The following is a 262904-nucleotide window of genomic DNA, read 5'->3' as shown; positions in this document are numbered from 1 at the left end:
CATGTAATAATACATGTTTTACATTCCAACATTTTCTGTGTGAAATACAGATAAATCATTAATGGAAGAGGCCAGCAAAACTAGGAGTTATTTTTAACTATCCTTTATTTATTTTTTAGATTATATAATCTACCTACATCTTAAACTTTCCCAAACCTACAGGATTAATGTTACAGGTAATTTTATACTTTGCCTTGTAAGCATTCCTGGAAAAAAAAGCTAAAGGTATAAAATCTAAAATGAGTGTAAATAAAGAAGTGTTTGGGGTGGGTTGGGAGTAGTTTATACACCTTTAAATGGAATAAACCTTATGGGTACAATCCCAAAACAGTGGTGTTGTTTGTATAAATAGATTGCTATCACGTCTCCAGGTTTACTTTACAAAGCCATTGATTTCTGTAAGATTGTGTCACTTCTGCTGCAGTCCCTGCCCCTGGCTTTCTCTGTGGCTATATAGTTAGAGCTTCCCATTAAGGTGATTTAGCATCAGCATTAGAACCAAATACCTGATGTTCCTGTCACAGTTTTTCCACAAATGTCTCACAAACATTTTAAAAATTCCCTTAGCACAAATAAGTCATTTTTATTCTTTGACTGAAGACAGTGTGGTTTGGCCTTTTCTTTTTCAGCTTGAAAAGTACTAATGCATCATATGTGGGGGATGGGGACATGTGCAGATAACAAAAAGGACTGCTTATATGTATATCTTCTACACAGTTAAATAGCAGTTAGAGGGGGACAACCCAAATGAATGTCAATTGTGTCATTGTTGTAGATCAATGCAATCCTGGCACTTGAAAGACACTTGCTCTTCTGTTTGGTGTTGCAGCTGAGCTTTGAATTAATTCATTGGACCAATTACTTGCTTATGTTTTACCATTTGATTGGTGTTTCAGGCCTCGACTCATTGACCATTTAAAACTATCTATGTGACCTGTAAAACAGCTCTCCGAGACCAGGCTTGCAGGCCCTTGCTACAGATGAAAGCAAGAAAAATTCTCTGACCTTCCCCTCTGACAGACACTTAAGTACAATTGTAAATGGATCCATCATGTCGATTTGTTTGTAAATAGTGAATGGAATGAGAGGCACGTCAGGCATCCTCCATAGCCACTACAATCCCCAGATCATAACCCACTTGAGAATCTTAGGGATGAACTCAGACAGCCTACTTTTCATGATAATCCTCTGATACTTGAAACCTCCGATATAATGCAATGTATAAATGGAGCACCATGTCTTGAGTAACTTCACAGTAACCAATAGCTTAATTGTCTTAATGAAGTTACTATACACCACACGGGGGATGCAGCGTGCTTCTTTCAAACAGGGCTTTAATAGGTTGAGACTCATTCTTTATTTGCAATTTTAATGTCGCATAATACACAAAGAACAGCTGGTGTCACTTTAAAAGCACGCCCCAAAATAAAAATGTGACATGCGGTTTATTGAAACGTTTACATTATTGTAGCTGTTTGGTTCCTTTTATAAACCCACCTGTTCGTACGGATGTGCAGTCCAACTGAAATCTAGGGTAATGATTCGGAAAGGGCACTTTCACAACATTTTAAAACAATACTTTCATAACTACACTAGTCTTTTAATCTTAATAGAATTATTAGATGTTATTTGACCTAATCATGGGCTTTTCCCTGGAATCTCCAAGTGCTGCGGAGAGGATTTTGCTCGTCACTACCAAGAAGATTCAGTTAAAATGTAAAAGAAAATAACTAATTGTGCTATTACAACTAATATACATAATACGTCTTCTTATGGGAACCATAGTTTCATTATTCAATACAAATCAACAAACAAAAAAACTTAAATGTTTTATCCTCAAGAAATACATCTCATAATACTAACAATTTTGTTGTTGAGGTTGTTAGAAAACAAAACAAAGAAGCACAAAAAAAGGCTCAATAATGGTCAGCACCTGAAGCTGACTAAATGAACTGATATCTAGTTTACATACAAAATGCTTCAACTCTTTTTGAAACTTTTGCAGACAGTAGCCAAACTTTTTATGAGCGGACCCAGGAAAGCGTAATATAGGTGTAGACCAAAAGAGTTTTTAATACCACCCCCCTTAATAAACATTTTTGAATTTTGCCAGAGCTGGAGAAGAGTCCCCAGCAGAAGTGCAGACGTCGTCCCTGTGATTGTGTCTCATCTCTCTGGGCCAGGACTGCAGTTCAAGTAGAGCAGGTACTTTCACCGATGAAGCATCTACAGATGGGGCAGCTGTTTTGTTCATAGAAATAATCAGATGCATGCTGCCTATTTAAACACTACCCTACAGGATCACTTGTTTTTGACAATTTTTCCCTTTCAATAGTTTCTTGGACTTCCCTTATATCCAGGTGTCCTTTTATGTTGTATATATTGATTTAAATCTGCTGTGTTGCTTTCACCTATTTTACCTAATTAGAATTACCCAATAAAAAAAAAAAACACCAGCACCAACATAATAATGAAATAATTACATGATCAAAAACACATTTAAAATGCTTTGTTTAATTATTATTTCAAACACTTTAATCTTTAATATAAAGTACCTTCAGAAAAATGACCTGAAATTCAATACCATGCCAACTTCATGAAGCAGTGTTCCTAACATTTTTATTCCAGCTTTTACATAAATTATAATACAGCACTGTGAATCAGAAGATCACTCTTGCAAGTTCAAACATCACCTGAAATGAGAAACAAGTAATATTCGTTAGAAGGAAGAATTCCAAAGCTGGTTCTCACATTCTGCTTTTTGTAGGACCTTTATACATGTAGAACGCATTGTAGAGGCGGTGGACATGACATAAGACTGCAGATCACTTTCATGATGCAACCTGATAAACTTTAGAACTATGGTTCAAAGTATGGTTCTTTAATGGTTCAGTAAGTCTTTACTGTTTTTTAAATAATAATAATAATAATAATAATAATAATAATAATAATAATAATAATAGGCAGTCCTAGTATGTTTATCACATTTTCCCCTGGGTTTAAACATTGTAGTCTCTTTTTCTCAATATTGTTCTGAGGGGTAACTATAAAGTAGACAATCTTGGTTGATATTAATGCTGATTTCTCAAAGCAGGACCAAGTGTATGCCTGTCCGCTCACATGCATTTCCCTGTAAAGTGTAACATGCACTGTGGCTGCAGGCGCCTCCTCACCTCGATCGTGATCAGAATTATGATCATCCATTCGAGCCGCAGGCCGTGTTTTTCACTGAGATGGTTTCTCATGAGGCCTGTCAGCTCAGTGCAGTGCTGGAGTTTCTCGTTTATCACCTGTGGGCTCAAACATACAGAGTCACGGGCGAGAGTTTGTCACTGGGATGACACTGCTCCAGAACATTACCATTACTTTGCTGTGCACTACTAATGGAGAACAAACACAAAATTATTGAGTTTTGGCCACCAGTTGTGTGGAAAACCTTGAAACCTTTCCTGTAAACAGTACATTCAAATTTTCCTTACTTTGCAGTAGGGATCTGTCCTATTTTATCAGACCACAGGTATTTCAATACCTTGACTCTACGGTTGATGCTAAGGAATTGACAAGTCTTGTCATAGAGCTGTTCCAGGTTCTCTCGGTCCCAGTAGAAGTCAGGGGTGATGAGAAGGTCAGAACTCAGGTTAATACGGTGCCTGCAAAACAAACAAACCAACAAAGAAAAAGCTCAGCTCAGCACACCAGCACACTGCCAATACATGTGAGATCCTTGCATTATGTTTAGCAAGCTCTGTTGATCAATTCAGTCATCGTTAATTGGTTAATTGGTTAGCAATGAACGCTGGGAAAGTGCGTGTGTTGCCACATACTTATGTTTGGAAAGGCGGAAGTCAGGCACAAGATTAGGGTTGCCCTCCCGAACCTCGGTTTAAAATTCCATTAAAAGTTGGACACTAACATCAGTAAAGGAATTGAAATGTCAACATTGGATTGTGTAATTCTGTGTACACATACATCATCATCATCCTCATCATCATCCTCATCATCATCAGCCCTTATCAATCCACTGCTGGATGAAGGCCCCAAGATGTTTCCACTTGTTGGGATGTACAGCGTCTCTTTTCCAGGTTACGCCTAATCTTATATCCCCATCTTCTATATGGTCTTTCTTTGTTTTTTTTCCATCTCCTGGGATCAATTCTATAGCATCTTTAGTTCATCTTTGATCTGTTCTTCTTGCAATATGTCTGGCCCATTGGCATTTTAACATCTTCACTCGTTCAGTGATAAGTCACATATCTTTTGTTTGGTCTCAGTTCCAATTGTTTGTTTATCAATCTCTTATTGTTATTCCAACAATACATATTTCCATGCTTCTTTGTGTTGTTTGGAGCTTGTGTGTACATTTTTCATTTAATGATTAGGTTTAGGAGCCATAGGTGAACACTGGTAGTATGTATTCAAGATTCAATCCTGTGTTCATGTATTCAATCGTGATTACATAGTAGCAGTGTTCACCTATGGCTCCAAAACCTAATCATTAAATGAAAATATTACAGGGTTTCTGTCCATTTCATGTGCTTAAAAACTCTGTTTCTGATAATGTTTTTATATTATAGAAAAAACTGATTGCACTTGGAATTTTCCCAACTTTTAATAATTTGGGAGAAATTAGGTGTGAAAACCTTTCTTTGAATGCTTTTGAGGGATGTGAGCAGGAGCAACAGAAGCAGTAAAAATTTATCAACAACTACATTATTAAAACAAAATCTTTACCTCAGTGAAAAGAGTTCTCCAATTTTTTGCATGACTTCAGCATGAGAAAGCTTAACCCTTTTTCCTGATTTCAGCATCTGTGTGGGAAATTACAACACATACAAGTTATACACATCATGTGTCCCACTTTATGTCAGAATGCAAGATAGATATGGCAGACACAAATAGCTAGACTGGTATGTGCAACTTGATATCATTAACAAAATCTGAGAGATTCTTTGTTTTTGTGTCTCTCAAAATGCCATGCAATGCCAAGCGAGAAACAGCTTCTAATTAACATCTACAAAGTGATACAGCTAAATGTGCTTTGGTTAAAAACAGTTGGAGATGTTCAATTCTAGTTTAATTAAAATAAAAAAACATAAAAGCTTTTAATTATATTGTTTTATCTCCTGAACTACATTAAAATCACAGAGGTTATAGAGTTTGCTCCTGCCGTGGAAGCAGGCTACAGTCATGGAATAAACGTAGCCCTGGGACACAGCAGCTCGTCTCGGCTGGGGAGGCCTCCCACCTCCGCAGGAGAGCGCTGGAACCTAGCAACCAGCTCTTGTTCCCATGGTGATCTTTTTGCCTCACCGAAAATATACAAATATTGAACCTACCTTTTCAGAAACATTTTGGGACCCAATCCATTCTGCTTTGCACTCAACTAAAGGGGCAGGTAACCAAGCAAGTAACAACAACACTGATTCTGTTCTGTCAAATCACTTTTGTTTATATTATCTCTGTTATCACTCAAGCAACACAGATCGGTGTTGTATTTCACAGATGGGCGAAGTGTGATTGGACACACTGCATTGTTTTGTTTTGAGGATATTAAGTCACCAGTCTCCTGCAAAACTGCGTTCACAAAAATATGAATGTACAATGCGAGACTGCATTGTTCAGACCTCAACTGTTTCATTATGGTGCAAAATTGGACTATTAAGTTACTTGATACCAGAAGCATGAGGGGCTGGAAGGCCTCCTCTCAGTGTGTAAACGTTGTGTCCTTATGTATATGTCACTAACAGGTTGAAAGACCTGTTTTAGTTGGCAAAATAATTAATTTGTAAAATTATCCTCCTAACAACAAGACTTTACTAATTTGCTCACAGCAGCACATGAGACTGTTGGCACAGACTATGGAGGAGGACTGAGATCAGATTGAGCCAGTGCCAGGCACCTGCTAAGTAAGGGTAGACATGGATCTTACGAGAACATGGCAGTTCTGCTCCTTCCAGTCAGGATCAGACCTCCCTGGTCTCTCCTTGCTCACTGACAATGGACACTATGGTTTTGTATGAAGTTATTTCGATTTGGGAGGCAGAGGGGCAACACATATTTTCTCTACAAACACAAGCATCCTGTGACTTTGCGTCTACATCTCAAAGCTACTTTCAGCATTAGAGCTGATGCCAATGCTTGTCCTATTATCACCAGAAATTTTACTGGGCAATGATGGGTTTGGATGCTCTCACCTCAGGAATTGACTGAATAGACTCCACAAAATGATCCAGTGACACCTCCCAGATTGCCAGTTTCACTGAAAGGCACACACAAGAGAGAACAGCAAAGTTAAGGCCTCGCTTAAAATGAAACAAAAACCAAAGAGCAACACTTAAACAGTAGATGATGTGTGGCTCATCTTATCTGTCAAACTGACTTTCACAGTTAATTTCAAAAGCTCATTTTGTCTCACTAATGTGTGACCTAGAAATAAATAGGAAGATGCTGAAAAATCACATTTAATAAGACAGAAAACCTTTGTTTTATAATGTGCCATAATGTTCATGTTTATAAAACTGCTATTGCCATTTATGAGAATTAGAAAAATCCTTTGCTCTGCATAAAAGTGTCTCTGAAAGAAGAATAAAGAAGAATCTTAGGGTGCAGTAATTATTATCCCCCATTTTTCAGTTAAACACTTTCCAGCTACATTTAGAGCAATGTGAACACTAATTAATGTGCTTGAGTAACTCAGACCAAGGTAAAGGTTAATATCTAACTCTAAGCCATTTGATTTTCAAGCCTCACATTGTGTGGCCACACAAATCTGGCAGACTAGACATGTCCCAATAGTGGAATCATGTTCAAGCCTCTGGAAATCTGTGCTTGGTTGACTTTTTTATCGGAAGAGTAACTGAATAGGTTATAATTAATGTAGGTGTTGTTCTTACAGCTGAATCCTTCACATACAATGGAAGGGTACTGTGTCAAGGAGATTGTGAACTATTTTGTGTTTTGTGAACTTGCTTTATCTGTAAAGAAGTAAAAAGATGTACTGGATACAGTATAATATAGTAACATATCAGTAATGTTTTAAATTTAATTTGACTGAAAATAATAATAAGGAAATAATCATATAAATATGTACAGACCTTATGAACAAGTATGGCACACTGTATTTGGCCAGAGCTAATTTCCAGACCCCTGGTATGGCTTGATTGAGTAAATGCAGTATGTTATAGGAAAATCTGCTAATGTGATTATTTCAGTTTTACAAAATCACCATATAATTTTTGAGTAGCAAATCCGAGAATATAACATAAAGATGCCAAACTGTCTTATGTGAAAGCGGCTGGATACTTAAAATTCACAGACCCCTGAAAAGAGGCTAAAGGCACCCAAATGTAAAGGACACATTTCCAATTTTCCTGTCCTCTGGGGCTACTGTTTCTGTACCACTGTGATATATAGCTTAGCATCTCCATGGTAACCACAGTACTGAACTACAGGAGATACCCCAGGACACTGGTGAATCTGAACACCCCTAGGGTTAGGCCTAATTCTGAGACCTGCTCACATCAAAATGTAGCCCTCAGGTGGCAGCTGTGGGTATCTGCCTTGTAAAAACTGGCAATTTCCAAGACAAAATGTGATAATTGTGCTGTGTGAAACCTATAATGAATGAGTAGGGGAGCTAATAATGCAGGAAATTTAGAAAGTATATATATAATGTAACACCCTTATTCAGCACTGAGAGATCATTGGATAAAATAACAAGAGTCACTATGAAGTTTCCCCTTGGGCAGGGCTTAATGTCCCATGATCTTTAATTTCCATTTCAACCATATATTTAGACTGTACTAAGTAATGGGGGCATGCTGGCAAGGACCCAAACCACCATGCAAAAATACACTTTAGAGGCTTAAATAAAATATTAAACGTGACATATCTGAAAATCCTATTCCTCACTGGCCCTGTTCCATTACTCTAACTTAAAACAGATTTTGCATAATCATATGTAATATATGAGATGAAGTGAATGACAATAGAAATGTTTAAATGAAGGGTTCTGGGCCAGCGAAAGACTTGTGATTTATTAAATGGCCTAGAATATCTTTTTATTTCAGCAGCCCATGCCCAACATTGAATATTGAATGAACTGATTAATTACTGTATACTGTTGCAAGTTCAGGCTAAATGTAATCTCTTTCTGAAAGGTAGGACTGTACACATTTACCTGATAGGGAGAGTGCATTGGAAAAGGCAAACTTCTCCAGCACAGCTTGATCGAGCTCCACATCACTGTTCAGTATGATATTCCCATGATGCAGCTTTGAGTTTCCCCTGAAGACGATTTCCATTATAAACATAAACATGAAGGTAAAATTAAATGTATGTTTTGTATGTATATCAAACTCCTGTTTAGTCAATTGCAAGAACAATTTTATTACTTTTGAAGAAACAGTGGCTAAAATATATTTTGAAAGTAGCAGGATCTCTCTAAATTAATAAAATATTATATTAGTGGATTTCCAAATTTCATTAACAGCTCACCCGTCTGACAACAGAGCACTGAAGGTGACCTTTATAGGAAAGCATAGAGGAGACAAACTGTTCACATTTCATTACATTGCATGTCACATACAATACAAGCTTACAAATCTTCAAAAACATGAACCCCTGGAATAAACATTATCGTTCTTCTGTTATTATCAATAACCACTGCAATTTCTGTTTTAACAAAATAAACTTATATAGGCAAATTGTGTTAATAAACAACTCCTTGTATAAATTAATCACGTGTCGGGCCTTGTAGTATGTGGATTTGCTTTAAATCTTGCATATAAACTCTGTATCACTAGAAGGCACTGTTGCTTAAAAATAAGCATATAATGCTTGTGCATTGATTAATTTAAAAAGGAAACCCTAAGCACAAGTAAATGTTGGCTTATATTTGTTATCATAGTGAATATTTTACTACTAGAAACTAAGTAGTACCAAGTAATACTTACTTAAGTATTACTCAGACTTGGTATTCTGTTGTCTACTTAACACCATTATTTCCAACATTTGGTCTTATTGATTTAGGACAATAAGAAGACTGAAGATCCCTGTAACTCACTCGCCCATTGAGTAGTTGATTTCTTCATTCTCCCAGTGAACCAGAGCTACTTCATATGGCTGGATCTCATGATGCTCCAGGACTCGCATCACTTTTTTAATCTGGAAAAAATAACTATAATCAGGGGTTACTTGTAAGGACAAAAGGACAGGCATCTCCTGAAAGCCACACAAAACCAGTGGAAATGTTGCTACGTTATTTGAGACCAAAATGCAATATTATTGTGCCCTGTGCAAGAACCTGTTTTTTGGTTAGAGGACATCATGTTATACTGCTCAGTGACTGATGTAATCCAAAGAATAAGACAAAACCAAACAACATGAAAAATCCACTTTCTACACTAACTATTACAGGTTTTATAATTAGAAAGTTTGACACATAGAGCTTTGAGATATAAAAATAACAAAACAGCTTGTAGTGCTTATAATACAAATTATTTGTGTATAGTGTCATGAACACATTTATGAAAGAAATCAAGACGGTGGACATACTGTCTACTAACAAGTCACATTGAAGAGATGCTGCATTTATTTCTAAGATGTTTTTCATAATTTTATGAATAATACAAACTTCTAATTTGAAATCTAAAATGTGTAAATTACAGAGGTAAAAAAATACATTTCAATATATTTTGAAATAACAGATGGTTTAGTGAACTCCATTGTTTTGGGAACCACAGCAGGATGGAATAAGGTGTATTAGTAAAAACTCTGATACGCACTGTTTTATCCTCCACATTCCAGAAGACAACGGAGCCCTCCCTGTGTCAACAAAATGATAAAAGTTAACAAGACTAGTTTTCACAAAAACAATTAATTTCACATATTCACCAAAGCTGTTCCAAGGCAGAGTTAACTACCTGATCAGAACCAAGGAAGCATGTTCTAGGAGGTACAAGAAAAAAAGACTAGTAATATAATTGACCACATGGCTCTAAGACAATTCAAATGAAATGTTCAACCTACCTGAAGAAAAACATCATTGCATGGTCATTAGGCTTTGAGTACATTTCTGTCCCAATAGCGACGACATTTGAAGCATCTGGAATATACCAAAGGACAGACTGGCTAGAGCATCTAATAGCATTCTTACAGTTGAATGTAACAAGATCTAGAAACATAAGAAAAATTACAAACGGCCATTTGACCCATTGTGCTCGTGTGGTGTCCATTAATAAATAAGTGGATCCTATCCAGTCTATTTTAAAATGTTCCCAAATTTTCAGCTTCAACCACATTGCTGGGGATTTTGTTCCAGATTGTGACGACTCTGTGTGAAGAAGTGTCTCCTGTTTTCCGTCTTGAATGCCTTGAAGCCCAATTTCCATTTGTGTCCCCGGGTGCGTGTGTCCCTGGCGATCTGGAAAAGCTCCTCTGGTTTGAAGACTTGGATCAAGTCCCCACGCAGTCTCCTCTGTTCCAGGGTGAAAAGGTTCAGGTCCCTCAGTCTCTCAGTAGGACATTCCCTTCAGACCTGGAATAAGTCTGGTTGCTCTCCTCTGAACTGCCTCTAGAGCAGCGATATCTTTCTTGAAGTGTGGAGCCCAGAACTGTACACAGTATCCAGATGATGTCTAACTAGTGCATTGTACAGTCTGAACATCACTGCCCTTGTACTCAATTCTACACTTTTGACAATATACCCTATCATTCTGTTTGCCTTTTTTATTGCTTCCCCACATTGTTTGGATGGAGAAAGTGAGGAGTCCACATAGACTCCTAGGTCTTTCTCATGCATTACTTCATCTAGTTCTGTTCCTCCCATAGTGTAATTATAGTGGACATTGTTGTTACCTGCATGTAATACCTTGCACTTGTCCACATTGAATTTCATCTGCCAGGTGTCGGCCCACAACTGAATATTATCCAAGTCCTCTGAATAGCCTGTGCTGCTGAGATTGTATCTGCTGAGCCACCTATTTTAGTATCATCTGCAAATTTGACAAGTTTGCTAACTATCCCAGAGTCCAGATCATTAATATAGATTAGAAAAAGCAAAGGCCCTAGTACTGATCCCTGTGGACCTCCACTAACAACCTCACTCCAGTTAGAAGCAACTCCTCTAATCGACACCCTCTGCTTCCTATACATCAACCAGTTCATAATCCATCTACTTACATTACCCTGAATGCTAAAGCTTCCAATCTGAGGATCAGTCTTTGGTGTGGAACCTTATCAAAAGCTTATTGTAAATCTAAGTATATCATATCATATGCTTTCACCTGATCTACAGCTGCAGTTGCATGTTCAAAAAATTCTAATAAACTAGTAAGACATGATCTGCCTCGTCTAAACCCATGTTGACTATCTCCAAGAATATGGTTTTCATTAAGATGCTCCTCTATTTTCTGTCAAATAATTTTATCCAACATTTTACAGGTGATGCAGATGAGACTGATTGGTCTGTAATTTCCTGGCTCAGTTTTGTCCCCTTTCTTGTGGATTGGTATGACATTTGCTGTCTTCCAGTCAGTTGGCTCATCCCCTGTTCTAAGTGTCATTTGGAATATTTGAGTTAGCGGCCTATAAATAATTTCCCTAATTTCTTTAAGTACTGTTGGAAATATACCATCTGGCCCAGGTGATTTGTTTGATTTTAATTCTGCTAGTCCCTTTAGTACCTCCTCCTCATTTATCCTGATCTCTCTTATGGTTTGACTGGACTGATTGTTAACCTGTGACATGTTATCCATTTTTTCTTTTGTAAAAACCTCTGTGAAATACTCATTTAGAATATTTGCCACATCTTGTTCGTTTTCCAAGATATTTCATTTTTGCCCTCTTAGCTATTTCACGTCCTCCTTTATTGACCTCTTGCTGTTGTAATATTGAAAAAAGCTCTTTGCATTAGTTTTAGCTCCAAGAGCTATGCGTCTTTCTATTTCCCTTTTTGCTTTCCTGATCCCTTTCTTAAGATCTCTTTGCAGCTCAACATATTCTTTGTATTTTGTTTAATCTCTATCCCTTTTGTATGCGCTATACAACATTTTCTTTCTCTTGATATTTTTTTGCATACCTCTATTAAACCATTTTGGCCAATGTTTTTTGGTCCTCAATTTGCTACGTTTTGGTACACATTGCTCCTGAGCCTCAAGTAGTATATTTTTAAAATATAATCATCCAATCTGTATCCAGTGTGATCCAGTCTAACTCCTCTAAGTGCTGCCTCATACCTTCAAGGTTTGCTTTTCTAAAATTGTAGATCATTGTTTTAGACTTGGTCCTTGTTTTTTGAAAGTATGCCTCAAAGCAAACCATGTTGTGATCACAGTTTCCCATTGGTTCTCTAACTAGTGTCCCTCTGACTCTGTCTTGGTCATTTGAAAAGATCAAGTCAATACATGCTCTCTCCCTGGTTGGTTCCCTGACAAATTGAGTTAGAAAGCAGTCATTTACCATCTCAACCATTTCTATTTCTGCTTCTGTAGTCCCAACTGGGCTTTCCCAGTCTATGTTTGGGAAATTGAAATCCCCCATTATAACAACCACATCATTGCTACATGCAGTCCTGATTACATTGTACAATGCAGCATCTTTCTGAATATCTGAGTTGGGTGGTCTGTAACACACTCCTACCACTAATCCTCCAGATCTTTTATTCAAAAGTTTAACCCACAAAGACTCAGTTTCATTACTAGGATCTAATTTGAGTCCTTTGGTACTCAATGTCATTTCTGACATATAATGCTACCCCACCACCTGTTTGATTTTGCCTGTCCCTCCTAAACTGTGTGTATCCTTTCAACTTGTATTCATCCCCAACATTTTCTGTAAGCCATGTTTCTGTCACAACAACATCATAGTCACACGCCAGCACTGTGGCTTCTAGGTCTAACATCTTGTTCCTTATACTCCTGGCATTGAGGTACAAACATTTCAGGACTTTCCTACTACCAGTTTCCCTTTGTTTTCTTTCCTTAGTGGAACATCTCCCATTGTCAGAGCTCCCTGCCCCCCTGGTCCCTAGTTTAAAAGATTCTCAATTACTCTGCATATACACTCTCCCAATGCATTAGCCCCCCTTCTGTGCAGATGTAGACCGTCCGGTTTGTACAGGTCCCATCTATCCCAGAAGAAAGTCCAATGCTTCATGCTTCTAAATGTAGTAAGTTGTTGATGCCCTAAACAACTGTCTCTTGATTTTTGTCCCCTAATTCGACTGCTTGACCTGCTTGATTTGTTAATGGAGAAAATTACAGAATACAACAACCATGGTAATTGCTTAAATTGTGTGGTCATATGCTATGGCTTCAAAATAATAAAGAAAACAAATACCTCTGGGCAGGTCTGTGATCTCAAAATATCCATGGGATATTAGGTCATGGCACAATGTTGGTAAGTGATATTGTTCTGCTGTTGCAAAAGCGATACATTGCATCATATCCTGTCAGAAATACAAAACAAGAAGGTTAGCATCAAAATGTTTCCCAATGCAATGTGAGAGTGATATAACTCTATTGTACTGACAGCAGGTTATATACTGTTATGCATTGCATCTTGTAGAGGGTTTATTGTAGGGGGTTTACTTAAGCCTGGGCCAGTTTTAGAGAGTACCTTTGTGTCTTCATGAAGAGGCTGATTAGCTCTGGATGGCTGTTTGGTCCTTGGTCCTTTGGCAGGCTTCTTCCCTGGCAGCCCTGCCTGTTTTGTAACTGGACTTGTGGCAGCAGTTGAGGCGTTAAATCTCTTCGATATTCCCACATACTGGGGGAATGTTCTGAATGTGCATGACACACTGACACTGAAGTCCGCATAAGTGCAATAATGACTTGGTTTCTGACTGCAGTTCAAAGAAAATAAGTAGTGTCTTTGATTGTACACTGTCTGAAATGAATGCCTGTGATTACCAGGCAAATGTGAGTCCATCCTTGTTGTTAAACATGTCCTGGAAACACGTGAATGCCATGGCTGAGTGGACAGCTGTCTTCTGAGAGGACATTCGGGGTGAGTAGCAGACAACAAGCTGCAGAAAGGTATTTTCTTCTGAATTTGCTGGAACTGCAGTGGGATTCTAGAGAACATTGCTTACCTACATACAGAGAGGAGGAGGAACGAAGAGAGGATACATTCATGGTTAATTCTGTAGAAGGAAATATAAGTGCATCTGATTTTGAAACTGTTAACAACATAATTTCTTCCCATTTTCATGAAGTGGGAGAAAGGACTTTCATACTTCATTAAACTCAATAAATATGAATGAAAAGCAGTATGCAACACAATACAACTAATGCTGGGAAATGCAACTTCTTTAACACAATAATTCAAAAGAAAAGGTTAATGTCTTTGCTACACTAGATTGTCACAGGACTACCTTTATGTTCTTCTGGGATTTTCAATCTAAAACTATTTTGATCTCTGTATTTCTCCATATAGAATTATAAACTGCGATGAGCAAGGAATCCATCTTTAGTAATATTACAGTAAGGAAACCAAATACGTAGAGAGCATAACATGTTTCAATCCTGAATGTTGAGCTCACAAATGTAATTAAAAGAAGAGACGTTGCACGGTACTGGTGTATAATAACTTAATCCCGCAACAATCTGTTTGGTTAAACCGTATGAACTGTAGGCGTGCACCGCAAATGCGTGTCAAGGTTCACCTTCTTCCAACAACATTGACCTTGAATGCTACTTATTTATCTTGCTACGCAAAACAAACACAACACATCTCTTGCGATGATAATATGTAACTGTTACTGTTATTTTCCGTATCCGTGCTCATAAAGATAACCCGTGCCGTTACATGCAATCATAACGTCAGGTGCTCGCTCAATTGTGATCTGTGATGTATACGACCCTGTATAATCAGAAAAAGCATTATTATAGAAAAAATATATACCTGTTCCTTCGCAACAAATACAAATAACTAGCAGACCATCACTGTTACAGCTTCTTACAGTGTAATAGACACTCCGAACTGCAGTCTTTGGCTACATAGGCTTGCAGTACAGTAGGTCCATTTTATGTTCGTGTCGGTACTGTTGTTGTGAATAAAGCTTGAATTGAACAATAAAGCCACTTCCTGGTTGTAAAGATGGCCGCTCAAGCCGGGCTGCAGGGGGTTCCGGAGCCGCTTTCAGCGAAGTACACGGGGTTAGTTGTTTATTGATTGCGCTAAACCTTCCTGGCTGAAGGAGTACACCCAGAGATCAGATGGATTACGTTGTACAGCTTTATTTTGTAAAATTGTAAAGATAAGCATTAGGTAAATTAGCTATATGACGGGGATTGAACTACCTTGATTATGTATACACACTATTATTTATCATCCCTCAGGTTTTATTTTAGGGTATTGAGATGTGCACTTTTTTTTGGCGTTTGCACTTATTTTACTGTGTTTGTGAGTACAATAGTAATATTAATGCATTACGTAGTTAAGTGACATTACACATAGCGAACGAGTCAGTAATCTGTAATCTGGGTTTTTATACTATTTTTAATAGATGTATATAGCGTCAAAAAGTAACTGGTAACTGGTAACTGGTGTAACGTAAAAAAATAAACACATAAAACTGCCATTCTGTGTTTTTCTGATATTTAAATCACTGATTTATTCTGCACAGGTATCAATCTGATTAATTATGCTGTTGTCATTAAACTTAAGTGATAAATCTACATCCATTTATCTATAGACCAGTCATGTATCGATTTCCACTAGGTTTCCTTATATTTCCAAATCTAATAAATATTAGAGCATGGAGGAACATTATTCGACAAATGCACTAACATGGCTTAAAAAAAAAAATCTTCTGTGTAATACATTATATCTGTTACCATTTCCTTTTTTATTTTATATGTATGTATGTATGTATGTATGTACAAGTGAGATATCAAGCCTGGTAGCTATCTATTTCTGTACCTAAACTTAACTTCTTTGTTCTTGTGTCTCAGGTTAGTCAAAACTTGAAAAAGCTTTAGTTTTAATGGTATACAAGCGATTTTAAGAGGTATGTAAAAGTACAACCGCCTTATTATATTTTTCTTTATTTCAGATCATTTGCATTTTTTACAGTAAAAGACAGATTGCCAACAATACTGACCAAGGTTATTGACACCATCCATCGGAATAAAAATGCATTTTTTAAGCAGCACGGGGAGGTGAGTGAGAAAATGTCCCAGTTTATTAGAAACATAAAAAACACACAAATACACATACAATTGTAAAAACAAATGTTTCCAGCTCAATTTGATACCTAATAGCATAACGGCTTTACATTGCACATGGAGATGGTGTTATTGTTTTACACCTCAATAAAATAACCTTAGCCTTAAAGCAGGTCTATTTATCAGTGTACGTTTCCTTTGTAGGAAGGAATCAAGGCAGAAAAGGGTGCGATCGCAATTCTGTCTAAGCTGAGGAATGAGCTGCAGACAGACAAGCCTGTCCTGCCTTTGACCGATGGCAGGGTGGACATGGACATGTGGAACCAGTACATGCAGAGACAGCAGGCCCTGCTGGGAGACAGTGAGCCCCCAAGCTGGTTTAAGTCATCCTGGCTTTATGTGGAGTGCTATATGTACCGGAGGATCCAGGAAGCTATTCATCTAAAGTAAGGAACACACCACCAAAATAATCCCAACAAACTAGAGGAACTGACCACCATCTGTGGTGGGGTTTTACATTCAGTCAGGATCTTATTTTAAAGCTCAAGACAAACTTGACAAGAATATGTGGTTAAATCAACCCCTTTTTGTGAATTACACAATTTCAAATGGAACAGTTAGGTAATCCTTTGTGTTAAAAAATGTATTGCCTGTAAATTTAATTTTGAATAATGTCTCCTGGGTTTATTTTTCGGATGCATTATTTTACCTTTAGAATTATGATCTAATAAGAGCATTTTATTAAGGGGAACAAACAAAATGTCAGAGGCATAATTTACATTTATCTTCAAAGGGTTTTTCGTTTTACTTTTCAGAATTCATCGTGACTTTTAAAAAAAAGATGTGTTAAGCATGTAGGAGCTGTACATTTCTGAAAGTGTTATTATAAACCATTATATGACAGCTTCAAATATCGTAAGCATCACTGACTACTATGCCAAAAAAGTATTAAATATGTTCTTACTACGTATAAATTGTGTCATAACGTTACCTCCTGTTGTTTTCAGTCCTCCGATTTCTGACTATGATGCTTTTAGAGATGGAAAGGTTCAAAGCTTCTTTGAGTCTCAGCAAGCTATAATGGCGATTTGCACATATCTGTGTGGCGTGCATAAAAATATAGATGATCTGTCGGAAGAGCAGCTGTTGGAGCACTTCATCAAACTACTGCAGGTAGGTTTATATTGTAGCTCTTTCATGAGTGCAACAATTACCCACCTGTAAATGTTTTTATTGTCCTGTAAACAATTAAACTTGCAATTTCGTACATCACTGACTTAATGGTATTACATTTTGTTAGGAGAGTTCTCTAATGATTTGCATGCGTCATAATATCCTGTCACACCCCATTCTCTGTCATTTGCAGGTATCCCTTTGGGGAAACAAGTGTGACCTCTCCATTTCAGCTGGGCAGGAGAACTCCCAGAAGTCCAGTCCACTTGATTCCCTGGGAGCTTTGAAACCTTTTATCTTGGTAGATGACACCAGCATGGTCTGGCCTGTCTTGATGAACAGCAGAGTGGCAGCAGGGCCTGTGCAGTCGGCAGCCAGAGTGGTCTATGTCTTGGACAATGCTGGCTTTGAGCTCATCACTGATCTGGTTCTGGCTGATTACTTGGTGGCCTCCAAGCTTGCCAGTGAAATCCACTTCCATGGAAAGAGCTTACCGTGGTTTGTGTCTGACACAACTAGGAAGGATTTTGACTGGACAATAAAGCAAACCCTAGCTGCCAATCACATGTGGATGTCCAAGTGCGGTGTTCGATGGAAAAGTTACTTGAAAGATGGCACTTGGTCTTACCACGATCACCCTTTCTGGACTCTTCCTCATGAATTCTGTGACATGGCTGCTGATGCTCCTGATCTGTACGCCCTACTGCAGAAGGCTGACTTGATCATTTTCAAGGGGGATCTCAACTACAGGAAATTAACGAGCGACAGAAAATGGGACCATACAGTGTCTTTCAAAAAGGCTTTGAGAGGCTTCCACCCGGCTCCTTTGTGTAGCCTGAGAACATTAAAAGCTGATGTGCAGGTTGGGCTGCAGGCTGGTCAGGGGGAGACCCTGATGGCCGCAGATCCAAATTGGATGACTAGTGGCAAATATGCAGTGATTCAGTTCTGCAGTGCGCTACAGAATGATTGACTTTGAGAAGTTTATTATTGACACATGGCCCAGTTTGGCCATTGACATTTAAAACTTAAAAGTGTTAGAATGTTGGACAGGGTATAAAATGATTAGTACATTTTCTGTCAGATTTAGAGCAATGCTACTCATTACTGGTTGTGGAGGGCTATCAGATACTTATACTCCTCATCTGCTACAAATGTCAGATATTGGGGATGATTACTAAGTGGTTCCTGAGGACCAGGAAGCAGAAAAACAGATTACCATTTTGGCATTTAGTATTAAACAGATGTGCTATATAATATATATCTATCTGCAATTTAAACAGAATAAAGCAAAATTCCTTGATATATTTGTAGCAAATGATTTGTGCTCGAAAACACGATTGACATGGTCAAATTGTGTGAATTAGGGTGTAATGTAACCCTTTTTCTATTGCATGGCCTAGAGTTAATATTTTCATGTCATACATTTAATTTTATTATATTGAATGAATAGGAAACACTCCTTATTAGTACTAAGTGACTACAGGTCAATAACAATACTCTTGCTCTTGAACCATATGTGTATTGTACAGTTGGCCATGAAACTCTTTTCCTTCTTTCTCTTTCTCTCTTAATTTTCTAGTTGGGACTTTCGTCAAACATATTAAGACCATGTGCTTCCAAAAGTTTGCTGCTTTAAAATGTTATCGCTAATCTTTTCTGTACTGCTGTTCCTAGAGGCATGGTATTTCACATTCTTCTCAAGCGAATGGTACATTCTAGGGATAAACTCTTCAGTCACGTTGTGTTTACAGTATCTATGCACCAAATTCATGGAGAATTATTTTGGTTTAACACCTTAACAATTTGTTGCATGTACTGGTGCATTCATTTATGTTTACAGATCGGATTGTTTGATTGCATTTTCAGACAACTTTTTTTTAAAAAATTTTGTCTTTGAGACTTGAGTGTAAAGTGTATTTTCTCAACAATAAAGCACTAAAATCATTACTTTTGGCCTTCATCATCATTCAACATTAATAATCCTATGTGTTTTGTGGAAATTCATATTAATACATCACATTCTACGTTTTAATTTAATGAAAACAAGCAAGCATTTTCTATCCTGTGTGTATGGTAGGTGATTTGTCCTGTTAATATTGGCACTATTACATTTACACCTGTTTGCTATAACCAAGACCCCTCTACCAACTCTAAAGATAACTACTGTAATTCAAAATATTTATGATTCCGCTGTGCCAGAAAAATGTATGGCTTCAGTGTGACCATCGATATGTATTGATATCTACACCATTGTTTTTCATACTTGAAAGTGGATTTAGGATGCTGGTAGAAGCCTCCTGGAGTTACTGCTGTACACCTTCATTAACTGAAGCATAATTTCCTATTTCCAAAATGAGACCAAGGTAACAAAACTCTTAAAGAAAGACATCTCCCAGACTATAATGCCTTTATGAGTATAAGAGTTAATTCAATAAAATGTGGGTACATATTTACATTTACACAAATATTGAATTTGTTTAGGGTCAGGTTCTGAAAAACACAAAAACTGAGTACCTGTTGAGATCTGTTTGGCGAATGAAATCACACTCATAATTAAATGTATGATTTAACTACACATTTAGATAAAAAGTAAAAATGGTAATGTCCGTGCTTTTTTAAATTGAATTATTTGTATAACCTCAACAGGATTCGCTTTACCAACATTTAACCTGCCGGGGTGTACAATTTATTTATTTAATGAACAAAAAACATGCATATTTAAGCTGATGGTTTTGATTATGAAACGTTTAATTTCTCCGCCAAGGTCGAGCTCTGCTATGCGAACACTTCCACAGCAGTGACGCAGCCTGATGCGCAGCTGGATGCGCAGCTGGATGCGCAGGACTGCCGGCGCCGCCGCGCCTCCTCAGCAGCTGTGTTTGCGTGTTGCTTAGACACCTGGCCAACACAGGGGCGGCTATGGCTCAGTCCTGCGCACTGATCCAGGCACCCAAACATCAAGCCTTCACGAACTTAAAATCCTTATAATTGCAATTAAACAACGATGAGCAGAAGCCACCGGCCAGACTCGGCTTCAAGGCTGATTGATGTCAGTAGAAATGACGCTTTCCGCTCGTTTCCCCCCACTTCAAACAGACTGCTCAGTGAGGTGAGTTTGAACTCCCCTTTGCTGGCGTTTTTTTAAACTATTCTATTTTTAAAATATTCTGAAACATAATGTATTATTATTAAAGCTGATCTCTTATGAAGTAGGCAGTGACACTGTATCGATTGCCGATAATTATGGCAACTTAATGTGATCTTGCTTTTCACTCTTTTGAACTGATGTCTTGGAGATGCCTCTGACAACACTGTACTCGCACCGTTTTCTGCATTTTTTAAATATCTGCTTTAAGGAGTGAACATGTTATTCGGTGTAAAGAAAGGCACACACTGTATTGCTGCTCCTTACTGTGAAAACTTCCAACCCTAGTAAAGGCACTAACTTAGACACTTCTTCAGTCATATCTGTCTTTGTGTCTTGTATTCCAGTTACACCAACCTGTATTTCTTCTGTTGGTATTTTTCCCATTAAGATCAACCAATTCACAATTATGTACAGACATTGAAGGCAAATACATTTAATAATGAGAAAATAATTCATATCAACAATGACCTGAACAGCTGGGTGGGCTAATGAGTGCTTGATTAAATATTGTAAGCAATTTCCTTCCTTCCTTCCTTCCTTCCTTCCTTCCTTCCTTCCTTCCTTCCTTCCTTCCTTCCTTCCTTCCTTCCTTCCTTCCTTCCTTCCTTCCTTCCTTCCTTCCTTCCTTCCTTCCTTCCTTCCTTCCTTCCTTCCTTCCTTCCTTCCTTCCTTCCTTCCTTTTTCTTTTCTTTATTTTGGGACCCTTGCCTTTTTAAATTAAGGATGTATGCTACTCTTTAAATTACTGTTTTTTAATCTTGAAAGAATATCACCATTTAACAATCCAATCATTAAATTCATTCTGAACGTTTTGAACAGAGTTGGTTGCCAATGCCTGTCCATTGCCTACTGCTGTGTCTGCCATTGGTCACATTGTCAGCCTTGGATGTGTATTAGATGTGTATTACTGACAGGGTATTTGGTGTTTGTTTATTGGGGAAAAAGTCAATATGTATCATCTGTTTACAGCTTCAGGATCAAAACTATATTTTAAAGAAGCAGCTGGAGGAAAAAGAAGATCTCATCTTGGCTCTGACTTCGGAAAGGTAGGCCGGAGTGTAGGTATATTGTAATAACAACACAATACCTGTCCTGTATTGTCTATATTTGCTGCAAGGACAAATATGATAATTTTACAATAACAACAGTAAATTGTGTTGATACAAATTCAGGGTCATTCATAAATCTTTCAATTGTGTCAGATAATATTGAAAACTAGTGAGTGCCATCAGTTTGCTAAGGAAAAGCCTACAATGCTAACAAGTTTTAATACTGTTTTGTTTACAGAAATGGAAGTAGACCTGACCTCCAGAAGGTAAGTCTGTTTAGGAAAACTGTCTGCTGTATATTAGGTTCATCAATCTTGAAACAAAAACTAAACAAAACAAAACTTTTAATCATGAGCTTGAAACCATTCTTGATAAAATATGATAAGGTTTTAAAATGTATAATCTTCATTATTTTATTTGTATTATTTTGTTGTAAATAAACCATATTTATTTTAAATTCTGTTGTCAACTTTATACTCGTTGGAAGCACTGGAAGCAAAAGAAAATGTATTCAAAGACATTGAACAATATTTGCTTTGATAACAGACTGTATGCACAAGGATTTACTAATCTTGTTTGTACGGACAACAGCACAAGTTGCCTAGAGTCCATTCCAGAGGAGGGTTTCTATATTCTACCCCAGAAAAAACAATGAAATAGTTTGGTTTGCATGAGATAGATTCACAGAGTGTTTAAATGTACCATTGTTACAAAATACAACAACTGTTAATTAATTTATTTTATAGAACATATATACAGTACTGTGCAAAAGTTTTAGGCAGGTTTGAAAAAATGCTGTAAAGTAAGAATGCTTTCAAAAATAGACATGTTAATAGATTATATTTAATCAATTAACTAAATGCAAAGTGAGTGAACAGAAGAAAAATCTACATCAAATCCATATTTGCTGTGACCACCCTTTGCCTTCAAAACAGCATCAATTTTCTAGGTACACTTGTACACAGTTTTTGAAGGATCTCGGCAGGTAGGTTGGCCCAGACATCTTGGAGAACTGACCACAGTTCTTCTGTGGATTTAGGCAGCCTCAGTTGCTTCTCTCTCTTCATGTAATCCCACACAGACTCGATGATGTTGAGATCAGGGCTCTGTGGGGGCCATACCATCACTTCCAGGACTCTGTAGCGTAAGGTACACTTATAAATTTCAGTTAAAGAAGTGAATTTAAGTATCACCTTTTCAAGAATCCTAGAATCTTGTAGAACTCAATTTCTGCAATAATTGGACGCAGACACCAATTCTAAAGATATAAATTCTCAAATTTATTAAAAACAAAGATAAAATGTAGCACCACACTAGTTATACAAAAAGGGAAAAACTAATTAAAATTCACTCAAGATCAGCAAATCAAAGACAAATCACTTCCGTGACCAAATCAAAGACCAACACAACACCAAACACACAAAACGTTACACAAAATTACAAACACATTGACTACAATACCGGTTAGTAAGACAAAGGCGAGTCTCTCATTAGTATTGTTAGTCAGACATTAAATAACTAATGCAGGTTAGTATTTAAGTCAAATAACTTCTTGTTATATATGTTATTTACTTTTGGGTGCCGAGAAAGATCCTATAATTTCATGTTACTACAATTCTCCCTAATTGATTACTGTTCAATGATTAAGGATAGGCAGGGCCACCTATAATCTAGTGTCTATTAACTTGTGTCAATTTCAGACTAAACAGTTAAACAGGAGTGAGAAGATTTTATTTCTAAAATTGTCAAATAAAACAGTTTAATGCAGCACTCATTTATATTTAAGAAAATACTAAATGATATTACACATTCTAAAGTTTATGACTCACAGAATAACATTTCTAATTGATTTCTTAAATGTCATGAATAATAAACTCCACACTGTTAAACTTATCTGAACTTCGTCGCAGAGAGGCCTCTCTGTCTTCGGGCTCAAATAAAAACACACGGCAGGAGGTCCGTGTGGTTGGGAACAAAGGCAGTCCGGTTTAGCTGTCTCCAATAACTTCCACTTCAGACAATGCACCTGGAAGTTGGGGTTTTGCGAAAGTAGAGTCTTTTCCAAACAGATTTTCCACTGGTTTGAAGGCTCCAAGGTTGTGCACAAAATCTTCTTTGCAAGCAGGATTTTCCACCGTAGTTACTTGAAGACAAAGTCTTTGAGGAAAGCAGGGCCCTGTTTGTTTCCAAGGGTCAAGTTTCTTAAGACTCAATAGCTATTTAAATGACTGAACACTTCTGTATTACAGTCGACTTAGTCAATTGTCCAGCTGTACACACTCCATTGATCAGGTGGGTACAGGCGGGCATGCTCAATTTCTAAAGTACTTTACTTAATAAAGTCCTTTAAAATAATTCTTCGTACCGCTCAATCTCCTTCTGCCAGAGAGAGAGAGAGAGAGAGAGAGAGAGAGAGAGAGAGAGAGAGAGATGCCGTGCGCTAGCTTTTATGCCCGTTAGATCAATAGACGATTGGTTCTTGAGTTTGTGAGATTGGATTTGTGAGGCTCGATTTATGACTGATGTCAATCCATGCCATTTTTTGGAAATGCCGGTTGGCCTGGGTTCGTAGCTCTGTTTCGGCATTTTGGCTCTCATCCACTTAAAAGAGTTTTATGACCTCCACGCCATATTCCCCAGACATTTTCACAGCAGGGATTCCAAGCCATTTGGCCCATTCTCGGTGCCATCCTCCCAAGACTGCCACTTTGATATAGAACAGTTCATGTGCTGATGAACTCAGGAAATCTGATAACTTTGGGGGAGAGGTCTTCTTCAGATCAGAGCTTCAGCTCAGAGCTAGGATGCTCTATCAAAATACACCTCCCTTAACGCTACAACTCCTTGTTCTTCTTTATGCTGAAGATAGTTCTTAATGACTTTTGCTGTATGTTTGGGGTCGTTGTAATGCTGCAGACTAAATTTGGGGGCAATCAGATGCCTCCCTGATGGTATTGCATGATGGATAAGTATCTGCCTGTACTTCTCAGCATTGAGGAGACCATTAATTCTGACCAAATCCCCAACTCCACTTGCCCCAAACTTGCAAGGAACCTCCACCATACTTCACTGTTGCCTGCAGACACTCATTCGTGTACCGCTCTCCAGCCCTTCAGAGAACAAACTGCCTTCTGCTACAGCCAAATATTTCAAATTTTGACTCATCAGTCCAGAGCACCTGCTACCATTGTTCTGCACCCCAGTTACTGTATTTTCATGCATAGTTGAGTCGCTTGACCTTGTTTCCACGTCGAAGGCCACTTCTGACCAGACTTCTCCGGACAGTAGATGGGTGTACCAGGGTCCCACTGTTTTCTGCCAATTCTGTGCTGATGGCACTGCTGGACATCTTCCGATTGCGAAGGGAAGTAAGCATGATGTGTCTTTCATCTGCTGCAGTAAGTTTCCTCGGCCGACCACTGCGTCTCCGGTCCTCAGTGTTGCCCGTTTCTTTGTGCTTCTTCAAAAGAGCTTGGACAGCACATCTGGAAACCCCTGTCTGCCTTGAAATGTCTGCCTGGGAGAGACCTTGCTGATGCAGTATAACTACCTTGTGTCTTGTTGCTGTGCTCAGTCTTGCCATGGTGTATGACTTTTGACAGTAAACTGTCTTCAGCAACTTCACCTTGTTAGCTGAGTTTGGCTGTTCCTCACCCAGTTTTATTCCTCCTACGCAGCTGTTTCTGTTTCAGTTAATGATTGTGTTTCAACCTACTGTGTCATCCTCACTCCTCACCATCCTACTGTTCGCTACTGTCTTCTCCCGAGTTCTAGCCTGTCCTTCCCATTTCATCAGCTTCACTCATTCCATTAACATTCCACTACTTAATAAAGTCCTTTAAAAGAATTCTTCGTACGGCTCAATCTCCTTCTGCCAGAGAGAGAGAGAGAGAGAGAGAGAGAGAGAGAGATGCCGTGCGCTAGCTTTTATGCCCGTTAGATCAATAGACGATTGGTTCTTGAGTTTGTGAGATTGGATTTGTGAGGCTCGATTTATGACTGATGTCAATCCATGCCATTTTTTGGAAATGCCGGTTGGCCTGGGTTCGTAGCTCTGTTTCGGCATTTCGGCTCTCATCCACTTAAAAGAGTTTTATGACCTCCACGCCATATTCCCCAGACATTTTCACAGCAGGGATTCCAAGCCATTTGGCCCATTCTCGGTGCCATCCTCCCAAGACTGCCACTCTGATATAGAACAGTTCATGTGCTGATGAACTCAGGAAATCTGATAACTTTGGGGGAGAGGTCTTCTTCAGATCAGAGCTTCAGCTCAGAGCTAGGATGCTCTATCAAAATACACCTCCCTTAACGCTACAACTCCTTGTTCTTCTTTATGCTGAAGATAGTTCTTAATGACTTTTGCTGTATGTTTGGGGTCGTTGTAATGCTGCAGACTAAATTTGGGGGCAATCAGATGCCTCCCTGATGGTATTGCATGATGGATAAGTATCTGCCTGTACTTCTCAGCATTGAGGAGACCATTAATTCTGACCAAATCCCCAACTCCACTTGCCCCAAACTTGCAAGGAACCTCCACCATGCTTCACTGTTGCCTGCAGACACTCATTCGTGTACCGCTCTCCAGCCCTTCAGAGAACAAACTGCCTTCTGCTACAGCCAAATATTTCAAATTTTGACTCATCAGTCCAGAGCACCTGCTACCATTGTTAACATTCCACACCACCATGTGCACATGCAGTGTTCAGTCTCTACCCTCATTGGCTCTGCACCTCACATCCCTGTTCCATGCTTCACTCAGCTCCCTATTTAAACCCCTGTTTCCCTACAGGCAATGCTAAGTCTTGCTCTTCCTTGTGTTGACAATTCTAAGTATTACTCCCAGTATTTATCTGTGCCTTGTTTTCGACCTTCGACCTTCGACCTTCGACCTTTGACTACCACCTCTTGGATTCCCTCTACTGTCTTGTTTGTACCATCGCCCGACCTCCTGCCTGCCCTATTGACGACTCTTCTGCCTATTCCCTCGGATCCTGTTTGCCGGCTCTTGACCCTCGCCTGTTTCGACACTTCTCTGCCTCTCCGCACCTGGGTTCTCCCGTGCTGTGCCTAGTCCTCCGTAACACCTACATATTGATTTGATGATCATTAGCACCTGTTTGTTATAATTGTTTAATCATACACCTGAATATATGCCTTAAAATCCCTGACTTTGTGCAAGTGTACCTAGAAGAGCTGATGCTGTTTTGAAGGCAAAGGGTTGTCACAGCAAATATTGATTTGATGTAGATTCTTCTGTTCACTCACTTTGCATTTAGTTAATTGACAAATATAATCTATTAACATGTCTATTTTTGAAAGCATTCTTCCTTTACAGCATTTTTTCACACCTGCCTAAAACTTCTGCACATTTCTGTATATATAAATATTCATTAAATATGAGGTTTGAGGTTCAAGTTCAGAGTGTTTTCCCATCATGATTAGTTGTCGATTTTGTGTGTGTGTGTGTGTGTAAGTATGCATAAAAACCACCTCAGCTGGTCCATTGAATAAGTCTCTGTTTTAAACCTGAAACTCCTCATTTAACGTGAACGTCTTCTAGAGACATAATTTTCAACACCAAATAAACTCCTACTAATTCCACAATATTATATTTATAGTATAGTATAGTATATCTTCCAAGTCTGTCCAGAGTAGGATTTGCACCTTTAAACTTTTGTAATTTCTTTTAGAAAATAACAAGTATTTATTTCGTCTTTGGTTTTAATGAATGTAGTAAATAGGGCTAAGTTAAAAATTGGCTGAATGGCTCCTCCTACTGGATAGATATAATAATTATTTGCAACCGGTCAAAGAAAGTGTCAGCCAGGTGTCTCTTCGTGAACTCTTGAACAACAATGAATGTTGCACCACTGATAATTCAGTTTGGGAATGTATAAACGTGTTACCAAAACAACAAAAACTGCTTATTAGTAATGTGGTTTATCCATGTACAGGGTTCCTCTGGCCCTCTTCTGGACATGCCCATCACTCGGGAACACCTCAATCACCACCGCCTGGCGGCTGAGGCGGCGCGGAGTGAATTGGCTGCTCTGCAGGTCAAACATGAGTGCGTTCAGTCGGAGGTAACTCTCTCACCATCCTCTGTCTCATGGAAATGGTGACGTACTAAAACATTGGTGGCTAGGATGCCTGTGTGTGTTTGTTTTGTTTTGAATATGAAGTTATCAGCTGGTATGTATATTAATGGAGAAAAAAACAACTACATGACATATGTCTGCTTGATAGATTCTAGATGTCCGATCTAGACTGGCTTCCAGAGAAGCGGCTCTCCAGGAACTGAAGGGGGATGTGGAGAACTACAAGGAGAACAACGCCCGCCAGGTCTCTCTGATCAGCTCTCTGAGGGAGCGGCTCCGTGACACCGAGCAGGAGTCAGGGGCAGTGGCTTCCTCCAAGACCCGGCTGGAAATAACTTCACAGGCACTGACCAAGGAGAACACTGAGCTGAAAGACAGAGTCCAGGAGCTGCAAGACAAACTACAGTAAGACTTAATGTGCTGGTTAAGAAATGATGCATTACCCAAAGTATACAGGCACCTCCTTAGTGTAATATTGCCTGGGTCTGTTACTGTGCAGAAAAAAATACACCAGACTCAAAGGCAGAGCCAGATACATCGGAATAATAGTTTCAGGCTAATAGTTTCTAAGGAACTGTATTTTATAAATAATTAATTTTGCAACTTGATCTACAGCAAAACTGGCCATTATCTAAAATTGTATTGCAACAAAAAAATGAATTGTTCTTCTATTTCTTCTTCCATCAGAGTGTACATAAGTGAATGTGATAACACAAAGCAGCAAGCTTCCTGCAGTGAGAGGAAAAACCAGGAATTTATATCCCGGTTGGCTGGCAGAATGAACATCGACTCTGCAGGGAAGGAGGACCCACAGGAGTACTTCGTCTCCCGGGTAAAAATGCAGCTCACTGTACAGATGCTTAAATTAGCATTAATTATATAAGTATGTGGCGTACAAAGAAATGGAGTTTGTATTGATAATAGATTTCAGTTTCACCTGGTAAGGCATACTTTATGTATAAACCAAATTTGCCAGTGTGCACAAGTGCCTAGAATAAAAATAGTCTGTTTTTTCCTCTTTGTTGGTTTATCTATGTTAGAAATGTACAAACCAAAGCTATATTTTGCTCGACATGTGCTTTCAGGTTGATGAGCTGTATAAGGAAAATGAGAGACAGAGGTGTAAGATCATGAGCCTGGAGGAGATCATGGGGGCCCACGAGGTGGAGTCCAAGGCCAGCAGAGAGACGGTGATGAGGCTGGTGTCAGAGGTGAGCCGGGAGCAGAGGGCCGCTGCCTCCTGCAGAAACCAGCTGGAGGCACTTAAACAGGTAAGCTATTCCTCTCATAGATACAGTATTCCTTTTGACATTCAGGGGTTTAATAAAAAACAATATTCATGCACTTCGATACTTAATCTGAGAAAAGAACAGTGTATAAGTAATACCCACCCATATCCGCTCTTTCTTATAAATTATGATATATGTCCTAGCACACGGCCTTATCCAGTTCAACAATTATCCATTTATACAGCTGAGATTTTACTGGAGCAATCTGGGTACAGTACCTTGCTCAAGGGTACAGCAGCAGTAGGACTGAACCTGAGATGGTTTCTAATGCCAATATTAAAGGGAGATGGCCAGAATGTTTTGTCTGTCCATATAATCATGAGCTAAACTGTCTGAAATTGAAAGGTTCTCTGTAAATTATTAGTCTGTCTGAGCAAAGTGTTAACTTCATCTAGTGAATCCATTACAATTCACCCCCTCAAGAAAAAAACTGAAAAACTACCTTCTGTGCGTCTCTCCCAGGAATTAGACAATGCTGTCCTGACCAGGAGGAGTCTGGAGAGTGAAAATCGAGCACTGCAGGAGAGGCTGGAGGCCAGCCAGCGTGCCTGGACGGCATCGAAACAGGAGGTGGGCAGTTTGGAGAAGCGCTTTCATGATCTCGATGGCAACCTGCGCAGCAGCCTGGGGGAGGCCAGGTGTGCCCAGGAGCAGCTGCAGTCCTTCAGGGAAGAGCTGGCTGCCCTGCTGAGTGGACGCAGCGGGACGGTGCACCCCACTGAGGAGGCCATCCGGGAGAGGATCCGGGAGATATGCAGCAGTGAGGAGAACAAGAAAGAGGTCAGACTTCTAGGCAGGCTGCTTGGGTCCACTGGAGGGCAGACATCATCAATAATTTAATTGCAACACACACACACACACACACACACACACACACACACGCATAAGAAGCTTAAACAAATAAAAAATGCATACAAGTTAATTAATCCTTTGAATATGAGAATTTAAGCAATATTATATATTTTTTGGAGGGGATGTTTCAAAGTTTGACAACTGCTTTTATTCCAAGCAGTAAATTCCTCTCCTTGATCTTTCTGTGCCTCATGGAAGTTCTCTCAGGGCGCTTCCCTGCAAGGGCCAGTAAGCAACGGAGAGGAGAGTGAGATTTTGGACGTATGTATTCAGCCACATGGTGTGTGTGAGAGGAATGTGACGGGCGTGTGTGTGCCAGGCGCTGCTGGAGATGGAAGTGAAGCTGTCGCGTGTGACGGAGCAGTTGGCCAGGCAGACAGAGCTCCACGAGGCCGCACTGCAGAGGGCCAGGCAGGCGGAGCAGCACCTGGGGGAGCTGGGCCACCGTCTGAGGGGCCTGGAGGGGGAGCTGGTGTCTGGGGCAGTTCACCAGGATGGACTCAGCCAAGACCAACAGAAAGTAAGCAAAGAACGCACAAGGGAGCTGTCACAACCTAAATAAATATTTCTAAATAAAGTGAAAAGGAAAGTGTCTACAGCACTTACATTATCCTGAACAGCATTACCTAAATGGGACAAGGTCTCCATCATGGGTCCCCAATCCTGTTCACACAGTCCAGGTGGTTTTCCAGCTCTTTAAATCACTAACACACTCAGAACTAAGAAGAGTAGATTAACTGCATATATTAAGACAATAAGTTTTATTAGGTAGGTAAGTATTCAGGTGGAAATGAAAGCATGAAGACACTTCAACCTGGATGTCAGTAGAGCAATACTTTTAACATGATAGAATATTTTGGAGAAGACCTTAAAATAAGCCTTTGATGGGTGAGTTTTTTGGACGAATTTAACTGAATACTAACTAACTAACGCTTCGCAGCTATTATTGTCACCTACAACAATATTGCTCAGTTATAATTTTCTCTCTACAAAAGATCTGCCTCAGAGCCTTATCATTCAGTGTGAGTTGTTTGCTTTTTCGAGCAATGACCTGGGCTGGATTTCACATGTAGATATTTGAAGCCAACAGAAACAAGCCTGGACAACCCTGCATGAAACAGAGAAAAACAACTTCTGTCTTTGGTTTGCTGTTTCTGTTTTCTGACATCTATTTTTTAGTTTTTAAACACGTTCTATAAGAAGATAGGCAATTTGTTTTTTTTAAGAAAAGAGAGTTTTTAGGGTTTACCTTGATTCATACTGTATTGAGGATCTTTACATAATTATACCTCAGGTTTCCTAGCATTGTGTGGTCTGTTTAATCAAAGAGATTGCTGAGGTCAACAGTGGTTTTTCAAGATTCCTATTATCTTGACTGTGCAACATTACCTGGCAGTTGTCCTGCTCCGCACTGAACCGATCTCTTCTGAGTTCAATTCATTTACACTTTATTTGTTGCCTTATTTGAAGGATGTATTTTTTTTTACCACTAGATGGTGTTTGCAGCTGCATTATTCCATTCTAGTCATTATATCTCTCAGTTAGGTCTGGGGCTTCCTTTAATCCTTCTTTATTTTGTTTATTAACACTACATTTTGGTCTGCACCTCTAGGCCACTGACATTCCTCTTTAGCACATACATAACTAGGGATATATATTTTGACTGACTTCTATGTGATTTATGTTTCAGTTTTATTGAAAATGAAAACCATCTTAAAATATATAATCTGAAAAAAAACAAAGCAGGAAAATAACACCAAATGCTCAGTAGTCAAAGGAGATTTACTCATTACTTGCTTTGTTCATTGTACTTCACAGTACCTGTGCTTTCTGGAAGAGCTCTCTGAGAAGATGAAGCTGGACAGTGTTGTTACAGACCTGGGCTTCGACATGAGACTGGAAGCTATTCTGTCACGGGCAGAGCAGTTGGTTAAGCTTGAAGGAACAGCTGTGGTGGAAAACAAGACTTTGGTTCACAACATGCAGAGAAAGGTACAGGAACTCCAATGACTCAGTGTTTATCTGCCTCATATTTCCAAGAACTCATTAGACCTAACATAGGGGTGAGTGTGTGAAGGAAATGGGCCTGAGCAGGGACTGTGATTGATAGGGTTCAGGATCACTGGAGGAACGGTGATTTATGTTTTCAGAGTCTTAGCTATGAAGCTACGTAATAGACCTGTCTATTATTCATACAGTTCCTCCAACACTGTCCCCCAGCCTTCAGCACAGCCTCGCCCAAATTTCCCCATTCAGTGTGAGCTGCTGCCACTGGTGAAAGAATATTGAAAAGAAAATATAATCTGCATTATAAAAATATTAACATAGAATAAAAAGCTGAGGCCCTGAGAAACAGTTTAACTAATGGCCTGGACCAAATCAGAACTTGTACCCCACTGCAATTTAATTTAGAGTCAGAAGTCACTTTCTATTACGTATAAATAAAACAATGTAAGTGTACAAGTTTGGACTTTGCAAATTAATGGGCAGATCCAAGTTTGGATGTGGTCTTAGCCTAAGAGAACATGAACAGTACTTCCACAGACCTGCACAAATCTGTATTTTGACTGCCATGGCTTACCCCTGGCTTGGGATCCTCAGTGAAGGCAGCCTTCCTGTTACAATGTGTTAGTGACAATCTTTAGAACTGTGATTGAGTGCTTTTGTGGCTCCGGCCCCCCACCCCTCAAAGCTGAAGGCACAAAAGGAGCGCCTAGAGAGCAAGGAGCTGCATATGGAGCTGCTGAGGAAGAAGATGGCGCAGCTGGAGGAGGAGAAGAGGAGCCGCACAGCGCTGGGAGTGGAGCGAGACGAGGCCAACCTCACAGTCCGGAAGATGCAGAAGAAGGTGGAGAGGCTGCAGAAGGAGCTGGACTCCACACACCACTGCAACACTGAGCTCAAAGCACAGCTCTCCAACACCAATGAGCTCAAGGTAGGAAAGCAGGACTGTCTGGGTCCACCTAATCTGCATGAGTGACAGGCTGCATGTTTTTTTGCATGTTTAAGGTGTGATTTTTGTTTTATTTATTTATTTTTAAACCTGTGTTGACATAGTATCGATAGACACAAATAAGTATATTTTAACCACAAAGGAGTATAAAACTAGTAATTCATTTGACTAACTTGCTACACAAGTGTATATACCTATTAACTTGAAACCATCATCTTTGGAGTGTGTGTCTATAATCTCAGTAGGTTTCTGTGTTTGGTTTCTTGATTTTGGCAGGTTAAGGTCATGGAACAAAATAAAAGCATTGACGAGCTGAAAATGAGTGTGGACAAGCTGGAGAAGATGAAGCTGAAGGCAGAGAAGAAGATGACCTCCCTTAAGTCTGAGTTAGGCTTCACTGAACATGAAGCCAAAGAAGAGAAAGAGAGAGCCCAGAGTCTTCTAGAGAGCCTGACCAGTGAGGTGAAGACCCTGAAACACACTGTGGGGGAGCTTTCCAAGAGAGAGAGACAGGTAAAACGCTGAGACCATAATTGTGATCCGAGAAAAGGATGTTGCAGCTCTTAAATCATATCACTGATGGCAGTTTAACAAAATGCTGCATATGAATAGATGAATAGACACACCCCCAACGTTCATCATTTTGCATCCCACCACCTCCCCTCACAAATCACAAAACAATCAAAACATCATATGGGAATTCTGTGACATCGATTTAAGAATTCAAAGAACTAAAGTGTATGTTTATCACAGATTACAAATATCCTCACTGACTCTGCTCAATTGTTTCCAGCTGGTGGACTTCCGAGAAGTGGTGTCCAGAATGCTGGGCTTGAACGTCAGCACCCTGGCATTGCCCGACTATGAGATCATCAAGCAGCTGGAGGGACTGATCCACGGACACCATGCCCACGCCTTGCCCCAACTTTGCCACCTCTCCCAGGAGAAATTCCACCAGGACTTCACAGCTGGGTACAACCATGCCAGGCGCACTCTGTCCTCCGTGCCCAGAGTCTTACCAGCATCTGCTGCAGAAGGAGTAGACAGCAGTCTCCACTCTTGAAGACCAATGGGCACTCATTCTCTCTTTCCATCGCAGATCATCTATCCATTTATATATTTCAGTGTTTGCTGTTGGTATTGGAGTGCAGTGCAGTATGTTTTTATTATTATTGATAATTAAATCAAATTGAGACCCAGCCTATGTGTAAACATGCAGGGAAATAGTCTTCTTAGTACAAAGTGGGAAAGAGTTATTTATAATCCAAACGTAGAACCTAAAACTCCCTTTCTACATTCAAATCCCACCTCCCAAGATCTTTTAATGTAATTTGAGCCACAATTTTCACATAGTATTTGTACAAGAATTTCTGGCTAACCACTTGCATCCTGTTGAAATACGGAAATACATCTCTCACTTTAGAGCATAGGTCACTTTAAATCCTTGGCTTGATACTCTGTTAAACTGATTGTGCATTCTTTTGGGGGAAAAATGAAGGGGTGTTATCAGAAAATGTGTCTTCATTATATTGGACTTAAGGTGTGCTTTTAAAAGTAATCACTTCAGAATGATTAGATTATACAGGAGTAATACAAACTGTCTTTTATTGAACTTAACAAAAGATTATTTACACATTCTCCCTCATGATTGTATTACTCTCTAAGCCACAGTCAATGGCCCCTTTAATTCTATAATATGTATATGGGCAAAACATATTTTAAGAAGTATAACTGGAAAAGCTTTGTCTTTTAAATCAGATGAATCCTTTCATTCTAGACATAGGGATGGTTTCCCAGACTCAGATTAGCACTCGTCTTGGACTACCCCAAGTTATTTTAGATAGAGTAGTCCTAATAGTGCTAATCAAGGTCTGCGAAACCAGTTGATAGTCTAGAGATTCTCAGCAGCAGTCTTTAAGGGAACCTATGATTTCCAGTATAAGATAAAACATGTATTATTCATATAAAGACAAGCAAAACACATTTGTAGTTTAACCAAATTATAGTTTTTACATTTTCCTGTTGATCAGTTCTTACACAATGTTTAATCTAACCAGCAATGTTTTATTTTCCAAATGGTGTCATTCTGTATTGGTTTGTCTGTGTTTTTGATTTGTCATGGAATTGATCTTGAATAACAAGATAGTTTACCCAAATTAACCAACAGTCTGTGCTTGTGTGTGGTGAGCTGGCACCCAGGAGGCAGAAGACAAAACAGGATTTTCATGGAAATCAAAGACTTTTATTCAATCTCCAAAACAAACCAATGGCACATGAGCCAGAAACATAAACATTCAGGTCTCATGGTTGTCTCTGTGTACTCCCTGTGTTTTTCACTCACTGATATTGACTCAAAAAGATTAAACATTCTTTTATAAGGTGTGGTGCTGCTCCCTGAGACCAACTGCTTGAGTGGCCAATGAAGCGACAGATCAAGATGCATTTTCATGCCTGGCTAATCAGTCAATTAAGCCTCTGGGCAGACACCCTCCACAGTTAAAAATGTGTTTTGAGTAAGACAACTGAGTAAGATATTAGCTGCCAATTTCATGTTATTCACACAGTGATATGGATCCCATTATTATAGCCGATATATGATGTGAATTCACCACAGTGCTTTCATTTTCAAGTGATTTTCTGTTGATGTAGTAATCAAGTTAAGATTACATATTGTAAGCCTACGTATTGATGTGTTTCAGTTTGGTTTCTAAGAAAGTTTTATGTTCCAGAATGTAACGCATTTAAAAAACAAAATCTATTTCCAACCCCTTTTACATAGTTTTACCAGTTCCTCAAGGTCACCACAAAATGTGTTTGTCAGAATATTGGATGAAAGCAGTGGGAATGTACACTTAATAATGGCTAAGGCTGTATCTTCCTCCTCCCATTGAGCTGAAATAGTGCATCCTGCTTCCCTGATTTCCTGACGCCTTATTGGGAAGGGTCCAGAGACATTCTTTTATCTTATTGTAGAATTCCAAGGTCAGAAGAAGACCTTGTGCTTCAGAAAAACTTAGATGTGGGGAGTCTGCATTTGTTGAGACAAATTCTTTTTACAAACAACTACTATATAATCTATTTCTTGATATTCACCAATTTCTCTTTCTTACTTCTTTAATATGCTAGGAAATAAATGTATTTAATTAACAGACATTATCAGGAAACTCCACTTGATTTCACTATAAATGTCAATGGGATGTTTTTATACAAATTGAATCTTGTGTGGCAATCTGACCAATATTTGATGCTTATGTTTGCTTTTTGCTTCCAGGTCTTTACTGGGATTGAATTGTAATATATATCATTTATATGAATTGGTTGTTTAAAGATGCATTAGCATGTGGTCAGAGGTAGCACTCTGGTCTTGTCCTCCAGGCCCATCCATTGGCAAGTTTAGACTTGCCAAGTTTATTAGATGCTGATAATACACTGAACCAAGGAAGATATAATACAGGTAGTCCTTATATATATGTAGAGATTAAGATTAGCTTTGTGTTTGTTATTGATGATAATGCTTCTGAAGAGTTTACCAAATAGGAATTCATATCTAGTGCTCTGCCTAAGTGGGCAGTTATGTAGTTGTCAGTCTTTAATATGGACTATCCAGGATATTCCATGAACTATTAAATGAAACATAAATTGTGTTTATATGAAGGATCTGCCCTGGCGTCAGACTTAATAAACAACAAAAAAGATCATTTGGCCTTGAGTCTCAGAAGTGAAGTAACGAAAATAATAAAAAATGAAACTGTATACATTGTGCAGAAGTACATGCAGTGCCATATTTGTAATCTGTGAAACAAAATCCTATCTGTTATCTCTGTCTTATAGCAACCAATATCGACAACCTTGGTCTCCCAGTCTCTGCATAAGGTGTACGCAGCAGTGCTACCCTTCAGAGGACACTTTCTGCTTTTTCAGCCCACAGAATATTTTATATCACATAAACAACGAGTATTGAACAGTGGCATGAGAAAAAGAGTAGGCACAAGAACAGGCTTCCCAAGACATATATGCTACATCTGTCATGCTGTTTTTTACATCTTGGGTTTTGTTGGAGGAAGCCCTGATAATGTTCAGGCATGATTCTGTAGCAAAAGACAGTAAGAACATTAATTTGAAAGAGTGTGAACTTTGTTTTGTCTAGAATTTTGTGAAGGTTTTTACATGAAAGCAGGATGCATGGAATAGGTGTCTCTAAAAGTTAAAACTGAGGTAAATAGTCCCAGAGAACTTTTGACATTTGTTACTAGTTTCTTTCTGCATTCTTCATATTTTATGACCTGGATAGGAGTTATTGAAATGTACTACCATTTAAAATATTAAAACTTGTTTCATAAATATAGTCCCGCCAGTGCTATGGTATACTGCCTCTTGTCTTTGATGGTCTATGACATGAGAGCAGTGTACCTAGCTCTACTTTATTTAAAATAAAATGCCTGATGAGTTCAAGATACCTGTTTTAGTTAAGGCTAGAAGAATACCAGAAAACTCAGTGGATGCTGAGGACCTGCACAAGAGCCTGCAGCTTGAGAGAAACAGCCTTTAAAATAAGCCCTTGACCACATTTACAGTGCCTTGCAGAAGTGTTAAGAGTGTTCAGTCATGATACTTTGAAGTAAGAATCCATATGTTATATACACAACCTACTCCACACAATCAAAACAAAAACCAAAATAGGTAAATAGATTATTAATAGGACATAAAAATGGAAAAGTCATAATTGCAAAAGTATTCAGGTGCACAAAATTAATTTAACAAGCCACACAATTAGTTGAATGGCCTCTGTCTGTGAAACAATAGGGGTTATCATGAATTGAGAATAAAAATACCTGTCTCTGTGAGGTTCCTTGGTCAGGTAATGAATTTCAAGCAAAGACTCAACCATGAAGACCAAGGAGCTTTCAAAACAAGTCAGGAAAAAAATAATTGAATAGCACAGATCAGGAGAAGGGTACAAATACATTGAAGTCTCTGAATATCCCTGTGAACACAGTGTACTCTATCATCAAGAAATGGAAAATGCATTGTACCACCCAGACACTGCCAAGATCAGGCTGTCCCTCCAAACTGAGTAGCTGGGTACTGTAAGGCCAATGACAACGAACTACACACAGTCAACAATATTCAGAACATTTCACAAAACTGGATGGAGCCTGCATGGAGTTTGCAACTGTAATTTATCTTACCCTTAAAAGTCTCAAGTGTGAACATTCAAATTTTGAATAAAATATTAAGTAAAATAAATGAATGTGAATACAACATTCTGTAATTTCACTACATAGGGCACCATAGGAAGGGTCTGAATATGTTTGCAAGGCACTGTATATGATCCTTGTATTAAACTCTCTTAAACTCTCATTCATCTGTGGTAAAATGCCCGCTAGCACACCATAATGTTAATATAAATCTCTCCAGCAGATCGGCTGAGATACAAATGGCTCATAAGTGATACAGACATGGGGACAAATCATCCACACACAAAACACTAAGTAAGGGAGGTCCCACTTTACACTCCCTGTCGATCCACAGCCCTGATGCCAACAAGTTGCAGGTATGGCCTGCAGTGAGCTTGTTCCAAAAGTTGTTGGCTACAGGCAATTACAGTATGTCACTTATGGCTATTTGTCTAACTAATGTATAACATATGCTGTATCCTCCGATGTTCTTTTATAAAACTCATTGTATAAATATCAAATAACTTAATTAATACCAAAGTATGATATATTAAAATTTAGCATACAAGTACAATACATAAGCGTATCTGGGTATTTTTCAGACTTGGCTACTCACCTGTCAATGATTGAACAGCAAGTCTGCATAAACAAACAAGAGTTCAGACAAATGTTGGGTAATAAAATGTTCAATTAGAGGACATGTTTACGTAAGGATAACAAGATCTGAGCAGCAGGGTCTGATTTTGTGTGGCAGAAAAAAATTGTCTTAGGAAGAAAAAAGCTCTGCAGGCTGCATGTGGGGATATCTCTGTCTTCATGTTTGTTTTCCAGCTGCTTTGTTCTTCAACAATTTGCATACAGAGTAGCACACATGATAGCATATTACATGAATTGTCTCAAACTGGTTCAAGTATCAGAGATATTCCCAGTGTGGTACTGGTAATGCTCTTATATTTTGTAAGTCGCCCATAAAGAAATAATAAATAAAAAATAATAAATAAATAAATAAATAATTAATAATCTAGATTTTATATCTCTTCTTACATGTAAGTGGGTGTTTTTATCTTTTTACCCAACTTCCCATTCAGCATGACGTGCTATTGGAAGAGCAGTCGCAACATGAGATTACCTGAAATAGGCTTGAGCACATAGAAAAGCAATTATGTCACTTCATAGCTGTAATCAGGAAACTTGTACATTTTAAAAGGAAATTGATTAAACAGATGCTTCGGGACATTTAGAAAACTTAACAAAGATAGCAATCAGACATGATAGTGAAACAAATTACTTGCTTTAAGATTTAAAAAGTCTTAATTGAACCTATGAAAACATGCTTCAATTTCTTTATATCTAAGCATTAAAATGGGGAGGTATTCCAGGTAGTCTGATAATGCCTTATATTACAGAAGATGTGAATCAACTAGCATGTTTCATTGTGAAGGGGGAAAGAAGAATATTCACCCAGAGCAATTGTGTAAGTTGGCATCTAAAGCTTCTGCTGACCTCCTGTTTTATTGACAGTGTTACTATGACCTGCTCTGGGGTTTTGTATCGATTTAGTTCAGTTTCATGGGTGTTTATTTATTTATGTTTTTATCTGTATTGTCAACTTAAGGAGTTCATATATTTAATATCTTTCAGAGGCACAGTGGATTAAATCAGCAAGAAGCTGCAAGTTGAGTGCAAGCATGGAGAAGTAACCATGTAAGACCAATCAACAAATTCACCTAAAATCAGCAAGGTAAGGTTACAATTTACAACTGCATTTGATACATTTAAAGAGTGTTACCGAAAGATCAATTTATATGTGTATGCTGTATCACACTACAAATATTTGATCTTTCAGGCCCATTTTCACAATTTGTTCACTGAAATAAGGTTAGCCGATGTGCTACACACACCAGTTTTTTCAGGTCTGTTATTTTCAAATGACTTTGGTATTGTTGAAAAAACACAATTTTATATATATAAATGCAAACTGAAACTATCATATATCCACTTTTGCTAAACAGAAAGCACACACATGTCCAACATAAGATATATTATGTGTACACCTACATATGTTCAAAGCATGTCTAATTTGTACTGCTTTATTTTTTATTTTTGCAAAGCATATAATTCTTCATTCAAATAGAACTGGTCATTTAATTTCTCTTCCCTTGACCTCCTTGCATTATTTGATAAAGTCTTGCCGAATGTATTCGTCAAGCCATATATTTTATATCAAAAAATTACTGTAGTTTCTTTCTGTAGCCATTACTGCCCAAAGAATAAGAGTTGTGCAACTGTAAAAGCCTCCTCTCCCTTTTCACAAGACAGTATTGGTTTTGCAACATAAAGTTACAGTTGCATAATTTTCTTAAATATTTGGAATGTGTTCATATTATAATCTTTGTTTTTCTCTTATTTCTTACAAGATTCATATACCATTGTATATGTTGTTGAGTTCTCCTTCTGTCTGGATTGCTATTTACCAAGACAAATAAGGGAAAGGTAGCTTTTGAAAGTATTTCTCAAGACTGAATGATGGAAGTAGATATTGCAGATATGTAGCTTTGCTCTGCTGGAATAATGGAAGCTTTCTAGTGCCAAAATACAAATATATATGCTGAAATCGATGTATGGCTTTACAGAATGTTGCAAATTTGTCGATGTTAAACAATACAAGCTTATTTTTGTGTTTTGTCCCTGCTGAATTGCTTAATAGCATCGTAGTATTTTTAATGCCACAATTCAATGTAATACTAATGCTTTACATTGCATAAAGCAGCGCGATGTTAGTGACTGAATTAAATGCGACAGACACATGGCACTGCAGCGCGTCAGTGTTTTCATTTACACGACGGCTCAGCGTGAAGAGCGCCAAAATGAAATCAAATTAAAATTAAATGTGGGGAGGAGACCGGGTCAGATTAGCATATGGGCGGGGCCATGGGCGTGGTCAACCACAGAATCGCAGCACTCACAGGAAATCGTGAGGTTTCAAGTTGCTCTCCTCATTAGACTAATTTACTCTAATTAATTGAAGTCAGGTTATGTGTTTTTGCGGTGCGGTTACTGGACCCAGCGACCACAGATAAACTGAACCAGTGAATCCAGTTTGAGACTCGGTTCTGGGTTTACGATCGTAACCAAAGGTATTGTGGAATACTTTTAAGATGGCGGCTTTGGACGTAAGTGAAATTTGAGTCTTGACATGCTCCAGTAAAGTTAAATTAACAAACTTAATGAAAAATAAACATGACACATTACATTGTTCTTTATATCTATACCAAAATGTGTGGTGTTTCACATTACTGCTGTGAAATATAATGAAATCACTTGAAACAAACTAGCCTGGCTGGGGCCTGGTACTGCTGCTCTAAAAGCGCTTGCTGCTTCTCGCAGTAAATCTGCTCCTGATTCAGACTTGTCTCTAGTCTGATTGACTGTAGATGTTGCATTGGGCTGCGATAAACCGATCAGTTCACCTCCAAGATGAACTACGCCTATAGCCCTGCACGGTATGCTAATCTGACCCGGTCTCCTCCCCACATTTAATTTTAATTTGATTTCATTTTGGCGCTCTTCACGCTGAGCCGTCGTGTAAATGAAAACACTGACGCGCTGCAGTGCCATGTGTCTGTCGCATTTAATTCAGTCACTAACATCGCGCTGCTTTATGCAATGTAAAGCATTAGTATTACATTGAATTGTGGCATTAAAAATACTACGATGCTATAAAGCAATTCAGCAGGGACAAAACACAAAAATAAGCTTGTATTTGTTTAGCAACGTGTGCATTGTATTTAATTATGGCAGGACAAATTCGCAACACCCTGTAAAGCAGGGGTTCCCCAAGTGAGGCCAGGGGGCCAAATGAGGCCCTCGAGGATGTTTGGTGCAGCCCCCCAAAGCCAACCTTCAACCACCCCTTTCTGAACCTTTACTAATTGTTACAGTTTCTGAACATTTTCTGTTACAAATTGCACATGTAATTTGGGGGAAAATAATGAGACGACAAAGTTCATATAAAGGTATGAATTGGGATATATTTTGTTTTCATTGGTGGTTCATTTTCTACCGCGGCCCCCCAGTCCATGCAACCTCCGGAAATTGGCCCTCCATCACCAGAGATTGGGAACCCCTGCTGTAAAGTAATACGCCGATAATTTTTCAGTTTCAACATATGTTTTGTTTTGTATTTTGGCACTAGAAAGCTTCCATAGGGATGGAACACAATTTGAAATTTGAATGGTGCAGATTTCTTGTTTTGCATCATATTGCCAATGTTTTTTTTTTCAGAGATAAAAGTAACTTCAGGACATCTCATTCTTTATTTAGATGACTTCATAGAAAAAATGTAGCACACATTCGCTCCAAATGGAACATCTTATCCTACGTTTACATTGGAAACAAGTATTGCAGTTTGTAATATTTACATAAGAGGTGGATGCCAGCGCTATTATATAACAACAACAACCACACAAAACCCATAATTTCAGCATCAGCACTGCTGACTGGACAGTTTTGTAAATCTATTGGGAGGAGGTTTTATTTATATTATTATGCAATTCTTTTTTTCCACTGGCTATTTATGTCACAGATCCAGAGGTGACAATTTAATTTAGTGTTGGACATCATAATATGCTTGGACATCATAATCAGTATTGGTCACTTACACTGACCAATACTGATTTGAGGTGAAAGTACTATTGTGCTGAGTCTGCTGTTCTCAGATTTCAACCCAACATTAACAAACATATTTATATATTTGAAACATATGCATACTTACTTGCAAAGTAAAAGTAACTTAAGAAGGGTTTATTTAAAAGCTGAAGCAGCTTAAGAGCTGACAAAATTAATATACATAACTTGCCACCAGTAGGGTACCTTGTAGAATATCGGAACCAAAAAGCAAAACAATTTAACCTGCATCCAGGTTTATAAACTGCTACTTGAGCAAAAAACTGTAGTATAAATATCTTTCCTTACTGGGCCCTACCCTAGTGACGCAATGAGATATTCTATAGGACTACCCATAGCCTTGCAACAATTTTCATGTTATGTTTAATTCTGATACAGTACCATGAAAGACTGATATCAGTTAATGGCACAGTGTGGGACTAAATGGACGAAGAACAAACTCAGATACTCAGATACTCAAGTGATTGGTGGATAGAACTTGCCATTATACATATTTTGGAGTATTTGAATATGTCCTCCTCTATTTACTTTGAATTACATTCTGTTTATATTTATGTTGTACCTGCTAAAACATTTGACAAAATACATCTGTCTACCTATCCATCTCTATCTGGAAATCTATGATATATCTATCAATCTATTTGTTGCATCATCATTCAAATTCACTATGAGAAATGTAAAAGAAAAACAAGCATACATGCAATAATGTTGCTTTAGAGTTGTATATTTTAAAGCCACCATATATACTATTTTTACACAGAGTAGGTAATAAACCTTATAGCCCCCTGCACCTTCGTAAGTAATAATTCTTTAATCAGATCAAACTGTGAAACCTGTGGTAAATGAAGAAGAATCAGAATTGGAATAAGCATTACTGAAGTTGAAATGACAATAATGCTTAAGCTGAAGTTTGGATAAATGACTGAATTCTGTCTCAGAATCAGCAATCATAGGTCACTCCACTTTTTCACCCTTGTAAACAGCTGTTGCCATGGCAGCCTTAATGTGTGGAAACACTACCACGGTAGATAGGGGTTAAGATGAGGAGGGTGTTTTATTAATGTCTATTGAGAATCAAACAGTATGAGTGACTCCTGAACTTTTGTGTTGCCCACAATGGGAGTTGCTGCACCATAAATCCCAGGTCTGAAAGGCCATTTATCCTTCTGATTTCATAAAACATGAATTTTGTATTATCTGCAGTACATGCTGTGTGTCTGAAGTGATATTTTAAACCAGTGCCAGGCTACTGTAGTCCTGACTGGCCTGTTGCCAGCCCCATTTAAATGCAAATAAGCTCAAATAAAAAATACTTCATGTTAAATTACATTGTTTTTATTTTAATTTTTTAAGCTTCCATTTTATGTAATGTGGATTTCCTCCACCATGTAAAAACTCGATGAAAAAAGGGAGGGAGAAGATTTTTTTTTTTCATAGCAACAACAGAGTGCACGCACTATCCCTCTCTCTCTCTCTCTCTCTCTCTCACTGACACACTCACATATAAGAAAAAAATATCCGTGCTCTCTCCGGCTGTGTGCTCGGCTTTCTGCTTTTAAAGGATGAGGAGAATCATATTCCTCTGAACCACTAGGTGGAAACTGGGAGGAAAAAAAAAAAAAATCTAAACATGCTACTTATCTTTTTGTTCTGATCATGGCCAGGCCGCCTCACACCAAGCCCCCCGGAGTGGTTCTGCTGCACAAGATTGAAGCCAGAGAGCTGGACGCTTTCAGTCGCTCACCTGTCAGGCTGATGCCAGAGAGAGCCCTAAGCGAGATGTTCTTGGAAGAGGACCGGACTGGGGCTGCTGTCAACTACCTGGACAGCACTTATGAGTTCACTGCTGCGGCTGCTGCTGCCCCCCTCTACAACCCCACCAGTATGGGCTACCACTCAGCCCCTGCGGACGCCCATGGCTCTACCTCGGACGCCAGCCTGCATTCCCTGGGCAGTGTGCCCACGAGTCCCCTGGTGTTCCTGCCATCCAACCCACAGCTATCTCCCTTTGTCCACCACCCCCACCACCACAACCAACCATACTACCTGGAGAGTGACCAGGGCAGCTACCGGCTGAGGGAAGCCACCCACACTGCTCTTTTCAGGTGAGTTATTTGCTTTACATTGAAGCAGCCAGGTCTTAGGTACCTTTGTGTCTTGGTTTGAAAAATGCAGGTGCTGTGAAAAAAGACAAAATGGTCACCTCTAATAGACTCTTCACATCACTCCAATTCACTTCACTTCAGGACTTCAGTGTAGTGGAGACTAGCTTTCTTTTCAGGTTGTCTCCTGTAATTTTGCAGTGCCCTGTGCTGTCAAGAGCCAGGCTGACTCTGGGACTGTACGTCTTTTGGAGTCAGAACAGGCTGTAGAAGGAGAGGAAAGCGAAGAAGAAAAAACAAGGTCTTCACTAAGAATTGTGAGGAACCAAAATGTATAAACCGATGTGCATGTTAAAATAAACAGAATATAGTTAAATAGCATGTGTGAAGATAACTAATGCCCTTATATATGAATCATGGGATTTTACATTTATTTATTTGGTTCTAAATATATCTTAAGAGTATAAGGATTCATCATGTCAATCGAACAATCCAAGGCTTTTGTAAGTATTTTGATGACGTAACGACTCAGTGGTTTGGCTTACTGGATTAACTACAAAGCTACCTATCAAATAACATGTAATTTATTTTTCCCTCCAAAAAATTGATATGTTTTTCCTTTCTGTACATCTGTATGAGAGGAGGGGTCCAGTCCCTCATTTAATCAGGATATTGTGACTTTTATACGGGGTCTGTTTGTTTTACTGTGCTTCTCATGAGAGATTTTGTAAAGTTGGCTACTATAACAACCCACCTTTTTAATGTTCAGAATGACTGCTCACTCCGTCCTTCTGGATTGTTTCATATAATCCAGGACATCTGTATGTGAAAGGCTTTTTAAAGTTCAAGGATAACCTCGGTACAATTTCAAGCACTGATCCTGAATAACTAACTACATCGCAGGGCAGTTTAATAAAACACAAAGTCAGTCTGTGTTTGGTTTACTAACTCTTTTTGGAAATACGATTATTTAAATTTGCCTTGTAAAATGTACATTATAATAGTAATAGTAATAGTAAATATAAATGGCACCAACATCAAGTTATTTATTGTAAAATCAGATTCAGAACAATTATGAGGATATGCTTTTCATGTAATGAGTGGTCAAGTATTGTCATTGAATCCAAAACATTGAAAATCAATTGTTGTATTAGAACAAGTTGTCATGTCACGTGTTGTATTGCAATTACTTTGGTCTGAAGATTTAGGCAAATAAAATTACTTATCCATTTATGAAACTTTATGTATTTAGAGTCTATACATATTGTAAATAGCAAAACATGGCACTGACATTTCAAGTAATAGATTCCAGTACTACACATCACAACTAAGCTTATTCAAATAAATCCCTCTTTAAGATCAACTGAAGAGTAATACCTGAAAAACTCATTATAACCCTCCCCCCCTCCTTATTAATATTAATATTAAGCACCATCTGTTTCCTTTTATGCATTCTGGAGCTCTATTTCTACTGATTAATACATACATTTACAGTTTAACTAATAATTTATATCAATACATACTGATCCATTGACCTTTAGGAAGCCGGTGTGCATCACTGCAATGAAATGTAGTTTACTATCTGCTTTTTCTTGGCATAAGACTAATACAGGATTTTAAAATATATACAATTTCATAAATGTACAGATATGTGCTCAGTAGGTAGTATTTATTTGCATTCTTTTAAATACAAATGCTTTTGACGATTAAAGAGAGAAGCCTATCCCTGTAAAGAATTTAAATTAAAAATAAATAATTACAATTAAAAACTTTGTTTAGAAATATATTACATTACTATAGTAGGATTTGAAACTACAAACCAATCAAAAGGCATAGATACAAAGAAATAAAGTACCACACACACAAACACGCACACACACGCACACACACACACTAATCTGTGATAGTCGTTGTCTTAAATAGTTCAGACTCAATTTCCTGTAGAGATGGAAGCTTGAATTTTGTATTTGTGATGTACATAACTTTAATGTTATAGAATGTCCCCATATATGTTAGCATGGAAATACTAATTTCGGGTAAGTACATAAAAACAACCCATACAGATTTAGCCTTGAATGTGTCCTCCTAACTGTCTAAAAATAATGAAACAAGTTCAGACATGCAGTAGTCCCTTCTGTTAACTTATGATGATGATGTCTGAGGTGACATTTTTTGCAAGATGATTGTGTTGGGTGTCTTCTACCACTGCATTTTAGACAATGACTCTCATAATAACTGTTATATGTAGATGACAATCATATTAATAGTTTCACCCACAAACAGGAAACAATGGAGCATTTCCAGCAACAAACAATGTTTGCTATAAACAGACAGAGAACTTCAGACATAATATCTGGCATTAGGAAAATAGAACAATTTTTATAGTTGTCCACCTGTGAATAATGAAACTAGTAAAACTGAAAACATTCTGACCATGAAATTGTTAACAATCAGAAGAATGTAAAGAAAGATAACATTCCAATGTTTTTGCAATTCAGAAATTCACATAAACCATAAACTTAACACAGCTTATACTTTCACGATATGGAGAAAGATAACTCAGAAGATTGAAATAACAACTTGCAGTGTTTGTTTTGGTCAGGACCTCAGAACAAAGATGTAATCTTTCTATCTTGATTTGTAGTGTTACTGACCATGGAATCAGGAAAATACAACTACTACATTTTTCTATTGGATCCTCTAATCCATTAACCACTGTGTGGCCTACTAAGTATATTTTTCAAAATATGTAAAAAAAATTAACATTTAGACTTGATATAAATACATATACAGTCACCTCCAAAATGATTGGCACATCTGGCCATAGCACCCAATTTCAATCCAAGTGCCAGTGCCATTTAGCAAACTCCAGGCACTTTTGTTGGTTGCTCTCAATAAAGGTCTTTTCTGGCTACCCTTCCAAATAGGCTTTTGGCACTGAGGGGGCATCTAATTGTAGATTTGGAGACTTGGTGACCCAAAGATGCAACCCAGTTCTGAAAGTCTCAAACTGTGTCCATTGGATTCTTCAATGCCTACCGAATCATCTTCCTCACTATGCGTTGGGGCAAGATGCAAGATTTCATTTTGTTTGATTTTATTTAGGACAATCTTTAGGTTTGCCAATAATTGGTCACCTATCTTTTTGAGAAGAAAAAAAAAACTGAGCAATTCTATACAAGAATACAAGAATATAGTTTTCCATATTTTGTAGCATAAAATATAGCTCATAATCTGTGTTGTTTGTTTTATACAGCCCTTTTTGCTCATCTTTATCAAGGGTGCCAATAATTGTGTAGGTGACTATAGATAGAATGGACTTGCAAAATAAAGGCATGCCATTTCTAATTACCCTGTGTGAAATGATGGCATACCCTAATATTCAATGTTCTTTTAATTATTTTGTCAGGTCTATGGAAGGCTATTATTTGTCAACTTTAAGGTAACACAAAAAATGGTGTTCATATTTCAGAGATGGTTTACTACAAACGGAAGAAAACAATTACATGGCTGTACCTGGCCTTGGTGGAAGAATGGAAATTAATAACAGGGAACGTGCACTAAATGATTGCTCATTCATATAAACTACATGTGTATTAATTTAACTTAATGTGTATTAATAGCGACCAATTTCAGAGACAGTATAAACCAGATAGTTCCTAAAACAGTTTATCAAAGCAAGCAGCACGAACAATCAAGGTGATGAATAACATCCTGCCACCCAATTGAACAGGTATTTATTTTAGATGTCACACATTAAAAGTCTCTGTATTTGTGTTTTGGATAGATTTTGAGTTTCTCCCAGCCACTGAAACTGTAGCTCTTCTTCACTGACAAAACTGGAGACCCAATGGAGAGAAAACAAAAACAGATAATTCCCTTGCTTTGGCAGGCCTGGCGTGGGAAGCAGACATCAGGCTGTGAGGGAGCAGCTCTCCAGCATTGTGGACAAAGGCAGCCCCACCACGGGGCCCTCAGAGCTGAGCAAGGAAACCCGCTTCTGTGCAGTGTGCAGCGACTACGCCTCGGGCTACCACTATGGAGTATGGTCCTGTGAGGGCTGCAAAGCCTTCTTCAAAAGGAGCATCCAAGGTATCATTATTCCTCTGCATGTCCCACAACTTTGGGCCAGGTTTCCATTTTATTCATGTCACAGATCAGTGGTTTTAATACAGTTTCTTAAATCTTGCAGTTCTGCTAAAATTGGTGTGAATAGATAAGCTGTATGTGTGTTACAGTAACTTTTTTAAACATAAGCCTTACTCATTAATATATCCCATAGCAACTTAGTTTTGTGTTTGTTTGTGTCCAGCTTGTTTCAGTGACTGAACCACACATGTTCTTTTGTACTCTCCACATGTACCTCCTCTTTTGCACAATAATTAATAATTAGAAAAATAGATTTGATTTAGTTCCTGTTATTATAACCTTCTTGACAACAATACCAATAAACATTTATGTCTAATGACTTGCTACAGTGTTAATTACTATGTAATAGAAAACCACTAAACCTCAGACATCAACAGGCTAACAGACACTGAAACAAATGTGGTGTATATGCATACATTGTCTATATATAAATAAATAGAAGATACACATTTCTGATACATGGAAAGGGTGACTGAAATCAAGAAATAGAACCGTGAAGATACCATGATATGTCTAACAGACAGCTTTCTGAAGTGCTGACCGAGGACCTATCTCTGTGAATTATTATTTACTGGGAGTCATAATAAATGTACCAGAATGAGACTGTCAGCTGTGGAGCTGCTGGTGTAATTGCAGGGATATGCTTTTAAACTGACCTTGACACAGGGAGGGAGGAGTGGTTATTTCTACTAGGCATGCTGTGCCAGTCTCATTGAGAAGAGTCTGCGAATTCATGTAATAAGGCAATTGGGATGGAGCACAAGAGAATTTGCAATTAGAACAGGACGTTTTGTCTAGGCTGTCATCTAGGTACCAGGGGACAAAATGTCATTTTGCAACAATACAGACTTTAAACAATACGTTTCCATAATGCATCTTTTGCAGCTCCTTCATTTCATCACTTTTCTTCCAATTTTGAGATGGAAAAAATAAATCTGCAGGAGTCTCCATTTTTTGAGAAGGGAGTGATTATCGCTGATGTCTAGACTGGCAGTCCCAAAGATAAAAGTTATGTTTAACCACAGTGTCTGAAGACATTTTCAGCATTCGACTTCCACTTTATTAATACTGTTTGAAGTATCAGGAAGGATGTTTGAGTATATTTCAGACAAACTGCACACATTCAGCTGTCTTGACTGGGAATTCAGTTTGTACATTTCTGAGATGAGAACAAAGGCTACAGATTGTAAAAAGCACCTACTCTTGTTTTGCATTTCTGTGGCTACAGAATCTGAACACAGCTAATTTAAATCTAATGCCATATAAATAACTCAAATACAAATAGGATAGAAAAACAGCAAACCATTCATTTTTGTTTAACAGTAGGAACAACAACAAAAAAAAAAGTTTAGTATTGTTTTTAAAATGTAATAGAGCCACTTATCCATTGCAGGGAATTCTGAACCATAATCTCAAAACTAGCTACTAAAATCACTTCAGCTCTTCCACAATTCAAGCACTCTTAAAATACCACAATGCTCATTTCTCAAAAAATATTGTATTTATTTTGAAACCATTTGTGAATAATTTGTGTTGAAAAAAAGTGTTTTAATGACAGAACTTTGCTCTTAAGATTAAAGTATAGCCCAGGACCTTTTTTTATGTAAACTTGGTATGGAAATCAGAACCTGGCTCTATTTGAACTGTTTCTCTTCCTCTATGCGTAGGTCACAATGACTATATGTGCCCAGCAACAAACCAGTGCACCATTGACAAGAACAGGAGGAAGAGCTGCCAAGCGTGCAGACTGCGCAAGTGCTACGAAGTGGGCATGATGAAAGGGGGTACGTAACTGGCAGAGCACCAGTAATCAGCCCCGATTATTTTCGGCACTCAGCCACATCATTTCCCCGTATTGGGCTGTCTTGTGTCACGGTGGCCTTTAATTCAGTCAAGTGCGATTACACTCATGTCAGGACTGTGATGAAGAGAGGAACTTACAAAGAATAGGTGTCTTTTACAATAGCATAGGTATAATGGGCTGTGTGATTCAAATAAGAATATCACAATGCCTGCTCTTCAGGGGACTGGGCCTAAAAGGTGTGTTTTTTTAAAAATTAAATATCTTTTTGGTGTAAACTATAGGAACAGTACAGACATGAGGTTCTATGAAAAAATGGTAAAGTCATGTTTAGAAAGGTAATTTATAGTGAAATGATTAGTAATAATGAATGACCAAGCAGATAATTTGGAATTTTTAAGGTCTACTGAGAGGTTTTTCATCAAATATTAGATTTGACTCTAACCACTCAATTTCCTTATTTAAATTATAATTCTGTGTATTTTGTTGCTTTATTGTGCTCTGGATCTCAACTTATTGATTAAGAATTTTAAAGTGTCTGAAAAGCAGCTGAATGAGAACACTGTACATGTTGGATATGTATTAAGTGTAAGTTAATCAAGGCCATCTTTCTTTCCAATGCAAGAAAATCTGAACTGAATGTACTCAGCATCATATGTGAAAATGTGATTTTTGGTACCTTAACTCAGGAAGGAAGTACAGGTGGTACTCGTGGAATCATCACGGCTTTCATGAGCATTAACTTTGCTCCATACCGTTAAATCTGCCCAGCACTGCATAACGGAGTGCGCATAAGATACTTTAAGTGGAATGTTCTATTATTTTATCAACACAGGGAGAAGAAGTAAATAAATCAATCACTTTTAATTTAGTACAGGGCCTTTCAAAAGGGTGCCACAGACTGCTTCACAAATAAAAAAAATAATATAAAATTGAGATTTTACCAAAATAGAGTGAACCATTAGGCATATCAAACACATTCCCGAGTGAATAAAAAGTCTCAATAGCATTTGGAATGGCCAGGAAATGCATTTAGCAAGAATGAAAATTGCATTTCTAACTTTATCTGCATGATGTGAGAATCATTAATATAGTTAGTATTTTAATTGTAATTGAAGTTCACCTGCCTTTACATAATGGCACATCATTTAAAGTACATACACAGGGTGGGGGGTGCAGGGGCAGAAGTTGTATATATCACTTTTAAACTTTGATTTTTAATATTTCACACATTTGCTACAGACCCCTTAAAAGATCCGTGCAGCCGCCCAGGTGTATGAGGACCCCAGTTTGGGAAATCCTAATTTAATGTACATCCTGTATTTTGAAAATGCATTTACATAATCATTTACATTAATATTCAGACAAACAATATTGAATATTACAGTATTAAATATAGTATAGTAGATCCAGTGTAACGTTTCCCCACATTGCACTTATCAAGAGCACTGTCATAGAGGCTGAGGATGAAGCTGAATGGCTAATCAGCTGCAGTGGGTACTTTAAAGAAATCTTTGTATGCCACTGTCATTTATTTGACACTAATGTTACAATGTCAGCATTTAGTAGGCTATCAATTTAATTCTGCTTTGGTAACAACATGCCTTAGGTGTACACTCAAGGATATTGTATTAGCTGCATTAAGAATAGCAGCTTGATTGATTTTTTTATTCCTTTTATTGCTTACAAGACTTACTTGTATTTCAATTAAATGTTGGATGTGAGATACAAAAGTATCTTTAAAAATATATTATTGTAATGACGTTCACCTCTTGATTTTCATTCACAATAACATTTCCTATATAAAAGCCTTTCCTAGCTGCTTGCTGTCAAGTTAATAAGGCAATTAGGAAATAATAGATCCTCAAGATGAGAGCATAAGCGTCAAGGCCTAATGGAATTACAGAGAGCAGGTGTAACTTAGATGCAGACTAGTGATATAATTACCACTGTTATTCTACTAGTTTTCCATTTCTCCTTTAAATCTTTCATTTATCTACTCTGTTGGCCCTGTTTTAATTAAAATAACACAATCTGAATTCTGTTTGGACTCCATTGAGCCCAGCCCCCATAGAAGTCACCTTACTGCACCTTACTGAACTTGTCACAAGGCTTTGCACTGAGCAGTATTTCAAAATCTATTCTTAGGAACCTTACTTCTTGGCAACTGACGGATATTATGCCTTTACCCCAATATGACCCGGACGTGGGTGGCGTGATGTATGTTTTGAACACATAAAGATCATTTGCAATTTAAGATGGCTACTGTTGGGCAATTAAAAATCATACATTTTGTTGGTTATTAATTGAACCAAGGTCAAAACTTCAAATTACTTAAATAAAAACTAAAAAAATAAAATAAATTCTAAACTTGTGTTTGAGAACTGTTTAGCCATCTATCACCACACTGCATAGAAATCAAATGTCAATTTTATTTTCTATTTTGTAATCCTAGATGGATGGACATTGTATTGGAGAAAACACTTGTAAATCTTCTACTTGGCAATTTGTGAAGCATTTAAACTATGTATGTGTATGTGTTGTGAACAACCTACCCAGACTCAAGTTTTTGAAGCATAGTTTGTGATCATTTTTAGCATCCAAATATTCAAATTCACCAAAAGAAGCCCCAATCATCTGTTTGTGTTTGACAACCGCCTAGCCAACCAACTCCTAACTTAGTAGACATTATCCCACTGATAATAAGATACAAATATGGTAAAATAATTGTGGAACAAGATGATCACTGGATCAACATGTTCAGCAGCTTTTTTTCTTACTTAAAAAACATAAAAAACAGTTTGATCTGAAACCTGGAAAATATCACCTGAATACTGTTTTGAGTTTGTGAAACAGAAGCACATGCGATTAATCTTAATATAATTGACTACTTATTTAATATGTATGTATCTTATTCAATATTTATTTTCTTAAATTATATATATATATTGGCATGAATCCAAATGACCTTTTGGTCTATGAACTATAAAGGCATTTGAGGTAGTTTATTAATATTGTACTTAACTTTAATTTTCATTAACTATGCAACGGAAATAGTAATTGACAAGCTTCCCATTTGTATTCATGCTGAAATTGAAGTAGCATTGCTTATTTCTCCATAATTGATTCAGTCTCTGAAGCAATACTCCTCATGACTCTCAGTCCCTCTTGTACCCTTTACAAACACAGCAAGATTTTTAGTTGCTAAGCAGCCTACAAACATTTCCGTAATTAGGACAAAAAGGACAAAAAGTTCTGAAGCAATATATCTCGTACTGGATAAACAACATGTAGAAATGTGGAATGAATTTGACAGTACAGATCATTTTACATATTTATACATTTGTAAAGTGAAGATATGTTTTCTTGTGGGGTTGTATCCCTGGTAGAGTTACGTTTATGTAATGTATAGTAAGTTACTATGCTCCGTTCTTTCTTTCTTTCTTTCTTTTTCTTTCTTTCTTTCTTTTTCTTTCTTTCTTTCTTTCATTCTTTAATATTGAAGATTAGTTTTGTAGTTTTTTTAGATTAGTTACCACGATTTACTTTATCTAAATGGATATTAAATTGTATCTCCCTTATTTTAATATGTAATATGTTAATACAATGATCAGCTTGGTCTCAGACCAAGCACAGCAAACGTAAAATGTCTATAACACTAATAACACTATGTAACACAATTTTTGTTCCTGGGTAGTAAGTGTTATTTCCTAATTGCTTATGCCTCAAAACTAATATTTTGAAATTTAACTATTTCCAATGAGAAAACGGGCAAATTTGTTTGTTTTCGTTCACATAAAGTCAGAAAAAAACAACATATGAATCCAAATTAACATGTATTTATACTAAAGTAATACAAAAATGAATTCAAAAGATTTAGAAGTGAGTAGTTTTTCGAAATTTACGATTATATTCTAAATACAGTTTTCTAATTGGAAATAGTTAAATTTCAAAATATCACTATCCTGGTCACAAAAGCAAAGTTTGTGGGGAATAATAGCCATTTTCTATGTGTTAGAGGCTTAAGCAATTAGGAAATAACACTTACTACCCAGGAACAAAAAAATAATAATTGTTACATGGTGTAATCAAATTGCTGAATGTTATGTAGAAAATGACAGGAACTGATTTATATACAGGAGGTTCAGAGAGGTTGCACCTGTTTTACTTTACTGAAATCTGTGAGATTTGTTTGTTACTCAAAAGATCTATTAAGGTTAATCATTCCAACTTTCAGAATGACTTGCTTTTTGAGTGACAAACGTAATTAATGCTGAATTATTGAAGAGACGTCCACACCTTCTTTATGCAGTACTTGCAAAGCTTCCAAAGAAACAACTAATGCTTCATCGCTAATGAGCACGTAACAGGATGCGCACTGCCATTCCCAGGGTGGGAAATTGTCCAAACAGGCAGGTGTAAGGAAGTGCGGGGGATGAACCAGGGGGTACAAACAAACATTCGGCCTGCAAGCTAAAGTCTGCACTCTATTTGCATATAATGGAATAGGCAAACATTTTTAGATTTTTAAATCAATCTGAATGTATTGTCATTGTTTTTGAATGGTCTAATTTATGGTTAGTTCTAATTCTATTAATAAGTCTATTAATTCAATCTGCATTTTAGGCCTCTTTTGAAGATTGTGCTGCAGTTTTTGTTTCATTTTGCACAAAGACTGACTCGACATATCTTGAGAAAGGCATCGTGTCCCCTGGACTGCTTTATCAGACAGACCTAATCCTGCAGATAGACACAATTCGTGTGAGGCAGTGTTCCCAGCCACTGCTCGTCAGCACAATCAAATTACTTTTCATTATAGGGGTCACAGGCAGTCACATTCACTTTAGAAGAAAAGGACATTTCCACCAGGAGTTTAAAGCTGAATTGAATTATTTATGGTTTCCCATGATTTAAGAATTAATATTTGTTTTATTTCTGTTTAGGCCTGTTTTCCTTCATTTCAACTATAAAATGAAAAAATATGAAAAATTACACCAGATTTTAAATCACTATTTATATATTTATATTGTTTCTGAATTGTGTTTAGTTGTGAATTTAAATGCTGTTTACTGTTCCAGCCTGGGAATGTATAATCTTTTATATGTCATGTTGTCTCTGGAAAGACAATGATATGCCTTTTTTTATTGCCACATAGCCTACGTTTACGTGCAATTTTCTGTCAAGCTTTAAATGTCAACTATAAATGGATACGGTTGAATTACAACAGGTGTGTTACATAGACAAGTCCTTACCATTTTTCTACAGGGGTGCGAAAGGACCGCAGAGGCAGACACCTACAGAAAACAAAGCGGAAGGGAGTTGAGCTGGACGAGAAGGACTACAGGGGCTGTGGCCCTGACAGACGAATGTCCCTGCCCCTGGAAGTCCAATCTTTCAGCAAGAAGAACTCAGCCCTGACCTTCTCTGTGGATCAGATTCTCCTACAGTTACTAAATGCTGAGCCTCCAACAATGTGTTCAAAGCAGGAGCACACGAAGCCCTACACTGAGGTCACCATGATGAGCCTGCTGACCAGCCTGGCTGACAAGGAACTGGTGCACATGATCGCCTGGGCAAAGAAAGTGCCAGGTAGGTAGGAGCTATTTTTTTCTCCAGACATTCATTCTAAGGTTTATTTCCAAGACATTTTTTTTTCTTCCAACCCCCTCACTAATGAATTGTGAATAGCCAGTGACTAGTGCTTATGTGGTTGATTTACACAATGATGTGAAGTCATGAGGGAAAAATCTCACACTGCATGCATTTTGAAAAAATATAATTTTGTTTTCAGTTTTCACATACATTTTAAGGAGTTCAGAGTAATCTCAGGAGTCACTGATTTAGCAACACAAAAGTATTTATAGTCCAAGATGTAAACCTGACACCAGCCTTGCATCACACTATGATGGTGAGATGTGCATTGTAGGTACACAGCAATGCCTGAATGTTTGAAAATGTTTCACAGGCTCATAGTGGCAGTGACTGCGGTTATAATTCTGGTACGCTCCATTGACCAAGCTGGCCAGCTTGAAACAGTTTTCTGGTTTCTGGTTTATGACCCATTCTGACCAAAAAAAAGGAAAAAAGCACTAGTAACTTGTGATCTGTCAAAATGTTATTCTGTTATAGAGATTTAATTATTTAACTATCCAAAACCAAAGGGTCAGGTTAAACATTGTCATAACTAGTGAGAGTACCCTCAGTTTTCTAGAACAAGGAAGGAGGTCAAGAAGAAAACTAACTGCCAGCAGCTTTGTGTTGGTTTAATTCTTACAGTACCGGTCAAAAATGTAAGAACACCTACATCTTTCCAGTTGGTATTGAAATTTACACAGTTTAATGTCTCAATGTACTCTGAAATTAAACCATAGAACAAATAAACAATTGACGATAAAAAATAAATCATGGAATCATTTTGCTTAACAACCCCTTAAGCTGACAACCCCCTCTGGTACCCTTAAGGGGCACCAAATCTGTGTGCTTCTCTTTAATCCCATGTGTACTCTTCACTGTTGTGTTGTTTGCCACATGTTTGGTATCCCATGAAAGCTGGGACTCTCAGCTTTCTAACAATGTGAAGCAGTCTCTGATGTGGAAAATGTGTTTTTTATATGCCCCCACCTCCGCATTCTGAAATGGGGGGGTTGGGGGGTTACTTGGTTTGAGTAGGAATACAAAATCTCAGTAAATTATGACATATTCTGGAAACAGACAGTCTACTGATCAAAACAAGACCAAGATGGAAAACTCTGTTTATAGTGTACTAATACACAATGATTGTACACAATTGGATCTGAACTTCTCTGTGTTTGATAGAACATCAAATAATAATATAGTGGATTAATTGTTAGGTTGTTATGAACAAAACAAGCCTTAATTGCAAAGAAATGTGATCGATACCGAGTGATCTGTGACTCTCTGAATGAGACCCCCCCCCCCCGGAGCAGACTGCGCGTTTACCCCCCCGGGCTCTGAATGATGGCAGGTGACACAGAAACTGTAATTCGGATGTGTTTGAGAATGAAACACGCTGGTAGCCAGACGATGTGCACTTTGTAGGAATACAGTGTAACTTCTATGCACAGGAGCAAATAATGCTGAAGAGGGTGTAGTAACACAGTATATAACTCTGAAATGTACATTATTTTTCAGTTTTTGGTAACCTAAACTTTTTTTTAACCTCTGGCAGTTTCCTGCTTACCTTTGTACCATTTCAGGTTATTCACTGGACTTGAACTGCTTACATTTCAATAAAAAAATTAAAATTGGGCGTGTTCTAAAACTTTTGACTGGTAGTGTATATACATGTGAATCTGTATTTTAAAATATAAGTTTATCTTGTCTGCTTTGGCTGTAAATTAGACACCCTGGAAAGGATTCAGGGATCAGATAAATGGCAAAAGATCTGCTCAAAGTAATATTTCCATGTAGTGTTGTAAGAAAAGAAGGAAATGTGCTTACAACATTGAAATTATGCCTTTTAAATTAAAGTCAAGGAGCAACTAAAGAATCAATTGTGCAGTTAATGAGAACAGAGGGATCAGGACACTTTGTACGGGTGACTGACTGTGGCCCTCTGAAGTACAAACTTTGTTTGTAGTCACATATAAACTCATGACTCGTGAGAAGGCAGAATATATTAGTCAGATGCTATATTAACACAGTCAGACATACTTCAGCATCTTGAAAGTGATCATTTACTGGGTAGATAATGGGGAGGCTAAAAAGATATGCTACCTATGAATGTATTTCCAGCCTTTCAGACTGCACACTGCTGGGCCTTTTCTGCCTAATCACAGCCTTCACATGGCACAGCAAGGAGCGACAATATTTTGAAGGTGTCCCCAGTAAACGTTGCTATAGATTGGTAATTATATGGGGTTTCAAAATGTAACAGTTTCAAATACAACAGTACAAGGTACAGAACAATGGTCCCCACTCCAAGTCTAGTTTACCCATGTCAATTTACCATAGGATCTTTTCACCTTTAACATGGTTTTACTATGGTAGTTTTAGATTGGCTTCCTATGCTTTTAATAGGCATTCATTGTGGGTTACTACACTCTGCCATGAATAAAACATTATCTACCATTGTAAACATGCCTTAGAAATATGTGTCATGGCATACCATAGTATTCCCAGGGTAGTAAAGCACAGTGAATGATCGTGGAACATAATCTAAAACAATAGTAAAACCACAGTATAAACATGTTAAAATTGCCAAATCCATCACACGCTCTTTGTTTCAGATTTCAAAAAAAGGTACACACAAGTACATGATGGCATTTATTTTGTCTACATCTCTCCAATGCTAGTACTAGAGTTACTTTGTTTTACAATGGCAGATTACAACCTGAAGAGAAAAAAAGGGAATCAGTGTACCAAATTACAAGAAAAAAAAATCTAAGGTTCATGATTTGCCTTCTTATTCAGCAATCAGATAATACAGAAAATCACTGCACTGAAGCTGAATCTGTTGCTTTTCAGATTATTGTTATTACTCAAAGGTTGTATTTGGGTCAAAAAACACTTTAAAATATAAAGTTATACTTTATGATCATGCATGATCATCACATTTGGCTGTTTCAGAAAATCCCTTAATCTTCTCAATTTAATTGTTGACAATTCTCAATTGTCTGCACATGCTCTAGAAAATACTAATGTATTATTTGATGGGTCAGAGTTGAAAAACTCCACAGTAAATCATCGTAAAACAATTCTTATCTAAATTTAAGGATTTGTGAGGCTTATTTGAAGAAATCTAAATAGTAATAATATCCCCAATGTGCTTTGCAATATGCAGGTACATTGGGTGTTTTGTAAAAGCTCCTATTACTTGACCTAGGACAACCTGTTTATATTCAGCTTTCCTGATGTTTATGGAAAGACATTGCACTGTTGACCCCGGTGATGGTGAGTTATATAGGAAGAGTTAATTGTATTTTAGTTTGACAACAGGGGTCTGACAGCAATGAAGACTGAAACAACGGTTGTCTGCTGTTACGATTGGTGCTTGTTAATGGTGATTGCTACTCATTAGTTTGTGAGACTTCAGTGTGAAGATAGAAGCAATATTTGCAATTGTAATGTACAAAGCTTTCATAGCCAGTGTACATAGCCAGGTAAACGAATGGACAGTGTTCTCGTACAAAATAAAGTTTTGGCCCTTTGCAAATCCAGCAAGACATATATAGGTCACATACAAAGGCCTGGTAAATTGGGATGCTATATTTTTTTCAATCTTATTACATGTTTGTGGCATTTACATCATACTGGTATCCTCAGGGTTAAGTAAAGGACTTTGAAGTTGACATGAAGTGCAAATTATAACTTTTCAAAACGCAGCTGAACTAATAAAATTGGTGGCTTCAAAGACTCTCTATCTTGTAATTGACATAAAGTATCTTCCATCCCCTTATATAAATGACAGATAGTTGGAACCAGACAGGAACCAAGTAATACACATTTTATTCTCCACATTCACATATTACATAGTGTATGATTATGTAATGGAAAAAGACAGCATATTTTATCAGCACATTATATTGAAAACTTCCTCCTACGGGACACTTAGTGTTCTCAATTCTGAAAGGGAGTTCCAGATAATGTGGCCAAGCAGTTACAAATGCCATCGGACTGACAGAGCAATTGCCGTTCAAAAACACACACATTTCGATACACCTGATAAAACCATATTTAATGAGAACATTCAGTTTATTTACAGAACGTGCACAAAGAAAATGCTTAAACAATTTGGATAACAACCAAAATAGGTTTTAGCATATTGATAAAAGCAACAGTTGACTTTAATTTGCTGGTATTATGTACTCATTAATAGACTAATCACAACACTGTTGTGAAAGGTATATATACCTATATTTTGCACACTGGACAAAGTATGGCTATTTTTATTTGTGATATGTATATTAAGCATGTACTATGATATATTGTTTTCTTTAACCCAAAACACCATTGTTCCTGTATGTTCTAACAATAATAATTTTATTTTAACAGCTCTATATATTTCTCCTCAGGCTTTCTGGATTTATCCCTACATGACCAGGTGCAGTTGCTGGAGTGCTCCTGGCTTGAGGTGTTAATGATTGGACTTATCTGGCGCTCAGTCGAATCCCCTGGGAAACTGATATTTGCTCCAGATCTAGTTGTAGACAGGTTGGTAACAGTTTTCTGAGAAAAATGAAAAATCTAGTCTTACCCTAACATTGGGTTACAATTTGCTGTTGATATCACCACAGACAACCACAGTCTGTCCTTTTTAGATATCAACAAGTCTGTAGTTTGGTGTGCTGTACATTTTCCCCTTCCCTCTCCCGACCACCCACCTCTCCCAGTGTGCAGAGGTGTGTGGTCTGACATTAACACAGCCATCTCCTCTTTACATTGCCTGTCACTGCTTGATGTACGGAGAACATGGAGACAAGGCCCTGAATCTTGTGCTGTCTGATTATAGCTGAATCACTGTTATTTAAAGTTCTCTACTGTGTCCATCTATGTTAAGTAGAACTAGTTAATATATACAGCCTGAACTAGATCTAGCATGTGACACATGAAAGCAATCTCCTGCTAACCTTAATCATATGTCCTGGTCCTGTTTGGCTGTAGATTTCTGTCTTTAAAATGTTCTCCTACCTCTGTGAATTACATATTAAACTTTAAATGTGCTCATAGCATAAACCTCTGATGTTTTGGCTTTTTCCCTTTTTGCTGGCGATAGCAGCCTTTTCAAACAATACAATTCAAATATGCCTTTTACAGATGTTATATCTTAGCCTATGTCATGCATTTCATTTTCAAACTAAGGATTTCGATTTGAAAAATTAACAAATCTAGAAACAGAAGTCTGGGAAAATACCTTCATGTATAATTCAATTTTTTGAGTGACTGGAGGATAACTAATGTTCAAACAGGATTAACAGAGTAATGCGTGGAGTGCATATTTATCTCTAAACTCGGCCAACTGGGTGATTGGGACATATTTTCATCATACCCAGTACAATTTGCTGTGTGGGTGTGGTGGGGGTTTGTGTAAAGCAGCGAGCACAGCGCCTGACACCGGCCTGATTATTAAAATAACAAGTGCAATTCACCACACATCTATTTATATATCATCATAAATTATATTAAGTTAAAATGCAGAAAACATTTTTTAAACATATTTGTGCAATGCGTTCAATGATATGCAAACCAGGTCAATTCAGTTGATAATGAGATTCAGTCTCTTAAAGAGTTTGTAACTCAGTGGTCACTACAATGTAGGTTTAAAGCATGCATTATCGGCTACTAGGAATTCATTACAAAGTCAAATTAACCATACATGAATCATTCGTATTTTGCATACGTTTGATTGTCTTTCTCTGATTATGCCAGTTACTCAAATAAATGTATCTTAGAATGCATACCATATGATCAATTCAATCTTTTTTTTTTGTATCCTTTATTTTTGAAAACAAAACAAAATCAAAAATGTATGTATTCAAACATATCAAGCCAAATAACTGGAGTTTCTTTCTTCTTTTTTGGTTAGACAATGTCTTGTATATTCACTGTACTGCATCTTTGTGAAATAAGGAGTTCAGCTCTGAACAATATTCTTCACTCAGTTCTCACCATTCCTTGTTTGCTGTCCCTTGAGTAATGCCAGAAAAGGGCTGATGTACCCTTTGTTAAAATGCACCCAACACAGCATTAACCTTTATATGATCAAAGTCTCTTACACAAAGAAAGCCCTTATCACCAAATTTTATTTGGTATTAAAGTTTTTTAACGTTGCTGGTTCATTGTGAGATTGGCAATGTTCCCTTCCCTTGTAAGGGTGCAGTGCAGATTTAATTAAAATAGTTGTTGCTGAAAAATGTTCCATTTGCTTCAAAGAATGTTTTTTTTTTCCTCCACAAAGATGAGAGTCTGACTGAATTAATCAAACCTCTAAAAAATATACATGTTTTTGCAGGTACAAGCTGTACTTTCTGTGCCTCTCATCTTCTCACTGAACACCACATTCAGTGAGTTCAGTTCAACAAGTCTGAGGAAATAATCTGTCTATGTCTCCAATCATATATATCATGAACCAGCAGTGCAAATCCATAACTATAAGTTTTTAATGAGATCCCCAGTAAGACATTTTGAGGTTATTTTTTCACTTCTTTTAAAACATAGATTTAAATTTCAGTGTTGATGAGCCTTTGTTGTTTTTGAATTTTCTGAAACTGCAAATTAAAATGTACTCTTTTTCAGCTCTTTGTAATTTAAATGTTCAATTTGCATGCAGTAGTAAGCAACCATGTAACAGAAGAGAGTCGTAACAAAAAAATTTCAATTGTTATAACTACTGTAAAGTGACATTAATAGAGTTATAACCCACGTGTTCGGTAATTAAGGCATCTATATCTAATATTTATCAGACAGAGTTCTGTGTCACTGGATGAGACCACCAATCGATTGGTAACCTCTGCATCATGGAACTGAATGGGCTCTTCTAACTGAATATCTACAGATTTTCTCCTGTCTAATAGATTTGTCACTGACAGGTCACCAGAATTATTGACAATCACTGCAGAGTTTGCCCAGATATCTATTTTATTTTTAATTGTTATCATCTGTCTTACTGGAGAAACTCACAGTGTATGTATGGAGACCTGTTTTATTCACCAGCACTGGTATGACAGCACTGAGTATATAGGTATGTTTTTGGTTTTAGTGCTGGCTGGTCCCACTGGGAGAAGAATATGATGAAAATAGCTCACAATCAGACTATTTCACTTCTATTCATGAAGTCATAAATACCATTGACTTTGAGCACCCACATCATTGTATCATAATACAATAAATACATTTCTATACAAACAATTTATTCAGCATTAATGATGCCAAATATGAAAAACAGACATTCTGTTGAAGTTTGTTCTCAGTGGCCATGGAATTAAAGTGATTGACAACTATGCATTCAGTATCTCTCTTATTAATCTGCACTGCATTGTGTCTGTGGATTTAAATACATCAGTGCCAATTATGAAAAAGCTGATGACTATTAAAGTATGATTCATGAGTCTCATATCATGTTCTACAGAATGAGCAAGTACAATATCACTGCATTTCTGGAAGCTAGGATCCATTATTGATTGAAGTGACTGTCTAGGTGCAAATAATAGATGCACTATTAAACTGTCACAGCTAAGTGTTAAAATAATTTGTGTTTTTGTTTCACAGGAATGAAGGGAGTTGTGTGGAGGGGATAGTGGAGATATTTGATATGCTCTTAGCCACTGTATCTCGTTTCCGTTCACTGAAACTCAAGATAGAGGAGTTTGTGTGTCTCAAGGCTATTATTCTCTTAAATTCTGGTGAGTTTTGTTTCCATTCATATAATTGTAGAAGTTGGTTATTTTACATCATGTTGTCAAGTCCTCACTCACAGTCGAAGAAGATTTTTGTGTTTAGACTTCCGAATGACCAACCTGGTCAAAATACCTCTCTGTGACTGAGTGGTTTAGAGTTGGCTTGGCAACCCTTTATTAAAAAAAATGTAAGGAATCTTAATGTGCTTATATATTGCTCCCCACCGAGGGTTGTGCATTCCTGTAAGTTTTGGTAAGGCCTAAGACATAGACCTTATCAAAACTTTTACATACTTGACAGATTCTTACCCATCATTATATAATTTCCAAAGACACATTCTACTGCTTAAAAATTATAATGCGATTGGGTACAAGTTTCTAATTTGTGATGTCCTGGTAGGTGATATTGTTTATTTGGTCTAAGTCTAAGTACCTGTCTCAGCGGAAATGCTTAATCCTGTGTTTTTACTGGGAAGCCAATTTCTAAACCTTAACAATAACCTTCAAATATGAAAATATCTAAAACAACAGTTGACCTAGTGGAAAAACCAATTACACTTCACAGTGTGTTTTCAGAAAGCGTGTTTTCAGAAAGCGTGTTTTCATGGTGCTTCCCATTTCCTACCTATGGTTATTTTTAACAGAGGGCAAGGGCTACAAAAGCAGAACCTCAGGTTTATAGACATACTCATACATATATAAGATTTAGGTAAAATCACAATGTAGACCTACTCCCCAATTGTTAATTCTAAAGCCATTACTCGAAGGGCAGTCTTCTACTGGGCACACACAAGAATCCTATATAAGGGCTTCCATCTGATGAAGAGTTTCTGCATTTGAACCTTTTGGGGAAAAAAAAAACACACCCAAAATCCATCTGCAAGATTTATAAAAGTGCATACCATAAATACATATCTTAAAGTATTCTGCAAATTAAACATTTGACTACTTGAATTGAAGGGGGAGTATAAGGGACTGAAAGTACAGGACAATAACATTGGTTGTTTACTTTTAAAGATACTTAACTATTTATTAATTTATTACATCTCTGGTACCATGGTGACAGCAGGCTGTGTTATCACTATAACGATGCTCTTCAGATGTTTTCAGATATCAATATTACTCCCCGTGCCGAGGCCTTTTATGTTTTTAATGAAATTTAATGCAGCATTCGGCTTTTAGTTCAGATTGTTCACATTCAGTGCAGTCGGCAATGGCTACATTAGGGAACCTTCCTTGCCCATCAGACAGGACAGTGGTTCATAGATTAGGAAAAGCAGTGTATACATTTTCTGCTTTGAAGATTAAATGAATGTCATGCCCTCACTCAAACTTCTCCCCTGTGGAAAATAAGATCATCGGCAAAGGTTAAGAGTGTGCTGAGGCCATATTACATGGAAAAGCCTTTAAGTCCTTTGCATTAGACCTTAAAACAGCGTATTTCGGCTGGCTGGCTTCACTAATAGTGTTCACCACCGTTTCACTATATCTCTGTCTCTATTGTGCATCTAATTAGTTATATTTATAGCTAATTTCGATCCCGTCCGTCCGCGCACCGGATCTCCGGCTGCGCTTTCGGTTTCAGTTTCGGTTCACAAATAAAGCATTTCAAAATAATAATCGTGTTAATATAGTGCCATATATTATCCGATTGCTTACTGTGTTGGTGTTTTGTCCACAGGGCTTTTTCCTCCACAGCAGGACTGCTAGCAGCGGCAGTAAAATCAGAGGCCCGGCCGCCTGGCCTAAGCCTCAGTCTGTCGTAAGAGATCTCACCCACAAGAGGTGCTCCTCTGTCGGCTTGCGCCCGCACTACAGCCCGCAACTGCAGCTGTAGGAGATCTCGCTCTCTCAGCTTGCAGGGATTGAGCTCTGCTGTGCTCCACCGTCCACGGGTGGCCTCGGTTCTAGGCCCCACTTCGGCTGGTAGCCGGTCCATGGACCCCGTTTCACCCGGTATCCCTGGAAACCCTGGCACACACGGTGTGTTTAAGCCTACTGGTCTACGCGGCACTTGTATCCTGCACCTGGTGTTTGGAATATACTGTGTTCTATCCGTCAACAACAAGGTTGAGTCTGGTTGGTATTGCAGTGCCCCCGTGTCCATAAACGTTGCCCAGCTGGCTGAGGCCTCGGACCGACCCCGCCCCCTATCAGAGAGATAGCTGTGGCAGCCGACCTGCTGGTCAATGTGATGTTTCACGGCGCAAGGGCAAATGGAAACTCTTTGGCAGCCATAGTGGCAGCGTGCCGACAGCTCTGGCTGTCACAGGCAAGACAGGTGCCTGTCATGGACAGGACCCGCCTCTTAGATATGCCCATATCCTCGGGCTTTACTTTCGGTCCCTCTATGGAGGAGATGCTGATGCGCACTCCCCAGGAGTGGGAACAGTCCCTGCAGTGAGCCCACTCTTACACTCTTGGCCCAGCCTTGCAGGCAGCCTTCAGGAGCTCGACGTCTCCTAACCTTGGCTCCCAGGCAGCAGCCCGGGCAGCAATCTTGCCCCCCTGCTGATCTTCGAACCGGCAGGCAGATGCCCCTCACGGCAGCCCGGCACCAGGTCTTACGTCCTGGCCCCTGGCGGTCCGGCATGGCTTGCATCCGGAGGACGGCTAGCAGACCTCTGCCCCCTTTCCCTCCTGTACTTCCTAGTACCCAAGGACAATGGCGGTTTCCGCCCCATGTTGGATTGGAGACGCCTGAACCGCCACCTCAGGGTGTTGCGCTTCAGCATGATCAACCTGCGCACCATGTCCCAGGCTATCAAGCTCGGCGATTGGTTCATTACGGTGGATCTGACAGTCGCTTACTTTCACATCCCTATTGCGCAGGTACAAAGGAAGTTCCTTCGCTTCGCATACAAGGGCCGAGCATTCGAGTTCGCTGTTCTCCCCTTCAGCCTGTCGCTAGCCCCATGCACTTTTTCCAAATGCATGAACGTCGTGTTTGCCCCCTTGTTTTGCATCAGGGTGGGCCACCTAGTGGCAGCATCACAGACCATCCCCCTCGGCCTCCTCCGATTGAGGACGCTGCAGTGGTGGTTCTGGTCTTTACAGATGCATCTTCACCGTGATTAAACACGCTGAGTCGCAGTCACTCCGGCGTGCTGGAAGGTGCTCCGTTGATGGCGGAGCCCTTACAATTTGAACCTTCGGTGTGCCACTGGGACCAGTCTGCCACAGATGATGGCATGTGAGTGGTGATGTTGACAGACGCCTCCAAACAAGTTTGGGGAGCAGTTTGCGATGGACGTGGTGTCTGAGGCAGGTGAACGGAGCCCGCATGGGCCCTCCATATCAACATCCTGGAGTTATAAGCAGTGCTCCTCGGACTGTGTCATTTCCTGCCAGTCCTACGGGACAGAGACATGTGCTGTGGACGGACAACACAGTGGTGGTTGCTTATATCAACAGGCAAGGAGGTCTCCGGTCGCACAGACTGTAGTGTGTAGCATGCTGTCTGCTTCTGTGGGCGCAGCTACGACTCTGCTCCATCAGAGCAGGTCACCTCCCCTGGTCTATCCAACACAGAGGTGGACCTCCTCTCTTGGGGAGGGCCCCCCGGTTTCGGAATGGTGCCTCCACCCGCTTGTGAAACAACCACTGTGGAGCCGGTTCAGCAGAGTGGAAGTTCGGCACCCCAATCCGGGTCTCCTCCAGCTTTGGGCCTGGCCAGATATGGTAGTAACCAATATTCAGTAGGCGAGAGCTCCCTCTACGAGGTCACAGTATTCCTACTGCTGGCGGACGTTTAGCACCTGGTGCCAAGACGGCGGTCAAGACCCATTTAATTGTCCCATTGGGGTCATATTACAAAGTTTACAAGAGCTGTTAGACCACGGTAAGTCCCCGTCCATGCTCAAAGTGTATCTGGCGGCCATCTCCACATGTCATGTCCGGATTGATGACGATCCCCCTGGGTCTCATTTGCTGGCTGCACAGTTTCTGAAGGGAACTCAACGGCTATGGCCTCCTCGCACCCCTTCACTGCCCGCATGGCGCCCTGATGTAGTGCTGGATGCACTTTCCCAAGCCCCATTTGAGCCACTGAACTCAGCTGAGCTGAAGCTCAGTTGACTAGCCAGCTGTGTGTTATTCAGTGAGTCTGTGGCCCCAATCCTGCATGATTAGGGGTTCACTGCTACGTTAACGCGCGGAGGCCGCACAAGTTGCTTGATTGCCCGTGCCATATATTGTGCAAGTAGATATATGGCCTCGCTCCTAGATGCACTAGTAGAGCAGCCAGCCTTGCAATTGTAAGTGGAGGGCGTAAGATTTTACCACTGTAGCCCCGCTTTGTATACGCTGATTGCAGACAGTTTCCGGTGGAACGTGACTACAGTCCTCGCTCCTGGACAGCCCAGGTTGGCCCCAAGGGGTCTCTGTGGCTCCTGTCTGGAGTTGTGTTGCCGAGGCCCCTACCGGTCACCTCAGGGCAGGCTCCCTTATCAGCTTGCTGCCTCCTCCCTTGCGACAGTTTTCTTATACAGTAACCCCTCCCCTTGGGCGGTGCTTCCGACTTGAAAGATAATGATAATGATAGGTTGCGAATGCAACCCTGGTTATCTGAAAAAGGAAGCACTGCCCAAGGGTTGTAAAATCGCACAGGAGTCCTAGCTCCCAGCAAAAGAGGATGAACGTGTCATGTTTTATAGAACAGGAAGTGGGAAGAGACATGTTTTGAGTGACATGCACACGGACCAATGGCAATGGTTTTGATAGAGTGACGTTCAATCTGGTTCCTACGGAAGTGGGCAGAAACCACTCCCCCTTGGGCAGTGATTCCTTCTTCAGATAATCGTGGTTACATTCGCAACCTATTGTTTTTCAATACTAAATGTCAGATAGATACTGTATAAAACATTTGTAATGAACCAGAGCAATGATAATAACTGTGTAATAAATAATATCTCTATATAAACACACGTCTTTGTATGTCCTCTCCTTTTTACTTTCAGGTGCCTTTCCTCTTATCTCCAGCTCCATGGAGACACTGAATGACAGCTTGACCATCCAATTCATTCTGGATAAAATCACAGACACTCTCATCCATATCATCGCCAAATCGGGCCTCCCTCTGCAGCAGCAATCCCGCAGACAGGCGCAGCTTCTCCTGCTTCTCTCCCACGTTCGACACATGAGGTGAGAAAACGTATCACTAATCGCTGAAGTCAAAGTTTCCTTTCTCTTCCACGATTCACTCAAAAGGTAGCACCATGGAAATATTACATTCCTTAGGGGGTGGTGATACTCTTAATGGTCTGCCATTTTCAGAAAAAGAATTCCCAATGTGAAAGTGTGCTTGCTAATGGTCACAGAGTGGAGCATTCGTATATGTTATTCTTATGTAATCTAATGAAGCATGCAGATACTCATTGTATTAATACTTTCCTTGATTTGTCTCAACAGCAACAAAGGAATGGAGCACCTGTACAGTATGAAATGCAAGAACGTGGTCCCTCTGTATGATCTGCTGCTGGAGATGCTAGATGCCCATCGACTTCACTCCCCTGGCCAGAGAGAGCAGGCCAAGGCACAGGGAGACAAAGTGTCCATGTCGATGCCCTTTTCAGTCAGAAGCAGCCTCAATGTGCCATCCTAAATGTGAGCATTTACAAAGCCTGAGCCAAATATCGAGAACTCAACACTTCACTACCTTCAGTCTCAGCCTCTTGTCACTGGAATAAGCACACACAAGCGACACATGCAGGCTCTTGGACCGGCTGCTGTTGGAGAGCGGTAACCAATCTCAACTGTGTTTCTGATTGACGTCAGCTGAAACTGGGATTGAATGATCAGAACCACATACCCCACACGAATCTGATTTATGACAGGACACCACAGAATAAGCAAAATTATTTTGTTTCATCATTGGTTTACTAAAAACAAAAAACAAAAAAACAAAAAACGTCTAACGCAGGGTTTTCTGAGCTCACCATGTACGCACTCATTTTGGAAAGTGTGTATGTGGCTCTCGCAAAGCATCTGGAATCTAATCACAGTTAGTTTTGTAAAGCAAGGATAATGTTTGTTTATTTACTTAAAGGCTTTAATCTCAGCTGGAGAAGTGAGATTGAAAGATTGTTTTGACTGCATGTAATGTAAGGTAGATATAGGCTTTACAACCATTTTCCCACATGACCATCCATTCTCAGTTCACTTACAATGGCTTTAACTCTTGATTGTGGTACAGGCTTAAAGGAAGAGTGCCCTGGGGCCAGTTACATGAACAAGACTAAGTATTTGTCTTAGTATAAGTCTATATGTCTATATATAATCATGCAATGCATTCTGGGAATTGTAAGACACTTGAAGAAAAATACAAAAAAAACATGGTAGACGCTTCTCTAAAACATTGACGATCCCAATTCACTGTAACAGTAATCTGTGCTTGTTATTGGAATCTAATGCAGAAAAATATATAATTTTGGGGACATTTTCTGAAACTTACACTAACACACTCAAACAAGGTTTTGTAAAAAAAAAAAAAAAAAAGTGTGTGAGCCAGTGGGAGGAGTCGGCATCAGTGACAGTGTCACCGTAGTCTCAGGCAAGCAGTTTCAATGGAAAGATCGACTTACATTTAATTTAGCCTGGGGTTGAGGAGGCTAACTTTTCAGGATAAGCCTTAGTCTGTCTTAATTTTATGTAACTGACTAGCTTGCATTAGACTAGTCTAACTGTCAAAGTAAGACTAGTCTAATGGTTTAGACTAGTCTAATATAGTTTTATGCAAACGGCCCCTGGACTGTCAGGGCTTATTCACTTTTAGATATTTTTTGTCCCCTAATGTGCTCTTTTCTCTTTTATAAAATTAGGTACCAGTAAAATATAAGTATATTCAGGGACATTTTTTAAAAAAGCACCTTTTTATAGTACATCTAAGATTAACTGCCTTTATTTCTTAAATTATTCAAATAAATATAGCTTGGTTCAGGTTTATGAGATAATGACCATTAAAGTTGTGGTCAGGTTAAAACCACAGAAAAAAGCATTGCTTTTTAACCATAACCAAAGCCCCCTGAACCTGTGGGTACCACACATGGCCAGTCACCTCGTTCTTACCAAAGTTGCAATCCATACATACAGTGAGGGAAAAAAGTATTTGATCCCCGGCTGATTTTGTACGTTTGCCCACTGACAAAGAAATGATCAGTCTATAATTTGAATGGTAGGTGTATTTTAACACTGAGAGACAGAATAACAACAAAAAAATCCAGAAAAACGCATTTCAAAAAAGTTATACATTGAATTGCATGTTAATGAGGGAAATAAGTATTTGATCCCCTATCAATCAGCAAGATTTCTGGCTCCCAGGTGTCTTTTATACAGGTAACGAGCTGAGATTAGCAGCACTCTCTTAAAGGGAGTGCTCCTAATCTCAGCTCGTTACCTGTATAAAAGACACCTGTCCACAGAAGCAATCAATCAATCAGATTCCAAACTCTCCACCATGGCCAAGACCAAAGAGCTGTCCAAGGATGTCAGGGACAAGATTGTAGACCTACACAAGGCTGGAATGGGCTACAAGACCATCACCAAGCAGCTTGGTGAGAAGGTAACAACAGTTGGTGCGATTATTCGCAAATGGAAGAAACACAAAATAACTGTCAGTCTCCCTCAGTCTGGGGCTCCATGCAAGATCTCACCTCGTGGAGTTTCAATGATCATGAGAACGGTGAGGAATCAGCCCAGAACTACACGGGAGGATCTTGTTAATGATCTCAAGGCAGCTGGGACCATAGTCACCAAGAAAACAATTGGTAACACGCTACGCCGTGAAGGACTGAAATCCTGCAGCGCCTGCAAGGTCCCCCTGCTCAAGAAAGCACATGTACAGGCCTGTCTGAAGTTTGCCAAAATCTGAATGATTCAGAGAACTAGCTGAAAGTGTTGTGGTCAGATGAGACCAAAATCGAGGTCTTTGGCATCAACTGGAGGAGGAGGAATGACCCCAAGAACACCATCCCCACCGTCAAACATGGAGGTGGAAACATTATGCTTTGGGGGTGTTTTTCTGCTAAGGGGACAGGACAACTGCACCGCATCAAAGGGACGATGGACGGGGCCATGTACCGTCAAATCTTGGGTGAGAACCTCCTTCCCTCAGCCAGGGCATTGAAAATGGGTCGTGGATGGGTATTCCAGCATGACAATGACCCAAAACACACAGCCAAGGCAACATAGGAGTGGCTCAAGAAGAAGCACATTAAGGTCCTGGAGTGGCCTAGCCAGTCTCCAGACCTTAATCCCATAGAAAATCTGTGGAGGGAGCTGAAGGTTCGAGTTGCCAAACGTCAGCCTCGAAACCTTAATGACTTGGAGAGGATCTGCAAAGAGGAGTGGGACAAAATCCCTCCTGAGATGTGTGCATACCTGGTGGCCAACTACAAGAAACGTCTGACCTCTGTGATTGCCAACAAGGGTTTTGCCACCAAGTACTAAGTCAAAGGGGTCAAATACTTATTTCCCTCATTAACATGCAAATCAATGTATAACTTTTTTGAAATGCATTTTTCTGGATTTTTTTGCTGTTATTCTGTCTCTCACTGTTAAAATACACCTACCATTAAAATTATAGACTGATCATTTCTTTGTCAGTGGGCAAACGTACAAAATCAGCAGGGGATCAAATACTTTTTTCCCCCACTGTACATGGTACTATTACTGCAATGGACAAAATGTATTTGGTCAGAAGATTGGTGACATTTATCACTGACCTGGGAATTGTAAGAACTGTTATTGAATCTAACCTGATATGAAGATCAATACTAAACAAGCATGGTTGTGATTGACTTTGTACAAAATTCAGAAAGTGCCTACGTGCTGACAGAGTTGATAATAGTATATATAGGGAAAAAAACAAACTGAAACTGTGGTACTTTTCAGCAACACATTTTTACATTGTACATTTCTAAACAAAACCAAACAAACAAACATCTATTTTATATTTGAATTATAAGAAAACATTGTTAAAATTGAATTGATCTGCATGGACCACAATGGCTGGATTATTTATCCTTTAATAAGTCATATTTTGCTATTATAAAACCTTTTTGGCACCTAAGATAGCTACCTGAACCGTACTTATCAAAGCAAGTAAAGAACTGGAGAGTGAACGATCGTTAGACAATATCCTTTAGAAATGTAAATACAATTATTAATTGTAATTATAGGATGAAAATCACACTAAAGAAACCAGAGATGGGTAATATCACTACAATAATTTTGTCATTTTTCTTTGAGGAAATATTTAAATATTAAAAATCAGTAAATTAAGTTATATGCAAGATAAAAAATCTAAATAAAAATATACAACCTAGAGTTTTTTTGTAGCACAAAATACACAGTATTAAATTCTATTTTTTATGCATTACGATCCTGTTGACAATTTTTCATACAACTCATTAGATCTTTAAACTGAGCACGTCCCTTAGACACTTAGGACTTAGGACTAGTAGCTGACTGGAGTCTTTTTCTGTGGTTTTGTAACTCAACATCGGTTGGCTTGGTTGTCAATGTAGCGTTCAGTTATTGGATTATAGGATTATGTTTTGTATCAAGAAGGAAACTGTTTAGAAGGTAGATGATGACTAATTGAGAAATAAAATAAGCTATAGGCTTTCACATTGTTATAAACCTCACAATGTCCTACTGGAAGATGGCATGGGCATAGACAGATGAATGTATTAATTTCTCAATCGTTTCACTACACTGAAGTCTTGAACTCTTGAACTACCTAGACATTATTTCATGACACCAAAGTGTGTCATCCCATATGTTTACATTGGTAAATGTAATTAACCTATTACTGTTTTCTAACTCAATGTATATATTCAGGGGGAACTCCCTCTCCCCAAGATTTCAAAATCTTGAATGTAATACAAAACACCTTGGGTTACCCTTTCAGGACACAGATTAGCATAGTTTGGTGTCTGTTCCTTATGCACATATGTTATAGGCACTTAACTCATACTACCAGCAGAGCAAGGATTTATAGAAAGCTAACTTTTTAATTTGTGGGAGCTGCAGACACCAAACCAAATATAGTTAGGGAATTCAGCCCTCAATATTCAGTAGGGTACAAATTACAAACAGTAAGTAAAAAAATGATAAAAAAACAAATTAATTTTTTACGACATCACTTGTTGTGAGTGTTTTATATCAGGTTGATCCCTCTTGCTGTTGTCCTCATTGCCCTATCTATGCAGCACTTCGTGTTCACATCGATTCACTGTGGGTCACGTCACACTGAGAGTCTCCCGGGCCAACATCGGCTGCCTCTCTGTGTCAGTGCTGGAGCTCGTGAAAGACACTACAATGTCTTAAATAAACTGAGAGTGCAATCCGATTATAATCAAAACCAAGATGGGCGTTATCAAAATGCTGCTCTCTAGGTGAAGATTTCTTAATGTTTGTTTTTTGTTGACCATATGAAATAAATATTTCTTATATTGAATATACTAATTAAAAAAAAAAAACGATTTAATTCTGGGTCATAGAGTTTATGTTTGGTGAACATACACACACACATTTTTTATTCTGTTGTCAGCAGTAACAGATATCTTCAAGGAATGTAGAGAAGATGGAGTGTTTTTAGACATTTACAGAATTAAGACTTGGCCCAAGGAAGCAATCAAATCCCTGTCTAAGTGGTATTTATGGTAAATGGCTTATGGCATTGATACTGTTTCTCTGAATGCCTGTTTTTCATATCATGAAGTCTGTAACTAAATTACTTATGTTTGGCCTAAGGATAGGAACATAATTAAACTCTATTGCCTTAAGTGTCCTTAATCATAATGCCACTGAAGCACTTCTGGGTTCAAATTTTAACTACCTAATTTAACTGCACTACTTTCCTACCTAATGCAATGCACTATCTATCGATGTACACACCTTCTAAAGAGTCAAAGTAAATGAAAGATACTACAATTTGCTTTTTCACTGCTTATTGCATTCTGGTGTGACACGGCAATTGATTAATGTCGCGCTCTTTGTACAGGGGAACACAGTTGTTTTGCAACTTTGTTAATGAATACAGTTACTACCTTAACTTATGAAAATAAAACAATGTAGATTTAAACATGCTTTAAAATTATGCACTATTGTGAATAAAAATAAAAGACTTGCAAAGATCTTTAAGAAGTGATTATTCAACAGCAGTTGATCAAATCTCTATTATTAGCCTAATGGATACGATATCAAAGTCACAATGCTTAATAAAGATGCTTGGCACATATGGACCATTGTATCTCATGATGATCTCATCTTATCTCATCTAATGGTGTACAACCATAAAATATGAATTTCTCCTACATTATTGATGGATAATCCTAAAACAAATGTATGTGTAAACATTCTCTATTTAATAGTTCTTCACTTATTTGGAAAGTAATCTGACTTTGGCCAGCAACATAAACCTCACACATGATGCAGGTCATTTTAAAGGATAACCTTTCCTTATTGCTCCTACACAACACCTTTTAACTATTGAGCTACACCATTCACTTTGGGGTTTATATTTTCAAATTGAAATCTCTTCTGTATTCATTCTTCTTTCTTCAATGGACCTCTACATTTGTCCACAGTTTATTTCAGAATAGATAATGTTTCTGAATGCATTATTCTGTAACATATATTTGAGCTTGATAAAATAATTTTTAATGCTACAACCAAAACTAGAAATGTAGTGTGCGTGTGTGTGCGTGTGTGTGTGTGTGTGTGTTTTGGGAGAATATAACGTATTATTGTTATTGTAAGTTGAAATGTATCTTCTTCCACCACTCTTTGTTTGGTCTAACAGTTTTGTGCAACACTCCGAAATAAAAAAACACCACCAAGAATATTTTTATATTGTATGTATATTAAATGCAAAGAAAGTAAAAAAAAAAAAAAAAGTTAGCCTTAGCAAACTGTACATACATAAATAACTTTTTTCCATTAATTAATCTGATTTACATAATTTCATTACATGATCCAGGGATTCTTAATACATCCAGTCATCAGCATTATTAAAAAGTGCCTTTCTTCACATTTATATCCTGTGCACTTGGCGTTCTTCCAATTTTCTTTTTGTCTTCTAAATGCAAGGATTATAACTGCATGCCAAAAAAATAAATGTAAAAAAATAATTGCCATATAAGCTATTTAAAATGTTATTTTACAAATCATTCAACTTATTTAAGAGAGGTCACAGGCTTTCCTTTCATTTAAAAACACTGAAGTAACAATACTGTTCTTACACTTGTGAAGGCTCCAGAAATACTCGAGCCACATGACCCGAAAACTGTGGTGAGGTGCTTTGTGCAGACTGATCACAGAGAATTGTATCCACTGCAGTTTTTTTGTTTTTGTAGGAAGTTACTGATGTTCATCTTTCATGTTCCCGAGTCAGCTTAGTTTAATTTAAAAACAATACTATCCTGTGTGTTGGGCTAAATGAGAAGATTTAGTTAACAAGACATAGCAGCGATAGTTTTCTGTCTGAGACACAGCACGAACAATCTTGGCTACCAACCTAGTAGGTTCTTTTGTTTCAGCAGAAATCAGTAGAAAACAAGAAAGGATTACAATAGTAATAACAACAATTTGAACTGAGGTGATAATAGAAAAACAGTCCTCCTTCTGTTGATTCATATAGGAGGGGGCCCATTGGTGTATCTCAGCATAGGATGAAAGGACCTGGCAAAGTTGTTGGACAGCGTGCAGCTGTAGTCCTCCTCCGTCATGGGAACCAGGCAGGCCAGGCCGATCAGGAGCAACAGTAGGAGCTGGAGTGGCAGGGCAGCCCTGAGGACGCGCAGGAAGAAGGACTGGGAGCGCGGACTCTGCTGGGCCTCAGAACGGGAAGAACCTGACCCACCTCCTCTGCGATACCTGCTCAGACAGACAGCAGAAACGACACAGGGCCGGCTTCAACACACTCATCCAGGACCGCTTCGCCAGCTGTCCTGTAAGGGCGAAGCCTGCAGCCCACGGAGGCCGACTCTCAACCCGTCAGTGCATTCGCTAGTAATCACTCTCAACATGGGACGTTCACAGAAGGCGACCTTTCGAAAAACGCAATCGTCTGAAAGCATGCTCATCTTATATCCGGAGCCGGGGGTTCCGGACTGCTCTGTGTGTGGTCTTGTTTTAGTTTTGTTTCCCCAGTTAAAGCTTTCGAATTGTACTGACCACTGCAGAGTACATCAGGCAGCTAAAACATGAACTGCACAAAGGCTCACAACACATGCATAAGACACGCATCCGAGAAAAGATGATGCAACCAAACTCATCAAATGAGTGCTTTGCAAAATACTCCAAAGTATAAGACCGCAGGCTGCTATTTAACAATTTTGTTTCATTCAACCGCAGACCACTTTTATAGCAGACTAAGACAATTAAATGCTTCTATATTTGCATTAAACATTTCAAACAAATCTGAAACTATACTAGTTTTAATATTAAAAATGATATTACTATAATTTAAAATGTTACCAACACTCTGCAATTACCATTTCAGCTGTATTATTCGATCTTGCATGGAATCAGCACAGTTACTTTGCAGTGAATTTTGTACAGCTACACTTTTCACAGTTCCTTGTTAATCGAAGGAAATCACATTTTTCTTTCAATGTTTTGAAAAGGAATGGGATGTTTTTTCTCGTTACAGCACTTTAGTTCCTTAGGATATTACCTCTTTTACTCCAGTACTCCTAACAGTCTTCATTTGGACAGGCCCTAGTTTTTCTGCATGTAATTATCAGACTTATCGTTACTAAGCTATGTGGTTTATCCCCAATCATAATAAAAATAAACAGGTTGAAAAAGTTAAACTGGTACGGAGGGGATAAGGCATGTTTAACAGCATCACTGTGTACTGTTTGAAAGTACCATGTCTTCTTATAATGCCCAGGAATGCCCTAGATCAGGAGTTAATGAGGCAGAGACAGGAACAAGAGGTACACACAGTGCTTTAACTGCATTCACACTAGGTAGACTCTCTCAATATGAAATTACTTTTCTTGCTTTTGTGTGTGTGTGAGGAATAACTCACCATAAAAGTAATTTGCACTCAGATGCAACTAGCTTCTGTTGATTTCTGAGCTTGGTCCATACAAATGACAAGAGGTAAATGGTCAGATGTAAAAGCTTCAGCTCTTTAGTTCAAATTCACTGGTCTTATTTTTCAACTACAGGAAGAGACATTTATATAAAGAATAAAACTGTCCCTTGTAAAACAGAACATCTCTTTATCTTGCTTGAAACTGGACAGTATTACTAAGACAGTGTTTACAGTTTAGAACTGACTATACAATGTATATTTGCAGTTTATATAGGCTTTACATTGACATAGCACTTGTTATGTATTCACTTTTTCTATCCATCTATCTGTGTTTCACCTCTATCTATTTTTTTAGTTTTCTTTTTAAAATTTTTGTGAGAAAAACATAAACTGAAATAACCTTAGTTCTTGGCTAAATATCACACAAAAAAGCTCTTCACAGGGAAAAATGTATAAATGGATTCCTACAAAGCATTTCAGTTCCCTTGTCTTGCCTGTTGACTGAGAGGCAGGAAACAGGATGTCTCCGGGCTGAAGACACTGGGAAATCCAGCAAAGGGGGACCCACAAATACTCCCACCATTTGAATGCCAGGTCAGCAGATTAACGAGACCCTCAGGATTAATAAAAAGCTCTGAGCCAGATGGAGGTGTGGGCAGCTGCAGGATGATTGTGCAGTTATAATAAACCATCAAGAAATCTCTTCACAAACATTTATTAAATGAAAGCTTGTTAAAATGCATCCCTATGAGGGAATATAATTATGTCTTATGGAGGAAAAAAAAAGAAAAAGGAAAATAGGTCGTTCTGACACAGACTCCAAATTCTTATTTATTCAGGTGAAAATGATTCACAGGATTTTCCCTGGAAACGATATGAAGTAAAATAAGTATCAATATATCTGAATAATTCATAGACGTTTGGTAGACTTCAGCGTGGAATGCAAGTTCGACTTATTTGGGATTTTATCGTAGCATAACTAACTAATAATAATAATAATAATAATAATAACAACAACAACCAGAATAACTAAATGTTAACAATTATTATTATATTGAAAATCATACATTGTAATAGAATGTCTCTGTATCTATGTATATCATTGTATGTAAATGCTGTACAAAGAGAGAGAGAGTCCTTCTGGTATTAACAGATAGGCCTATTTCATGAACATTTTTCTGGAACATTTTCAGATCTTGTGCTTATTTAATACAAATCATCTCACTGGAACTTGGAGAAACATGAGTTAAAGTGGTCTGACTGCAGCTCCCCTGCCTCTCGGTGTCCTGTCCTGCCCTCTCTACAACTGAGCATCATAAGTAAATACAGGCAGCTCGATCTAAAAGCAGCAGCTCTAATCTCCATGGAGATGGCTGTTACCTGACTGGATTCTGAACGTCTAACCAATAAGGATGTACCTACCAAGTACTGCTGCACGGCTCAATTCACACATCAGAGGCAAACATGCCTTCTTATGATCTCCCAACTAGTAAACTTGTACAGCCACCACTGACAAAAAAACTGTAGTGTTTGACTAAAGGCCAATTAGTTTAAAACTAAACATTAACACAGATTAAAGCCTCCTCCGATCTTAAAAAATAAATAATCTTAAAATAATAGATATATTTAAATGTTACATATAAACTAAGTACTTACATAAGACAAAATGAGAGAATTACTATATTTCTTTGCTCAATAATTTGAAACCTTGCACATTCTGCCAGATTGGTACCATTACTTTCAGTGCCGAAAATTAGTTAGATAGCACACTTAGAAATGTGTGATTTAGATTCCAGTCATTCCTAAGTGTGGGATGAATTTCAGCGGATAATTTCTTCCTTGTTTCTAATATCTGTGTTCTTTGAATTGATGAGATTGGAAAGTGGCTCACAGTCCCCTACCTGCTTCTTAAAATATAGCTTAGAATTCAAAAAATAAATTGCATTCTGTAACGTTATGATAATAACACATTCAACCTTTTTCCGTAGGGCTGGTACTATGAATAATATATGTAGGAGGTGTTTTTCAATTAGGCCCCAAGACTCATGGTTTGAATGAGGTAATGAGAAAGCAGAAACAGTGTGATCTTCACATCATAATGCTTCATCTATTTTAAAAAGGATGGTTTTGTTGAAGTAGGTATCAGAAACAATGACAACACTGAAAACCAAACAATACACTGACTTAGTGCATTGTTGGTAACAAGGAAGAGAAGAAAAAATCTGGAAAATGTAGATCTACACTACCCTTTACCACAGCCCTCTTTACTGTCTGAAACCTGCTTAAAGGCTCCTTCTGATCTCAGACCTTGCCTTGGCCACTGAAGGCGTTTCATCCAATTTAGAGTGCACTGCAGGAACTGTTCCACTGTTCCAATGCAAGATCAAACAAAGCATGCTGATCGGAGGCTCATAAAAGAATAATAAGAAACACAAAAAACACCCAGGAACGTTTTTGATGAGAATTACATTGTACATTTACAAACACACCACACTCCACTTGAATTGCAAGTTTAAATAATGTTGACAGCCATTCAGCTACACAAAATTGATATTCTACGCTTGTCAGAATTAAGAATGCAATATTAACGTAATGAACAAATGTAACAATGAACACATGTATTAATAAAAGCTGACAGGCCTGGATGCGTGTGCGGCAGAGTTTGTATTAAATGTTGGTTGGAAAGCAAGTTGCGAACTGCTGACAGTGGCCTAACAATTAGCTGTCTTTAGCTGTGTGTCGTTCAATTACACAGTGCATTTAGTATCTGTTTATTGCAGTAGTAAAAAGCCAACCAAGAACATGCTTGAAGTTTAGCAGAAGCTAGCACAATCGAAGGCAAGTTTTGTTAGTGTTAATTAAAATGTTCAAGTGTTGGTAAGTCCACATGTAACATTATGATTTATGTTGTCTTTTTTTCCAGAGATTCAATTATGAAAGTATGCATGAACATACAAAATAGTTAACCCCCAAATCTGTTACTCAGCTAATAATAAACTGTGTGAGCAATGAAGAAATGCACTACAAATGTACAAAAATGAATGGGTTTTCAAGAAGAGCTCCTTTTCACTGAGTGGTCAGTACAATTCTAATCATGGTTAGACATTAAAACAATAATCTAAATGTGTTCTTTTCAATTTAAATTCTATCACAACATAGTGACAAGCAATTCTGATAAAAATGTCTGAAGTTGAACAATTCAAATTCAGGTTTTTGATTTAAATTACAATCAAATTTGAATATCCTAAAGTACTGTTCAGTTGTGCATGGGATAGTTCCCAGTTCCCAGTTTAATCAAATTAAACATATTTCTTACTGACATTTTTATTAAAGATAAAGCAAGGGTAATTTATTGCTGTAAGATAACATTTCAGTAAGGTCATATGCTGAAAGGCTGTCCAACAGCAACGAGGCTTTTAGTCTTTGTGTTAAAATTACATAATTAATTGTGTTCCCCCCACATATTAATTAATTTAATAATAGGTTTTATAATACTATAAATCTAAAACTATTAAATGATTTAGGCCAAGATTAATATTAACATGTGGAATCTGGATCTTGAATCTTAATAATGGAATAATAATACATTTAATCAAATGAACACACACAATAAAGGGACACTGAATTACCCTAAATGTGTCTCAACTATCAAAAAGTAGAGAAAAAAATAGATTCTATATTAAATTCTATATGGATTTCAAATACAATTAAAAGGTACAGTAGACTGATACGGTGCATATAGCAACATTACACACGATAACCAAAATTTGGGGGAGTGTGCTAGTCTGCAATTTTCTCTGGAAGTCAGTGATGACAAATGCCTGATTCAAATATTGTTGTCAAATGTTCCTCGTCAGCATATGAACCTTTGTTTACTTAGTATATTAGCACCTACTTAATTTAAATACTAAAATGTCTTTTATTTCCACACCACCCATGATGTTGATCTAAATATTGGGTGGGAAAACCTTATTTAAGTTATGGACAACGACCAAAGTACACCCAGACACTTGTTCAAAAATGGAGACCCTAAAGACATGCCTTACATGGCAGATTTGAAAAGAAGATGGTGCATTGTTAGTGAGAGAAGAAAAGACGTAACACGTGTGAGATTTCTGCTGTAACATTGTTCATTGCAGACGCGGTTGGCTTGGCTACTAGGGAGAAAAATATAGTTGAAGGAAAGTAGTATTAGAATTCTACTTCTGCCACCTAGTGGATTAAAAAAAAGCATTTGTAGAAAGGTTGATTTTTAATATTTTGTGTAAATAGGGGGAAAAAATGTATGGACAGAGACAAGTACTTGAAGCAGCATTTTGACAGCAATACCAAGCAGCCAAGGATTATGGAAGCAGAGGAGAAAGCCTACTTTCAATAGAGGGAGAGGGATACCCATATGTAGTAGATACCCACTCTGTTACCTAGCCTCTATGTAGCATCTAGAATTATAGAAGATGATGGGATCCATTTCCATGAGCCTTAATAGCCGTTACACATAATCTAAGATGTTTTACGTGACTAAAGTTCAACGTTTCATTTTAAAGTTGAATTTTAATTTAGTCAATGAAGGTCATCTAATTGATATTTTAATTTGAAAAATGTGGTGTATATTTATATGTTATATATGTATGTGTGTGTGTACAATGTACAATATTGTTTTATTAGGCAGACTGACTTTCATGCCTCTTCCAATAAAATGTAAAGGATGACAGAGGCAACATCCCAGACTTAGTGACCCTAAACCCCTAACATGGATCATGTGTGAATTCCATTATCTTCTCTGAGTTCTAGAAACCAGGAGAATAAGGTACCTGCTGTGTGGACTGCTGACAGAGGGTCCAGGCTGTGAGAGACTACATTTGCCCCGTGGCTGTTTGCAATGAACAGGGGGTAAAGAAAGAGAATGTTCAGTCCAGGCAAATAAAGACAAGCTACCGATGAAAGAAACCAAAAAAGGGCAGCAACAAAATCAAATGGAGGTGAAAGATAACCCATGAGAACAAGGAAACTAGCTTTTCAAATGTCTTTACATATGATTATATAGCTGGTTGCCATCAGTAATACATATCTTATTCTGAATGTTACTTGTATATAAAATTAAGTACTGCTTTGTACTAGTCATGTCTGCTTACAAGTATATGTATGTATTTGTATTTGACTTAAGGCTAGACAAAATCAAATCTGTGAATGGCCAGTTATGAAGTTTTCCCCTATTGTGATTTGATTTATAAGTAAAAAGAGGTTTCTAATCATACATTAAACTGCAATAGGGTAAAGATTTGTTATTTCGTGGGTAGGGCAACGTTTTGATTTGGTCTTGCCTGTAGTCTAGAGACACAAATATAACTGGACTGTTTTAAAGTGTTTAGGGTGCTAGGAAATCACAGAGATACTTGTCAAATATAATACTTTTCAATTTAGAACAGTTCCCACAGATAAAGAAGCTTTATCACTTTTCTTGGAAATCACTGCATATCAACCTCATATCATATTCTTAAATTGCACTTCAGGGTTTAAGTTAGTGTGTATATTTGATTAATAATACTGCATTGGTTTATAAAAAGAACTATTGCTAGTTTTCAAATTATGTATTAATGATAATTAATGCTTAATTAATTTACATTACAAAAATAAAATCCTAAAACAAAGCATTATTCTTATGTTTTAGAATACTCAGCATTCAAAATCATTCTTATAGGTTTAAACTCAATTCTTAACATAAGCTAGTTGAATATTCTTATTGTACTTATTTTACGTATATGCATTGTTTTGCATATGTGCATTTCTAAGCACAGTAAGTATCCTGATGAAGATCTCTGGTAGATCGAAACATTGCTTAAAACCTGTGAAGCATGGACTAAATAACTACTTGTTATTTTTTGGAGCTGTAGTAAGTGTGTGGGTATTTCTTTTTTATTCTACATGATCTTTTTCGATACCCAGCACCTTCTAAGATATCTAGATATGCGTGCGTTTAATATGTTTTTCTACTAAGTACAGTAAGTGCCTTGCAACAAACCACTCTTGTGAATGTAACTCTTGATTATCTGTCAGATCCCTGCTCCCTTCCTGCTAGCCCTATATGAAGACTAATTGAAAAGCCAGTTTTCCTTGAGAATTTTGCTACAGGATCTAAAGGAGACTAGTGGATGTAGCAAAATCAATTTAAAAAAGACCAAAGTTTAATAGACAGATTTTACAGATGTATTAACAGGTTAAACTAAAACAATATATTTAGAAACTAAGGAAAATTGAATCGAAATTAATCAACAGAACTTGAACAAAAAGGGAATAATAAAATCTGCAGCACTAGGACTTTTGCTTTTTTGTTCTAGGAGAGACACCATGCAAGGAGGGAGATGGGGGAGGGAAGGTATAGATAGAATAGGAAAGGCAATAAAGGCTTTCTTGTGTGGTGGGGTCACTTTGGCCTTACTCGGGCATTCAGGGCTTGGTGATGTGTTACAGCTTGTCACCTAACACTCCCTCCACACGGATATAAGAGAGAATGTCAGGAGTATACGTTACCGATCGGCGTCGACTCGGGGTACTCCTTCCAGAGACAGGGCTCAGGGACCCAGAGGTATCCAGATCATCGGCAGAAGACCAAGAGGACAGGTCCTGTGTTGGACGCACAGAACACAAGAGGATGAAAGGACCATCTAACACAGCGGGCACTAAGTGACAGGGAACAGGGAGGCAGTCTAGCTGTCCTTCACTGGCACTGCATGGACCCGGGGCCAGGTCATGAGCACCACGCTCACCTGCTGACTGCTGGTGATGTCCAGCACTCTCTCGAGCTCACGGATGTGCGGCGTGACTTCCTTAAGCAGCATTTTGAGGCGGTTACCGATGACGTGCACTTTCTCCTTGGCCTCCAGGCAGTCTGTGCCCTTTGTGTTTACCAGCAGCTGACTTGACATGTCCTGCAGAGAAGCCACTTTTAGCTGCGACTCCAGCAGCTCCCTCCGAATTTGCTGGAGGTCAGAGGGAAAAAAGAGAAGGCATCACAATTTGCTTGGTTATCAATTTCAATTTGCAATAACAAGGAACCGACAACTAGGTTATGAGAAGCACAGCCCTTAGCAACCTGGTAAAAGGTGTTTAATGTTCGACAGTTTGGAAAAAGGGCTAAAGGGCATAAGATCAGCATAAAATCAGCATACGATTGCGGATTAGATTTTATTACTGAATCACATAAATTGTACTTTCCACTGAAAGATACATGATCTCCTGGCCTTGCTTACCATGAGTGTTTTATGGTGGTCCTGGAGAGTGTCTGTATCAAGGCTGGAATCAATAGGAACGATTTCATTTCTTCTCCTGTCGATGTTCTCCAACCACAACAGGAGTCCGTGGCTCATCTCATGGAAATCCTGCAAAAACAACAGAGAGGTTAAGATTAAGTTGTAAGTGAACCCTTGTGAAGACCACATAACCACATTTATTTTGCATTTGCTTCAGTTTATACAACTAAATTAATGCAAAGTCACATATTCATAAATTTTCCATAAACAAAGGTTAAAAAGGAAATTGCCATCAATAAACAGGTTTTTATTAGTAAACCTTTTTTTGGAAGGGATTTGTAAGAAACCCAGTTGGTCCAATGGTTTCCTCATTCAACTGTCTCTTGGATCAGATTAAGTATAATTATAATTATTTTTTCATTCGAAATGTATATGCATTACGCTAATTTATATGCTATGGTTTCATTTAATCAATTCAACACCCTTCAGTAAAAGTAAGTAAAGGCAGATGTTTGAGGTAAACACCTAGCTGTAATTTACTTACTATTTCATACAGTGCCTTAAGCCTATTTTAATTATTTTCAGACCAAATCAACTTTGTATGATTCAATCTATTTTCATTTAAGAGCATTTTAAAGGTCATAAGAAATGACAATTTGAAGTATGCTGTATATACAGGACTTTATAAATTAATCTAAAAAAATATATATTATACATACTTTTTTATAATGCATCACCAAGTATAAGTTAGATATAGAAATTCTGCTTAACTGGAAAATATCAAAGCATTTTTGTATTTGAAATATATTACAAATGCACAGAAGGACTTGGAAGTCTTCTGTAAAAATATATTAAACAGTGAATTCTGTGAATGCCTGAGAGAAACACATTGGAAACTATCAAAAGTCTGTAAAAGACTCTGTAATTCTTCCGCCTTTAATTTTGGAGAGACATGATGGACAGTATTTGGGACTCCTGGGTCTACCAGATGTCTATTGCTGAGGTCTTGGTCGTGTCGGGTGAGTGTGGTTGGGGGATGTCTTAGAAATGTAAATCAATGCTGCTGGTGAGATGCATCTTATAGTAGCAGTCACAAGAGGTGGTGACGTACATGGCACTGCATGAGGGCGTTCTGCAGCGAGCCACGCCACTCCTCCATCATGGTGCAAACATGGTCCCTACGCTTGTTCATCTGGCTCAAGCGCTCCTGCAGCTCTTGTCCTTCCTCGGTCTCTGACTGCATAAACTCTGAGCTGCACAGGTTGATGGACAGGATGATGGCCTTGCGGTTGTCCACAGCTTTCTGAAGCTCCTAAAGGGGGACAGGGACAGGGACATCAGAGAGGTGCCAAAAAATCACTTGCCTTCCACAATCCAATTCCACAATCTCAGTGCTGAGGCCATGAAGGCCGTAGAAATGCGAAGTAATAACACTGGCAGGTTGGCAGGATGACAGCTATTTGGGGACCGTGAAGAGGGTGAGCTGTAGGCTACTAGGTCTATAGCAATTCCAGGGCAGGCTATTTATAGTTTGTTGACTTGCAGTCAGACTGGATTCATTTCTGGCTCCTCTTCAGAGCAACCCTTCTGTGTTTTCTACATGCACCCCCTCAACCCTTTAACTACAGAACAGACAGTACAGTAAACATCTGGTAGGAATTACATAGGAAGAAACATATGTACCACCTTTTTTACCACCTGAGTTTTCAAAGCGAGTAAAGGATTTACTGAAGCCCTTACAGTATGTATGTTTATTAAAGTTATTGTAACATACTTAATGCTTATGTTTTCTGATTATGAATACAAAAAGCCCCCATAAGTTGCCTTCCTGATCATTCATTCTATTAGAGGGAGTAAGAACCTGTGGAATGCTAGTAAAGTTCATACAGCTCTTTCCAACGTCATCTTTCCCCTGACTGCAGACCCCACCTTGAGCTTTTTGATGCGCAGTTCTATGGTGTGGATGTCGGTGCTGAGGTCCAGCCGCCGAAGCTGCTCCAGGTCCTCCTCCGTCTCCCTCAGCCAGTCCCAGATGCTGTTCAGGTCAGAGTTGAACTGCTGCCACTGCTGCAGGTTCTGCTTCATCCGCAGCTCTTTACTGAGGGCTTGGGCCTGGATCAGCTCCCAGCGTTCGATCACACCTGCGGAGACCGGGACACACACATCACTAATGGCCAGGGCATTAAGGATCAAGGAACCCCAATAGAATTAGAGAGATACATTAAATTGCATGCCTGAAAGTATAACACCAAACAAGGTAGAGAAAAGAGTCTTATTTTATGTTTGTCTACTATCCGTGTGATCAGCTCTGAAGCAACATTAACACCATTGTGAACCTACAATACATTTACCTAGTTCACAGTTTTTTTGGTGCCAACCCAAGATGATGAGAGGGAGTGTATGTGCAGAGTTAGGAGCGGTTGGAAGCGTCTCTCACCTGAGGTCTGTGTTTCGGTGCTGTTGAGGTTGATGAACCCAGAGAGCTTGTCCTCTTCCTCTTTCAGTTTATACCCGACCCGCTTCACCGTGTCAATGCTCCCACGACACTCGCCCAGCAGCCTCATCTGGAAGAGGTTACACCGAGTTACGGCACAAGACCTACGCTGACATTACACAACATGCTGCTCCAGCACTACAGTTGGCTCCAGGTAGGGGTTCAAATCTTGGCATCAGTTGCCTTGGTCTTTATGTGAATCTAAACATGTTCACCCACAGAGACGGTCTGCCTGCCAAGGGGAAAGTAAACCCAGTGCTGAGGAAGAGGAAATCAGTCTGTATTTCTGAGTCAGTAGACTACACAGTAACAGAACTGACACACAGAGACGAAGTTTTCAATTACAAACACTAGTAGCATCCCGTATGGAAAATAAATACAAAGCTTATCCCAAAACTATGTTGCAGTATATTACAATAATACAAATTTGCTACAAAAATATACTGAGAAATTTTATGTAAATAAGAAATTAGAAATACATATATTTCAGACAACAATGACCTACATTTTAATTATTTAACTACAGATTGTTGTGTGCCTGAAATATATTTACTTACACATTCATATATTTTAAAATAGTTTTCTTCATATTTTCAAAAGGTATTTCAGTTTATTCCTGTGCCCATTGTTGCATATTGCTTTGTATTTATAAAACATACTTTCAAGATATGTTGCATCTTATATATTTGTTCTGTATGGGACACCTTAGGATTTTCAGTCATACTGTAGTATAAATAATATGTAATGTTGCTTTGGTTTGTTGTTTCCAGGACCGTGCCAGGCAGCTGTGGTTACCATTTTTAAAGCAGGTCTCTCAAACTCAGTCCCTGGAGGGCCGCTTGTCTTTTCCCTTTTGTTCCAACCCATTTCCTATTGGACTGATTAGCTCATTAACGGAGTGGATTTAACACTTCCCTATAAGCTGCAAATGATGTTGCGTCTTGAATTAAAACAAATTAAACATTAAAACAATTTCACTTTATTTTCAGGCCGTAAAACAATACATCTCATTGATTAAAACAAGAGATTGATTCAGTGATTTAGAGTTCCAGCTGGAATGACAACCAGATGACACTACAGCCCACAAGGTACAGTGTTCGAGAGCCCTGATTTTAAGTGATGTCTTTCAAAGATACTGTAGGGATTTCAAAACCTGGGAGGAAAGGATGTTATACTTCAGCTGCATACTACACTAGTCTTAAACCCAACTGTCTCCGGTAGGAAGTTGTACTCACATATCCCATGTAAGTGGAGTCCAGCTCAGGGCCGGTGGGGGTCCTGCTACGGATGATATTCTCCGTCTGCTGCAGGTGGAAGCGGCTGGTGTCCAGAGCCTTGTCCAGCTGCCTGATGTGTGTTTCCAGGGAGCCGGGCTCACCTGTGAAAAAATGCAGGGCTGATCAATTATTTAATTGTCAGAATTAAAAGAATGCAACACATGCAGCCATAGAAGCCAAGAACTAATGAAAAGTCCATGTGTTCACCAATAACACACATCTGTAGCAATGCCTCTGTAGCTCGAACACCCACAGGAGCACTTGGAAACATGACATTGCATGAAGGTGATTCTGAGTTAGGGTTATTTAACTTAGGATAGCAATACTGCATTTATTTATTTTATATATGTATTTTCTTGCTTGCCCTGTCCGTACCCAGGGTGAATTCTTACCCAGTATGATTCAATTTTCATGTAATAGTGAGGCCTAAATTTAGTATATCAGCTGAACTCAATTAACACAATTTCTTCAGGGCCTGGCACAAATTATGGTCAATATTGAAATATGCTAGGTGTATACATATCTATATAATAGTATCTCTGACTGTGTACAACACTATAACTGAAATCTATAATGCATTAGAGATATCTATACCGTGACAATATCCTACCTGTCAATATATATCCAGGTCATTGGAACACATTGCTTGTTTCAAGTTAAATGGTCACAGCCGGATTAAATACATACACACCCATGCAGTATCCCCCCCCAAAACATGATTTAAGGCTCCAGTTGGTTAATAGAAGAACATCATGTCTACTTAACATCTTATTCTTTAAAATAAAAAAGTTTTTACTCCATTTCAAGGTTCTGTTACATTATAATTGAACCTAGAAGAATATATATTTAGAGGAGGGAAGAAGCATTAATACAGTCACTCAAAGCAGCTGTGGATTAGTGAATAGGCGAGGACATTGTTTAGTTGTGACAAAGTGAGATGAAGATCCAGTGATGACTAAACGACAACAAACACAAATGAGAGCGTGATCGTTCCCCTTTTTAACAGCATTCAACTTCCTGACCACATATGAAATGCAAATTAGGGAACACAGTGCATACATAAATGATTTGCTACTACTGAAAAAGCTTTTTGTTATTGAGGGTAAAGAGGCTGTTAGAAACTCTCCTGGTTACTTTATTTTTTCTCCGTGAGACTCCCAAGCAGTGATTAAGTGAAGTGAGAAATGTTATCTTCTCAGTGAATCAGTGAATGTTAGATCAGACTTGAAGGGATATTTTATCCTTTCATACTGGGGCATGCTTTGGCTAGGATTGCCTACCAGAGGTTGATCTCAATGTATTTTCTGTCAGTTTTACATAGGCCTCTGGGCTCTCTGGGATCACTACATCTGGGAAAAAAGAAATACAAGCAACATTTGAAAAGCTAAACAGAACCCCTACCTTGGGGACTCTGAAAAGGCAACACCAATTATGTGCATAAGTCCAAGGCCAGAGATATTTTATAATTTCACTCTTTACACTTAATCAGTTATTTTACTGCACTGAAGGTTGTTTCAGTCAGGAATCCTAGAATCCAAGAAGGCGGGTGATTCGTTCTGGCTGTTCTACATCGTGCAATATGGTTTGGTTGACAGTTTTTAATAAATCAGTTTAGACATACATTTATGATCCGTAATCCACAAATGGAGAAAAAAAAAAAAAAAAAAAAGAAATTAAAATAAAACTACAGTGCGCTCAATCGAATCGAGACCCCAGGTGCAGTCTGTCCCATGCTGCACATTCTAATATATGGTTTGTATGATTCTATGAACCAAATTCCCACGGAGAAGAAGATGAAGGTGGGCAGACACAACAGGAAGGAGAGCAGCGGGATGCAACGGACCTGTCAGGGCAGCAGCTCCTCGGAGGTAGAACTCCTTGTCGTCATCCTCGTCGCCCTGGGGCTCATCGCCCTGCTCGGCCGCGAGGGCCCTGGTCATGGTCTCCAGGCCCCGGCTCAGGTCGTAGTCATGGTCCCACTCCAGGGGGATGGAGTCCACGCTGGCTGGGGTGTCCCGGCCCGAGCGTTCGGCCCGCATGGGGGCGGCCATGGAAGTGGAGCGGCTGGAGGACGGCTGCGGGGAGAGCAGGCTGTCGGCTGACTTGTCATTCCAGGGCAGGCTGGACAGCTCCACTGCTTCCTCCAGGTCCAGCTCCCGGTCGGACACATCATGTTCGTCGTCCGTCAGCTGAGGAGGACATTAGAATCAGAATCAACACGCACTGTTGACATATTTTGCACATCAAACACCTACAGATGCCCTACTTTAACATTAGTCACTAAAACATGTTTAAACAAGATTTTAAAAAGAGGCTGGCTTATACTACTTCTATTGACCCCAGTGTGAAGGTCGTGCTTCTTGCTGTTTACCGGCAGTCGGATGAGCTTCTTGTAGTATCGCTCGACTCGCCCAAACACCTCCTGGCAGTATCTCTGCAGCTCCTCCAGCTCCTCCTCGATGACGGTGGCATCCAGCGGCTCGCTCTTCTCGATGAGCACGTCTCCCTGGCGGAAGATCTGCTCGATCTTGCCCGTGTTCAGAGAGATCTCCTGCTGGAACGCCTGACCAGACAAGAGACAAGCAAGAGTCTGTGAGCCACAAAACACAAAGTTCAAAGCCTAATGATGAAAAAGGCTCTTCTTTTGTAAAGGATTTGCAAGTAAGTCAATTGGAGTTTTTGTGTGAGTTTTGTTTGGACATTTTAACTTGTCAGCCTTTTTGTACAAGTATAGGTGCACCAAGCTTCTCAGACGAAAAGCATGATTTTTTTTTTCTTCTGTCAGCATTTCCTTTAGCTTTTATGATATATTCACTTGTTCCCTCATCAGACCACCTTGCCACTGGCTTATCTATATCATAGTCCCTTGTGAATTTTATGATACTAATCTACAGTGTAATGTAAATCTAGCTAAATTAAATTAAACATGGACAGCATGGAACCTGTATATGTACAAACAAATCACATCCCTAAAGAAAATGTTTATAAAAAAATGGCATTCGATTTTGCCGTTGATAAAATAGCCATAAAAATATATATTTTAAGAACTGTAAGACTTTTAAAGTGGAATTAGTATTTCTCAAAAGAGCCTTTCAGTTAGCATACAAGTCTTACATGAGTCACAACTGACATTTAAAATAATGATTTTAATGCTATGCTATTATCTGAAGGGCCCGAGTCGTGAGCAAAATGCACTGCACTATATATTTTTTTTATAGCATTTCAAGCTTTACTTAACCTTTTCAAGTAGAGTGGTTTAAAAACAATAACAAACCTCCTGTGGAATGCCTGTAACACTTTTAGCTCTATTGATCATCCATAAATTAGGGGGAAATGGATCTGAAAAAAACTATTTAATCACAGACTACAAAACGTATAAATGAACTTATTTTAAAACAAAGGCATGCGATATTAAACACTGTTTGTGAATTTATGTGGAGAGATACACCGATCAGCCATAACATTATGACTACTGACAGGTGAAGTGAATAACACTGATAATCTCTTTATCATGGCACCTGTCAGTGGGTGGGATATATTAGGCAGCAAGTGAACATTTTGTCCTCAAAGTTGTTATGTTAGAAGCAGGAAAAATGGGCAGCGTAAGGATCTGAGCAACTTTGACAAGGGCCAAATTGTGATGGCTAGACGACTGGGTCAGAGCATCTCCAAAACTGCAGCTCTTGTGGGGTGTTCCCGGTCTGCAGTGGTCAGTACCTATCTAAAGTGGTCCAAGGAAGGAAAAGCGATTAATGGGCGGCCAAGGCTCATTGATGCACGTGGGGAGCGAAAGCTGGCCCATGTGGTCCGATCCAACAGACGAGCTACTGTATCTCAAATTGCTGAAAAAGTGAATGCTGGTTCTGATAGAAAGGTGTCAGAACACACAGTGCATCGCAGTTTGTTGCGTATGGGGCCATGTAGCCGCAGACCAGTCAGGGTGCCCATGCTGACCCCTGTCCACTGCCGAAAGCGCCTACAATGGGCACGTGAGCATCAGAACTGGACCACGGAGCAATGGAAGAAGGGGGCATGGTCTGATGAATCACGAGTTCAAGGTGTTGACTTGGCCTCCAAATTCCCCAGATCTCAATCCAATCGAGCATCTGTGGGATGTGCTGGACAAACAAGTCCAATCCATGGAGGCCCCACCTGCAACTTACAGGACTTAAAGGATCTGCTGCTAATGTCTTGGTGCCAGATACCACAGCACACCTTCAGAGGTCTAGTGGAGTCCATACCTCGACGGGTCAGGGCTGTTTTGGCGGCAAAAGGGGGACCTACACAATATTAGGCAGGTGGTCATAATGTTATGGCTGATCGGTGTATATCTGGATGGAAAATGTGTACGTATAGGGCTTTTTAAAAAGCACTTACAAAAGGAATGTGCTGCCTTTATCACTTTGCCTTTAAAGAAGATCAAGCCTAGTTCCAAACTAAGAGGCAGATTTGCAAAATCCAGAAAACAAACGTATAATTCCTTGGCATATGTAAAGCCTGCAACCTTACTTTTGTCAAACCTTAATTTTTAATGACAACATTGCATTAAGGAGGAATAAATACATATAGTGGGTTGACAGTGGAGGCCATGGCAGGACAATATACAGGATACATTTCTGAATGACAGATTACCATCTTCACACTTCCATTACCCAAACTAAACTCTGCAAATATGCCTCATTTCATGTATTGGAAACATGTATAGAATTGTTAGGCCTAGTGCACACATTAACAAGTTAATAAAGACAGCATCACAGTTTGAAGCTGTTGAAAGATTACCATGTACTGAATAGGAATTCTAAGAAACCATCTTAAAAATCAAATGCACCAAGGAGCAGTTAAAAATAATACAAATTAGGTACCAATAAGAAGAACAAAGAAACGTGTGCCGTACAGTATATGATTAAACATACTCTTCCCCTAGAAATGATTCCCTTACCCTGAGCTGCTTTATCTTTGCCTGGACGTCACACTCAGAGAAGTGTTCAATGTTGGTCAGCTGGAGGTCCATTTCCGTGAGCCATACCAGGATGCTGTCTCTGGCCGTCTCAAACTCCTCTCTCTGGCTGATAAAGTGCTGGACAACAGATAACGTATCTCATGTCACACAAATTTCTATGTACACAGAGCATCTCAAGCAAACATTCGCTGTGGCAGACTGCCCACTGCACAGTCAATGAGTCAGATGGGCAGGTGGCCCAAGTTTAAGGCACAGAGGAAAACCAGCTCCCCACCTCAGCTAGAAGAATGTGAAATATAGTTTTCACTTCGAGAGATGAGGGCTAAAACAAGTTACTAATGTACTCAAGAGAGATTAGTGTGACACAGATTACACTGCTATAGCTATTTATTATAGTTCATTTTCTTAAGAGCTACATTTATTAACCAGGGAAATTAATCCTTTGGGTCATTCACCAAAGGGCAAGTGACAATTATAGGAAAACACAATTATAGGGATTCACTTTTCTGGGGAACTGAGCTGTGACAGGTTAATGATTCAAATAACAAACACAAACATGCAAAATACAATAATAAAAACATATTTTCTTCTAGTTGAAAGCTATAATTTTCCTGATCCACTTACAAAGAGTGAGATAATCAATGTGCACATATGTTTGAAAGACATAAGAGTGCCAATACAGGAGTCCAAAAAGTACCTTCAGTCTACGCAGGATAGAGGCCACTCTCTTCTGCAGGTTGTCCCATCTCTGGTTGCCATTATGGACCATCTCCTTGAGTCGGTAGGAGGAGTCGGTGCGGTTCTCGCGGGCCAGTCGCCGGTACTGCTTGTTGATGAGTTCCAGCTGAGTCAAGCTTTCATGGACCTGCCTCTGGAAAGCCTGCAGTCACGAGACATGAAGAGGTCACCGTCACTGCATGAGCTTCACAAGGAAAAACAAGTCTATACAAAGTGGTGAGTTTATCAAGGGCTTTTCTCTGTTACTACTCCATAACCTTCAAGGATGTTAAATTCCCTCAAGCATTCAAAGGTTAAAACATCTTAGCAAACTGTTGGATTACCAAGAATACCAAAAAAACATTAATATGTTTGTTATGAATGTGCCTACAAAAATATATGTAATGTAAATATTTATTCTCTTTATTCTGTAAAGGGCAGCCATTTGTCAAGAAGACTAATTCAGCACAGTATTAGCATCCTCCCATTCATATGGGTTTGTTTCATAGATAATCAAAAAGCATGGCTGTGATCTGTCAGGGAGCAAATCTCACAAAGTCCAGTGTATGCAATTTAAGGAAGCAGTGGTTGGGAACTGAGCTTGTGCAGCTCAGCTGAGCAGATGTGTGGATATGTGTCATCTTCAAGAAAAGGTCATTTCATTTTCTTATGAATACTGCTCAATGCATATTATCAAATTTTTATCCATACATTATACTGTTAGTAAACAGTCCTAACACAGATTAAACATTCTGTTAGGTTCTACTTTTGGTGTTGGTTTTAACATATATACTGTCTGAAAAACCTTGTAGAAATGTATTATCCTGACAACACTGTGTTAATCTGCAACAGAGAACATTAACGTTTTCTGCATAGTTTGAATGTCCATTTCTGGCAGTTCACAGCATATCAATCACAATGCTATTATTCTGCATGCATACATATGCATAAGCATATTTAAAAGTTTCTCATTCAACTGAAATACACTTTTTGGTTCACTGTGTTATATTGTATACACTTACAATGTTGCCATAATGCTATTTGGTTATGCTTTCATGGACACATTGCTCTTTGAGCACACCCCCTATGAGCCTGCCCACTGAAAAGTTAGTTGAAAGAATTTGTTAGTCGTCAGTTCTATCTCTGGCATGTGGTAAAGACCAGCTCCAACTGGACTCAGTAACCCGATCAGGGGGCATCATGTTTCCAACTAGGCACTGGGCAGCTGTACCTCAAACTTCTTGAGCTCCTCTTTGGCCACAGTGTAAATCACTCCCGAGGAGTTGGGCAAGGCGGCTGTTCTCTCAGATGTCTTTAACCAGTCCTCAAAGCGAGAGTAGTCATCCAGGAATTTCTGCCACAGCCTCCAGGTCTCTTCAATCCTGAGTTTAAAGTAGAAATACAAATGCAAATGAAAAATCCCATGGGAACTGCATCATGAAATATACCTAACAAAAGTATCTCAATAGTCTCTGGTCCTTTAGCTCACCTATAATTGTAAACCAGTAAGACAATGAAAAGGGCAAGCAAGGAACAAACAAACAATATATTATGAACATTATTATGATTGTTGAGGGTCTTACCCTAAAAAAAGAAAATCTAAACTTCTACATTTAAAAAACATTACAGTACTTGCAACACCCAGAAAGGATGTCTCTTCAAAGTACCCAGTAATACATTTTAAAATGTCAAGACCCGGAGTACCTTTTGGTATTTGTCCAAGACAGTGTGATGCATGATGTTGGTTGTGACTGCAACTTACTTGAGCCTCCTCTCCATAGACATGGCACAGATGTTCCTCCACCTCCTGTCCAGGCTGCGTGTGGCCTGCTGGATGGAGTCGCACTCCGTCTCGGTGGCACAGGCATCGCAGTCGTGCAGCAACACCTCGCACAGGTTCAGCACGGAGGCCACGCCGGTGCTGTGCTTCTCAATGTCCCTCTGGAGGTCCTGTACATAGGAAAGACACTCGGTGTATTGGGCTGCTTCAGCTCTTTTGAACACCACAACATGGTCTACTGTGATATAATACCCATTAATGTTTCTCTGTCTTTGTGCAATATAATCCAATATAAAGAAAGGAAAATAGAGAGAACCCTTGTTAACTATTTTCTTCTTCAGTTGCATAGAGCTTACCATATCGTTGAAGAAATGCAAGTGGAATAATTGCTTATAGCATTTTCTTTGTTCCTATGTAACAACACAGGAAACTGGGGGGTTATGCAAGTTGCTGTAGCTGTACCAAAGGAAACATCTTTCACAACATTACGTGATATGCTGGAGGTGCAGCAAACTTGACATTGATGAATTGGACATATGCATATGTTTCACAAACAAACTATTAATTTTTTTCATTACTTTCGTTTCTAGTTTTGTGATAAAATATTTTTTTTCCTCAAGTCCCTTCTCTTTTGAGACAAACTAAACATGCTTGTGTAAAGGCCAATACCAAAACCTAATCAATACAATTCCTCAACACTAGATCAGTAGATACCATCACAGGGCTGTGTGTAGCTAAAACTGTTCAGTGCCAAGTGCTTGTTTGCAATTTGGCAGTACTTCACCAATGTTTAAGATTGATTTTTTTGGCTTTGAAACTCGGGTTTCTTATCCCCTGAATACTTTCCTTAAAGCTGAATTTACAAAGAAAATAAATGACAACATAGACAACAACTATTACCATTACTACTAATTCAGTAGTTCAGACAACCCCCTGTAGATGTACTTTAAGAGGAAGAAACAGTGATTAAAGTAGTAGAGTTATTTTGGCCTTAACCCGTTTGGCGGAGGAAACTCCATTTGTTTCCCCACTATATCACTTTTTCTTCCCTAGATAGTGATTATACTCCCAGGATGAGCCATCATGTCTGGATTGTGCCACTCTCAGCTGATAAACCCACAGTGATCTAACAGCAGAGTAAAAGCCTCATAGTTCAAGGACAATTGATAGACTAATCTCTATACCAGAGAGCTGAAGCCCTGTCATATCCCCAAATACAGATAAAAGGAACCTGCTCTTGCTTTTAAAAGCTGTGATGTTAAGGTCAAAGCTCAGTGGTGCCACAGCGTAGTTTTGTTTTATCAGTGTTACCCAGTAGATATGTATTGTAAGCCTCCCGGTGAAACCTGTACTTTTATATCCAATGAATGGTAGAATCTCACACAGTGTGATTTCTTTGTGCCTGTTAGCTGGAATATATTTGAGGAAGTTTAAATAAACCTTGAGATGGAATGTGTTTATGCTGACAATACAATTTTGCTGTGTGTGTGTGTGTGTGTGTGCACCTCACCTGCTGCTGGCTGAGTTTCCTCTGAATCTCCTGGGAGTCGGAGGTCTCGTATACAATGGGCTTGGACAGCTCGGTCTCTATGTGAGCCAGCCAGGACCTCAGGCTGCTCATGTTCTTATCCAGCTGCTGCACGGCCACCAGCGTCTCCCGCAGCTTCTTCACTCTGTGATGGATCAAGGAAGATCTTAAAGCATTGGTACCACAGATCCATTAATTCAGCACCTGTCAGTTCTCAGCAGAGCCCTGCAGCCAGCTTTGAGGAGGCATGAATGGGATGTAAATTATTAAACTCTGAAGTGTAGGTTATTAGGGGATATTTTGAAGATTAATTCCACCTCCAGCTCTCATTCACCTAACTGAAAAAAAATAGCTTAATAGTACAGATTTGGATTGTTCCTGTGTTTCAGGCCATAGATAATTAAAAGCGCCTAAGGAACAGTTGTTTAGATCAGCGCCAGTATCTTTTATATTTTGTGATCACCATTCTGTCTTTCAAGTTCTGGACTTCAGAGTAAGTGCCGGGTATTAAATGATATAATCAGCTTCATAACATTTTTTGCACCGTCATGAGGGAAATCTAAGCCAAGAGCAAAGAGAAAAATAATTGAAATGCAAGACTGATATTTACTATGACACTGCACTTTATATTCCTTATAGAGTGCAGTTTCAGAGTTGGTTTGTCCTATTTATTCGTCTTAAATTTCACTCACTTCATAATCTAAAATAAAATTTCCTTCCATTTCCAAAGAACACAACACTCAATTCGGAACACCGACATGTCAAACAGTGAATTTTATTATCCAAATATAACTTTCTTTATCCCTGGAGACAAAATCAAGCATATCCTGCTGCCAATTGCAATGGCCAAATTAACACAAGGAGGTGCCAAATAATTATATTTTACTGCTTATAAAATACAAGTACAAAAGAACCAAATTAAATATTTCAATGGAAAGATTTATTGAAGTGTAAAATATTTCAAGTAATATGCAAGTACATATATATACATTGTATTAGGTCTATAGTGTATATATCCATATAACATTCTCTTTTTGAATATATTACATATCATTGCATTTTCATATGCTGACCTGGATTTTAACCAATGTTTGCTATTTAAACATTGTGCTGGTGTTCACAACTTGCACTCAACATGGTTACTGCAAGTGAAACTGATCTGGCTGCTGAGCAGTTACACAGATACATATATGTCATATTATTAATGAAATGTATTATATTGCAAATAAAAATACCTAGGCAAAGAGAGTATGTATTTCAAATTTAGATATATTGTAGTATTTATGAATAGTTCAATGGTTCAGTTTTCTTGCATTTAAATAGCTTTAAATAACAAAACAATGAAAGTGCAAAAATGTATAGTTCAAGGCTGTGAGCAGTTTTGGAAAGCATCAAGAAAGATGACACTCTCGTAGTAGCTGGTCAGGTTGGAAGATATTATGTTACAATTTTTAAATATTATGTTATGTTGAGTGCGACCTCAGAGGCAAACTGTACATTGCAGTACAGTGCAGAGCTGCTATTTGTTTTCATATACCTCCAGGAATGTTAGCATGCACAATTCATCTGGGTCTGTTAGGGATTTGTAATGAAATTCTCAGAGTGTGACTTATGACAGATTTAGCACGTCTGTGTTAATTTAGAAAGCCTGTAACAAGACACTATATGGTTCATACTTGAGAGATACTGTTTGCTGTCAGAAGGTCTGTACTAAAAATGGAAGTAGACGCATATGCAATGTCATTGTTATTTTCCATACTACTGTACATCCATAATACTGTTTGTTATATTATAGGAGGAGTTTTATTTTGCAATCAATATATTATTATTTTTTATTTCAGCCAAGGTATAATTCTTCATATCACTGGATAAAACTACATGAATACAGAGTCATGTAGAATCAAGTATTTGAGAACACTCATTTCAAGACTACTGAACAGTTGGTAACCCAACAAACAGCCAATACCATTTGTCCCTCATCTCATGAAATAGGAAACATTCAGCTGTTTGCATTTTTTTTTAATGCAAAGCTGAATACAAAGTTTTCCAAACTCCACAGTATCAGGGGAAATAAATATTACATTCCACCAACAACGGAGAAAACCCCCTTCTATAACCTGACTTAAAAGTATTAAAATTGAATGTTAGTAGCAGTTAAAATAAACCAAAACAGCCCCAGTTAACAAACAATTAATAAATCTTATCCTGCCTGGTAACATCACAGTCACACTCTGGTAGATCCGAGTCAGCGTCACGGCAACCTGCCATTGTGTCTGTTCTGAAATCCAGCACCATGGAGTTGCACTTTAAGGCTCGGCAAATCTCAGTAAAAGGTTTTGGGCTAACTGCCTCCTTCTTGAAAACAACCAGACCTTCCTTCTCGCGAAAGCAGAGTAAAGCAAAGGCAGGGGGGCTGCTATCAGAATGACTTGTCAACCACACTCTAAACAAATGTTATTGGAGAAGGCCTGGGAGTGACAAGTGTTCATGTTTCTAAATAAAACTTACATTCATCAGCATGTGCTGGCGAGCTGGCAGGGCAGGAATGCCGGAGTGCAGAGGCTGCAGAGATAAAGCTCCCACTGTCAGCACAGAACGAACGCACTACTATCTCCCCAGCCGAGTAGTGGTCTGAAATTCCTCGGCGGACTAACACTGCAGAGCCGAATGTGCAGGTTTGGAAACTGCGCTTCTCTTGCTGTGAGAATTGTCTCAGAGTTTCATCAGGAAAAAACAAAGCCAAAAGCCAAATGGCTGCAGCTGTCTTACTGAGATCACTTCCACCCTGCCCCCCAACCAACAGCATTAGGGGAAAAACAGCCAGGCCTCCACATTATCCTGCACCAAACATAACTAGATCAATTTCAGAATGAGTAATACAAATATCATCCTGGTTCACTCTTTCTGAATACACATACATTACTGTAACAAAAACAAAATAAATTAAAATTAAACTAAAATTATCATGGACTTTTTTTTAGAAATTGCATATATTCTTTCAGTGCCCAACCAGTTTGATCTTGTTCTTATCCATGAACTTCTGGCACCTATGAAGCCACGGCAGGCTGCACATCAGCAGACATAACCATCCCTCCACAGAGTCACTTTCAATACAAATAGTGCAGATGGTTCAGATACTAAATTATTTATTTTGTTTCCGAGAACTCAACCTCTGGCGAAAAAACAACCACAAAGATAATATGATCAGTGGTTAGTTTACTAAAAGTTAGAAGTTTAGGAAGATTTAGTTTGGAGAACAAAATATGTACTGTAGGCTATATATATTTTGAATACTCTAATATTTTGAATTACTGAATTTCAGTAATGTGAAGTAAAGTCATATCAAGTATATAAATTGAACTGTATTGTAGATTTCACAGTCTTCAAGCAACAACCAGGCATGATGATGGTTTAGATTAGAACAAACAAATATCTAAGAAGAAGAGCTGGTCTATAGTGAAAAGAAAGGATTTTTTAAAAAATAATAATGTTGTATGAAATTTGTGAGGAAAACAGGAGAGAAATATTAAAAAAAAGAAGCCACACAGAGTGTGAAGGTCTGGTGAAAAAGCTGCCATTGTGAGAAGCTGGTGCCAACTTCATGACCTGGTGTTAAAAGTAATCCATACAGTCCAGGTCCCACCCACAGGACCATTTGAACTTCTATAACCTGCCTTGGGCTTTGCTGCACAAAAAACTAACCGAAAGATATCAAACTTTTAACCCATAAAACCACAGGAGTCAGCGAATTGTTTTAAATCCTGCAGTTGTTTAAAAAAAACAAAGTGTTTGTATTTTCAAATGCTAATGCTTTCCATAATGGAATGGTTGAATGTGATGGAGTGGTGTCTCTCTCTCCCTTTGAATGGGATGGAGAGCATCCCTGTGGTTCAGGCCAAATGGTTACACAGCTATAGCAGACTTCCTGCCCTGGTGTCAGTGTCAGAGCAGTGCTCACAGGACTGTGGCCTCCCGTGGGACAGCTGGTTATATGACACATGCCAAGAGCTACGCAAAACCTGAATTTAAGTATCAAATATTCCAAAAGCAAAACTGTGTTTCCAGATATGCCACAACTAATGCCAGCTGAATGCCTGTTTAGGTAATTTGCTATGGAACTGTAGCAAAAAGGATGTACATTTAAAGGATGTAGATTATGTTATAATTAATTTATTTCTTAAGTAGCGATGTAGTCTCAAACAATATAGTGAGACTTTCACTATTACCTAAAACGTTATCAAAAGCATGCCAGTCGTAAAACAACTTCACTGAGTTAAACCTGAGGATGATACACTGGCCTTAGCGCAGACTGATCAGTCCAGGTGATTTCCAATGGGCCTCTCTCTCACCTGGCTCCAATGAGGTCCAGGAGGTGCTGCCAGCGTTCGCTCACTTTACTGAGCTTGTACTCGATCTCGGACGCTTTGCTCTCATGACTGGCCTTGGCGAGCCGTTCGCCCATCTGATGAAGCTGGATCTTGTTTTCCTGGGCCACGGAGATCTCCTCCTGATAGTCCTGCCAAATACACATAACAAAAGCAAAGTCAGAAGCACCCTAGAGACCAGAAACAACATTCAACCCAGAGAGGGGCTGGGAGCTGAAGGTCTGTGAGAGAGGAAGCTTAATTAAACAATTTATCTTGTTATGGCTACATTGATAATTATGCGGTGTTTAAAAGGATGAAATAAGAAATAGAATACTGTTGAGTTGTTTCTTCAAAATACTGTTTATTGGTAATTTTATAAAATCTTTTTTATGATTTTATAAAGAAAATCCATGTACTGCCAGCTCTACTCCTCATCAAAACTACTCCACAATTAAATACAAATTATAAACAGTAATTCCACACATACTTAAAATGAAAAAAATAACTTTCATTAAGAGAATGTGTAAGAGATTAGGATTAAAAAATGTAGACATTTAATCTTATATTTTCCAGCATTTAGGACCTCATCTGCCTGTAGCAGAGGGACATGCATGAAGTTCTAAAAAGCCTCATGTGACGAGGGTGAGAACTGGAGGCCCAGAGACTGCTTACCTTCCTGAGTTTTTCAATCATCTCCTCAATGCTGATGTCTCCATTTTGAGAAACCTTGCTCTCCATCTGCGTCAGCCACTCACACAACTCCTTGTTCTTCTCATTGAACACTGCCCACTCGTTGAGCTTCTCACTCACCTGCTGCCTGCGCAGAGAGAGCTGGAGGACAACAAACACAGCACAGGGTCAGACATAGGATGATATTAGCCCCTAGCAGCCCGAGCCACAGAGAACTTAACAAATGTGTGCAATATATTATTTTTAAAATGGAAAAAAAGTCATTTAATCAGTCACTACTGAATAATTCTATCAGTCTGCATGTTTTTCGTTCTGTTATTGAGTGCTATTAATAAACTAACATGTGAAACAGGATTAATCTCAGCTAAACCCAAATCTATTGTACATTTCTACTCAATTATTTTAGTTCTCCTCAGTATACTTAATGGAATCAAGGACATGCAACAATATTCACTGATACTTTAGAAGTACATTTTAAACTACATTTACTACACCTACAAGATAAAAAAAAAAAAAATAAGATTTTTTTAATTGATATTTATGTTTGTGGTTTTTGGTTTTATTGGTTTTATCCAATAAAATGAATCAGAAAATAACAGAAATGTGACAAGCTAACAATACAGCCCTTAATAGTTTGCAGTGCCATCAGAAATTGGACAATTTATTTTAATTGACAACCTGCAGCTCCTATCAATGTTTCAAGCTGAGATCCAATTAACTGAGATCAGTATTAAGTCAAGCAAGTCAATCAACCAAGTTAATACAAAAAAATAAAAGTTAAATGAAAGAATACAAGAAGTTCAGAAATAAGCAGAAGAAGGAAGAAAAAAACATAATGTGTAGTAGATTTCTTAGTATTCTTATGTATTACAAATTAATGCTGAAAGAAGAGGATAAATTAATGTGATGAAATTACCATGTTCTAACATATTAACCTAAGGTATTTTATGTCACATTAATTCAAACTTAGAACATGCATGTCAAAATCAAGGTTAATTGTTTTCACTGTACTGTAATACCACACACTCTTTGGTCCAATGAAATAAAGGATGCAAATCAGTAATTATAATATTTTACTGATGATAACAATCCTCATATTTGTTCATGTTTATTAACTAATAATTGTAAAAAAATAATTAAAGCTTAGTTAGACAAAGTCATGAATACTAATGAATAAAAAAAGTTACTACTTTTCAGAATTTTTTTTAAAAGTGTTTCCTCTAATGTCTAATAAAATAGAACTGAAAAGGACCTTACGAATTCTATATTAGACACAAAGAGCGACCAGGCATACATTACTTTCAGCTTGATTAAATTTGTGATTATAAACACTTGACATTGCGCAACACAATCTCCCCAGAGCATCTCTGAAATCCCCTCAGAACTGAGAATTCAGTGCAAACATCCTAAAATGGCAGCCATTCCACTACCTCTTCAAACAAAGAGCAAGAGGTAGGTTTGATCCCAATAACTACATCCTGTTGAGCATTTCAATGTGTCAAAATAAACAAACAGATGTAATCAATATAACTGTTTAGGTTGCCTTACCACGTTAATTATTTAACCGTAGCTCAACTCCGCATCCAAAAGATAGAATGTTTTCCTTCTTAGAAATTAACTGATGTCTAATTTATAAAGCAGTTTCATCAGAATAATGAAATACTGTAGATAAGGTGTTACCTGTTCTGGCACTTGTTTGGCATGGTTTATTTTTCATTTGAACAAGCAGCTGCAAATTTCCTGTGGTCTGATCATTCAAGACAGGAAGCGACAAACTGAAAGACTTGAGCTTTAAACCCTTAATTTTACATGCAGGTTCTCTGTACCTCACTACTCTGCATACCTCAGAATCTGAACACTTCCTTCCGGAACGGAATCACATTGACTACTTGTTATCTTCACAAACTGAATTTTATTAAGCTCTCTGTCACGCACATAGGACTAACGTACAAGAGAACCGATCTACATGAACAAAAAATATGTGATACATGCAGAATGGCAGATGACCTAATTATGCTACAGGATGCTAATGCATTTTGACTTGCTCAATCCAACATTTACCCTAAATCGCTGTTTAAATCATATTAGAGACCTGCTCAGTTTATTTATTTTTTCATTGGTTCTGTTTTTCCATCATCTGTATTTTTTTTATACATTTTTATCATTGCAATTGTTGATTCTTAAACGTACCCTGGATATCTTACTACATTTTTTGTAATTGATTTAGTCATGCAATGCCTTGTTTTACTGGACTTGTTAATTACAGTTTAAGCAATCATTCTAAAACTACTTTAAAATACAGAAACTTAATGTGATGGTGTAAATACCTATAAGAGCACATCGCCAGTGCTCTCACAACCATCTCTGGCTTGAATATCAAACGTCATAGTGGGTATTGTTCTCAGAAAACCCAGAGAGAGCTCAACAGGTTTTTACCTCCTGCAGCGTCCAGTGGGGTTGCAATAGAAGTGTAAAAGAGGGTGTTCCCATACTTGCATTACAAATAGTGGGATTAGATAAATAAATTACTCGTTATTACAAAAAATAATGGGAAATAAAAATTGCAAGGGAAGATATGACCTATTTTAAAATGACAGAAAGCAATTACAAAATGTAGGGCTGCTCTGAAAATGGCCTAAAGAATTTGGAACACTGTATTTTAAAATATTTGCATTAAGTCATTTGGATATTTGGATCTTCTCCTGTTTGAAAGCCATTCCTATGGCTGTGAGCCCTGTGGTACCTGGTGGCAAAGCTCATCCCACTGGCGATGCAGCAGCTCGATGCGTTCCTGCAGCACGGACAGGTCATCTGCGCTGATGTAGTTCCTCAGCGACTCCTTCAGCACAGACAGGTGCGCGAGGTCCTCTGTCCAGCCGTCAAAAGTGTTCTCCAGCTCCTGTACGCAGTCAACACAGTGCAGTTCAGGCCAGGGCACAAACAGCACATGGGTGCATTTTACACATCCAACAAGGTGGAGAAAGATGAGAAAGTAGAATGAGAAATTACAGAGAAACAAGGATTTCCTAAAACCAATCCTTCCACAGTGACAAACGTGGACAAATGAAGTACTTATTTAGTATTGCAGCTTTTTTTGAGGGAGAGAGAGAGAGAATATGCATGGATGACTTGAAATTACCCCAACAGCTCAAACACGAATAACGTGAAGTCATAAATTCTGTCACCCTTGTGAACTTCAAAACACACAAGAATAAAAAAAATTAAAAAAGGAATCCATTTGCCCGCCGTAACCAGGCACTTTCAGCACAGAATTCAAGACAACCCTCAATCTCTGGTGAAGCGTATTTTATGTCGAGCAGTTTGTCCATTTGTGTTTTGCCATTTCAGTCTGAAAGTGTATGCAGGACTATTATGTAACATCTCTCCAGGCAACCTCTTCTACTAGAATGCTCCTGTCATAAACCACTCTGTGCAGCTATTGTATCCTTCTGAGTAGAAGAAGCAGCTTCGTAGGAACATTTTCTAATGAAAAGCAGACGAGGAAATGAAATCTACATACATAGTTATATAAATATTTTAAATTTCTGTGGAGGCTTGTCTAAAAGAATGTAATCTATCAAATAAAATAAATGCCAAATCTGTGTATAAATATTCTAGAAAATGATTTGAACTAATTAATAATACATTAATTCTCAAACTCAAAAGAATAGTGAATTAGTATTTTTATGTCAGATAGAATATTAACAAGATATTTTTTAACGTACTGGTTTCCCAGATCAGAAGAGACATCAATTCATGCTGTATTTACTTTGGTTGTTTCTGCAAAGTATCAATTAGAAAATGTTATAATTACTACAGTTAATAATAGTTAATGTCCAGACAGTATAAACCCCACATAAAAACGATGCTTGAAAACTCCCACACATTTTGCTGCCTGACAGTACTTTAGATGACTATATACGCAGATAAATACGACAAAGATGGAGGATATTACTGCGTGTGGCAGGGTTTGATTTATTCTGTGATAAATAATGTCAGGCTGCATGTGGAGAGAGCTGGGCAGCCCAGTCTGGTGCTTACCTTGCAGCGTATCTGTTCAGAGTGAAGCTCGTCGTGGTGGTCTGGCAGGGGCTGGGAAAGCTTCCTCTTGAAGGCTCGCAGCTTCTCCAGTGAGCCCCCAATCCCTTTCTCACATCTCTCCCAGTCCTGGAAACACAGCACACAAACACTGTCAGTCCCACTCTACTTGCTATTACAGAATCCCAGCATAAAGACACCAGAGGAAATCCTGAAGCAGCCTGGTTCTCATTCCCACAAAGCCGGCTCCACAGCCTGTATGCTATCTGCAGGAGGGAGTGTCGCAGTTTTATCTAGTGCTGTCTCATTGCTGTCTTAAAAGGTTGCCGAGACAGAAAATGCCAGATCAGGTAATAAATACTTAAAGCAGGAAGCCAGCAATACAATACAGACAGCTTCAAGGTTTGCTTTAAGGACACTCTGCATACAGAGAACAAGCAAAGCTGCTGCATGCATTTAACACACAGCAAAGGGATGGTGTCTTCATTTCTTTATGTACATGGTTATATTAATCTCAGTTTTGGTTAAAAACAAAACAAAAAGTCTTTAACAGCAAGTCAGCTTCTTTTTCTGTACATTTTAATGACCCAGCTGCCAGCTTAATTTTACCAGTTTTGCAAGCTTAATCTCATATAATTTTAGCAGTGTTAACAATTGCCTTGACCTCTGAGTCGACTGGACACAAAGACAGTAAATGTCAAGAATCCTGAGAATGAATTTTAAAATATTGAAAATATGTGCACACCTGGCCACAGTCATGAACATAAATTATACAATAACTTTTTTTCAGGGACAGATATGGATTTTAAAACCACACCTTTCATAATTGGTATTACCTATTTATAGCCTTTTCTTTTGGCATATAACAAAGGTATTTTATATATTTTAGACTACCCTAATACATACATCATAAGCACAGGAATAAACTACATGTACTGTACTAGTCTTTGATATGTAATATTGCATTATGTGCTATTTTGATACAATATCTGTAGATAAACTTACTAAAGACAGATATAATAAGTCATTTTACTGTACTTATAATGTTGATGTATAAAATGCAATGACATGCACCCAAAATTGCTACCCATTGAGTTAGTACCTAAGATAAAACCCAGTAAAATGTACATAATTGCTGCATCTGCAACCCTGTGACAGTAGGACGGTATCTGTGCAGTATAACGTATATCTGTGTACCTCAGCAGATACGGCTGCCAGGTTGAGTTACCTTGAGTAGGGCTGCAAGCTCTCTCTTCTGTTCGTCCAGGCTGATGTTTGCCGTCTTCCACCGCTCCTGTATCTCAGTGAGCTCAGCCTGCAGCGTCACCTCGGCCTTGCTGTCCGCAGACAGAAGGAGCTGCCTCCCAGCCTCCACCGTCAGGATGTAGCTGCCCTGCTGGCGCTGGAGCACCTTCTCCTTCAGCTGCAGAGTCACACAGCACAAGGTCTGAGCAGGAGGTAAGCTTAGGTACCCTGCCCCCGCAGTTTTTCTAAATCTAGCTGAGCTGACTGAAGGATGTCATTGGGGCAGAATTGTACTGGCCCGTGAGTTTTGTGTCAAACAAAAGTGAAGTGAAAATAATTTTCACAAAATGCTACACGGTACAGACTTATTAACTGGGTTAACTTCGTGGGAGTTTGCTGGCACCCAATCATCATTTAAAGCTAGGGAACACTCTACATTATAATATGTTAATGATAAGATAATGCTTGGTTTCTAAGGCAAATGCTGCACTAAATTTATGTTCCAGTGTGAGGGAGAATTTGACAAAATGGTTTTTTTTTTCAGGCCTCAGACACAATGAAGTGGGACAGAAGGAGTTGGAACAGAGCAGAGAAAGAGTACCTGAACCTGGTCCAGCATGGCACGGGCCTGCTGCAGAGGCACTGGCACTCCCTCCTGCCGTCCCTCTGCCTGGTGCGCCACCTCCACCAGCCACTTGCGCAGCTTCTCGGCCATCTCCCTGTACCGCTGCCACTGGCGGATCAGGCTGTCAATGATGCCCCTCCTCTGCTGGGCCCGACGGATCACTCCTTGCCACTGGTTACTCAGCAGGGCCAGTTTGAGGTTAAACTCATCCCTGTGGGAAAGTGACAAAGGGACAAAGTACAAAGTCACCTCCCCCAACAACCATATATCACAAAGTGTTGAATCAATAGCATTTATAAGTATATAATAGATTGATTGAAAAACAGAACAAACAGAGTCGGTAGCACCGTTAAGAAAAAAAAAAAAAAAACATGATCAATCCAAAATGCTTGTTAATATTATATTTTCAAGAAGGATTTAGACAAGATTGAGTAATGATAAGAAATCCTCTACCACATGCACCTGGTTTACAGGTACATCAGTTTCTTTTGCAGCTGCACTGAAGACAAATTTCCTCCATGCCCAAATATTCCTTCAGCTCACAGTTACCTGTCATCCACCTGTCCCTGCTCCAGGAGCCGCTGGCCATCTGTGATGATGGAATGCAGGATCTGCTGGCGACTGAACATCTCTGCCTGGAACAACTGCACAGCAAAGAGACCCACAGACCGTCAGCCAAAGGAGTCTGGCTTTACACCAGGACTTATTTCATATCTTTGAAATCTCTAATATAATCAAATGTTTAATCATTTACTGAGAATAAAAGGGAAACATATAAACAAAAACATTTATCACATCTTGTAAAAGGAATTAGAGTTTGTCTCTTCACAATTGTCATCAGAAGGTGTACCTTTTATGTATGTATGAATGTATTGTTTTGTTATATATATATACACTCACCTAAAGGATTATTAGGAACACCATACTAATACTGTGTTTGACCCCCTTTCGCCTTCAGAACTGCCTTAATTCTACGTGGCATTGATTCAACAAGGTGCTGAAAGCATTCTTTAGAAATGTTGGCCCATATTGATAGGATAGCATCTTGCAGTTTATGGAGATTTGTAGGATGCACATCCAGGGCACGAAGCTCCCGTTCCACCACATCCCAAAGATGCTCTATTGGGTTGAGATCTGGTGACTGTGGGGGCCAGTTTAGTACAGTGAACTCATTGTCATGTTCAAGAAACCAATTTGAAATGATTCGACCTTTGTGACATGGTGCATTATCCTGCTGGAAGTAGCCATCAGAGGATGGATACATGGTGGTCATAAAGGGATGGACATAGTCAGAAACAATGCTCAGGTAGGCCGTGGCATTTAAACGATGCCCAATTGGCACTAAGGGGCCTAAAGTGTGCCAAGAAAACATCCCCCACACCATTACACCACCACCACCAGCCTGCACAGTGGTAACAAGGCATGATGGATCCATGTTCTCATTCTGTTTACGCCAAATTCTGACTCTACCATCTGAATGTCTCAACAGAAATCGAGACTCATCAGACCAGGCAACATTTTTCCAGTCTTCAACTGTCCAATTTTGGTGAGCTTGTGCAAATTGTAGCCTCTTTTTCCTATTTGTAGTGGAGATGAGTGGTACCCGGTGGGGTCTTCTGCTGTTGTAGCCCATCCGCCTCAAGGTTGTACGTGTTGTGGCTTCACAAATGCTTTGCTGCATACCTCGGTTGTAACGAGTGGTTATTTCAGTCAAAGTTGCTCTTCTATCAGCTTGAATCAGTCGGCCCATTCTCCTCTGACCTCTAGCATCAACAAGGCATTTTCGCCCCCACAGGACTGCTGCATTCTGGATGTTTTTCCCTTTTCACACCATTCTTTGTAAACCCTAGAAATGGTTGTGCGTGAAAATCCCAGTAACTGAGCAGATTGTGAAATACTCAGACCGGCCCGTCTGGCACCAACAACCATGCCACGCTCAAAATTGCTTAAATCACCTTTCTTTCCCATTCAGACATTCAGTTTGGAGTTCAGGAGATTGTCTTGACCAGGACCACACCCCTAAATGCATTGAAGCAACTGCCATTGATTGGTTGGTTAGATAATTGCATTAATGAGAAATTGAACAGGTGTTCCTAATAATCCTTTAGGTGAGTGTATATATATATATATATATATATATATATATATATATATATATATATATATATATATATATATATATATATATGTTTCTACTATGGGCACATACAGTAGCACTGTTCACAATACTGCAAGTGTAAGTGAAATCCTACAACTGAATTTTTCGATTGGGGATATGCTGTTACACACATTGCAGTAACTGCAGTACCCGAACTTTGCTGTGGCAGAGACTCTGCAGGGCCGTGATTTCCCTCACCTCGTGTGCCCTCTGCTGCTCCAGCAGGCTCTGGTAGTTCCCTGAGATCTCCACTGCCAACTTCTCCTCAGTCTGGACCAGGAACTCCATCCATGTCTCACACTTCTCCAGGAACGTCTGGTGCTGCAGGAGGAAGGCCTGGAGTTTGCTGTTGGGTAAGAGACATGGATGACATTCCCATGAGTGGAATACAGATTCCTAAACGATTTTTAAAGTAATCACTTAACCGTTAATCTGAAAAGTAAGGTATTTTTCCGTCACATTCCTGCTTCCCCAGGCAACAGATATTGTATAGTTATACTATAGTAACTGCAAAAATACTAATGTAAGGTACTGTATTAGAAAACTATTGTAGTTACATTTTAGTTTTTTGTCCAATATGAAAAGCTGTCATTAACTTTTTTTCATGGACTGAAACAAATTCAGTAAAACTAGAAAATTTCATATTTACAGTAAGTTAAAATAGTGGTAAGCACAAGCGTTATTCAGTAAACCCTATGGTCTATGTTTACAGACATATCTATACTAAAACTATATACTGACCATATTTAAAACTACAACTGCAGCTGACATTGCTGTATTTATGTTCATATTTACTATGTTTAATTTAGTTGTCAAACTTTTAATTATACTAACAAAGTATGTACAAAAATACTATGGTCACCTACAATAATGTTTTCCTCTATGGGTGATATGACTGCAGATTTAAAAAGTAGAATTAAATCTCAAAGAGGGAATAGTACAGTTACACCATTTATTTTAGTTATCCCAAACATTTTTGCAGAATTTCCTTTGAAGTTCAGTTTTATTTTTTGGGCTCCATTTTTTTTCCTTATGTCTAGTGATCACAACTATCTGTTTAATTTTGCTTTTGCTACAATATGTGCATTCCCTTTGCCACATTGTGTTTTTGAAGATAAGCATTGACAAGCAAGACAGATCTCTGAAACTCTGGATGTTTCTGTAACTCCTCCACACCTGAATCTCTCAGTCATCTGGGCTGAAGTCAGGGACCAGCTCCTGTTGAGGTTCTGCATGCGTTTGATCTCCTTGTCATTGAGGGGTAACCTGTAACCCAGCTCGTTCAAGCGCTCCAGGTCTGGAGCCATGCTGCTGAACTTCAGCATCTGCCTCTGAGAAACACCACACAGCCTGGTCAGTCATAGCATCACATTCAAAACATCATCATCAATGCAGAAACATAAAAGGGTATGCATCTGCTGTATAATACGACAGTATAGCATACTATACTGTACTTATTTAAGTCCTGAATAACCTGTACATTAGAAGATTGATTCAATGGATAATTGGTCTTGATTTTTTCCAATGTCAGGGAAAATTATATTCATTCAGAGAGTGGAAGAAGGTAATAAAACTGCAGAGAGCAGGCATTCATGAGAAAACCATTAAATCAATTAATCAATCAACCAATCAATAGACAGATAGATAGAGGTATTTTTGTACTGTTATTGTGAATACAATATTGTTTTTTTTCCCCACCACTGTATGCATATCTGTTTTTTTTAAGGAAATCCTTTGAATCCCTTGAATGTATCACATGTGAATAGGCAATTACCTTGAGCTCCTCCATCCTGTTCTGGATGATGGAGAGGTCAGAAGAGCGGTTGGGATCCTGTCCTTTCAGAACATCCTCAGCATCCAGTGTCCAGCCCTCCAGAGAGTCCAGCTGGGAGCTGAAGCTCTCATAGTCCTGAACCCCAGCCTGAGGAATCAGTCATGATTAGATTACAGAGTTGTGAACCTATTACTCTATGTCTGAAAAATCGCCTATTTTTAATCATATGCAAACAACTCCTAATATCGCAACTCTGCCTTGAACATTTCTATATTAATCTGCCTCATTTGTGTGTTGTGGACACTATCTTTTTAAAACAATGTCTTCAAACTTCTTCAAACTTAACACTACAGCTAGAGTGCCAGATATGGAAAACTAAAGATCTGTCATTTCACACTGTGCTTTCACAATGCACACTGCAGTTTGGAAGTCATATTGTGTTGCCATTAGTTGCACAAGCATGTGTCTATTTACTGTTTACACTGTAGCTAGTGTGGGACTATATTTTGCAAAGACTGTCCTACCTGTAGTACCGCTTGCTGCCTGGAGAGGGCCTGCTCCAGTGCTTCCAGGCGCTGTGTGAGGGACAGTCGGTCAGACTGAATAGCTGCCACGGCTGAAGAGTCCACCTGCTGCTTCAGCTGCTCTCCCAGCTCATGGAGGACGAGCAGGGAGTCCTGGGCCGGCTTTTGAGCTCGCATCAAGTCCTGCATTGACATCAGGGTATCAAGTTAGTCACCATTTACACATTGACAAGGCCCAATTATAGCTGTGTCTCAGTTACAGCACACAGTCATTTTATTTTAATTTCAACGCAATAGTTCAAATACACATCATATGCTCTGGCCACAATTCAGTGCTTTTGAGTCATTACAAGTTTCATATTGTCTTGTATTAAACATGCTCATATTAGTTTACCCATTAGCCTGTTGTGTTATTAAATCTCATTTTGAAACATCCTAATACCAATTCAATCACACATTAATGCTTGTATAAAAATGGTTCCTTTTGGTCTTTTGCAGAAAGCAGAATCTGATAATTAACTTGACCACATTTTCTGTGTAAATAAAAATATCAGAAGGCTATGTGGATAGCATCCTAGTCAAAAGAGTAAAATTGTATGTTTTGAGACAGGAAACAACTGAAGTTTAAGAAGCCCTATTTAAAAAGGTCAGATTTTTGCAACTACACAGTCTGCTGTCATCGTATCCTGGACTGCACAACTGACCAAGAATTCACTTGGCTATGATTCAGAGACTGTTGTTGGGTAGAGCTGTGGTATGAAAAGACTCATACAGCTTCCATTGAAAGAAAAACATTGGGCTTCATTTGGACACAAAAAGCCGGCAGCTGCATTGTGCAGTTGTGTCATTTGAACTGAAGTGTCTGACATTTGTCTGACTGAAAAAACAGAAAACTATGATTTTGAAAAGCTGATTTAAGCACTGCAGTGTTTCTACTTTAAAGAACTGGGTTATTAACAATTGCTTACAAACCAAAGAACACAAACACCAAAACAAGTACAGAAACAACAACAGAGCATCTATTTCTGTATACTTATTTCTGCGTAGCCAAGGAAAGACATACATTAAATGGTCTCAAGGAGATTCAATGATGCTGTAAAACACTCTGGTGAAATAAAAGCTGTGGCAGGGTACAATAGGGCAGAGATTGGTCCAGTTGGCAAGCCACAAAAGATGTAATAAAAATGCTTCTCCAAGGCAGAATTTTTTTCCCTGCCACCCTCAGCCACCAGTGGTTGGCACTCCTATTGACTTACAGCACAGTTATGGATCCAGGTAGAGACCTCGTCGTCGGCGATGTCCTTGCTGGTAGCCGTTTTCAGCAGCTCGTTGGCGCGCTCCTCCTGCCGCAGCACGGCCGTGGAGCTCTGGTTGTACACCTCCTTGTAGCGCTGCCACAGCTGGAGAAGGGTCTTGCTGGCCTTGAGCTGCTCGGTGATCTCCTCCAGCAGGCCATTCCACCTGAAATTACAGACCGAGCACAGTGGGGTGAGCAACCAGGCCAATTTAAATCTGAAAATGTATCAATTTGAATTACTTTATTTATGATTAATGAGCATTTGGTATTCTTGAATGCAGGCCTGCAGTAAGTGATGGTGTTGAAGTATTCCTGCATTACATTTAGGAAATCCACCCAGGCTACCCACTTTGAGGTCCAGTAGCCAAAACCCCTTCAGCACTGAATAAGTTCAGTATTAAATATAGCATCTTTTCTCTTAACTTGTCTATTGACAAAAACTAAGGGACACAAAAGATACATTTGTTTATGCATCTGGCCTGAGGATTTTAGATTACATGAGAAATAGTTAAGATTGGAGTTCATATCACCCCATTTTAAAAGGAACAGAAATTAAAAGGCTAATAAAACGTAAGAACATAAACACATAAAAAAGTTTATAACGAGAGCAGGCCATTCGACCCATTGTGTTTGTTTGGTGTCCATTAATAACTTAGTGAACCAAGGATCCTATCCAGTCTATTTTTGAATGTTCCCAAATTGTTGGCTTCAACCACATCGCTGGGGAGTTTGTTCCAGATTGTGACGACTCTCTGTGTGAAGAAGGGTCTCCTGTTTTCTGTCTTGAATGCTGTTAAGCCCAATTTCAATTTGTGTCCTTTTAAAATGCTCCCCAGTCATGGTTAAATCTCAGATGAATACCATTTCCTATATATATTTTTCTCGAATTGATCCAGAGGTCAGGATATCGCTAGCTTTGGAGCTTTCTTTTACCTCTTCCTCTGGGACTCTCCATGGCAAAAACAACGCTTTACATAAATGCCACTTGTCATTTTTCCAGAGGATAAAACTGCTCAAGGGGGTTTAGTGAATGTGACCAGCTGGTGTCCCCATGCTAGCCTACTTTACATGTGCCGGCCCTGACAAACAGCCTGCTGACAGCTCTGTGTTTACCTCATGTTCACATCCTTCAAGGAGTTGTTGAGAGTGTCTGCAACAGATGGGTGGCACTCCTTCAGCAGCTGGTGTGTCACAGAGCCAAACTTCCTCAGGCTGCTCTCCTGCTTCTCCAGCTCTTCCTGAAGACTCTGCAGAGTAGGAAAGCACAGGTCTGTGAGGCGTCTCCATACGCATATTATCAAGGTAAGAAAAATTATATTGAAAAAGAAAGTACAAGCATATTACCTTAGATATATTAATCTATCTCTGTATCTCTTTATTAATCCCCTCCCTTCTACCTACCTATCTACCTATATAAAAATGTATATCTATGTACATATAGCAGAAAGATTCCAGACTTTGACAATATGAAAACACGATAACAAAAGGAAAATACTTTACAATGGAAAGCATGTGACTGTGTGTTTACAGTGTGAGTGAGGACACAGCAGTTTCACTGGTACCTGGAGGTTTTCCACTTGGACTTTGACGGCCTCGAGAGAGCCCGTGAGGAGGCGGAACCGAGACACCGAGTACCTCCCCTCCATCAGGTACCCATTGATCTCCTCGGAGGCGGTCTTGTACATGTTCCACTGGTCCAGCACTGACTTCAGACTGATCTTCATCTGTCCGATCTAGAACACAAATCTTGCTGGTCATTCACCTGATCGTTCACAAACCCTACTTTGTCTGCAACATCAAAATATTGTTTGTCTGCTTCTGTAATTATTTCATACCACCCTGACTATAGGTGGACAGAAATTATGTTATTTTTGGGGCAAATGGTGTGTAACAATATTTTTATATTCAGGAGTGGCAGAATGATCAGAGAGATTTGCTTTTATCATATTGAAGACCAAAACCATAAATACATTCATAAGTAACCATTATCATACCAGATGGTCCAGATTAGCCCAGGTGTGATTGAGCCCCTGCAGGGTTTCCATGACAACAGCACATGCTTCTTCCTTCTTGTTCTGTATGAGAGAGCAGCCTCGCTCCTCCACTTTCTCAACTTCTCTTTCCTTCTCCTTGACCAACTCCTCCAGTTCCTGTCAAGACAGTAGAAGGCAGTGATACAAGAGCAGCTGCGCCTGTTGTTCATGTTTGTCAGGTAGACTTTGATCATATAAATCGTCAGAAAAAAGCTGATGTTTTCCAAAAGTCTTTGTGTAATCATAGATTTTTTTTCCAAAACAAATTAAATCATCCATTTTGAGCAAAACAATGAGGCTCAGAGTAAAATGCAATCAAGGAAAAAGTGTGAATCCATACTTGGCAGTCTTTCAGGGCGTTCTGCACGGAAGCCAGATCTTCAATCCGGTGTTTCTTCTTCAGCCTGTCCTCCTGAACCCCAAACCAGGTCTTCAGGCTCTGCACACTGCTCTCGTACTCCAGCCAGGACTCCAGCAGTCCTTCTAGCAGTTGGGTCTGGCCACACAGAAACAAACATTGGCACATATAGTGGCACAAACAGCTAGCAGTATCGAGTAGTAGTTAGGGCTCTGGGCTCTGGATTGGAGAGTCATTGGTTCAATCCCAGGTGGGGGGCACTGCTGTGGTACCCTTGAGAAAAGTACTGTACGTAGATTGCTCCAGTAAATTAATGGGTAATTGTATCAAGAGACAACCTAACAGCATGAAGAATTATACAAATGCACACAAAAGAAACCTATATACTTTTTTTTGTTATAACTTATTTTATTGGGGAGAGAACATATGCAGGCCTTCCAAACCAAATCAAAATAAGAAAACTATATACTGATGGTGCTTCGGTTTATTATTATTGCCAACCTCCAAAAAGCAGTACCATGGTAATACAAATGCCGGAACTGTATCAATATGAGTTGTAGTATATAACTAGATTTGCTTTTTAACTTTCATAGGTGAATCATGTATCTGACATTTTGGGGCCAAATTCATTCTCACACTGGGGCAGGAATAAGGCGATATTTTTCAGTTGTTTTCAGATCACACATTACCTTCTCAGTTATGAGGCCCTGCAGGATTTGCCAGCGCCTGTTCATTGCTCCCAGTCTCTCTGCAAAATCAGTCTTATCACTGCGCTTGCTCTCCACATCCTGACTGCTGATCTGAAGGACTGACTGGTTCACAAAGTCCACAGTCAGCTGCTTACAGTTCACATCAATCTTAAAGCCCTATGAGAAAGACAATGAATACACTTATTAGTAAACACACAAAAAATAAAAACTTCAGAGTGGGGGGGGGGAAATCTGAATATATACAGTATACAAATATATTCTAAATATATTCACAATGTAAAGAGTGATGACATAAAAGCTCCATGTTGTGTGAAGCACTTCAGGTAATACTGTATTCAGAGGGCTGGTACCTTATACTTCTGCAGGTATCCTTGGATGGCCTCTGATCCCACCACTCCTCTGATTCTATCTTCATCTTCCTCTATCACGCTCTCCATCAGTGTGATCCAGGTCATCAGTTCTGTGATAGCATGGCGGGATGGTAGCTTCTCCATTTGCAGCTACAGAGAACAATTGAAATCTTAATCTTAATATTGGCACAATCTGTCCCCTTTCAGGAGACCAGTCTTTTTGCATCGTAGATTGGTTTCTTTACTGATGTTGTGCAGATCAGGCACTCAAAGGTGCCCCGACATGGCAGTTAGTATCTGAGCAGGGGTCTGACCACACACACTACATAACTGCACTAGCACTGGTCAGTGTTCCTTGCTGTACCTGGTGGAGTTTCTCCTGCACCACAGGGATGCGCGTGAGCAGCTCAGCCCACTGCGTGTCCACCTGGGCCAGGGATGAGCGCAGGCCTGCCGTGTCCACCTTCTTCAGCCGCAGGAGCTGGTTCCCCGTGCTCAGCACAGAAGACTTGAGGGACGACTTGGCATCCACTTCTTTGGAGAATTCCTACATTGGGAAAAAACAATGGACACGCATTATGCACAGGGAAAGAAGATGATAAAAGAGGCATTGAACACGAAGATCAATAATACAATAAAGATATGTCCTCTATGTTATGTGATCTCTGCTGATCTGTCTGAGGCTTTAATTATGAAATATAAAAATAAATTGCATTCTATATTTACCAATTCTGTAAGCTTGCATTTCAGTCATGAAAACAGTACATTTAGTAAGATGATTGTTAAAAGTATAAAGAAGCTGCAGGTGGAAGAGAAACTTAATGTACTTTACTAACAGATGATATGGCACTCATTGAAACAAAGTAGAACCTCTGACCCAGTTCCTTCCTTCCATTGTCACAGACTCACCAGGAATGCACTGAGGTGATCTCTGACCGTCTCCAGCTCCTGAGGGACAGTGACTGACTGAGTCGTCCAGAACTCCAGGCGGTCCAGGGCTGACTGCAGCCACTGACCAAGCTCAGCAGACTCACTCTGGTACCTGGCAAACACAAACATGAGCATAACAGTGTGCCAGCTAACACACTTGATAGGATAGCAGAAAATAGTGAGAGTATTGCATTACACAGCAATTCTTACAGTACTGTGGTACCTGTATCAATAATACCTTTTTAGCAACAATTCAAAATAACCGGGACTAGGGACTAGCACATACTTAAAGTAAAACGTAATTGTAAAATTGGTTATATTTTCTGTAACTTTCTGCTAATTTTATAAAGCAATGTACCTGTTAAAAAAGCTAATGTTCCTTAACAACATGATGACTAGCTTTAACAATTTGCAATTATGTTTAGAAAACGAAGTGCAAATGTGGAACACAAACATTTATTTATCTGAGAAAAAAAATCCTCACTGATTCAAATATTAGTAGAGAGCCAAAAATGTACAGTCAATACTTTGATCCTCCTGACCGAATGGTGTGCTGCTCCCTCACCTGGTCCAGTGCTTGAGGATGGTGTCCAGCCTGTGCAGCTCCTTGTTGACTTTGGTGGTGTTGCTGAGCCAGTGCTCCCCAAGCTGGGTCAGCTGGTTCTCTAGGTCGGCACAGCCTACCGACATCAGCAGCCTCTTGCCATCATCCAGCACCTGGTAGAGCTGGTGTTGATGGTCTGTTAAACTTGTCTTCAGTCGCTGATGGAAGAAACAAACAAGCAGATGCATGGTGAGGATGGTGCCTCTGATTAAGGCCCCAGATCGCAGCTTTAGATTCAGGAATAACATATACGTGGGGAAAGGTTTACCTCAGGGATGTGTGATGTCAATTCATAATTTGACAGAACCACATAAGAAAGATTGAGAAAATATTCCCTTTATCACAATGGAGGTCTATTATCCAGTGATGCAATATACCATAAAACCAAAACGTACTAAACAAATAATTTTGGTTAAATTTAGTTGGATGCATATGCTTCGAGATGACAATTTTGCTGGTACTAGGATATAGCCAGTACATATATATACACGTGTTTTTGAAGAGAAGGGAACACAAGAGAATGTGGAGCCCTGTTCAAGCGGCAGCACATACCTGATACAGCGCAATCCTCTCTGTCAGTCTCTCCTCTGTCTCCTCCACCAGCCCCACACAGGGGATACTGCACTCCACTGCCTCCAGTTGGCGGTACAGGGACTGGTAGTCCTCTTCCAGGCAGGTCCAGGTCTAGAACACGAAGACAAGAGGGATTGAAAATTCCCTTGAATATTCTTGTTTAGTGCTTTACAGGGAAACATTTTTACTGGGGTGAGATGGTGCCACCACATTACAGAAACAAGGCTTCGACCCACAGTTACCTTAAGCTAAAACAATGTGAGCACATATCAAAGCAAATAAAACCAAAACCATATAGCGTGACTAATATTGCTAATGGAAAACACTAACTCTAAATTCTCCAATACCTTATTTACCTACCTTATTTTAAATATTTACTTATTGAAAGACCAGAGACATCTGATACACACTTAACTACTGCCTTCACAGAGTATACATTTATATATTTACTCTGAATTAATGTCTTAGTTGTCCTGAAGAGATATTAAGCCCTATATTAGTATAGTATTAATATATTAGGCACCCACCTCCAGTATATATTCCAGCTCTACCCCTCTCTTGTGGGCCTGCTTCAGCACTCCTGCAGCCTGTGCCAGCACCTCGTCCAGGGCCTGAGACTCTCTGGGCAGGACAAAGCTGCTGATCTTTCTGAAGAATGCTTCTGTCAGGATCATATGGGACTCCAGACCCTGGAAAAACTCCTGCAGAAATGCACAAGAACAGTGTGTGATTGTTTGTTTGTTTCTTAACTAAATGAACAGATTGAATAAACTAATTGCATTAAAAACTGTGTTTAAAGCTTCTCTAGTTGATTTCACAAAGGTAAAAATAGATTTAGGCTATTCATACCTTAAATCACATACCCTACATTCAAAATCATGTATCATGAAAAATCTGTTTCTTCATTGTGTTTTCAAGCAAAAAAGATCAACTTTATGTAATGCTTCCAATTTTACATTTGTGTCTTTCCTGCCAAGTATTTAGTCTGATAATCTGTTATCTACAAACTATATGACAATTACAACTATGCCTTGCCTTAAGAAATTTAAGGGTTATTTATGGAAAGCCTACTTTGTGTTTGTCCAGAAGGTTCTGCACTTCCTCTACAGAGCTGGCCATCATTTTCTGGTCTGCGGCCATCTTGTCCTGAGCTGTGTCCACCAGGTCAGCCAGGTCCTGAAGAGCTCGTTCATACTGGCCCTTGAGAGCCAGGTTCTGGTTCAGGCCACTGCGCCGCGAGCCGACTGTCATCACCAGCTCCTCATAGACATCCTGCAATCAGCACACACACACACGCAGAGGTGAGGCTCATTGGTGACAATCTGGATGCCAATCTAAGTGAATGTGTTGTCAATAGATCACAGGTCCATAATGGGAAAATGTAGCCTCCTTGCTGATGATCACAAGAGATTAGAAAAGATAATCTTAAAACCATTCTCCTCTTCTCTGTCTCATATCAAATAAATGGAAATCATTGGAAGTGCAGCACAGGGTATTACAACTTATCTTGCCTTAGCTCTAATGATCTTACCCCAGTCTACAACAAACAAGTCCACGTAAATAGTCATAACAAAGTAAAAACTATTCAGTTAGTACCAAACACAAATCAATCCCATAGCTTGCAGTGTTCTCGGAGGAGATACCTGAAGTTTCAGAAGTTCTTGAATGGAAAGTTGGTCTGGGTGTAGCTCTTCTCCTTTGGACTTAAGCTCAGTGATTCTTTGTTCAAATTCTTTCAAGCTCTCCTCAGCTTCTGCGATAGCCTAAAGTGTAAGAGATGAAATTTCTAATTTGTGGAAAACACGTTCATGAAAAATAAGCCATAAAAACTAAGGAAGATTAGAATTGAAACACTGACTTCATAAAGAGTGGTTTACAGAAGTTAACATTTTAGTTTAGTTATTTCTTATTTTCTTTTTCTTTCTAATGTATTTTCCCCTTTGAAATTTCTGTTATTATAAAATTCCACTAAATCAAGCTATTGAAAAAGGTGACTGTATGCATGGTGTTTGCAACACAATACTTTTACGTATTGAGGCACTTCCCCTTCACCTGTCAGCTTACCTCCATTTGTTTAGATGAGGGTCGATCGAGGGTCTCAGCAAGTTTCTGCAGAATTTGGTATTTGCTTTCACTCAGAGCAGTAAAGAGCATCTTGAGCTCCATCTAGATGAGACCATAAAAATAAGTCAATCTCTCATTCATGTACACTGCAAAAGCAACCGTTAGAAGAACAAGGTGTAAATATTTAGTACATCTCACTATGGAATGATGGATAGAAACATAGTTCACATTCATGTAGTCTGACTCAAGGACTGACCAGTTAAATAAGCACAGTTCTCTTTCAGTATGAAGCGTGTCTAGCAGTGATCATGTAGAATTTTAAAGGGTGAAGTATGATATGTGCTAGGAATTGACTAAGAATGTGTTCAGGTCACCATTAACAATAAACCTTGACTTGAAACATGACATTAATTGTAATGACATGGATGGAGAAAAAATAAATTGCTTTACAGTATCAAAAGTTCCGATATTTAAGGCCCTGCATAGAATTAGAAAGCAGCAGGGAGTTGTGCCCCAGGGTGCATTGTGTCTCATGCTGCGTCAGTGCTGAACAGGCGAGATGAGGGGAAGGCATGGCAGGGTCTCTTACCTGGAAGGCCGTGAGCTCCTGCAGCCTGCTCTTCATGTGCTCACAACGTTGGCTCACCACCTGGTCCAGCGCGCCCAACCGCTCCATGAGGCGGCCCAGCGTGTCTTCCATCACTTCCTGATTCTCCACACACAGCCCCTCCGCCCCCAGGAACAGCTCCTTGTTCCTATCCACCTCCTCCGTCACTTCTTTGATATCCTTCCCCAGAACCTACAGTCACAACGCAGTGACAGTATGGTTGTCACTCCTAGAGCCAACTCTCAGCTCTACTGACATTTCATTCATTCAAACTGGGACTGTTCTGATTTATTGTCTTACAGGATGAAGCTCTGTCATGTAATATTTAAAACACCATAGTCAGTTTCCTTAGGATGTCCAATGCAATAGGTCATGCATGCACAGCTTTATAATCATACTACCACGCCATATCCTCTTACAGTTATACTCTTACTGCATGATTCACTTGAATTATCCACTAATGCAACAGGGCAGAATGTGAGAGAATTTTCTTGCACAACAGGTTTGCAATGAACACTTTTTCTTACCTCCTGATTATAGAGCTGTGTTTCAGCATCTTCAGCCAACAGTACAGGGCCAGCAAACAGGCTGTTCTCAACGCCGTCCAGCCAGGATGAGGTCGCAGAGAGAGCCGTATAGAGCTGCTGCTCCAGGGGAAGGCCTTGTTTATCCACCCCTCCAGCCTGCAGGGGAATACAACACGTTACTGAGAGAGGAGGGGAGAGGAGACAAGGGGGCACAGGGAGAGAGCCACACAACATCACTGTACCTGGGAGGAGGCTTCTTCAAAGGCCTGGCTGAATCCCCCAAACAGAGACTTGACAGAAGATTTATCCTGCACCTCGTCCTCTCCTTTGAATAAGGGTCCGGTGGAGGAAACTCTGCTGGGGCGGCTATAAACCTGTCAAAATCACAGCCATGTTAGGAGGAAAAATTTATAATTAACATAGAGAGAATAATGTCTAGGTTCCATTAAAAAAAATAATAGACACATATTTTCTCCACCCTTATATATTGTTCTAGCTCTGAAATGTTGACATACTGTGGAATGAAGTGCACTGTGCCATACCCAGTAGGCCAAGTAAAAAAGCAGTCGTACCGGCTGCCTGTGGTCTTGCTCTAGTGTGTTCTGCAGCAGATGTAGTTTAGTGCTCAGCTCTTTGTATAGGCTCTCCCACTTCAGTCTCATCTGTTCCAGCGCTGCCTGCTTTTCACCTTCCAAACCCAGCTCCTGAGTGACAGACTCGGCCTTCTCACTGCACATAGCACAGGGAATAGGAGGTCAGGGCAGTTTCACAGCGGATGCATGGTTGAGGTGTCATGCAGGCCTGTGTTGGTTGCCATGTGAATCATTTACCTGTCTCCATTGGGCATGGCCTGCTGTGTTAGCAGCTCCTCCCCTCGGCTGGCCACTGACTGAAGGAGCTTCTTCTGCTCAGCCAGCTGCTCTTCAAGCTCCTGCACGGAAAAAAAATGTACTCTTAAAAACTGTTGTGAATTTTTGACCAAGTCTATTAACACAGGAAAAGCATTCTTATTTCTGAATGGATTTAACTTTTACTAAACAGGCTCTCTACGTTTGGTGGTTAAGTATGGACTACATTTTCCAGAAAGAACATCCAGCATTATATTACATGTCATTGACTGGATTGACTGTTCCAACAGTCATGTGAATATATAATGTTCCTTTATCTTTAGAAAAAATAAAACAAAAACATTATTGTTTTGTTTTTCAGAAATGATTAGTTTTACATGACATTTGTCCAGTTAACCAGTTCTGCTGTCTTCACCCCTTCACCACAAATGCTTGTCTATTGTTGGGATTGTGTTACTCTGAAGAAGCTGCAGCATTTAAAACCACACTGCTAACACATTTGTATACTTTCAATTAGAAATCATGGAATCCTTTTTGACCAGTAAAACTGCAAAGCTTGCTGATCATTCCAATACATGTCATGGAATTAATATGCAAAGACAAGACTGTCTCTTGCAGCACTGTACAGTTAAACTATAAACAGCATAGATTTGGCAACTTAGATTGATGTATTAACCTTCAAACTGTACACTATTTTCATGGTTGTTGTTCTTTTAATAAATAAAGAATAAAACATGTTTTTACTGAAATAATCATATGAATATTTTGGAGCCAAGTTGATCACATGGATAACCTCTCACCGATGACCCTTCCACCTCTATGATGTTTTAATGCCAGTAGTTTTGTTTGTTTAGCATCCTTGTACCTTCTGGCGCTGGAGGCTGTCCTGGTGCTGCTGGGAGCGGGTGGTCCTGGCCTGGGCCAGCCAGTCCTGGACACTGGGGCTCTGAGACAGTGTGGAGTCTGGCTCGCTGTCCTCCTTCTCCTGCAGAGTTCCCTGCTGAGAAACCAGGCAGAGGAAACACAGCTCTGATGAGCTGGAGCCGCTTAGAGCGCTACTTGTTCTACATGTTAAAGCAGCAGAAGACGGGACTAACTATTTATTTTTGTAAGGAATGACACATATCTGAGATATGCGACAAAATTAAATATTCCATCCTCAGGCCAGTCCCTTTCATTCATATGTATTTATTAATTTACTCAGATCATATTTATTTAGCTATGATTTTTGGTTAAATTTAAGTATTTGTTCTTCAGAACAGTCCATCGTGTTATTTTATGGAAGGCTTTCACATCACACAGGTAGAATTTTAACCTGGACAATCAGCCCAAAGAATGAAATACTTATTTTGTTTGACCTGCCATAAGAGTTATGTTACAGGACAATAAAGTTCCCCAATTTTCAGAGGAAAAGAGATACACAGGATGAGCTCAGATCAGCAAATTGATTAAAAGTCTGATAAAAGACATTCAGCCCATGATCACAGCAAAGGATTTTGCACAGTTTGTATGATTTATACTCACTTTTTGTAAGATTAAGCAGCCTGACATTAGAAATTTAGCAGTAATACATGTTTGTCTCCAGTTTCACAGGGAGAAGGATCAGGCACTTTGTTCAGATGTTATTGGCCACTTCATTTATAATTATTTTTAGCCTAAAGTCATTTTAAAGAACATCCAGGTGCTACTACAAGAAGGCCTTTAAATGAGTGATGGTGTACATTTGCATACACAGCAACCACGGGCAACACACCCCTGGCTACTTCAAATTTAATCTAATTATAGGAGAAGACGTAAACTGTTGTACTGGTGAGCATCTGATATCTGCCACGCAGAGGGGATTACACGATTAACCTCAAATCCTCTAAAGGCGATATTTTACCTGGAAGACACATACGGCAAGTAATATGATTGAAAAAGTTAAAGAGTGCTGAAAGGAAACTCTTTGTCACTGATCTCCATCTCACTTGCATGCAGACCAATGAAAGATTAAGGGAGAATTAATTGTTGTCCTGTTTTTTCTTGTGTAACACATGCTGGCTAAGGTTCCTATCTGTAATCCCTTAAAGAGGAGAGTCATGCAGCAGTGAACGTCCCTTTGTATGCTCACAGTAAGATGCCTTCTCAGAAACTGTGCATTTCCTTTGAGTGATCACCCCCTGGTTGTCCTTTGTGTTTAATCACACACTCTGATTTGTGCAGCACCCTTATAGAAAGACAGCAGAATACAGCAGAAGAGTTCTAAAATAATACAAAAAACCAAGAAGCAGACACATTACATGCTGTCTCTCAGGTGCTTTCAGCTCTTCCCATGCAAGTGTCGCCTGGAGAATAAACAGGGGGAATGCAAACAAAAGATCAGAGGCACTAGCTATCATCAGTGCTTCATCTGTATGGGGGCGTTCCAGCTATTAATACACACATTCAGCCATTGCTAATGCTAAGTCGAAGACAATGCTTCATAAGTGTATTACAGTAAAACAAACAACAAACAAACAAAACAAGTCATGATGATTGTGGAAAAAATCCAAATTAAGCATTTCTCATTCAGGTGAAATTGTACAACATTAGTGTTTAGACACAGTTTATCATCCATACAGTGGTCTATCACTGTGTAACTCATTAACTTTTCATTCAATATATAAGTAGACATTAATTTCTAATATTTTTACTGAAAGGAAATATTGTACTGTTAATAGTGCTGTTAATAAAAGAGTATAGTATAAGATAGTTATATTTACATGTAACACAAGCTTCTAATGTAAAGTATAATGGTGGTGAATCTCAAACGTAGAAAACTATTTGCAATATTCTAAAAATACTTTCATAAGAACAAAAAGATGATCTTTCTTAGTGATTTTACCCACACTATATAGCAGTGTCAATGTCAGCTTACATTTCTTTTTATAGAACACACTCTGATATCTATGGTGTGGATATGGAGATTAATTTATATTTTAGCAATGAGTCAGATAAGAAAATATCTGACATCTGATTAACTTAAACAATATAAACAATATTCTTCTGTTCAGTACTTCTGACAATGCACTCAAACTTCACCAACAATTATTCAGAGAAAGGTTAACTGATACATTTGTAAAATAAACAACCAGTTAATAAGACAGATAACTATTACACTTGTATACATGACTGTGAATATGAATATGATGAATATATGAAGAGAGGCAAGCAATGGCTCCTGTTATAACTTGAACATTGAAAATCATTTTGTCAATGGCTTTACCTCCTTTGTGACAAAACCAGCAACACCAAACCCACAGAAACAAATACCATGCTATCCAATGGTAAATTGATGGTTACCCTTTGGGAACAGTCGATTTGGCAGGAGAGAAAACCATCAATAGTTTCAGAGAGAGAGAAGGCTGGCACCACAGAGCCACTGTTGCGTTGCAGGAGGTGGTACGGCCAGAGCAGGCCGAGGGGGAGGAAAGAAGGGGGGCTTACTTGTATGTTGATCTGTTTGTCCTGCAGCATCCTCTGCAGCTCCAGCAGACTGCCTTTGAGCGTGCGGAGCTTCAGGGCGAGCTGCTCGGCCTCTTCCCGTGTGTGGGCCTTCCCCTCCAGCAGCAGACTCTCGCTGTGCACCGACAGCTCCGACAGGGACACCACCTTCTGCTCAATCTCCAGCAGCATGTTCTGCAGCAGCAGGAACAGAGAGGAGAACTCAAACATGCTGCCCCCCCTGCCACCGCTGCTGCCGCCCCGCCACGCAAAGTCACCAGAGGCAGCTTCAACGACAAGGGGGCCTGGGGCTTAGCTCGCCCCCAGCCACAGCGCTCACAAAACACCGGGCTTCTCTCATCATAGGCACGCAGCCTGCTCCTCTACAGCCTCAAAGCAGTCCATTATTAAAACCTGCTTCCGTTCGCTTCACATGAAGGAACCAAGAAAGAAGGCCAAAAAGCAATGTAAAGAAAGAAAAACTAACAAACAAGAAAAGCTGAGGTAAGAGTAACAGTCAGTGCTGTTTTTCAGCCCAACTGTTGCTACAAAGAATGCGGACCCTGTGCCTCATTCATTTAGAGTTGAACCATGACATCCTCACACAATGCCGCTGAATAGACCTCTCGCAGGCACGCAGGCAATGCTGCTCCTTTCCCCTTTCTACGCCAGCCTTCTACTTGGATATGCAATTAGCGTTCCCTCCCCCCAATCCAGAGTGGGCAATCTATTGATTAGCTTAGGCCTCTACCCCTAGCGACCCTGACATTCTGAATACGGCACAGACAACTCAGAGACATGTGCATAATCTTCTTAAGACTGAACAGCCGCTTAATGGTCCGGCCTCCTGAACGGCTCATTTAACCTGGCTAATATTGTTGTTTACCTGCAGCATAATGTTGCCATGGCATCCGTGTATCGAATGTTCAGTTTAGATGCCAGGACACCAGTAAAGCAGGAAAAACTTAAAATTTTAATAATAGCTCTCACTCTCTGAGCAGTTAATCTTGCAACAAAAGAGTTGATTTCCCTTGGCAACTATTTGGTGGTGTACAATGCTTTGGTGTGTGGAAGAATGCAGACTGTGCCGGACACCAGAAAGCTGAATGGAGTCAAATCCAAAGAAAACTTGCATCTCCTTTCAACCACTGACTTCAAAACATACAGGAAGTGTAGGGTTTCTTAATCAAAATAAGAAATTCTGTTTATTACAAGTGAGGCTTTAAGGTGCAATGCATTCATTCATTTATTTTAATTATACAATATCTTATGTCAGGGGTAGTCAATTATTTTTTGTCAGGGTCCACATTTCTTGGTCAAGGTATAGTCAAGGTCCAGACTCCAGAGGGGGGGAAAAAAATCATACCTCCAAATGCCCCTTTCCAACACACAACACACAATTCTGTGAATTGCTTATATTTAGTATATTCGGGTCCTCCCCAGAAGATTTTGAGAATTGGAGACCTGAAATGAGCGATTAATTTAATTCGAAAAACTCAGCTCAAAATCTCCATGAAGTCAGGCAGATTTGGACTCAAACATATCTTTGCTTCACAACCACATATCACCAGCAAAAAATCACATATCAACCGAGATTATACATGCAAACTAAACATGGTTTCTGGTGCTTGTCAATCACAAATCTATTTCGGTGGAGCTCTGTAATTGTAACGGGTGAGGATGCACAATTTTCTAGAACAAGCAGGAACTAAAGTCAGCTGCAGTACAGGCCTGGCAGAGCATCACCAGGGAAGAAACCCAGCATCTGGTGATGTCTATGGGTTCCAGACTTCAGGCAGTCATTGGCTGCAAAGGATTTGCAACCAAGTATTGAAACTCACAATTTAATTAATGATTATGTTAGTTTGTCCAAATACTTTTGAGCCCCTAAAATTGGGGGGACCACACATAAAAATGCGTGTAGTTCCTACACCGGTCAACCAATTGGGATGTAACTACCCTCAAATTAAGATGAAAGTCTACACTTAATGCACATCTTGATTGTTTCTTTTCAAATCCATTGTGGTGGCGTACAGAAACAAAATGACAACTGTGTCACTGTCCAAATATTTATGGACCTACCTGTATGTATATATATATATATATATATATATATATATAGATCCAAATATATATATATATATTCACACATTTCAATTTACTTTAATTAGTTTAATGTTCATTAAATGATATGTAGTTATATTTGTTTGTTTGTTGAACACTGATTCTCAAAGAAAAGTGTGAAGACTCCAGATAATAGCTGATGTGAGTTTAAATAGTGTTATTTTAGTTTTTTATTTGTATTTAATTTTTTAAACACATACAGACTCTGACACTAAAAATGTTATGTTATTGTAAAACATTCCTGCAGTCTGTGGTACAAATTGATGACAGCATGCACTAGGCCCTGCATGATGCAGATACTAAGACACCACAGAGACAGGTGTGTACATCTGCTCTCTCACTTGGTAAAACACCAAGTGAGAGAGCAGACGTAGACACGTAGAGATGTAGGCAGTTGGTTCTTCTCAAGCTCATTTTATAACGGAAGTGCTTTGTAAATTCTGTGTATATGCACAGTGAAAAGACAATGGCAATTTGGTCAAGCGTGGCATAATTTCCTATCCCCCCCAGCCCAAGCTTTACCTGGCAGTCGATGAGCTGCTCCTCCATGTCCATACTCTCCTGGGTGGGTTGCAGGGCCGAGCTCAGCGTGGCGCGGGTGCTCAGGAGCCAGTGGTCCAGCTCGTCGGCCTCGCTGTGGTAGCGCTGCAGGGCCTGTTCCTGCCGCTGCTCCTCCAGCTGCTCGTTGAGCCGCTCCTGCACGACAGCACACGGCATCAGCACACGGGCCAGGGCCCAGCGGACACGCTTACATATGACATCAACACCTGCACTTCATGTTAACTCAGCTCACAATACAATGGGGGGAAAACAAAACATCTCGAGTCAACAGCTACTGTATAGTGTTTCTTGAACTTGTCTAACTTTGTAGATGTTGGTAGCTAAGCCTTATAAAAGTGCTGGCTTGAAACAGACCTAGACTTTTTATTTCAAGCACTTAAGTCAAAATCATGTGAGAGTAAGACACTGTGGTGAAATGATAGGGATGTAAGATCTCCATCCTGGGTGAGCTCTTTAAGCACCCGAGCGCAGGCAGACACTGTTAGTGGGTTGGGATAGTCTGTAGCCAGTCTAGCTGTGTGACCACACTGCACAGCCCCTTCCAGAACGCTTGAGTCATTTCCTGTGTCCTGTGCCAGTGCTGAGTCGACGCACTCACAGGCTCCACGGACTGAGACGTGCGCCCATCAGTAAGCTGATCCTAAATCACACAAGATCAGATCTCCTGACTTTTCTTTGGAACCATGCTGAATATTATACAAACTATTTTCCAAAACCGGTTCTTTCTTATGACTTTATTAGTGTATTTTTTTAAATAGGGAAACGTTTTTAAGAAACATTACTAGGGGATTCATGATTTAATTTACTTGGGAGAATATTCTCTCTAATAACCAAGTAACGCATGCCAAAAGAGCTACATAAAAAAAGAAAAAAGAGCATTTGACGTAAGGCCCTTGACTGAACAGAACTTACCACATAGAGGAAGGAGGGAAGCAATGAGAATAGAGCTCTACTGAGGAATCCATGCTGCCTCCTTTCTTTCACAGGGGGGCTACCACTAACGGGAGCTGGGATCTTTGAAGTCTGACTGCTGGAACGGACACATTCGGTAGCTGCGGCCCGGCTAGCTTTGTCTGTCTGCGGCTCCAGGCCCTGCCTCTGACAGCAGGGCACGGATTCTAAAGATATGCTTTGCTGAGTTCGTGGACTGACTAATCCCTCCACGCTGTCCTCGACATTTAACTTTCTTTCTTGGAATTTAACTTCTACAAGCTGAGGAGAAGCTAATGTCGATGATGGAGGTGGCTCTAAATGTACATCCTGTGCCAGGGCAGAATTGTTTACATCATCTGTGGCTACAGCCCCTGCAAAGTGGTCACATGTCACATCTTGGTTTCTTAATACATCGTTGATGCATTCGGCCTCTGAATTGAACTCTGTCTCTGATCTGTCATCTATTCTAGGCTGTGCGTAGAATCCGTCAATAAAATCAAGATGAATCGTTTCTTTCTCCAGTTCATCCTGCTGCAGCAGTGCATATGATGCTTGAACTAGTAGGTCTACATCTCCACAAAGGTCCTTTCTGCTGCAATGACCTGGAGAAGCCCGATGTTCATTCCCACTAATGTGATCTTCACTTACATCGGTCAGGAATTCAACTGACTGTGCCAGGATTTCTGGGAGGTCAGAGGGACTTCCTGTGATGTGAAAGGGTTCTACCAAATTTCCTGGCTGGCAGTATTCTAGCTGATCACTTTCAACCACTATGTCAACAGAGGCTGTGGCAGATCTATCCATTCTAACATTTAGCAGAGGTGGGGGTGAACTGAATGGGATGGAAGGAGCAGAAAGAGGAGGGACCTTCAAAAGGACAGAAAGACATAACAGCAGAAATTAAAGAGAAAAATTTAGATGGGAAAGCAACAGAAGCATAAAAAAGCAATGGTGAATCAATGAAACAGAGAAGCAGGGGAAATTACATTGGGGAAAGGACTGCCATTGTCTTCATGAGATGTTACCTCCAAAAGTTGTCGTTTTCCCGAGGCCTTCATCCTGATGGTAGCCATCCGCTCGGCCAGCACAGTGAGTGTGGACTGCATGGCCATCTGGTCAACCGTGTCTGTGTCAAAACTGTCAGAGACCAACTCCTCAGCAAAACAGGTCTGCAGCTCATTGATCTCATCCTGAAGCATCAGGATCTCATCCATCAGTGCCTGCACAGGAGAAAGTCAGGTCCTCGGTTAACAGGGAAGAGAGTTACTGAAGGCTCAGAGTGTCGATTTGCTGGGCCGCTGTGAAAACCACCAGCTAGATCATAACTAGGAAGACACTACTTCACAATGAAGATGTGGCTGTACTAGAGACTGTCCTACCTCTACAGTCATTTCTTAATATTCCCAGGGAGCCGTTCAAAGTAGTAATTGATTAATTGATTAGGGAATCAAGCACACTTACTCAGTTTGTCAATGTTATCATGAAAAAGGTATTAGTTTAAAAGATCCTGACTTCCATGAAGACTTAATCCATTCATAAAGAAGTGTAACAGGAGAAAAACGATAGAGATGTATCACCTGATGCGCAGCCATCTGGCTCTCAGGCGTCTTGTCAGCCTCCAGAGCTTCATTGAGTTTCACTTCAATTGACTCCATCTTGGTGGAGATTGACTGAAGGGAGTCCTGGTACTTCTGCTGTCGCTCCAGAGCTTCATATAGAGTCCTCTGCTTTTCACTGATCTGAAAAGGATGAGGATGACACTAAAGGATGATACTAAAATTGAAAATAACATGAAACTAATGTAAAAATACATATGGATTTATGATTTACCTTTAATTAAACAATAAACATATCACCCTATTGGATACTCATCTGACAAAAAGGGCTACTGAAACCATGCAAAACTAAATCCTTAAACCGGATTTGTCTTTCAGCAAGAGGGTTGGGGATTTAAACACAAATTAAACTTTTTTTTTGAGAATGCAATGGCTTTATTTAAATGAAACTATAAATAATTATCTGCGTAAAACAATGAGTAGTTGTGCCATTTTTGTCTTTTAAAACCACATACAGCAAAGCATTGTAATTTGCAAGAGACATGACAAAGATTTCTTGTTAGAATCTGGAGTGAAAGGGAGTTATTTCACTGGAAGACACTGGAAATAAACCTTACTGTCAGAGATGTAAATACAAGCTAATAGGCCACAGTTTGCTTGTTTTTAGAGCTCAGGTACAGGTTCCTGTCTGTTGAAAAGCAGGTCTGTTTTTTTCAGTGAGACTTACCACATTTTTCAGCGTTTCCCACGAGCGCTGCAGATCGTCCAGATTGGCGACAGCAGATGACTCCAGTCCCGTCTCGTACAGCTCCTGTGGAGGCGCTTTGCTGGGCTGAATCTTACCAGCTGCTGTCTGCAACTGTTCAGCAGATAATGCTTGGTAATAAGCAATGTCCTATAAGCATGAAGCACAACATTGCACTTTCATAGGAATCGGAAAAGAACGTTTCATTCTGCAGATGGACATCCATCAGTTATTCTATGGCTACGACTTTTCCCATAAGCCACAGCAAATTGATTTACTAAAAGATTCCACAAACAATAAAAGACTGGTGAGAATATTTGTTGATTTATACACTTTTAATATACCCAATTGATGCACCACAGGTATACTGCTCTTCACATTTGTTTTTTGTTTTTTCTGTTTCTCAATGTCTCACACCTGGGTGCATACTAGCAAAGTTTAAAAACACATTGTTCCAAAGTTATCTTTATTTTTCAAAGGTTTTGCTGAAAATTATTTATATGGGTAGTTAAAAATATGTAGAGGACAATGAAATATGAACATATTTGTTAATTCCTATAGCCAAATAGAAATTAGATCTAGGAACCAGAAAAATATTAAATTTTATGTATCTGTGAACAATAATCCCAAATTAAGTACATACTGAGAATGTCCAAGATAATTCAACCTAGTTATACTTGTTATAACATTTTAAATGGGTTTATAACTTAGCAGCATCAACAGTAAAAACATCTGGTAGTTTCCTTTCTAATTTTAAAGACATAACTATGACGAAAGCATCTGTTCTTTTTGGTAACAGAGTAAAAGCTGTGTATAAGGCTTATAATGCAAATCCAGAGGAAGTGTCCCTAGTTTACCTGTTTTCGCTGCTCAGAGTTTGATTTAACTGCCAACAGTCTTTGCTACTGTAAGTACCTCAACAAAGCCAAAAACATTAAAGCAACATTTCTGAGGTATAAGTATTAGATGTGCCTTTTACTCACACTTCAAGAACACTACCACCAATCCAGTACAAGTGCTTATGCTTAGTGTTGAGCGATTACATTGAAGTGTGTGTGTGTATGTACATGTCTTTTTTAAAGTGAGCTGACTATATCAATGGACTATATATAATCTGCAAATAAAATACAATCTTACACTTGTTCACATAGAAAGACACTATATAGCACAATTAAGTGTACGTCAATTGTGATTCATAAAGGAAATAACACATTTTCAGAATTAACTATTTCTTATTTTTTAGTGGTGGAAGACATGTCACTTAAATTGGTGTATATAATCTCTGTGTTCCTGTTAAAAAACAGGATGTCTCAAGATACTGTTCCCTTAGGGTCGTATGAGGTTAGTATTGCATTATGTAGGTGCTGCTGACTGTCAATATACATATCTATGGCATTTTCCATAAAAATAAAATAAAATAAATAAATAAATAAATAAATAAATATTGAGGTAGTGAAAAAACTACCAACGGAACAGTCAGATTATTTAGTAGCGTTATGTGGAATAACAAATTAAATGTTACAATTGTAGCATTTTTCAACATAAACGTGAAAGCGTGAATGATTCGACATGTTTGATGCTTAAACATGATTAAAGCATGACAGGAGATGATTTTTGGAAAGCAGCACAGTCTGCAAAGGGCAGAAACATGTTGTCACGGTGTGTCCTCAAGAGTTAAAACCTTGCAAAGTTTTACCTTTCTACTTAGGACTCGTGTTTAATCGGTTACAACATGTTACTTTCATAGAGTTCTACGTGGAACATGTTCAAGCCCTCAGTGCCTAGTGGAAAACAGCCTGTTAATTTGGACATATCATATAAGAAACACTTATTGACAGGAGCAGGAGTCAGTCAAACTAAAAAGACACCCACTGAATTACGCATTGTGTTTTTACTTTGGGTGTGATCTGGGCCTGATCCCAGAGAGCCAAAGCTGTTTCAGATTTATGCTTTAATAAAATGAAAGCACTGGCAGACATGACTGTCCTAAAAAGATTGGATTTAACTACTGAGGCCTAGTTCCACGTAGAAGTCCGCAGGCAGTATGACATGAGCCCAGAGGGTGGTACCTGGTTAACAGAAGCATCAGTGTTAGCCACAGGTGAAGGGGAGCGACAGGCGGGTGGGGAGGAAATCTCACTGTTGGTCCCCTCCTCCCCAGACTCCTCTGTGACAGGCGAGAGGAGTGTGTGACAGCGACCAGCGGTCATCTGACACACAAGAGGGCAGGTTAGAAAAGAGCAGATAAACCAGAGGGAGAGACCGAGAATAAACACAGAGGTAATCAAATCAGACCATGTTTCTTAAAGGTGCAATACCTGGCAAGGTAAACATTGTGAAGAATATACACATTTTGCAATGCGTTAAGGTGAAGAATATGAGCAAATCAGTTCAAACTGTGAACTAATGGAGCACTGGAAAGATACGTTTCCCTGTCTGTACAGTTTCTAGTTAATGAAAATGCACAAAGGTATGAAACAGTTTAATCCGTTTGTTTCCAATTCACTTGAAAGAGTGCTTGTATAATTATACTTAAGTCCACCAAATGAAAATAGTCCTGAACCTTCACAGATCATATTCTACTCCAAGGTCTGTATTTAAATAAACATTTACACAAAATTGCACCTTTAAAAATCGAGATTTCAGTGAATTTGTTTCAGTTTGAAAGATAGAAGCAAGGCTTTAAGTCACTACACATACATCTGCACTTCACAACAGATCAGGTAAGCAAGGGACAGAACAATAAGTGGACATGGGTCTCCTTCTCCTTCACCTGTAATTGCTGGATTATGTTACTGCTTTGTAATAGACACAACTGGATTTGACCTCCGTTTCATAAAAAAAATTGCAACGCAATGTAATTACTGATGCTACATTTTGTTTGCATGGTGCTACATTAGAATAGCATAAAACAATTACAATATTAAACTTCTTTAAGAACAGAGACAAAATAACAACTTTCCAAGCTACACTGAAATAAAAGATCAGACTTTTAAGAAAACAAGCAACAAAGTACATGAGGAACAATGCTGTCTTGGTCATGCTGGCCAGCCCAGGTGATTTACAGTGGCCGATAACAGCAGTTAAAGTTAGAGACTTCGAGACCTGGCCTGTAGTTGAACAGAAAGCGGCAGTGGGCTGGCAGATGCCACATGCCCAGGAGCTCTTACCATCACCACAGAGGGGTGAGCCGGGGGGTGTTTGGGGAGGACCTCTGCATCCAGCTCATCTAGTCCTTCAGCGAGCCCCTCCACCTCTGTCACAGTCAGCAGCATTGTGGCATGCTTGGCTTTCACTGTCAGCATCTTGCACTTGGAATTCAAAGAGGCGATCTGCTCCTGGTAACCTTTGATCTTCTGGGCTAGCTCCTGTGAAAACATTTCCCTTATCAGTCTGGAGACAGCAGAGGAGCAGAAACAACGGAGAGAGGAATAAAACTAACTAACAATCACAGCGGGAGAACTACCATAAATAAACGAGTACAAAATACCGCACCAAAAAGGAGCACTAGTGGAAGGAGGAGGAGGATTTCATCTTTCTGTTTATGAGAAAGCCTTGTCACGGTGTCACGGCAGCAGACCAATGAGAGCTCAGCCTGAGCTGTGACTCAAACAGTGCCTCAGCAGCACAGTCTCCGGGCTCCCACTGCAGACAGGATGTTGGGCTGTGAGACTCAGAATACAGGCGGAGCACAAATCTCACTGCAGCAGCCAGGCACAGGAAGTGGACTGAGACAGCCCCCCCTGCTCTAGTAGCGAAGGAGACTCTTCTTAACAAAAGGGCTGGAAACCGCAGCTCTGAGGCTCCGATGTGAGCTCAAGCGAGCACAGATAACTGCCTTGTTGTGAATGAAGCCAGGCCCAGCCCCCAACTCTCCTCTCCCCCCAGATGGCCAAAGCCCAGATAATTAGGTCATGTGATGAATGAAACTGTAAAAAATGCACTGCTCAGCTCTGCAAAGTCTAAACTCAAAGCAATCCACATACACTGCCCAGCAGATGATCCACAACTTGTATATCCAATTTAACACTGTATATAAGTTATTTAGGGACAGTAAACCAAACACTGACCTGGCAGAAATCACAGATTGTCGCTCTGGGAGGCGAGTAACATGATAACTGCGCTGTGGGACTTTCCAGGTGTGTATTAATCCATCACAGTGAAAAACAGATGTTTTCTTAAAGTGTACAGCAGATTTTAATACTTATAACTATGTGTATATTGTTATGAGCTTTCTTTTAAGAATACATTGCATTTTAAAAGTATATAATGCTTTAACAAGAAAAAATGTATTCAAACTATATATAAGATGTATAACAAATGTAACAAATGAACAGACATTAATTGGAGTCACTGCCAAGTTGACCTCGGTTCTGTGATGAAAAGTTCAACAGTATTACTGGATGAAAAGACGGATTCAGTAAAACAGTATGTAAGAGTAATCTAATTAGTGAGTAACCAACTGAAGATAAAAACAAACTACACCCTGTGGAGATTTTAAGGAAATGGAGAATAGTTATTTTAATTAGGTCTAGATCTCTCGTTGAGTATTAAAGCTCTACCTTTCAAATACATCTCAAATACAGTATAACTATAACTGCTCCAAAGCCAATGAATCATACACAACTGACATATATTTTAGAAACCTTATTTAATACCTCACGGAATGCAAATTCTGTTAATAAACGTTTTCTCAAGTATGTAGTTGGATAATTATATTCAAGTGTTCTCCGATATATTTTATTACCATATAAATCATTCCCTATCTGACTAAATGAATGAACAAATGAACAAAAGAATGAATGAATGACACTTTAACTTGAACCATAGTTTTAAAATCAATTTAGAACTTTTTCAACAGATTTCTCTATCTTTTTTTATGTTATTGCACAGTTTAGAAGCCTAGGCTATCAACGATGGAGGAAAAACATGTAGAATGATGTAAAGAAAAATTAAAAGGTTAAAAGGAGCATGTAAAAACACATGTTTCTGGGGCCTTAAATAATACAATGACAAAGTCCCGTTTAGAAAATTAATAGCACAGGAAGTCTAAGCTGTGAGGAGTGGATTTTTTACCTCGTGATGATGGATCTGGGCCTGAAGCTCCTGGATGTTGCTGGTGGAGACGGGCCGGTCCTGGATGACTCTGTGAGCCTCCTCGATGAGCCTCTGCAGGTGCTTCACCTCCTGTTCATACTGCTCGTACTGCACCACTGCCTCCTGCACACACACACACACACACACACATTTCTTAACACATTTCTATGGTTCTTTAGTAGTAGTAGCCTGTTTATGTACGTTACAAAGTAATGTATACACAAACACTTTGTGATAATGGCGGCTATTGTGTTAATTAATGGATACATCTGAATATCTCCTCTGAGATCTGATTCTGATCACTTGTTCATGGCTTAATCCGAACTACATCCTGAAGCCTTTACATGTGCTCAACATCAGAGCACAGAGGAAGGGCACGAGATACTCAGGTGTTATGCCTGTGGCCCTCATGCATTCATTCTGGGATTTGAGGCCTTGATGGTGTGACCCCTATAGATTTAAAATCCCTAACCTGGAGGATGTTGCACTGTTGAATAGCGGTGTGCTGCAGCTGGCTGGCCTCCTGCTGCAGCCCCTGTGCGTTCTGGCAGAGGGGCAGGTTAGTGACCACTTCCTCTGGGATGCGCAGGGCACTCTGACACACCTGCACTGCATGCACCTTCTGCTTGAAGCTTTCCATTTCCGTCAGCAGACGCTGGGGAGCCAGGAAATAAGGAAACTCACATCAGGTGATCACATCGCACATGAATGTTTATTACAGCTACTTCATGTGACGCTTTCTGATCATTACACCTAAATAATGTACTATATACTACACTGTGATTGTCTCTTCTGTAATGATAAAATGTCAAAAGCAGTTTATACTCTACAAAACCATGTCTCATTTGATTGAACTTTCATTATTTGCAGCTTGTATCCATTGTAAATAACAAATTATCTCTGATTTCCATGTCTGCCCCTGAACTTCCATGTAACCTCCCCCATCTATGTAACAATCGTTAAAAGATGCTGAACTGTGAGCAGGTGAGAGAGATGCAGTACTTGTCTTTGGGCCAGTTGCTCCTTCAGGCTTAAGCGGGCGAGCTCGGGAGAGGTGAGGGTGACCTGGGCTTGTTCCAGCGCCACATGAAGTGCCTTCACTTCACATTCAAACCTCTCCATGTCCTGAAAACAAACGCACACTCTTAACACTTAGCCATGGGAATGAACATTTATCTTGAGTGTCCAGTAATCCATTTTTTTGTAACAGCGGATTCGAGTTGGTATTGATGCCAGTGTTTACTTGACATTTGTGTAATTGATCATAAGAACCAATTTAATTGTGTGTCTTGAAAGAGAAGGCACTTTATAAAGAAATTAAGGACAACATGAAAATGGTGCTTAACAAAACAATGGCTGGACTTTGCCTTATTATTATTAGCATTCCCACTGAGGATGCTCACAACAATAGGCAGAAAGAATTAGCAGCTAACTATAAGCTTGACATTAGCATATTAGACAGATCAAGTCAGCTTAACAGATTGTAATGAGTAAAGCTTTTAAATGACTGCAGGAAGATACATGTGAGAGAGAACTATGCAGTAGGCTTTCTACACATACAGATTTTGTCATTTAGAAAATCTAGGAAGGAGGCAGGGGAAAGGCACACCTCATAGAGCCTTTACTCTGGAGCAGAGTGATCCTACATTACAGGAGCTCACCTTCATGCCTTCACCCAACATCCTATGCGGTGGCTTTAAGGTTTATAATAATACAGTATAAAATAAATACATGTATCCACTTTCCAATCACACCAACGTAAGGTCCTTAATAGGGGTTGGTTAAGAGATGTAAAGCATACAGTGGCCTAGACCAAAGCAAATGTTTGACCTACCCAGCCATCACAAATTACAAAACAAATTTACAATATACATTTATTTTCTGAAGGTTTGTAATTTGCAATGTGTGGTAGGTCCAAGTTTGGATTTGGGTCTAGGCCTGTATCAGATCCACTCCCAGTATACTGGACAAGGTAAGCCAGGTTACAAATTAGAGGAGGGCAATTGGCCGATGCTGCCCCTCTATTTCCAGTAGCTGTTGGCTCCCAGTACCTTGGCTGCATCCTGCAGGCTCTGCAGGCGTGTGCGGATGCCCTGCTGCAGCTCCTCGGTGTGGCGGCTCAGATCCGACACCTGCAGCGCCATGGCGTCGGTGTGGAGTACCTCCGACAGGCACTCCGCCTTCTCTGCCATAGCCTCCAGGTCACTGTGGATCTCCCGGGACTCTCGCAGCACAGACTGAGACCAGCAAACACCATTACCACAGTGTCAAACCTCATTTCCTCATTTCACCAAATATAAACTGCACTGTTAAGACTGGTATGACAAGATCAACCAAATGGATTCTGTACAAAGCTAACACTACACTCCATTAAGGCATTAGAATAATGCTTTTCACAGTGCTTTGTAACATTAAAAGCTATGTGACAGGGGTACCTGGTAAGTCCTGATCTGATCATGTAGCTGAGAAGCCGAGTTCCACACAATGTTGCTCATTACAAGTGTTTTTGCTTTCTCCGTCCACTTCATGATGAATTCAAGCATTTCATTAAACTCCTCCAAATGTGTGCCAGCCTGCATAACAAACACAGGACATTTTAAAACAATGTTGGTGTTTTCATTTACAGTAGTATTTATAACACATTACATTTTTGAGCATATACAGTGCATCCGGAAAGTATTCACAGCGCTTCACTTTTTCCACATATTGTCATGTTACAGCCTTATTCCAAAATGGATTAAATTCATTATTTTCCTCAAAATTCTACAAACAATACCCCATAATGACAACATGAAAAAAGTTTGTTTGAAATCATTGCAAATTTATTGAAAATAAAAAACAAAAAAAGCACATGTACATAAGTATTCACAGCCTTTGCCATGACACTCAAAATCGAGCTCAGGTGCATCCTGTTTCCACTGATCATCCTTGACATGTTTCTACAACTTGATTGGAGTCCACCTGTGGTAAATTCAGTTGATTGGACATGATTTGGAAAAGCACACACCTGTCTATATAAGGTCCCACAGTTAACAGTGCATGTCAGAGCACAAAGCAAGCCATGAAGTCCAAGGAATTGTCTGTAGACCTCCGAGACAGGATTGTATCGAGGCACAGATCTGGGGAAGGGTACAGAAACATTTCTGCAACATTGAAGGTCCCAATGAGCACAGCGGCCTCCATCATCTGTAAACGGAAGAAGTTTGGAACCACCAGGACTCTTCCTAGAGCTGGCTGCCCGGCCAAACTGAGCGATTGGGGGAGAAGGGTCTTAGTCAGGGAGGTGACCAAGAACCCGATGGTCACTCTGACAGCTCCAGCGTGTCTCTCTGTGGAGAGCGGGGAACCTTCCAGAAGAACAACCATCTCTGCAGCACTCCACCAATCAGGCCTGTATGGTAGAGTGGCCAGACGGAAGCCACTCCTCAGTAAAAGGCACATGACAGCCCGCCTGGAGTTTGCCAAAAGGCACCTGAAGGACTCTCAGACCATGAGAAACAACATTCTCTGGTCTGATGAAACAAAGATTGAACTCTTTGGCCTGAATGGAAAGCGTCATGTCTGGAGGAAACCAGGCACCACTCATCACCTGGCCAATACAATCCCTACAGTGAAGCATGGTGGTGGCAGCATCATGCTGGCTGTGGGGATGTTTTTCAGCGGCAGGAACTGGGAGACTAGTCAGGATCGAGGGAAAGATGACTGCAGCAATGTACAGAGACATCCTTGATGAAAACCTGCTCCAGAGTGCTCTGGACCTCAGAATGGGGTGAAGGTTCATCTTCCAACAGGAGAACGACCCTAAGCACACAGCCAAGTTAACAAAGGAGTGGCTACAGGAGAACTCTGTGAATGTCCTTGAGTGGCCCAGCCAGAGCCCAGACTTGAACCCGATTGAACATCTCTGGAGAGATCTGAAAATGGCTGTGCACCGACGCTCCCCATCCAACCTGATGGAGCATGAGAGGTCCTGCAAAGAAGAATGGGAGAAACTGCCCAAAAATAGGTGTGCCAAGCTTGTAGCATCATACTCAAAAAGACTTGAGGCTGTAATTGGTGCCAAAGGTGCTTCAACAAAGTATTGAGCAAAGGCTGTGAATACTTATGTACATGTGCTTTTTTCGTTTTTTTTTTTTTGCAAAGATTTCAAGCAAACTTCTTTCATGTTGTCATTATGGGGTATTGTTTGTAGAATTTTGAGGAAAATAATTAATTTAATCCATTTTGGAATAAGGTTGTAACATAACAAAATGTAGAAAAAGTGAAGCGCTGTGAATACTTTCCAGATGCTCTGTATAATTGCCACTCTGTATCTGTATGTCTCTCATAAGAACTGCAACGTAAGATTTAACTTCAATCATGCATTCTCTGTGATCTTCTACAGAAGCTCTTCCTTTGTGGGCAAAATTAATAGTAAAAATTTGTCACTGACTGCGTAAAATAGGGATTAAGACTGTGATCATTTTAATACACACTCTGGAAAAAAGTGGTCAATAGTTACCAGAGAAGATGCACCCCCTGTACTGAATTCCATGTTTGGTAGGAATGATAAAGAAGATACCAGAGACCAGGGCTATGTCTAGTTTGTCCGAGTGCTCAGTTTACCTTCTTGAGTTTGGCCGTCCTGTACTCTGCCAGCCTGCGGGTGTGATGGTGAATTTCATTCAGCTTCCCTATGGCATCGCTCAGCTGCTTGGAGAGAAGTGGGTTTTGCTCTCCAAATTCCTGTACTGACGCGTCCAATTCAACCAGCTTAATACCACAGCTCTCCAGTTCATCACACAGACACTGTAAAACAGAGACTTTTTATTATACGTCATAGCCAATTGCATAATATTTAAAGTGTTCTTCATTCATATTAGAAAATTTGACATTATTACATTTTGACTCGGGGAATAACAGGGAAAGATATAGATTATGTTTTTAAATTTACCAGATACCTTTTTCCCAAGGCAATACACATCTGATTATATACACAATATCCACAACATAAGAACGGTTGACAACATTCCTACAAAAATTCATTTAGGAATACAGAGAACAAAAAGTTCCATATATAGAATGGGTGTCCAAATAAGGGAGTGGAACAAAACAAATTAGAAAACTGCAGAGTGTGGAGTGTGTAAACTTGAGAGGCAGAATGAGAGAATTGCAAATCAGTTAAATATGTTGTCTTATTTCCAATGTGTACCTTGTTATCAATTATAGAGAGATTTATTTTCACTTTATCATCTATAAATTGTGTAAACGACATTGCTTTAATTAATTGACAGGGCTGATGTCATCTGGCCTTTTTTCCAAGGCTCTGTGCATGGCTCTGAGAGCCTCTCTAAAGCTGTGCCTAGTGACATCAAGTGAGGTGTACTGGAGGCAGGGATTAAGGCAGGCCTCATTGGCTTGCTCTCAGACAGATTACTTCCCATCTAAGTGGGTCACATCTTAAGAAACATTTCATTCTGCTAAGTGAACTGTCTAAATATCCTTAAGATTAAACAATAGTCTCATCATAGAAATGGAGATTTCTTTTTTCTTGCTTAACTAATATTCCATATTTTTACAATGGATGAAATTATTTATTTTTAGGTATTAACCAAAAGGTCCTATAATTTTCTGTATAATTTTAGTGCATCTAATCTGTTAGTAGTTTACCTTTGTTTCCTCTTTTGCCTGAGCAAGATCAGTGGCTTTTTCCTTGAGTTTCACTGAAATTATCTTCATCTTCTCTGACACCTCTTGAATTCTTGAGCTGAAATCCTCCTTGATGTCTCTAGTTTGCTGGATTTCTCTCTCTTTTGCTTGTACCTTAAAACATTAAGAGATAAAAGACCTTGGTCCTGGAGAACTGCAGTGAGGCTGAAATCACTAATACCATTTTCAGACCTATCCATTTACTAGGAAGTGAATCTCATCATCTGCATACTGTTGAATGGCTCTCAATGTTGCAGTGCCCCCTACAGGTTTAAAGCCACTCAATGAGATATGCACTGTTCTAGAAGTGTAAAGTTCTCCCTGTGTTTGCTTGTATTGCAGAGGATTAAGTCCTTGAAGCTATGAGATTGATACAGCCTATTTATGGTTTTGGAAATCTAACATGAAACCAATTCAACAACCAGTCTTTATTTGGTTGTTGCTGTTAATGATTTACTTTAATGAAATAGATAAAAAATAAATAATCAGAAAATGTAATCATTATTGCAAATCTGATTCAATTAAGGTACTGAACTACAGTGAAAAAAAACTGAGGTTAAGCAAGTTTGACTTATAATTCCAATTGTCACAATTCTGTCATTTGAAAAAGGAAATTAAGATTGTACAAATCACATTATACACAGGTCATGTGGACGTTTGGTCAGTGGTCTCAATTTAAATAAAATTAGTGTCTCTATGTGGAATTGGCTATTCCTAACAGAACAGGAAAGGTGTGAGTGGTACCTGGTCCTCTGTGGCGCCAAGAGCCAGCGTCACCTCAGCCAGCTGCACTGAGATCTCGGAGGGGAGGATGGTATACAGGTCCAGGTACTTGGTCTGCTGCTGCTCGGCAATCTTGTCCACATTCTGGCGGTGAGAAATCACCTCTCCGTGCAGGACCTAGCAAACACAAAGCACAACAGCACAGAAAGTCACTACAGAAGTCCACAGCACATGGCCTCATGCAATACTATGTATTTTTTAATTTCAAGGATGAGAAATACATCAGTTGGCTTTGTTGTTGGTGAGCGGAAGTGTGTTTTTGTGTGAACCTATGCTTGAGAATACAGGAGAGCATCACTTAACTCACTAAGATTGACATAACAGTTAACAAAAAATATTACACAGTCAATCCACTTTCAACATAAAGCAAAGCTGATCAGGACAGGTTTGAGCAGTCAGCAGTGGGATACCTGTTTCTCCCCCTTCTCTAGCAATAATGTCTTACTGAAAGCTCTTTAAACTGTGGAAGAATGATAAGCTATCAGTTCTTCTCTCAGCATACAAACTCTCTCTCCTTAAACAAACAAGACTCCAATGTTTTGTTGTCAAATGTTAGTACCTATCAACCTGCACGTCATAAAATGGGTCATATTATGAAATCAAACAGTGCAGTGTGAAGGTAACACCAGATACGAATGACTTCATGCTCCTCTGGGTGTGATGCTCTACTACAGACAGCAGCAATAAACTTTCCAGCACCTCCAGCTCCTGCAGCAGTGTGTCCACATCGGCTGTGGGGCTGAGCAGGAGCTCGCGCGTGTCCTGGATCCAGGTCTTCACCAGGCCCAGCTCCTTCTCCACCTCGTCGCGTTCTTTCAGCTCCTGCAGGACCACCTTCCTGCTCTTCTTCACCTGCTGCAAGAGGCTGCAAACGAAACAAACATTGCGGTCTGATCTGATGAGGCACACGAGCACGACAACTCACACAACATCTCCCCTCTCGCTGATCTTCATTTGATGTACTGGACACATGAATACAGACGTTGCCCACTGCAGTGTGGGAGTGTTAAAGGTGAAGCTTGCATTTTTATTTAGAAGCCAAATCTTTGTACAGGTATCAAATATGCTTATCCTTTACATTAAATTGTCTGAAACTATTTCCTTTTTTTTAAGTAGCTATAGTTATATATTTAAAAAATAACCCTCTCGTCAAGTGTGCTATGCATGAGCCTTGGACATTGGGTCATGACTTTATATACATGCACAGCAGCAAAGTAACACAGAGAAAAAAATATAATCACATTTTGAATAATCCACCTACCTTTCATAGCGATCCTGCTTGGCTCTGATTTCCTGCAGACATGGCATATCCTCCTGGGGTGCCGAGGGGACATCTGCGTCCCGCAGGAGACCGAGAGCATACTGGCGCAGCAGTGCGAGGGCCGAGTGCTCGCGCTCCACCTCCACGCTGAAGGAGTCGTGGTACTCCAGCAGGCTCTGCAGGGCGGCCTTGGAGGCCTTCTCCACGCTGCTCTCGGGAACGCGGCCCTGCAGCTCCTCCGCTATGGCCGATGCCTTCTCCATCTGCAAGACACACACACACCGTCTGTCAGCTTCACTAGAGACAGGAGAATGGCCTAAACTGTGACCAAACATTTGTTGTGAAAACTAAAATTAAAAACCTCAGGTAGTTTGGTGTGAGGGCTTCTCAGTGATCTGTGATATTAGAAAGTGAGGCCCCCTATGAGTAATATCAGAGAGAAAATGTAAGCAACTAAAAAAGAAGACAGAAGCCGTGAAGGAAGTGAGCTGTTGAAATTGAGAAGCTACTGTTTTGGATCCAAGAGCTTGGTATAACAGCAACTAATATATACCTATCTTCACTACCACAGTACAAGTACATTCTCATGACATCATGGAGAGTGTTTCATTCTTTCCCTACATATTGCATCATGTCCATAAGAGTAGCCTCTCAACTAAAAATTAATAGATCCCATTGTCTCGTTTGAATTCCTGTGAAGCACTAAAACAGAGATTTGTGTGAGATTTGGCAGGTAGAAGTCATTGTCCTGGCAGACAGCCTTTCATTACATCATATGTATTTTTTTAACTTGCAAATACATCATTACAGTAGAGGTCATAAATATTTAAGGTGGTTAAGGCTAGTATCAGTTTTAAATAGTTTTGTTCTAGTTTTGAGAACAGATTCAACTCAAATCAACACAATATAACAAAGATCCAAAGCAGGACTTGTTAAATGAATGCAGCATTAACTAAAACAAAACAAAAAATCCAACAGTTAAGTCATTAATCATGAAAGTAGCTGTTTTTCATAGCATGTAAATGCTGTCAATTGTTGTAACACCTGTAGGGCTGTGAATTAGAGAATCACTACCTATGTCTTCATGTGTTTCCCATGGGAAAGATAGAAAGTGCAGTGAAATAAGTCATTTGGGGATCCCTGCAGCAGGTCTCAACATGTTTTTTTCTAAAGAACCCAATAAGGCCACAACCAGGGATTAATAATCTGTGGGATCTTAATGTGATCAGCATTGGTGTCTAACACTGTATGGTGCCTCTATTTTTAAATGAATTATAAATGACTAGTTCTGTAGCTGTCCACAAAGTATCTAGAGGAGTTCAGGGTGTGGTAAAATGTCTGATTGGTCATCTTTGGAAGAAACCATGTAGAGGTAAAAGGGGGTATTTAAGCTGTTGTTCTATCCTTTTAACTTGTTCCAGCTGCTGGACTACTTTCTCATGCCTTGTGTGTATACTCTATGGGTGTTGAAATCCATTAATAAGCAATGTCTGAATGACTACTGTTAGGGTGAATATTCTACAGACCGGGACATCTTACATACCTTATTCCTGAAGCTCCTCCATTCATGAGCGGTGTCTTCCAGAACTTTCTCCTGGCCTCTTGCCACACTGCGCAGTCGTGTCCAGCGCTGCCACACTGTGGTCATGGAGCGGCTGATGGCGGCCTTGCTGCAGTCATTGCCCACCTGCTCCAGCTGGGAGGCCTGCTCCTCCAGACAGGTGATCTTCTCATGGAACCCATTCACCAGGGAAACCAGGGACTTCAGGGCACAGAGCAGACAAACACGCACAAAGCATAGGAACACTGCTGTTAGCTTCTCACATGAAAATATTCAAGAAAGTGCTTCAGCTTTGATTGATGTGGGCAGTTGTAGTTAAAGTACTCACACGCTTCATCTGAAACAATACTACTAGGTGGTTTATTTATTTTAATAAATGCTGTTAAACTATACTTATTTATCAATGCTATTTTTTCAGAGATTTGAAGAGAACTAGTCATATAATAAAAGTGACCACTACATTTTACCTGTGGTCTATATTGTAAGAGTCTTATTATGTTGTTGTATCCAATTATATCCAAGATAAGAAACTGGTTAGGAATTATTTATACAGATTGTAAGTATGACAATATTTTTTTCTTACCCATCCAACCCCCTAGCTTAAAACCCCCACATACCTTGTGACTTTTAAGCTTTTCTTCTGCCTCTGACCTTGAAGCTGCCTTGGCTGTGGAAAACTCTGCCAGCTTCTTCTCTGCTTCGTTCATCACTTCAATGACTGTCTGTCTCTCCACCTGGTAGGCTTGCCACTGAGCCGTACAGCTGAAAAGAAAGAAAGCATTTTTCTAAAACTGTTACATAATATACATGCAAACCAAACATGGCTTGACAACTAAATCACCTGTGTTTCCTTCAAATAACAACAGAGAACCAGCTGTGTCTGAGATGTACAAATGAGGTCAATCAATAATGATTTGATTGCAGAAAGCAAGTTTTAACTACCCACCAAGAATGCATTTCTGTGTTGCAAAAAAACATATAAATGTTTCAGAACAAGACAGAAAACTAGTAAAAAACGTGCAGTGTTATGAATGTGGTGGATGGGCAAGTGAACCTGTGTGAACAATCTGAAGCCTCCTTCAGTCCAACTCTAAAATAGCTTACATTTTCACATTTATTTGTTTTAAATAAGTTTTAAAAATCAAGGTTTAGTTAATTTTATAAGTAATGCTTACATTTGGAAAAACACATCCTTCCCCTAACTTCTCTGGATGTAACTACTGGGAAGAGATATAAGTAATACTTCATACACCAGTCAGAATATTTTATCAGAATAATGAATAGAAATCACTAACTGAGTGAGCAGAAATGCTGCAGAAATCACTTATGGCAAATTTGGATTCAGGCTTGTTGGTATGTAATTGAAAGGTTTGAATATATTCTAGTAGAAGATTTTCAAGAGAAAAGCAAACAATGTGTCGTTATATCGAACATGCCAACTTGCAGTTCACTGTTTGGTGAACAGAAAAATATGATTTTAAAAACAGCTTTTCAATTGTTCTTGATTTCCATTTTCTAATGTTACGACTACTAAGCCTTGTATAGCAGATTTAGAAATCATGTGAAAGAGAGAGTATTTTTATTTTTTTAATGAAAATGTTATGTCCTCTTTTCGTGCTGCCACCATGAACCTTGTGCTGTGAGGAGACTGGGGACATACCTCTGCAGTAGATCCTTGTGACTGTGTATTGGTTCCCTGACCACTATGCCTCTCTGCTGTAGGGACCCCACACTCTGTCGAAGTTGCTCATTCGCTGCAGCGCTAATAAAGCCTTCCAGCTGGGGAAGCACAGCCTCCAGCTCCTGCAGGTGAGTTAGCAGCTCTTTCTCAGTGGTGAGGAATTCATTGTGCTGCTTGAGGGACTCCTCACAGTTCTCCACATCCAGCCCCAAGTTAGCCTGCTGCAGAAGAGCTCCTGCATCCTCCAGCCAGTCGGTGGCACACTGCACTGTAGAGTGGTATCTCTGGCACAAGGCATGGGCCTGCTCCAGTGTAGCCTGGAGAACAAAATCAATGCATATGGTTGCTAAACAGAAATAACATGCAAATCAAGCAAGACAACCAATTAGCACTATCAAAAGTTCCAGATGTTGAAATCCAGTTCTTCAGGTTTTAGATGCCTTTAAATTATCCAGCTACTTAAGCCACATATACATATACAATCACAATTCGTAGAAATGTATAGAAAATTTGTGAGGAAAACCTGCTGCCCTCTGCAAGAAAGCTGAAACTAGCACAGAAGTCCACCTTTCAGCATGACAATGACTCGAAGCACACCCCCAGACACAGTCAGAGCCCTGGCCTAAATCCAATTGAAAATGTGCGGCATGGCATGAAGATTGCTGTCCATCAACGCTCCCCAAGGAACTTGACAGAGCTTGAACAGTTTTGTAAAGAAGAATGGTCAAATATTTCCAAATCTAAATGTGCGAAGTTGGTGGAGACCTATTCCAAGTATTAATGCCAACAAGAATTAACTCAGTGGGGTGGAGACCTATCCAATTGTGATATTTCAGTTTTGTATTTTTAATATATATATATATATTTTTTTTTTCACAATAACATTTTTTTCTCCTTTATAGTGTGGAGTATGGTGTGTAGACAAGTGGAAAAAATGCTCATTTAAATGCATGAAACTGAGGCACAGACACAACAAAATGTGAAAAAGTGTTCACTGTGAATCTTAAGTAAAACTAACTCTAATTCAGATTTGAACAGTAGGTGATTGGGTACACATACCTATTTATTATTCATGAAATGCAGTATAAACAAAATCAGCCTTACCTGTTTGGTCCTCAGAGCTTGTTGAACATCAGTCTCCAGCTTTGCTAGGTCCTCCAGATTGGTATCCACCTCAGCAGGCACAAGCTCATTGGCGTCAGTATATTTCTGCTTTTCTTTCCTACTTAAGGCAGCCATGATTCGAAGCCTAGACTGCACCTCCTCCTGGACAATCTGCTGTCTCCTGATCTCCTCCTGGATCTTTTCCACTTTCACCTCCAGGCTGAATGGAGCACTCAGTTCTTCCCTAACCTGCTGGAGCCAGTCCAGGGTTCGCATGATCTCAGTCTGGAAGTCTTTACTCTGCACAAACCTGCTCTCACATTCCCCTATCATCTCCCCTACTGCAGATTGTAACGTCTGCAGCTCCTCTCGCCAGGCAGTGACCTGCTGGCTAGAGGACTGATAGGCAGCTCGGTCAAGCTGAGGAGACAAGTTCTCTAACTGTTCCATAATTCGTTTCAGCTGGGAGCTCGCATCCTGTAGGCAGCCAGCCAAGGCATGATAATTTTTCAGTTTCTCCTCAGCTGACTGAGTCTCTCTATTGACTCTGACCAGTTCCTCTTTGGTGGCCTTACACTGTGTGTCCAACTGTACAGCCATAGCTTCATGCTCTTTGAAGGACTCCAAAGTATCACTCAGAGAATTCACTTTCTGCTCAATCTGCCTCCTCAGCGCATTGTAAAGGCTCACAAGCTGCACCATTTCATCGGGCAGCCAGGGTTGACCAGTACTACGGTAGCATTCTTTCTTCTGATTTAGCTCACTGACTGCCAAGCCCAGGGTAGTCAAATCCCCAAGGAGAGATTTATATTCATCCTGCAAACTCACAATATCTTCTGGCTTCAGGCTCACAGGATGTTTTCCTATGTTGTGAAATTGCTCCTCAAGTTCTTTTAATGCCTTAGTTGTGACATCAATAAAGGATGCATATTCCTTGCGCCCCAGAATAGCCTGCTGGATTTTCTCCCTCTTTTCTTTAGCCAAAGCTAAAATGTTGTTGTATTGCTGGGGGAGAGCATTGAGCTTCTCATCTAAATAACAGTGGTCCACTTCATTCAAAGTGGGCAGTATCTCCTGACCTGTTCTCTGGACGATGAGAAGGAGGTTTTCATATTCTGTGGCTTGCTCTAATATTTTTTGGTACTTGGCAAGTTGTAAAAACAATTCTGAGTCCCCATTCATTAGATTAATTTCTGGGAATGTCACAATATCTGCTTGTTTCAGCCACTGGCAGGTTTTATCCAAGTCCACCTTGAAGTATTTTCTCGACACCAGTACTTTCTCCAGCTCCTGAAGCCTCTGAGTGCACTTCTGTAGAGAAGTTTCAAAAATGGTCTGCAGCTCCTGTAGCTTAGTCAGAGTTTCTGCCTTTTCATCTTCTGTGCCATCTTTCATTAGTTCCCTTCCCTGGGACCACAGAGACGTGAGCTCGCTCTGGTATGCCTTCAAGCTGCTCTGTATGTTCCTGCAGGTCCTTACTTGCTTGGCCAGGTCATCGGGCAAGAGAGCTATGTGATCTTCAGCCACAGCCTTGCGCTCATTCTGCTGGATCCAGCTGATGGCTTGGTTTACAGCCAGAAGGAACTGTGTCCTTTCAGTGAAGGCTTTGCTCAGATACTTCCTCCGCTGAATGACCTTTGTACTTAAGGACTCCACTTCGGTTTGGGTATCCAAGATCAACTTCTGCAACCTCTGCCGCTCATTCAGACCCAGGTGGGCAATGACTCTATCTGCATCTGCCATGGCCTGACTCAGGAGTAGCTGCTTGGACTCCAGCTCACTGCATATACTGAGATGGTCAAAGAGGAAGCTCTGAGCCAGGTCTGGAGGAGGGCTCATCTTCATGGCTTCAGATAAGGTAGGCTGCTGTTCTTCAGCCCACTCTCGGGCCTCTCTCAGCCTGGACTCCACCTGGCTCATATCCTCCAAGGTAAGTACACAATCCTGGATCTTCTTTTCAATCAGACTCTCCAGCTGAGCCCAGCGTTGCTCAAAGTGGCCAATCTGCTCCTTAACCAGCTCCTTGTCATCCAAGTTCAGACGCTGAATCACCTTCTGCCTGTGGTCTTTGAGGTCATCGAGAGTGCCTCTCTGCCCTTCGAGAGCCTCTGCAAGTGTCTTGAGTGCCTCTAAATGCTCCACTGTGCTTTCAGCATCGGTTCTGAGAAGTCAACAAAATTGTTAGGATTAGCATAATTAAGAAATAAAGTTGACACAATTAGTAGCGGTACATTGCATCAAATAATTGTGTTTATGTAGTAGAATATTGTACAAACATAATTAATAAGTAATTAATCCTCCTGCATCTGAAATGAATACTTTAATGGAAGCACTTGTTTGAATTGACATTCTGAAAGTTTGACAGAATAAGAAATGTGTTTAACCCTGTAGTAAGAACTGGGTTTCAGAACTCTGCTTATTTACATTTTGTTACTTGTTCATATGACCAAGATATGTGTCTGGAAATTATACAGTTAAGCCAAATCAGAAAAAAACAATGCTTACAACGTGTGTACTGATACAGTTTAATTCCCACCTTTGTCTGTACATCAGTATTAGTACTCTAAAGCTGTTTAGAAAATTATACTGAAATAGATGTATAGAACATATTTAAGACAAATGAGACAATTACAGTGCAAAATGACAATTAAATATCTAATTGAGTAAGTACTTGAATTACAATAAGCCTAAGTAATTAAGCACTCAGCTAGGAAGAAAACCTAAAGGCACAGTTACACTGAGAAACTCATCTCAGATAGCCCTCCCACTGCAGTGGCAGCTATTACCAATGATAGCTTATATTTAAGTCAGCTCTAGAAGGGGCCTCCTCCAGCTTTGATGTTACCTGGCGAGGTTGTCCCACTCCTTCGACACTTTGTCAAAGAGCACCTCGACGGCACAGATGCGGTCGTGGTAGTCTCTGGTTCTCTGCAGGTCCTCCTCTCTCTCACAGAGCAGCTTGTTGACTTGATGGCAGAGCTCCAGCCAGTGATTGCTCAGGCGGCCGATCTCTGTGTGCTCCGGGGACTCCTGCCCATCCGTCAGCCTGTTCACACTCTCCGTCATCCTAGTGAGGATCACTTGCTTGGCCTGGAGCTGCTGGCTGAATTCCTGTGTAGGCAATAAACAGGCCTAAATACAATCGACACTCTCAATCCTCGTGCCATTATCTCTTTAGCTGTATAAAGCACTGCCAAAGGAGGAGAAGACCGCATTTGAGGCAATCTGCTTTATTTGGGAGTCTCCTCTGATGTGTTTACTATAATCACCATATCTATATTTAATAACCATGATTGCCCGTTCTCACACAGTGGAACAGCTAGGGTCTCATTACCAAACTGAGTGCCACTTAATTACACAGTCATGCACGTTCAAAGAAAGAGATTTTCTACAAGCCACATTGTCCAGCAATTTCTGCTTCTTAGCTGATGATCACCTTCTAAAACCGTCAGTTATTTTTTTGTGCTGATGATTACTCTCTTTCCAGTGCCTTTACTTGTGCTCATCACTATAAAGGCATCAGGCATAGCACTTGGTGTTTAGACACAAGAAGCTTCATGAAAGTGTCGTGTCACACTGCTCCATACCTGTACTTGAATCAGCATATTCTGTGCAATCTTCATCTCCAGTTCTGCGGGCCTCCTGTTGAGGGTTTGCAGTTGCTGCTCCAGTTCCTGAAAGTGGGTCACCAGCTCTGTCTTCTGCTGTTTAATTTCCTCCCAGCTTTGAGCCAAGTCCTGCGATGTAGACATCCTTTCTTCTATCTGGATTGATAACAGGAGGAGCAGAAAACAATAAATATATAGATATAAATACAAATAATAATCATAAAAATAAGTAGTTAAGTCATGTTTAAAAGCACAGTACAAGTGGTTAATGTTGACATTTTATGGGGGAAACATTGTCTTGTAAAGCAAAAAAAAAGTGACAGAAAAATTACCTGATATTCTAGTATGTTTTTCCTATAGAGATCAGATTTCTGTCATGTGGGTTGAGCCTTTATTTTGAACTTAGGACCTGTGGCTAAGTAGTTGGTTTTGACAAAGGCTCATGACTTACCATTAACTTGATGTGTTGAATTTCTCCTGCAGTATTTCTCACTGCTTCATCGGTGAGGTCACACACGGAGCAGACCAGGTCCAGATAAGTGCTAGCCTGTTCCTGTAGCGCTCTGTAGTGTTTCACCTGCAGAGAGAAACAAATAACATAGACTTACCCTGGGAAATCAAATCCAAAGCAGCGTGCACAGCTTGAGCCCACCAGTGGAGACGAGAAGCAGCCAAGTTTAGGCTCTTATTTCAGAAAGTCCATTGAAACAGAGGCTGTCCATTAACTGGCATGATGTATCAGCACTTAAAATACTGGCCTATAAAGATTCCTCAGTGATTTTCATTTTACTACTATTTACTCTAATATTTACTCTTTATAACGATCCACTGGTTATCACTGGTGTCAGTTCCTGTGCAGTCCCCATTGTACTTTTTCAGACCACACTTATCTTATCCTTTGGATGCATGTAATCTCATAAAGCAGCAGACAGTGTGGCAATGCGGTCCAGTTAAGCCCCTTACTCACTAGCTATTACAATCACCACGCTTCACAACACACTCCATTGCCGCCCCTCAAGCTGTCAGCAATATATGCTGCTTAACAAAAGTATGGCATAACAAAGTATCTTGAACCCTTACCCCAATACACTCCTAAACATAAACAAATAAATTAGAAAGAAAGAAAATTGCACAAAAAACAACTAACATTTTTAAATAATAGTAAGGTCTTTTGCTTGTTGTAAACCATTTCCCATTGTACTCCGGTTACCTGTTTGAGTGCCTGGTGCAGACTGAACGGGGGCTGGGTGTGCAGGTGCAGCTCCCCCTGCACGCTGGAGAGCCAGGCCTGGCACTGCTGCAGTGTGTCCTGGTGACTGACGTGCTTCTGCAGCTCTCGGTCCAGACTCTGGTACACCTATAAGCCAAGCAGTAGTGCATCACCACATCTGAGCTGTTCTGAATACCGGCATGTAAGATTTAATTCTCAATTAGAGGATGCCAGCGGCTCCCTAGTAGTACCACCCTCCAGAGGCCGGGCGCTGGCACACATCTACTCACACGCTGGGCCGTGCTGCAGATGGCAGAGTAGCTGTCTCTCGTCCCCTGCTGGTGGGCTTCAATCTGCTGTTTGATCTTTCCCTGAAGATGCTCTGTACAGCTGGCAATAAGGTCATCTCCTTTATCCTTCAGACTCGTTAAGCGTTCCTCAAACCCAGCAATCTCCTCCATGATTGCCTAGGAACGCACAGACACTTCTAAACATGAGTGCTTTGAGGCAAACGATGCATCTGTGAACAGGCGTGGCACTATTTCCTCAGCATCACTAACGGTGAAGACAGTTGGCGGTACCACAGAGAAGACAACAGCAGTTAAGCATCAAAGTTTGTTTCCTGGCATGAATGGCATTTGTGGTAAACAAATACCTATGCATTGTATTACATGAGTCTCCTGAGCTGTTCACAACTATTACAATTATGCACTTAATTTAACAATGCTTCCTTATGCTCTCATGTACTCATGTACTGTTAGTACCTATATTGTTTTACTGTAACTGTATTATGTCTGCACTTGCTACCTCATTGTACTAGGATATATTCTTATTGTATTTTGTATTGATTGTATTACTGAAATTTTGTAATACTTTAAAATGCTTCCTGAGTAAACTATAAACTGGAACTTGACAAATTTCAAAGCCACAAATTTCAAATTACAACCTGAGCTTTGTCAGGGTTAATAAGTCAGAAATGCACCTTTAAACATTGGATTACTCACTTCCAAGTTCTTTATTAGAGGGTCTTACTCTTACAAAATAAAAGCTGTGTGTATATTGATAAAGCAGGACATTCAATTAATATGTCTGTGATAAAATCTGGGGCAGCGCTTTAACGGCCTTGAGGAATAATTTACCATCTGAGTTTCAGTAATATATTGAACACACATGAGAAGCCAAGTATACCATGATGAGAAGAACAGTTGGTTCTAGAATGGGAAAGTGTCAGAATTCCAAACTGGAAATTAAAATGGTGTTTAAGTGCATTTTCCCAGCAGTGCCCGGGGCGTTCACCTTGTGTCTGGCCAGCTGTTGTGTTGCCATCTCCAGGTTGCCACTCTGCATGGAGTCTGAGGTGACCAGCCTGCTGGACATCTGGAGCAGCCACTTCTCCACCTCCTGCAGCTCACTGTTGTAGGCCTCGTGCTCCTTCACTCGCCCAGCCAGGCTCTGCACATGCACCTGCAACCCAGCCCAGCACAGTGAGTCACACAAACATACTCACAGCTCACAAGGCATATTCAAACACAGACTATCAGCTAGATAACAAAATATATCTGTATCTAGATTTATATGCAATGTTGGGAGGGTTACCTTCCAATACAGAATACCAATTACGTTGTTTATTAAATATTCGGTAACGTAATCCGATACAATACTAGAAATACAAAGAAAAATGGCTCTCTTGAGTAAAACAATTACACAAAAAAAGACTAACTAGTTATGCTGACAGGTGCATTATCGCCTGATTGCAATTTAAAGACCTTTAAATGAAAACAAATTAGTAATAAATTGGTGGTTTATAATAAGATCTCTTTGATTCCAATGAGAAACAGAGATGGATGAAGTTCACTAATTACAACTTTAGAAGCAGGTAGAGACAAGAGAAATAAACATGGAAACCAGGGAGCCCTATATATAACTCTGAAGTAATTTTCCGAATGAGTGGCAGTTCGATTAGTGACAAAAAAAGCAAAAACACTTTCAGTAAATTCATATTTCATGACATAATATTCAGCCTAAAGAAAACACATGAACTGTAAAGCAGGATTAGCAGCAGAGGAATTGGCTGCTGTGAAGACATCACCTACCATGGCAGCTCTACACAGCTCCTGGAAATCGGCCTGCAGCCGGGTCATGTTGTCACTGACAGAGTGGTCACGGACGGTGTCCAAAAGAGCCTCTCCCTTCTCTATCACCGACCTCACTGCAGACTCATGAGACAGCACTGTCTGCTGGATCGTCTGGAAAGGAACACAGAGCTAATCTAAGACTCGCTATACTCCACTCATTTCTATATCCTTTTTCCTCATTTAATAATTTCTTCACAGGAAAATGCACAAGGACAACCCTTTCAAAATCACATCAAGATTCTTAACAATATGCAATTTCAAAACAGATTTGTGGCTGAAAAACATTTTTCAACAGACTCCACTACATTCTGAGGTCCATCGTAAATAATTGTTTTCTACTCAATTTGAAAATCAGACCAAATGTAATAATTTTTCCCCCCACATTTGCTTTGTTTAAACTAGTACAACTAGGACAACTTTATTCAAATATTTGAAAATGGCTTTTATGGTGAACATGTTTAAATCCACACTTTGTCGAAGGTTATTTTCCCCACCTTGTACTTGGCTAACTGGGCCTTCTTCTCATAGAGCTCAGCTTTGGGCTCTACTGGAGAATGCAGCAAATAGCGAGTGTCCATCACCCACTGGGCCTGAGCTTTGTACTTGTCCAGGAACTCCTTGGACAGGAGCATACACTTCTCCAGCATGCTGTACTCTGACCGCAGGGTTCCCATCAGCCCCTCCAGCTGAGAGAACTGGGCATCCACCTCGCCCCTCAGCCGCTCGGCTTCCGCCTCCTCCAGGAAGGCCATGGCTCTCTCGGTCTTCTCACGAGTGGCCTTCAGGAAGCTGTGCCCCAGCTCAAAGTCGCCCTGGAGACCCTGTGAACACATCCACCAATCTTTACTGTGCATCAAGTGTGATTTTTCTCTACCTGTTAATACAGGGAGCTAATATAAATGTATTAAACTAATTATTCTGAAGAATACAGCCTTGTGGGACAAATTTCCTGTTTTTGCAGTATTTTGCAACATTTGTCCCACAAGGCTGTATTTTTCAGAATAATTAGTTTAATACATTTATATTAGCTCCCTGTATATATATATATATATATATATATATATATATATATATATATATATATATATATATATATATATATATATATATATATATATATATATATATATATACACTCACCTAAAGGATTATTAGGAACACCATACTAATACTGTGTTTGACCCCCTTTCGCCTTCAGAACTGCCTTAATTCTACGTGGCATTGATTCAACAAGGTGCTGAAAGCATTCTTTAGAAATGTTGGCCCATATTGATAGGATAGCATCTTGCAGTTGATGGAGATTTGTGGGATGCACATCCAGGGCACGAAGCTCCCGTTCCACCACATCCCAAAGATGCTCTATTGGGTTGAGATCTGGTGACTGTGGGGGCCAGGTTAGTACAGTGAACTCATTGTCATGTTCAAGAAACCAATTTGAAATGATTCGACCTTTGTGACATGGTGCATTATCCTGCTGGAAGTAGCCATCAGAGGATGGGTACATGGTGGTCATAAAGGGATGGACATGGTCAGAAACAATGCTCAGGTAGGCCGTGGCATTTAAACGATGCCCAATTGGCACTAAGGGGCCTAAAGTGTGCCAAGAAAACATCCCCCACACCATTACACCACCACCACCAGCCTGCACAGTGGTAACAAGGCATGATGGATCCATGTTCTCATTCTGTTTACGCCAAATTCTGACTCTACCATCTGAATGTCTCAACAGAAATCGAGACTCATCAGACCAGGCAACATTTTTCCAGTCTTCAGCTGTCCAATTTTGGTGAGCTTGAGCAAATTGTAGCCTCTTTTTCCTATTTGTAGTGGAGATGAGTGGTACCCGGTGGGGTCTTCTGCTGTTGTAGCCCATCCACCTCAAGGTTGTACGTGTTGTGGCTTCACAAATGCTTTGCTGCATACCTCGGTTGTAACGAGTGGTTATTTCAGTCAAAGTTGCTCTTCTATCAGCTTGAATCAGTCGGCCCATTCTCCTCTGACCTGTAGCATGAACAAGGCATTTTCGCCCACAGGACTGCCGCATACTGGATGTTTTTCCCTTTTCACACCATTCTTTGTAAACCCTAGAAATGGTTGTGTGTGAAAATCCCAGTAACTGAGCAGATTGTGAAATACTCAGACCGGCCCGTGTGGCACCAACAACCATGCCACGCTCAAAATTGCTTAAATCACCTTTCTTTCCCATTCAGACATTCAGTTTGGAGTTCAGGAGATTGTCTTGACCAGTACCACACCCCTAAATGCATTGAAGCAACTGCCATGTGATTGGTTGGTTAGATAATTGCATTAATGAGAAATTGAACAGGTGTTCCTAATAATCCTTTAGGTGAGTGTATATATATATATATATATATATATATATATATATATATATATATATTTGTGTTTGGTATTCATTGTTGCTACATCCTTAGTTAGTGGACTGAAAACTCCAGCGTTCACCCTGTGGTTAACACCATATGGACATAATTACAACATCAGTGACTGACGCTCAAGAGGTTTACGCATTAAGACATTTCAGGCTCATTTTCCATCACTTAGTTTAAAACCTGTCAGGCTATTGACATTTGCACGGTTAGATTCTTGGGCTCCAGTGTGTGTGAAATGAAGGAGAGGCCAATTACAGGTTTCTGAAATGAGGCTGCTAGGGAGTTTCCAGGGCAACTACCACCCCCCTTGTTGGGGGTTCTGAATGATTTGCACCAACTTTCATCTGCAACAGCCTGCTGTCAAAACAAAGGGGATGTGAAGCATCCTGTGATTCCTACTACTGTACACCCTATGATTTTATTCATTAATAGCAGCTTTGATTGTGGAATGTGAAACACTAATAACATCAAGGATATTTTTCATGTGTACAACAATTTTTACAAACTGGCAGGTCTGGCAGGTTTAAACATAATTTGGTCTTCATTTTAAAAAGCTATGATCCAAAAATTACTCTACGACAAGTTGAAAGCTAACATACTTAAAATACACACTATCACCAAGCCTGCAGAGCTTAACATGCCAATCCAGAAGACTGCCAAAGTAAAACATAGCATTTAAGCTTTACTCTTGTATCAGAAATCAGTACTGCACAATTTTATTTAGGTTTAATATACTTTTGCGTACACAAATATGATTATACAATACAAAGTCTTTGTGTGATATAATTCAACTCAAAATCTCCAGGAAAAGAAACTGTGAAGCTCTGAAACAAAGGCTTGGCAGCAATTAAGCCAGCTCTGTCAGCAGGCTCCTGACATTTAAGTTTTTTCATCTTTTGTCTAACAACAGAGCTACTTCTCAGCTGAAAGACAATATCCACCTGAGCTCTCTGTAGTTTGTTTTGTAAAGAAATAATCAATAACCTGTTATCTTCTGTGCAGTAACCCATTGATGAAACCCTCAAGGATCTGGCCTTGGCAAACAGCATACAGTAACCCCATTAGACATAAAACTGATTGATATGGAAGTGATAAAGCCACTCTGAAATGCATTTTTACAACATTTTACAACAGTACAAGAATGGCGAAACCATGATCCTACTGACAGTTAAAAAAATTGGGACATCTTGTGAATTTAGCCTGTGAGTAAACCAAACATAAAATGTGTGACGAGCAGTTTGGACGTGTAATTTTGTTATCACCTCTCTTTTGATTCATAGGGTTAAAGGCAGTGCACTAAAAGATGGTGCAAACACTTCAACTACAGACAGAGCAGAGAGGAGAGAGACCTGAAATCACGCCAAGTGGACTAGACGGTTCAGAGACTCGAGCCACCTTGTGGTGTCTACTGACTCCCAGCACTGCAGAGTTCTGCAGTCGACTGCCTCAGTGAGAGATTGATTGTTCACTGCACTGCCTTTCATCTCAAGTACCTCCAGTTTCTTCATCTTGCTCTCCATGGCAACACGGTCCACCACATTAATGCTCACAGCCACGGTCCTGAAGTTCTTCTGCGCATTGCTGATCCAGTCTGTGAACGAGCTGAAGACACTCCTGGCCTCTTCAATACTCCTGATTTCTTCCTCAAGCTGCTTTATTGTCTCCTAAAACACACAAATTCACATCACAAAAGAATACTAAAAAGGCAGGATATTATTTTTCTTATCGGCCAACACACTGATATTTATTTCAAATTCTCTGTAAATGAATTCAGTCACAACCAACTGAATTTAATTTGATAAATGATATGGTTCTGGACTGGAAATGGGGATTTATATCACTACATCTACTGTATGGACCTGAAACCATCAAGGTTAGTAAATCCTGACAATGCTTTAGCTCCTCTGAAAAAAAGGACACATATAAAGCCAAAATATATTGGCTACAAACTGATATACCACTAATATATGTAAGTTCTTTTAAGATTCAGTCACATCTGAGTAAGTGTAAGCGTGTCTCCATTTGGTACATTTTAATAAATACACACCCTTTCTCTCAGTGGTAACAGCTCTTGATTATGATGCCTATGAAAGTGTGACATTTCACACAAGATAATCAAAAATGTCTGCCAGGTGTTTGAGGCGATGAGGTGTTTCATTACGTGTAAAGAAACCTTGCGCTTTACTCCAGGATAAGTGCGGCAACCATTCAAGCCACTGAGTAAAACCAAGCCTTCTGTTTTGTTTCTCATTGATCTTTTAGGTTCTTATTTATCTTTTCATTTACAAAGGAAGTAGGGATCAAATGTGGACAGTAGCTAATACATAAAACCTACATGGTCTGCTATCTCTAGATGATCCTCTACTCTAAAGCTGACAGGTAAAAAACAGTACAGCAGTTTATGTGATATGTTTATTAGGGACTTGAAATATTATCAGTTTGTGGTTGAAGTAATCAACAAAACGTTACCAGTGAACAACCACACAATGTAAAAATTGATTGAGTATGTGTTACACCATCCACTTCATTAACAGAATAGAATGCAAATTGCACTTTGCCGAGAAATAACTTACATCAGGCTCAATTCTTGCAATTGTGGTTGTACAGTAGCAATACACAGAGCTCTTAGTACTTTGGGTATCAAGGAATTCACTGCTGTAACAACAACAACAACAATGGCATCTAATTTCAGTGCACTGATATCAATGCTTGGATTACACTGGCCACACTGGGGTGTGTAAACTTTGAATGCCTACCAGCAGGTGGAGCAGAAGGGCCTGGTAGCGGGCAGTGAGCTGCGTGGCACGGGCGCTCACTCTGCTGCTGACGTGCGTCTCCTCCAGGACCTGCTGGGCGAGAGCGCTGAGCCCTTCCACCTCGTCCTTGTACAGCAGCGTCTCCTCATGCCAGCTCTGAGCCAAGAAACAAACAACACAGCACTGACACAGTCCCACTGCACTGAGCACCTGGACTACTCATAAAACTAATACAAAATTATTATTAATCTATTTATGAAGCGTATTTTATAGTCCACGGTAACATTTTTCATTTCACTCACAAATTCACCATGCGATTCCCCCACTACAATTGTTTGTTTCCCCCTTCTCTTTCTGTACCTTCAGCAGCTGCACCTGGGCATCCTTGGTGGCCCTGTCGGAGCGCCGGTGGCTGCGCACATTGCCCTTGCTCTCCATGCTCTTGAGCCACTCGTCCAAGCTCTGGAACTTCTGCTCCATCTGCCGCAGTTTGGCCAGAGTGCTGTTGAGCTTGGCCCTGCTCTCCCCCAGCCGGGCCTGGTACACCTGCCACTCCTGTTGCACCGTCTCCAGGGCCCGGTCCTCTATCTGGGGGATGCCCCAGGGGATCACCTGATCCCGGCTGGTCAGCACAGTGTCCAGGAGGGCCTGCCCCTCAGTGCAGCGCACCTGCAGCTCCTGTCACAGATAGGGAATATCATGGCAAAATAATGACCAGAACTCTTAAAGGAATATATATCTATTTATGGTACCAGACACCAGCATGGTCAAAAGTGCAAACAAAACTATTGCAAAATAAGGTTCTCATTGTAACAAGATTAAGAGTAGGAAAAGGAAAATGAAACCTAGGACATTGGTATATAGAGGAATATAAACCCCAGCGACCCTCAACCCTTTAAATGCCATTCCAGACTGTCTGAACCCTCACCTGGAGGTCCCTCAGGGTGTTTTCCAGGGTCTCCACATCACCCTCCAGCTGGGAGCATCCCCCCAGCTGCTCCTGCTCCTGCTCCAGCCAGTCCTCGAACATGTGCAGGCCTCGCTGGTACTCCTGGTGAGCCAGCACCAGCTCCTCAGCTTTGCCCACAGCCCCCTGCAACACAAACAGCAATAGATTTTCCAGCAAAACAATAAGATTGATAATAAGAATACAATATTGAAATAAAGTTCCTTTAAAAAGGTTACAATATCACAAGTAATATACTGATGTGATATGGATGACACTGAAACACATAAACATGTTAGAAAAATTGTACATATAGGGCATATGAGCATATAGGGAAATTGTTACAAGCATGAGAGTTTGATTTCCATTAAACTGGTTCTGAACTACGTGTCACTAAGGTAAGGGTTCACGCTTTTGTTATAATAGATGCTCAGACCGTATGCAAATATTGAATGAGGTACTAATAAAATTAAACTGACTCAGGATCTCAATTCGTTTGTCAAAATGGAGAGCTTTAGAAAATTAATTAAATTCAAGGAATTGAAAAAAGCATACTGGTTTGTTTAAGCGAGTCACGTTTAACATGAGAGCAATAATGAAATAATACAGCAACCATAGAGCAATAATAAAAACAATTAAAACACACAAAAAAATGTAGACATTTCTTTGTAATTCAACAAATGTAGCACATGTAGTTTCTCTTGACAACATGCTCATGTGACCCTAATTATATATATATATATATATATATATATATATATATATATATATATATATATATATACACACACACACACACACACACATATGCAGTGCATCCGGAAAGTATTCACAGCGCTTCACTTTTTCCACATTTTGTTGTTACAGCCTTATTCCAAAATTGATTAAATTCATTATTTTCCTCAAAATTCTACAAACAATACCCCATAATGACAACGTGAAAGAAGTTTGTTTGAAATCTTTGCAAATTTATTGAAAATAAAAAACAAAAAAAAAGCACATGTACATAAGTATTCACAGCCTGTGCTCAATACTTTGTTGAAGCACCTTTGGCACCAATTACAGCCTCAAGTCTTTTTGAATATAATGCTACAAGCTTGGCACACCTATTTTTTGGCAGTTTCTCCCATTCTTCTTTGCAGGACCTCTCAAGCTCCATCAGGTTGGATGGGGAGCGTTGGTGCACAGCCATTTTCAGATCTCTCCAGAGATGTTCAATCGTGTTCAAGTCTGGGCTCTGGCTGGGCCACTCAAGGACATTCACAGAGCTGTCCTGTAGCCACTCCTTTGTCATCTTGGCTATGTGCTTAGGGTCGTTGTCCTGTTGGAAGATGAACCTTCGCCCCAGTCTGAGGTCCAGAGCGCTCTGGAGCAGGTTTTCATCAAGGATGTCTCTGTACATTGCTGCATTCATCTTTCCCTCGATCCTGACTAGTCTCCCAGTTCCTGCCGCTGAAAAACATCCCCACAGCATGATGCTGCCACCACCATGCTTCACTGTAGGGATGGTATTGGCCAGGTGATGAGCGGTGCCTGGTTTCCTCCAGACAGGATTTCAATCTTTGTTTCATCAGACCAGAGAATGTTGTTTCTCATGGTCTGAGAGTCCTTCAGGTGCCTTTTGGCAAACTCCAGACGGGCTGTCATGTGCCTTTTACTGAGGAGTGGCTTCCGTCTGGCCACTCTACCATACAGGCCTGATTGGTGGAGTGCTGCAGAGATGGTTGTTCTTCTGGAAGGTTCTCCTCTCTCCACAGATACACTCTGGAGCTCTGTCAGAGTGACCATCGGGTTCTTGGTCACCTCCCTGACTAAGGCCCTTCTCCCCCGATCGCTCAGTTTGGCCGGGCAGCCAGCTCTAGGAAGAGTCATGGTGGTTCCAAACTTCTTCCATTTACGGATGAAGGCCACTGTGCTCATTGGGACCTTCAATGTTGCAGAAATGTTTCTGTACCCTTCCCCAGATCTGTGCCTCGATACAATCCTGTCTCTGAGGTCAACAGACAATTCCTTGGACTTCATGGGTTGGTTTGTGCTCTGACATGCACTGTTAACTGTGGGACCTTATATAGACAGGTGTGTGCCTTTCCAAATCATGTCCAATCAACTGAATTTACCACAGGTGGACCCCAATCAAGTTGTAGAAACATCTCAAGGATGAGCAGTGGAAACAGGATGCACCTGAGCTCAATTTTGAGTGTCATGGCAAAGGCTGTGAATACTTATGTGCTTTTTTCGTTTTTTATTTTTAATACATTTGCAAATATTTCAAACAAACTTCTTTCACGTTGTCATTATGGGGTATTGTTTGTAGAATTTTGAGGAAAATAATTAATTTAATCCATTTTGGAATAAGGCTGTAACATAACAAAATGTGGAAAAAGTGAAGCGCTGTGAATACTTTCCTGATGCACTGTATATCAATGATTGAGTGTGTAGCCCTCATAGATGTTGCAACTTTCTCAATAAAAAGGAATCTCAGTTCCAGTGAGTACTGGGTATAAACTGGTTTTCTGGCACAGTACCTTCGCCTTGTCTTTGACCGCGCTGTAGCGCTCCTGCAGGTCCTGGATCTCGAGCTGTGTGACGTAATGCTCCGCCATGCTGGAGCCTTTCATGGCAATGGTCTCGAGGAGGCTGCTGTGACTCAACACTTCTTCATGAAGTAACTGAAAGGGGAAAACCAAAACAATCCCAGTCATAAACATTCTCTGGTTTCCCACATTTGCGGCAAAGTCAAATATACCCTTTGTAATGATTAGAAGCACGAAGCCAGACTCAAATGTTCAAAACCCCTGCTTATTTCCCTCCTCAGATACTCTGTAATAAGTTACTCATAATGATAACTGTTGACACAATACAATGTTTTCGTGTGACTTAAACACATTATTGTACTGCAATCATGTAAGAACACACACTTAGCAGTGTTATTTAGCTAGGTACCATCAATGGTAGATTCATATCTAGTCCACCCAACAAGACAAATGGGGAGCAATGAGTCTGGCTTCTACTTTCAGTAAATATTCAGATTCGATTAGATATGCAGATAAATGGATACATTCAACTGAATTCAAGGAGGTTAAGAGAGAAAAGAAAGAAAAGCAGCACAAAGGCAGCATGGGACACCTTGGCTTTGCCCAGGTTGGCCGTCTTGTCCCTCATCTCCGAGTACTGTTTGTCTGAGCTGCTCAGGGCCTCCTCCACGCGCTCCATCCAGCTCACAAACTGACGCACATCGTCCTGGTAACTGGTCCACTGGGACAAGGCGCCTTCCAGTTGGCTGCATTCACAAGTTTTCAATTATTTTCTTTTTTGCCAACACAGCTTACATAACATTTGGAAATCAATTGCAATTCTCATGCTCTGATCCGTCTTGCTTTGTAAGACTGTAACATTAAATATTAATTTGGCAATGACCAATTCACATTTTTTACATATATTTGATAATTACATTTTTCCAGGTCTACTACACACATGTAGCTCAAATAAGCTGGTGGTTGTAATCATCCAAATGTAATCATCCAGAGAAGACCATTTACATTCTTCTTACACCTGCGTCTTGAAAACATCTGTTACAGGCGAAATTAAATGCAGACACCTTATTCTTCAGGATCTTTGCAACAGTGCAGTCCATACCATTGTTACCTTTCACATTACAATATACAATGTAAACAATATACAAGACAGACCCCAAACCTGGTTGTAATTAGGGGCTTTATCACTAACCACATAAAGACATTATTTTATTCAGGCAGATTTGTCAATCTTCTCCTTTTCGCCATTGTTCTGCCAGATTGCGCTTTGCTGGGAAGACCTTGATTTGTCAGATTTCAAGATAGTGCTAATTCGTTTCTGCACTTTGGGAATAAAATGAACAGGGGAGGAAGGAGACAGGCGGCTACGGTGAATAAGCACCTCTTGCACTGAATGGAAGCCGAGAGCAGGGAGTCCCAGTAGTCTTTCAGGTCCTGGATCTGCTTGCGTACGACTGGAACCCCTTCTGGGGATGTGTTCCTCTGCACCGACTCTCCTCGGGTTATCAACATCTTCAGCTGGATCTCCTTCTCCTGGCGGGCAGTCAGCAGGGCCTGCCATCACACAATCACACACATTCAGCAGGGGAAGAAATGACTATTCGTTAGATTTTTAATACATTCATTTTATATGTGTGTGCGGCAACCATTGCCTATTTTAATTAGTGCCATTGAAGTTCTAATTGGAGTTCACAAAGAAAGCTCTGCAACACTGGGGAGTTCAAAAAAGGTCGAAAACAAAACAATTTAATTGCTGTATTGATGCTTTTGAGACTTTCTCAGGATAAAAAAGGATATAATCATTTAAAAAACAATACATCAGTCAATATTGCATATGGTAATCTGAAAGAAAAAATGTTACAGAATGTCAGCATAATAATTCAAGATAATCTAATGCTTTTATGACTGAATGATATCATTTAATTTCACAAGGAAGTGCTAAAATTCTCCTTGTTTTTGTATAAAGTCCTTATCTGTTTCAACATACAGTGGATGTCCAGAGCCTCTCTTAGCAGACTCTTTCCTACCTCCAGTTTGATCATCCTGCTGTCCAGAACGTTTTTGTCTGCAGTGGGGTTGCAGTAGGTTTGGAGCATGTGATTGGCATCTGCCACCCAGTTCTGCAGCTCCTTCAGCCCCTGGCAGAAGAGCTGGTGCTCTGTCACAATCCTATCAATCCGAGACACCTTCTCCTGCAAAATTACACTCCAGCTTTAGCCTGCCAGCACCACAGTGCAGTTTCTATTAATAAAGTTGCACTTTAATGTTGTGCCTGGTAATAATAGAGCAAACAGAAGCATGCAATTTGAAGTAGATTGCTCTCCTAATTGCAAACACCATACAATGAAAATTTTAAAGGCAAATATACTGTACATAATCTTTGCTCAAAAAACAGCATTTCAACATGACTCTTTGGTCAACTACTGTTTAAAGTACAAACACACAATAAAATATGTTTTATTTATTTAATTAATATACAGTAGTATAGATAGATAGACAGACAGACAGACAGACAGACAGACAAACTGAAATCCATCAGACAGATAGGATAAGATAGCTGTTACAGTGGCATGCAATCATGTGTTTTATGAATGTAAATATTGTATTATTTGTTCATGCAACTTAGCCTTTACACAACTTTAAATGGCTGGGCCTTCACATTTATAAAGAACTAACAAAATATACATATTCATCATTATTATTACTACTAGTAGTAGTATTTTTAATAGTAATAATAACAATAATATATTATATTATGTATTATACATAAGGGTATTAGCACCACAGAGGGAGAAAAATAGAAATATTGCATTATTTCACAATAATCATTGCAGTGTCACAAAATAAATTGCATTATTATGAGAAAATATTACATTATTTTGCAATATTTTGGCCATTATTTTGAGAGAATTTTGCCACAACAACAACACTATTGCTGTATATAAAAAATTTAAACGACCATATTTTGTTTCCCAAAGGGATCTGTACTGTACAGTGTATTAGTCATAACCATTACACCTGAAATGGAAAAACCCTGCTATTTGTCTTACTGAAAGATGGCTTTTAGTGAACAAAATATCAAGGTTTGCAAGCTTATATTAAGCAGTTATAAATCAAAATAACAACAATTTTCCTTACAGTGCACTGTGTATTAACTTGCAACTCCCTGATATTAGAGTAAATATAAAGTTATAAAGTATGGCTTGATTTATTGGTTATGTTATAAGATTTGAGTGAACAAAATATCAGAACTTGTGTGTATTTATTATTTAAAAACATGGTACAGTTTACTGCAGGGTAAGATCTTTTGGGTTGTTTGCAAACATTTAATTGAAGTGTTACTTTATCCCTATGGCAAGCACATCATTACTGAGACATATACAGTGATTGTCTTGGCAATACTGAATGTGTCACGTACCATGAGGTACTGGTGTTGTGTTCACCGAGAAGTTGAATGTCGAATATCAAACTATGACACAATAATTACTGCGAAATAATGCAATGTTATTTCATATGAACACAATTTATTTAATTCTCTGTAGTGCTAGTACGTTTCTGTAGTATAATAATAATAATAATAATAATAATAATAATAATAATAATAATAATAATAATAATAATAATAATAATAATATAGAAAAATAAAGCACTTTTCATCAAAACATCTTTAGTGTTCTTTAGGTTGATTTCTTAGAAAGAACACATTTATTTTAATGAACAGAATATTTTGAGCAGAATTTTTTTATATTGCAGAGTTCCCTCATTTTTGTGAATATTTCACAGCAGGTATTATTGGGCATTGAAGCAAAAATGTTGTATTTCCAAATGTGATCTAATTTGTTAAACCAATTAAACATTGAGTCATCCTGTAAATATCAGTATTGTTATCTTGTGGTGTCTGGTAGCCTTAGGAAAGCAATTCTAATACCAAACAATTCAGTCTCACTGTCACTCACAGAGGAATAAGAACCACAAGGAAAGCATCTTATAAGAAGCTTTTCTACACTTGCAAAAGGTTACAGTGAAATGAGGGAGCGCTGCAAATAACACAAATTTATAAGGACATTACTTCACCACAAAGTCACCACAATGACCACGGATAAAGCAGACAAGGATTACCTTGGTCAGGTTGCTTAAAGCTAGATACTGTGCTGATAACTGAGAGACGCGGTGCATAAAGCCTTTGCCGGCTGCTTGTCCTTCCCACAGCAGCTGCGCCTTTTCTTTCAGCCTGTTCAGCTGAAATTCCTGAGAGGCTATTTCCTCAAGGACAGACTGTAAAGCACAAGCAGGTTATCACAGAAGCATGCCACACAGCAACAAGCCAATTAACATCGATTAATCCAACAGGCACCATTGCCTCGGGAGGTTAAGTGCCAACAGCAGCTCACTTTGACAGGGGGAACTGTTAATACTGTTAATACAAAGCAAAAGAGACCAAGCAAGGGGCAGGCTGCAGGTGAGGCGACGGAGACATAAATTAGAAAGCCTTTGAGGTTGTATTTGTGTGCGTTAAAGGAGAGCAAAAGCAACTAGCTGGAAATTTAAACATACAATTCTCTGGCATGCACACAGCAGGGCTCAGGTGTTCACTTCGATGCAGGTCATCATGTGAGGAACCTTAAACCACACCATGTGGGTGGATTTTACAAACTTAAGGTTGAGTAATGTGAACATGTTTACACTATAAACATCAACACTGAAGCACTGTCTACAGAGTACAATGTAATGATTCACATTATAGTTTAGTATGTTTTCATTTTGAATTTAGCATAGCAAAATCTAATACAGTCTAAGATCTACAGTATTTGCATCAGACAACATTTAAGTATTTATATAGTGTATTGATTATTATGAACAAAACACTACATCTTACTACAGTATACTTTAGAATCTGTACTAAAAACTTTACTTTTGAAGGGGAGCATTTGGTTCATAATGTCTAAAGCCAAGGAAAGCATTGCTAAGATTGAGAGGAACTGCACGGACATGGAGTGGACACTACTGCAGGCAGGCAGGCAGGCTTGGCATGGACAGACAGAGCTGGACGTGGTGAACAAATGTCACAATGTTTAGAACCAAAATGATCTTTCAAAAATGCTAAATTAAGTGAATCAGACATGCGCTTTTTAATGATAATCAGTGTCATATTAGTGAGACTGATATGAGTTAATGATGTGCACGGAATGGTAGTGGTAGTACAGTACGGCCCAGTTCAGTACAGTGTAGTACAGTCCAGTACCTGCAGTTTGTGCTGCTCCTGTTTCTTGGCGGGCAGGTCGTGTAGACGGGCACTGCTCTCCTGCACCACACTCTCGGTGCCGTTCAGCCACTCCTGCAGTGGCTCGATGCTGGCCTCGAAGTCTTTCATCTGTGACTGGAGATTCTGCAACACACAACACAGTTAACCAATGAGCTGCTCTGTGCATCTTCAATCTCTTCATAAAAAACAAACACATTTTACGCCTCAATAACACTTATAGGATTTTACAGTTTTTTTTTACTATTTTTCTATTTTTCAATCTCTTTCTGGTTTTGAAATTGAGTTTTTTAATGACTTAATTTAAACAAGTTTTTGATGGGAAAAAACCGGCGAATAGAACCAGTGAAGTATAAGAGATATAGGGTGGCTTTTGTACTTGAGTCATTGTGAGCAAATATTAATTACACAACATGCCAGTTGTAAAACTGCTATTTATTTGCCCAGAATAACAATCAACAACACTCTTGTAACGCTTGGCAGCGTACCTGTAAAGCAGTCTCTCTCTGATGCAGATTAGACATCAGATTCTTCCAGTCATCTCTGGCACTGCTTACTTTGGCTTGAATGCTGTCAACTTTATCTTTGGCTACAATGCTGCTCAGCAGTTCTCCATTGAACATAACAGCATTCAGCTTGCTTTGGCCCTGTTCTCTGTCACTCAGGAATTCCTGGAGGTGGTAAAGGAGAAGATTCATGGTTTAAAATAATAAATAAATACACAATTATTTTATATAAAACGCACAAATACTTTTTGTGCTTCTCCTGCTTTTTATCTTACATTTTTCTTTCACTGATAATGAAATTACTACTGAAGAGTTATTTACTAACATTACATCAATAAATCTTGAAAAGGACTTAAAACATTTTGGAATGTTCAGGTTCCACAATATTGTAGGACCTTCTCTATCCATCTTCTGGAACTTAAAGGAGGTCATTATATTTCCACCAGCTGGTGTGTACTTAGACACAATACTAAACCGTACGGATATTAACATTTTCTATCTGACATGCTGCACTAAAGGCTACAGAATGAAAAATATACATACATCCGACTTTCACATTAATTATAATTACATTAAGAACGGGAAGCAAATAATCATTTATTAATGCCGCCATTTTCACACAACATTGTGCTTCAGCAGATCTGATATTTCCACGAAGACACTTTGAACAGATTTATCAATGAATAAAACATGTGGACTAAATTAACACTTATAGCTTTGAAATTATAACTCTGCAGCCCCTTCTGCTTTAATGAAACTGTAATTAGGAAAGACTCCCCATGTCTCTAATGAGGCATTACAGTAAAGTCATCAGTATCGCAAGATATGTTATAAAACAGTGTGCCCATCGCCTCCTACCTGTATCTTCAGTAGACCTGCCGATGCCTCGTTAATGTTTTGAGGAACATCAAAGCACTTTGCGGTGTTGATTTTGGCATTGACCAGCCACTGCTGAAACTCCCGGAAGGCTGTGCGAAATCTCTGCTCCAGCAGCTTCTCCTTGTTCTGACACTCCTTGGATGCCTGGAGGCTGAGGCTGCACAGAGAGCAGGGTAGGACCACATGTGAGCTCTGTGCCTCTCAGATCACCTGTGCTGAGGACAGCTAGGCTACACAGAAAAGTCCCTCTACCGTGATAGACTTTAGACTGGCATATCTATTATGTTGCACATAGAAGAATCTTAACATATTGTACATAGGACACTGAATTGCTTCAAACTAGAGGATGCGTTGTTGTGCAAACTGTCACACACTGAGAAGACACAAAGCACAGTCACATTCATGCTACCAGAACCTGCACAGCCCAGCCCATGCTGCCTCTTCTTACCTGTTGTACTCCTTTATCAGTGCAGAGAGCTTCTCTGACTGCGAGCCCAGGTCTCTGGAGAACCGGCACAGATCATTTAACTGAGTCTTCAGGCTGTCTGACATCGGCTCCGCGTTCATCAGACCCTCCAATGTTTGCTATTAAATAAACAAGTGTACCCAGCAAAAAACAGGGAAATTGGGAAAAGGGTATATATATATATATATATATATATATATATATATATATATATATATATATATTTAATTGTTACAGTTGTGATGTATGTAGTTGTAATATAGCCATCTCTATTGGCAACAATGTATTTTTCTTCTCAAATATAGAATATTAGAAAACACAGTCTAATCAGACCCATCTGTTCAAATGAATATATATATATATATATATATATATATATATATATATATATATATATATATCTGTTCAAAGTCTTTTATATATTTTATAGAGCACTGCCAAGAAAAGCTCTACATGCTTAACATTTTACACTGAAGAAAAATGATTGCCTTATAAAGCCTTTTGCTACTCTGCTGCTGTTCTGAATCCCAAAATTTCCCTCCGTCATAATGGATACAGCTGTTACCGTAGACAGCTGCACGGGAGATTAAGCCGCAAAAACTACGCTGTATACAAAACAAGCCACACAGACTGATATGAGCTGAATAAGCGATGAAAAGGTAACACACAGCGTGAATCCAAAAAAACAGGAGGTGCTTTTCAAATTGATGGTGTCGGGCTACAATACGATTATTGCCCCCTCCTCCAACAGGAAAACATCCTGCAATTGTTTAATTTTAGTCACTGAACTAAGCAAGTGCTCACACATGCGCAACTCCAGCAGTCATACTCAGTTTATAGTTATGACACAGGAGAAGGGATTTTTTGGTAACAGCCAACTATAAAGCTGTTTTCACTCTGCTCTTTCTTGTTGTTTTAGCTGTAACCTCTCTTAGGAAAGCAATATGTCAATAGAAGCATCAGACTCTGTGCCTACCTTCGCTATCTGCCAGCCCTGCACTGCCTCCTCGCTGGTGTTTTTCCCCTCCACTTGGCTCAGTTTCTGGCTCCACTCCTTCAGATGGTTCCCAAACTCCTGTAAGTCCTGCTCCAGCTGAGAGGCCTGGGCTGTGAACTCCTGTTCAGAGCTAGCCATCTGACTCAGAGCCATCTCCAGGCTTCCCCGGGTCTGCAGAGCACTCCCCTCCCACTGCTCCCAGGCACAAAGCAGAGACCCCTCCTCCCTGTCTATCAGCTCGCAGCCGCTGCCAGCTGTGTGCTCCTTCGCCGCTGCCGCACACTGCTGCACTCGACTCAGCCGCTCTCTGCCTTTCTGCCTGGAATCAATCAGCTCCTGCAATGGAAAGTTGCTACGGTAACTAGCACTGACACGGGCCTGAAACAAATGGGGTTCTGGGGAAGGATTTCGTTTTTTTTTTTTTTTTTTCTGGTGGGAAAGACTTGTTCTTGGAACTAGGACTGCTACAAACAAATGTATTTTAGGAGAAAGAAGGCAATTATGATGGAAAAAGCTAACTTTAAACAGTCAGTTTAAAATAGAATAGAAAAGCAAATGTGCAACTAATATCAATAAACCTGTATTTGTTTATTGATATTAAATATAATGTTTATATCACATTTCTCGTACTTAACATTTTATATCGATTATCTATCAATTCTCCAACAATAGCTACAGCTTTGTATGCCCAAACACAATGCAATCTAATATTTGTCTCCTCAAACACCTGTCACAAAAAGTGATTGTACACTGGATATAGGTACATAAAAAATACGGCTGTAATCTCAAAAAGTGGAGCCTAGAACTGAGCCCAAGTTATTATTAATAATAATCATAATAATAACAATACATATTTTACTGAATGAATGGGAAACATATTATAGCCATGCAAAGTCCAAATCAATCCTTTCCAACTTGAAGTGGTGTACCAGTATTTAACAGTGCTCCTTCAGTGGCATACTTGGAAATGAAATGAAATCTGCCAACTCTCACCCGGATTCTGTTTAATTTCTTCTGTACTGAAGCAGAATCTCCAGACATGTCTGACCAGCGCTGGAGCTCCTCCTTGGCCGAGTGCATCCAGTCCGTCAATTCCTGCACAGCTTCCATATACAGTTCATGCTCGGCCACTATATCTTCGATGTTTTTCACTTTCCCCTGCGTGACAGAGTCCAAATGAACACACAGTCCATTCTGCAGTCAAGCTGAATACAAGCTGAATAAAGACTAGCCAGTGACATAATACGCACACAAATGAGAAACAAAACAGAAATAAAGAGAAGTATAATGTTGAATAAAAAGAATATTATCCAATGTACACAAATGAGGTACATCAACTTGTTTAATCGGAGAAGAAAACAAATTGATGTCAGTTTATTATATTGATATTCTCATATATAAATCAGCTTTCAGTTTATTTCTTTGTATTATTCTTTGCAGCTCAGACTAGACAGGAGATATTTTAAAGAACGTACACTGTTGATTACAGCTTTACTGTTTGTTGACACAAAATACAAAGCAGACATCCTCAAAAGACCCTATACTTCTCACACACGTGTCTCCTCATAACCTTTTTCCTCAGCCAGCTGAAGCCAAATTAAAATCACCTTTACAACCGCTGTGATGTCCCCAAACTGTGTCTTCAGCTCTGCCTGTGACTCCTCTGTGAAGGAGGCATTGCCAGTTTTCTCGTAGAGCTCTACAGCCTTCTCAGTGAGGCGGGCGAGGGCAGAGGAGTGGCTCTCCACATCGGCCAGTATGGCGCGAAAACGATCCAGCTGGGAGGCTTTCTCCTTCAGCCCGGGCTGCTGCTGCAATGGAACCCCCACTTCCTGCTCCACAGCCTCCATCCACTGCTGCAGCTGGCTCTCGCTCTCCAGGAAGCTGTTCCACTGCGCCACTGTCCACTCCAGCCGGCTGGGAAAGAGGAACAGCACATGCGCACACACACACACACATACACACAAGACACACACATACACAGGCACAGACACACAAAGAGCCGTCAGCAGCAGGCGAGGACCGACGCCAGCAAAGGCATGACAAGAGTTATTCATCACAGACTCGGAGGGCTGGTTCTCTCCTAACTCTGCTCCCACCAGCGGTGTCTGAATTTAAAAGTGCCACCATTCCTCAGCTCTACAGCTCAAGTCTACCAGGGCACCTGTATTTCACATCTGTCCCTTTGGGCTTTTACATTTTCTATGTGAAACTCTTCCACATGATCAGTCGTTGCTCTCTGCTTGTAACCATATTTGTTTTTCTGAACAACATAACAGATTTATGGGACTGCTTTCAATTAGTGTTTTATTACAGCAAAATGTGTGGCATGTTTCCAAAACACTGATTATACAGAAAAACTAAATACACTTGTTTGTCTTTCAAATTCAATTCAGTAATTAAGGAAAATAACTTACAGTAACAATAAGATGGAATAAACTGGTGTCACCAGTAAATTATTACCAAATGAAAAATATACACTAGAGAAAAAATAGTTGCATTCCTTCCTTATATTTTACAAGAGTGACCTCTGTATGTAGTTTACCCAGAGATAAACAAACTGATGAAACAAGGGCTTCTGGGCTTGTATCCAGATTAAGTCCCTGTCCCCTTCCCTGAGAGATCATTATTTAGCTGCAAAGGTATCCAATGAAAACATGATCCAAGAATTAAAATGACCTAAACCAGTGGTTGGGAATTCTGGTCCTAAGGGGCTGCGATTTTGTTCCACTTCAACTCTAAGAACCGATTCTAAAATATGGATATTTGACAAATAATAACTCATAGATTTAAGGCATTTGACTATTGTATTCACAGGAACCATTACTGCAGTCACCCAAGGTGTATTTTAAAGCTGCTATCAGACAAACAGGAAGAAGAGGTGTGTACCTGTGGCAGCTCATGGAGGTCATGATGACATTGGCCCACACGTCCTTCAGGTTCTGGAGCTGGGAGCGGATCACTTCCTGCCCTTCTTCATTGCTGCTCTTCAAGGTCTGCTCCCCTTTCCCGATGGCCATATTCAATTTCACCTCTCCTTCACCCTTCATCAGCAGTATCTCCTTCACAGACAAGGAATTGCTTGACTCAGTATGATTCAATAACACAGCACACTGCTATGTCCTCAGTGATCCCTAAAGAAAGGCTCTACCACTGAAATATGAGGCAATTAAGTCTTTAATTAGGAGTTAGCCTCTTCTTACCTGCACCTGCACCAGCCTCTTCTCCAGAGTGTCTTTGCTTCCAGTGGTGATGTTAACCGCCGCCAGCCTGTCCTGCACCCCCCTGAGCCAGGCCCAGGTGCTCTGCAGGGTCTCATCGAAGGCCTGGTGCTCATGCAGGGCCACCTGAGAGCTGCGCATCCGGTCCTTCACTGCTTTCACCAGGCCCTGGTACCCCGTCTGCAGCTGGGAGGCAGCGCGCACCTCCCTGCCGTCCCCCCGGCCAGCCTCGCTCAGGCCTTGAGACTCCTGGCACAGCCTGTCGAAGGAGTCCCTGCGCAGAATATGATCAGGAGAGACCATTCATTTGCCTGAGCTGTACTTTTGTTTCACACTTGCCTTGTATGAGCTGAAAAGAATTTGGGATAGAAAAAATGACATTTTCTGAAGGTGTACCTTTCTTTCAGTAGCTCCTTGTGAAATTCTTCCACCCTCTCCAGCTCAGCTTTCTTCTCAGGGATGTGCTGCTTGGTTTCTCCCAGGAGCTCAGAGTTCATCCTCTCTTCCATCTTTTCCAGCCATGAGCTCAGCTTCTTCAGACGATTCTCAAAACTGAACAGAAACACAACTCAACTTTAAAACTCAAATCCAAGTACAAAACTACATGTTCTATAATTTTCTCTTCCTTAGAGAGATGCTGCTGTGAAGATGGATGAATGACAATGCTGGTGAGGTTCAGCACCAATCCACAGCTAGTCAAGTATGATTTTTTAAATAAAATTATTCCTTTATCTATTGATATACAGTTACATCCATAAATATTTGGACAGTGACACAATTGTCAAGTCATCATTAAGTGTAGACTTTAATCTTTAATTTGAGGGTAGTTACATCCAAATTGGGTGAACAGTGTTGGAATTACACCCATTTTTATATGTGGTCCCCCAAATTTTAGGGGCTCAAAAGTATTTGGACAAACTTACATAATCATTAATTAAATTGTGAGTTTCAATACTTGGTTGCAAATCCTTTGCAGTCAATGACCGCCTGAAGTCTGGAACCCATAGACATCACCAGATGCTGGGTTTCTTCCCTGGTGATGCTCTGCCAGGCCTGTACAGCAGCTGTTTTTAGTTCCTGCTTGTTCTTGGGGTGTTTTGCCTTCAGTTTTGCATTCAGCAAGTGAAATAAATGTTCAATTAAGATTCAGGTCAGGTGATTGACTTGGCCATTGCAGAACATTCCACTTCTTCGCCTTAAAAAAGTCTGGAGTTGCTTTCACCATATGCTTTGTGTCATTGTCCATTGCACTGTGAAGCGCCGTCAAATGAGTTTTGAAGCATTTGGCTGAATCTGAGCAGATAATAAAGTACTAAACACTTCAGAATTCATCCTGCTGCTTTTGTCAGCGGTCACATAATCAATAAATACAAGAGAACCAGTTCCCTTGGCAGCCATACATGCCCATGCCTTAACACCATCTCCACCATGCTTCACAGATGAGGTGGTAAGCTGAGACAGCTGAGTAGCCAATTGTCCAATTATTTTTGAGCCCCTACAATTGGGGGGACCACATATACAAATGGGTGTAACTACACTGTTCACCCAATTTGGATGTAACTACCCTCAAATTAAAGATTAAAGTCTACACTTTCAAATCCATTGTGGTGGTGTACAGATCCAAAATGATGACAACTGTGTCACTGTCCAAATATGTATGGACCTAACTGTATACTTTGGGAAAAAAATAAAAATAGGTTTGACCAGCACTGCTATCACATTATCCACTTACACTGAAGTGGAACCATGTGCTTCAGGTTAGGGACCAAACAAACACAACTGAAACAATTCCTCTACTCCAAACCGTTGCTACAATGTGAAGTGCAGCAGAAGGCTATCCTTCTGTGACTGCACCCAACCTCACCTGGCCAGCTGGGTGGCACTCTCCTCCAGGGCCTGCTGGTTCTGTCTGCACTGCTCCACGAAGCTGTCCCAGTCCTGCTGGCTGAAGGACAGCTGCTGCTGGATGTGTCCTGCACTGGCTTTGGGTAAATGCAGCAGGAGCTTCTCCCCCTCCTCACATAGCAATGTCAGCTTCATCTCTCCTTCATCCACGTGGTTCAGAGTGTCCTGCAGGACAGAGGAGTGACACTGGCATTCAGCCACACATACCTCCACACAACGGCAGTATCGAAAGACCAAAAGGCAGGCTGTGGCATGACCATCACTGCCATTCTCTTACTTACACCTCATGTAAATAACGCTATTGGTGTCCAAGTAATAAACACACTACAATGTGCATTTCAATATAAACAAATGACGATATATAACATATTTCCAATACTTTTAAAACTTTCAAATATGTATTTCAGAAAAAATGAATGGATATTCAGTCACTTAAACAAAAACAAATGTATTATACTGCAGTGTGCAGTCCTATAATTAATTTTGTATACTATTCAATATTTTTAAACTTTGATATCTTGCAATAATAAAATCTAATGCACAATAACAAATGTTCATACATAAAGAGAAATAATCAGCATCCATGGTGATAATATTTTATGAAATGCACAGGATATTATCCAATGTAACGAATACGAGCATAACATTATTATATTTTCCATACTTAATTATTCATAGGAGCCGGAAAGATAAATATTTTACCTTTAGTTTCTGCAGCTTATTGTCCATGACATTCATGTCCCCAGCTCTATCACAGCACTCCCTCACACCGTCCTTCAAGCCCGAAAGCCATGTGTGGAACTCCTGCACGAGATCTGCCCAAAGACAAGGAGGAGAGGTTGTCATGGCTGCAGACACACTCAGAGATCTCAGCATTTCACCCTACAATGCTGCACAGCTACAATGGCTAGCAGTGCTTCAGGCTGGCAAGGTGAATACATACACCTTCAGTGACCTATACTGAGCAATATGGATTGCAATCCTCAGATCTATTTTTTGGCTAAACCAGTAATTATATTTGATTAATCTCTGACGAATAGAGTTCTGTTTCTGGATAGTGAATTATAAAACACTCGCATCAGTTCTGAAACCTGTAATCTACAGTAATCAGTAACAGTACTGTAATCTAACAGCTGAACATCAGGCCTTTGGTGGCTTAAATCCTCCTGTGACTCTCAGACCCCTGTTAGCAGATGCACGTCCTCACCATTGAAGTGCTGCTGCAGGTTGTCCTGGAGGGAAGTGAGAGTCTTGCTGGAGAGCTGATTGACTGTCTCGTACTTCTTGATGAGGTCAGTGAAGGCGGTGCCCAGCCTCTCCAGCTCACTGGAGGGGTATTTCCTGCACAGCGTGTTGAGGTTCTCCCGGGTCGAGTCGATGCTGCCCTGCTGGTTCTGAAGCTCTTTCTGGATATCCTGAGTGACACCGAAACCAGATGGCAAAGAGATTCACCGTTATTCTTAAATGCACCTGCCATTATTCAGCTCCAGGCCACACAGCTACCTTGTTTTGTGCTGCAATTAATATTCCTTTGTTTCTCAGTGTATTCAAAATAATTACAATCACTCTCCCATTCAAAGAAAATGAATCTCTTCTTCTGATAATGAAACATAGTATTTAAGATAATCCTGCCGACATGAACCTAGCAGAACTGATTCGTTGGTGCTTGGTCTTTTTATCCATTTGTGCTTCCTATATGAATCTTAACAGGATTTTAAATAAGCTGGCGGTTTCCATTTTTGTGAGTTTGCTTATGACATCAAGAAACAAACAAGCATGAGCAAAAGACACATGTCGATTCATGATATTCTGAGATATATGAAATGCTTGTTTTTGACAACAATGGAGATCAAAGACCAGGAAGACATGAAGACTTAGGTAATACCAGCATAGGAGAAACATTTCTTGATGGTGTCAGTTATGGGACATGAGTATTTCACATTGATAAATATCAATAAATCACAAAGAATGTCAGCTATTAGAATTGAGATATTGTTATGTGTATTTGTGTTGTATGAATGAATAATTATTTATATAATTCCCTTTAACATGCAACTGGTTCAATATATGTTCACACACTTTCGGTTAAGAAAAAAAAATGGACGTAAAATGATTCAGTTAAAAGTTGGAGTGAGCTTAAACTGAAGGTAAGGGGATGTTTATTTGCTTACTCATAGGAAACTGAATGAGTCAACTGCATAACCGTATACTATTTAAACCATTTCACTTGTGGTGGTGTTGTTTAGTAAAGGACACCCTGTGGCCTGCTGTTGTGTTTGTGTACCTTCACTTTCCTGATGTCCTCGGGGTCCGTGCCATGTGGAGAGGCAGTGAGAGTTTGTTCCACATTGCTCAGCCAGCCAGTCATCTGGGAAATGAAGCTCTCCAACTGCGTCTTCTGAGAGCTGAAATCTCTAAGAGTCCCTTTAGCTTGTTCCAATATCTCCTGAGCATGGGCAATCTTCTTCCTTAAGTCAGCTTCGATAACCTGAAACAAAATACACAACACCACACTTCGTAACTGCAGCAACAAATAATAATATTATTATTTTTTTCCCTTTAAAGCGTGACACCCCCTGCATGTCTCTTTAAGATCCTTGCTTGGTTTTGAAAAGAAGATGATGGAAGTTGCGGTCCATGTTCTATCAGTGCCAACAGTAACAGGACACATTCCTGATGCTATGAATGACACTTCTTAATTCTGTGGGGGGAAAAATGACTAAATCTTCATTACAAAGAAGCCATTATAAGTTTTCATGAAGCACTTCTGAATGTGACCAACAGTCTTATGCTTACTCTCATGTTCACATGAGAGACGGAAACTGATGTCTTCGCTGCTCAGCAGTGTAGCATTTCTCAGATTAAGAGCCACTTAAAACACCAGAGTGAAACAACCCCAGATGAGCTCTGCTGTGGTTAAGGTTTCAGGCTGATGGTACAAGTGTTACCTGCAGCTCTGGGGGGGTGTCTTGGGTCTTGGTGAGTTGCTTCAGCTCTGACACTTTACTATTCAGGGTTTTCAGCTTCTGCTCCTTATGCTCAACCTCAGCCTAGAGGAAAAAAATGAAACTTTCTTAGGTTAATATCAGATTTTTTTATTAATGGTGATGGTATCTTATCACCTTGTACAGAAACTTTAAACAGCTAGGAAATCCAAAGATGTAGTTGTTCTCGATGAGCTACCAGGAAAGGAAAAAGGTCTTTGTTGAAGAGAAAATGACTTGGCCCAGTACACATTTTGTGAGCAGTGTACATTCTTTGTATCAGGTAGACCACGGATCTCTTTATTTAGCAAGGTGTGGCTCAGCCTTGAACACTCCTGACCTGAAACTCCATGAGCCGTGCCTCCAGCCTCTGGCTGTCGTTGAGGTTGCTCAGGTTCTCGCTGAGCTCAGAGACAGAGCTGTTGGCCCAGCTGTCGATCTCTTCATTGATCTTCAGCACATCTTCCCATAAAGCCACACCAGAGCTTAGCCGCTCGATATTGTCGTCTATTCTCTCTGAGACCTGCCGGAAATTAGAAGGTGAAGAAAACTGTACTTTTCCAAGCAGTGCTATGTGAAACTGTCAAACCCTAGTCATGGGAACACCATCAACTGATCAGATTCCTGGTGGGGAACCCTGATAAAAGAGATGACTGAATGAAGCTTGGTGCGTTATTTAAAGTACTCATCTACTACATTGTAATGAAAGGCAATATAGTATTAAACAGGCTGACATGCTACCAAACAGAAACTTTGAAGGAAACCCAAGAAAGCTACATACTGCGATATCAGCTGTTTGCTGCCAGATATTGCTGTTTTGTGCCGAAGGTGATTAAAATTACCTTTCTCAAGCTCAGTTCTTATAGTGAAAGGAAAACATAATAATTCTTAAAAGAAAGAAAGATAGTGCACATCCAAGACAGTACAGTATGTGCATCTATTAACCACATTTCAAGTAAGAAGGGGTTATGCATTTAAAATGTACAGTTAGGCACTACAGACTTCTGCAAACAGGGTAAATGTATTTCTGCAGCCTCAATAATGAACTCATGGTAGATAACACAGCACTTTCCCATCATGTATTTGCACACTTACATCAAGCCACTGGTCCACAATGGCCTCCATATCCTTCCGCACCCCCACGCAATCACAGCCGGGGATCTTCTTCAGTTCATTCAGGAGGTGTTTCCCTTTGCTGGTGAATTTGTCCAGCTCTTCTTGGCTTCCTGTCATCTCTGTCTTTGCTGCTTCATGCTAGTGAATTGAGGAAAGGGTGCATCAGCAAGGAATTGTCCTAACAACATGCTGCCACAAGAGGGCAGTCAACCTATGTCCATGATTATTTATTGACCACAGGATAGGATGCTGCATCTGAACTGGTGTTTTGTGTATGAATTTTGACATACATGGTATTACATTTTTACTATCAGTGTCTGCAATATTCAACAAAAATATACATTTAGTATATTTAGATATAAATGTGTAAATTAATCAATTTAAACGTGGAATTCAAATTGACATAACATAACAAAAAAGTACTGAAGCCGTGTCAATGATAAATCGCATGTCATAACTCATAACTTATAACTCATTCTCTTAAAATTTAATTTATTAGCGGGTGAGCACTATGGGACTGAAAAACGCGTCCCTGCTCTGTCCCCACTGCAATTTTTTAAATAATTGTATTATTTTTTAAATATACAAACTAAGGATATGATGTAGTTAAGTTACTACAAGAGCTCCATAAATAGCAGGTGCATAAAAGAAACACTAAAGCAGTTGTGTTTAAAGTCAATCAGGACTTGGAGCATCACTATCACCATCAGTGAATTTTTCGATCTTTTTAACAGGAAGTGGAAGAAGTCAGCTGACCCGTGACAGAGCTCTTCGGACTTCCTCTTGGTCTTTGAGGGCAGATTTGATCTCCGCCACGTTTTCTGCGCTCTCCACTATCTTGTTAATGGAGGACCTCATGCTCTGGTATTCTCTCATGAGATCCACAAGCACGCTGCATTGCTCCTGGCTAAATGGGGATGAAAAAAAGAGCAACATAAAAAACATATCCATAAAACAATGCTGTAACATGTAATGTCCATTCAATACCATCTACTGCTAAGATTTCTGTATATTTATATCAGCACCTCATTTTTAAAAAGCAATCATTAATCTCTTTGTTCTCTTTATGTTTGGCTGAAAATATAATTATGGAAATATTATTGTGATTCACACACAATAGTGTAGTAAGGAAGTCAATCTGCACTGCCCACTGTTGAAGCCTGCTGCCCACAAGACTGAGCCATATTGACATGCTGCCCAGTCTCACTTCTTCCCACTCAGCTTGAAGGAATATTTTCAGAAGCAATTCCAGCTAGAAGAGTTAGTTGGCATGGCAAGTAAAAATCTCAGCAGAAATACCAAATAATCACTTATTTGCACAAGATTTAAAAAACCTCAAGCAATTAAATACAAGTAAGCCACAAGTGATCCTTAATACTACTGAAGGCTACCATCTGTTAAATTCCCTTCTTTGCTTTCAATAATCTTTATACCTGAGGTATGATTGCTAATGGCAACACTCTGATATGTACTATGCCACAGTACGTTGGGGGTATTAAGTAAAGGCTTTTCATGATCTTACTTGTCGCTAATGAGTCGTTTGGTATCTTCCCACGTGGCCTCCACCAGCCCAAACTCTCTTTGAGCTTCAGCAGAGAGCTCTGTGTCCTTCTGAGCCAGCTGTTTCGCTTTGTCTTTCAACCACTGCTCCTCGTGCTGGTGGGAATGCAGCTCATCCTCCAGCTGGTTGAAGAATCTCAGCCTTCCCAAGAGAAGCAAGAGAAAAAATCAAATCAATGTGAAGTTCAGGTAGTAGAAAAAAATATCTTTCCTGTAGAGATAAAGCATTTCTTTGTTCAATAACTTGAATCATAAACATCTTAAGACCATTGGATTCAAAGTACTCTTATACTATAACACAACTTCTTCCCCATCATTCTCTAGGCTACAGAAGCATTATTGTCTGCTGTCAGCAACATCACACTTTCAGACTTGGCTTTCAGATCTGCCTTTCAGAATCGCACGATGGGTTAGCATATGCACCTTTGCTGAAGAGCTGGGAGGCTGGGCTCTTTCAGCTCCTCGTGGTCAGCCTTTTCCTCAAGGTCCTCAATGCTTTTGAGCAGCTGCTCCTTGCGTTCCTTGAAGGAGCTCCAGAGGGCCCCCAGTGCTTCGGCCTCGCTCTGCTTTGTGCCCAGGAGGTTCTGCACTGATTCCAGCTCTGCACTCAGGATGTCTGCCAGGGCACGGCAGGAGGTCCTCTGCTCTGTGCCACCCTCACACAGGTGGTAATGCGCCTTGCTGAGGCCACCATCCAGGTTGACCGCCAGTGTCTCCAGCCTGCTGATATCTGGGACAATATCCCTCAGCTCCTGCTGCAGAGACTCAGACTTGCCCTTATCCCAGTTGCTGGCACTTTCAACTGTCTGCTTCAAGCCCTGCAGCACGTTGGTGGCGACTTTGTGGGTCTGCAGAAAAGCCTCCAGTTTCTCCAGACACTCCTGCCGCCTCTCCAGGACTTGCTGGGCCTCTCTGAACAGCTGGAAGCAGTCTTCCTTCCTGCCCTGAAGGAGCTGCTGCTCCCCGGCTTCACAGGATGCACACAGGTTGTCCAGTTGCTGCTGAAGGCTCTCCTTCTCAGAGGTCTGTTTCTGGATTGCACTTGACTTCTCCTGCAAAAGAGACAGGAACACACATGTTGTGCTGATCTAACCCATGTAAAGATGTGTGATTTTTACAACAGTAAAACAAAAAAAAGAGGTAAATATAAAGGTAAACATATTATATTCTTAATAATAGTAAAACAATCAATCAGTCATATTTTATGTGTTACAGCCCCCTTCACAAGGTTGACACAGCAATAAAGAACAAAATAATATAACAGTTATCTAAAAATATGAATACATAAAAGTAAAAATAAAACATTAGCTTATGGAGGAGAGAAAAACTAAAACTCCTTCAGAATGATATACTGTTTTAGGAGAAAATACATCTCTGGGGTCCATGGCTTCAATGTTAGAGAAGGTTTCAACAAGCACAGAAAAGCAAGCAAGACCCTACAGATGAAGGTATTTGAAACTAAGCTATTTTGATATTCAGATGCTCCAGTTGCCTGTGTACAGTATCACTGCAAACCTCTGAAGAAACAGCTAATGACAGGTTTCATGTGTCAGGCTGGCTAATTGTTCACATCTGAAGGAGAAGGTAATGTACCTTAAATTCAGTGAGTGCAGGCTGGAGATCAGCAGTGTTGACATCTGAGGTTGCCTGGAGAGCGGAAAGGAACTGCTCAACCCAGTAGGAGAACTGAAGCAAGGTCTGATCAAACTGCTCGATGTTGGTGATGTGTGACTGTAGGAGTTGTATCCTGTAGGTGGAAAAAGTAAGCATTAACTACCCCCCAGAGATGATACTGAAAGTTACTGAACATACTGTATACCAAAGCAGAATGATTCTGTCCCCAATATAAAGCATTAGCAGCACAGACAGTTGCATTTCAACCATAACAAATGTGTTACAAATATAAGTATATTGGATTCAGGTCAGGTGATTGACTTGGCCATTGCAGAACATTCCACTTCTTCACCATAAAAAGGTCTTGGGTTGCTTGCGCAGTATGCTTCGGGTCATTGTCCATCTGCACTGTGAAGCGCAGTCCAATGCGTTTTAAAGCATTTTGCTGAATCTGAGCAGATAATAAAGTACTAAACACTTCAGAATTCATCCTGCTGCTTTTGTCAGCGGTCACATCATCAATAAATACAAGAAAACCAGTTCCCTTGGCAGCCATACATGCCCATGCCATAACTACCTCCACCATGCTTCACAGATGATGTGGTATGCTTCGGATCATGAGCAGTTCCTTCCCTTCTCCATACTCTTCTCTTCCCATCATTTTGGTACAAGTTGATCTTTGTCTCATCTGTCCATAGGATGTTGTTCCAGAACCGTACAGGGTTCTTTAGATGTTTTTTGACAAACTCTAATCTGGTCTTCCTCTTTCCTGTTTCCATCTTGTGCTAAACCCTCTGTATTTACACTGGTGAAGTCTTCTCTTGATTGTTGACTTTGACACAGATATGCCTACCTCCTGGAGGGTGCTCTTGATCTGGTCAGCTGTTGTGAAGGGGTTTTCTTCACCAGGGAAAGAATTCTTCTGTCATCCACCACAATTGTTTTCTGTGTCTTTCGGGCCTTTTGGTGTTTCTGAGCTCATCAGTGCGTTCTTTCTTTTTAAGAATGTACCAAATAGTTGATTTGGCCACACCTAATGTTTTTGCTATCTCTCTAATTGGTTTGTTTTGATTTCTAAGGCAAAACTTTAGGCAAAACGTACCTTGAGTTTCTAAATGAAAGGGTATACAAGTTTAAATATATACTATTTGTATGTCATTGCTGGTATTCTACTCAGAACTGCAGGCCCGGATTCTCAGCCCCTCACCTCTGTGGTATGGCTTGGTTCTGGGAGGACCATCTGTGGTTCAGTTGACCCAGCTCCTCTGTGATCTCTTGGACTCGCTTTTGTTCCGCAGTTGGGTACAGAGATGAGGCCAGACTCACAAGGCTCTTGTAGACGGATTCGTGGGATGAGACCTCAGACCGCAAATCCTAGGAGCAGGATTTTCAGCACAAATATATTGGTCAAAATTGCTGAAATTCCCACAGATGCACAGGGCAAATGTACAATTACAGAACACACCAGAAAATTAAGGGTTAAAGCCTACCAAGTTGTAAATGATCAATTATACACTAGTGCAGATTTAAATCATTCTTAATGTCTTTTAATTTAGAGTTTAACATTATTTTTTAATTAAGGGCTTCTATTCCTTTTCTATTCATTTTTCTTGTCAAAACATATTTAAAGATATAAAAAGTATAACATTTTTATAATGATAAAAGCTGCTATTTACCTCCAATGCCTGTAGTTCACTTTGAAGCTTGTTTTTCTCGGCTGAAAAACACTGGGCCCTAGTGTTACAAACTGTGTCGCATCGCTCTAGCCATGACTGAAAGCTAGACAACTCTTTTTCAAACCTATATAAAACAGGAAAGATCATTAAAGAAAAGCTCAATAGTCTGACAGATTGAGCAGTATGCCTCCTCTGATATTTGCAGTTCTGATACTGTTCTGCTTTCCTCACATTCTAATCAATTCAGTGTAAAATGCTGTCTTTAAATATACATGGTTTACTCTACAGACACATACACACACTAATATAAATGCAAACATTTCCCCATGTTTTAGAGATACTGTGTAAAAAAAACATGACCACAGCAACAATTTAATGAGTTGGTCTCTATCCTTCTTTGAACCCCACATGACCATAACAATCTTTTGAGTGGAACAGTCTCATTTCAGTTTGTGAAATGGCTCAGCTCGAGTCAGAGCAGATGAGCACGAGGACACCTCACCGACAGCACACCTTGGCTTTGCCTTTCTGACTGTCTCCTTCAAATCCCTGTGTGTGTGTCTGTGAAATGGATGTTGACAGGCACACATGCTATCTTTCAGGAACACTCAGCGCACCACTTAATCCCAATCTCATATCACTGAGAGAGGGGGGAAACCCAGTTATAACTGACGTGTTAGCATGCTACAAGAGTGTACTTTAACATATTGCCACCACTTCCCAGTATTCTCCCCAAGGGCTTGGAAAGTAAGATTCGTTTTCGGGTCTCACTTGAAACATCAGTGGATGAAATATGAAGTTTATTGGCTGAAACGTTGCTGCCTTACTTTTGCCACAGAGACAGGAGGTTCTCCATCTGGGCCTGCTTGTCTCTGGCTTGCTGGAGGCCCTGTTCGTAGCGTTTCTGCAGGGCTGCCACTTCACTCTCTGCCTGTTCCCTGTCTCCAAGCTTGCGAGCGCCAGTGGACAGTGAGGACAGCTGACCCTTCAGCTGCTCCAGAGCTTGAGTCACGTCCTGTGGAAACAGACCCATTCGGCAATGACTACCAGTACCACCACCATGGACTGGACCGCTTTCAATTAATTTGGGAAGATGAGAAGAGGATCAACTTGCAGGGATGTTTCTGTGTTTGTTTCTTTGTGAAACTGTAATCACATGTTCAATATTACTAGGCTTTTAAATAGAGGAAATACATCATGAATTCATATAGCGGTAAACAGTATTTAAGCATTAGATTTTTTCCTCCCTATCTGTAAATATACTGGAGACATTATCAACAGTAGCAATCTTAAGGGTCATGAAAAAATGCATGTGTGTTTTGCTCTTTTAGTGATAGAAGACAAATGTTCAACTGCTATTCTGTTTGGTGCCAGAATATATTATTTTAACACTAATTACCATGTGTTCCTGGAGAGCTTTGTAGGTCTCTGTTGATGCTGAACAAGATGTAATTGAGCAATCCAATTTGTCTTCAAGGTCTTTCATTGTTTGTTGTACCTTAAAAGGGAGCAATGTGAAAACAAAAGGCGCATTAGCACAAAATAAACTGCTGATGTAATCGACTGTAATCTTAAAACTGGAAGTTGAAATGTATAAATTTGATGTGATAGATTGATGTTAATCTGAGAGTAGTATCATTAATACTATATTTAAAGTCCTGTACGAGACAGTGATGAACAAAACTCCCCCTTTTCTACTGGAAATGGGATAATTTGAATCTCTGTGCATCGCTTCATTCTTAGTTTCCTGTATATCTTATTACTTGAACTTCTGAGCGATGTTACAGCCTTTTTCCCATTTATATTGTTAAAATGGCAAATTCAATCTGCAGATACGTGTTTGATAAAGAAAAGCATTTAATTTCAATTCAGTTGCATTTAATGCTGTATGTGTGCGCTAAGATTGATCTCTTCAGAATGTTTTCTTCTCCTTAACTATGTGTGTTATGATTGATAACATCATCTTTTGTGTGTGTACATATTATATATTCTCACAAAGTGTTGTAGTACTTGTAATTCTTATTCAACTTGACCTTTTGTATTGAACCCCTAGCCACAAAGTCCACAACTCGAGATATTTTAAACATTGGATCCCATGACTGTGTCTAAAGTGCTTCTATATTTTCTAAGTCGCATTGGATAAGGGCATCTGCTAAGAAAAAATAAATAAAAATTAAAAATAATAATAATAATAATAATATATGCATATGCAAAGATGTTTGATTCTGTACCACTCAGTCCTCCCTCCAGCAGGGGGTGCTGTACCTGTGAGAGGTGCTCTTGGAAGCGCTGCTGGTGGGACGCGCTGTCCTGCAGCAGCCCCTCCAGGTGCTGTGTGTGCTCCTTCAGCTCCTCCCAGTACCTGCCGATCTGAGTTAGCTTGGCCTTGATACGGGCAGCTTCCCCTGATGACACAAACTGTCCCAGGGCTTGAGATTCAGCCTCCAGTTTGGGCAGGACCGAGGCTCTCTCCTCCAGCTGTTTACTAACAGCCTGAGAAATCAGGAGAGATTCTGTGTTACTGACTTATATTTTACAAATCAGTTAAATGAGGCACTAATTGGGAATAATTGATGGTAAATACTTGATTCAAAACCGCTGTGAGATTGCACAATTCAGGAACATGTTCAAAATATTTTTTAAATGTATTTAATCAGTCTGTATTTACACATACACATTGTTTTAAAAGGGCATTGAGTGCTTTTGTATTAAATCAGGAATTTAATAATCTCAGTATTAATTCAAAATCAAATACAACACTGTAACAAAATAATTTTAAACACATAATGTAGAATACAGATGCAATATATTATTAAATAGCTGTGTATCTCAAAACACTGTTTGTAGAAATGAAATCACAATGTACCTTCACTTTACTGATCTTCTGCTCCAAAGGATCCAAGGAGGAATTCAGGTCATCAAGTTCTTTCTCCTTTTCAGAAATCCATACCGAAAAGGCTTCAAAATCACTGCCAAACTGCTCCCACTTTGTCTTCATCATTTCCAGTTGTTTGACACTGAAAAAATACATAATTGAGTTAAATTCTATAGCCAAGGAAAAAATATGAAAGGGAAAGAATCAGTTGGATCCAAATTATATAAAAATAAAAAAACACTTACATGAACACAATAAATAATGACATTCATTATAATAAAATACAATATAGATAGTTATCTTTCAAGTCAGAAGCACTGCCCAAGGGGGAGGGGTTTCTGCGCACTTCCGTAGGAACCCGATCGAAAACGTCACTCTATCAAAGCTACCATTGGCCCCTGAGCTCATCACTCAGAACAGGTCCCTTCCCACATCCTGTTCTATGAAATGTGACTTCTGTGCAGGTTCTTCCTCTTTTGCCATTACACTGGACCCGAGAACGTGAGCTCTCTGTGTCTATGTGTTGCATTAGACCTTAAAAACTAAGTATTCTGGCTAGCAGGCTCACTAATAGTGTTGTTCACCACCGTTTCACTACATCTCTGTCTCTATTGTGTGTCTTATTAGTTATATTTATAGCTAATTTTGATCATGTTTTCGGTTTGATTTTCGGTTTACAAATAGAGCTTTTAAAATAATAATCGTGTTAAAACAGTGCCATACATTATCTGATTGCTTGTTGTGTTGGTTTTTTGTCCACAGGGCTTTTCCTCCATAGCAGGAGCACTAGCAGCAGCAGTAAAATCTTACACCAGGCTGCCTGGCCTAAGCCTCGGTCTGTCGTAAGAGATCTTGCCCGCGAGTGGTGCTCCTCCGCCGGCTTGCACCCGCACTACAGCCCGCACCTGCGGCTTTAGGAGATCTTGCTCTCTCAGCTTGCTGGGATCGAGCTTGGCTGTGCTCCACCGTCCACGGGTGCGGCCTCAGTTCTAGGCCCTGCTTCGGCTGGTGGCCTACTACTGTCACCCCTCCGGACCCTGTGCCACCCCGTGTCCCCAGAAACCCCGGCACTCACGGTGTGGTTAAGCCTACAGGCCTGCGCAGTACTTGCATCCTGCACCTGGTGTTTGGAATATACAGTGCTCTGTCTGGCAACAACAAGGTTGCATCTGGTTGGTGTTTCAGTGCCCCCGTGTCCATAAATGTTGCCAAGTGGAGACGCACATAGAGCGGCAAGCCCGCTAGGTGTTCCACTTGTCATGGCGGCATTTCACTTGTTGTGTGCCGCCTGGTGCAAACACTGACCGACGCCCCAGATGCACCATTCCCTGGTCGAGCTCCTCTCGCCCCCACCATTGCACTGTGACATTTCCTGCCAGTCCTACAGGACAGACGTGCTGGTTTGAACGGACAACACAACACAACACAAGGAGGTTTCCAGTCACACAGACTGTACTGTCTAGCACGCCGTCTGCTTCTGTAGAAACAACTGTGGAGCCGGTTCATGCAGTCCACCAACTGCCCACTCCGTCCAAGACCACTCAGAAACCCTAGGGATTGACACACTAGCCCAAGCATGGCCACGCTGTCTCCTTTACACATTCCAACCGTTCCCCCTTCTCCCGGTGGTCCTGGAGAAGGTCAGGAGCGAACGACCGACAGTTCTGCTGATAGCCCCATGGTGGACTCACAGATTCTGGTTTGCTGACCTGATCGCCCTCCTCCACGGAAAGCCTTGGGAGTCCTAGCTCCCGGCAAAAGAGAACGAACCTGCACAGATGTCACGTTTCATAGAACAGGAAGTGGGAAGGGACCTGTTCTGAGTGACGTGCGCAGGGTCCAATGGCAGCTTTGACAGTGTGACGTTTTCAATCGGGTTCCTACGGAAGTGCACAGAAACCACTCCCCCTTGGGCAGTGCTTCCTTTTTCAGATAAAATAAAATGCTTTTAAATGTGTTTGTAAGTGAGGTATTACTCTTTGCGGAGGCCGCTGTCCACCCTGGCCACCTGCTCACTGAGGGCCTGGGCTTGCTGCTGCAGGAGGCTCTGGTTCTGGGGCCCCAGATGTATCTCAGCAGATCTCTGCAGTAGGGCGTCTGTCTGAGCCACTTGCACCTCGCTCTGCCTGGACAGCTCCTGCACAAGACACAGGGACATAGCTTCACCGCCAGACACCTCCACACTCAGTGCCAGATGGGGAATATGAAATATATATGACAGATCACGTTTCCCATCATGCTCACATTATTTATTATTTATCACTTTTGCCTAATAATTTGCAAAAGCTTTGAAACTAAAGAGAGCTTTGCCTCACAAAACACATCTTATATTGATAAATGGTTGGTCTGTACCATTCCATATCTCAGTGCAATTCTCAGCAGCGTGGCGCTCACCTTGGTCTGCACTAACTCAGCCGCCAGGCTCTCCAGACTGCTGAAGGTGAGGTCTCTGTCCAGGGCCACGCCAGCCCGGCTCACAAACTCCTCCACAGCCTCCCGCTCCTCCTCAAACTGCTGCCAAGCACTCAGGGTCGTCTAGGGGGCAGTGGACAAGAATTAATATACACGTGTTAATTAGGATTTAATGTAAATCCTTTTTCATTGCCATGCACCTGGGATGGTATCCCCAGAACTAACTTTTTCATTTTGTGTTAGCTGGATGACTCTTAATTAAGTTTCTCAACCTGTCCTGAAATGTATAGTTTTTACCTCTGCAATTAGCTAGAAGACTTGGTTACTGTATCTCTGCAGTGTTGTAACAAACTCAGATTAAAAGTTGAAGGTGGGGGAGAAGGCTACTAGGCCATCACTAGGCCTTTCTTGTTTGCTTCTTTAAAATGTGTACAATAATAAAGTGGACCTGATGCACCCAAGAGAGTTTTGAGATTAAGATTTGACTAGGATTTAAATCAAAAAGCCAAGCTGCCACCTGCAGGCTCTGCTCCTGGGCCTGCATGGCCTGCTCCATCTTGTTCAGAGTGCTTTCCAGCTCCTGTAAATCTGGCTGTAGGCAGCTGGACAGGCTCTCCTCGCTCTGGAGCTGCTGTCCCCGGGCGAGCTGGAGCTGCACATCCTTCCTCTTCCCTCGCAGTCTCTTGAGTTGTTGCTGCACACAGAACAAATCAAAACATGTATGTATTACACTTATACTAGGACTTTCACCATATTCTTCCTGGTTAACCCAAACAGCACACTTCCATATGACTACATTGTTTCATTACATACTAGTGGAAAAACAATTGAAATTGATGTTAAATTCTTCCAAAAAGCATCATATTTCAAATTACTTGAGGGGGCGATTCAGGGAGATGTATTAATGTATTTTTTAGGAAGTTACTGGGCAACTGAAACTGGCACACTAAGCAACAATGATACATTATCCAGTGTTTTTTTAAATGCTGGCCACTGAGCATGAAAAATCTGGAACATCAGCCCAGTCTGGGGCATGATTCGCACTGCTGCTATTTACAGGGTTATAATCGGCAAACTGCAGATAAGACTAGGTTTGAATCCCATTAAACCACTAGGGGGAGCACAATTCAGTCCCCTCGAATAGCAGCCTCACCTGGTGGATGAGAAGCAGCTGCTGAGCCACTCTCACACACTCCGAGTCCAGGATCTTGTTGGCCTCGGCCTGCGCCTCCTTCTGTCCCTGCAGGAGCTCCTCCAGCGTGTTGCTTACTTCCTCTCTGAACTGCACACAGTCTCCCACAGCGGACACCACCTTCTCCGACTGAGAGGAAAGGGGGGAAGGGAGTCACCAAACAGAGCATGAGAAATATATCGCTCTCCAGTCTGCGATCTCAATTGCCAAACAGTCTGGGCACTACAATGTGTATTATGCAAAAGGTAAAAATAGAAATGTATCTTTGAAGTGTCCAAGCACAATGTTAACTTGGCCTGAAAAAATCTAAATGAAGTCATACTGCTCACCTCAGTAAGTGATGAAAGGAGAGCCTTGAAGTTGGTGGAGAGTTTTGACAGGGCTCCGGCCTGCCTCTTCGCCTCGCTCTCAATACACACCTCCATGAGCGTGGCCAGCCTCGCTTTCAGCCAGCTCAGGTTGCCTTCCTGCTCCTCTGCGTCACATCGCAGCTCCTAATTGACACCCACAGTAACTGTCACTTCAACATCAATATCAACATCAACAGTAACGGAGTCTGGAAGTTTATTCATATCTTATTATATTTACAGGTTCTATTGTGTGTATATTATATTGTATAATCTCACCAAAGCAATATGGAATGAGAAAATAAAACAGTTGTAAAACTGAATATTCAGTATACTATGTTATGATGAAAGGCTAGGGCAGTGATGCCTAGTGGCCAGATAGTGGTTTTCCACCAGAGTTGGTATTGTCCTGCCCTACAAAGGTGTCTTGTATGCCTTTATTTATGCTTGCCTTGCCAGGAATGTGAATGCTAGAACCTGAGCTTGTGGGATATAATTATTTTTTTAAATAATATAGTTTAATTACAGTGCTTCATTTTGTGTGCTAATAGAAAGCCAAGTATGTGTCACATACATACATCAATTTGAAGAGCAGGTAAAAGGCATGGGAAAGCCAGATTACAGGGTTTGTATTACACTTCAAGAAAACATAAGACTACTTTAAGATAATATAATTCTAAACAATGGCCATATCTAAGATACTGTGTAAATGATACTGGGTAAATGGTAGTGAGAGATATGTCTTCTACATTTTGACAATACCTCAATTGTAGACTTCACTTGTCCATACTTGCTGGGATCATTGGCTCTGTTTCTCAGAAGCCTTAGTTGACTTTCCTTTGCTGAAAGCCAGGCTGAGAGCTCAGAGAACCTGTGAAAATTAAACAAACCTCAAAATGAAATGGTGATCTACCAAACCTGTGTAGCAGCTCATACACTGATGTATTAAGCTTTGTTACAGAAATATTTGTTCTTCCACTGCACTGTGTTTAGCAAAGCTCTCTACCTACCTGGAATTGAACTCTTTCCACTTGTCGGGATGCTGCAGCAGTTTCTGGTGGGTGCTGTCAATCTGAGCTTGCACTTCACCCAGGGCGTTCTTGCTGCTCTCCGCAGTGTTGCGGGCGGCGTCTCCGTCTGGGAGCTTCTGACACAGCTCCTCGATGAGCACCAGTCTCCTCTCACACAGGTGCTGGGGGCCCTTTTCCCGGAAGAAAGCCTGGGCAACAATAACATGCATTGGAAATCTAGTTTGACCACAGTGTGAAGATAGAATTTGTGTTCACTGTAAAATAAATCAGTGCAAATTAGATTCTGTTTACGTTCCTGCTAGGGCCCCTCTTAGAAGCTCACTACCTGGACTTGATCAATAAATCACTCACCATACATAGGATACAGGGTGCAGTGAGATATAACAGGAATATATGAGTTTCAGGGTTAATTTACTAACACACAAGCCCGGGGGTGTATAATGCTGCCAAAGGCCTGAGAACCCTGGTATTAAAAAGGTCTTATTTTTTCTTCTTAGAAAACCGTATATATGGGGGCTATATTAATAAAATAGTAACTACAGGGCAGTCATTTCTTCCCACAAATCGTGTGTGTGTGTGTATTCAGTAGAGGGCCCGGTATCGCCTCACCCTGTGCTCCTTGATGAGCCTTTCACTGCCCGCTGTAGGGAGTGCTTTTGTCTCTCTGGCCAGCTCCGACCGGCACTCCTCCAGAGACCCCTGCAGCCTGCCCTTCTCAACCTCGATCTTCAGATGCAGTAAGTGATAGGGGGCTTCAGCCTGGAGGTCCTGCAGAGAAAATGGGCCGTGGAGAAACTGCTGTGACACAAGATGCTGCCACCCCCCCTTACTTTGCATCCCCTGGCTTTTGAAACAGTGTAACAGTGCACTACTTGTTTCTTGTTTCATGCTGCTTTAGTAGCAAAACGTTCATGACCAATAACTGTGACAACAATATACATGGAGTTTGTGGACTGATTATCTGCCAATGCATAACTAGCAATGCAAATTAATATATATATATATATATATATATATATATATATATATATATATATATATATATATATATATATATTTCCTATATAGCATTTATTTAATTACTGTATATTTTACTGTATATTTACTGTATATTTATTTATTTACTGTATATATTTGGTCTCTTGGCCAGGAAAAAAAACATAAAATCTTAAGAATAATAACATTAAGTTTCATGTTTCCAGAAATATGTGCTTGTTGAGGTTAACTCATAACAAACAAACAAACAAACACATAATAAGCATCATAGCCTATTATAGTACAAAATGCCAATGAGCCTATAATTAATTGACAATTTAAGGTTTGTGTTCTCCTTGACCTGACCTTCCATTGTTTGTGCAGTTTCCTGACAGTTTCCTGCAGGCTCTGCTGTTCCTGTTCAGGCAGAATGTCGGTGAGTTCATCACAGGCCTTCAGGAATGCGTTCAGCACCCGCTGGTCCAGCTGGCTGAAGAATTCCTGAAATTAATCAGAAAATATAAAAAATCAGGAAATGATGGCCCTCAGACAGATAAACACACAGGAGAAAGGCTACCTTTCCTTAAACTCCTCTCAGATGTTCAGAAGCTCTATAGTAACCCTGAAGGCTTCTCACTGTCTAAAAAGTACTAAAAATGTGTAGCTGTCACATAACTAAGAAAAACAATTAACAGTTTGCAATTCTAGACAGATTAACCTTTGCAATCAAATGATAATTTTCTGAGAAATTACTGTACTTTAGGTGGATGTGTTTATGTCAGTTTCACTTTAAGAAGGAGCTCTGAATACACTAACAAATTTAGAAAGAGGTGATTATAAGAATTTGTTTTCTAAAACTGGCTTGTTTACTTGCAGCTGGGTCATTTATGTTTTCAGGAATATCAGCAATTATTTAACTCATATGGGCTGTAATTTATTTATTTATAATTACCACCAAACTATATAATTTGTCTTGTGTATCATTACAGTCAGTTGTAAAATCTGACCAGTGGAGTATAAATGTTTCTTACGGTGTGTTTTTTGAGCAGGTCTTCTGGATTTCCGCTTTCCTTCAAAGCCGCTTGAGCAATTTTAAGGACCTTCTCCAGTTCTATCCTGGACTCTTCAAATCTCTTCATCAGGTTGCTGTTGGCCTCAATGTGCCTCCTCCACTCAGCAGCCTCCTTGACCATGGCCTGATCACACAGAGATAGGAGAGAATCAGCACTGTTCCAGTGCACAGACCTGTCTCTGTTATCACACAGACACTCTGGCATACTGTCAGGTAAATTCAATATCTAGATCATGGATGAGCAATTCCAGTCCTCCAGGGCCACAGATTCCTCTGGTTTCTGTTCCATGTCAGATCAAAACATTTCCTTGAACAAATTATTCAGACAAGTCAAAACAGCTGCTCTTTCCAAGTGTTAACCAGTTCCTAATTGAAAGGTTTGACGAACAGTAGTAGGAATCTACCCCTATAGGACTGAAGCATCCCACTCCTGTGACACAATGGAGAATTAAGTCAATTAAGTGTCTTGGGAATCCTACATTATTTTACTGTTACATATTAAAATACCCCTCACCCTCAAGTCAGAAGTGAATAGTGGAAGGACAATTTTGGAAATGCAGTTGTGTTCTTTCCAGTTATCTTTCAAGTTGGAAGCACTGCCCAAGGTGAGGGGTTTCTCTATTAAAGCTGCCATTGGCCCCTGCGCTCGTCACTCAGAACAGGTCCCTTCCCACTTCCTGTTCTATAAAATGTGACATCTGCACAGGTTCATCCTCTTTTGCCATTTCGCTGGACCCGAGAAAGTGAGCTCTCTGTGTCTGTGTGTTGCATTAGACCCTAGACCCTATTTTGGCTGGCTGGCTTCACAAATAGTGTTGTTCACCACCATTTCGCTATACCTCTGTCTCTATTGTGTGTTTTATTAGCTATATTTATAGCTAATTTTGATCCTGTCCGTCCACGCACCAGAATGTTAACATAGTACAATATATTTTCCGATTGCTTGCTGTGTTGGTTTTTGTCTACAGGGCTTTTTCCTCCACAGCAGGAGTGCTAGCAGTGGCAGTGAAATCCGAGGCCCAGCCGCCCGGCCTAAGCCTCGATCTGTAGTAAGAGATCTCACTCGCAAGAGGTGCTCCTCTCTCGGCTTGTGCCCGCACTACAGCTCACGCCTGTGGCTGTAGGAGATCTCGCTCTCTCAGCTTGCTATGATCGAGCTCGGCTGCGCTCCACTGTCCGCTGGTGTGGCTACTACCCTCGGCCCCACGGATCCCGGACCCCATGTCACCCGATGTCCCCGGAAACCCTGGCAAACATGGTGTGGTTAAGCCTGCGGGCCTACGAGTCCACAGGGACCCCAGTGCCTGTACACCTGGTGGCCCACTCGACTCGAGGCGTTGCCACATCATGGGCCCTTTTTCAAGGCACCCCCTTGGCAGACATTTTGTGTGGCTGCAGCGTGGGCCTCGCCGCTTACATTTGTCCAGTTCTACAGGTTGGACGTGATGGGACCAGTCCCTTCCATTGGGAATCCGGTGTTGGCTGTAGTCAAGCCCCAGTATCCCACAGGCTCTGGCTTCTGCCTTTCCTCTCCCGGTCTGCCCCTGTTAAGCGCATCCTGATGGAGCTATTTGAACCATGTCTTCCTTTCTACCGGACTATGCCTTCCAGTTGATCACCGACGCGAGCTGCTCCTGGACTTGCTGACAGCCTATCTATGTGTTCCCAGGGTCTGTCATGCGGCCTACAGGTCTGTTGCATTATGAGGCCGCCCTGTATATAGTTTTTTCATTTTTGCTTTGTGTTGCGGTGGTGCATGCGCCTGGCTTGTACCCCGCTATATAAATAATATGTGTAAACAGCATGATTCTGTTCTAGCTTGTTAGTAGAGTTTAGCTCAATGCCGATTTTCCCAGCTGATGGCGATCGAGTTGTTCCTGCTGCCTTGCTGTGTATATAGCTCCTTGGTCAGCAGGTCTGTGGCTCGCACTGGCTGTGTGCTGCTGTTGTCCTCAGTGGTATACACGTGAGCAGGCTCTCGTATTCCGCTGTGTACATAGTTAATTTGTCAGCACAGTAGAGCTACCCTGCGTTAGCTGGTCTAATCAGCAGGAGTCAACTGCTCCTGTGTTCCACGGGTGGCGCATGAGTTGGTTCCGGCGTCCCGTGGTGTATATAGTTAATTTATACCACATTGTAGAGCTGGTGTGGCTTCGCTCCTAGCTGGGCTAGTGCAGCAATCGGCCAATGCCGTGTTATGTGGTAGGTGCATGATCTGCTTCCTGCACCCCGCGATGTATATAGTTGTTATGACAGCACAGTGGAGCTGGCTGCTCTATACCGTTCAGTGAACGTGATTTCTCCTGTGCAGAGGCAGCATGAATGTTCCTGCTGCCACGCTGTATATACTGTTATGTCCAGCTGTGGCTACTCAGTTGACTAGCCGACTGTGTGTTATTCAGAGAGTCTGTGGCCCCGCTCCTGCAGGATCAGGGGTTCATTGCCACGTTAATGCGCGGAGGGTGCACAAGTTACTTGATTGCCCGCGCCATATATTGTGCAAGTAGATATATGGCCTTGCTCCTAGATGCACTAGTACAGCAGCCGGCCTTGCTATTGTTAGCGGATGGCGTAAGAGTTTACCTCTGTAGCCCCACTTTGTATATGGTGATTGCAGACAGTTCCGGGTACAGCGTGACTGCGGTCCTTGCTCTTGGGCAGCCCAGGTTGGCCCCAAGGGGCCTGTGTTGCTCCTGTCTGGAGTTGTGTTGCCGAGGCCCCCTAGCGGTCGCCTCAGGGCAGGCTCCCTTATCAGCTCACTGCCTCCTCCCTTGCGATGGTTTTGTTATACAGTAACCCCTCCCCCCTTGGGCAGTGCTTCCAACTTGAAAGATAACAAGAGGTTGTGAATGCAACCTTGGTTATCTGAAAATGAAGCACTGCCCAAGGGTTGCAAGGCTGCGCAGGAGTCCTAGCTTCCGGCAAAAGAGGACGAACCTGCGCTGACATCATGTTTTCCTATGGAAGTGCGCAGAAACCCCTCCCCCTTGGGCAGTGCTTCCTTTTTCAGATAACCAGGGTTGCAATTGCAACCTATCATTTTCCTTGCAAAGTTAAAATTCAACATCATTTAAAAATAATAATGTATTTTTTTCTTTTGTTGTTGCTGTTTTTACTGCTTTGTTCATAAGTCTTCAAACAGCCTAAAGATTTCAAATAAGTAAATATACTATTTATCAGTTCATACAAAGTGAACTAAGATAACCAATAAAGAAAAAACATTTTTCACTTATCCACTGCTGTTTATGAAATGGATGCATATTTCCATTGGAAATAGCCAGCACTGTTTTTACAAAGAGGCTGGGGACCCACAGGAATATAGGTCATGAAAAATACTGCTCCATAGAATGAGTCTATTATATCCTGCTATCACCTTTCCAAAACATATTATAAGTCAATCCTGAGTGAAAGACGTAATCTTACATACAAATGATAATGATAACTCCAAACACAATAACATGAAGGTAAAAACACAGAGCGTTTGGCTGCAGTCCATTTTTGGACTTGTATTAAAGCTGTGATGAGTGCTGACAGGGAGAACAATAGCTGACCGAAGGAAGTTTTAGAGTTCAGACAGGCTCAGCAAGAGCTGATCCGCTGCACACCACAGGAACACACTCATCAGAGCTCATTATGCCGTTTCTATTATTTCACATGCTCCTGTATCAGGGAGAGCACAATCAACACACAATGCAAAACATTTTAATTATACACTTATATACATGGAGTTATCTAGCAGCAAATAACTGCACAATGAATTCTAGACAAAATGCTTTTGTCTTAATTAATCATCCCAGACAGTCCTTGCAAATTATTTGAGGTCTGCAATGAAAGGCCTGTGTTCAATATTTAAATATAAAACAGATTTATGTCTATTTCAGAATGATGTACTGTATACATAGTATAGTATGTAGAATTCACAGTGGAACAGTGTCAAAACTTTAAATAGGCTTTGGCTGATTTTATCTCTGTGACTACCTTTGAGACTGAAATAAAAGTTGACAATGGCTTTGTTTACATGCTAGTAAATAAGACATGCCAGGAAAGGTACAGACTTAAAGTTATAATGGCTGGTTAAAGGTTTTAATAGTTCTGGATATATTAAAACAATTTAAATTAAATTTGAGTACAAATGAAAATAAAATTGCACAACAAAACAAAGGTTGAAAGCACACAATATTAACTAAAACTCTGTAAATTGTAACCAACTACCTTTAACGTGTTGACTGTCTACCAGCATTGTAACACAGCCAATATGAGAGTTCAAAAACACTCAAGAGAGCCATGAATGACCAAACCATTCCTATTAAAAATAGTTTATTTTATTTTTGCCAAGAATCATGAATAGGTTTTCTAATATTTTGTAGGATTTGTGGCTATTCTTTATTATCAGCAGAACATTTTCTGGTTCTGACCTGGGAAGTGGCCTGAAGCTCAGCCACCCTCTTCTGCAGGAGAGACCTGTCGAAATGGCGCAGGGTCTTAGTGCTGGTGAGAGCTCTCTGGAGAGACTGGTTGTTCTTCTCAATCACACCTAAGGATTTCTTGCAGTTTTGTTGGTGAACAAGTAATTCCTGAGAAAAAAAGAAAAAAAAGAAATGTACACACATATAATCATAAAAAGATAACCATGTTTATGTATTTACAGTGAGGGAAAAAAGTATTTGATCCCCTGCTGATTTTGTACGTTTGCCCACTGACAAAGAAATGATCAGTCTATAATTTTAATGGTAGATGTATTTTAACAGTGAGAGACAGAATAACAACAAAAAAATCCAGAAAAACGCATTTCAAAAAAGTTATAAATTGATTTGCATGTTAATGAGGGAAATAAGTATTTGATCCCCTATCAATCAGCAAGATTTCTGGCTCCCAGGTGTCTTTTATACAGGTAACGAGCTGAGATTAGGAGCACTCTCTTAAAGGGAGTGCTCCTAATCTCAGCTCGTTACCTGTATAAAAGACACCTGTCCACAGAAGCAATCAATCAATCGGATTCCAAACTCTCCACCATGGCCAAGACCAAAGAGCTGTCCAAGGATGTCAGGGACAAGATTGTAGACCTACACAAGGCTGGAATGGGCTACAAGACCATCGCCAAGCAGCTTGGTGAGAAGGTGACAACAGTTGGTGCGATTATTCGCAGATGGAAGAAACACAAAATAACTGTCAGTCTCCCTCGGTCTGGGGCTCCATGCAAGATCTCACTTCGTGGTAAGAAGCACATTAAGGTCCTGGAGTGGCCTAGCCAGTCTCCAGACCTTAATCCCATAGAAAATCTGTGGAGGGAGCTGAAGGTTCGAGTTACCAAACGTCAGCCTCGAAACCTTAATGACTTGGAGAGGATCTGCAAAGAGGAGTGGGACAAAATCCCTCCTGAGATGTGTGCAAACCTGGTGGCCAACTACAAGAAACGTCTGACCTCTGTGATTGCCAACAAGGGTTTTGCCACCAAGTACTAAGTCGAAGGGTTCAAATACTTATTTCCCTCATTAACATGCAAATCAATTTATAACTTTTTTGAAATGCGTTTTTCTGGATTTTTTTGTTGTTTTTCTGTCTCTCACTGTTAAAATACACCTACCATTAAAATTATAGACTGATCATTTCTTTGTCAGTGGGCAAACGTACAAAATCAGCAGGGGATCAAATATTTTTTTCCCTCACTGTATATACTCCTTAACACTTTCAACACTCTGAATATCATGTGTTTATTAGAAAAATGCAATTAAATCAATTTAATTTGATTTAGGGTGTCTGTATAATTGACTCTGAACTCTTAGAAGAGCTTAGGGGAAAGTATTTGGTAGGACACACATAGCAAGTCTGAAAACAGCATTTCAGAAAGCACACTTTCTAACACACTGAATTACTTATTTCTGAATTAAAGGCTTATGGTTTCTGTGACTCTAATTGAATGCATTGAGTTAAAAGAGACTTCTTAATCAGTACTTTATCACATTTCTCTGTTTAGCATCACAAATATATCCATTTCCTCCATATATATGTATATGAAGAACTATACAAAGAAGAAGAGTGACAAGAAAGCATTAGTGACATGGTTTTTTCCCTTACCTGACACTTCTGCTTGAAGTCCCCAGAGGCGTCAGAGTCTCTGCCTTCAGTTATGCTACTGGCTTTCTCCAGGGACTGGTAGTAATTAGTTATCTGCTTCTCGGTTTCCTCCAGAGGTAAGAGCAAGGACTGTGATTCACGCAGCAAAGGCAAGTATCTCTCCCTTATCTGCCATTGGAATAAACAGGAGACACACGGTCATCCCAGCATTACATGTGAGAGCGGTAGCGGTGGCAGGAGATGTACCGCAATAAAACAAAACTAGATTGTCTGCTAAGAATAGAGTTGGATTTATACTTTAAACCTACACAACATCTCTGATATTTTCAAGATTATCAGAAGCTTGTCTAAAGAGGCATTTGAATGAATAAGACCCTAAGCAATTAACTGAAAACATCTTCTTCACTAGTAATGTAACTATGATGCACTTCATAGAGATTAGTTTTCATTAACTGGACCTGGAAGTAAAGTGGATTATTTAAATGTGTTTAAATGCATTTACTTAAATACAATTGAATGAAGGGAAAACAAGATAGAGCCAAGCATGATCAATTAAACAGAATATGTCTTAGGGCTAAAGATCAGGTGGGAGTGAGGTAGAGACTGAGAAGATTAAGATTTGAGGGTGAAGGATTAAGAAAATGTAATTTAATGTTACTTAGACTTAACAAGAGGGTCATAGAAACAGGCTAAGGTTAAAGCAGTGCTTATGTGCATCAACAAATTGCACTTTTACTAATTAGAAAAATAAAAACTACTTATGATTAGTCTCATTGTAGCTACAGCCTCCCTGATAGAAACAGGGATTCAATGCATAAGCACATTGATATTTGATTGCAGTACCTTGCTGAGATGTTCCTTGATGGCTGCCATTGAGGAGAGCATCTGACTGACCTCCTCCTGGGGGGTGTCCTTGGTCAGCAGCTGTGCATTTCTGGTGGCAGTTTTATACAGTGCCTCCATGGAGGGGACTTTCTGCTTAATATCCTGTGTGGAACATGAGGTGAAACAGTGAGGATCTCAAAGTCTGAAGCTTAAAATGAATTTCCATGGCCTGTAAATCGGTCAACAGTCACTTCCATACAACAACACTGACACTCATCATTGTGCATTTTTGTTTTATGTTACACTTTCTTACCTCAATGTCTTGAACAAATGTCCTGACGTTCAAAAAGGACACTTGGACAGGGGTTGTCATTTTCTCGTTTGCCGAGTCCACAAATGATTTCAGAGCAGACATCCCATCCTGATACTCTTTCCTCATTTTGTCCACTTCATCAGCCCGTGCATACTGCATTTACAAAGTGGACAGAAAATAAGGAAAGACACTAAATAACTAACCTGATTTGTCAGGGATCAAAACAAGTCAATTCATCAAGTTTGAGAAGCAAGCACTCTGCTCACTTAACCATAAAAATTAAGACATAATGATTGATTGGTTCCCCATTAAAGAATTTGCTGAATAACATTTGGTTGTATAACAGACCTCCATCTATTATCAAACCCTGTCTCCACACTCTCTCTCTGATATTCTATGTAGATTAATCTGAATTCCACAATTGCTATTGTCTAATTATGTGATGTTGCCTCTGCTTAAAGAAAGGTCATTGCTGAAACACTGCTATGGGTGTACTTAAAATGTTAATTTGGTTGGAAATACATTAGTGGCTGTAAAATATCTTACTTGCTTCACTTTTACAAACAGCTCCCTCCATCTACCATTAAGCAGGAGGAGCTGCTGCTTCAGGTCCCGGGAAACTGTTTCATCACAGGTTTCAATGAGAAAATTCCCAGCATCGTTCATAGCCATGTGCTGCTGGATCCAGTGAGGCAAGTTTCTGAAGAACTCCTATGAGTCATGGTACAGAGCGAGAGAGAGAGACAGACATGATCATTAAAAACACATTGTGCCAACATATAGTTCACCAAGTACCCCAGAGAGATTCTCTCTATAATGCTATTTTGTTGGATGGCTAGGGTGCTGTCGTACTGTTGACACAACCTGATGGACCGAGAAAGAGTAGGAAGGGTCTGGTACACGTCACACCATACTTATAAAGGCTTCCCAAGCTATTAACAATGCATAGGAAACAAAACTGAATACACATGTGACTTCCTTCCAACATATACTGTAAATGGCATCTGAAGAAAAAACGCTGACATACAGGTGGTGAATTTTAAGACAATAACCAGGAAATGACAGTCCTACCCGTTTGGCATTCTCCGGCTGGTTCAGCATTTTCTCCGCATCCTCCAGCCAGGCCTGTAAGCCGGCCACTGTGCTGCTGTACTTCTCCCAGTTGGAGATCACCTCCTCCAGCATGCTCCGCACGCTGCGCACTTCCACAGACAGGTTCCTCCACTGGGTTGCTGTGTCGTGCAGGAACTTACTGATCCCTTCCCCTTCTTCAGCTGGTGAAGGACATATCATTGACAACACCAGTAATCAGTAGGCATCTACACTCTGCAAAGCCTCCACTTCAATGCTGAAGGATTTTAATTGCCTCCATGAACACATTGTCGTGGTTTTTCGGATTCAGCAGCTGCATTTGATTCAGCATACATGTCTGAAGTACTGAGCCATACTGGTTTTATAGTGCTGGAAGAAGAACAATTATATATAACTGGATACTTAAAGTCACGTGTGTATCCCAAAATATAATTTCAAGTTCTACATTCTATTTAATCTCTCTTAACCAAGTATAGTTATCAATAATAATATATTTTTTATTTTAATAATAAAAATTTTTTTTGTTTTGTTTTGTAACAATTTGTGTAATAATTGAGTGCACAGGATGAATCAGTACTGTAACTACACAACTACATTAAAATCAAATTCTGCTTAATTAAAAAATACTACTTTGCATTGAAACTACTGAACTTAAATTGAAGGCACAGTACATTTGGCAAAGGATAACAATCAGGTTCTAAAATGCAGTAAATTGTGACTACAGCAAAGCAGGTCTAAATAATCTGCAATTTGGAGCAAGAAACAATGAAAAAGTGAAGGCTTTCATGCACACGTTCAGAGGAAAATCTGGGCACCTGGTGTTTTTTTCATTGTAGTGATCAGGTTTAAAAGAAAAACAAATACATAAAAACAATTGATGAGAAAAATCAGCTTTCGTGAAGGTGGGATTAAGTAGCTTTACTGGCGTGGGTTAGACACTGCAGGCAAACCCAGCAGTCTGGGGGATGCGCTGACCAATAACAGTGGGTAATTTGGGCCTAATTTCATGGCCTGTTAATTAAACAATCGTGCAGGTCCACTTACCTTTCCTACAGATCTTAAAGCCTAGAACATGAAGTATACAGTTAGCTATTTACACTTCTGCTATGGTTAAGGTAAAAATATCAAGTCATTAAGACCTTCACATTTTCTCCACCCACGGCAACACGCTGAGTTAAAAGTGGAAACTGAAGTCACATGACATTTTATTGATTGAAAAAATGCTGCAGTTATATAATTCAGTTGCTCCACATGAGAACAGTTAAGATTAGATCCAGCAAGCATTTCAAGATTGAGGGATGCTGCATACAGCCAGTTCGCACAGTGATCGAAATGACTGCCACTGAAACTGTAATTATGTTTGTTAATCAGCAGCTTGATGAATAGTTGCAAGAACTGAATTGCACAGATTAACCTCTCTAAATGTATAATGTTGCATCTATCACAAATAGATCCACACTTCAAGAAAAGCTGCAGCTAACTGCCATCAAATTGCATTTCCTACCTACTTGAATGGATGCCTGACTGGCAGCTCAATAAAAGCATTTAAGCCATTCCCTATACCTTTATAGCTACACTCAGATGAACAATGACAGAAAAGTTCAAATCATTTTCAAAAATAACTGTCATAGGAACATAAGAACATCAGAATATTTGACAATGATCTGGCCATTCAGCTTATCATTTTTTTAAATGCTAAATTATTCCATCACCAAGTCAAGCTGGATTTTCAAGGATCTCCACATATTACCCTCCACAATATGGTCTGTAAATTTGTGTTGTCTATGTGTACTCTCCCATCCTCCCTGTTGAACCATTTCAGCAAATAAAAAAACATCAATGAGAGTCTCTTCTAAGCACTCATTTACGCAGACATCAAAGATTAATGATGTCTGTCCTTATAACTCATGCCCTTAAGCCCTGGGATAAGTCTAACTAATCCTCTCTGGCCTTTCACAGATATAGGCTTTACTAGACTTTTATGCTGTGAACACTAGCGCTGTGTGCAGTATTCCAGATGTGGTCTAGTCAGGGCATCTGCCGTTTCAATATAACCTCTCCTGACCTGGATTCTAGCCTCTTTGCTGTGTATCAGACAAGACTATGTGCCTTTTCATTGCTTCTGCTCACTGTCTGGAAATCAACTTTCTCAAGGCCGAATACATGGAATACAAGGAATTGATAAGTACAGTTCAATCAACAATATTTATTAAACTAAAATGATCACTGAATAACACTGTTTCAAATTAAGCCTATCGATATTCTGAACTACAGTAGCATATGTTGGTCTATCTGACAAATTAAAGGAAAAACCAACATAAAGTGTCTCAGTAAGGTGTTCAGCCACCACGAGCCACCAGAACAGCTTCAATGCTCTTGGCACAGATTCTATGAGTCTCTGAACTCTACTGGAGGGATGAACACCATTCATCCAAAAAATATTCCTTCATTTGGGGTTTTGATGAAGGTGGTGGAGAGCGCTGTCTAACACATAGGTCCAAAATCTCCCAATAGGTGTTTAACTGGGTTGAGATCTGGTTACTGCGAATGCCATAGCATCTGATTCACATACCATCTTGATCCAAAATCGAGGTCAACTGGGCCTGCTCAGCATTTTTATACATTCCACAGAGCATGATAGGATGTTAATTGCTAAATTGTATCATGCAGTACACCTGTTTGGAGGCATCTGCATTCGTTATGTTCCTTCACCCGTCTGTATTTGTTGGGGTTAAAATACTCTGCTCTGCTCCCCGACTGTGACCTAATGCAAGGAGACTTTAGGCACTGATTTAACCGCAGGGTGGATATTATGTATTCATTAATCATTAAAAGCAGAGCTGCAGAATGTGATACACCACACAAACAGAACACCTCAATACTAAATGAGATCTGTTTTTCGTTTGTTAAGATGGTAAGACTGTTATTTTTAAATTATGACAAGATGATTACATGACAAGATATAGCAGACGTTTGTTGAAAGCTTTTACCTGATCCATCTGATTGAACATATGTGTCGGCTGCCTCTTTGAGAGTCTGGTAGGTCATCTCATACTGCTCAAAGAACTTGTGTCCTTCAATAAATGACTTATGAAAAGGAGGACACAGCAAAAACAAAATGTTAGTCAAATGTAACCATTGAATAAAGACTTGAGATCAGTCAAACACATTCTATAGACCACACTGGAAACACAAAAGTATAAGTAAATAAGTGAGAAATCTCAGACTCATCAGTAAAGTACACAATGACAGGAAAAAAATACGTGTCATTTCACATATCTCCTCCCATTGAAAAGATCTGCTGACTCATGGTGAACTGGCAATACACATAACATCAATTTTGTAAAGTCAAATATCATGTTTTTGCATACACATCAATAATATTGGACTGTGGAAGGAGAATGCATTTCTGACATGAATCATTGCACACGCATGTGTAACTGTTGTGGAATAATATCACTCACAACGTAGCTCTGCAGCAGCAGCTCCACTGACTCCCTCCTGCCATACTTGATGATCCAGGATTTCAGCTTGGACTCTGCCAGCATCAGAAATGCTAACAGGCGGTACTTCATCTCCCAGAATTCCAGTTTGACCACATGGACTTGGGAGGTGGAGGACACGTAATGAAATCTGTAACAAACAGAAACAAACTCATGCAGGGCTGGGAGAGGAGCAATGGGAATCTAAATTACCTACTGTTCTACAAGAATAAAGCGCAGAAGGATCATCTACTTCTCCTTTCATCATAAAAAGTATCAGGCATTGTAGCACTATGCCCAGTAAAGAGGTAGAGCAGTCAAACGCCCACCTCTCTGCCATGTCCTCGAGCTGGTCGGTAGGGACAGGAACCCCGTTGATGGAGCCGTCTCTGTGGATCTGCTGGAATGTCTGCTTGTGGCCCTCCAGACTTTTCAACACCTCCTGTTGGCACACAGAATAACCACAGTCAATTACCCCCCCCCTCAAAACCACAATAAAAGGCCTGATCATTCACATAATTAAATCACAGATAAACATGTATTTTTATAATATACATAACATAAGAAACATTAGAAAACTAAACCGGTGCTGTAGCCATCTATAAATGCTTACAATTCATCCCCAGAATACTAAAAACTCTCTCCATATGTCTCTTGCAGCTTGCAGAGCGAAAATCATCTCTAGAGGAAAATTAGGTTTACCTTATGCTGCTCCAGTTTCCTGTGGATGGCGTTGGCTGTCTCTTCGTGCGCCTGCTGAATGGCAATGTCCTCACGCAGGGCCACCTCCGCCCGGTGCAGCCAGGCTCCGATCACACCCAGCGGCCCAGGGAGGCTCTTATCCAGAAGAATGTGCCACTCCAACAGCTGGAAGACACACAGCAGGGGTGAAGCATTGCTTGCCCATTCTCCCCATCACATTAAAGGGCTCCGCTTCCTCCACGGCTGTATCTACGTGAACAACTTGAAGATCCACTTGTTATCAAACGCCTGAACTGCTGAGCTGGTGATGCACCTCAAGCTCTCTACAGCATTTCCCCCACACAACACGGTTGGCTTGACAACGTTTACGCAGCCTGCAGTGCATCAGACCGGCAGACTTGAAAAGCAGGGCTGAAGAGCTCACCACTCATCAATTAACAAAACAGTCTCTGTTCTCTTTTTCAGCACAGGGTTTAATTCTCCACTGCAATCTCCAGCTGCCTGATTAGGCCAGTCTTCTCTTCATACAGCAATTCATAAAAATCCTTTCTGCCTGCACTGATACTATTTTCATTAAAAAGCTCGCCCTGGACTGCAGATCTTGAAATACATTCTTTCCTGTAGGTTTAAGTCTACTCATAAAGATAATAACTGTTTTCCAATGGAAATGTATGTATATTCCGATATATTGTCTCAAGGTTCATCATACTTGATTTTTTATTTTATTTTATTAAAGCAATATTCAGCTTTTGTGTTGGTGTTAGAATCATAAATCTCTAGGACATTTTGGCTTGCGTTCCCTCACTCCTATATTACAAACTACCGTTCTGTGTTGTGCACTACAATTAAAAATAAAACACTTTGAGGCTTGCATTTGTCTTTTCTGTTTCTTCCTGTCAATAAAATCAGGAGTGCCTATCTGAGTATAAATGAGGGCACTCCATTACAGTGACCCTGTCAAACAGCATCAGCCTCACAGTCTTATGAATGCTTTCCACTTCGCATCCACACACATAAACAAACACTGTGCCAAGGACAGACAGAACTACCACAGGAGCTGTGCCGAGTATTCAAACGCAGCGATTTTACATTATTAAACTAGTTTTACTATATAGTTGGGATAATTTACCAAATATAAACCTGGCTAAGTAAACAGTCCCATAAGGAAGTGTAATCCAGACATGGTAATCATAATACATGAAAAGAAGCATCGGGGTCAGTAAACAAATCTGCTCCATCACCACTTGAACATACGGCTTAGAACAGAATTCAGAAATCTACACATACATTTCAAAAATATAATTTGCTTCTTTAAAGAAAAAAATCTAAAAATCAATTTACCACTTGAGTGACAAACTAAATGGAGGGTGGCAGTTACTGAAAGTTTTATTTCATGCTGAAAGGCAACAATAACAAATTCAAAACTATCAATCAATAAATACAATAATATTCAGATGAAGAATATTTTCATCCTTGTCATTTCTTGTCAATTACAGCCCCTGTCTTTGATACTGATACGACTTGTTTGGTAGCAGATAACGATACAAAGAAATGCTTGAAACAACATGATTCTGTTATTTCTGTATTACTATTTGTAACAGTCAACATAATTTGCTCTAGTACATTTGCCATAGGCTTTTTACACACTGAAAACAGTTAGCGTGGTTTGATCGTAGTTTGCCGTTGGGTCAACATGCCTTTGTTGTGTTTTACTACACTGGAACGTGGTAATTCCATAGTATACATTTTTTTATGGATGTTTACCACGGTAGACCAGGGTTTATTCATAGTAGAGTGTAGTAAAGAATAAGCAAGTTTTAACCATAGGAAACCAGTCTAAAACGAATCTACGATTATAGTTAAACCTGAAGAGAACATTTAACATTTGAGAAGATTCAAGGGAGAAAGGGATCTGGAGTGCCTGCTTTGTTCCCCACGAGTAAAGCAAGTGAGATGCAGCCCAGTCCTCTTACCCTGGCGGACACTCGGTCCCACGCCTGCTTTACCACAGCCTGGTCGGATGACAGCTTCCCATCTCTGTGCATCGGCTGGAGCAGGCCCTCGTTCTGCTTCCTCTTCATCTCATACTGCACCTTGAAACTCTTAAATGCCTGCAAGAGCAACAGAGATGATCTTGATGTGAAGCACAAACACAAATCCCAGGGATGCTTCTCTTGGTCCCTTCAGTCTCAGTCCAGAGGCTGTGAGCACGAGCGGGTGTATAGGGCTTGCATGAGCTCTACACAGCAGCCGAGAGGGACTGTCTGTAATTATCCTGGGAGATTTGTCAAGGATGACCAGCAAAGGGCAGAACATCAATAAACAACTCTGGAGGTAATGAAAGACTGGATAAGCACTTCAAGACCTTCACCTTCATAAAGACTGATCTCTCCTTATCCTTCTGTCCCAAAAGATATGATCTGAAACGCACGCTGTTTGTAAACTGACACATCCAGATTCCAGCACTATATTAAGTAAAAATCAATTGCTATATAAAGATAGGGTTTCACTAGGTAAGTACACTGGTACCTGACACAGAATTGCTACAAACCATTTAGAAATTAATTGATAGACATTTTAACTATTATATCAAAGCGCATTTTTAAAAGAAAATTATTTGGTGTCTAAATATCTATTCATTATTGGTATGTATGAAGAAACTCTAAGCTGCATGCAAGAAAAGACCCACTGCTGCTTTAATACAATTCCACAGCAAGACGAAAATTGGATAGCAGACACTGAAAAAATAAATAAATAAATATAAAACAGTATGACGCCCACTAGCATAGCAGCAGTGCCCCCACACACCATCTGTTTATGTGGGACGCAAGAATGGATCTGAAAAGTATTTGCAAACATTGGGGTGTATTTGTTGCCCCTTGACTAACACTGATTCCCGTCACCTGGTATTTTTCCTGCAGGCTGCCCACGGCGCTCTGAGTCCTGGTGATATCCCTCTCGAACTGCTCCAGCCACACCTTGAGCTCCCTCAGCAGCTTGCGCTCCTCCTTCTGCAGGGCGACACACAGAGAACCCGTCAGACTCTCAGCTGACATGGGGAGGAATTCCCGACCGCACAACCCATCCATTTCACACCACCACACTCCACTCCACTAGTCAATTCCTGCATCTTGTAGCAGGTTATTCAACAGAGATTAGCACTGAATGCACAGCACTCCCAGTATAGCATAAACACACTCTGACAGACTTTTTTTTATTGCACTTTGAAATAAAAATGATAATACAGATATGATGAAGGCAGAAGCTGAACAGGTGTGTTTCTACAATGTTGTTATTTTTATGTTTCCAGAGTTTTTTTCTGTGCGACAGTATGAAAAGCAATCTTAGTGTCTAAGTAAAGCAACATTAACTCATAAAACTAGAATTATTTTGTTCTTGCTGTTAATTACTCCTGCACTACCACTGACTAATATGCAACAACTACAGTTTCCTAGGCAACACTTTAGAATAGGTCTCCCTAATTAGAGTGTATTAACATAGTAGGTACATGTTAACAAAGGCATAATTACACTGTTCTTATGAGTAACTAACATGTAGTTACTGAGTACCTAGGGATACCTATTGTAAAGTGTTATCGTTTCCTACATTTGAAAGTCATAATAAGATCAAATGTATTACTGAGAAGTGTATACTCAGTGATTTTCACTGTATGAAGACCCAGAACAGAGATGTTAACATAGGAAGACTCAGAAGTTCGCCCAGTGCACTACAAACTGTAGAGATTATTACCACTATCAATCGAAATATAACACAAATCTAGGAAATTTAGCATTTAAAAAAATCGTACTGCTCTGTATTAAACTGTGTTGTAACCCTGTTACTTTATAATGGATGTGTCTCATTGTGAGCATTAAAATGTATGTTTTGTTCAATGTCATCATTGGAGAGTTGTGGATTTTGTTCCCAGACAAGAGTAATAAAGTGCTTCAGACAGCTTTTCATTGCTCAGTTCAACTTCCTTTTCCTTACAGAGAATTTTGAAATCATAATAGAGTCCAGGTCCAAATCAAATCTTTGACATATCCACGCATCGCAAATGATAAAGCTGTACTCATCACAATTTTATTCCAGAGTATCAGCAGTTTGTGACAATACATTAAACTGCTGTAGGGTTCAGCTCTGTACTGTACTTGGCATTTGCTAGTAGGTCAATGTTTTGATTTGGTCTAGCCACTAGTTTGGGATCTAGAAATGCCAAATCACCCTTCTCTCTGAGGGTTCTCATCATGCAGTATTTTGTCAAATAAATGCAGTTTAATGGTTGCATGATATCATTTTAAACTCTAATGGCACAACATATTACATTAGAGTAATTTCTTGTGAACATGTACTTTACCAAAAATGTATCATAAGTAGAGCAATTCAGTCACAGTTTATTTTTTTGTTATATATTTTTTTCAGATTTTGTGATGATAGATCTTTTAAAGCTATTCTCGGAAACACTTCAACATAGGATTTGTTTCAGGCTTGCAAGGGCATCAGAGATGTTGAACACTTTGAATAGATACCTGATCAATGGGACAGAACAGACACTGTTTATAAATACTAGCTGTTTTGCTTTTTGCTTTTCTGAGAAAAAATATCCGTGGGCCTATATGTTTCATATTTAATACAATTCATATAATCCAATCAATATCTAAAGATTTTAGCATACGGATTTTACATTTAATTGTTAATTTCCTTACTGTGAACTGTAGCATGCAGGTCACAGAACATTGTGCATGGGACGCAGCCCTAATAAAGACAGCATAGACATGAGGGTCACACAGAAATGGGAAGGAATCCCCATATGGAGATATTTGGGTACACCCTGCAGTTCCTCAGATCATTTCCCTTTGCTTACAGATAAACAGTAATATGTCTTTTGCTTTCCTCAAAAGAGTCAATCACATTAGCTACTATACACTTCCAATGCACATGGTGCAAGTTTAAAATGCCACAACCTCTTTCATCACAATTATTAATATAAAATAAAATACTTCTGAACATTACAACTGGCTATGATTTACCTCTGGTTACACATACCTCTAGCATTTGCTCTATGTCTCGTGGACCAAGACCAAACTGGCAAGGAGAGCAAGGCACAAAAGATTCAAACATAACACAGACAATGTGTTAGTTGAGAGAGAGAGAGAGAGAGAGAGAGAGAGATAGACATGCAGAAAGGAAATGGTCAAAAAAAGGGCACTGCAGACACACAATCACCACCAGAAGACAGGCAAAGAAGGAGGAATAGGGGGATGTGCAGGCCCCCTGGGAGCCTCAGACCTTACCTGGAGCTTAGGGATAGAAAGTGCAAAAGTTGGAATGGAACGAAGAAGCTCCTACCAGCGCAAAAACAAACAATGGATAGAGAGAAAAAAGCAAATTTGGATGATTCAAGGCAAATGGTGAATAAAAAAAAAGTGACAAATGATTAAGCTGCAGCAGTACCAGAAAGCTCTTTGAGACCCTTTGCTGTAATGGAAATATGGTTGTTTGTTAGTTTTAAGTAGAAAGACAGATTAAATTAAGTTCTATAAGCAGTAAGAGATGGGAAATGGCATATGTTTAATTTTTGTTTCTTAAAAAGACAATTAAATCACTTTGGGTTAACCAATAAAGAGATATATTGAGATATTAAATCATTTTTATCAGTAGGAACAGTTATTATATCAATTATAGTATGTCTCCCTCTGCAATAGAATTCCAGATGAATATAACAATATGTTGCTTGTCACATACACATTAAAATTACTGCCATTCTCTATATTGTACATTATGTTTTAATTAAGTTTTACATTACACAAAAAAAAAAATACTGATTATGTAACAAGACTTCAAAATAAAATTTGAAAATATGCAATAACTAAAATGTCTTAATTTCTATAATCCCCAAAATTGCTTTGTGTTAAATAATTCCAAATTAAGTGGTCACTTTATGTTCCCGATATGGTACCATTGAAATCATGAAATCATTTAGTTCAGTACAGGGTGTAAAGTTACAGGATCAAAATCCTGATCAAAATCTATGGATAATGTGATCGTTTGCAAACAATCCTCTCTACAGTGAACCTACATTTGCTTTAGTAGAAAGTACAGCATCTTGATTTATCTAACTTATCCTAAGACATTGTTGTAAAAGTCATAAGCATCACAACAATGCAATGAAGTAAGCAATGAGTCAGCAAAACAATGATGAAAAAGCAGTTTAGCTATCCCATTAGCTCACTGGGTTGAAACCTTTCTCTGCAGGGCGAAGGAAACAGTTCAAATTTTTTCTTTCACTTGATAAATAAATGATGAAACATCTACAGTACAATCTAAGGTATGAATCAAATCAATATTATGACACACCAACCAATAGCGAATTCCAAATCTAATACTTGATAGCAGCTTGTTGATTGACAAAATATCCATCATACTAACTAATGCAAACCCACAAACATGTACTGTACTCTGTTTTCAATTTGTGATTGGTGAGTGGGTAGATGTTTTTATTTCAGCTGCCATTTAAAAAAATAATAATATTTAAATTAAACATTAAATTAAATTGGTGCTGTAAGAAAAGTGCCCTGTAAGGATATTATTCCCTTTTTGTTTCTAAAGTGTTTCTAAAGCTTTAGAAACACTTTTCAGCAACTTCAGCACAGTAGTCCCTTTTCAATTCTGCTGGCTAATTGCATGTGTTCATCAACAGATCCAAAACACACTTTACAGAACATTCCCTTGATAAAAAAAAAAAAAAAAAAAAACAGAGTAATACAATCTAATATAAACATGTTGATTTGGGGGGCAATATAATATTGAGAATGGGGGGAATAAAGACATTTACCTCCTCATCTTGCCCGTCAGTTTCAGTGTTGTGAGGGTCAGGGTAGTGCTTTAAGAACTGCGCAACATATGTCATGATGGACTTCTCATCTGGTTTGTCAACGTCCACATCTGTAAAGAACATGAAGCAGAGCGTGTCTTTGGAGCTGGCACAGTAATACGGCTCCGTATACATTGCTGACATTGTAAGTGGAAATGGTAATAAAGCAGACAAGCCTGCATAACTCATTTGCGGATGTGTGGAATAATACATACACAGGAAAATATGTATGCCTCTCTCAAGATGAAGTACAACTAAAGCACCCCTTTGGCACATTTCCATTGGACGACCATATTTAACGTTAACCTCCATGTATACTTAGGGATGCATTTTCAATTAAACCCCAACCTAGTGATTTTATTTTGGACTGCATGCACCTTTTCCAAAAACCAAGCTCTTAAACAGCAGTAACTTGACTGAAACATAGGATACCATTTTAATAGGAACCATTTTACTCAATAGCAAGTACCAAAACAGATCTATAACAAAGCTTAAACAGTCAAAGTGGACTGGAAAAGGACAAAATACAAGACCAAAAAAAGTGTATATATGCCACAACTACCAATATGACCACTTTTATTACAACTACAGCTAGAATGAGATATTCTTCAATACCGTACCTTCCGGGTCCAGAAGGCGAGGGATTCCCAGGTCATTCTCGGCGATGGTGAAGGCCTCCTCTAGGTTCTCTCGGTTGGTTCTCCGTCTCACTCTCTCCATGTCCACCAGGTCCGGGCGGATGGCGTGGATGACGGAGTGAAAGGCAACACCACTGCGCCAACTCGGCCCAAAGTCTTTCACGTCGACTCCCAGGCGCCTTCAAATGAAAACATGTACACAGCTCAGATCAACAGAGATATGGACATAGACAGCTAATATTGAGAAATGCTGGGTTTATTTATTCTATGTAGTGTAACTGGTAAAAACTGTCACATAAATGAAGATCACATACTTGCATAGTGACACACATAACTGATTATTCTCCTCTTTTTCACAGATTCGGTTATTTCTTATTTTATAATAAAATAAATACTTTCCAAACTCTCGTTTGCCTGCCTGTGATTGACTCTGAGAGGGTCTTACTTGGTTGCTGTGTACTGCACCCATTTCAACAGGGCCTTCTTGGCATTGCCTTGGAATTTGGTGATAACCTTCCGTTTCATGGGTGGGCTGCCCGTCTCTGAGCTGGCCATACTGTCTACTGAAGAGGTGCTGCTCGACAACGACTGCAGTAAGCTCAGGTTGCTGGTGAGCTCCTCAATCTGTGGAAGAGAAGACATTTGCGCTTAGAAAAGCAAGACAACCTGGATGACAACAAGAACAACAACCACAACAATTACAAATGAGTATACTATTACCTGGAAATAAAGAATTATGGTCCACATCAATCCCAGCACAATGGAGGGTCTTCCATCAACAATGTCAGTTGAGTTAATGTTGACTAACTTGATCTGGTCAAATAAAATATGCATTATAATTAAATATTTTTTTATTTGTAACAGTATCCTATACAATATCTGTATAACTATAATTGATATGCTACTTTTCTACTGGATAGTTTTTAAAAAATAAAAATAATTGATACATTGAAAATAATTGAATATTATAATCAATTTCACAGACATAACGGGAAATGCAGATTTTGGATTCAACATGGTGTTTTAGACAAGACAAGGAGGTAATAACTGAGAAGAAATTGACATGGGGCCGGTGAGAATTAAAGGGGGGGGAGTCCTGAATCTTGAATCAGAGCGATTCAGAATTCAAACAGTCCAATGTGATCAAGAATCTAGAACCCAGAATCCAGAATCCAGTAAATCCAGAAATCCAATTTCACTGCTGATATAACACCATAAGACAATATCCAGAATTTGCTCGTATATTGACTTCATTCAATGTTTTGAGGAATAAAATGGGTAAACGTTTGCTTGGAGCAAATGGTTTTGAACATCAGTCCATGCTTATGAATAATGTAGAGTAAAACAAAAGAAAGAAACAGTCCATCTTAATACTAACCGGAGATCCTCTGTATACAGACTTTAGTCGGCATGGCAAGAGAGAGATTACAGGTGGTTAGTGTCATTCATCTATGAACCCCCCGAAGGAAAGCACCCAGCCTGATGTGAACTCATTGAATGTACAGTTCCCACTCTAGAGACCTCAGTCGCAAAAGACAAACCTATCATCTCCTTCCAGACACTGAGCTCTATCGGATTAAACTTCACAGGCCCAGGATAATCATAGGGTACATTCACAGCTAAGCTTTACTGCATATCAATGTGCCACTACTTCTTGGAGATATTCTTAAAACATATAGAAAATAATAACGTCGCTGTGTTCTAGGATATCATTCAGCCTTTGAGTGCAGAGGCAGAGTGAGAGAGACTGAAGTGTGGCTGAGGTCCCATGTAATGTATGTTCGGCGCTTCAGTCACATTAGAAGATAAGGATCTGCATTATAAGTCCCCTCAGGAACTGTTTGATCTTGACTATTCACTTTACACTCGACAAACTAGTGAAAAATAACCTGGCCAACACCCCTGCTGGTTTTCATCCAACCTTGTGCCACAGCAGAGCTCTTGAGACAGTGGGCCTAATTTTTCAGAGTTTGTCAAACATGCACTCAGAAGTTAAACAAGCAGTTTTAATACAATTTCTGATATTTTTACATTTTTAAAATATGTTACAGTAAACACCAAGTTTAACAGCGACACCGAGATGTTAGTATTCAGTCCACAACAGCTCAAAACCAGGCATTCAACTCGTATACAATTTCTCTCTTTATTTATTTTTACATGTTTTCTGTTTGACTACACCTATCTGTATTCTAGGTGAACTAAAGTTTGTTGTCTCGAGGTTCATTCAGAATTGTGTACTGTTCAGCGCTTTACGGACATTCAGCACATAATGAACAAGGTGGTTCAGAAAAAGGACTGGTGAAGAAAGGGGTGGGAGGCAGGACAATGGTGCAGGGTTCCACATATTCAGCTATAGTGGCCTTATACAATGATATTGCAGTACTGAAGGGCATGGCTGAAGAGCTGTCTTACCCTTCTGCCCTCTAAGAATTTGAGTGCGGTGCCAATATTGGAAACCCAGTGGATTCTCTTCAGCTGCCGGCCTTGCTCACAGGGCTGAAAGCAAAAGAAGCAATATTTGATCAAAATCAAAGAGGGAGCGTAATGGGAATTGTGCCTTTAAAAAGGAAGATCAATAAAACATGATTGGCACAAACAAGAGGCTCTGGCAGCCTTAAGGGACCTCTCTTAGCTACGAGGGGGAGGGAACGAGTCTGACCTCTGCACTGCACCAAGAGCTGGTCACATGGGGACTGTTCATGCAGCCACATAATCATTCCCAACAGGGCAATACTGATAAAGGATGCTAGCCATGCTCTGAGCCATCTCGGGATGAATAATCATAGCAACCAATTTTAGAGACACATTTCCCCTGTCCCTGTCCCTGACCTCTGTCAATTCTTGCAACGTGACACATTCATCTGTGATCAGTACATTGTGTGTACAGCGCATGTACACTACTTGCACACGTTTCAGTTTGATTGATCTAATGAGAAATTCGGACACAACAGCCTAGTTTAAGCAGTGTGCTTATTTCTATAGTAATGTATACCAGGGATTAAACTATTTTCATATGAGCATCTATCACTCTTTCAAAAAGTAGCTTTTTATATTATTGTTATATTTCTTAGCAGACATGACTAACAACTGTTACAATAGATCACATTATTTTAAAAGACAATTTACCATTTTATACAGCCGAGTTTTTACTGGAGCAATCTAGGTACAGTACTTTGCTCAAGGGTACAACAGCAGCATCCCCCACCTGGGATTGAACCCAAAACCCTCCACACTGCTGCTATGTATTGTACAATTAAAAGAGTGAACAATATAATGCTAAGTCTTGAAAAACACTATTGTCTTGTTTAAGAGGATAGCAGTGCAGAGCAGAACTCGGGATATAGAGCAGGAACACACAGAGCTCGCAGCAATTATACTGACTGAAACAAAGGATTACTTGGCATTTTTTCTTGAGCCATCTTATCTTAAACACAGACTGAGCTTCCCTGAGAGGTACTTACCAGTTTCTGGCCAGACAGAATCTCCAGTAGGGCCAACAGCATCACCCCATCTTTAATGTCTTCAAACAGGTCATTCACCACGATAGGGGGTTTTCGCTGGAGATGAGAAGGAGTAGGAGCAAAACAGGTGTCAGAACTGCCAGCGAATGATTCAAGAACAGCAGAAAATCTAATTTAAAAAGCAAATGGGTATATTGTATGAGTCATCAAACCTTACTTCTATCAACCTCTTGATACAAAGTGCATGTATTGATGCTGAGTCTATCTGTGATCAGGATGATATGAAAACTGTGTGAGAGCCTAGTTCATAAATATCTGAAAGACAGACTGCACTACCTTGTTACAAGGCTAAGCAGCTCAGCTGGGAGAAGCTCAAGCACACAGCCAGCTCGGTGATGGAGAACTGGTGCGTGTGCAGGAGATGGCTTAATTCCCACACATGCTGTGGAGTTAGTCAGGCATTAAAGAATAGAAGGAAACTTAACCCTTTCCTTTGCTCTTTACTTGACCTTCCACCTCTACAGTTATAGATTTGACTCCCAGACACTTCTCTTGACAGCATTTATGAGGGACACAAAATACAATATAACATCAATATTAGACACAATATCTTATATAGCTATTAATACATATTTTTGTTATTATGTATGTTTCTGTAAATTGTCAAAGAAAAGTATGATTACAGTTTACATCAATATGAAACTGTCACATAGGATCAACAATCCATGTGGAAATGACACCATAAATATAGTACACACTTTCCTAATCCCTTCATATTACCATCTTTGAAAATGCTTTGACATCCCCCCCTAATTTACAGCTTGACTTTCAAAACGATCATTTGGCCATTTAAACACTTTGAAGGGTTAACTGAAATGACTATTAAGACATGTGCTTGATTATAAACTGTATTAATCATGCAGTTTGAGGGCTTATAGGAACAAGTCATTTAAATCTCCTTTTAATTTTCAGTGAGATTAGGAGCCACACTAGAATTTTCTTCAGAATAAAGGAGTCAAGAATTTAAGATGTTCAGTTGACTTTGTTTAATTTAATATAATGCATCACAGTTATTGACTGCCTAAATCTGCTTTAAAAATATTTGATTTAGTAAACGTCAACGAATGTGGAAAACAAACAGTAAATAAGGAACATGTTTGTGCAGATTATTTTACTACAACAATAATAAACACCCTGGTGGTGTTGATAAAAATAACTTTGGCTAAATTAATACCATCTGAATATTGTATTTGTGCTTCAAAATGAAATGGATTTTCTCACAAGTAAACATCAATTCACCAGTATGAACACAGTCGAAGGCACAGTGAGGTCAGGCTGAAGTCAAGCAGCCAATATCTTGAAAAGTAAAACTCAGCAGGTTTTAAAATGTGGGCAAACTAATGAAAAAGCACCACCACACTCAGAATATAATCTGTATTTATTTGATGATATTTTTGTTTTTGTTTTGCAAAAAATAAATCACTCTTTTGCATAGCTGAAATCACCATGGTTAAGCTGTTAATGGTGACAAAATGTGCACATGCCAGACATTCAAAAGGGAGTATAATAATGTCAGACAAATTACTGATGTCACTACAAGCATGTGAGACTCATGTGTTCATCAAAGCATGCTTTCTGGTACATACATCAAACGCTAAACGTCAAACTTTGCATCATTCATAACTATTTAAATCAATCTTTAGAGTAAAATCTACAATCCTGACAATACACAATATCTTCAGTGATGGATGTCCATTTTTATGCATTTAAATAGGTTTTGTTTCTTTATTTTCTACACAGGGAAGTGAAATCAATATGCAAGATATATCTAAATATAAACTTTTGCAATAGTGCAGACCTTCAAAACTACAATACAAGCTTCAACGAAACATAACAAAATATTATCTGGAGAGAACTCCTAGAATAAAGAAAAGTAAAAGCTTTCACAGCATACATTTTATAAGAAATGGTTTCATTTCTACTATTAGCTCAAAATATCGTGTTCATGCCATTCGGTCCATTTAACGATTAGAAATAAATCTAGCGCCTGCAGATCAATAACTCTTGGGGGCAAAGTTAATTTGATGAAAGGAGATTCATGCTTAAAGAAGGGTCCTTCAGCATTAAGGTAAAAAAAAAATCTATTTAACTAGATTGTGCATGGCAACAGTCAAGAAACAGAGCCAATGGAAACAATGTCACTGTTAAGTACAGCCTTCCAAACAACATCCACATCACTCAATGTCCTTCACCTATTGAACCTCTTCCTAAAAGTCATGAGAATGCATTGTTTGTGTCAAATCACAGGTTTCAACATTTCCAATATAAAGTTATGCTTTCATATGAAGTCTTTTTATGAACAATGATTACATTCAATTAGTTACTAGTAACTTTTGAATAACTACATTAATAAAACTTGTAAAGGTGCATCTACAAAAGGTATGCTTAATCTGCATTAAAACAAAAAATGTCAGTCCTGAATATTCCTTTAATTAGCTAAAAACAGATGTCCGAATGACTGTAAAATGTATTTTTAAGTTTGTTGCAAAAACATTAACTGATTAATCAAAGACACATGATGCCACAGAATATAACAGCAACTGAAATAAAAGGTTAATTTTCTCCAATGCAACTATATTACAAGTGCAACTTGTGCAGCGATAATGAAACAAATGCAACCCATACATGACAATGCATGTTTGAGGTTTCTTGTTTTCAGCTGCTGGACCAGACTCTTGGCTTCCATGCAGAACCATTTTGCCAGTGATCACAACTTCCATCTTACATGTATATCGTACTAAACATTCAAAACAGTGGAGTATTCAAAACACAGTCATCTATACAGGGATATGAATGCACACTCAATACAGGCCTATATAACAGACTATGGAAACGAGGCATCATTTGTTTTGCTCTTTTAGTACAAATGAGCTCTTGAATTTTGATTCACTCTGAGAATATTATTACCCCCATATTATTATCACCATAAGGCAGCAGTCTTAAAATTCACGGTGAGCTTCTCATCTCACTTGCAGTGTCCTCTGACTTAATCTCGATGTAGACTGTGAAGTGGTTTCATCTCAGTAGTACTTGCTCAATGTCCTTGGCTTTAAAAATAAATCTTGTTGCTCACCAAATAGTTTTTTATTTTTTAAAAATTGCAAAATTATCCTGTAAACTCTCTATTAATTTACACTATGAAGGGCATTAAATCCTAATAAATAGATCCCTTAAGAAAAGACCCATGTATCATTTGAAAGGTGAAACGGTCATGATTTTGGATGATGAACATATCTTGTGAAGCATTCTCCTAATTCATCAATACTGAGTACTGGAGTGTGCACTTTATGGCAGATATTATGAGGATAAGAACTGGGACCTGGCAGATAGAACCTAGGGTACATTTGTTAAATTCCTGCAAATGCCCTCCTAAGACAGCTAATGAGCACAGAAAAGTCTTAACCAGTCAATTGCATAAAAAGCCCCCAAGGGTGATTAAAACACACTCTGATGAAAACTGAATCATAACTGAATCACTGGGGACCCCAATGCACCATAAATCGAGTTCACTATCAGTTTTCAACAACTTGAGCTAAGAAACAGAGTGAATTGAAACGGCTGTACATATTTCTTGTTGCAGCATATGACTGTTAATTCAAATTCCTCATCACTACCAAGAAGGGCAAAAAGCAAGTAACTGACTTGATACAATCCTCTGCAATTGATTTTATTGTATGTTACTCAGTAGCAGGCTACTTTTTACTTTATGTATATAAAAACCTAGAATGGCAACAGGTCTTCATTAAAAAGACAACAAATAACCATGGTATTTACACGTCATGAACGGTTCTTTTATGCCAGGTTAAGCTTGATCTCTGCCAGGCTATTTAATGAGTTTATTACAGCTATTTATACACCCAGGGGTTATTTCTTCCAGATCTTGCCTTCAATTTAATTTTCTGCCTCACAGCCTCCATGCAGTTCTGCTGTAGAAGAACTAATCAAATTGTTAGCCTTTAACATGGCTGAAAAAATATCCCCAATTAAAGCCAGGAGAAGCATTGCTGTGGAGTGGGTGATTAGGAGAAGATACTGTAGTCAAAATGATGAATGGACATATTTGGCTGTCATTCTAAGGGTAACAATAATCTGCGCACTAATACAATGTTAATAGTGTGACTTAGCACTGTACTGATGATGATTGTCATTTCAACTATTAGTAGGCGTTCAACATTGTTGTTTTTTCCTGACTATATTCATATTTAAAATACTTCTGGCAATTTCTACGTGCTTTAGAAAAGCGGAAAAAAAAAAGAAAAAAGTATAATCAACACACTGAAATACTCAATTAATATCTTAGTCTTCAGGCCCAGGAAAATTAATTGCCACTAGCACTCAAAGGAAGTTATTAAAAAGAAGGGATGCCTCACTTTACTTTTAATGACTGTCCAAACAGCCTTGGACCCAGAGCATCATTACTTCTTAAAATAGCATCTTGCAGAAGAAAACAGGGTGCCATACAATCCTTACAAACACTAAGCAAGCTTACAACAGAAAAAAACAGAATCAGATTGTATTCTGATATAAAGTAAACAAACAATAGTGTCTTTTGGTCAGTGAAGACATTTGTATCGCTTGAAAACAAGACTTCTGTGCTCTTTTTATTATCCAATATTTTGTATGTTATGAAGGAAAGTATATACGTAGAAACTGTACTAAGACGCGTGTCACTGTATAACAAAACTATTTGTGTTATTTTGAATGATGTCTCGGAAGCTTCCACACCCAGGCCCAAGCACACTGAAGCCATGATCAATTAGCAGTTTCTCAAGTGCTTGTGGAGCTGTGCCGGCTCTCGTTCTCATTGGAGGCACTTCAGAGGTGATGAAGCGGAGGCAGTCTGGCAAAGGTCCAGATAGTTAAAATACATATATTAAGTCCAAGATCCCTGCAATGCACGTCTACAGCATGTTGACTGCAATATGCTTAGTGCATCAAAAATTAAGCAAGAGCATTGAAAAGGGTCTTTAAACAGCTTCTGTCAACACAGGAAACTGTCTTTATAAAATGGTAAATTGAATATGGCAGATGTTCATTTGTCATAGCAACTTTCTAGAGGTTTTGTAGCAAATTATAGATTTTTACTGTAATAAACCATTCATTGGAGTCCCATGCATTTCTCATTGTGGCCAGCATGTCCAGCTGTTAAGTCCAACAACGCATCTCCTTTTTACGAAAAAGAGGAAAGACAAAATGAAAGCATTGCAAGGAATTTCAATACCAAAGGTTAGATATACTTTGAAAAAACACATCAACTGTTGCATTTTTTTTTTTTTTACTTCACCAAGAAGGGTGGAAGTTTTAGTTCTTGGGATGTGTTCAAACAAGTAAAACCCATTGCCTGTTTAATAAGAAAGATCTGGGGACATCAATAAGCAATGCCCAATAAATAATAATTAACGCCTTTACTATTTTGTGCTGTACATATTGCCGATTTCATAGAAAATAAGAATGCATGTAGGTTCTGTTGTTTAGTACGAGAAACACTTTGAGATGATATTTGCATAGTTAATTGAATAAAGTGATTGTAACATTTAGTACTTTCAGGAAATGAATTGGAAATTTCATAGGCAACATTGGGACTGTTCTTCCCAGTGTGCGAACACAGGCTTCAGATAACCTGATTTAAAATACTAGCCAATTCAAGACTGACACTAATAGTCTCATGACTGGCTAATTCTGACACAATTAAAGTACAACGCTGTCAAAAAGAAGAATGACCTTTGGATTCAGTACACGTGGTTAGGGTTAGAATTATTGAGTTCTGTTAATGAACATTATCATTAGTATCATTATTATCTGGGATGTTTAATACAATATTATTTGGCTGAACCTCAACAGTACATGTGTCTCCATCACTCCTGAAACGCCTCTCCCTGCGGTTCTGCTTGCTGAGCAGTGCGTCAATGTTCTTCAGTAAGGTGGTGCTCACACAGGGAACTGTCTCTGCTCCTTCTGTTCTCCATCTGCACAGATTAGCCTTTTTCCTGCCCAATGCACACCTAAAGTGACCCCAAAATATCATTCACTTTACAGTATGTCCCTCAGTGTGCTCCTCACAGAAAATGAAAAGTGCTCAGTGGAAGGGGTGGAGGGTGACAGTGACACTGTTTTAGAGCTCTTTTGGTTGAGAAGGTTTCTACGGGAGACTATAACCATTCCGTCCCCCTGTCAGTTTGGGAGCACAACCTCAAACAGAAGGCCAGGGTTCAGAGGAAATCACATTTCAGTTTCACCCATCAGGAGTCACGACTGATGACACAATTACATAAGCATCTCTGTGCTGGCTTTCTTTCCATTTCACAGTATGTATAAGTATCTTCCTACAGTTCTGGAAAAAATTAAGAGACCACTGCAAAATTATCAGTTTTTCTGGTTTTACTATTTATAGGTATGTGTTTGGGTAAAATGAACATTTTTGCTTTATTCTCTAAACTACTGACAACATTTCTCCCAAATTCCAAATAAAAATATGAATGGAATGGAATGGCTGCCATACATGTAGAGATGCTGAATTAAGAAAAAGTTGCAGTGGTCTCTTAATTTTTTTCAGAGCTGTATTTGTAGTTTCCTTATAATACTGTTCAGTGTACTATTGCACAATATCAAACATTACAACACATTGATGTATGTTTATTTGAAAGATACATTCTAAAATCATAACTTTCATATTGAAAAATGCAGGCTTAGGAGTGATAAACTTAAACTTAACACGATATTAAAGATATATGAATGTGGCCCATAGTATCATAATCATCCCATCCCCAAAACCGTAAAGTTACCGATTCTGATACAGACATACATGGTCATATTGGAAAGTATGTTGAATTGTGCAGTGCAGTTTTAGGGATAATTTTATTAGGATATAATTTAATTGGTTATTATTAGAACCATCATGTTGCAGAATGATCAACAAATGTATATACAAGAGCCGATATTATCGTAACGGACTACAAATCCAGAGTTACAATGGATGCAAGAGAGGAGCTTGGAAGAGCATGTTTTGATCCCTTAACAGAAAAGCTTTCATGAAACTATCATGAATAAATCAAGAGAAGTATATTATTAGTATTGCTGTTATTATTATATGTTGTCTGTGCCATGCTAAATTAGGCTTTACTAAAGAAGATCACATATAATGACATAACTATCTTAAACATATCCATTAGCCCTGTCATTAGCAATCATACAGACCACTGCAAATAATGCCAAATGCACAATGCATTCACTGTTCATGCTCAGGGGTTGTTTATTACAAAAATATCACTTCTGCTTGAGGGACAGTGAATCTGTGTCAGCATACATGGAGCAAAAACAAATGTATACAGTAGCCTGTAATGCTATATAGGTATTACAACTCCCTATAGAATCATACTTAATCGTGTGATCTTCAGAGATGATTATGTTTTACCAGTTTTAGTCTTAGCCTGATGACCAGATCAACAGCCATCAGGGACAGCAATGAAAACAGTCAGATGTGAACATTGTTTTCATCTTTCTTGTTCATTTTCATTGCTGTACATGTTCCTCAATTATGAATTCCAATGTAACCCTTTCAAATTTTCCAGGGGAACAATTGTAGTTGGGAAAATAAATTTAGACAACAGTGGGGTGCAAATGAATGGCAGAGACTTCTACATTATGAAGGCACACACGTGTTTGAGAATGACAGTTAATAATCTATGTTCTGATTACAAAAATCATGTATCTTATTCCAAAAGAGATTTCTCAGAAAGCCTTGGATCAGGTGTTTAACAGGTCCATCGCTTAACCACTGAAAAGTTTCCTTTTTAAGAAACCAGATTTTAAATGCATTATTTTTCTTGATCTCCTGTAAACACACGACTATAACATATATGGAATCACCACTGGATTGTGATGCTGTTCATTTCCTCTCACACTCTGATAACACCCACAACCACAGGCACACAGTCATGGCCACAACTCAGTGAGGTCAATATATTCCAATCCCATCCAATCACAGAGGTTCTGAGCCAAGTCAACAGCTATCGGAAAATAAATATGCATATATCGCTTATTTCATATTGACAGATTCCAAATAACTACAGAATGGATTACACATTTGTTGTGTGCAGCATTATGAAGGAGAAGCATCTTATCTTCAAAATAAAGTGCCAGCTCACTAAAAATAAATACACGAATACAAAACGATGTCCAAGTCATTTGTATTCTGAAATAAATTTGAAAGCCAAACATTTGTTATTTGATATAATAAATACATAATGTTCTCCTTACCTTTGCCAAATGGGAATTGATCCATTTTGTGAATGTCCTTTTCTGTACTGACTCTTGTTCATCTATGAAAAAACACAACAAAACATGGTCATGCTTTTGTTTTACAGATGGAAAATCTAGCTCAGAAAGTGCATTACTTTATGTATAACTAAAGGTATAAATATACTTCCTTTTAGACAAGCAAAGGGCATGTAGCAACTGGATATTCAGACACTTTCCCTGACTTTTACTTTCCTGCTATTGAATAATACATCTCTTATCCTTTTGTAGATCTCCATTAATTATTTGACAGAGGAAGACAGCAGTCAGAAACGGGTCTATTTATATTTCTTTGATAATGTTATTCAAAGTGTTTATGATTCTTCTCTTAGCAACCAGAGACAGACATGGCAATTGCTTGACCTGAACAGTTTCAGATGTTTCAAAATACTGAAATGTGTCACCATTTTAAGTTGAGGAAATAATTAAAAGAATTCAATGTTAAGTGATATTTCTTTCAAACACACTTTCAGGAACATCATTACAGAATCGAGACTAATTAAGGATTAATTTATTTTTAAACAAATGTGCTATTGTAAATATTAGGTCTTAACAGTTAATGATCTAATATGAAATAGATTAATTATCAAGCATAAACTAGGATTTATTCATGCTTTATTCAAGGCATGCTTTTGAAGGTCTGCTGGATTCATATTTTGTTTATCAAGAAAAGATTCAATTAGGGCTACTGTCTCCTACGCACCGGTCACAAGACTCCAGTTTACTGTCCTTTAAATCTTTATTATCAACAGTTTTAAAAAGCATGTTTTCTGTTACAAATTTCTCCTAACCCTCCATTTTATCACTTGACTATTTAAAAAAAATGAATAAAAAACAAATAATTTTATTTTAAAATTATATTACTGTAATTTTACTGGTATAGACTGTTATCACAAAATGGGGTTTTATTTTCTTAAAACCATTTGTTTAAATCAGCAATACTATAATACCATTATATCGCGATATTTAGCTTTAGTTTTTCTTTGGAAGCAGTGCCATGCATTTCATTGCCATTCATTATACTAATATCTTTACTCTCGGTTAATACCTTCAGAATAAATCTGGAAGGAACCAAAATATCCTAATCTGCATTACAGAAAAGAACTCCAGGAAAAAACTTGTCACAATTTGTCTAAAATAACGCTGTCAAACAAAACAAGTCTTCTGCAATAAAAATAGCCTAAGAAGAAGAAGATTTAATTTCACCTATTTTGATATGGATTATTTGCAATTGATCACACTGAAGCCTGTTTATATGTATAGAGTAATGGAGGTCAGCACATATGTTCATACATAATGTATGAGTGCACTTATATATGCATTACATTTCTTGATTTTACTAATTAAAATGGTGATTTTTTACAGGGGGGTGATGGAAATCCACATTAATGTCAAAACCATGCTGCCTGTCCCAAAGAAATACGACTCTTTGCTTCTGCTCCTAAGCTCTGCTCACACTCTGGTGACACACAGGAGGTGACTTTGAGAGAAGACCTTGTGCAGATGACGACTAAAGGTAAAAGACCCCTCAGCAACGAAAGACCACTGTAGCCATTTTTCCCCCAGCCAAAATGACATCTAAAATCACTCTCCATAGCCATTAATCAGATTAATTCTAGACAGCCTCTACAACATCAGGGTAAAAAAAGGTATAAGCACTAGGAAGCATTTGCATAATAATGAGTCTGACAGCAAAGGAAAAATAAACACACACACCTATGTTCTGCACTGGCTGCACTTCCATTTTTATCATGCATATATAAGCAATGCTTATCAAGACTCCTGAATTGTCAATGCATGCACAAAATCCCCAAGGGGGTCAGGCTGTGATGCTGAAAGCTGCCCTACTTACCACGCAGATACTGAAAAAATCCTGTCACCAAATTGAGAGATGTAACCTTTTTGCCAGGAATATCCTTATATCGTGCCATTTTGTGCACTGCTAACTTCCAGGAAAGATTTGTCCTTCATGTGTGTGTGAATCTGACATCCACAGCAAAAAATATGAAATAAGGGGGGTGGGGGGGGTCTTCTTCAGGAAGCAAAACAAACGTGTTAGCCTGGTTTCCCACTGAAGATACAGCACAGCTACTGAAACTGCAGTAAAGATGTCTCCTTTTTCAGCAGCAGAATTATATGCAGACAGATCTAACTTGCCTTCCAAAACTCTCCCTTTTTTGCCTGTCAATTTTTACCCCCTGCAAGAGATTTCCAGTTGTGCTGTGCTGAACAGCCCCACTGCTCTGACTGCTAGCATCCCTCTTAGCTGGTGAAATTATCTATTTCCCAAAGCCTGGCCAATCAGCATGTGGCAGCCTGTGATGTCAGACCTCTGGAAGCATTATCCTGTTTTTGAGAGCTGGGGCAGACCTAGACAGACAGCGCACTACTATATTCATGAGCAGGATTATCAGAGAGAACTGGAATTCCCAAATAACAGACTCCTTTATCCTTTCACAGATAATATGCTATAATCTGCTATGGATAAACAAGGAAGCTTTGCAAGGTGTATATTTTGGTCTACACTATATGTTTGTACTCACTTGTGTTCAGATCACATTGTAAAGTTGAATTTCCTTACATAAAAATAATTTCCCAACATAACAGCTGTCCTCTATGAAATTACATTTAAAAGGTGAAGTGGCTGCTTACTGATCGCATTGCAAATATCCCTCTTCACTGTTATCGCCATGAGATTTCGTCACGTCTCATAGGCCCCAGCAATCTCACGTTATTAGAAAAGCAACATCAGCAAGCAGAAACTACTTCACAATTGTGAAATACCGTCTCATTAAATTGTATGAAATATTTGACTAATTTTCTGCTTATGAACTGAGACAATGGAGAAGAAATCAAATGTCAAGGCTTGCATGGTGAGGCAGGATTAATCAGTCTACAAAGGCAGCAGTGTAAATAGGCTAAACCTCTTGTTTTGTTTTTGAGCAGATGATTGCATCCACTCGTCTAGACACAACAATTGTACAATGCTGACAGTGTCTAAGGAAAACTCCAATCAACCATCAGAAAATGGTATTTATTTCTATGACAATAGACAGCCAATTCTTTAACCACATGATGCTTTCAAATTTTCTTCTGTTTGACATAAATATGTTTGTTCTCTTATGTCAAACCAAAGATAATCCATCAGTCACTTTAGATGTGGTTACGATGTTCTTTGCCCATTATTCTCATACTGCCACTGTCTTCAGGCCCCAGGGGCTCTGCTAGAGCACTGGCCTGTTTGAATATCTGTCACTGGGTGCTGGTTTACAGAGGCTCACATGACTCTCATTTCACAGGATTCCTCTTATGTTCATCTTCTGTCTAATCAGACACGGCAGTCACTTTGGATCAGTGGAGTAACTACAGCACCTCTCCCTTTGAGCCTGCATGGGTACACTTGGTTTTATATCTAATTTGTTTTGGTTTGACTGTGAAAGATGTTTAATTTAAACTGAATATAATATATTTATTTATAAATATGATAATCTATGTATTTACTTTTTAAGTGTTACCTAATGCTTCTGCATTAGTTATAGCTCTGCATTTAGATTGATACTGTATCTTAAGACTTCACAAAAGGTTTACACTGCTTGTATTCAAAAGCAGTGTTGAAATTCATTAAGCACTTTACACTAATGATCCCAAGGTTATTCTACCTTCACACATTGAGTTCTCAAATCTGCGACCCAAATCTGTCACAAACAACAGGCTTCCTGTAAGTAACTGTTCAAATCCACTTCAGAAACAGACAGAATTCAGCCTGTCCTCACCCACTTCTAGCATACTTCAGCATTTAATCTCAATCAGCTTTTTGTTCCCATTTCTTTGTCTTCACTTAGCAGCAACGCCAACAGCTCAAAAAGGCAGCACTTAATAAACTGGTCACACGTCTTACAGATGAATTGAACTTGCAACATATCTTTATACATGATCCAACTCAATTCATTAAAATAATTGATATCTGTGAAAAATAATGCTTTAATACATCTTTGCACCTGATATTGAAATTGCTGTGTACATGGTCAGTTATGGACCTTTTCAGTGTTTTACTGTTGAAAAAAAAACACACAATAGTTGGCTCAAAAAGCCTTTGCTTAGAGCATAGTTGTGACCTACAGACCATAAAGCACTGGTTCTCTCATGTGGTGGCACACAATTGGTCAAGCACTGCCAGGGTTGAGTGGGCTTGACTGGGCAAGGGTAGTCTGTAAACTGCAGTGCATGTCAGGGGTCTGTGTTGATACGGGCATTATGGCATAGAGCTGAGTCAAGTGAAAATCACCAATTCCACACTAGGAATGTACTCAAGGATAAAATCATCTGCAATTGCAAATGTTCTCAAAAAACTATTTATGATGAAAAGTGGGAAAGATATTATAACCCAATATTAAAATGGTACTTGTCCCAGTTTGAGTGGAATAGCAAGAATGAGGGGCCAAAAGTAACTTGCCAAGTTCAGCGTGGATTCAAGACAACTGATCAGTGACCTTCTTTTGTAATACTACACACCACATATTCTGGACACTTGGTTACTGAAATAAGACTCTTACATGTTGCCCAGAAAGAATGGATTGAAGCTTTCCATCTGTGTATGCACACTCAGTTTAAACAACCTGGAAACGTCACAATGAAATGGAGCCAATCGATCACACTTGAAAGACTTATCTGTAAAGCGTGATTACAGGCAACCACAAATCCTGACTTGGCGCAGCTTGCCCGTTTTATCATAACCCTTGTAAGACGCTTTGGATAAAGGCATCAAGATAATAAACAACTGAAATGGTAATGACCAGCTCTGAGCGTATGCCGGAAGCAGCTGAGCGATCCTACAGGGACAGGGTTGTGAGTTTGCCAAGACATTCTGGGAAAGCCCAGCTACCTTAGGTAAGTCCTAATTGATCTCACCAGGACATTAAAAGGAACCTCCTACAGAAAAACACAGCTCATATGTTCAGATTACTGTGTAAGGATATTAAAACAGCCTGCAATGCTACTACAATGGAGCACATACAAACCCTCATATAATGATGCTTACAAAATCAAATACAGAAATAATTGTGCATTATTTCTATGATGTCATTGTTTTTGTTGTGTACTTATGAATATAGCACACCTTCACTGTATTAGACATGTAATACAAACCATTCATTTGTGCATTTGCTGATACACAGAAAGACACCTGATGCCAAACATGATAAATAAGAGATCCAGAGAGGGGGAAAAACCCACTGCAAATTTTACAAGAGCACATGCAACTATTTTCTTCCAGTTTTGCTCTCAGAAACAAAAATTCTTCCAAATTAACATTTACAATGATAAGGAGAAACAGGTATTTTATTCTCTCACATTTGAAAATATTTTAAAGGTAAACTTTGCTACAAGAAATGTATGAAGTTAGACATTGATGTATTTTGACTTAAGTAGCATATGAAGGACAGCTGAGAACATAAATCCTTGCTAGCTGGCACACATTAGTATATTTGAACACGGGCGTCCAGCAATAAGAAAAAAGACTTACAGAAATACTGCGCTGACAGCTGTTTCCCTGAACACAACAATACCTATCTCTTCAGAATTGATAATGATGATGTACATTACAGTCCAAGGTCTTTGCTGAGCTAAAATTAAGCAAATACATTTTTTGTGCATTCTAAAAGACACGAGAAATAGCTGCAATGAATCAGTCTGCAGTTACTTTCAAGCTGTTAAACAAAATTAAAACTAGGTAATGGATTTAGCTGAGGTGTCCCAAAATATAATTACAAGTGTTCACTTATATGATTTGCCCTCATGATTATATGGAGATGCATACCTGACAAAGTCAATATTGAGGACATATAAGTGGTGTGTTACACGTGTGGTAGTGTCCTACCCCACAGTACAGTGCATCGTCTAGCACAGAGCTTCTCAAAACTAATCTTTGTATCCAGATGTGGAAAGGGTTAAAAAAAGTATTTGATTTTAAAATCTGTACAGGGTCTGTCTATGTGGTAGCTTGTTCAGAGTTTAGACAGCTACAGTTAGAGAAGATTCCCAGAAGACATTAAACAAGTTGAAGACAGACTGAACAGTTTTGTAGGTTCTGAATTTCTAGCCATAAATAGTCCTAAAAACTGAGTTAGGGGCAGACAGCTGCTCACAGATCTAATTAAAAAAACGTTACACAGGGTGCAATTTAGGCTCAGGTGGACTAGTGCTGTGTGGCACTGAACATAGAGAAAGGTATTTAAATACTGTGTTAAACCACAGGCTCTGTTTATAAATAGTATTTTTCTACGTTTTGTCTGGAATATATTTATTGCCTTCCACTGCCTAAACATGTCAGCACTCACACTGAAATATGTAGGCAGTGCAAGTGCACCAAGTTGCATGTTTATGTTACTCTGAATGCATGCTTGCTGCACTGTGGAAAAAACCTGCAATGACCTAACCCTGCGTGTGAACTACAGGCAAGCATCATCTTATCGCATTCAACATTTTAATTGCTTCACATTTTTAATTGAATTCTGCAAAAATATAATTGTAAGCCAGCCCCCAGGATGCGATTCTGTGTAGAAAAGATCGATTAATAAAGGAGCATTGTGACCATCATATACTGAGGGAAGAATTCAAATTCCAAAACATTTGAAGAAATGTAAACAGAGAGGCAGCGAATGAAAAACCCAGAACACTATATTAAAAATCACAAAAGCTAAACTTAATGAACAGAAAAGGAAGAGAACCCCACGTGTAGCTATTTATTTGATCTTTAATCTTTGATCTCCTCTGCACGCAATACGTTGCTGGGGGCACAGAGAGAAATGAGAAGCCACTGGCAACTAGCCGACTATAGTTTAGATGCAGAAAAGCTTCATTGAAAATCCTTGACATTGTAGAGAGTCAGCAGGGAGATAGATATGTTAGATCACCCCTTCTGTATAGGAGCAGGCCTAAAGCCAGAGAGCACACAGTTTCTAATCTACCTGCCAGAAAGCCAATAGGGATATTCACTGGCTAGACATTGTACTGAGGTTTGAAGAGAAAGAGAAAAAGAAAAAACTAACAATATGGTCCTTTTTTGAGCAATCTTTCCATAAAACTTTTGTAATCAGGAGCAAATTAGACTAATACAGGTTAATAATAACTTTTCATATGCCCTCTCTAACACAGTTATCTTTATTTTGAATCAACCTGGCGACTAACCATTACTTTATATGCACAGCTCTAATTTTTTTGAAAAAACATGAATGACTTACTTTTTTCAAACAAATTAGGACTTTGGATGCTCTGTATTTGATATAATGTAAAGCAATGTTGTTATTTAAAAGCATGGCACAGTGCTCGTTTTGTTTAATTTCAGCCAAGGGTGAAACAGGGACATCTAGCGGTTAATTAGCTGAACTTGAAGAAAAATCAAACAAATCAAAGCAAACAAACATACAGAAATACACAGCCATGCATATGTTCATGAAGATGTAACTACCTTAACCAGTAATATTATTACTAAAATTACTTTTTTTAAATCAATTCAATTTTTTTTATTACCGTATTTTCATATTTAGTCAGCATTAAAAAAAAAAAGCATCTGGTTGCATACACAATTGTTGGCAAAGGGATGTGTGTTTGTCCCTATTTAATTATTCATCTATCTGATGATACAATGCACGTAGAGCATAAATAACAAAAATGCAATTAGTCTAACTATAATATGTATATATAATTTATAGAGTAATACCCTGTAAATTAAAAAATGACATACAATTGACGCAAAAACATTGCAAATCATTTTCTATTACTTAGTACTTACAACATATATTACTCCGATGATATTTTCAGCACTAATGCCATCTAATCTAAAACGATTCATCCTTATGAAGCCTCATGAATAAATCAAGACATCTATTTACCTTTTCTTTTTCCAGAAGGCATACTCTTCCATTTCAGCATGCCTGATTTCTTTCTGCACACCTTTAATAACAATCTTCCCTTTTGCAACACTAATTAATGCAGAAATGGTAGCAAACAGGTTTTCTAAGGAGACCTGCATCAAGAAAACATTTTAATGATTGCTATAGCAACTCTGCTGCCTACCAGCAGTCATATTATTTTCCAGATGCCTCACTCTCAACCCCAACTCACATACAGCTGCACTTACAGCTCTCCAGACTGGCAAAAATAATGAATGTGTCACCAATACAGAGCAACAGTTAGTCCCCAGTGTTACTTTCCAGCAATGAGGAGTATATGGTACAAAGACTCTCACAGGCATTATTTGAACATTCATATAAAGAGTATTTCACTTTAATGTCGGTAAACTACTCTCCTTTTCGATTGCCTGTCTTTTTGTCACTTCCTGCATGCACTAGTAGGTAAATAAACAAGGAAATATAAAAACCTACTTAAGCCCAGGTGAAGCATGAAGATAACATACCAAAAAAGAAATGCTGCCAGCTTAAATGACTCTTATAAATTAAATTAGAGCCTGAGAGATGGGAACTCAAATGTAACCTGTACTAATAATGTGTAAAATGAATCATGTTGTTTTTTCATTTAATTAAATCATTAGTTTTTTCCCCATAATGTGTTATTTCAATCACTGTTGCATCTTTATCTCTCTTCTCAACTGGTCACTTGCTGGACTCAGCTAAAACCACAAACAAATCTCCACAAAGAACAACACTGGAAAAGGCTCCCTTTGCAAATCACAGTTGTCAATTGTGATTAAATAGTCAAACACAATTATATGTAAAGTAAAAAAGCAATTTATATAATTAATTTAGCAGATCACACTGTAAAAACAGACACACATTTAGCTGTACTGATTACAGCGCTTCAAAATAAACCTGTAATGGAAATACCTGACAGCTTAAACCAGCAGTCCCACAACAAACCAGGCATGTTCTTCAGGATGAGTTAACTACTAACTAATTTGTAAAAGCACTTAATGGGATTTCACTAACGAAGTGGAACTGTTCATCAGAATGCACTGAAGGGTTTTAGTGCAGTCGTCAATGTATGGGTCCATCTGTTTCCACAACATTTTCACTACACCTTATCTACAACGACAGGGCTCAATGGGATAAAACGTGTATTAATGTGCATGCCTTCAGCTGCTCGGGAGCTGATTGTGATTGCCAGCAGGAAAAAACTAAAGCAAACACATGATTAAAATTAGTCCCAAACTGGCATGAATAGGCATTGGGACTGCTCCAGCCCGAATTAGGCTAGAATGTAGATGAGCATGGAGATTATTATTATTATCACAGGACCTGGATATATCTTGGAAATTAATTATAGTCACTTTATAGCTGTCTGTGATTAATGTATTCCAGGGGTGTACAGAAAATACCAATACAACAGCTCTGATCAACAACCCCCCCCCACCCCGAAAAAGGTCAGCTTTTTCAAATTCTTCTTAGTCAGCATCTGACTAACAAGAAAGGAAATTGAATTTAATGTACCAATGAGGACTAATACATATGCACACACACTTGCACAGCATGTTAAATATCAACTACTACAGAGAGGTAAGAGCATCTATCATTCTAATTGTTTATTTACTCACAAACATCTTCCCAAGTGAGCTGTTTTTCTTGTTATATATATTTAAACTAAGAGTATTCCTATTCCAATCTGTCCTTTAAGATCCTGCATGCATATAATATTAGTTCAGAGAGAAGGCATCAGCAGAGTCATAGTCATACCATACAAATATAGGTCAGACCCACTAAGCTGTTGATCCAGAGTTAGGCCTACATGTGCAGTATAAAACATTTGGCAAATAAATTGGGAGTTAGGGATTTTTCTTTTATAAATATTCTTACCATACTGGTATTAAATCATTTGAATGAATGTACCAGCACATACAAATACAAATACAACATTAATGAGGGCTGCCTAGTACTTAATAACTTAAGTATTTTTGCTGTCACTCCCTGCCTTTAAAGCTCCATAGTATATTAAACAAGTTGAGCATATTATTTAATTCTCTAAAATACAGTAGGCCTAGAGAAATAAGGTGCATGATTTATACCACATTATTTTTGCTTATAGGTATCATACTGTGGGAATTGTATACCGTCCCATACCTCATAGATATATAGATATATATTCTGCTATGTGAATACTTCAAAATAATACTGCTAGTATTGCACAAGCTATAGATAACCAACACCAGTATAGAGTACTCAAGTTACTGAAGGGACAGTTATCATATTGGTATTCTGGTATGCTTATTCAGTCATTCCGGAGAATATAGTAAATATCTTAATTCCTTAAAAAGATTAAATTACATATTGCTTAGTGAAGAGCAATAGGATTTATAAACGTGTGATGTTCTGTAATAACTCGATCAACTGTAAAGAAGCTCAGGGTGGAGAGGCCAGCAGGTGTCCTGCTCTGGGCGCCATGTTCCACTTCCTACACCCTCAGCTGCTGACCCTTGGCGCAGTGTCCAAAGGGATCTCAAAATGAATGAAGAACACATTGAAATGTGATGGTTCAGCATATCAAAATCCACCGGTGATAGAAAAGAGGTCCATTCTGTCATTTGTACCTTTGGTTATAGAGTGGACATCTAAATTACTTATATGGTATATATATATATATATATATATATATATATATATATATATATATATATATATATATACATATGAAGTTAAACAAATTTGATGGGTGAAAAATGCATCTACTGATATTAATGACACGTGTTATTGACCAAGCTGTAGACATAACTGTCATAAAAACATGTTTGACAATTACTATAGTAATTGATTTTTTTATTTTTATAAACTATTATTATTATTTTAACGAAACACCATTGCACAGTAAACAGTAACAAATGGGTAATACAGAATATGTCACTGGAGATAAGAAAATGAAAGTAGCACTACTCTACCAGATCGAACAACATAAATAATTATTCTGAGAAAATATATATGTTTATTTAAAAAAAAAAACCATTATATTTTTTAAATCCACAGAACTCCAGTGTTCTATGATCAATACTAAATCATAGTGAAAAACAGAATAAGCTCTGCAGTGAATGTTTCACTGTATTCTCATGAAGCGTATATAAAACAGAGGGCACTGCTCTGACCTATAATTGGGACAAAAGCAATAGTGATCTGAGGGGTCTTGAGCCTAAGATTTGTCAGCCATCTGTGAAATTGCTAGCATGTGTTACTGACACTGTGAATTAGCTACTTCTTCAGGTAACAGAACTGTTCTTTTAGTTCTCACAGCATGCAAATTAAAAAACACATTTTTAAATTAACCAGAAGTTTGTCACAGAGTTTTTAAATAACCACAAGTTAATCTCTTGTTTTCCCATTCATCTATAGAGATAGTCTTCCTCCATCTGTTAACTGCCCAAAATAAATGAATGCCACAGCAACATGAGGCATTTTGTACTTCCCAATTCCTTAAAGCACAGGATAGCCTCCAATGTATTAGCAATTTCTCAGAGGGAATGCCAGGTACTTATCCACAGCCATTTAGTCAATTGCATCCTTTTAGATGGTACTCAAGTGCTATACTATGCTATCTTCATTTTTGTTTTTAAATAACTGAACATCAGTTACAGTGTATATCATCCTGCTGTGTTTATGGTAGCCCCTGTACAGTACAAGCGGTCAGAAGTTTCCTTTCACGAATGCCCGCCATCAATTTCTAGCTGTTTTTTTAATTACCTTACAGAGCTACATAAAACCAATGCAGACACATAATTAGCTGTAATAGGCACAGCCTTCCTGAGATCAGGAATATTGAAATCAAAATACTACCTGTATATACTGCTATACCAGCAGCAATCTGAAACCACAACTTTTACTTTCTGCTTTATTGTCTGTCAAAGACCACAGATTTGTTAATATGCGAACAGAAAAGTCCAGCCTGCTTCATACACAAATGTAACATACTGTACATCGTATATATATATATACACTCACCTAAAGGATTATTAGGAACACCTGTTCAATTTCTCATTAATGCAATTATCTAACCAACCAATCACATGGCAGTTGCTTCAATGCATTTAGGGGTGTGGTCCTGGTCAAGACAATCTCCTGAACTCCAAACTGAATGTCTGAATGGGAAAGAAAGGTGATTTAAGCAATTTTGAGCGTGGCATGGTTGTTGGTGCCAGACGGGCCGGTCTGAGTATTTCACAATCTGCTCAGTTACTGGGATTTTCACGCACAATCATTTCTAGGGTTTACAAAGAATGGTGTGAAAAGGGAAAAACATCCAGTATGCGGCAGTCCTGTGGGCGAAAATGCCTTGTTGATGCTAGAGGTCAGAGGAGAATGGGCCGACTGATTCAAGCTGATAGAAGAGCAACTTTGACTGAAATAACCACTCGTTACAACCGAGGTATGCAGCAAAGCATTTGTGAAGCCACAACACGTACAACCTTGAGGCGGATGGGCTACAACAGCAGAAGACCCCACCGGGTACCACTCATCTCCACTACAAATAGGAAAAAGAGGCTACAATTTGCACAAGCTCACCAAAATTGGACAGTTGAAGACTGGAAAAATGTTGCCTGGTCTGATGAGTCTCGATTTCTGTTGAGACATTCAGATGGTAGAGTCAGAATTTGGCGTAAACAGAATGAGAACATGGATCCATCATGCCTTGTTACCACTGTGCAGGCTGGTGGTGGTGGTGTAATGGTGTGGGGGATGTTTTCTTGGCACACTTTAGGCCCCTTAGTGCCAATTGGGCATCGTTTAAATGCCACGGCCTACCTGAGCATTGTTTCTGACCATGTCCATCCCTTTATGACCACCATGTACCCATCCTCTGATGGCTACTTCCAGCAGGATAATGCACCATGTCACAAAGGTCGAATCATTTCAAATTGGTTTCTTGAACATGACAATGAGTTCACTGTACTAAACTGGCCCCCACAGTCACCAGATCTCAACCCAATAGAGCATCTTTGGGATGTGGTGGAACGGGAGCTTCGTGCCCTGGATGTGCATCCCACAAATCTCCATCAACTGCAAGATGCTATCCTATCAATATGGGCCAACATTTCTAAAGAATGCTTTCAGCACCTTGTTGAATCAATGCCACGTAGAATTAAGGCAGTTCTGAAGGCGAAAGGGGGTCAAACACAGTATTAGTATGGTGTTCCTAATAATCCTTTAGGTGAGTGTATATATATATATATATATATATATATATATATATATATACAGCTCTGGAAAAAATTACGAGACCACTGCAAATTTTTCTTAAATCAGCATCTCTACATGTATGGCAGCCATTCCATTCCATTCATATTTTTATTTGGAATTTGGGAGAAATGTACCCAAACACATACCTATAAATAGCAAAACAAGATAAACTGATAATTTTGCAAAATTTTGTCCCAAGAACAAGCAGGAACTAAAGACAGCTGCAGTGCAGGCCTGGCAGAGCATCACCAGGGAAGAAACCCAGCAACCAAGTATTGAAACTCACAATTTAATTCATGATTTAATTCATAATTACTTAATTATGTTAGTTTGTACAAATACTTTTGAGCTCCTAAAATTGGGGCAACCACATATATAATCTGGGTGTAATTCCTACCCCGTTCACCCAATTTGGATGTAACTACCCTCCAATTAAAGATGAAAGTCTACATTTGATTGTTTCCTTTCAAATCCATTGTGGTGGCATACAGAGCCACAATTATGACAACTGTGTCACTGTCCAAATATCTATGGACCTAACTGTGTATATACACTCACCTAAAGGATTATTAGGAACACCATACTAATACTGTGTTTGACCCCCTTTCGCCTTCAGAACTGCCTTAATTCTACGTGGCATTGATTCAACAAGGTGCTGAAAGCATTCTTTAGAAATGTTGGCCCATATTGATAGGGTAGCATCTTGCAGTTGATGGAGATTTGTGGGATGCACATCCAGGACACGAAGCTCCCGTTCCACCACATCCCAAAGATGCTCTATTGGGTTGAGATCTGGTGACTGTGGGGGCCAGTTTAGTACAGTGAACTCATTGTCATGTTCAAGAAACCAAATTGAAATGATTCGACCTTTGTGACATGGTGCATTATCCTGCTGGAAGTAGCCATCAGAGGATGGGTACATGGTGGTCATAAAGGGATGGACATGGTCAGAAACAATGCTCAGGTAGGCCGTGGCATTTAAACGATGCCCAATTGGCACTAAAGTGTGCCAAGAAAACATCCCCCACACCATTACACCACCACCACCAGCCTGCACAGTGGTAACAAGGCATGATGGATCCATGTTCTCATTCTGTTTATGCCAAATTCTGACTCTACCATCTGAACGTCTCAACAGAAATCGAGACTCATCAGACCAGGCAACATTTTTCCAGTCTTCAACTGTCCAATTTTGGTGAGCTTGTGCAAATTGTAGCCTCTTTTTCCTATTTGTAGTGGAGATGAGTGGTACCCGGTGGGGTCTTCTGCTGTTGTAGCCCATCCGCCTCAAGGTTGTACGTGTTGTGGCTTCACAAATGCTTTGCTGCATACCTCGGTTGTAACGAGTGGTTATTTCAGTCAAAGTTGCTCTTCTATCAGCTTGAATCAGTCGGCCCATTCTCCTCTGACCTCTAGCATCAACAAGGCATTTTCGCCCACAGGACTGCCGCATACTGGATGTTTTTCCCTTTTCACACCATTCTTTGTAAACCCTAGAAATGGTTGTGCGTGAAAATCCCAGTAACTGAGCAGATTGTGAAATACTCAGACCGGCCCGTCTGGCACCAACAATCATGCCACGCTCAAAATTGCTTAAATCACCTTTCTTTCCCATTCAGACATTCAGTTTGGAGTTCAGGAGATTGTCTTGACCAGGACCACACCCCTAAATGCATTGAAGCAACTGCCATGTGATTGGTTGATTAGATAATTGCATTAATGAGAAATTGAACAGGTGTTCCTAATAATCCTTTAGGTGAGTGTATATACAGAGACAGTCAGGGAGCCCCGACCTAAATCCAATTGAAAATTAGTGACAAAATAAATATTGCTGGGCATCAACGCTCCCCAAGGAACTTGACAGAGCTTGAACAGTTTTGTGAAGAAGAATATTCAAATATTGCAAAATGTAGGTCTGCAAAGTTGGTAGAGACCTATCCCAAGTTTTAAGTCCACCAATAATGAAATCAGGGGGGTGGAGACTTATCCAATTTTGATACTTAAGAATATATTTTAACAGAAAAGAAAATGCGGAGTATAGTGAGTAGATGGTGAGTACAAATGCAATAAAATGCAAATACCACTGCTAGGAGCTGCAAGGTTGTAATATGTGCCCCAGGCTCAGGTCCCTGTGAATTTAATGAACATTCGGAGATTAACTTGCTGATTGAAACTCATATATTTTTATGAATAAAAACCTTTCATCTTCTCACAATCAAAATAAGCTTCCTGTCTCAAGCAGCACCAAAACGATGCAACATAATACTTAATACTGCTCAATTAATTCTTCTGAAGCTACACAGTACTTTTTGCTTTCTTTTCTTGTTTATTTTCAAATTATAATTGACAATCATAATTTATTGTATACCCTCATAATTTTCTGATGTTATTATTATTAATAATAATAATTTAAATATCCTAGCTTGTTGTGAGTGTGCATTTGGCAACTGAGTATTTTCTTACAGACTTCGAAGAATGCTTGTACCCTGCAAAAACAATCCTGTGTCCTTTTAGTCTTGCCAATTAAAGTGGGGAACTGAATGCACATTCTGTAAGTATCCTTTCGTTTTGCTCACATGGACATACAGGAGAGTGAATTAGACACAGTATTTCCAGTCTACTAAATCAGCCCTAATCTTTTTCAGCTGGCATATGTATAAATATAATTGCAATTGGGCTTTCCAGAGTTAAATGAATCTAAAGCTCCTTACTAAGTTACCACTTGGGTATCTATAATGCAAATGCTTGTTAAGTGATCAAAAGAAATCCTGTGAAGTCCTTTACAATTGCTTCAAGTCAGGGATAAGATTAGACGTGTGTTTTGAGTGTCAATGAGTGGTAGATACAGTCAGGTGCTTCAGAAGTTTATCCACCATGGGGAGACAAGTGACAAGTGTGCATAGTGTAAGATTTTATCACACGGAAAAGTTAAACATGCATGTAATACCGTAAGTTAAGCTAGTCAGCACATTTGATTCAAGAAAGGAGAACATTTTAATCTGTTATGTAAATGACATATTGTATGACTTATATTCATTATGTACAGTTGCAGTTATGGCCCTCATTTTGTTTTTTTCCATAATAAATGTTGTTTAATTAATGTTTCATTGAATTTAATTATATTTCAATTATATTTTTTCTGAGTTTACTTAACAGCATTGCAGCTTAGCCACAGCTCTAAAGACTCCAGCTGATTGAGCCGAGTTAACACAGAGGGTGTGTAACCACTGAACTGCAGCTCCACCGATGTGTATGTGACTAGTTCTACATTGTGAGGATTGTGTGAGCAAACTGCATTGGGACACATTTTGTGAACGTCAGCACCCCACATACTCAGTAAAATGATAGCTATGCCAAAGCATACAATTCTGACATTTGGGCTTTAGTGCTGACCTTAATCATGATGATGTATATGCAAATTTGTTTATGACTAAAAATACACTACATTGTGGACTGATTCAATTATTTTAAAACAATTTATAATAAGTGTGTGTTTGTTCGGGGTAGATGGAGGGTTATACCCTATGAATCCTTATAAGTTGTAACATTTACACAAGTTTACAAACTTCAATTTTATAGGCAAATAACTGGAAGTGATGGTAACTATGCATTTTACAACAGCAATGACAACCAAATGAGCAGTGGCAGTTGTAGGTGTGAAGTGACAAGACTGAATCTAGTGGTTTGTTTCCACTTCCTGACAGAAGAACCCTTGCGTGCCAGGGTATATACATCAGACTCTGACTGACCGCCCCATCAATCTAAAGAGCAAGCACACTGGTTCAGGGAGGAAGCTGCTAGCAACTATAGGTACAGTCATATCAAAGTCAGGCTGGTACACAAGTAGAGGTGCCTGTACGCAAATTGAAGCCACAACGTCTGTAATGTGATGCTTGCCATGACAACTGAGCATAAACAGTGATGGAATGCGCTGAAATTAATTCTGCTGTTGTATTTACATCTCTATACTCATCTCCATTTCACCTACTTACAAAAAGTATTTTTAAGTCTAGGCAAAATAGGTCTAAAATATATATGTAAATAAATTAAGCATAATATTTGCTTCACAAGTTACATCACCAAAATGAAAAATGTCTCATTGTCTCATTAAATACCTGATTGGGGGTAATATAACTTCTTGTGTGGTCATATGTCAACCCCATGCAAATGAACTCATGGGTGAAAAGCTCTTTCCTGTCTTATTTGAAGGCAGGAACTACCAAGATCGATAGTCTCTCTACAGTTTAGATTCCATTACATATGCTTTGTGATGTGCCAAAGAAAGTGTATTGATGATCTCTTATTCCCTAAAGCACAAAACACTGGGATACAGGCAGGCAGTTCTAAACGGATTCAGCTGAAAAAAATAATAATATCAAATAATGAAATTCCTTCTTGCTTGTTTTTATGGGTCACTCCTTTGGTAACTAATCTTAAATCCCAGCCACTGTGTAACAAGCAATCTGAATTTGATTGCAATGCACATTCTTAGGTCCACATGCTCTAGACTGGAGCTGTTTTGTTCAAGATTTTCTCCTCCTGTGTTAACTGTGAAGCTGTCAGCCATGCAAATAATTTCCATCTGTTTCCAGCTTATATAAACTAAGTCATATCCAGCATAGTATTATCATTCAGAGTTAATTTCCCCCACATTCTTGGACCTATTTCGTTTTCATTCTTTCTTACCTACTTACTAACGTACTTGAGCACTTTCAGGGCTTATAAGTTCTTATAAGGGCTTATGAGTTGACTCAAGTACTGGATTTTCCATGCTTCATATGTTTTTTTGATTTGCATAATATTAACATAATATTATAAATAGGAAATCTTCTGCTTCATCGGTACAATTTGAAAAAGGGGAAATAGATCACACCGGTATTCAAACAAACATGTATCTCTCTCTCTCTCGCTTAGCTATGCTATAGCTTAGCTATGGTATCTGTGGTATCTATGGCTATGATAAACTAACCAATTTTTATCTGTTCTGATAAAACAACAATCAAGAAGAATACAAAGCAGAGGGTTCCTACTATGAGTAAAGTACTATCAAAGCAGTATTAAGTGAGGATTTTGTTTTGTTTAATCAGTGCTCTGTTCCCTGTCACTCAGTGTCCATACTACCCAAAACACATTTCCAGTCCAATTAACAGTATAAAAGAAAATGCCATCTGAGGTGCTGGAGGATAGTGATTTATGCCATAACAACATATTTATATTTGCTTGATAAGATTCATTCATAGAAAAACAAACAGTAACACATATGGATAATGCTGAAATGTTCTATCAGTCTAAATGCTGCTATCTGAACTACAGCAAATCATAGACTAGCCAGTCATTCTACGGATGAATAAACTGCAGATAACTGAAGCTTGACCTCAAATTAAGCTATTGTTTTTCCGTTTGCTTGGTTCTTATGGTTACAAATGCTGTGTTCTCATTGGCCAGGCCTGTGTTTAATCTGCTGGACCACGCTCCCGATCTCTTCGCAACGTGTCTGGGCATGCAAAGGTAACCAGGCGGTGAAGGCAGAACATCAGTAAACATTTCAGAAGTCAATGGGACAATAAATTACTAAAGAGAGACGGTCATCACATACCCGAAAGCAAAACCATGATTCAGATGCATTAAACATTACCTTTTGTTAATATGTTAATTTCAACTTCACATAGGACATGACAACATATGTACATACAATCGTTTTGTATCAATGATTTTAACACTTACCAAAAAAAAATTCAAAAAGAGAGGATCTCATTTTAAAATAAACTGTACAATAATATGCAAAACATGATCTGAAAAATTGGCCATTAACTAAAGTACTTAGCTTTAGAGCTCTTGTGTACAGATGTTCTGTTAGGCATAAAGTCATTATAATACAAACCTTGAGTTTTACTTTGATCTCAATCCTGCACAGTCACTTAACTACCCCCACTAAAAATACAGAGCAAACAACCAGGGCCCCATTTCCTACATTCTTTCTCTCTGAGCAGAATCTGTGCTCTAAGTTGTGGGATGTTACACTGTCCAGTAGCTGCAAACAAGCTCCCTACAGGGAACGTTTAATAAGAAAAGGGGTGTAACACCAAGGCATATAAATGTTGAGGCCACATTCTGCTCTGTTTAAAATTATGTGGGAGTCTTACATTCCCTTAGGACTCGGAGAATCTCACGGCTTCATTGGTAGACACACATTAAAAACCAATAATATGCAACTATTTTAGGCATATAATTATAGGTATTTCCCATTTATTTTCATTTTATACTCTATTTATACTCTAAATACCATGAAAACGTTGTCTCCAGATGGTGTCAACAAATAGTGCTGCTGCATTACTAACAAAAATAAAACTATACCTTCCATATCCATATCTTCCAGAAACAAAACTTCAAAATCTTGTTAAAGAGGCAAAAGTAAAAACCTGTTTAAATAAGTAAACCAAGATGTATATATTCTATTGCAGAGTTCAAAGAATCTTGCATGGGATCATCTGCACACATTTGACTGAGAAAGATTCAGAATGAAGATTACATTAAATTAATAATTCAGGATGAATTTATCAAATTCACGTTTAATTTTGTAATGCAATCAAGATCTGACTGGAGAAAATACATTTTTTCTAGCTCAAAAGTCAATACAATTATCCTTGGAGAGAATATAATTGAGAGTAAAACCAGTGGATAAACATGCTTAACTTCATATTTATATTATTATAATTATTTTGAACATTATTTATTATTGACCACACTTCACAATTCTTAATGAATTGATGTATGAATACCAGAGGAGTAACACATGAATACTGTATGCACATCTCAGTTCTGATGTGAATCACTTGTATAAGAAGGTTGGGTTCAGGGTGAGGGACAGGGTTACAGATTATGTTTGAGGTTAGGGCTTCTACAGGTGATCAGCATCACAACTCAGTGGACGTGTATGAGGCATCTGTTATTCCTGTTGGATTCGTACATTCATTAATTCAGAATTGGTGCCCATTATAATACTGTTACCTCATTATTATTATTATTATTATTATTATTATTATTATTATTATTATTATGATTATTATTATTATTATTATTATTTAGCAGACGACTTCAGCAACTTCAATCTACATGATTAAACGTAAGATTAAGGTTAAGGTTTGGGTCATTGCTCATCTTAAAGAAGGGATGGATTAAGTCTATGGTTCGGGTAAAAGTTAAGGATTAGAAAAGGAATAGTATGTTATTTAAAAGTGGAGCTTCAGGGTAGGCCAGGGTTATAAGTAATATTAAGATCTGGGTTAAACACATTTCAGTCATGAATTATAAAAAATAATTTATAGTTTCACTATTACTTCAAATCAGCCAAATTCAAAATGGATAATATGCAACACCGGGGAACATTCGTTAGTGCATTAATTAGGCAATAAATTCTGATTCCTTTTGTTTCTTCTTATTGTTGTCAAGACAGTATCAACAGATGTAAACATCTATTTTTATCTACCACCTTCTTCCTTGTTTGCTTTCATTAGTATATATGGGAGGGGATATATAATAATAAGCATATGTTTTATAATATAATCACAATTTAAACCATAAAACACATATAGAAAGATACAGTAATACATAATTATAAGCAGATATTAGACTATTATTTTGCTGCCCCTTGTTCTTCTGAAAATGGAGGAAGGAAGATGACGCTATTTCCCACATCTCATGTTGCATGAAAATTTTTGTAAATACCACTTCCTTAAAGAAGGAAGCTTCAGTTCACAACCACTTTATCACAATTTTGTAAGATGCACTACCAACTTTTTAAATGAACATGCAAAACAATTAGAGAAACCTGAAATCCCTGTTGACATATTCAGGAAGAAATACCCAATCACAGTGAATTGCTACGATTTTAATATTTATTTAGTCTTAGCCTAAAATCCCAACAGCAGTGCAACACTGACATGTTCTTACAACTTTTGTCATAGTTTAGTGACTGCGTTGCTATCCAGGCTCTGCCATTGTCATGCAGGTTCCTCATAATTACAGCTCATTTCAAGGGCATCCAGCAGGTGGTAGAGGGGCACTATCCATCCCAAATAATGTATTTCTTCACAGCCTGGAATACAAATCAGGTGCAGAACTACAGCTCCCAGCTTCCCTGCCGCTATGGAAGGAAACGCTAATGGTAAACTGGTGTCATTCCATGTTTTCAAATATAATAATTGTGGAATTAGAACCTGTTCAAAGCATGTCCACCTATAGTTCCATTCTCCATTTCTCAGAGCACTATGTCAAGCACATATTTAAGGACTTGTCTATGCAATACTGCTGTTGTGATTTAGCCAATCTACATTTGCACAGACCACCATAAACTCACATGTAAATGCAGCCTTTGAAACAAAAAAGCAAGTGAAAAGCAAATGAATTAAAGGTTGTTCATAGCAGGCAGGCTGTCCAAAGGGAGATTCTAATCATTATTCAACAAAATACAGAAGCAAAATATGTGTAACTTATCTCATAATATTATGAAACGCTACAATGTACTGGCCTAACAAATATAAAGGAACTTAACCAAAATATTTGAATTTAACAATATAAGGTTATTATCACTTTCAGCAGCTTTTAAGTGGTTGGAATTGGGCATCTTGGGTGTAAAGGTTGCTAGGCAATGAATCATTTGGGGATAAACAGTTATATTGTTTGACCTTAAGACAATACTGTCACCAAGGTGTTACTTCCAAAATGTCCCAGATTTATGAGTACTTTTAATTTTTCTGCTCAAATAAAATTCCCAGAAAAAAGGGCCCTTAGTAAAGTTCATAACAGAAATGCAATTAATGTGAAAAATAAAGCATAACACAAAATCTAGTTCAGTGTGCCCCATGCTTTAATAAATTGCCCACGTCCACACCTCCTGGTAGTTGAACAGTTATAAAAGGTAAAACAATTGCAATCCAGCACGTTCTGCTAGCCTTCCATAACAAAGACACCTAAGAGGATGAGAAACTGCTACTGCTGTGTCATGAATACAAAGAGAAAAACATAACAGAGCATAACTAACAAACAGATTGATTGTGTGCATCTTGTACAGAAGTGCAGTGTTAGGCCTGACACAATCAGGCAGAAATGACATATGCTGTCCCCGATTGCCATGAGGAAATCCCAAGATACGTTCCACAGAAAGCTACATAATCCAAAGGAAAAAAATCACAGGTGGCATCTTCTATGCATTACATTTCATGCAAATGATCCTCTAGTTAGATGCAGACTGAGATCTCTGTTATTTCTGTAAGGGACAAAAATAGCTCAGAATCTCTATAGCAAACATTTTACAGCACATATACAGGAAACAGGAACTCCTTGATGAGGAGCACCAGCACACGGGGGCACTTCTGTTAGTTAACAGTAACCATAGCAACACACTTTACATTAATTTAAGCAAAAAGATTAAACAATTGACATGTCTTCTTAAATTAATCTTTTATATCCTTAGCACTAGCAGTAAAGAAATGGTGAGGCTGCAGATACCATTACTGATAGCACATGTTTGCTGCTGGGCGGCTATCACCAGTACAGTGCTACACCACCAGACACCACAAAGAAGTTAGTGGTGGGGGGGAGGGGTCTTTCAAGGTGTCTCCTTTTCTTCATCTATCTTTAGATTCACAGGTCACCATGGAAACTGCAGTACCAATGATGTTAAAATCTGCAACCAAATCAGACTATGCAGAAATCACTACGAGCTCTTTATCCGAGTCAAAGATGTAAAAGTGATTCATATTTGTCAAGGTGGGTAACAGCAAGAACTGTCTGAAAAAGTCTAAATACCTTCATAGATGACAAAACACAAATTAAATACATATGATTTTCTATTATTTTTATTCATGAGGGAATTTCCTTAATAACCATATACAGATTTTGTCTGATAAAGAATACCTTCATATAAATCTGATACCCATAACACATCCCAGCAGTCTGTAATAAAGGACAATGTCCCCTTGCTTCAAGTTTCACTGTAGAATTGTGGAATTAAATGTCTAGAAACTGCGTCCGAAATTACAGAAATTGCTCTAACCAGTATTTGTCGTTCAGTTACTGGAGAGTTAGGAGTTACAAATCAGCCAATATATAGTTATAACTTTGGTCTTACTGTAACGGATATAGGCTGTTGGACATTGACAGCGAGACTGCCAAGAATAAGTACAAGGTAAATAAGATTAAGTGAAAAGTCTAACCTTTTAAAATAAACTGTAATGGTAGAAACTGTGAATACTGTATTGTATTTATAAACATCTCCATTAGTAGAGTAATATCATAGCACACAGATCATGTGCTAGTCATCATCAGCTTTAAATAAACAGTACTTTTAATTGTAGGTTATCAATTCAGCCATTGTCTTTCAAGCTGTGGGCACTTTATCCAGTTTTATTAATCAAAACCACATGAGATCACTTCATTATGCTTTGGCAAATATATCCACTGTTACAGATACCGTATTCTGAACTAGCCAACACGAAACATTACAAATCTGCTCTTGAAAAACACATGATTATCATCTAATGACTCACACTCATTCTAACATACACAGACAATAACACTAGAAATGTATTTTACCAATTTTATATTACATTTGAATGCATTTGTTATAGGAAACATTCACAGGTATTCTTCAATCATTCCACAGTCAGTCATATCCCGCTGTTCTGGGGCACATTTTTGCACTCAGGCATGTTTTTCACATCAGCAAGAATCACCAGTAAAATGGGAATAAGGAGAATTTCTCTAAGCAGCAAAGAGCTCTTAATGATATTCATTATCATCTTGTTCTCATATTCTGTTGCTGAAAGAATCACCACCCATTGTTATTTAGGGTTTAAATTAAGACTAAATTAATGTCATGCTAAACTTCCTTACAGTAACTACAGCAGACCTTTGACAACAAACTTTAGAAAATGTCAGTGGAACATGTTATTTATGTTGTTAGAGAAAGGAAAGGTTTAATTGAATAATGATACTGTTAAACCTTTTTAATCTCCTTCAAAGTGCATGATAAGAAAAACTGAAAGAATAAATTCCAGATTTGATGCATATCCAGCGAATCAGCTAATGTATAACCAAACCTAAAACAATGTTAAATAAAGCTGGGCATTCCAACAACTACAATAGACAAACAAATTAAAATAAAAGATATTGCACAATCCCAAGCTTACAAACATGCTCGTTAACTCTAGATAACATTTGGTTAAAGTCTGTAGCCAGTCTCTTAGGAACCAAATGTCAATAATCAAAGAAGCTTTTAAAAAGCCAGGCCGTACAGGAGCTCAGCTCACAGCAGGCTATGCCTTGGGCTTCCTTAGTAACCGAAGTGAAAACTGAACACTTATCTGAAGCAATATACTATCGCCTGAAATACAACATCAGTTTGTGCAGCTGACCCAAAATGTTGGTGGAGAGTGCACTTTCTATAATGCATAGTTAAAATAATGTAATGAAATGGATTAAACAAATATTCACCCCTAATTATATCACAGTTAACTGAACATTTGTAAAAAATGCTTTTGAGATCACAGAAGTAATATTACATTGCATTGACTAAATTCCTGACTCTTTAGTGAGGAATTGATATGAAGTAAAAATATTTGAAACCATGGATTCTTTAAATAAGTTTCTCAATTAGTTTGTTTTAATCTTGTGTGCTACACAGAAAGGCGTGACTGCAATAGACTGCAGCTTTTCACTTAGACGGAAGGTCTGCAGGTGTGGCAATAGAACCAAACATGTCTACTCACTGAATACTTCCTATTAAGAAATTTGGCTTCCTCTTTCAAACACAAATTTGGCACGTGCCCGAGCAGACACTGCAGCAGCAGCAGCAGAGGACACGCTGCCATCAAGTATTCAGCTCAAGTAGCAGCCGGCTTCTCTCACTAAACTATCAATCTGCATTGACATACCATACAGTATTAGCATGACCAAATGTTCTGCTGCAGTAACAGCTAAGGTTTTTAGACTGGAATGTGTCAAATAAACCAAAGGTTATTAAACCTTATGACCCTCGCATGGGATACTGATTACTTTCTTTAATGTAAGAGTAGATCAATATTAATCTAAAAAGCATGGCCTATAACAATGTATGCAAACTCATTGATGCACTGGGATGAACTTGTCAAATATCATGTCTTCTGAAAAGTCATACACTACATATATTTCAGTATGTCTCATTATCATGATAGGAAAAGGTGACTATATGATTATAAACCTTTAAATCTCTTCCAACAGTTCCAATATATCTATCAATTACCACTATCCATGTAAACATGATAACAAAACAACTGGACCTCAAATGCCTGCACAACTGATTAAAAGGAGGGGCCCTCTTACTGCCCAGGTGAAAGATACTCTGGGAATGATTAGGCAGAACATAAGTCTGCCCTTGGTCAGCTTTCTAGTGGATTAGGAGAACAACTGTCTGCTCCAGTCCTCAAATCAGTGCCTCGCACTCTCTGTGACCTGTAACATGAATGGTGCTCTATTCTTATCATTAATTAGCAGACTGATGCTCACCTCATGAAAATAATGCACCTTCCACTAAGAAACAATACCTTGAGGCCAATTATTTGAACACTAGTAAAATCAAAGCACCTTTTTAAAAAACAGACAATTCACCCAGACAATCCAAATCACTTTGCAGATTTGAAGTGAATTTGCGGCCTCCTACCTATTTCCTACAATACATTGAAAGCAACCCATGTGATCATTTGTTTTTTATTAGATCTAATGAGACTCTGAGACTCTCTCTCTTCCAGGAATATTTAATGAACTTCCTTTCAAGTGCTCTATTACATGGGACATTATAGCCTGTGTTTGACTTTGTTCAATATTATTGGGGGATTCTTCACTGCTGTAAGGCAAGACGATGGTCTTAAATTTGTATGGCGAACCATGTTTCCTGTGGGTGGCACAGGCAGGATTAGATAAAGCCATGAACGAGGAAATAATAGAATTCCTGTATTATTACGTGACGCAGTGAGTGTTATTAATGCAGAGGTCTAGTGGTGTTTAATATTGGTCCCCGGTGCAGCAGGGTGAATGTCAGCTACCTGTACCAGGAAGGGTGTGGGATACTGCTACTGATGCTATTTGCACAGGCCCACACCAATGTACACACACTGATCTTCTGCCAGTGTGGAACGGACATTATAAATTACGTGAGGGGGAACTCGCAGTGTTTATTAGGCGTCACCCTCCCTCTGTGAGTCTAGACCCTTCATGAGTAGAGGAACAACTGGATATATGCTTTCTGCACAGAGACCTCTATGCAAGCTATAGAGATGCATCAGTAAGCAGAAGCAAGAGAGGGAGAAGGTAAATGGAATGTAATCTGCAAAAACGGGTGGAAAAAAGGATGCTATCCTTCACATTTATTACTAGCGCTTCACCCAGGGGATTATTCGGAATTACTCAAATAAATACTAGCAAGCAGGACGCTGTTGACATTAGCACTAACACAGTATATCCAGCCCAAAGCTGACCTTCAGAGCAGTCAATGCACAACTCTTTAGATTAACACACTGAGGTCATTTCCATAGCAGAGCTGTGCTTGATGGTGGTTGAAAATGACAGAGAAAGGAAGCAAATTCATCAGTCCATGTTGTTGCATGCTGTGCTTTATATTTAGGTGACATGCACTTTAACAACATTGTACTGAAATCATACAGGACACATACATATACACAAATATCTCAAGAGCAGCTGTCACCACTGAAATGATAAATTGCACAATGAATACAGCAGGCTATCCTATGTGGGTACAGGAAATTCCACAGCTTAAATATTAAACTCTTAAATTAGCTGGCATTCCAAAACAGGGAACACATCAGTCAGAAAGTTAAGAGCAAAAATTAGAAAATGCTTAATAGTACATTGCAGAGATTTTGTTTCATTCTGAAAATGAAAAGGCATTTTGAGTTAGATGTAAATTCTTCATACCAGTACAAGTCAATAGAAGAAACAGTACAAGTAAGCAGAGCTGAAGAATGAATGAATGTAGCTTCAAATTCTGGACCTACCTTGTAATTTTTGCATCACATTGGCAATATCCCTGGGGGATCTCCCAAAATGCCTTGGCGAGGCCATGGTTCTTCTCCAAAACTGTCAAACCGTGTCTCAGTGCAAGTTGTATGCCACACCACAGTCTACTGCAGACAGGATGAACCGTTTGCACTACTTCCCTGAAGAAGGCATCCTTCCTTCAGCTGCCTTTCTCAATAGGTCTCACGCACTCCCCCTCTCTCTAGCAGACAGAATGCAGGGCTGGATTCACTGCAACTAGGCGTCCAATGAGAGTGCAGCTTTTATAATGCTCGTCTTGTTTCCTTGCCAATGGCGGACTTCCTTTTTCCCCCCACTGATCTCAGCAGCTGCCTAAAAAGGAAAGAGGCAGGCTTGTGTTAGGTGCCCTGCACAGGCAGCTCAAAGCTCATCATCTCATTAGCTGTTCTCATGCAGCAGTAGCACCAGTGTTGAGGTATGTTGTAAACACTAGGACTTAACACATGCTTATGATTCAAGTTAACATTGATCAGAATCACTGTGTGTTAAGTGATTTTTGACTGTAATAATCTGTAGAATTTAAATGTTTGAAATCATTATAGATTTGGTTTAAATATCCTCCACAAAACTACATAAAAAGCTATAATTCCTAATTACAGTCATTCATGACTATTGACCCCGGCTACCTGAAATATTGGAGGACGTGCATAAATGTTTTATAGCTCCTGTACCTTTTCAGCAATTTGCCTAAAGCATACTTCGATTGGATGGATGCATTCATCCCCATCTATTGGCAGATGCTTTTAAGAGTCTTGGAAAAGACTCCCTGATAACATAGTGCTAGCCCTACTAGAACAGTTCAGACTGTTTTCATTTGAGCACTTTAAATCCTAATGTAAGCCTCTTCTTTCAAAGACATTGGCTTTATTGAAACTCAGTCCTTTCATGTTTTTGCCAAGTTTAACGTTAATAATAATATTGGATAATTTCAATGTACCACTGGCTAGATATTTGTCCCTTTTAAGTGAATTAAGTGGATTTCCAGAACACTGACATATTGGCATGTAAATAATCTAATTCCAACAATACTTAATATATGAAATCATGTATGTTTCAGTAACATACCACTGATGGAAACTACAAAATGCACAGAGCTCTATTTGTATCTCACTATCTGCAACAAAACAAAAAGTGTTGGGAGCAAACAGACCACAATCTAACACTCTGATGTGAATGCATATGCACTGCAAAGAGACTATGGATTGCATTGACAGTTAAAAAAAATAAAATAAAAAATACAAACGTTGTTAAAACTTAAGGTGGGCTGATAAATACAATGAAACTGAGCCTGTCTATGTTTTAAACACATGTTCCAAATGAATTACTGAATATGTTCCACACACTGACAACAAAGCAAACGTCAGAAATTAAGGGCAGGATAACAAAGAGTGCATTTATCCCAGTACAACTGATCAGTAGTGTTACTGTCATGCACTAAGAATGTGACATTTGAAAATGGAGCTCAATATAATGCAAAGGAAAATAAATGAGAAGTGAAGACAGGCCCGTGGAGGTTTCTGTTTACAATTAGAAGTATATCCCGTTTTTGGACACGTTTCAAACAGAAATAATATAAGCTGTCGCTATTTCTCTCTCCTCTCGGCAGCATGACGAACTTTGCAAAGCCGATAAAATACTTGCATCTAGGCCAAAAAACGAAACGCAATAAGCACACACAAATACAATTAAATAACCCAAGTAAGTAGGAAATGACATTAGAAGGGGAAAGCCCGTTTACGCTGTAGAGGTGTATTCAAAAGCCTTACCAATGCAAACCAGTGGAGCAATGGGAAGAGCGAAACCTCGCAGCTCGCCTCTCTGGTTACTACTGTTGCCAATGGAAACCTCCGAACTGCAATGTAGCCAGTTCACTTGACTTCAATCGCACCGCAAGATGTGCCTAATGATTTGTGGCGGATCAGACGCCTGCACACTGAGCGTACACTGTGTTTCTCGATTGCCTTTTTGGTCAAATCTGTTACTTTATGTCGCATCACTAACATTGCATTTGGTGCAGCAGAGTCGTGAGCTGTGCAGATGCGTGCTGTTTTGGCTTACATTTCACAGGGAGGAGTCTGCTAGGATTAGCCCCTTTCACAACCCTCAAAACACATATACACACACACACACAAGAGCGGATGTGTGAAAGTCAATCTCCAGAGGGGGACATTTCTTCGAGTCATTGGCAACTAGAGTGTTACACAAAACTATTGGACTTGAGGTAGTGTTTATAACCCTGTAGATTAGATGATGGTTATATTGAATACAAACAAAGAAATCAGCCAAAAATGTATTTTTTATTAATGTATTTATTGTACATATATAGAAATGTATATATAAAATGGGACATAGAAAATAAAGATAAAACTGGAGAGAAAAAATTAAAATACCAAGCTTGTTTTAAAGGGTTGCAAATGCTTAAAAAGCATTTGCAGAGATTTGTGATGCACTCTGTATGAATATTAGAATATAATTATTGTCCTATACAGTGAGAATCTAAACTTGCTGCGTTTTCCAGAACATGGTTAAATTATTCAAACTCTGCGAGCCACTGGAGATCTAAAATGTTGTGTCACCAGTTGAAGAACGCAATAGGATATGCCTAACAAGAAAACCTCAATGATTCTGCAAAAACTGGCAGTTTATATGCAGACTTTTTAAAATAGTTTTGGGCCAAACCATTGTGGACTTCTGCAAATGTCTGGCTTCTGGAATCCTTTATTGTTACTGTGAAGAAATAGTCCTGTACTGTACATATGTAATGTCATAAGAAAGTAATAAGGCCAACCAATATTAATATTCTATCACTACTTATATTATTATTATTTATTTATTTATTTATTATCAGACACCCTTGTCCAGGGCGACTTACAAAATATCAGAGCAATGCAAACTGCAATAATACAGTGCAATACAGTAATACATTAATAATACACTAATAATAGTTCAGGCATGATACATTTTACAAATTTAGAATTTACACAAGTGCATAGGAGATACACTAAGCAATATATAATGTCTTACATCCTAGATTGTAAAAGCTGATAAGTGCAGACAAGATATTAAGTCAAAGTTTAGAATTAAGGTAGATGGAGTATAGGGGAAATCAAAATAAACAATACAAGTGCTAGTAATACAAAGGCAAGAGTATGACAAAATGTTGTATAAATGCAATTACAGGCGAATGAATGACTAAATTACAAGTACAGTCTGAAAAGATGTGTCTTGAGTAAGCGCTGGAAGAAGGTCAAGGACTCTGCTGTTTTGACTTTGGTGGGAAGGTCGTTCCACCACTTAGGGGCCAGGGATGAGAAGGAGCAGCTCTGGAGGAAGGAGAGTGGAGAGGAGGCAGAGTTAGTCTTCTGGCACCGGAAGACTGCAGTGGTCTGGAGGGGATGTATGGAGATACGAGTGTCTGAAGGTAGCTTGGTGCAGTGTGTTCGAGACAGTGGTAGGTGAGGGTCAAAGTCTTGAACTGAATGTATGCCGGTATCGGGAGCCAGTGGAGGGAGCAGAGCAGTGGAGTAGCATGTGCGAATCGGGGCAGAGAGAATAGCAGACGAGCCGCAGAGTTCTGGATGAGCTGGAGCGGCGGGTAATAGTTACAGGCAGGCCAGCCAGGAGGGAGAGGACCAGGGACTGGACAAGCAGCTGAGTACAGTAGTCGGTTAGGAAGGGTTGGATTTGGAGTATGTTGCTCAGGAAGAATCTCACAGGTGCGTGTCAGCATGCTGATGTGCTGGGTGTAGGAGAGCGCAGGATTGAGGGTGACTCCTAGGTTCTTTGCGGAAGAAAAGGGAGAGAGTGTTGTAGATTCCAAGGGGATTGAGATGGAGAGGTCAGAAGAAGGTGAGGAAGAGGTGGGGAAGAGAAGATCAGATTTGGAGAGGTTGAGCTTGAGTTTGTGTGAGTGCATCCAGGTGGAGATAGCAGACAAGCAGGAAGAGATGCGAGAGGGGATGAGAGTGTTAGAGGAGGGGAAAGACAGCAAGCTCTGGTTATCATCTGTATAAAAATGGTAAGAGAAACCATGGGATGTGATGAAACCATGGGATGCGATGAGGGGGCCCAGGGAGCGAGTGTAGGGAGAGAACAGGAGGGGGCCCAGGACGGAGCCTTGGAGTACGCCTGTAAGGAGAGGTTGGGGGGTGGATGAAGAATCTCGCCAGGGAATATCCATGTCTCGGTGAGAGTGAGGAAATCCAGGGAGTGGTGGGAGGCGAAGGCGGAGATGAAGTCGGGTTTGTTGGAAGCTGAGTGGCCATTCCACAGGCCTCCAGAGAGAGGAATGGAGGGGAGGGAGGAGGAGGGGAGAGGCAGGGAGATGAGTTTATATGGATTAGGGAGGCAACGGCATACAGGTACATGCTGAGAGGAAGGAGAGAGCAGGACTGGAATCGGAGAGAGATAGTCATGACTGCCTGGAGTTGCTGTGCGGCGTCTCCTCACAGACCTCTGCTCACTGGTGTCCCACAGCTAGAGTCCCTGCCTTTTGGCGATGGGGCCCTTTGAAAGGGGGGCACTGAGGCTGCTGGCGTTGACTGCTGGCATCAGAGGTCCAGGGGGCTGTTAAATACTCCAGCTATAACTAATTAGGACAGTGCACACCTGCGTTCCATTGAATGACACAAGGCTGTCGGGATGGCACAATCCCTCCCAGGCAGGACTGCTAATAGACAATGACTGTGCCAGACACATGCAGTTACACTGATCAATAGCTCGCAACAATGCTAAATAATAACAGCCTACAATGTAACCCCTTCTGATTTTCAGAAACTGTGTGTCAATCTATGGACAAAGTGCACTAAGTCAGTTGCTAATTAACAGACAGTCGCTGTTTTTACTACAATACAGGTGCAAAATATATCTAACTCTTACCTAAACAAGTAACCACGTAAACAATCGAAGTATCTCTTAAATAAACTAGTAAAAAACGATTCTTAACTGAGGTGAGCTAGGCGACTCATCTGCTGGCTTGCCTGACTGTCCAGTGGCAATGTACTTATACATTGTAAGAACTCCTGTTGTTTATTGTGATTTCTCCTAAGCCCCTTCCCTTTAGCTCATACCTAGGACCTCACTGCATCATGTCTGCACTTGTTACCTCTTGAACTATGATGTGTGCTTTGTATTTTATATTATTTTATATTATTGTATGCATAATTTGAATTTTGTATTGTATTACTGCACTTTTGTCTTGCTCATCTAACTTGTATGTCGCC

The 262904-nt window shown here is 39.4% G+C and overlaps 5 protein-coding genes across 6 annotated transcripts; 3 read left to right on the top strand and 2 right to left on the bottom strand.

Moving 5' to 3' along the window:
* Nucleotides 1–2494: 2494 nt before the first annotated feature.
* Nucleotides 2495–15046, bottom strand: rmnd1 (required for meiotic nuclear division 1 homolog). Its single transcript, XM_066700574.1, has 12 exons — nt 14905–15046; nt 13618–14092; nt 13339–13447; nt 10030–10105; nt 9786–9825; nt 9065–9165; nt 8180–8286; nt 6195–6259; nt 4732–4808; nt 3530–3650; nt 3174–3290; nt 2495–2693 (listed from the first exon to the last, which is right to left on the bottom strand). The coding sequence occupies exons 2-12, from the start codon at nt 14083–14085 to the stop codon at nt 2661–2663; spliced, it is 1314 nt and encodes a 437-aa protein (XP_066556671.1). The 5' UTR covers nt 14086–14092; nt 14905–15046; the 3' UTR covers nt 2495–2660.
* On the top strand, nt 15010–19292 carry dcph1 (damage control phosphatase 1). Its single transcript, XM_066700559.1, has 5 exons — nt 15010–15158; nt 16058–16163; nt 16374–16615; nt 17177–17342; nt 17536–19292. The coding sequence occupies exons 1-5, from the start codon at nt 15100–15102 to the stop codon at nt 18313–18315; spliced, it is 1353 nt and encodes a 450-aa protein (XP_066556656.1). The 5' UTR covers nt 15010–15099; the 3' UTR covers nt 18316–19292.
* A 961-nt stretch (nt 19293–20253) lies between these two features.
* Nucleotides 20254–35119, top strand: ccdc170 (coiled-coil domain containing 170). Its single transcript, XM_066700547.1, has 13 exons — nt 20254–20454; nt 21463–21539; nt 21781–21808; nt 27500–27628; nt 27792–28048; nt 28331–28475; nt 28729–28914; nt 29395–29712; nt 30104–30304; nt 31603–31776; nt 32477–32719; nt 33014–33250; nt 33531–35119. Exons 1-13 carry the CDS (start codon nt 20350–20352, stop codon nt 33798–33800), a joined length of 2370 nt encoding a protein of 789 aa, XP_066556644.1. The 5' UTR covers nt 20254–20349; the 3' UTR covers nt 33801–35119.
* A 5863-nt stretch (nt 35120–40982) lies between these two features.
* Nucleotides 40983–71225, top strand: esr1 (estrogen receptor 1). 2 transcript variants are annotated; one of them, XM_066700522.1, is made up of 9 exons: nt 40983–41087; nt 44265–44705; nt 48595–48794; nt 50519–50635; nt 55918–56241; nt 60687–60825; nt 63880–64013; nt 68966–69149; nt 69417–71224. In XM_066700522.1, the coding sequence occupies exons 2-9, from the start codon at nt 44356–44358 to the stop codon at nt 69607–69609; spliced, it is 1641 nt and encodes a 546-aa protein (XP_066556619.1). In that variant the 5' UTR covers nt 40983–41087; nt 44265–44355; the 3' UTR covers nt 69610–71224. The 2 variants fall into 2 exon arrangements, with proteins under 2 accessions (XP_066556619.1, XP_066556610.1); XM_066700513.1 differs by lacking the exon at nt 40983–41087 and having other exon boundaries at nt 44080–44705; nt 69417–71225.
* Nucleotides 71226–75853: 4628 nt separating this feature from the next.
* On the bottom strand, nt 75854–259675 carry LOC136747587 (nesprin-1). Its single transcript, XM_066700533.1, has 147 exons — nt 259449–259675; nt 257640–257994; nt 230384–230445; nt 222068–222163; nt 221019–221102; nt 219985–220005; nt 219327–219419; nt 219052–219230; nt 218589–218785; nt 217930–218039; nt 213998–214105; nt 213068–213205; nt 211095–211259; nt 210722–210834; nt 210375–210543; nt 209901–209997; nt 206890–207092; nt 206365–206529; nt 205819–205971; nt 205524–205667; nt 204681–204848; nt 203021–203179; nt 198565–198729; nt 197900–198034; nt 197168–197326; nt 196538–196746; nt 196290–196398; nt 195510–195674; nt 195142–195309; nt 194506–194682; nt 193971–194111; nt 193553–193713; nt 191568–191718; nt 190967–191194; nt 190101–190199; nt 189529–189716; nt 188702–188825; nt 188233–188399; nt 187005–187158; nt 185835–186463; nt 185374–185553; nt 184608–184758; nt 183831–183989; nt 183076–183258; nt 182700–182801; nt 182036–182239; nt 180959–181166; nt 180454–180566; nt 179711–179916; nt 178243–178398; nt 177829–178120; nt 177515–177687; nt 176233–176542; nt 175619–175783; nt 174605–174961; nt 173611–173747; nt 173142–173319; nt 172266–172448; nt 171760–171903; nt 170637–170792; nt 168545–168709; nt 167899–168071; nt 167110–167263; nt 166509–166652; nt 163966–164130; nt 163398–163715; nt 163038–163193; nt 161775–161945; nt 158386–158712; nt 157850–158002; nt 157053–157220; nt 156047–156223; nt 155757–155903; nt 154998–155123; nt 154526–154702; nt 153784–154049; nt 150939–153099; nt 149814–150151; nt 148771–148915; nt 148136–148354; nt 146593–146855; nt 146031–146196; nt 145293–145448; nt 144510–144662; nt 143466–143648; nt 141296–141433; nt 140912–141097; nt 139863–139985; nt 139333–139515; nt 138840–138983; nt 136934–137131; nt 135833–135973; nt 133746–133877; nt 133040–133201; nt 132488–132682; nt 130491–130664; nt 127848–128039; nt 126662–126706; nt 125248–125382; nt 124365–124465; nt 124107–124263; nt 123777–123908; nt 123535–123690; nt 122990–123199; nt 122401–122502; nt 121980–122099; nt 121408–121608; nt 120864–121037; nt 120316–120447; nt 119725–119921; nt 119139–119271; nt 118594–118776; nt 118230–118379; nt 117859–118035; nt 117152–117307; nt 116773–116928; nt 116341–116511; nt 115892–116025; nt 114738–114942; nt 113482–113664; nt 112958–113104; nt 112360–112514; nt 111382–111529; nt 109575–109669; nt 109002–109236; nt 108384–108578; nt 107159–107284; nt 105861–106016; nt 103100–103258; nt 102410–102576; nt 98043–98205; nt 96515–96702; nt 95984–96134; nt 94733–94915; nt 94015–94152; nt 91447–91638; nt 90919–91264; nt 90356–90424; nt 89034–89176; nt 87742–87868; nt 87234–87445; nt 86416–86616; nt 85305–85433; nt 84822–85034; nt 84586–84678; nt 82869–82927; nt 75854–76886 (listed from the first exon to the last, which is right to left on the bottom strand). Exons 2-147 carry the CDS (start codon nt 257704–257706, stop codon nt 76643–76645), a joined length of 26460 nt encoding a protein of 8819 aa, XP_066556630.1. The 5' UTR covers nt 257707–257994; nt 259449–259675; the 3' UTR covers nt 75854–76642.
* Between the last annotated feature and the right edge of the window lie 3229 nt (nt 259676–262904).

This window comes from Amia ocellicauda, chromosome 1 (genome assembly GCF_036373705.1).
Source record: "Amia ocellicauda isolate fAmiCal2 chromosome 1, fAmiCal2.hap1, whole genome shotgun sequence".
Lineage (NCBI taxonomy): Eukaryota > Metazoa > Chordata > Actinopteri > Amiiformes > Amiidae > Amia > Amia ocellicauda.
The sequence above is the reverse complement of the archived record's forward strand: the minus strand, read 5'-3'. Positions and strand labels throughout refer to the sequence as shown.

Excerpts from the sequence above, each read along its gene's own strand:
- rmnd1 (XM_066700574.1), bottom strand. The coding sequence starts at position 14,085 with ATGTTCTCTAGAATCCCACTGCAGTTCCAGCAAATTCAGAAGAAAATA. Across the intron at positions 9,826-10,029 it reads GCAATGATGTTTTTCTTCAG|GGAGGGCTCCGTTGTCTTCT; the intron begins GTAGGTTGAACA and ends TTGTTGACACAG. Across the intron at positions 3,291-3,529 it reads GCATCAACCGTAGAGTCAAG|GTGATAAACGAGAAACTCCA; the intron begins GTATTGAAATAC and ends TTGAGCCCACAG.
- dcph1 (XM_066700559.1), top strand. The coding sequence starts at position 15,100 with ATGGCCGCTCAAGCCGGGCTGCAGGGGGTTCCGGAGCCGCTTTCAGCG. Across the intron at positions 16,164-16,373 it reads TTTTTAAGCAGCACGGGGAG|GAAGGAATCAAGGCAGAAAA; the intron begins GTGAGTGAGAAA and ends TTTCCTTTGTAG. Across the intron at positions 17,343-17,535 it reads ACTTCATCAAACTACTGCAG|GTATCCCTTTGGGGAAACAA; the intron begins GTAGGTTTATAT and ends TGTCATTTGCAG.
- ccdc170 (XM_066700547.1), top strand. The coding sequence starts at position 20,350 with ATGAGCAGAAGCCACCGGCCAGACTCGGCTTCAAGGCTGATTGATGTC. Across the intron at positions 21,540-21,780 it reads TTGGCTCTGACTTCGGAAAG|AAATGGAAGTAGACCTGACC; the intron begins GTAGGCCGGAGT and ends TTTTGTTTACAG. Across the intron at positions 31,777-32,476 it reads TTCACAACATGCAGAGAAAG|CTGAAGGCACAAAAGGAGCG; the intron begins GTACAGGAACTC and ends CACCCCTCAAAG.
- esr1 (XM_066700513.1), top strand. The coding sequence starts at position 44,257 with ATGGCCAGGCCGCCTCACACCAAGCCCCCCGGAGTGGTTCTGCTGCAC. Across the intron at positions 50,636-55,917 it reads AGTGGGCATGATGAAAGGGG|GGGTGCGAAAGGACCGCAGA; the intron begins GTACGTAACTGG and ends ATTTTTCTACAG. Across the intron at positions 56,242-60,686 it reads CTGGGCAAAGAAAGTGCCAG|GCTTTCTGGATTTATCCCTA; the intron begins GTAGGTAGGAGC and ends ATTTCTCCTCAG.
- LOC136747587 (XM_066700533.1), bottom strand. The coding sequence starts at position 257,706 with ATGGCCTCGCCAAGGCATTTTGGGAGATCCCCCAGGGATATTGCCAAT. Across the intron at positions 118,036-118,229 it reads GATACCTGCAGAAGTATAAG|GGCTTTAAGATTGATGTGAA; the intron begins GTACCAGCCCTC and ends TCTTTCTCATAG. Across the intron at positions 116,026-116,340 it reads TCCAAGTGGAAAACCTCCAG|AGTCTTCAGGAAGAGCTGGA; the intron begins GTACCAGTGAAA and ends CCTACTCTGCAG.